Below are 288,358 nucleotides of genomic sequence, written 5' to 3'. Positions count from 1 at the left end.
CAAATAGCTCATAGGAGAACAAGCTGCTTATTATTACTGAATACAAGGAGGCAACATGTCATGAAGGAATTGGTAGGAGATTTAATCAAATAGTTCAATCGAAAGACCCCCTGAAAGAAGAAGAAAATCTGCATCACCTCGAACACATGTCACACAAAAAGAAAGTCTATCAAACTGAATGCAACTCATCAAAATTAAAGTTATGTTTTTACTCCATGTCTGAAAGGGCTACAGATGATACAAAGCAATTGAGAGTCTGGGTGCTGAGCTATATTTTTATTTTATTTATTTATCCTATCTTTATTATTTTATAAATAAAAGAAGATGAACTAACATATCTTCCTCCACCTATTTTACCCCACAAAAACAATCCTGTGAGATGGGCTGGCCTGAGAGATGACCCGCCCAAATTCATCTGGATTGACCAGTCACAAATCATGCAGAATCACAGCACACACAAAAAAAAGATTGCATGCTGGCCTCAATTTCCGGTGAGGCTGCCATTCATAATCAAACGGAAAGAGTTTTGGTGATGTACAAAACAATGCTTCTACAACTTATGTGATTGCCTGGGATGTAAAGTGGTTCTAGGACTTGCTTCTTTATCAGCTGCCAATGCATTCATTTCACTGTAATAGCATGTAGAGATTCAAAAGCCGTTTAAATTTACCATGGGGAAAAAAGAGAAGTGTTTTATGTAACTGACAGAAAAGCAGTCTGACCTCCCTTTTCGCAACAAAATGGACACATCTCTTTTTTGCACTTTGAAAAGCAAGGGTGGGTCATTCTTTTAATTAACTCTTCTCGAGAATGGAAGAAGTTACCATATCTTAGGTTAGGCCACCTAAGCCAATTTTAGGTAGAGTTTGATCCCATTATTTGATCCTTTTCAACTGGTGATGCCGGGACTCAGACATGGAACTTACTGCATGCAGTTCACATACTGACCTGCCTTCCTTCATTTCTCTCTCTCTCAGTTCACTATTCTTGATCCTTGGTATAGATATGCTAATCTAAAATACTGACATAATAACAAGGTGACTTCATGAAGATTTTTACAAGGGGAGAACTCCTGGGCCTTTTTTTTTCCCCTTGACCTTCTCTACTCTCTACTGCGCTCTTGCCTTTGAAACAAAAACATCTGGACTTTAACTGTCACAAACCTGCAGTACCTCAAAAGGCATGAATAAAGACAGAATTCAACAATCCTTCTCCCCACCCCCACCCATCCCTTAATTCTTGCAACAGTCAAATCTCTCTTTGGTTGTATCAGGTTGCAATTTCTCTCCTTTCACTGCAGGTATCTCTTATGTAAGTGTCCATTTCCCCTTGACTTCTAACAAGAACAAAAGCTCAAAAGAAAGTAAATCAAGGAATGCTAACAAGCAGCAAGAAATCTCACATGATGAGGCCTGTGAAAGTCAAGATCAGATAAACAAAACAAGTGGGAGGCAGCACAGACTTCCAGGCCAGCTTCACCGAGGTTTCTTTACACTTTTTATACACAGCCAGAGTTTTAGACTATCCCTTGATCAACCTCCCAGATTCTCTCCCAATTAGCTATGCAGGATGGGAATCATAGATGCTTCACATTGGGTAGGGATACATGCACAATATTATTACGGCATAAAAGGTATGCGTGCTAGTCGTTTCCGACTCTAGGTGCTCATCTCCGTTTCAAAGCCGAAGAGCCAGCGCTTGTCTGAGGACATCTCCGTGGTGGCTAGAAAGGCCCAACAGAGGCTTCACTTTCTTAGGGTCTTGCGGAAGAACAGGGTAGAACAACAGCTAATGACCCTCTTTTACCGGTCTACTATAGAGAGCGTCCTCTCGTATGGTATTGTGGTTTGGTATGCTGGTCTGACAGCCGCGGACAGGAAAGTATTACAGAGGGTAGTGAGCACAGCACAAGACATTGTGGGCTATTCCCTGACACCACTGGATGACATCGCCAGGGCTCGTTGCCTTGGAAGAGTGAGGAAGATTCTCAGGGATGACTCACACCCTGGACGGTATCTCTTTACTCTCCTACCATCCAGTAGGATATATAGGAATATAGCCAGCCGTACCAACAGGCTGAAAAATAGCTTTTATCCGTGGGCTGTTAGGCTTTTAAATGGGACATAATCTTATGCAGAATTGACTTGGAAGGCCGGTGTGTGGTGTAGTTGGTTCACATGGTGTGGTAGGATGGAGGGTTTGTTGTCACTGGGTGTTGGGGGGAGAGAGCACGGGGGGAGGTTCAGCTAATCTCAATGTACATATGTTGTACTTTGACAATAAAGGTTTATTATGTGGCTGGCATGACTAGACGCCAAAGGCGCACGGAACGCTGTTACCTTCCCACCGTAGTGGTCCCTATTTTTCTACTTGCATTTTTACGTGCTTTCGAACTGCTAGGTTGGCAGAAGCTGGGACGAGTAACAGGCGCTCACTCGTTACGTGGCACTCGGGATTCGACCCGCCGAACTGCCAAACCTCTGATCGACAAGCTCAGCGTCCTAACCCACTGAGCCATCGCGTCCCTTATTACGGCGTATTACTACACAATAATGAAGGTTGAGGTTACACAATCTGCAGAATCAACATATCTCTAAGGGTAATACAGAATCACCTGACAATTCAAGAAAATATTTGCCAGGATGGTCCTTAACAATTTGAGAGCAAATCCACCAGGATTTCTGTACTTGAGAGCTACATAATGTTTACATGGCAATAATCCTTTTTTATCTTTGAGCGGCATGCAAGGGGGGACCTTCCAAATAACAAAGGGTAGAAGGAGAATAAAAAGTTCATTTACAGTTACACTGACTTCATTACAGTGTAATACATAAATCTACAAAGCTGTTCCTCTCACCTTCAAGCCCACATACGGGCTTCCCAGAATTAACTGGTGGCCATTATGGGAACAGAACATTGGACATGGAGCTTTGGCCCAATTTCTTTGGTACATTTATATCCCACCCTCCTCCCATTCTATCTCCACCAAGTTTTTTCTTTGGTATTTTTCAACTTTCCCTGTTAAAAGAGATGCATAAGACACGTGAAGTGAAACAAATTCTTTTCAATGGACCTGCAAACCCAACTTGAGCTCAAAAGAATTTATTTGCTTCTTTTAACAAGCTGGAACTTCACTTCTTCTTACTATCTGAACAAAGGATATGACAATATTTCATTTTATCTGTACAGCTGAATGATGAAAGAATCTAATTTCAATTTCATAGGCCTTCCACAAACACTGTAAACAACCTGCTCAGCTCTCTAAATGCTTTTTAAAAAGCAAAGTGTAGATAAGGGGGGGGTGATGACGCTGTGTCGACAAGAACTTGCTGCAGACAGTGGTTTTTATGGAAATTATTACCACCAAAGCTTAATGGAATTCTGTTAAGAATATTATGCTAATCTCTAAAGTGCATTAAGCCCACCATTACACTAGTATAAGAAAGACATTATAAATGATGTCATCCATTGCTACTACAAAGTTAAAATAAAATTCTCTCCAGCAACATAAATGAATTGTTTTGTCTATAATCATACAAATTCATTCAAAAAGAGTACGGTAATAAGTCAGATAGAGAATTAATAAGCATTTATTGCATTATTATTCCACCTTGATTCCAAGGAGACTAAAACATTATAGCAACAATAAAATATGTTTGGTGGACCAATACCACATCGATCTACGTAAGCTCACTCATTGCTCTTCAGATCTGAGCTGATCAGCAAAGGTTTTCCAAAACCAGAAAAACTCTGTTCTCAAGGGACAATGGGAGAAGAACAAACAGATTTAAATACTACACCAACTCCCATAATCTGGTGCCTTCCAGAAAAATAACATTGTGATTTATTTATCTATGGTTTATGGACTACCCTAAACCTGACTAAGTTAATCCAACATATTAAGAAACCACATGATGATTTAGGATGCTGTTTGAATCAAGCCACTGAATCAGACCATAGGTCCATCAACCAAGTATTGGAGACATCAGCTAACCTGGGCAACAGATTTTTAGGATTTCCCACTGTAATCTTTCCTTATCTTGAGATGCTGAGGTTTGAACTTCAACTTTTGTCCATGCAATGTTTGTTCTTTTGCCCTGCCCTGGTGAAAATAAAGTCCATGACATCTGCGAATCATAGTTCGGAGACTGCTGTTCTATTTACATTGCAGAAGTTTCCAACTTTGTTGTTAACAGCCAGTTCTCAGGAACTGTCTCTCATGACTAAAAGAAAACAATTGCAATCTTCCAATTTCATGTCACTGGTTTTTGAAGCAAAAGTAAGACGTCTACTAATTCAAAAGTAGACCCTAGCACTCTGCAGTGTTCAAATCTGAAGCAAGAAAAAATGCTTCAGTTGCAGCATGGGTACCTTTGCTGTATCTTTAAACAGGTCCTTCTAGGCTTAGGAAAATATATGTTGGAGTTCAGGAGACAACAGCGAATGACATGTGATTGCATTCCATAAGATCTCTGAATAAACACACACAGAGAGAGACACACATCTATGCCAGCCCAGAAAAAGGTGTGGCTTCTTTGAGGAGTTGCCAACACTTTGCCTGTTTCAGATCCAAACACTGCACACCACTGTTTACAGGTCAGGCCAGTCCTTTAGATTGAATCTCCAAAAGGTTCTTCACAGCATTTGGACATTATCCTAGGACAGGGGTCTACAAACCTGGCCCTTTTATGACTTGTGAACTCAGCCTGGCTGAGGAATTCTGGGAGTTGAAGTCCACAAGTCATCAAAGGGCCAAGTTTGAAGACCCCTGCCCTAGGACTTGTATGCAATAGCTTAAAGCCCAGGTGCCTCTTTTCAAGGTGCAGCCACTTTGTTAGAGAAAGGCACTTGATATATACTCCAAGAGAGAATGTGAAGCACAGCACAACTCTACCAGCATAAACAAAACTTTGCTGCCACATCTGCCAGCCATGGCAATTCTGTCTTCCCCAAACCAGGCTTAAAAAGCTTGAAAGCAACAAATACAGGTAATCCTTGACTTATGACCACAATTGAGCCCAAAATTTCCACTGCTAAGCAAGACAGTTGTTAAATGAGTTCTTGCCCCATTTCATGACCTTCCTTGCCAGAGCTGTTAAATGAATCACTGCAGTTAAGTTAGTAACATCACTGGTAAGTGAATCTATCTTCCCCCCTAGACTTTGATTGTTAGAAAGTCACAAAAGGTGATTCCAAGACACTGCAACCTTCAAAAATACGTGCCAGTTGCCAAGTGTTTGAATTTTGATCATATGACTATGGGGATGCTGCAACAGCTGTAAATATGAAAAACATTCATAAGTCCCTTTCTTCAGTACTGTTGTAACTTCAAATTTATTTATTTATTTATTTATTATTATTTAAATTTATATACCGCCCTATTCCCGTAGGACTCAGGGCGGTTTACAGGGAAAATTAAAATACATAGTGTACAAAATTAAAATCAATTAAAACTATTAATTAAATTACAGTCCCTGAAGTTAAACTAACACCCAATTAAATTAAATTAAATTAAAACCCCTCAGTCTGGGGTTGCTAAATAATAAATGGTTGCTAAATAAATGGTTGTAGGTTGAGGATTGCCTGTACTACAAATTATAACTGAAGACATGTTTCAACGGAGAAAACCAGTAAGGTAAAGTTTGCTTCTCCCAGCAGCCAAGTTTAAATAACAAACTGTCAGAGCCCCACCAATCCTACAACATATGAAACATATCTTTACTTTCCAAAAAGTAAACAACCCTCTCAAGAGCTCTCTTGATTCACCAGTCCCAAAGACAATATTTAAAAGAAGCTCACTTTTTTCCACACATCTAGCCCCATCTTCCAAAAAGAATCTTATATTGAAACCTTATGGGAAAACAAGTCACAGCAATCAGTAGCATCTGGCTGACCTTGGCTGATTTGATATTATGTTTAGTCCTTGGGATAGGTCACCATCAGGAAATCCTTCGGCTGTTAACGAGACTGGAAAACCAAGCAGGTAAACGACAAACTATTTCCATACTGTTGCCAAGAAAACTACACTGAGGCCTACCTAAAATTATCACAAGTTCGGGTCGAACCAGGGCAGGAAAGCAAGGAAACAATTTCCTTCACCTACGGAAAGGATGCTGGAGAAAGCAGAAGAAACGGCGAGGAGGAGCAATTAGTTTCAGGCACAGAAAGTTGTTTGCCAAAAGCAAAGTGAAGGAATGAAGTGAGAAAAGCCATAAAACACCATTTTATCCCAAGGAATCCTTGGAACTGGCTGCTGCTCTGCCTCGATTCCTTCCAGGTGGCAAAAGCATTTCAGGATTTTTTTTTGGGGGGGGGGGGAAGGGTGTCTTCCTGTCCATGGGGGGGGCGGAGGGGAAAACCCCCGCAGCCTGTGCTAAAACAGGAACGAGGCTCCCACCGGAGAACCTGAGAAACTTCAAAGGATCCGAAGTGGCAGCTGAACAAGCCCAGGGTGGAAAGTGTCAAAAACGTCCCGGATGGGTGGGTGGGTGGGTGGGGGCGGGGGGAGACTTACAGCCATTCCTTGAGCGGGTGGGTGGCTTTCCAAAGTCCCGGCGAAGGAAGACTCTCTTTCCAACCCGGGGAAACCCCCCCCCCAAAAAAAAAAGGAGAGAGAGAGAGGAAGGACTGGTTTGAGGCTTGAGCAAAAAAAAAAGGGGGGGGGACGCCGAGGGGATCGGCGACGGGACGGGACGGACAGGGCCAGAGGGAAGCGGAGGCTCCTTTCTCCATCGGGGATGGCAGAGGCCCAAGCGACGGCGAAGGGAGCGAAGCTGGAAGGGAGGCCGGTCGTTCTGCGGGGAAGGGGCTCCCCGCGCTTCTCCGTGGCCACCAGGAGGAGGTGGAGGAGGGCGAGAAGCAAGGGCGGGGACGGCGGGACGCTTTGTTCCTTACCCTGCACGGAATTCGGACCAAACTTTCATCCACGCTGCCCAGCCGGCGATGCCCTCGCTCAGCTTCCTTTCCACCGATGCGCGCCTTGCCCAGCCTTCCTTCGCCGCCGCCGCCGCCGCCGTAGTATAGCTTGGGCCGGCTTGCGCGGGAAGCCCGACCCCGGTTTCCGCCCGCCTTCGCTAGGGCTTTCAGCTCAGGCCAGCCCACAAGCCCCTTGGCGGGGCTGGCAGCAGCAGGTGCTCCGGCCGCCAGGCCCCCCTCGGCGCCCCAGCCCAGACCGCGACGAGAGCCCTGCGCAGCCGCCGCCGCCGTCACCGCTCTCCCCTTCCTTCAATCGCCAGCCTCGGCTGCATCCTCGGCGCGCTAAGGGGGGCGGGCTCGGCGCGCGCAGCTCCGCCTGTTTTCCGGCTGAGTGGCAAAAGCTTCGGGCCGGGAACCGGGCGGGAGTCCCGGGGCCCCGGGGGTGCTTGTGGGGAGTGGGGTGGGGGGCGGCGGCGTGCCTTTAGCCCGGTGGCTGTCAGGGTTCGGTTGCGGGGTGGCGGAGGGTTTCATTTTGCTGCGCTCCGCTAAGCAGGTGGGCGCCGGGGAAGGCAGGGTTAAATAATCGCCAAGCCTTAGCCTAGCCTGGCAACTTTATTGTCACTTTAAGTATGTGTGTGTGTGTGTGTGTATGTATGTATGTATGTATGTATTTTTTATTTATTTATTTATTTATTTTTTATTTATTTTATTCGATTTGGACTAGATGACCTCCAAGGTCCCTTCCAACTTTATTATTATTATTATTATTATTATTATTATTTTATTTTATTTTATTTTATTTTTTATTTTAATCCCATTTATATCCCGCCCTTCTCCGAAGACTCAGGGGGGCTTACAATTTAAGCACAAACCAATGTGCTTAGCAATAGCCTTCATTCTATGTATATGCCTGCTTATTAGGGCTTTCACACACACCCCAAGCGGCAGCTTATAAGTCAGCTTATTGCCCGCAACAATCTGGGTCCTCATTTTACCTACCTCGGAAGGATGGAAGGCTGAGTCAACCTTGAGCCTGGTGGGACTCGAACCTGCACTAATTGCAGGCAGCTGGTGTAACTTATTATTATATACCGCCCTTTTCCCGAAGGAGTCAGGGCGGCGTACAGGGCAAATTAAACAATACAATACGCAGATTAAAATACGATTAAATTAATAGCCCCAACACATTAAAATTGGATTTAAAACCTTCAAAACCCCTCAGTCCAGGCCGGCGAGCTCGAATAGCCAGGTTTTTAGGTCCCGGCGAAACGAACGAAGGTCGGGGGGGCGATCCGGAGTTCCACCGGCAGCTGATTCCATAGGGCAGGCATGCCCACTGAGAATGCTCTCCCCCTGGGAATCACCCGCCGGCACTCCTTGACCAGTGGGACCCTGAGGAGGCCTTCCCTGTGGGAGCGCAGGGGACGATGGGACATTGACGCTGGCAGTAGGTGCTCCCTAAGATAATCCGGACCCATGCCATTTAGGGCTTTATAGGTCATCACCAGCACCTTGAATCAGCATACATTAAAAGGAGATTTCGTTGCCTACAGCTGTCAAAAGGGTAACCACATCCAGTACACGCTGCATAAACACGACCAAAAATAAAATAAATTATGCATATACCCACATACACGCATATGTGGCCCAGAGAAACAATACAAGTCTAGTTTGGATGTATACATATACGTGGCGAGGAAAAACAAATCTTGCCAGTTTACCAGACAGATGGCATAGGGAACAAAGCTGTTACAGAATCTGATAAGTCTTCTTCGCAATTTAATCAAACGAGCATTGGCGTAGCAATAAAACTATATTTAAAGCGTTTCTTGCAGGCTGATTAAATAGGAACTAGCACATTTATTTATTTAGCATATGGCTGGTCACACACAGAATTAAAAGCACTTCATATTTACACAGAATTGCCCTTGTTGGTCTTGGAAAAACTCTGTGGAAGACCTTCTTCTGGACATAATTGCTTTTTACTGTTGTTTTATTTTGTTTTTAACTTTAATCTGAGGCTTCCTCATGGCTTTGCATCCAAGTGCAGGTAATCCTTGATTTACAACAGTTCATTTCATCAATGTTCAAAGTTACAACTGCACTGAAAAGTGACTTAAGGCTATTTTTTACACTGATGGCCGTTGCAGCATCCCCATGAGCACTTGATTTACATTTGGAAGCTTGACAACTGACTCACATTTATGACGGTTGCAGTGTCCCAGAGTCATGTGATCCCCTTTTGTGACCTCTGGACAAGCAAGGTCAACGGGGAAACCAGATTCAGTTAACAACCATGTCACTAATTTAACGACTGCAGTGGCAAGAAAAGTCATAAAGTGAGACAAAACTCACTTCACAAATTTTTAATTTAACAACATAAACTTTGGGTTCAATTGTGGTCATAAGTTGAGGACCTAGATTTGTTAGGTCCTGACTTATTTAGGTTTTTCCACCGGAGATAAAACAAATTTCAGAAGGCACCAATGGCACAGTGTATCATTTTAAGATTTAATATGAAGTGTGAAAATGGCATGCAGTGTGTAGGTTGGAGAAAAACAGCTATTTATTTCTTAGGCCAATCCTGGAGGAGTGTCTAGAACTGAACATTGAATATGATTTGTATGTGCAAAAATATTTCTTTTGTTTAAAGAAGGGAGTACCTACAAGTATAGTTATCTAATACAAGCCGTAACAATGTTGATGGCTAAGTAATAAGCCTCTTATTGGTATTCCAGGTATGTGAGGTCTTACCTGCACATAAAAGCCTTGTGATATTTTCTGTCAACCAAGATTTTCAAAGATGTCACACAGAAAGTTAATGCTGATTCTCAAATGCAGAGTATTCTATTGTGCAGATTTCACTCTAGAAAACATCTAACTCCTTAGTAAATTTCTTACACAGTAGTTACATTGAGTAATTGTATCACTTTTGCTACAAATTGATCATTTTAGCCATCAGCTCTTTTAGATGAAGTCCCCAAAACAACTTATTTATCAACAATTTCAGAACCCCAAAGCCTTTATATTCATATTTACATGTAAGAGAAACCATTATTGCTCATATCACTTCCTACTTTTCTGTTGCTGTTCTATTTTTCTTTGTTCTTTTTATTAAATATATAATGCATTTTTTTAAAAACCACCTGCACTGTATTGTGTGAACGAAGAAAGCTAGTTAAACTAGTTTAATAATAGACTCTGCTGTCATTTAGTGAATGAATTAGAATTTCTGCACTGGAGTTAAGGTGGCCCTAATATTTTTATTTTGCCTTCAAGTCAGATGTGACTCCATGCAGTTTTCCAGACGGATTTTCAGAAATGTTTTTACTTGCTGCCTTCTTCCTAGGGCTGACAGAGAGGAGCCTGCCAGGATTAGAACTCAAGTCTTCCTACTTCTACTTCAATATCTTAACAACTAGTCCAAACTGGTTCTCCAGCCTAGTATAAACTAGCTTAATTTATAAGATATTCTACCCTAGTAATCTGTTATGATTCACAGAGCAAAAGAAAGCCTTTTTTATAGAATTTTTAAAAGAAAAAAGAGAATAAACTAAAGAGAATGAAAAGGGATTTTTGGCATTCACTTTTGACAGGCAAGACACAGCAAAAAACCTAAGTAGCTTAGGGCTGAACTCTAGAATCCTTGGTGTTCCCTGCACCTGGCATTTTTTTTTCCAGATGTTTTATTACCAAACTAGGTAACATCTTCAGTGCACAGCCAAGCACAGAGAACACCAAGGACTATACAAGATTATTCTGGAAATTAATGTTAATTTAGGTGATAAATTATGATGCTGCTGGTGTTCAAGTGGTGCTTTAGATGTCTTGAAATTATTATTAATGGTATAACATACAGCTCAATTAAATGTATCTATTCTGCTCTTGATGGGTTCTAGATAGATAGATAGATAGATAGATAGATAGATAGATAGATAGATAAATAGATATAGACAGAGAGAGAGATGTATGTATACATACACATATACATATACATATACACCATACACACATATATATTGAAAGCCAATTTTGTGTAGCAGTTAAAGCATGAGACTAGAAACAGAAACCATGAGTTTTAGTCCTACTTTAGGCACAAAGACAGCTGGGTGTCAGCCTTAGGAAGAAGGCAGTGACAATCATTGTCCAGGCATTGTGCAAGAGTCGGACATGAGTGAATAAAATAAAATATATTCTCACAGCTAAGAGACTGTACAGAAACCTCAGATTCCCAGGCCTCTGGTAGAGAATGAGGAAGACAATATCACACATAGGGGTGAGAAGGATACACACACACCAGTATATATACATGTATATGTACATGTATACATGTATGAGAAATTACTCATACCACATGTACATGTATATATGCAAAATGTTCGTCAGCTAGGTGTTTTGTTCTGGAGATGAGTGTCTTGGCTACAGAGTTGATCTGTGCTGGGTGGTGGTGTGAGAGTGCGTTCAGATAGCGGTTTGTGTGTGTTTTTTTATGGTAGATATTGTGTCCTAGGGAGCCGTTGGATTTCTTGTAGACTAAGACATCAAGGAAGGGAAGTTGATTGTTAGCTTCTGTTTCCATGGTGAATTGTATTTTGGGGTGTAGGCTATTGAGGTGTGTGAGGAAATCATCCAGTTTTTCTTTGCTGTGTGGCCAGATTACGAAGGTGTCATCTACGTATCTGAGCCAGAGTTTGGGTTTGTGGTTGGATTTTTCAAATCCAACCACAAACACCTAGCTGACGAACAACACCAAAAAACCAAACTACACACTCTCACTAATGTACTAACAGCCAATGGATTCCAAAGAAACACGATTACCAATTTAATCCGAAGAGAGACACCCACAAAAACCCAAGACAGAGAACAAGAAAATGGCAAAGCCCTCCTCCCATACTTAAAAGGGACCACAGACAGAATCAGCAAGGTCCTCCAAAAACACAACATCAAAACAGCATTCTACACAGACAGAAAAATATCCACCATCCTAAGAAACCCCAAGGACATAATTGGTTTAGAAAACCAAGGAGTATACGAAATCCCATGCACCACCTGCCCCACCACATACATTGGACAGACCAACAGAAGAATAAGTGCACGCATTGAAGAGCACAAAAACTCGCTCAGAAAAGGAGAACAAACTTCATCCCTGGTCCAACACTTTGAAGCCACGGGACATGAAATTGATTTTAAAAAAACCAAAACTATCGCCAAAATTGAACATTTTAACAACAGAATAATCAGAGAAGCCATTGAGATAGAAAAACGCCCCCACAGCATAAACAAACGAGATGATACCTCTCGCCTACCAACCATTTGGAAACCCGCCTTGATTGACAGACGAGTCCCAACCACCAAGAAGGATAGACCCAAACTCATGATAACACCACATGACATCACCACCACACAACCATTCAAAAAGCAAATCCGAACCCACAATGATAACGAGGCACAACCACAAAACAGAAACCTAACTACAGCTGCAACATCAGCCACTTTAAACCCCTCCAAACCACACAATAAGCAAACTGACACCCACTATAAAAACATGGCACCACCACAAACACGAAGCCGAACAAAAGCAGCACAACTCACCAGCTCAGGTCTAAGGCTGGCAGCTGAGACCAGCCCATCCACTCAAAACACACCCCCACCCAATCAGAACACACCCACCATTCAAAACACACTCCCACCCAATCAGAACACACTTACTCCCCCACCCAATCAGAGCACACCTCCACCCACAGAACACACCCCCTTTGGCAGTTTAAAAAAGAGGAACAAACAGCCACATGCTTCTCCCAGAAGAAGAAAGCAGAAGCCACCAGCCTGATGATGACGGATGGGATTCCGTCGAAACGTCGCCCCTACACCTTTAGTTCTACGCGGGGGGAAAACCCGAATAACCAAAGATCCACATATGAACACCCGCGAAAACCTCAGAAAACATATATATATGTTTAAAAAAGCCTTGACAAATACTTAAACATATATATATATATATATATATATATATATATATATATATATATATATACATATATACATATATACACATACATACATCAGTATCTACACACACATGTATGTGTATAAATCAGAATATATACAAGTATACATACATCAGTATATGTATATATATATATAGAGAGAGAGAGAGAGAGAGAGACCGTATACACGAGATATATAGAGATATATGATATATTGCAAAAAATCTTTATCATCAGCATGATCCTATACTAAGCTCCATAGAGTCCAATAGGCATAGTTCCCATTAATTTACGATTTCACTAGATACCTTAGATTTATCCCTTATGCAGTACGAATAGTCTAGATAAATCATACCTCATCATTTCAAACTAGCTTTAGCAATCATTCCCTGGTTCTGCTTCTCAGCTGAAGTGATGTATGTTTCAGAGCCTTCCTGAATGATCATGGGCAGTTATTTTATATTTTTGGAACTTGGTAAAGAGGTTTGCATGTGCATTCACATGATGGTGAGTCAGATGTTCTTGGCTCTGGGAAACAGTTGGGTACCCTTGTTATCAGAACCTTGTATCCTTTCCTCACGTAAAATGTGTCTGTTATGACTCAAAGACTGGGGAACCATTCTTGTTAAGGTGTCAGCTAATCTTCTGGGGAAGAAAAGGCTGTTGGAGGAGCTTTTATCTCATTTAGAAGTACTGTATTTTACCAGTCTCTAAGGAAAAAAAGGGGCTCTAAACAAGTATAGAAAGTGCAAAAAAGGAAATAATTCAAAATCAGTTGTGAGAGATATTTTTGTGTTTCATTTAATTACCCATCAAAGAGAACTCTGCAGTGTAAAAAGCCAGCCAACATTATTTTTTTTTTACTATGAAGCTGCTGTTTATTCTATATAGGCTGATAAAACTCTCTTTTATTAAAGCGGTCCGACTTTAAGACACTTGATTAAGCTTTCTGAGTCTTTATTCCAGGCTCCTAGCTGTTTGACTGCCAGGTTCTTAGCCCTTCTTCACCTGACTTCCTTCTCATATTTCACTAAAGTGGCCCTTAGCGTAAGAATCTGACACACAGGAAAAACTACCCACATCCTTTTCTTTTATTATAACGACATTCAGGAAAATGGCAGCTTTGCATTCTGGTGCATGCACACACACACCACTACAACTATACAAAGGGGAAGAGAACTGTTTCCTGTGTTAACTGATTAGAATCATACAAGCGTAGGAATGGAAGGAGGTCTTCTAATCCAACTCTCTGCTCTAGGCAAGAGACTTTATACCATCCCTGACAAATGGAAGGAGCACAGCACACACAATTCCAGGAGGCAAGCTGTTCCATCGATTAATTGTTCTGTCAGGAAATTTCTCCTTACATCCAGGTTTGATCTCTCTTTAACAAAGCTTTCACTTGTTGCTTTTTATGAATGTGTGGTTGACATCTGGGCTTTCTTACACAATTTCAGTGCCAACTTTACTTTTTGACACCCTCCTGGTCAACGGGTGTCAAACTCGTCTCGTCATGTGATGTGTCGCGAGGTATTGCAACTTTTCTTGCATTGCCAGAGCTGGGGTGGGTGCGGCCTCTGTATAATGGAACCAGCCCACGGGCCGTCAGTTTGACACCCCTGCTCCTGGTGAACTGGGTGCTGATTACATTATAGGAAGCAATGTCCACAAAACAGGTCAAAACTGGAAAAGTAGTGGACATGGTGTCATGATAACAAGCCCTGTCTGTTTTGTATGAGTATACACCACGCATATGGAGAAGAGAGAGCTTCTGTTGCGATGCTACAGCTTCCATTTTGACTCCATCTCTCCTAAATGTCACTGCTCTAAAGGCTAGGGATAAACAATCAACAGGTCTAATTGATATGAAAGCAACTCCATAGCACAAGATGATGTGACCTTCAAACGTCAGCTACTAGCTCTTACCAAGTTCATAAAATACCACAAGCCATGCTTTCTTTAATCATGCATTATTGAATAAATACCTCAATGACTGGATTGCTGGAGTGCTAACAAGATTATTACGTAGCACTGTGCATGAATGTGCTGAATTTGCTATCGTACAGTCAAAACAAAGCCTGTCTCCCGCTTAGTTATGCGACTGGAGTCCATTTTAATGAGGGACAGAGCTAGAGCTGAGTTGGAAGCAAAAAGCCAACAGTGCAATCTTCTTTCTTGACTTTGTCAGGTTGCTACCATAAATTGTGTGACCACAGTGCACCAGTGTAGCAGAAGTTACTAGATGTTTTTTTTGTGTTTTTTTTTTAGCTTAGCAGACTATGGGATCAGGCATAGCAGATAAAAGAATGGGGAAAGGGGGAAGTGGGCTGGAAATCTTAGAATTATAAACATGGATAGGGGCAAGTTTCTTTCAGGAATCCAAACTAAAACAGCCAAGGGATACTGCCTGGAGTATACTGAATATGTTGCCTGAAGGGTTGAAAGAATCAGTCAAGCTTGTTTTAGAACGTGCCGGTGAATATAAAAGAACAGGATATATTGCTATAGCTGGATTGAAGTTTGGCAGTCTTAGTATACTCATAAAAAAAATAGAACCAACTAAGGTTGTATTTCATAGTTGTAACTAATCAAAACAGGGGGAAAAACAAGTGAGAAAAATACAATAATGATATGAGATATATATTACACATAAACACACATACAGAAAGGGGGGAAGAGGTTTTTCAAGCATATATAGATTAATGTATGACATAATGGTTTGAGTGAAAGATTACCGTATTCATTGTAAACTTCCATACATCATCTACATTGTAACAGGCAATATGTTCATAAATTGCAAATGGCTTCAAGTAATCCAGTGGGAATTAGGCCATAAATTTTTCCAATATTGAAGAACTATAATCACTTGGCTGTAATAAGGGCAGAGAGAGAATCGATTTCTATTGTTCAGCTATTACTTTTTATACAATAGGTATGTAATACAAAATAATGTTTACATCCAAAAATGTTAAAACTTTGACTTGAAGACAAACTAATACAGCGTTTCCCAACCTTAGGAACTTGAAGATGCGTGGACTTCAACTCCCAGAATTATGCTGGCTGGGGAATTCTGGGAGTTGAAGTCCACGCATCTTCAAGTTCCTAAGGTTGGGAAACGCTGAACTAATATATGCAGCTACTTCTTTGCTGAAGATTGTAGGAGAGCTTTGTTAGTCTATGTCAGGGGTGTCAAACTCGCAACATAACGTGACATGTCGTGACATATCACAACTTTTTTTCCATTGCCGGCAATGGGGTGGGCACAGTTTCGGCATGACGCATCAGGCCCACGGGCCAGCAGTTTGACACCCCTGGTCTATGGTCACTGTTTTCAACCTTGACAACTTTAAGATGTGTGAACTTCAATTCCCAGAATTTCCCAGCTAGCCAAGGATCCAGACCACACTGGGACGTCATCCTTGATAGTTTGCATTAACATGCCTTTTATGAGGTTTTCCCCACAGCAGTCTTTCTATGAAGTTTAATTATGAAACCAACCAAAAAATTATTAAAATAAGATAAATCAACTTGTTAAACTCAAGGACAAATATGATCTTCCTTTGGTCTTTTAAAATGTCTGGAAACAACCTCTGAAAATATTATTTCCTTCTTAAACCAATTTGTTATCTATTCTTGGTAACCAACTCCAATTAAATATTACCTGCAGCTGGGTGTCCAATAAACATGAAGCAACGCTTCTGTAACAATCCCATTTTCAGATCAAATGAAAACTAAATTTAAGTCAGTAAATTTAAAGTAAAGTATTTGAAGTAAATTTGTTTTAAAAAGCCAATTATGTCCTGAAAGTAAAAAGGAATAATTATAAACATCAGCCTTTTCTAATACGCTTCTGAGATCTTAGGTAATTTACATGATGGGATGGCCGATAGATAAATATATGCTGCATAATTGCATAACATGAAGACAAAGTTTAAGCTTTTGATCCCTATGTAACACAGAGAGCAATCTACACAACAAAGAAAAAAATAGAGCACCTTTAATGCCAAATTCCACATGCCCATCTTAGCTGTTTTCAAAAAGCTAAGCAGTATTGGACAAGCTTAGTACTTGGTTGGGAGATCATTGAGATGAAGATTAGAATAGGAAGTTGTGGGGGGGAATCCTAGAGAGGAAGATAGGGGCAAAATCCTTCCTATCATTACCAAAAATTCACTATCACAGCTATGAAGTCACCAGACGTTGAGCTCCATTTAAATTAAAACTCTAAACAAATAGTAAACAGAGCAATGTAATTGCAGTGGGAATAAATTTCTTTAGATGATTCATGACATTCAAGATGCAAGTACGTGCAAGTTCATCTAGTTTTCTTTGCTTTTCTAAGTATATAAAATACAAAATTGAACCTGTTTGTTTTTTTTGCCAACAAACATAACCATTTTCTTTTACTGGGCAATTATTTTTTTAAAAAAGTGTGGAAACAGTGATGCAAAGAGGAAACATGGGGATGAGCAGGATCACAAAAGCAGCAAACAACAGGGAATCCATTTCCAACTGCTTTAGTTAACATAAGAAAAATGAAAGCTTTTCCACTTGATGCATCATCAGCTAAGGCTATATATATATATATATATATATATATATATATATATATATATATATATATATATATATATATATGTGTGTGTGTGTGTGTGTGTGTGTGTGTGTGTGTATATATATATATATATATATATGTATATATATATATATATATATATATATATATATATATATATATATGTGTGTGTGTGTATATATATATATATATATATATATATATATATATATATATATATATATATATATATATATATATAAGCTGGATGGCCAATCTTTGATAAAAGGATACTTTCTATACTTGGGTTGGACGGATGAAATGTAAACGCTATGAGCTACATGGATTTTTTTTTATTTTGTCCATCTGCTTTTGAAAGATGATATCCTCACCTACCAAGAAAAACCTAAAAGTAGTTTGAATTTGATTGTGGAAAAAAGATGATGATTGAAACATTTTACAGAGTTCAGTAAATTAGAACTCAAAGTTGGAGAATGACAAGTAATCACAAGCTGGGCTCACACATCCCACTAAGTCATGATTTGTTTAATTACATTGAATAAACTGCAATTTGCTGTGTTCACATTTCAAACTAAGCCACGAGTCATATATTATGGATCCTATATTACATCAATCTCAGACAACATTACGGCTTAATGCAGTGGGTGATGTGAGTCATTGTGGATCAGCCCAAAGGACTATCCATTTCAGCATTTAGTTCCAGATGTGAATTAGATATTAGAAGGCCATAAGCAGGACTTCAGCACATAATCTCTAATACTTATAATATGATCTGCAACATTTGGTTACAGATTTTGTAAATTTTCAAATTAAAGCCATGTAAGAACACAGAAAGGTGTTGGGCACATTTAATCATGATTGCATTTCAAATATAATTACAAAATGGATATGAGGTTAATTTAGAATGCACAGCAGAACTAACTTCTAAGGAAAGCACAATAGGGTTGTGCTATATTGTTAAACAATTGTTTTCAGGGGTTTATCGGTAGATATCAATTGACTGCTTGGTGGCATTCATATAAATTGGTTTGCTTCTTATTGTGTATGATAGTTTAAAATACAGGCTGGTGAACATAAGTAATATCTTTTTCATATGCATTATTGCATACAGTATATCAAATAGCCTTTATTTAGCTGTTACAGAAATAAATATAGCATTAATGATAGATAGATCAGCCAGGGAAACCACCAGGAAAGATATGTGAAAAATTACTGTAAACAATGGCAACGACTCACATGTTTTTGACTTCTTAACTAACATTAAATACAGACTAGTATGAATCATCAGTTCCTATGACCTATGCAGAGACCTCTAGTACATACACCTCTATAAATAGAATATCAGATGTCTTGTGCTAGGCAGATTAGCTGAGTTCCAGGTAATCTTCCCAGATCTATCTTATACTACAAGAATATCTGGAGGTATCTGGTCTCCTTTAGAGTTACTGTTTCAGGAATGCAAAAGTAGGATGAGCTCTAGATGGGAGCAGATACAGAAAACTTGCTGCCATTTAACCACCACTTGGAGTTTTGCAGCCCAGATTCAGCAGCCCTCATCTCTTTTTAAAAAGCAATAAGTACTTCAATATTTTCCTTCTGTTTCATAAATTGCAATACACTTAGCCAGATATAAGCTTCATCAATCAGTAAATAAATTCATGATGCTGTTTGAGGTTAATATTTAAGAAAATGAACCATGGTATCATTGGATATTTTTCTTCTTCAATTTTTTTTTACATCCTGGGACCTCACCAGAGGGGACTAAATATGATATGAGGCACCCAAGGGACCACAAACATGTTTTGTGATTCAGTGTCAGCCTGTGCTCCCAGAAGCTGAGTCTGATGAATCTGAGGAGGAGGAGGGGTTTGGAGACCCTTTGGTGACAGAGGGAGGCTCTGATGCACTGCAGGACTCTCAGCCTGGCCCCTCCAGTCATGTTCCTCATGAGGCTCAGCTGTGTGAGTATCAGGTGTTGGACTCAGAGGAAACACAGCTGAATCTGTTCAGAGATGCTAGAAGCAGAAGGCAATCCAGCAGAGCAGAGCAGAGAAAATCAATGAGGCAACTCAGTGAGAGGAGGAGAAGGCAGTGAGAAGCCACGCCTTGGGACTGATAATAAAAGGGGAAGGTGTGGGTGGGGCTGGTTGCTAAAGGCAACTGCTTGGAGACAGTCTAAGAGAAACCTGGTCTGTTCTTGCTACTTCTATTTAACTTTTGTTGACTCTTGTTTGCTATTTTGATTCATTTCTTGAAGGAAATATTCTGTTGCTTTTTTGTTTGAACTGTAAATAAATTTGGGTTGGGTTTTTCCAGCCTACTGACTGTAAAAAGGAAAAAGGGGGTTTCCCTGACACACAAACAGGGCTGGTCGTAGGCTGGAACAGAACAATATGTCTGGAGTACTCCCATGAGGATTTCTATAGGTTAGCCCCATTCCCAAACAAGCAGAGAAGGGCACCCATGGAAAACAAGTCATTATATGGAGCTGGTTAGTTTGTGATTCATTGTGTTGTACAATCGCATATTTTTGCATGTGGTTCATTATTCCAGGAAACCCACAATTTTTTTTATAAAATGTGGTTCTGTTTATGAAACTCAGTCTGGTATAAGTCAGGGGTTATCAAACTTGGCCCTTTTATGATTCGTGGACTTCAACTCCCAGAATTCCTCAGCCAGCATGTCATAAAAGGGCCAGGTTTGAAGACCCCTGATGTAAGTGGCTAAGGCACCAAGCTAGAAACTGGGAGACTATGAGGCCAGTCCCACTTTAGACACAAAGCCATCTGGATGACCCTTGGGCCAATCACTTTCTCTCAGCAGCAGGAAGGAGGCAGTGGCAAACTACTGCTGAAAAACCTTGCCAGCAAAACTGCAGAGATGAATCCATGCAGTCTCCAAGAATGGGGTACAATTAAACAGAAGGAAGAAAAAAAGATCACCTCCAATAGAAGGTGATCTTGAAGGAGATATGCATGCAGGTGTCCAACCAGTTTTCAGAAGCGACTCAAACAGACATCTCCCCAATTGGCTGAACCAGAAGACGGTGGAAGGATTACAATGTGAGACTTGCAAGATTGACATCAGCTTCCCTAAGTAGACCAGACCAGGAAAGCAATTTCACAGGAAGGCTAAACCTACCTTTATTGAGACTGGCTTTAATAATAACATAATCTTGCAAATTTGATTCCATGCCCCTAAGTCATGGGGTGTGGAAGTTAGGTGAGACCATCTATGTGTGTTTCTTTTTTTTAGGATTGGAGTTGGGTTGGTTTGCTCATATATTTTATTATGCATACTTGCTGAATTTTAACCACAAGTAGTTCTCAACTTAGAACCACAATTGGAACCAGAATCTCACTCAAGTGAAGCGGTTGTTAAGTGTGATGTCATGCGATTGCTCACATGACTGCTTTGCTAATGGCCACAATTCTGATACACTCGGTTCGGGTTGTTAAGTAATCTTGTGGTTTGTTAATAAGCATGAGGGTGGGTGAGTGGAGGAGAACCTAGGGAAAAAGGCTGCATAGAAGGGAACTCCTTTTAGTGGGTTACGGGAATAGAGCTCATTTTTTCTGAATTTGAACTCCCTTTCTGCACCCTGCCAAAGGAGTTCAACTCCCTTTGGCAGGCAGCTCTTTCAACCGGTCCCCAGAGTGTCCTTTTGGCAGGCAGCAACAGCTCGCAAGCTTCTTCTTTCCCTATTTTCTGGGGAAACCAACAGAAAAGATTACAAATGGTGAATATAGCTTTGTGGGGTGCTTGGCAACCAGTCATAAGTGTAAACAGGTTGCCAAGCACCCCAATCTTGATCATATAACCATTGGTGCAGTGGTGGGATTCAAATATGCGAACAACCGGTTCTCTGCGTGGAAAACCGCTTCTGGAAGTCTCTTCTAAGCCTGGGCCTCTGTGGCCCAGAACAGACTTCCGGAAGTGGCATCCACGCATTTCTGGTGGTCCATTCTTGGCTGGGAGGCCTCCTCTGAGCCTCCAAGGCCCAGAACAAGCTTCCGGAAGTGGTGTCCACGTACTTCTGGCAGTCAGGTCTGGGCCTGGGAGGCCTCCTCCTGGTCTCCAAGGCCCAGAACGAACTTCCAGAAGTGGTGTCCACGCACTTCTGGTGGTTTGTTCTGGGCCTGAGCCTGCCAAAAAGGGCTAGGGCTTCATCTGGTTCGCCAAAGTCAACAAAAAATTACCTACTGGTTCTACTGAACCGGTGCAAACAGGCTGAATCCCACCACTGCATAGGTGAAGTAGTGCAATGTTCAGCAATGGATGGAACTACTTTCCTGGCTGTAAAGAACCTTTTCCAAGCCTATTGTAGTGCCATACCATCATTAAATGAACAGTCATAACTCGAGTAGTTGTCTTTTTATATTGCCCAAAGTCACATTTGTGGAATTGATATAATCATTATATAGGCTACAGAACACACAGGTGTAAAACACAGAATTAAACATCATTTAGAGGCTTCTACCTCTACTCAGTGGTGGGATTCAGCCAATTTGCACCAGTTTGGTAGAACTGGTAGCTAATTTTTTCTTGCCCAGGCCCAGAATGAACTTCCAGAAGCGGCATCAACAGAGAGAACCAGTTGTTCACATATTTGAATCCCACCACTGGTGTCACTGGTGAAGCCTATTTTGCCTGTAGTATCTTTGGCTAGCGTTAAATAATGAGCTGGAAATAATAATTGCAATTTTGGTCAAAGTGGGAGACTTGTAGATATCTACAACATCTGTAGATAATAATTCTTGTTATTTCTGGCTAGGCAAATAAGAACTTGAGTTCAACAGTACCTAAATGGTCACAGATTCCCGTATCATTTTAATATTGGATAAAAGTTTGTTTGGTTTGAGAGAGAGGAGAACATGCTCTATTTTCCTTGCAAGTTTAAACGTGTTATTTAATGGCTCCACCTTTTCTGAAAAAGATGTGTGAGGAAAGACCAGCATTGTGACAGGAAGAATAGGATGGATGTCTCTTTGTGGGGAAAAAAGTGAATAAAAACATTTAAAAATATAGCTGATTATACTGAGAAAATCCAGTCATTCAAGAATCTGTACTTCTTTTGCATATAAAACAAAACTTGTTTTTGATGTCTCTTTCCTATTGCCTAGTAGCTGTCTTGATTTTTGCAGCTTTAATCTGCAAGCATGTAATGGACACACTTTTCAATTCTACCATCTTACTTGTACATATATTTTGCAATATGCTTAGATATACTTGTCTCTTTTAAGCTTTACTGAACTGTTTAAGTATTGTAATACCCAAACACTACATCTTCAATCAGAATACAGCTGGAAGGGACATTGGAGGTCTTCTAGTCCAAACCCATGCTCAAACCCCTAGTGCAGGGGTAGGCAACCTCGGCTCTTTTATGACTCATGGACTTCAACTCCCAGAATTCCTGAGCCAGCTATACTGGCTCAGGATTTCTGGGAGTTGAAGTCCATGAGTCATAAAAGAGCCGAGGTTGCCTACCCCTGCCCTAGTGCAAGGGTGTAAACTGATAGCCCGTGGTCTGGATGTGTCACACGCAGACCATGCCCACCCTGGTTCCACAAAGGAAAAAAAGTCGCAATATGTCACGCTACATCACGTGATACAATGAAGTTTGACACCTGTGCCCTAGTGTGATCTGGTCTAGTGTAATATTAGAAATAGATCTAGATTTATCTTAAGCCAAGAAAATTCCCTGGGTGGCTTTAGGCCACTTAACTCACAGGGTTGTTTTTGTGGGGAATAATTGGTGAACGGAGAGTTCTGCATGCTGGCTGGAGCTCTCAAACAAAACGTATGACACACTTCTACAGCTAAATACTGTAGTATTTGTACATTATAGGCCTTTACTAAGGGAACCGCATACTGCACAACATTCTTAACCAATCTATCCTCTTCTATATGAGATGAGATTACAACCCAGTGTTCCCTAGTGCCATGAGTCTTAATCCATTAAACTATAAGCCATGGTTTACAGATCACAATGTTTGAGACACAATACTTGTTATGACTGCTTAGCATTTGTGAATTATGAAGTGAGTTCATTCAGTCTGATTGCCAGATCAATTTGCGCAGGACTGCAGTCTCCAATTAAAAGTGCATCTTCTACAGCTGGTGATCCTACTGCAGTTGCTTATAAATTCAGCTTCAAATAGAATTATTTGCAGCTCCTATTTGGATGTTAAATAAAGGTTAATGTCCAGCATCGGTTGGTAGAAAACATTCACAGCGTAAGAAAAGGTTTAAGGGAATTCCAAGGTGTTGACTCATATCACCTATAATCCAGCTTGCAATCTGCTCCAATTCCTCACTGACCTAGAGTTAGTGGTGACAACTGCTGACTCATTAGTAGCTGTCATTCACATTTCCTGGAGGTCCTCCCTTCCTAACACGGCTTCCCTCTAATTTATAGCAGCCAAACATTTCTGCAAAGAAAGTGGAACATCTGATCTGCACTGCAACTTGAGATCAAATCAGTTTCTTCAAGAAGAACCAATTCTGGGAAGAATTGATTGTAGTTCAGCTGAGCCAATAAAAACCACTTCTACATATTAGAGAAAGAGTACTTTGCAATTATATGTATAATATCCTCCCCTACTGTCAGAGTAAGGCAACGCTTATAATACAAGTATTTATCTTACTTTTTATGTATGCATGAGATTCTGGCTGAGGTCCTGCTTGCTAAACTATAAACAGGTTTGTTCTGTAGCCTCAACAGCAGATAATCCTGTGGATTTTAAATCTGGATATATTTTTTTTCTTCCTCTGTGGTACAAAATAATGTAGTCTGGCTAACAAATCAGAGATCACCTAGGGGCAGAGACCACTTCCTCATAAACCTTGGTGGAATTATAAAGACAGAGGAATATTGTTCAAATCCACATTTAGCTAGTGTTATGTAAATATATATTACAACCAGGCTACTGATTGTATAAAAATAAGGGGGCTGATGACAGAAGTGCGAAAATATTTAAAGAAATGCAGTTTTAAAAGGCAGGGAGGCAAAAAGAAAAAGAATGAATTATCCACTTCATTAGGTGGATAGTTTAAAAAATAAAATCTCCTGCAAATCTAGTTTGACTCCTGATGGCTTTATGGACAGGTCCATATGGTAGTATCACTGCAGAAGTGGAACGGCTCTGAAGCAGTGTGCTGGGAAACAGTGGACTTCTTTGTGCAACTGGTTGGCCAATGTGAGGACAAACAGCTGGATTAGATGAGCCAGGGGTCCAATCCATCAAGGCACTGCTCATTTTCCTGATATTGACTTCTTCCAGAAGAAGACAATTTAAAAGGAAGCCTACAGACTTAGTATTTCCTGGATGGCCTGCCACCCCAGTTGTAACCACATCTGGCTGTGTTTAGCTTTTTTAATTTTTTTCATGTTGTGCTTGGCCAAATATGTATTTCCAATATGTACAGTGGGTTTTCAAAAAAAAATCATTACTTATCTTTAGCGCATGTGACCCTTGAAAACAGCATAAACAGTGGCCTTCTTCATCAACATTCTTAAGAGTTTTCCCTAATTTTGATCCTTCACAATGTATTAACTTGCAAATGCAAAAAATTGCCAGCTAGCATAGTAAAGAGCATTGATGTCCGAGGAATTGTGAAACAACACGAATTGTAGTTTTTCTAATACTAATCCTTCTATAAGCAATGACTTCAGAGCAAGCTGTTGTGTAAGTGAAAGGCAGGCTGGAACTTCAAAAAGAAATGTCTTTGTAATTTCCCAAAACTCTGCTTGAAGACAGCTAATACATACAATAAATTCCCCAGTTAGTACAAACTGTCTTCTGATTTTACAAATAGATTTCATCAACTCTCTGGATTAATCTGACCTGTGTTCCCAATGATTTTATATTTAATCTTTGGTATCAGTATTGAATATGCTAATCTATTTTGTTTGCTTGTAAAGTACTTTATGGTACAGTCCTACTGCAAACATAAGGTCGGATTTCTCTATATTCTTGACTTATGTAAATTAAACAATCTGTTCTTCCCAAGGAATTATGTTTTTTATTGTTAGGCTGAAATCTAATTTCAACACAAGCACCAGTCAATAGTATTCAGAATTGCTTCAGGAGGTAAGAAACCCTATATAGAATAAAGCCAATACAGTATATGTGTGTGGTAGATCTATACTACTAAACCATAATGTACTGTATTTATTTGGTTTGGATTTAGAGGATTGAGTAAACCCAAATATTTCTTCAGACCAACCTGGTTTAGTTTTTAAAAAAACTAAGAGTTGAAACTGGTCAGTAATTGGTTGGAACATCACTAGGAAATCCCAGAATTATACAGCAATGTGGAAAATAAAAAAAAAATCCCCAAAACTATAACACAGCATTGAGACATTGCCTCATTATTGCTATCAAAACATCAATGTGTCCATGAAGTCAAGCAATTCAGTGGCATCTCTAGAGTTTAACATGTTTGTCTAATGCAAGGCTGTCAAACTCACAATGTCATGTGACGTGTTGCTATGTATTGTGACTTTTTTGCCATTGCTGGCAATGGGGTGGGCGCGATTTCACTATGATACATCTAGCCCGTGGACCCCTGGTCTAATGCAACCAATTGTGCTTTATTTTCAGTAAACCATAGTTAAACTCTGTCTTAACAGAATGTGCCACCCACACAAACAGGTTTCCACCATCTGTTACTGTCCCCAATAAGTGTTGAGGTTAAGCCTTTCAGAATTGCCAGCCGAAGTTGCATTTCCCACACATTTTGCATGGCTGAAGGCTGAGAAAACCTGCCATTGGGAATTTCTCATACTATAGTTGATTCTTCCAAATATAAATGTTTAGCCAGCTCTAGAGTCTGCTTTCCTAGGAAGGAGAAATTGAACATAAAAAGTAGTTGCAATAAAACTAACTCTGTGCCTATAACAATATGAGTCTTAAATTTAATACTAATCTAATACCAAATACCAAATTCATAATGAAAGAATTTGCAGCCTTGATTCAAATCCGCCTCAGAAATAAAAAAATGCTTTGGCAAGTCACCAACATCTACTCAGCAACCTGTTTCATATGGTTGCCATGACAGCCAACGCATTACGGATTTTAAAAGGTAGGAATTACCATGCTTGTTCATACGGTGGTTGCTCAGGACATACCTCACCGAGATAATAACAGCCTTATGGTAGTCATCCCCTGCCAATTCATCATGATTACTAATTACTGATTACATAAAAGAACCCACATGGGAGGGAAACATTTTAAGCACTAGGAGCATCAAAAATAACTTCAGTTGAAAAAAATAATCCTTTTTCATCAACGGAAGCATGGAGGTTTCCTCCTGATTTAAGACATTTGCAAATAATTTATTGCAAACAAACTTGTTTCATTATGGCTCCAAGTCTGCGGAGATCTCCTGACTGTAATTATAGTGGTTCACAAGAAATTTAGAAATGTCCTATGCCTGTTTTCTTCCATGGGTCACACTGCTACTTTCCTTCTGCTCACAGTGCATAAAATGATGGATTCTTGCCTTGGGTAGGAGTCAGGATTTGATGATCTCCAAAGTTCCCTTCCAATACTTGCATTCTATGATCCAGTGAGTAACCATACTTCTATGAGCTCGTGTTTGACGTCCCCTACCCATTACTTCACCTCTCATGGCCAATAATCCCATTTCTGTAACCCATGCATGACCCATACAGAAATAAAGTAAACTGTCCAGGACAGCTGCAGAACTAAAGGTAAAGTAAAGGTAAAGGTTCCCCCGCGCATGTGTACTAGTCGTTTCCAACTCTAGGGGCCAGTGCTCATCTCCGTTTCAAAGCTGAAGAGCCAGCGCTTGTCGGAGAACGTCTCCATGGTCATGTGGCCGGCATGACTAGACGCCAAAGGCGCACGGAACGCTGTTACCTTCCCACCGTAGTGGTCCCTATTTTTCTACTTGCATTTTTATGTGCTTTCAAACTGCTAGGTTGGCAGAAGCTGGGACAGCTGCAGAACTAGTATCATGCTAAAGTCAGACATTCAATAGAAGAAGTTGGAAGAAAAGAAATTCATAACAAATAATTGGTTCTTCAATCATTCTCTCCCTCTCTCTCTCTCTCTCTCTCTCTCTCTCTCTCTCTCTCTCTCTCTCTCTCTCTCTCTCTCTCTCTCTCTTTAACTTTGTTGCCAGAGATGAAGTAACTGGATATGGAAACCCACTGGAACTACAATCAATTGTTACATTTTTGCTTCTTTCAGGGCCTTTCACAACAGGAACTCTGAGTCAATATTAATGTTAGCACCAAACATACAGTGCTGTGTGGTTCCCCTCCCCCCCACCTTCCCTCCCCTCCCCCATTGTTCTACTGCCTTTCAGTTTGTACCCCTGGGAAACAGAGAAAGTTTAATGAGAAAGAAACTTTTCTTTTTCATAGCCAGTAAAGTGGAGTGGGAAGGGAAGTGCAAGGACCTTAATAGGGAGGAAATCCTTAAAGATCTAGTGTTGAACATTAACCTGGGCAGAAGGCCAGGCAAGGAGATTGTAACTGGATCACTTCACATCTGGGCAGAGAAGTTTTCCACTGAAAAGACCAAGATCAGCAATAGCTTCAAGGGATGAAATTTGCATTAAAATGCCATCTATTGTGCAGGGGATTTAACCACATTAGCAATTCATTAGGAGATTTTGCACTTCTTTTTTCTCCATTCTGGGCATTTTGTACTCTCACATAAAAGCCATCTGATGACAGGGTTGTTCTTGAATCATAATTCACAACCTTCTGCCTTAAGGTGCCCTAACTTACCAGGTGATCTATAGCAGGCATCTCAAACTGCCAGCCCATGGGCCGGATGCATCACACCAAAACCGTGCCCACCCCATTGCCAGTAATGGGAAAAAAGTCATATGATGTCACGTGTTTGACATGCCTGATCTACAGCCTCTGTTTTTAGTCAATAGGAGACCACATCTGAAGGGAAAAATTCCAGCTCTTGACACTTTTTGCAAAATTAGGAATTGCAAGATATCTCAAATGTTCCATTTTCAGTCTATCTTATAAATAATAATAATAATAATAATAATAATAATAATAATAATAATAATAATAATAAGTTGGAAGGGACCTTGGTGGTCATCTAGTCCAACCCCCTGCTCAGGCAGGAAACCCTATACCATTTCAGGCAAATGGCTGTCCAGTCTCTTCTTGAAAACTTCCAGGGTTGGAGCATTCACCACTTCTGGAGTTAGTTATCTTGCAATAACTTATCCTAGTCATACCACAAAGTGACCTACCAATCACAAATAATCTAACACCTTCTGACCCAAGCATGTTAAGTGAATTAACAGCTTTTAATACAGGGAAATCAAAATCTTTCATCCTCTTATCCCTGTTAGTTCAGGTCTTATCCCCTGGAGCAATAAAAAATTAATGTACACATTAATTAATTGTACACATTCCTAAAACAGGCAGTATAAGTGATTTTTTAGGCCAGACTAGGCTGAAATGCCATTTAATATTGTTTTACCTTTAGAGATGGAAAGACAATAGGAGAGAGAGGCAGAAAGGTGAGACCTTCAGCAGAGTTCCATGTAGTTTCTCTAATTTTATAAACCAAGAGAAATATTTAAAATTTTCTCCAAATCTATTTCTGCCATAAAATTCCTCTGCATTTCACCATTGTCTCTATGGGTATGAAGCTGAAGATATTAATATTAATCCTAATAGATATAGCAATGTTGAATTATGATAGATACAGTAGCAAGGCTGTGCCTCTCTCTCCTATTGTCTCTCCATCTCTAAATGTAGATACACTATTTTTTTTCATTGATTTCTTTATTTTTTTAAAATGGAATCTATTTGAACACAATTTGTCTAAAAGTAACAAGTCTGGTTTTGGCTTCCAATTTTTGCTCTACGTGGCTATGATATTTCCACTGCCAAAATTCTTCTGGACATTATACAACCAACTATTGGAACAATATTCAGGGTGAAGTCTGATGGAAAGAGAACTGATCTTTAGGTTTTCTGGAAAAGACTCACAAGGACTTGCATAATGATGTATTTATAATTGCCTTTGTTTGGGGAACACTATAGGAACAACCAGGTTAGTTTATGGCAGTGTTTCTTGGCAACTTTAAGATGGGTGGTCTTCAATTCCCAGAATGCCCTAGCAGGCATGCAGTCAGACTAAGAATACTATGGAAAGGCACAAGCTTTCCTGAGCTGCACTTACTTCATCAGCTGCAAAGGTGTGGCTAAAATAAGGTAGGATTTAATCTGTAATGAGACGTGCAGAGGACATATGGGAAAGCAAGGTAGTTAGGTTACATGTGAGACCCACTACAAATATCCTATTAACACTTTGTTGTGAGGGAAGTCAGCTCCCCAGAGAAGGAAATATTAAAAGGGCAGAAAAATATATTTCCTAAAAAGATATTGAAGAACCAGGAAAGTATGCCCAGTTTTCTTAATAGTCCCAGGTCTCCTTCCCCCAAGCAGAAAACCAGTTCTATAGACATGCAAATGTAAACCATCAGGAAGGTTGGAGCTAGAAGCTTAGGAAGACAAAGATCTAAAATCTACATACCCCAGCCCCAGGAAAGCAGGATATGACCTTTGGACATAATAGGATTGACCTACAACCATCAAGAATACCAGAAAGGCACACCTAGACTCAGGTCAGAATATGTGACACAGGAAATACAAAGCCTGAAACAGGAAATAACTCCAAACAAAAGACTCCAGGGGGTATAAAAACCCACTCCCTACATATGCTCAGTCCTTTTTCTGCTGGCACCATCTTTCTGTCTGGTTCTCCTCTGCAATAAACTGTAACCTTCTTCCTAAAGCAGTCGCCATGTTGTTTATCCACAGCTTGGACTGAACCATGACGAAGACTTTTCTTCCTATAGTTGAAAGAAAAATCTTCATCGGGGTCCAGTCCAAGCTGGGAATAAACAAAATGGAGACTGTTTTACAAAGAAGGTTGTAGTTTATTGAAGAGCAGAGCCAGACAGAAACATGGCTGTGGAAAAGCTGATCACATGTTGCTGGGAGTGGTAGGTAGATGACTCACACCCTGGACGGTACCTCTTTACTCTCCTACCATCCGGTAGGAGATATAGGAATATAGCCAGCCGTACCAACAGGCTGAAAAATAGCTTTTATCCATGGGCTGTTAGGCTTTTAAATGGGACATAATCTTATGCAGAATTGACTTGGGAGGCCGGTGTGTGGTGTAGTTGGTTCACATAGTGTGGTGGGATGGAGGGTTTGTTGTCACTGTGTGTTGGGGGGGAGAGCACGGGGGGGGGGGGAGGCCCAGCTAATCTCAATGTACACATGTTGTACTTTGACAATAAAGGTTTATTATTATTATTATATCTTCTGGGGCTTTTGAGGTTGTTTCCTGTTCCTGTTTGTGGCTTTGTATTTCCTAAATCTGAGTGTGTCCTTTTGCTATTGGTGGGTTAATCCTATTATGTTTCCTGTCCTTAGATTTTGAGTGGGGTATATAGATTTTAGGCGTCTTTGTCTTCCAAATCTCATCAGTTTCTTTTAGCTTCCTGGCTCCAACCTTCTTGAATGGATTATTACATCTGCATTTCTAAAGGCTGTTTTCTGCTGAGTTTTCTGGCTGGAGGGGAGGGAGAACTTTCTGCCTTTTTAAAAAGATCTTCTCCATTATTTCTTTGGAGAAATATATTCTGCCTTTTTAATATTCCCCAAAATATTTCTCTGGATTCTTCCCACAACTTGTTAATGTGTTAACTTGTTTCACAAATCCATTGCATTTGTGGAGAGTGGCAGATAGCTCAAAATGGCTTGATGTATTTCTATCAGCAATCTCTTAGTTATGCTGGCAAAATTGTTGTTTTTTCCCCCCCAAGATGGCTACTTTTAATAAAATGTGTTATTCTGGGAAGGTGCTGCCAGACTCCTGACTGTTGCCTGGGAAGGCATATCTTAGATCACTGTCAATTCCTGTTGCTAACTCACACAATGCCAACTAATTCGTGAATATTTTTGCACCTGAAATAAAAAGCTAATATTGTTCTGCCATGCATACAGATGAGGTCCATTGCTTGGATACAGAAAGATTTCTATTTAGTTAATAGAAAAGTGTTATGTCTACATCTTGGCTGAGTCAGTTAATAACTGAAAAACAGAAAAATAAAAAAACCCACAAAGCAATCTTATAAATTAGGTATTACAAGCAATTTCAACTATGAGTTGCAGTGGGTCTATCTATACAACTGAAGAAAAGCAACCTAATAATATCTCTAGTTTTAAGGCCCTACTGTTTAGGAATAAAAAGTTATCTTAACTTTTCCTGGCAGCCTGGAGACAAAAACATATGAAGAACAGTTGCAGGAATTGGGTATGGCTAGTCTAGAGAAGGGACGCGGTGGCTCAGTGGGTTAGGACGCTGAGCTTGTCGACCAGAAGGTCAGCAGTTTGGCAGGTCGAATCCCGAGTGCCGTGTAACAGAGTGAGCGCCTGTTACTCGTCCCAGCTTCTGCCAACCTAGCAGTTCGAAAGCACGTAAAAATGCAAGTAGAAAAATAGGGACCACTACGGTGGGAAGGTAACAGCGTTCCGTGCGCCTTTGGCGTCTAGTCATGCCGGCCACATGACCATGGAGACGTTCTCCGACAAGCGCTGGCTCTTCAGCTTTGAAATGGAGATGAGCACCGGCCCCTAGAGTCGGAAACGACTAGCACGCATGTGCGGGGGAACCTTTACCTTTACCTTTTAGTCTAGAGAAAAGAAGGACTAAGGGTGACATGATAGCAGTATTTGAGGGGCTGCCATAAAGAGGAGGGGGGGGTCAACTTATTTTCCAAAGCACCAGAGGGCAGGATGAGAAACAATGGATGGAAACTAATCAAGGAGAGAAGCAACCTGGAATTAAGGAGAAACTTCCTAACAGTGAGAACAATTAACCAGTGGAACAGAAGTTGCCTTCAGAAGGTGTAGGTGCTTCATCACTGGGGGTTTTTAAGAAGAGAATGGATAGCCACCTGTCTCAAATTGTATAGGGTCTCCTGCTCGAGCAAGAGGTTGGACTAGAACAGACATGTCAAACACAAGGCCCAGGGGCCGGATCCGGCCCGTGAAGTGGTTTCATGCGGCCCGCGAAGCCATCCTGGAAACAGTGAGGGAACGGCCCCCACTGCCTTGGCCCTGGCCCAGAGACCCTCCTTCTGCCAGAGACCCTCAGATCTGTCCCACTCCTGCCCAGGCCCCCATAGGCACCCTTGATGCGAAGGATGTAGAGCTGGCCACGCCCACCCAGTAGGCCATACGCACTCTAGCCACGCCCACCCAGTAGGCCACGCCCACCCAGGCCACGCCCACCCGGCCCCTTGAGAGCAACCACAATGCTGATGCGGCCCTCAGTGAAATTGAGTTTGACACCCCTGGACTAGAAGATCTCCAAGGTCTCTTCCAGCTCTGTTTTGATTGATTGATTTCCCTATCTGATAATTTCTAGAACAGAGGCCTCCAACCCCCGGTCTGTGAACTGGCCCCAATCTGTGGCATGCCAGAAACTGGGTCACACAAACAAGCGAAGCCCCATCCTTGGGTTGCAGGCAGCATGCAAGACACCCCCCCCCATTTTCCGGTCCATGGAAAAACCTCTCTCCAGGGAACTGGTCCCTGGTGCCCAAAAGTTTGGGGACCTCTGCTCTAGAAAATACTGGGCAGTAGTATGGCTATTCATTTTTAGTCAATTTATTTGGTTTGAACGTTTTTGTTCAATGGAATATTCCAGGCAGCCCTGTGGACCATCTGGGTTGCAGTAGTGAGAGTTGTAATTCAACACACCTGGGACACCAGCCAGAGAATGATGCACATCACCCCAGACAAATTCTGACTTCTAGTTAATTGCCTTTCCCCTAGTATATGTCTGTCTGAAAACTAAATCAATGCGCCCTTTTCTTTAACTGTTCTAGATGCAGAAGAGACAACTAGCATGATATATAGCTTTTGTTAATGTTCTCTCCTTAACAAATTGATTAACTAATGGGATAAGCAGAGAGACAGTAGGTACGTACAGTTTCACTGATTTATGGAGGACATACTCCCACGTAAATGGACTTGAAGACAACTAGTATTTCCATCCTTGCAGCTATCACTGTGCACATTCTATATTAATTTCATCAGGCTTCTCAGCCACTGAAGCCGTTTTCTAAGAAGTTCTGCTTCTACCTAGTGGCAGAACGATGAACAGCGGGACACAAACGACCACACATTTGCTGTTCTTTAAAAGTTGTTGGTACCAATGTGCTGTAAACTCTTACCAGTTTGGAGTCACAAGAAGTGTGACTACAGACATAGTTGCTAAGTCCTGTGAGAATACTTACCCTAGCAAAAAAAAAAGCTATTTATCATAGCAAGTAAAAAAGCCACTCTGATTACCAATGGTATAAAAGAAAAAGAAAGGTGTATTAAATTAGCCCTAAAAGGTAGAAAAAGATCAAGAAACAAAGGCTGCATTGGCCTAAAGCTACTTTTATTAGAATGGCTATAGGAAGAGAAACTTGCAAATTTGAATATGATTTCCATCTCCCCTCTTTAAGGGGTCTACCTTGGAGATTTTCATAAATTTCTATCTTCCCATGGACTTAAACCACATTCATCTGTTTGCTGCTTTGGGGACAGAGCTTTCTTCTTTCTGTCAAGCTATCCTCTCTACCCTAGTCTCTCTCATCCATAGCAGCTTTAAAATGGGCAGACTTCAACTCCCAGAATTCCCCAGGCAGACTTTGGGAGTTGAAATCCACCCATCTTAAAGCTGCCATGGTTGAGAAAAACTGCTCTACTCTTAAACCTTTCAACCTGTTTTGTGAAAACAGCAGTTCCTTCTTTTCTAGAAATCTCCTCGCAAATACACATTAAATATTGGGGTGGGGGCAACTGTTTGCTGAGCCTCTCTAAACTGTACATATATCATTGAGGCCTTTTCACAAAACTGATTTGGGGCTTCCTTTTTTTTTTACTTAAAAAAACAAAACAAAACAAAAATGGGAACATTTCCCAGAATATAATTGCCTATAATGACATAATTATAGATATACTGCACAGTGCATATTTGAGAAACATCTCAGCAATACCTGTTCAAATAATTTATAATGGGAGGATTATTTCCCCTCTCTTTGTAAAACTATACTGAGTGATCCCTTTTAATGAAAATATACAGGTGTCTAAACGATCTGGCATTCAGCAAGTACAGACATTTAACCACAGAGTGATAATGCATATAATCCATTTATTGAATCTGTTACAGATGCTTGAAGTGGAATTAATGCCTAGAGGCCATTTTTGATGCACATGTGAATAGAGGCTGCAGGAACATTGCCCTTTCTGAGAAAGCCTCACTTTCCCAATACTTTATTTTCCAAGATAAGGAATGAAAATAATATTAGCAGTAATTTTTTGCAGGCTAATAAGTTGTTCAATGTACTTACTGTACCTGCTGATGAGTTGTCTGTTCTAGTGACGGAAGGAATTCTTATTGCTGGATAGGTCATGGAATGCTCACTGAATTCTTACAAGGAAGATCTGCAACCAAATGTTACAGTATCTCTTTGCTCTCTAATACTCATTTTTAACACCTATCATGGATCTGCCCCTGGACCGTTCTTCAGATGCAAGGTCAGAGAAGGAGGGTGAGGAAAGCGCGGAGCCAGGATTGGGGCTCTGAGAATGGAGCAGTCTCAGCTGGGTTCATCAGACAAGGGAAAGGCTGAGGCTGAGGGAATAGAACCGCAGATGCAGCAAGTTGGCCAGGAGGCTCAAGGCAAGCACTGGGAGTAGCTGCCACCCATTAGCAATGAGGAGGAAGAGGTGCAGTCCACACCTCCTCCTGATCCAAGGACCCATAGAGCAGAGGGGAGATAGGCACAACACTGGTCAGCTAGACTACTCATGAGGAGGCAACATCGAATCTCATGAAGGGCTGTACTGGCATTGCTTACTTAACTCTGCCCTGAGGACTTGAGTGTTGCTGGAGCAACATGCCCAGTTCTGTGCCTTGTGTGCTCATGCCTTGTATCCTGGCCTGTTTGACTCCTAGCCTGATTTCCTGGACTTCATGTGTGCCCATTGGACTCGGTTACCCAGTGAATCTTGCTGTACCGAGCTTGGAATCCAGACCCGTGCAACAGGCGTGCTTTCCAAGGACCTGTTGGTGGTTGAATAAAAACACCTGTAGAACTCTTGCCGAGTGTGTTTGTAGTGGAGCAACACGATACCATCCCTTAGTCATGCCTTCCTACAAGAAAAAATAGTCTGTCTGGGATTCAAAGAATGAGTTCATCCTTTTCCTTTTCCACGTATCCTCAACAAATCATGATGATATCAAAATAGCAATAGCAATAGCACTTAGACTTTTTTTGTAAAAGTTTTATTGTTTTTCTACAATAACAACCTTAGTGCCTCATGTAGAGCGTGTTGTCTTGGTTCATAAATTTTTTAGAAAAGAATATACAATTAATAATAGTTAATAAACAATATATATAACATTTTTTTCTTATCAGCTTGTTATTTTCGTAAGTCATCTTACTGATTCACCATATAACTTATTTTCATAAGTCTTGTTTAAGCTTAATTTCTCCATAATATTCAAACAATTCTTGACAATCATATTTTTCACAGTATTTAACATCTAAATATCCAAATTTTCCATTTAAACATATCATCACAGTATTTTCATATTTCATATACTATACTACTTATCTATCACAACATCTATCTATAACATCTTACTAGTCAATTTATATTTCACTTCTATTTGTAAAAATTAGTTAAATCACTATGTATCTTTTTTTTCAGAGTTCTTATTTCGCCCAGGTTCGCCTGGTGCGCCAGTTGCGGCCCTATCTAAGCCGGGATGATCTATGCACAGTCACTCACGCGCTCGTGACCTCTCGACTACAGTAGACTACTGCAACGCTCTCTACATGGGGCTGCCCTTGAGGACCACCCGGAAGCTCCAACTGGCACAGAATGCAGCCGCGAGAGTTGTGTTGGGAGTTTCCCGATACTCCCATGTTACACCTCTGCTCCATGAGCTGCATTGGTTGCCAGTTGTCTTCCGGGTGAGATTCAAGGTTCTAGTCATGGTGTTTAAAGCCCTACATGGCAGGGGTCCGGAGTACCTCAGGGAACACCTGCTGCCGGCGTCAACTTCCCTCCGCCCTGTGCGTTCCCACAGAGAGGGCCTCCTCAGGGTGCCACCGGTCAGAGAATGTAGATTGGTGGCCCCCAGGGGGAGGTCTTTCTCTGTGGGCGCCCCGGAGCTATGGAACCAGCTACCGGTTGAGCTCCGGACGGCGCCCGATCTTCGCTCCTTTCGCCGCGATCTGAAAACATACCTGTTCGAACAAGCCGGCCTGGCCTGAGGGGGGATTGGTGGGGTTTTTACTATCATTTTATTGGGGTTTTATTAATGTATTTATTGTTGGGCATGTATTTAATTACTTTTTAATTTTTGTAGCTTTGTGTTTTATTCTTGCCCTGTACACCGCCCTGAGTCCTTCGGGAGAAGGGCGGTATAGAAATATTAATAAATTAAATTAAATTAAATTATTAAGCCTAATTTTCCCTCAATATTTCAACCATTCCTTAATCTTAAATCTTTTTAAACTTAATTTGTCTTTAAAATTCAAACTTTTCCTTCATTTACAACATCCTAATATTTTTACATTTTGTATCTTATCAGAAAATACCATATTACTTATATCTCTTATCCCGCTTATTCTAAAGTCCCTTTATGGCCAAAGTTATTTGTTTATTTAGCCATATTCAAACAAGTGTTTGCTCATATAATATTCCATCTGGTAGGGCGAATCCAGTCTCTTCAGCCCGTCTCTAATCTTCTTCCTTTGCCAAATTGTTGTCCAAATTAATATTTTCAACTTGTCTAGTTCTTGTATTTTTGTAGTTATTGTTAGGAGTTGAGGATACATAGTAGATAGGATGTATGCTTTTTGTCTCCCAAACAATTATTCTCCTGGCAGTATCCATTTTGTTAAATCTTCTTTCTTCTCAGGTTTATTTTGACATTCTAATGCATAAGGTATCTTTTCCATATTTATTGTTGTATCCAAGTCTTCCAAGTTTTTTCTTGTTTGTATTAAGTTATAATTCCCTTCATTTGTAACTTCACCAGTTAAGTCATTTTTTTCTAGATCACATTCTGTTGTCTGGATTGTTTGTTCATTTTTACCATCATTCTTTGGATGTTTTTTGATTGTAAATTTAAGTTAGAAGTATATTCACTTATAGTATCAAAGTTATGTTTAATTTCTTCGTGGTTTAGGTCTATTGTAGTTTGTATCTGTTGTAGCATTGCATAAATTTCATCTTGGAAAGTATTTGTCTTGTCTTGAAGTGTTTCTAAAGGTCTTTGACCTTTCAGGCTAAATCTTTCAGGAGTAGATATTAAGTGTGGTTTTCTATCATTTTTTGATGAGTATGTCATATCCATGTTGTCTCCCCCATGTTGTCTCCTCCTCCCTCCTCTGTAATCAGCCTTGTCAAGCTAACCAAACCTCAAAATCCATACAGTCCAATTTTGTATAGTTCTTGTTTTTATATATAATTTTTGTAATCCACTGTAATTTTTAGTTGTCAAGGTTTCAGTAAAATAAATGTTTTATAACAATTCTTTCTTTCAGGAGTCAATTGTCAATATTTAGCCAACTTAAATCCTTCCTGTAACTTCCCTTCTCAATAATTTATCATAGATCAAAGTTTTTAATCAGTTCATAAATTTAAACCACAATCAAAGTATTTCTTTTCCTTCAAACACTTTCCAATCTTATAGCCAGCCCAGTATGCAATCTTATAGCCAGCCCTTAGCAACTATCTTCTTAAAGATTATTAGAGATTATGGGAACAGGTTTTTTATGCTATATTCTCATTGTCCACTAGATTAACTAACTTTCTAGCTGCAATTCAAGGCTGAGATAGGCTAAAAGTGCTTGTTGGAACTGAAAGGCTATATATAGGAGACAGAAATGAACACCAAGTCTGGAACGGTCCTGATTTGTTGCCAGGATGCACTGCAGTTGTATTGTTGTTAACCTAGAGCAGGGGTGTCAAACTGCTGGCCCATGGGCTGGTTGCATCATACGGAGGCCACGCCCACCCCAGCTCCAGCAATGCAAAAGTCGCAATACATCGCGACATGTCATGTGACACAGTGAGTTTGACACCCGTGACCAAGAAGACACAAGTATGTAAAAAATAGGAATCTGATTTCAAATTTAACTATAATACAACACCACACATCCTGTACTATTTTACCTACATGGTATCTCTATAGCTTCTGAGCATACAATGTGTTCTTTATGCAGAACAGAAGATTAGAGTCAATCAATTGATCATTCATCATAGCCCAATAAACATGTACCCAAGTTAATTGTATCTGATCAGGCTGTTATATTGACACCCAAAGCTACACATATACTTTGGTTCAGGAAATGTTACTTTCCTTCTCTGCTTTCTGGTGACATATTCTTAAAGCAAAATATATATATATATATCTTGGAATTCTAGATTCAATTTCCTGAGAGTAAGCTTCATTGGACTTGATGATTTTTCTAAATATACATGATTGCATTGTAGTTTGTATGCTTGGATAAAGCAATTTGTGAATAATATACTCAAGTAAAATTAAAATTGTTTTCTTTCATCAGGTATTTCATTCTGAGTTATAATGTGAAAATACATTATTCTGATAATTATGTTTTTCATAAAAACAGTACGTGTGTGTATGTGTATGTATATATCTATATCTATCTATCTATCTATCTATCTATCTATCTATCTATCTATCTATCTATCTATCTATCTATCTATCTATCTAGAGACTGCCTCTATGGTTAAAATAATCCCATTATTCCTAAAATCTAAAGTTAAAAATTATTATAGGAATGCTACTGCAATTGTACTATAAATAAATTAAAGAAGCAGAACTGATAAAAGACAAACTATGTGTGATAAATTGATAAATAATGTTAAATGAATCTTTAATGCTTGCTAATCCCACTGGAATAAAAAAACTGCTTCTGAATAAAGTTGCATATAATTAGGCTGTAAATTATACATATGCCATCTTCACAAGCTTTTGAGTATTGTATGCATACATTTTCCATTTACTTATGTTTCTGTAAATAAAATATATTGCAGTAAAATTTTAAACAAATAGGAACTTCCAGAAGAAACTTTGAAATACAGATAGAATTATTTTTAATAAATTCAGCTAAATAGAAGGCATGCTACTCCTTCCGTGGCAGAGCCATTGAAATGAGTCCATATGTTTTTATTCCATTGCCTAAAAATGGAGATTTTAGGACAGCAATACACTCAGTATCCTGGAGCACTGGGGAATTACCAGAGGACCAGAGGACAGTGCACACACACAAACACACATTTGCTTTGCCTACATCCTACATGCATTTTTATGTGCAATATTATAATCACCTTCAAATCTTCCTTTCCTTTTATGCTTTTAAATGTTTACAAGATTTATTGACAAATGCGCTGAATATGCATTAGTGAAATGACTAAGTTCTTAACCAATTAACCAATTGAATAACTGATCCTTTAATTTCCATGCAAGAAAAATGCCCGATGACTCATTCAAATTATAAATTTATTTTGATCAACTCATAGGGAACAGAAGTTGCAATGGATCAGGTTTTATATTCAGAAGATGTCATGCTTGCTGCACTTTCCACTTCGCATTAAAAATAATGAAAAATGTGTTCTGAATATTTTAATCAGAATTGTTAAGAATGGCACTGGTGGACAGCCTGACTTTGTATGAAGCAACTTTGCAGAATTCTAGATACTGGAATCAATTAAATCTCAACCCTTCTTGAGAATTAACCAATCTGTTTGCTGAGGAACAAGAAAAATATTAACAATATCCTAGGTCACAGGGAGAAACAAATACTGTCTCTTCATAGATCATCAGTAGATTCTATAACTGGAATAAAATATCCAACATGTAACACAAGGAAAATCTTATTGGTAGCAGTCAGTGCCCAAGAATCCATCGGTGGAAGTAGAATGTTCTAGAGCAGACTCATCTAGACAAATCTTTGGAGCTCCAATAGTTAAGTGCTGGGCCTCCCAAGTTTTGGCAATTGAGGGCAGATGAGAAAGAGGGAAAAGAAGGGTCATATGACTTCAGGTAGTCCTCGACTTACAACAGCTCATTTAGTGACTGTTTGAAGTTACAATGGCACTGAAAAAAGTGAAGTATGACCGTTTTTCACAGTTATGATCATTGCAGCATCCCTTGGTCATGTGAATTACATTTGGAGGCTTGTCAACTGGTTCATATTTATGACAGTTGCAGAATTTAGGGGTCATGGGATTCCCTTTGTGACCTTCTGACAACCGTGTTACCAATTTAACAACTGCAGCGATTCACTTAACAAATGTGGCAAGAAAAGTCGCAAAATGGGGCAAAACTCACTTAGCAAATTTCTCACTTAGCAACATAAATTCTGGACATAAATTGTTGTGGTGGTAAGTTGAGGACTATCTGTTTTTTGTTTCTCCACATCAGCTGCAAAAGCATGCCTGAATCCCCCCCAAGGACCTCTGGAGCTCTGCCTCCTTTGCATGTCCCAGTTCTTCCTCACCTTACCACAACTCACTTCACCTCCAAGCAATCTGTTGCCTGGGTGACAACCCTTGTCTTATTTGCCAGTAGTCTGCTCAGTGCCCAGGCCTTGTAAAGCGGCAGTGGTGATTCCTGCAGAACATGGGAGACCATTTCTGAGTGAAGCTGTGGTGACACAGTATCTGCCTGTGGCTCCTTATCCACCTATCCTGCTAGATAACTTAGGATCGATCCCCTTTAAAGATGTCTGGTCAAACTCTGCAGCTGACCATACCGAGGTCTGACTTGTTGTTGCTTTGTAAAATGGGGGACCTATTTCCTGTTGGCTTCGTCACCCCCTCCCACCGAACTGCTTCCTTAATGGTGCAGGCCAGCAAAAGGGTTGCCTTCCTATCTTCCTACTTCTACCTCTTTTCTGCTGCCATTAAGTCCTCAAAAGGGTTAAGGCTGGAACAACCAAAGACAATGCCCTTTGGGCTCTCTCCATGCCAAATAACTCTAGTATTGTTTCCAGCAGCTCTAGAAAGTTCTTTCCCTTTTGATATACAAATACAGATAACACAATTTTTTGTCTGTGGTTTCTGCTTCTCCCTGTTTCGCCAATTAATGTTTGCTGATGTTTAATAAATAAACGTCAGATTACATTTTTGCTAGCTGTACTGAGGGATGAATGTGCTTCCTCTGATTTGGATAGAGACATTGGCTGCTAGTGTGCGGGGGCGGGGGTGGCGGTGGAATACACTTGAAACTATTTGGAATAATACAGGAAGTCCTTGACTTACAACTGTTTGTTTAGTGATTGTTCAAAGTCACAACAGCATTAGAAAAAAAGTGACTAATGACCATTTTTCACACTTACGACCATTGCAGCATCCCCCTTGGTCACATGGTCAAAATTCAGACTCTTGGCAACTGGCTCATATTTATGATGGTTGCAGCGTCCTGGGCTCATATGATTCCCTTTTGTGACTTTCTGATAAGCGAAGTCAATGGGGATGCCCGATTCACTTAACAACCATGTGAATAATTTAACAACTGCAGTGATTCACTTAACAACTGTGGCAAGGGAGGACGTAAAATCAGACAAAACTCACTTAACAAATGTCTTGCTTAGCAACATAAATTTTGGGCTCAGTTGGGGTCATATGTCAAGGACTATCTCTGCTGGAAGCTAAATTAAATTGTTAAATGTTGCATTATTTCTCCAGGCATCAAGATCTGAGACAGTTATCCCAAAAATAATTCAAGGGGTTTGGGGGAGGCTCAAACCTATCCTAGAAACACAATTTAGTGTCTTGCTGACAAGTATAAGTTGATATGAAAGAGAATAGATGCTTATTCACTTGAGTCGGCTTTTCAGAAGATCCAGACCATTAAACAAGTAGGAATTATGAGTCTCCACCGAATAAGGCAATGAACAGATAGTCAAAGAACTAATACCAGTGTTGTCCTTGCAAAGCCTTCCTCATTTTTAAACTTTATTCCCCTGATGTTTATTTCCAAAACAATATGAGATCATATCACTGTCTCATGTAGTAGCAAAGAATTAAGCCTATACAGTACTTCAAAACTGCACATTCTTTGTATTTAAATCTGTTTTTCTTTCAGTACATTTGTGTTGTGTTTGTGTATGTGTCTCTCTGTGTGTGTGTGTTTTCTGACACGGAGGGAAATAGCATTCAGCTTACTGTTTGAAAAACTCATAGGGAATGCGTATTCAAGAGGAGACAAGCTCCAGAAGATAAATTCTCAATGTATGTCATCAGATGTAAAGGCATAAACAAGTTAATTACAACCAATGGTTGCATTTAGCTGTTATTTTTAAAAATAGCAGCAAAGCTATTGGATAAATCGAATCAACAGCTCAGGAGTCACAACTTGTTTCTTTTTAGGTACAACAAAAGTGATTGATGTCCTGCCAAATCTTCTAATTCAAAAAGCACAGCTCAGGGCTGTTGAGAACTTTCCTTCTGGCTTTCAAACAACAAGGATTTCTTATGAGCCGTTTCCCAGTGGCAGACAAGATTAGAATGATTTCTCAAACTCGGGTAATAATTACTTTATTCTTTCTCAGACACAAACAGCAAAGTGAATATTCCTATATCTATCCCATGGTCTTTCAAGAAATAACATGGATCATGTCTTATAGTATGGTGTTCGGTCCTCAAGAACAATGAAATAGGCCCATGGCACACATATTCTTTGTGCAGGAAGCCCAGATTTCATCCTTCCTACCTTATATATTTATGTATTTATTATTTGAAATTTAAAATATAATAAATTGTGTGAAAAATAAATATACAGAATTAAGACTTTCACACTTCTTTCCACCAACTAGTTATCATCGTAATCATTCCCCTCGGCCCTCTCTTCCTTCTTCTTAACTCTATAATTCCTTTCCCTTTTCCCTTTCTCGTTGCTTTTAACCTGTTTAATCCCCAAATCCTAAATAATCGATTCAGTCTTTTCTTCTTTCAACAAAAAGTCTGTATAAAATTTCCAGATTTTCAAAAAAGTCTTTGTCATTTGGTCAGCTATGTCATTTCCACAAGTTCAGTCAATTTTATAATCCAGTCTTGCACTATCTGTATTTTATTATTCTTACATCTTTATGCGTACAGCAACCTTGCCACAGTTACCATATATAGAATTAATTTTTCATCTCTCTTTTCTCATTCCATGTCCATAAGACCCAACAGAAACAATTTTGGCTTCATTGCAATATCATTTGCATCAGGGTATGGGCTTGCACCCAGAATTTCTTTGCTTTTTCACCTTTATAATAAACAGTCCCCTCTTCCCTGTCCATTCTTTCAGCACTATTTGGATAATCCTTTATACATTTTTACAGCTTAACTGTCATATACCAACATCACATCATTTCATAAAAAAATTCTCTTAGATTAAAACACAATATTATATTTGCTTCCCACATTTCCCCCCAGATATCCATATTTACATAATCAAAATCTGCAGCCCCAAATTTCATCCTTGCTGCCTCTAGCTATAGTACTGAGCAGGATGGCTTGAGGCTCTAATATGACAGTGTATCTTTCTATATTCATTTGGGGCGGGAGAGAGATTCATAGTACATAGAACATAGAATCATAGGGATAGAAGGGACATCAGAGATTTTTCTACTACAGCCCAAGGCAGGAGACCTTGTTCCATCCCAAATGGTTGTCCAATCTATTCTTGAAAATCTTCAGCAATGGAACCTCCACAACTCTGGGAAGCGTTCCATTCATTAATTATCCTCAGGGTTAGGAAATTTCTCCTTACTTCTAAGTTGGATCTTTCTTTAACAAACTCCCACCCATTACTTCTTGTCCTGGGCTCTGGTGCTTTGGAGAGTAAGTTGATCCCCTCTGTGACAAACCCTGAAGTACTCGAAGACCACTATCATGTCACCCTAAGCCTTCTCTTCAATAGGGGAGACATATCTATCCTCCTTAACCATTATTTGTGTGATTTAGCCTCCAAACTCCCATCTTTGTTGCTCTTTTTTGCACATTTTCTATTGGCATCATTTTTGTATCATGAAAACCAGAACTGGATACAGTATTCCAACTGTGGCCTCACTAGTGAGGTATAAAGTGATATGATCGCTTTTATTGATCTAGATGCTATCCTTCTGTTCATGCAGCCTAGGATTGTATTGGATTTTTTTGTCAGCTGCAATATGCTGCTGGGTCATACTTGAATGGTGGTCCACTAGGAAACCAAGATCCCTTTCACAGTTGTTACTGTTGAGCCAGGTACTGTGTATTCTATACCTGTGCATTTCGTTTTTTCTGCTTAAGTACTCAAATCTGTCAAGCATCTCCTGAATCTTGAGTCTATCCTCCAAGCATTGGCCCCAAAACAGAGCCTTCAGGTACTCCACTGCATGCTTCCTTCCATTAAGGATTACATGCTGAGTGCATTTGGTCAGCCAACTGCAAATCCATCTGGTGGCGCTATTCCACATTGTTCTGTCTTATCAAGTAGGCTGTGGTCTATTTTGTCAAAGACTGAAGTCCAAGTATATTATGTCCAAAGCATTTCCCTGATCCAGTAATTTAATCCCTTTATCAAAGAAGGCATTAAGATTTGTGTGGCATGATCTGTTTTGGACAAACCCACGCTGGCTTCTAGTAATTACCTTGTTTGTTTCCAGGTCTCACAAATGTGCCACTCGATTACCTTTTCCAAGATTTTCCCAGGTATTGATGTCAAGATGATTGGCCTATAATTTCTTTGATCCATATTTCCCCCTTTTGAAGATTGCAACCACATCAATTCTTTTCCAGATTTCTGGTAGTTCCCTTGTGCTACAGGGGCTTTGAAAAATTACATTTAGTAAGACTACGTCTGCCAGCTCCTTCAGAGTCTTGGGATATAAACCATCTGGTCCAGGTGATTTGCATTTGTCCAATTCTGTTACTAATTCCTTGCCTATTTTGAGTTACATTCTTATACTATCTCTCTTGGTGCAACAATTATAACAATTTGTTTCCACTCCAAATCTCGAGAGGATTCCTTGCACCTAATTCCAATCTTCCAAACCTTCTTTCCAAACAAATACTCACTATAGTATTAGTTGTAGCTGTTAAGAGTTGATCTTAGACAGAATTTAATGAATTGAAATATATTCATTTCATCAAACCCAAGATAGTTTTCATACAATGCGTAGCATTAGCATAGTTCAAATAACTGTACATAATTATTTGTCGCGATTTATTTTATTTATAAATTATTTTTCACATCTTTTAGGCACCCTGTATGCCAGGGGTGTTAAACTGCCAGCCCATGGGCCAGATGCATCACAAGGAAACTGTGCCCACCCCACTGCCAGCAATGGGGGAAAAGCTCTGATACGTCATGTGACGTTACATGGTGTCGCAAGTTTGACATGTCTGCTATATGCAGTAAAAATATTAGCACGTAAATAAAAATTAATGGATATAAAGCCAAAATAATGGCAACAGTTACAAGAAAAGGCCATGCAATTTAATCACACTGTTGAAATCAGTAGCCGTCCTTCACTCCTTGCTAAATTTACATAGAAGGGAATCCTATGCAATCAATGTGACTGACTTCCAAATAAACATTCATTTAATTCATACTTTACGTTCAAGTGTGAGATTATATTTGACTGGTTTAAACAAGAACTAAAGTTTTATTGATGTAAATGAATCCAAACGCCGCCTAAATATGTTTATCTTGCATCTTAAGTGGTCCAAGACATGCTCAAACAGTTTTCATAAGGATTATGTCTGCCAAACATCTGTGATTGAAGCATTATCTATTACTGCAGCTATAAAACAATCCAAATGCAACGCTAAAATTAAATCAGGATACCTTGTGCAAAAGCAATTCTCTTATTTGCCTCTGGAGGTCACTATGGCATTTTAAAACTCCTGCAGCATAAAATGCAATTCCAGAAGTCTCTTCTCCTGACTCCCCAGAATTTGCATCAGAGGGTTCTCCTCTCACAGGGTCTCTGGAGCTTCAGAAATTTGCACGAAAATGCTTGCATAATTTTCTCAGAGGCTGTGTGAGATCAAGGTTTTCATGTGAGGATCCAGAGGCCTGGCTAATCACCAAAAATGGCAGGTCATGTCATCTGTGACACACTTGTCATAGGTTTGCTATCACTGGAACAGAAAGGTAGCCTTGAAGAAAATATGAACAGATGATACCAGAATATCAGCTTAGCCCTGAAAAGGAGAAGAGAGGGAGGATGAAACGGAAATTTGGATCCTCTTGAGAAGTATCTCTTAAACTTTTTTTTCCCCCTCGGGAACCTCTTTCCACTTTGTAAAAGTATGGAGGGCCTCAAAAGAACTTTTGTTTGTACAGGTTATATTTATCAATATTTATTGCATTTAAAAATTTAAAAATGACACATTTGCTGCAAGTACTGCTTTTCACAATGGCTTGATGGGATTTTAATACCGTATTGTTTTTCAGCACAGGCTGACAAATAATTCTGATTTTTGGAGACTTCTGAGAGGGCCTTGGGGGTTCCCTCAGAGTCCTCAGACCACACTTCGAGAAACGCTGTTCTTGGGTATTAGAGGGAGAAAAGGGAAGCTGCCATCAGATTCAAGATTGTGTGTTACACCACAGACCAAGGGAGTTCCAATAGTTTCAATGTAATTTGTTTTCTAATCCAGTCCAAGTTGAAGGGCTAACAGACAGGATTCCTCAAAGCAAACACCACTGTAAGTGGCATAGAGTTCTGGTTCTGAAACATTTCAAGTCTCATTTAGCATCAGTGGCAGTAACCAAAAGAATCACCTCTGATTAAACCAGCTTTTTGCAGAGCACCTGTGAAGCATTCTCAGCTCTGGCTGTTGACAGCCCGGTTTCTGGTCCCATGACTTTCCTAGTTCTCCATCTCTAAACGTCTTTCATTTCCGTGAACAATTCTTCAAGGGCGGTGGCCCCAAACAGTCCTAAAAGGAGGCCTTTAGTTCTTATCTGCATAAATGTACGTGGGTGAACATATGCATAATTTATTTCATTTTTTTTGGTCATGTTTCTGCAGTGTGTATTGGAGGTGGTTACCCTTTGAGAGCTGTATGCAATGAAATCTCATTTTAACGTATGCTGATTAGTGTACATTTAAATAAAGTTATCATTCCATTCCACCCCACTCCACTCCACTCCATTCTAATTCTACTCTACTCTAGTCATCTACTGTCGTGGTGGCGAACCTATGGCATGCGTGCCACAGGTGGCACGCAGAGCCCTCTCTGCAGGCACGCACACTGTCACCCCAGTCCCAGACCTTCAGCTGGGCTTTATAAAATCTTTTCACTTTAGGCCTCCACCGCTGTGTGCAAAAAAAAAAAAAGGTCCAATCAATTAATCAATTTCAACTTCTGGGGGGGAAAAGGAAATCTCACAGCTGGAATTGACAGATTGAAGTTTTTAGTCCCACTTAGTCTGCCTACCGTAAGGGATGCGGTGGCTCAGTGGGTTGGGACGCTGAGCTTGTTGATCTGAAGGTCAGCAGTTTGGCGGGTCGAATCCCGAGTGCCGCGTAACAGAGTGAGCTCCTGTTACTCGTCCCAGCTTCTGCCAACCTAGCAGTTCAAAAGCACGTAAAAATGCAAGTAGAAAAATAGGGACCACTACGGTGGGAAGGTAACAGCGTTCCGTGCGCCTTTGGCGTCTAGTCATGCCAGCCACATGACCACGGAGACGTCCTCGGACAAGCGCTGGCTCTTCGGCTTTGAAACGGAGATGAGCACCGGCCCCTAGAGTTGGAAACGACTAGCACGCATGTGCGGGGGAACCTTTACCTTTACCTTTACTAGTCTGCCTACCACCATGGCCACGCCCACCCCGATTGGCCACGCCCACCCCAGCACCCAACGATACATAGCTGGGTTTTGGGTCGCAGTTTGGGCACTCGGTCTCTCAGAGGTTTCCCAACACCCCATCGCTGGTCTACCGTTTGTTTGATTGATCACCGTCACGCACGAACTTCTGCCAATCCTGCAGACCTTGGGCCAATAGAGGGCGCTCTGTGACCAACATGCCCAGAAAAGTTAAAGCGCCAACTGGGGAAAAAAAACCCGCCTCTTTCGGCAACAGGGAGCTCCTGGGCCTTTCGGGAGCTCCTGAACGCTCCCCTGCGGACACTCCCCGTCCCGTTCCACCTCTTCAGACACACCTCTCTGCTTCCGCGCTTCCCACCCCCCCACCCCACCCCCAGAGCCGCCGCCGCCGCCCTGGTTTCCCCTGCAGGTTGGGCTGCCCAGGCAGGCAACTAACTGGCTGCGCCGAGTCTTGGTCTTCTCGGGCACGGCTTTCGCGACCCATCCGCGGTCTCCATAGAGACTTTGAGCAATAGGTTTGGCGACGATACATGAAAGAGAAGAAGGGAGAGGAGGAGCCGGAGGGGGAGAGCGAGAGGCGAAGAAAAAAGCAGCCGCAGGAAAGCCAGCTAGCTCTCCGCCGGGCTTAACTTTCCTAAGGCGAGGCGCGCTCGGTGCGCTCTCGGATCACCCCGACTACCCTTAACTTTAAACAAGGGCCAGCTTTTCTCAGCACTCCGAAACGCCGATTGAGAACCGAGGCTCTGGAGAAGCGCCGGCCGGGAAACCCTGGCGGGAAAGGTGCGCTTCTCGCCCAAAAGCGAGCCGTAACTTTTGAGCCGGAGAAAGGAAGAGACTAGCGCGCCGGTGCTCTCGGCTGGGGGAAAAAAAAGGAGAAACTGAGAGAGAGGTTACCGGAGCTCCGCCACGCCGGATCTCTCTTCCCTGCCGTCGGGCTTCGGAGCCGGAGCAGATCCGCCAGGCGCCAAGGAAGCCGCGCCGTTTCGCAGCTCTTTTAAGTGGCGAAGTTGCCGTCCGGGCTGAGCCTCGGCAAGGACCAGGCGGCGGGATTTCTGGGGGCAAGGTGGGGAGGGGGGGGCTCCCGGTTGGGTGGCGAGGAGCCATTTTGAGCGCCGTTGCGACGAACCTCGAGGCAAGCAAGCATCCGCCGCCAACTTTTTCAGGTGGGCGAGAAGTTCCGTCTCCCCCGCGCCGGAGGGGGAGCCTTCTCCCACCCACCCACCCCGCTGTTTTCCAGGCTTAGCCCCGGCTGCTGATGGACGAGGCCGGATGAGCAGCTCAGGAGGGTGGATGGATTTTGTAGCCCTTCGGCCGTCCTCCCTGCTTCCCGAGCCTCGGAGATGCGCCGTTTGCCGGGGGCCGCCTGGCTGTCGTGGATCTGGCTGCTGGCGCTCGCGACGGCAGGCTGGGAGCTGCATCTCCTTTGCGGGGACGGCGGCGACGGCGACGGCAACCCGGGCCGCTTGCTCTTGGACCTGTCGCTGGGGCCGGAGTGGCTCTCCGCTCTCGACGAGACTCGGACGGCCCGTCAGTTGAGAGACGCCGTCGAAGCGACGAGCGGGGGGTTGCTGCGGACGACGGCGGCGCCGGTGGAGTGCGCGGGCTTGAGAAGAAATCCGCTGCCCCTCCATTTGCTCCTGGCTTCTCCGGCCGGCGGCGTCCTGCTCTCGCTCCGCCTGCCTGTTTACCTGCACGGCTGGGGCTCCCCTGGCCGATCCCCCCACGTTGCCACCCTGCCTCCTCGCCTGGCCGTTTTCCCAGCTCTTCCCCTCCGGCCGCGTTTGGCTTCCCTGCTGTGCTTCTCCCCTCTCTCTTCTAGGCAGCAGGTGCTTCCCAAAGCGGGGGAGAGAAAGGCGGGATCCCTGCTCTGGGCTCTCATGACCCTGACAAGCTTCCCACGGTGCATCTGCCTCAACGGTCAACCTTTGGGGCACGTTGGGGAGAAAGCACTAGACTGCCATCTTCCCCAAGGAAGCAGCCCCCTGCAGCTCCTTTGTCACTTGAAGAGGACCCGACAGAGCGTTCTGATAGAGCTGGGGAGGCCTAGGCACTGGGGAGTGAAACAGCCATTTGGGGATAAACTAGAGGTGAATAGAAGCAGGCAAGAGGCCTCCCCACAATTGGAGACCCAGAGTGGTATCAGTTGGGATTCTGGGCCTCGAGGACCTCGGAGGATGAGGAGTGTGAACAGCCCACCTCAGTTCAAATTGCCCAATTACCAAGTTTCAATTGCCGAGAACCAGCCTGCAGGTACAGCGGTCATCACCCTGGAAGCCCATGATCCAGATGAAGGGGAGGCAGGCCGCTTAACCTATTCCATGGAGGCCTTTTTTGACAAAAGATCCAATGATTATTTCTCTGTTGATTCTAATACCGGAGCAATAGTTACCACCCATCAGCTGGATCGAGAGACAAAAGATACCCACGTGCTTCAGGTAACTGCAACGGATCATGGGTCTCCACGGCATCGCTCTGCAGTCACCTTCCTGACTGTGACTGTAAGTGACACCAATGACCATGATCCCGTGTTTGAACAGCCAGAGTATCGAGAGAGCATTAGAGAGAACCTGGAGGTAGGTTATGAGGTGCTAACAATTCGTGCCACAGATGAGGATGCTCCAGACAATGCTAATTTGCTGTATCGTATGCTAGAACCAGGCTCTGCAGAAGGAATTTTTCAGATTGATCCATATTCTGGTGTTGTGAGAACTTCTGCCACTGTGGATAGAGAGGAAGTCTCAGAGTACCATCTTGTGGTCGAGGCCAACGACCAGGGGAAAGACCCTGGTCCACGAAGTGCCACAGTTACAGTACATATCACCGTGGAAGATGAGAATGACAACTCCCCACAATTCAGTGAGAAACGCTACTTGGTACAAATAGCAGAGAATACTCCAATCAACAGCCAGGTATTACAGGTAAAAGCCACTGACCGAGACCGTGGCAACAATGCCCAGGTCCATTATAGCATTGTCAGTGGCAACTTGAAAGGCCAGTTTTATATCCATTCTTTCTCTGGCTCTATTGACTTGATCAATCCCCTGGACTATGAGACCATTCGAGAGTACACCCTCAGAATCAAGGCACAGGATGGAGGAAGGCCTCCACAGATCAATTCAAGCGGGATGGTGTCCATCCAAGTGTTAGATGTCAATGACAATGCCCCTATTTTTGTGAGCACCCCCTTTCAAGCCACAGTGCTAGAAAATGTCCCCATAGGATATTCAGTGTTACACATCCAGGCAGTAGATGCTGACGCTGGGGATAACGCTCATCTGGAATACAAACTCTTTGAGCTCCCCCATCTTCCTGCATTGGCATCCACAGATGGGAGTACTGTGTTTCCATTCCAGATCAACAATAGCACAGGTTGGATTACAGTGTCAACTGAGCTTGACCGAGAGACTATTGAGAATTACCATTTTGGGGTGGAGGCCAGAGATCAGGGAGTGCCTGTCATGTCTTCTTCTGCCAGCGTATCTATCACTGTCCTCGATGTCAATGACAACAGTCCTACTTTCACTGAAAAAGTGTATCAGCTCAGGCTGAATGAGGATGCAGCAGTAGGCAGCAGCGTCTTGACCCTGACTGCAATGGACAAAGATGTCAACAGTGTAGTAACCTACCAGATCATGAGTGGCAACACAAGGAATCGCTTTGCCATTACTAGTCAGAGTGGTGGTGGTCTGATTACTCTGGCCTTGCCCCTTGATTATAAGCAGGAAAGGCAGTATGTATTGACTGTCACTGCTTCAGATGGAACTCTGTTTGACACAGTGCAAGTCTTCATCAATGTCACAGATGCCAATACACACCGACCAGTTTTCCAAAGTTCTCACTATACCGTGAGTGTCAGTGAGGACAAGCCCATTGGAACATCCATTGTAACAATCAGCGCCACTGATGAAGATACTGGAGAGAACGCAAGAATTACTTACATCTTGGAAGACAACATCCCTCAGTTCCGCATTGATCCTGACACAGGAACAATCACTACCTTGATGGAATTAGACTATGAGGACCAAGCTTCTTACACATTAGCCATCACAGCCCAGGACAATGGGATCCCCCAGAAATCTGATACCACCTATGTGGAGATCCTCATTCTAGATGCCAATGACAATGCTCCTCGTTTTCTTCGAGATCGGTATCTGGGCTCTGTTTTTGAAGATGTACCCTTGTCCCACAGTGTTTTGCAGGTGTCCGCTGTAGACCGTGACTCAGGTCCCAATGGCCGCCTTGTTTATACTTTCCAGGGCGGGGATGATGGCGATGGAGATTTTTACATTGAAGCCACATCAGGGGTGATACGGACATTGCGCAAGCTGGATCGTGAAAACGTGGCTGTCTACAGCTTGCGTGCTTTTGCTGTGGATAGGGGTAGCCCACCTCTCAAGGCATCTGTTGACATCCAGGTGACTGTATTGGATATCAATGATAATCCCCCTGTTTTTGAACAAGACGAATTTGACATCTTTATTGAAGAGAACAGTCCTGTTGGTTCAATTGTGGCCAGGATTAGTGCAGTCGATCCTGATGAAGGAACCAATGCACAGATCATGTATCAGATAGTAGAGGGGAATATTCCTGAGGTCTTCCAGCTTGACCTTCTTAATGGTGACCTTACAGCCCTGATGGATCTGGATTATGAGAGCCAGACAGAGTATGTAATTGTGGTACAAGCCACCTCAGCCCCACTTGTAAGCCGAGCTACTGTCCACATACGCCTCCTAGATCAAAATGACAACCCTCCTGTGTTGCATGACTTTCAGATTCTGTTTAACAATTATGTCACCAACAAATCTAATAGCTTTCCTTCTGGAGTGATTGGCAAGATCCCTGCCCATGATCCCGATATATCTGACCAACTTGACTATACCTTTATCCAGGGCAATGAGTTAAACCTGTTGGTTTTGGATTCTGTTACTGGAGAACTCAAACTCAGCCGAGATTTGGACAACAACAGACCCCTTGAAGCCATAATGAAAGTGTCAGTTTCTGGTGAGTGTATATCTTTTGGAGTTTGTGATGTCAGATAATGGTAATTGCACTCCATTTATTTATTGGACTGACAACATAGGCAAATGGGAACTTTATGCATTTTGATTTTTAATTTTCTGTGCTGGCTGGGCAATTCTGGGAGTTACCGTAGTTCATGGGTCTTAAGGTTGCTGAGGTTCTTTACTGATGTAATTTGGTAAGAAAGCTAAAAGCAGACAAGAAAAACTTCACATTTGTTGAACAAAATCTTGCTTTGTTTTGATACTAACTCTTTAGGAAGATTTAGCCAGTCATATTGTGATCCACAGAAACTTGGATAATATAAGCTAAATCAAGGTATAACGATACTATGTATTTCTGCTGGTGAACTGTTGCCTATGTTTAAATTATTCAAATGTTGAGCATATATTAAAAATAAGCTAATAATAAGTCAATAATAAGCAGGATCCCTCGAAGTCAGCTGTAGTTTTGGTTCCCATACCTTCAGAGCTTAATCCCAAGTGTAATTGCACTAGTAGTAGTATTAGGAAATTTGTCTTCATTCAGATGAGTACTAACTGCCTACGTTGGATGATTCCTTATAATTATAATGAATATGTCTGTAGGAGCAAATGCTCATTAAATACCTTTCTTGTGAGACCACAATGATGTATAATATATCCATCTAGAATATTTATATAATTATTTTACATGCTTAGCATTTTAAGCCCAAACTTCATTAATGTAAATGCAGAAGATGGCAACAATAGTATTAATAACCCTAAAACAAACCAGCAGCAGAAGACTTGGCAGAATTCCTGTCTTTTGTATATCCATTGTCAATTTTTTCCAGACACATTTTAGTAGGAGGGCAAATTCCATAGCATCCTGTTTGATGATTAACATAATAGATTTTGCCTAGCCAAGATAAATCTGAATGCATTTACAGTGTTAACAAGGATTAGTTTGATATTGTTGTTGGTGTAGGAAGAACATTGTATCACCATCTGTAAAGTAGGGGGGGGGGAAGAAAGATTTCCACGTACCCATTAATATGGTGCTCCAAAAATATGCAGGGCATATTTTGGCTCTAAGAGGTAATATTCTGGGGGATGTAATTTTTATGGACAAAAGTTATGCATGTAAAAGCAGTTTTACAATCCCTCCCCTGAAATTAAAGGAATTTAGGCTGGATTTTATCTTCTAATATATTTATTTTGGCATGAATTTTCATAGGCAAGACTGGCTCCATCCATTATATTCGACTCTGAAGAGTTTAAAGAGTTAGAGAGATTGTGTTGAGTCTGACTAAACGGCTTTAAGTGCTCTTGAATGCTATTTCATTACTGTATTATTTTGTAAGCAACTTTGAAAAAATATTAAGAAATTAAGAATTGTAGAAACAATCTCATTAATTATAGTACATGTCTAGTTGCTACCTGCAAGAATTAGTTGCACATCAGGTAGCTTGTTTTAAACAAAATTTACATTGGATCTTATTGAGCAAGACGATTCATATGTATCCAGGTTTTGTTTTCTAACATAAACTAATAAATTCTACTGGTGATTGCTAATCATCCTATGTTGAAATGGCTTTAAAATATTCAAATAGTATAGATTTACATCTGAAAACACGTAAAGCATTTTGTAGGGAATAATCTGCTCTTGCATGAGGACTGTCATTCAAACTGTCCCATTGATCTTTATAATTATAGCATCAGTGTGGCCAGGTCTAGCCTTTTGCAGTTTCATTCTTCTGTTTTTTTTGCAAGCCTCCCAACCAGCTGCAGCTTCTTGTTGACCTTTTAAGCCTCACTGTGAACTGTATCTTGTTAGGGATGCTTTTCACTCCCAATAGTCTTTTTGCTTTTGTGTGAAATTGCTTCAGCGTGTGTATTAAATTTGGAAGGTGTTTTTCCTTGCCCCCTTTGTGCTGAAATGTTACTCAAATTAGTCTGATTCTGTCAGCACTTAATTAGAATGTAATGCCAAGAAGAGAAGTCAAGTCAGTGCAACAGTAGTGTGTTCTATCATGTTGACACAACTAGTGCTAACGCTCACTGTTAGGCCTACCATAAATAATAATACTCACTGTTAAAATCTATTATTACTTTATTCAACTTATTCGTTCTTTATTTCATTAGATTTAGATGCCACTTAAAATTACTCTGGGTGCTTTACAATTTAAACAAAGGAAAAAATATTCCATGTGCAATATGGGGGAAAAAAAATCAACATCTGTCAAGACAATACACTAAGTATACTTGATAAATGATTATGATTTCATTCAGACTTTTACCAGTAATTAATTGTAATTAATGTACTCATTACTTCTGTGTTAGGTAGAGATTTCCAGAGATAATATTTGAGTTGACTTGATTATCTTAGCTGGTAGTGACTTGTTTTTGGATTATGCCTATAGTCATAACCAAGCTGAATCAACTGATAACAGTATAATAATATCTAATGTTGAAAGATAAAAGTCATGTCATAAAACAAACCTCAAAATGTACTACATGGGTTGATAAAGTTCAACACAGAAGGAAAAGAGAATTTAAGTTTGGATTTTCACTATAATAATTCTAGAGATTCCAATGGATAGGTGTAAACAGGTTGGATATATTTAATATTTTTTTGAAAAATGAATTTAACATATTAATGTTTCAAATACAATTGTTGTGTGTTTATTGTTTAACATACGTGCTTAAAAATAATTGGCTTCAAGTATGTTGTTTCTACTGTATAGGTAGGACTTCTCTGGGGAACTAAGCTGTGAATCTAAATAACCCTTCATTCAGACCGAAATTAAAGCTCTTTCAAATATGATAATAACTGCCTTGTTTGAAGGAACAAAATGCAATACATAATTACTTGCTTCAGATACTAATGTGCATATATCAAAATGAACATAGCAACATATATAGAACATGGAACGTCAGTCCTCTTCCTAATGCCAGAAAAATCTTATTACCCTGTCATTTTGGTCCAGTATCTTCAGAAATGATACTTTTTTTAGCTGCTGGGCTAATTCAAAAGTTTGGTAAAAGCTACCATAGTGACTAATTAGGGAACGACAGTTTTCTAGAAAGTACCACTAACATTCTACTGTCTGTACAGCTATGCGAAGCAGACATTTTTGAAAAAAGATGATTCTGAAAGGTGATATTAATTGCATCCTTCCTTCCTTCCTTCCTTCCTTCCTTCCTTCCTTCCTTCCTTCCTTCTTTCCTTCCTTCCTTCCTTCCTTCCTTCTTATTTAAAAAAAATAAGGTAAACTATAGAAAACAAGGTAGGAACTCTGTACCTTTATCAAGTAATGGGTCACTGAGTGTGATTGTTTTCTTTTAAATCTTATCAGCAAAGTTATACACAGGGCTATTTTGTATACATTTGGAAATTTATAGTGGTATAAGCATTATTTTTTACTGTAAATATATTACAGTGTATATTGATTTTATTGCTTCTGTGCAATTTTAACTCTAGTTGGTTTTTACTTCTTAATTTTAAGAGCCATGGTGGTACAATGGTTAGAATGCAGTATTGCAGGCTAACTCACTGCTCACTCCAGAAGTTTGATTCTTACCAGTTCAAGGTTGACTCAGCCTTCCATCCTTCCGAGGTCGGTAATATGAGGACCCAGATTGTTGGGGGCAAGAGGCTGACTCTGTAAACCGCTTAGAGAGGGCTGTAAAGCATTGTGAAGCAGTATATAAGTTTAAGTACTATTACTATTAACAGCAGCTGGATCAAGCTCTGATCCTGGGGTGGCATGATCTGTAGTAGAATTTTGAAAGTGGTATTATAAGTGATAAAGAAAGTGTTACGTATCTACTTTATTTGAAAGATAATCTCTTTTTAATTAGAGTAATGCATGGGAAAAAGTATGATGTCTACTATTTGCAGCAGAAACAGTTTATGCTACTGTAGAAAACTCAAACTGAAGTTTATGAATATGACTGGAAATTGATTAAACAGATATTTCAACATCATCCATAAAATAATATAACACAAAGATAAATGTAAGAGCTGTATTGTGTTTGCATACATGGGAACTTATGTCAGATACAAATTTAGACATTAGTCAATCCAAAGAAGATATTCAAAGTCCTATTTTACAGTGGCTTCAGAACTGGGTGTCTTTTCTACTAGAACAGGTTTTCTGGAAGCAATTTTGCATCCAATCTATACTTTAAAAAGCCTGGTTTCTATGCAAATTAGTGGTGGTTGAATTTGAATACTTAGTGAATTGTTCTCTGAATACCATTGTAATGTGAAACAACTTAGTTAAGTATATAAACTTTTCAAAAATGGATTAATATGGACTGAGATAAGACTTGATGCTTTCCTATTAGCCCTGTTCATACACATGTGGATATCCCCCATATGTATATATAATTGTACTGATTTTTTATTTATAACTGAGGTCTTGCTTTATTTAAGATCTTACAATTGCAGGTGCTGTCTCATAGAGGTGCTGACTTTTGTTAGAATTATGCAGAGTAAGCTGTTCTTTACTGAACTTTCTACCTACTTTTGCAAAGGCTTATTTCAATATTTGGCTGTTACCTTTTCGCACAGGAAAGAAAGAGCTGCTTAGACATGAACTGTCTTGGTAGCCTCGTCTCCGTCGCTAGGGAATTAAATTCCATTAATGTAAAATGTTGCTATCTTGATATCCCTTTAGGTCAGACAATTATCTGATTGTCATTTTCTATTGAAAAAGGATATACCGTAATTTATTCTGATTATGAATCATTTGTTTTAATATGATTGTTCGATAACATTGTCCTCCAGACAGAAAGAAGCACTCATTTATCATCTGCCATATACAATACTAAGTATAGTAAGAAATACATATTTAATGAATTCTGAAATGTGATGGGATTCAGTGTCTGTACTGTGTTAGTTTAAGGATAATTTGTATTACAGAGTGACTTGGCCTACAGCAGCGATTCTGTGATCTTGGATTCATGAGAATTCTAGGAAACCACTATTGCCTGTATAAGAAAAGATTTTCTTCTTAAATGAATTCTACTAAATTGAATTCCACTATGGAGAATTCTTAAGCATCAAGTGTATGTTCCTAATAGCAAGAAAAGGAAATTGTGCTTTATGAACAAAAGAAAGTTGAATTCCATTCAAAATCCTTAGAATTCATAATGTTCTTACTGTGGATAAAAAGTGTGCTGTTGTGTCTCCTTGTTCTTGTCTAGAAATGCTTCCTTTTTAAACATGATGTTTCATTAGGTTCCCTTGGTTATGAAAACTATATTTAGATGTATTCTGGGGGAGTAATCTGATTCGCAAAACCAATATTATTTATTGAAGACATTGCTGAGGATTTAATTCAGTAGAGGCGAGGCAAGGCAAAGCGATTTTAGATTATGGAATGTTTAGATATTTAGATATTCCTGTGTCATGTAAGATGTTATGGTATACCTTTTCATATTGGCTAGAAAAGATATTGATAAATGAACGCCTTTTCTGGAGTTACTTGTATGATACTGATAAATTGGCTGTGTGTTTGAGAGAGAGTGTGTGTTTCAATGTTGCTGATTTGATTGCATTGTATAGTATCTGTTCAAGTATCCATGTGTTGAAGTCCTACTGAAAATAATCCAATTCACATGCAATAGAATTGTACATTTTTTCCTGTGATTCTTTTCCAACTTTTCGATTCCACCATTAAAACTATTGGAGCTTAGTTCTATACATATACAGGTGTTAATTTGTGCCGTGGCTATATATCTTTACATTTTGAGAACTCCATGATCTGTACGTATGTTCAGGACTGCTGGATAAAAGTGCTGATAGCAGCAGTAAAGGTTTTAACAGGCAGTTACTATTTATCCACATAGAAGAGAAGCCAATGATTCCTGTAAGACTATGCATTTTCTGACATTTATATGCACAATCTAAAGGAGGGGAGGAACCTGCCAAGTAAATTTATGCAATATTCAAAATATCATGGCTTCCACTCCTTTTTCTGCCAATTTATTTGAGAAAGAAAAACTTTTCATGTTGAACTATATTCAAATTAAACCAGCATTTTCAATTAAACTAAAAAATTAATCAAGTATATCTCAACATTTATTTTCAAAGCATTTGCTTGTTCACGTTTTATTAATTCGGTTGCTCTGAGAGTAGCCTATTCAAGGACAGTGAATGTGTGTAACTAATCTTGTTAACGTGGTAAAATTATAATGATGTACTTGGTCACTTAAAAAGGCAAGCACTAAATAGCAGTGACATGGAAAGTGAGGTCTCTCTCACTGCTGACATATGTAATTATAAACATGCAAGTCTTATCATCTACAAAGCATGTGATGGGGAGCCAAATTGTTTTCAGCACTGTTTGGGAAAGCCTGATAGATCCCCTTGGTATAGTTTTGAAACTGCAGAGAGCAGTTGAGAAACTGTCCAGAATACTTCAGCAGTAGACTTACAGTAGGTGGATCTGTCAGTGAATAACAGCTGACCAAGTGGATAGTTTTGGTGTTCTATGAAAACTTGCTATGTAAGTAGAGTCCCATAACTCTTATCTAGCTGTCTTGATAAAGGGAGGAAATGAATGAAATAAATCTTGACACTGGAAGAAATGTGTGAATAGGTGTGGTGTTGACTTTTCACTTCATTTAAAATCTGTTCTGCATAAATAAAATCACTTTCAGTTCCAATGAAAAGGAAGGCTAATATCAGCATTAAGATATATGGCTGCAACGTGAAAGGTTCCTGCCAACCTGAGAAGATAAAAGAAAACTGAATGATAGATTTATAAATGTTATCTGATAAATATGTGTTTGCATGCATCTATGTATGTATACTTACATTAAATTAAAAAAAATAAAAATTTGTACCAGTTAAAAGATTAAATGGCATCAACATAGGTATACATACATACATTGATGCCATTTAATCTTTTAACTGGTATAATTTTTTTAATTTAGAGAAAAAAGGGGAAAAAATCAACGGGAGTAACCATTAGTATTAAAACGTTTAATGCATATGGAATATACTGTACATTAATAGCCAAGTATTTTGTGTGTGTGTGTGCATGCGTGGAATAAAATATTATTGATAGTAAGGTGATCCAGATGTTTTTTTCCTATTAACTTATCTTTTCTCATGAGTGGATATCATTTCCTCATTATTTTAATAATTGTATTATCACCTGAGAAATTGGAAATTTCTAAAGCATCAGGTTCTTTGCAGTATAGTTATCCTCCTCTGTTAAAGCAAAATTGTTTCACTTACCTTCTGAGCTCTGTTACTTTGCAAACAAAAGACCATCTACCTTTTTATCCTAATTTAAACTTTGAGAGCGAGTTTTACAACCTGACTAAAGTCACTGTGAGATGCCAAAGTGTTAAATGTCTATCTCACAATGATCCTTATTAATGAATTTGAATAGTTGTCAATAACTGCATTAGTATTGGTCACAGAAAACACTTGAAGCCACACTCCATAATGGTTATTATTCAGGGACTCATCAGAACTTGCTTTCTGCCTAATTTACTATTTATAGCAATAAAATAAACAATTATTTGAAAGACAAAAATCGAATAGCTTTATTCAAGGTTTGTTACAGAGTGAAAAAGAGGGTCTTTTTCTACTGCTGATCCCTGTGTCTTGTGTCTGACTAGAAAGCTTTACCATTTGTTCAATTATTAAATTTAATGATGAGGCAGCTTATTTTTATTTTATATTTAGTGAAGCAGCTTGCCTCGTTAGATATTGGGACTGTAGACTGAAATCTATTTTTCAGTGGGCCTTTATTATTTCTTTAGGAATTATAGAATCGTTGAAGTCAGTGACAAAATGTCCTGTATAATCCCCCCCATACACACACTTTTTAAATATTGGTATATGTGATGTCTGATATAACCCTATGCATTCTTTCTTGTTGTGATTGTTTGGTTTTGTGCAATATGAGGTTTATTGGGCATATGAAGATGAGCATAAAAATTTGATATTGTGGGTGATGCTATTGGGTACTACTATAATGCAAAATATTCAGGGATTTTTGAGGAAATATTTTTTTAAAACTTTAGGAAACTAACCTTTAGGGTTTAAGCAGGGCTGCTAGATCAACTGTGGAATTCTTGAGGCAAGATAAAGCATTTGAATAATTTTATCTTACTATCAGTAAATGGTTTAGCCTCAGTGCCTTTGTTTGTTGTGGTAATTCTTTCATTACAGATAGCATCATTTCTTCTGATGTGGTGTAAATGACTGGCTTATTGTTCCTGCTCTGTGTTGTCAGAAGAGACCATAACTTTTGAAAGTCCCAGCTTAGGGCCTCCAGGGCTAGTTAAGTGGCAGCATTTCCTGTTGTGCCTGATTTTAAAATCTTACCTCAGGCCTAATTATTATATGATACAATAAACATTTCTGGAAATATTTGTAATAGCTTTTCGATAAATTGATATGACTTGTAATTTTGGAAGATGCTTTTTGGTGAATAATATTATTCTATTATAATAATATCCTGTTATATTATTCTGATGGATAATAGGCGTGCAGTGTTTCTTTCCCTGGAATTTTAGAAGATTGCGCAAACTTTAACAGTAAATCAATAAAGTATATAGTGATATTCAGAGAAATTGGAGAAAAAATATTGTAGAGTTATGCTTAAATGTGAGATTTTTAACAGAAACATGAAATAAGTTAATTCTGAATTGTATGATTGGATCACATTGCATTCTATTTATAATCACGTGAAGATATCAGTCTGTAATTGAGTGGGAAAATATTAACATCAGAAAATAATTAACTCCTGAGTGACAGTTAATTCCTGAGTGACAATCCTCTCACGCAAAGATGGATAAATGTCATTAGCAAGCAATGAAAGTGTGCATCAGCTTGATAAGATCTCCCAGTAATATGTTTTACATTGTGATCATAGTATTTGTCCCATGATATGTTGTTACAGTTTGAAAGGTTTTACAGTAATATTTTTGCTGTCCTTGGTAAGCTGCTCAAAGCTGTTAAGGCGATGGGCAATATATAAAATGTAAATAATTGTCTGCCAAGTGCATCACTGATAGATCTGTGAGTGTAGCAAACTGGTTCATTTGTCTATTAAACTTAGTCTGGTGATATCCGAGCTGCAAAAATCCAGACAGATGCAGAAAACTCTTTGCTGATGGCTAACACAGTGTTTGTCAACAACTTAAAGATGTGTGGACTTCATTTCCCAGAATTCCCTAACTAGCATGTATCTTAAAGCTGTTGAGGTTGAGAGACATTAGTCTAGGAGTTTCTTGGATTTTTGCAATCCAAATTGCAATACAATTACCTAGCTTCCAGTATTATTGTTCTTGTTTCAGCGCACAGCAAGAAGGAATTGAAGGCTGATACACTCTCAAACTGAGAACCTAAACTACGTTTGCTACTCAATCAAGGTCAAAGATCAAAGCTTTTTAAAATTTGCAGTACTGTAGAGCAATGAATTTTTTTACGGTAAGCTACCTGCCAGGAAGAAGGGCCCCCAGTTTGAGGATATATGGAACATGTATTCTTTGCTTTGATGCCTTGTTTCAACAACCAATCTTTGTCAGCCTTGCCTACTGCAGATCACGATAGTCTGAGCTCTAAGCTTCATTAAAACTCTAGAGTAATTCAATCGTTTTGGGAAAGCAAGATACTTAATAATTGAAGGACACGAACAAAGCAATCTTTTTCCATCCTTTGGAGCTTACGTTGCATTTTTTAAAACTTAACTGAAATTTTATCCTATTTCATTTGATTCTTTTAACAGCTTACAGATTAGATTTTTTTTCGTTATGTGGTTACCATCTCCAAACTTCCCATTGTCAAATTGCACCAAGAGGAAAACAAGCTTTCTGTATTTGTGTCAGACTTTAAAATATTATTAAAAATAAAGACAAATGGAGAAGTTTTAATACTACTTATTTTAATAAAGATAAGGTTTTATGTAGAATCTCCAGGATCTTGAGGACATCGAGCTTTGAAAGGACGTTTGTAGATAAATAATGAAATTAAAATAGAACATATAGATCACAGTTGGGAAGAGGCAACAAGTGGTAACAAGATATGGATGAAACAATACAAATGTGATAAGGATGCTATAGATTTTGAAAGCTGGACTCCTTCCCACTTTACTCTTAGATTTTTGTACTTGAGTTCTCACATAGGAGTGGCAGTCATGCTCTGATAGTCACATTGAAGAAGAAAGATGGGGGAGAGGGGGAGAATAATAAATCTATCTGAGATTAGAGGAGACTTTTAAAGAAGGCCTTTTATTTTTCAAACATTTTTGAAGCGCAGCGTGAATTCCTGGTTTAAGTTAATACCTCATTCCACCTTGTGGTATTTATATTAGCTGATGAGTAAACTTCCTTCTTTTATTTTCCAAAGAAATGGGTGTGTCATGCTGATAGGTAAATAACAGAATAATCTACTGTATGTTAGTATGTTTTGTGATTGGGGTTCACTTATTTCTGTTGCAACAGGCTGTGGAGATTTAGGCTGCCTTTCTGATTACAAAAAATGTGTCTGACTGGAAAGCCTACAAAAGTATGACTTTAAAGGCAAAAGTAATCAAAGCTGCGATGGCACAAACTGACTCATGCATTAATAATACTTACAGGAAATTATTCTTAAAAGTATGTGTGCTTATACGGTACATGTGTATACATGTGAATGAGTGTATATAGGGCTAGTTGATTAATGATTTTGTTGTATTAAATTAGCCTCCAAGCACTGACACATTAGAATTTTGTGATACGAAAAAAGGGCTTGGTTTCAATCCTAAATACCTACTTATAAAATCAAATGAAAAAACTTTCATTCATTGGCTTGGTTCAGCATTAGTGTAAATGACCTCTTTTAACTTGACGATGTCCACGTATATCCACTTCAGCTCATATAATCCATTCATTAATTATGCTGCTGGGGATAACAAGTTTTGAAATCTGGACAACATCAGCTTCAGAAGTACTAGCAGGAAATCACTGGGATGTGGAAACTTTTCCTTTTCTTCCTTTTCATTTCCCCAAAGATACATTAGGATTGTGCAGTTTCACAGGAAGTGGGTGGCCATAAAATTGAAGTAATAAAATAATAAACTTGAATGCAAAAGGAGCTAAGTTTCTAAGTACATGAAGGCATCTGTTGGCAATTCTTTAAAGTCATTGTATCTTTTTTACAGAATACTCAATTTCTATATGCAGGTACAGTGCAAGGAAGGACATGTTTGGCTTAAGGAGTTGCTGACAGTGTTAATCTTCATAAGGGTAGCTAAACTGATGATCCACTCCCTAAAATAGAATCTGTGTTAAAAGAAATGAAGGAAATCCAAACATTTTTATCCTTGCTGCTCAATATGAGGAGCATTGTGATGGTTTGCAATAGAGGAAGGTTCTCCAGTATATGTAATGGGAAAATGGAGCTCCCAAAATATTTTAAAATGCCTAATGATCGGAAAAGGTAGTTTGAAGGAGTAATATCTTGCAGGCATTGTTGCCATCTAGACAGACATGTTCAGACAACTGGTGTGAAGGAAACTGAAACATATTTTGGGATCTTCGAAACAATATGAGATGAAGAAGTCAAGTCTGAGAGGGAATTATAACTAGGAGTGAGAAATCCTGTCCTTTCCTCCACCAAGTCTTGAAGCCCTGCAGACCAAATTTCTGCCACTATTGGAATGGTGTGAAGTGAAACTTTAAGCTATGTTTCCTTGGTATTATCCTGCCTGCCTATCAGATGTATTTTGCAATAAAGCTGATGTCCCAAAGTTGGCGCCCTTGGACAGCTTCATTGAGCAGGCCCATCTGATACTTTGTTTTATGATGACAGTCATTTGTAAATGAGGAAGCATCCATCCCATAATAATCAAAGCATCTGCACCATGCTCTCACAAACAGATTATAGAAATCTGTGTTAAATGCTGTATTTAAGCCACTGCTAAAATACTCCTATAGCATATTCTGAAATAATTATTGATTGGAGTGAAAAGTGCTCGGTGGGGGGGGGGGAATAACAATTCAGGTTGATTGAGTCTTTGCTTAAGGAATGCCAGTTTTGTTACTTGACAAATGACTAATCTTATATGGAATTCTCAAAGAAAGTTTGTCTTAAACTAAACTGTATTAATTCCTTGTAAGAAGGCCTGTATCTCAACAAACTCTTTCTAGAACAGTAGTATGAATAATTAAAGATGTGCACAGGGAGACGATTTAGCTTTTCCTGCCAAAATGAGAAAAAATATTATTTAACAAGGCCCAGAGAGGGAATCCTATCACTATAAAACAGGATTGTCCACCCTTGGCAACTTTTAAGACTTTGTGGGCTTCCAGAATTCCTCAAACACCCCTGTTGTAAAAGTTTCTTCATCTCCAAAGCAGTTCACTGGAAAAAACTTTACTAAAAAGAATCAATTCAAAATCTCAATCTGTCATCTTACATGTTCTAATTGCAAGAGCTCTCCAAAACTTCAGTCAAAAAACCAAATTCTTGCTTCTTCTTTTTTTACTAATAATATCATGGTTGTATGTCTCCTTCACAGTCCAGTAATACCCTTTTCAAATTTGATTTTTCTCTTTAGTTCCTGAAGAGTATCTTGTAGCTAAAAATTTTATCAGTGCTAAGAATGCTAAACTCATTTCTGTTTCCAATTTTTTGCAGAGATATGATGTGAGTTAAGTCATAAGTAGAATTATTGGCAAGCATAAACTCACTTTAAAATAATAGGACTTGGTTTTAAATACTCTGCAGAATATTGTTCCAACAGAAATGGATCATATTTTTTTCTCTCAACTCTTCATCAGTTGGAGAGTCTTGGTTCAGTTGCAAGATGATGGTTAGTTTTTTTTTTAAAAAATAGTGTTGTTTATTCTAATGTAATTGTTTTAATTTGCAATTCTAAATGTACAAGAATAAGATCCCATTAAAACACTCAAGCTTCTTTATAAATGCATATGCTTACTCTATTACAGAACTGAGATCTGCTGTTGAGAACATTATTTAGTTTTGTTTTATTATGCTACAAAGTTACAAAGATAGTTAAAGAGAATACCAGTTTTAAAGTAGATTAATAATTATATGCTTACTCTTTTTGAATCATTTGTTTGGGTGATTCCTTCATAATTCAGGATCATTTTCAGCTTGTAAATCTGGACTTTTGACATGATCAGCCATGGTATCCTTCTGGATCACTTGATGAGTTAAGGTCTTGGATCCTTTGTTTTACAGTAATTTCATCCTTTCTGTTGGAACATATCCAAAAGGGACTGCTTTGGGTGACTGCTTCTGGATACCTAATGCACTAATCTGTGTCCCCAATACTATTGAATTTCCACATTAAACTGCTGGACGTCATTACTATATTGGAATGGGATGTCACTTCACCCTAATTTGTTTTTCTTGTGAACCAAGGAAGCAACTGTTTGAATATTGTATAAATTCAGTAGAGTCCAGAATGAGGGAAAACAAACTGAAATTGAATCCAGACAAGATGGAGATACTACTGGGATTCAGGACTTCAAATTCAACTTATTTTAGACAGGTTACCGTATTTTTTCCTGGAAAGAACAAGTTTGCAATATGTAAGTATTCCCTAAACCTCTTTGTATTCTCAAATATTCTTTCTTAGAGCCACCACCTAGGAATCCAGTTGGTCATTGAATTCACTGATGGTGGCTATAACAAAAGAGTATTTTTATACAATTATGGATCAATTCACCTTCATGATCCATCTGAATTTGGCAGTGATCCTTGGCTATATCCCAATGTGATTACTATATTCTATCTGTATCTATCCATGAAAAGTATCCTGAAGTTAAGCTAATGCAAAATGTGGCAGCTGGGTTGCTAATCATTGCTAATCATATGGGGATTATGTGGTGTGTGTACTAAAGATCTGTATTAGCTGCCTATTCTTTACTAGACACAACTTTAAAATGTTTCCATTACCTGTTAAAGCCATAAATAGCTTAGAATCTGTTAAGATCAACAGGAGAAGCCTTTACTTTACTTTCTAAAGTGTTGGAGAGGGCTTTCTTCTACAATTTTAATATGACTAGTGTTTATTGTAATTTATTGTTTATAGTTTTGATTTTATTTATAAAATATTGTTAGCTTTTTTGATTAGTTAGCACAGGGGTGTCAAACTTAATTTCATTGAGGGCCGCATCAGCATTGCGGTTGCCCTCAGGGGGCCGGGTAGGTGTGGCCTGGGTGGGCGTGGCCTACTGGGTGGGCGTGGCTAGAGTGCATATGGGCTACTGGGTGGGCATGGCCAGCTCTACATTGTTCGCATAAAGGGTGCCTATGGGGGCCTGGGCAGGAGTGGGACAGATCTGAGGATCTCTGGCAGGAGGAGGGTCTCTGGGCCAGGCAGTGGGGGCCGCTCTCTCACTGTTTCCAGGATGGCTTCGTGGGCCACATGAAACCACTTTGCGGGCCGGGTCCGGCCCCCAGGCCTTGTGTTTGACATGTCTGAGTTAGCAGATGGGGTATACATATTTAAAAAATATCACCACATAAAAACTAAACTTTGTGTAGCTATTACATAGTCTCAGAAAAGTATCTTCCTTTCGTTCCTTACTGGATAAGAATAATTTTCAGAGCAACATTTTTATTTTTGCTTGTTTACTTAGCATGATTCAATTCTTTCTCTAATTGATATATAGTAACTAATATAACAATAGCAATAGCACTTAGACTTATATACCACTTCACAGTGCTTTACAGCCCTCTCCAAGCAGTTTATAAAGTCAGCATATTGCCCTCAACAATCTGGGTCTTCATTTTATCTTCTGTAACTTGTCTGATGCAAGTACATAAGTCACAGCATTTGTGCGATATCCCCATGCGTATAATTGTCATTTGCTTCCTGGTTGCCAATCCCATGGATACTAAGGATTTTGGACTTAAATAAATTATTTTAATTCAAAAATATTTTTATAACTAAAAATTAAATACCGGTGTATTGTACAGGTCAGTATTTAATGCAATCTCAGCTTCTTCAAAAACAAATTTCATTTTAATCAGTAGAGCCCATTTCCAGGTACATATATGTTAATGGTTAAGATTTTTTTTTTTAGTGTGGCAGTGACAGTAACATATATTTGAGAACTTTTCCTATAGATAAAAATAATCCTTTGTGGAAATTTTTGCTCATGTTTTCTGAGATTTCACTTTTTTTAAAAAAAATCCACTCTGTCATTACTTTTTATAAGGTAACCATGATTGTCTCAGCATTAACATTACATTCAAAGTTTTGCATTTTGCCAAATAAAAAATCTCATAGATTCGCTTCTCTTAATAAATGCCTGGAGACCATTTTGGCAGAATCTTGTAACATGCTCTTTTTCAAGAAAGAATTGCTTGGGCTAGAAAAAGCGTTGGCGCGAGAAATAAGTGTTGTCATGGTGACTGAAACCTACACTTAGTTATCCCTCAAGAAAAGTAAGCTGCAAGGCACATGTTTGTTGTGGGCTTTTGAAAGTAAGGGACCCTTTAAATTGAAGAGCCCATTTCATTGTCCCAATGCAGATTTCTGTCACTTGCAGGAGAATAGATCTCTAGAGTATGGTTTGTGTATCAATGCTTATTTTAATCACTTTTCAAACAGAAATGTTTAATGACAATGAAAGTCCCCTTATTTTAGTTCTGTGAGCCTCTGATTCTGGGGGATTGAGCTTCAGATCGCAGCTTGGTTTCCTAGAGTTACAGAGGGAGCTCTTAAAAGCTAGCATAGAGCCTTGAATAGCAATGATAAGCTTGAAAAGCACAGCTTGGGAAATCTCCTGGGAAGAGATTTTTCATCATTTATGTAATAGTGCTGCCTAACTGGGGATGTGTCTGCTTCTACCCCACTATGTGTGAAACAATTGTACTGGGTTTTTTTTTTGGTACATGTACATTGAAGAAATGCCATTATGGAGAACTGGATTCTTTATTGTGTTTCATAAGACTTTGTAACTGTTTTTTGTACTATGAGAATGTCTACTATTTTTATTAGATTCAGGTCCTAACTTTGGGACAGTAGGTAATGATGGCATATACAGTATAGTGCTCCCTCTTCCTGTTTCTTCACTTTAGGTGCCGCTGAGAGAATGTAACTGACTTCAAGGTCATCTGATAATGACCAATGGTAGACAAGACCAACATTTCTCTGTTGTTAGTCTACATCTTAACCACTAAAGCAAACATTAGCAGACTATAACCCACAAGTCAAATCTGGCCCTCAAGCTAAGAATCAGCTAATGAGAGGGTAGCATATTTCATCAGCTGAGCTGCCAAGGCCAGGGCTGAGGGCCTTGGCATTCTGGCCAGGAATAATGGCCTATCAGTGGCCTCTTTGCTAGCAGGCTGGTCCAAAGGCTGCCACTCTCCTTGGCTTGCAAACCTACTAACTGTGTTTGCAGAAAAAGTGTCAGCCCTCTGAGGTAGTCCAGACAAGAAGCCAAACCATGAGCAATAAAACTACCTTTATTATAAAGTTTCAGTAACAGTGGCTGCTGGCGCTGGGAATGTGGGGGTGGGGCATCGAATCCCCACGGCGATGGGGTATGGCAGCAGGTGTTTGCGCGGAGGGTCATATCAACATCTGGGATCGCGCCCCCACTATCTCCGAGCGGTGGCGCGCTCCGACCCTCCGGTTAGCACCCTCTTACCCGGGGATGAGGGTGATCAGGCCCCTGAGCTCAGGCTGGTCTATTTTAACGCTAGATCCATAGTTAATAAAGCTCCCCTCATCCGTGATCTGATCGAGGAGGAATGTGCGGATCTAGCGTGCATCACGGAAACTTGGCTGGGCTTGGAGGGAGGGGTGCCTCTCACCGAGTTATGCCCGCCGGGTTTCCGGGTGCTGCACCAGCCACGGGCTCAGGGCAGGGGTGGTGGGGTGGCAGTGGTTATTCGGGAGACTTTGTGTCCCCGGGAGGCCACCATTGTCCAGATGGCCGGGAGTGAATCCCTCCTCTTGAGGTGTGGTCCTCGGGTTCAGTTGGGCTTGTTGCTTACATACCTGGCGCCCAGCTGTGTGGCAACAGCCCTGCCCGAGCTGCTCGACACCCTCTCAGGGTTGGCGGTGGAGTTCCCCAGGCTTATAGTCCTGGGTGACTTCAACCTGCCATCACTGGGAGGGTCGTCGGAGTTAGCTCGGGAGTTCATGGCTTCCATTACAGCCATGGGCCTGACCCAGGTTATTGAGGGCCCGACTCATGAGGGCGATCACACTCTCGACCTGGTGTTCCTGTCTGGACAGTGGTTGGATGATCTGGGAGGGGGTTCTCCATCCATCACCCCTCTGTCATGGTCAGATCATCACCTCCTGAGGCTGGTTTTCCGTCATGCCATCCCCCGCCGCTGGGTGGCGTAGCCGACCAGGTGGTTCCGCCCCAGGCGCCTAATGGACCCAGAGGGCGCTTGGGCCTATACCTATCACCCTTACCCACAGCCCAGTCGATGCCCTGGTGGAGGCCTGGGAAACGGCAGCCACCAGGGCACTCGACTGCGTTGTACCCATGCGACCTCTGACCCGTCGCAGATCCCGCTGGGCCCCATGGTTCTCTGTGGAGCTCCGGGAGATGAAGCGTCGGAGACGAGGTCTAGAGAGCGGTTGGAGATCCAGCCGATCCAAATCCGACCGATTGCAGTTAAGAACCTTTATAAGGTCTTATCTTGCGGCAATAAGGACGGCGAAGTCTAACTACTTTGCCGCCCTTATCGCGTCCGCAGATAATCGCCCGGCCGCCCTGTTTAGGGTGACTCGCTCCCTCCTTAATCAGGAGGTGAGAGAGGATCCTTTGCAGGGACGAGCCGAGGAGTTTAGTCATCATCCGGCGGACAAAATCACTCGGATCCGGACCGGCTTGGACTCTGACTGGGCAGAGTCTGATGTGGAGGAATCAGGCGGTCTTGAGCACGTTATCTGGACTGAGTTCGACCCTGTTTCCCCTGATGATGTGGACAGGATCATGGGGAGACTGAGCACCACCACCTGTTTGTTGGATCCGTGCCCCTCCTGGCTAGCTTATGCGGCTCGGGAAGGAACACGAGGCTGGTTCCATGCAGTAATAACTGCTTCCTTGAAGGAGGGTGTCTTTCCTGCCGCCTTGAAGGGGGCGGTGGTGAGACCCCTTCTCAAGAAGCCTGCTTTGGACCCGGCTGTTTTAAACAACTACCGTCCAGTCTCCAACCTTCGCTTTCTGGCGAAGGTTGTTGAGAGTGTGGTGGCGCATCAGCTCCCTCTGTTCCTGGAGGAAACTGATTATCTGGACCCGTACCAATTGGGCTTCAGGCCCGGACACAGCACGGAGACGGCATTGGTCGCGCTGGTGAATGATCTCTGGAGGGCTAGGGACAGGGGTTGTTCCTCTGTCCTGGTCCTATGAGATCTCTCAGCGACGTTCGATACCATCGACCATGGTATCCTGCTGCGGCGTCTCAGGGGGCTGGGAGTGGGAGGCACCGTCCTACGGTGGTTCTCCTCCTACCTCCAGGGCCGCTCGCAGTCGGTGTTGACAGGAGGGCAGAGATCCGCCCCGAGGTCTCTCATTTGTGGAGTTCCTCATGGGTCGGTTCTCTCGCCTCTCCTGTTCAACATCTATATGAAGCCGCTGGGCGAGATCATTCGTGGTTTTGGGGTGGGGTATCACCAGTACGCTGATGATACCCAACTTTTTCTTTCCACCCCGAACCAACCCAGTGATGCCCTCTCCGTGATGTCCCGGTGCCTGGAGGCGGTTCAGGTCTGGATGGGGAGAAACAGGCTTCGTCTCAATCCCGCCAAGACTGAGTGGCTGTGCATATCGGCATCTCGGGTTAACCAAGTTATTCCACCCTTAATGATGGGGGGTGAGGTGTCCAGGAGGCGTCCTCCTGGACTCACGGCTCAATTTTGAAGACCATATAGGAGCCGTGACCAGGGGGGCTTTTGCTCAGGTTCACCTGGTGCACCAGTTGCGTCCCTATCTGGACCGAGACGCCCTACGCACAGTTACTCATGCGCTTGGGACCTCCCGTTTGGACTACTGTAACGCTCTCTACATGGGGCTGCCCTTGAAGACCACTCGGAGGCTTCAACTGGTGCAGAATGCGGCCGCACAAGTTGTAATGGGGGTTTCCCGATACTCCCATGTAACACCTCTACTTCGCGAGCTGCATTGGCTTCCGGTTGCCCTCCGGGTGAAATTCAAGGTGCTGGTTATCACCTATAAAGCCCTACATGGCCTGGGTCTGGGATATCTGAGGGAACACCTGCTGCCGGCATCAAACGCCCTTCGCCCAGTGCGCTCCCACAGGGAGGGTCTGCTCAGGGTCCCGCCGGTAAGAGACTGCCGGCGGGTGACACCCAGGGATAGGGCCTTCTCAGTGGGAGTGCCTGCCCTCTGGAACCAGCTGCCGGTGGAGCTGAGAACTGCCCCCGACCTCCGATCATTCCGCCGGGGCCTGAAGACCTGGCTCTTCGAGCTCTCGGGCCCAGGCTGAGGAGAAATTTTTAATTGGGGTTCTTTTTAATTGAGTACAGGGTCAATTTAATATTTTTAATTTAGTTTTTAACTTTTGTATGTTGGATTTTTTAATTCCCTGTAAACCGCCCTGAGTCCTCAGGGAATAGGGCGGTATATAAATGTAACTAAATAAAATAAAATAACAGAATCTTGCAAGTCTGAACATGCTTCTCTCCTCTTTTCCCTTTATTTTCCAGAGAAATAGAGAGTGTCCCTTTTGAGATTCTCCCCATACTCCCATTGTTTCTGTGGGTTGAGATACTTCTTGTATGACAGCTGTCTTGGCTGTGGCTCCTCCTCCTGTCTCCTAGGTTATTCTCACATCCCATAAAGGAGGGATGGAATGAGGCCCTTTATAGGAAAAAAAATGCTGATCCTTGTATTAAAGCTTATTGTGTTTTTATGGGATCTTTCCCCAGTATAATGTAAAAAGCTTCTTTCAGTTAAAAAGTGTCTCTGATGGACATTATCAGCACTGAGTATCTTTAGGCCACAATCTGGGATGTCGAGAATTGTCCTCTAATCAGTTTCATGAAACAGTTCTTAGATAGGTCCCATAACACTCCAAACCAACATCCTGCGTGCCACAAGGTTTGGTGATGCAGGCAGCTAGAATTCTAATGTAGGCTGTCTTTCCAGGGCAGACAAAGATTCCTGTTCACATTTCATCCTGACCAACATTATTAGCAACCTAGCAGTACATGCAAATCATTACATCATGAATGAATACTGAATTAGTGCCTGTACATATGCTAGTTTGAGCCAGTGTTTTTCAGACATGGCAACTTTTAAGATCTGTGGACTTCAGCTCCCAGATCTTCAATGCTGGGAGTTGAAGTCTTAAAATTACCAAATTTGCAAAACTGCCATAAAGCAACATAGTGCTTGGTTTTTACAGAGCAGTTAAAACAATATTATTCCAATGGACTTTTGACATGGAAGGTAGACCTTAATAGTGGATTTTTGTGGTTTTGATGCCTCTGATTGTTTTATATAGCATAATAGCATTAGACAAAACAGGGACAATATTCCCTCAGAGATCCAGCTGGCCCTGGCGTTAAATACTTGGTTCTTTTGCCAGGCCTTACATCTGGGAGTGGTATGAGCCCTAGAGGCAGTTTTTTCTCAGCACTTTATTTGCTGGGTTTTTGGCTTATGCTTTTTTATGCTTGTATTTTATGTGGTTTTTAAGAAAATCATTGTTTTTTGATGATATGCATCACCCTAAGTAGTGTGCTAAACGATCAATTAATTGATTAAGTAAATAAATATTAAATGGTTGCTTGACTAGATATATATCTATGGTAAATATTTTGACCAACTCTGCCACTTAATGCTTTGTATTCAGAGGATGAATGCTGAACGAGTCTGTTGCCCTGCATATCATGATCTTTTTTGTTTTACAGTTCAGACCAACTTTGCACACTTAAAAGTTGTGATCTAAATTTTACTTTCTCTAGTATTTTGGTATTAGGAGAAGATACTATTTGTTTGTGGGAGTGCATTGTTCATCCTGTACTTTCTGTGTTTAAAACACAGCTTAGAATCTTATTTGTCAAATGTTAACTGAAAATGAATGTATACCCACATTAGTACTTCAAGTGTTCTTTATTAAGAGGGAAAAAAATCAATTACTTGATAAGCGTGGCTGACTTTCTGCAGATAGTACTGAAAGCTTTCTCATCAAAACTATTTCCAACATTTGGACAGTAGAATAAAGATCTTAATGACTTTACATGGAAAGTCACAATCAATTTGCTCTTTCTCTAGTGCTTTGAAAAACCTTTCCATGCTGCAGTGTTTATGCCACTATTTGTGAGATTCTTTATAAATTCAAACAAACAAACAAACAAACAAATTTCGTGCAGTGTGGTGACCAGAGACCCTTGCATCTGGCTGTTTCCATTAGTGTCTTGCTCAGATGAGAAATGTTCAGAAATAATACATATCCTATTAAAAGGATCATCCTGTGAGATATCAGATAAATTTATCTTAACGTAACATTTAAGCTATTGTAAGCAGCAGGTGTTCTGCCTGTATATAATGTAAACCGCCTGCATTCCTATATACTTTTGTCAGCCATCATTCTTTGCTTCCTTTTCTTTTCCCCTTAGCTTGTCTGGCATGTGGTAATTTGAACAAGCATTCAGAGAATATCATTGTTCCCCTTAGTTACTCATAAACAGGCTGGCTGGCAGAAGTGTGAAACTCAAAAAGACCAAGTCTTTCAGAGGACTCCCCTTGTTGCTGGGGCAACCAGAGAACTGGGCTGCATTTGTAAATGTGATCTTTGACCATTTTGGATGGATTTTCGCAGCTCTAAGGGACAGAAAATTCCAACAGGAGCAATGTATAAGGTTATCTGATACAAATCAGTGGAAAAAGACTCTTTCTGAGAACAGCACCTACATTTTTTCTGTGGCGAGAGAAAGTTTTCGCCTCTTACCTCACCATCTTTTTGAATGAGATTTTTGTATTGATAACTTGAACAACCGTTTTAAAGGATAAAGAGTGCTCTTTGAACTGGTGAGCCAAATATCAAAAGTGTCGAGATGAAAAATTCTTTTTCTTACTTTTGCCGAGTACCCAGAAACATAATACAAGTGCTCCTATTGATATAAACCCGTGTACTCTTGCTCTGATAGGAACTATCAAGGCTTCTGTATAATTAACATATCAAATACCATGAATCTGAGAATTGTCTCTCATTCATTACATCCTGACTTGGCCCTCAGATAAATTTGATATGCGACGTGTAGTTACTGGAGGGAGTATAACCAAGCTTGATTCCTATCTTCTTTCCTTGGTTTGGATAAAATTAAATGTTTGCAACATGAAATCGATAATCTGTACCATGTAACCAGTGTTTAAATAATCTAGAAAAGCTAATCATAGCCCCCACCACACAAATTCTGGAACAATTATAAACAGACCAGCCAGCAACTTCTGTTTTTCGTTGCCTCTTCCCCTTTTCATGCTCCAGTCTGGAGATAGCAGCCAAAACAATGTGTTTTTCCCCCTAAAGATTACATCTGGAAAATGCAAACCCTGTTTGACCTGATTACATGAATTGCCATTGTACCATTTCAATTTTTTTTTCTTGAGCTTAGTGGGGTAAGACTGTACTGGAAATATGTATTCAGAAATTATTTTGGAGGAGTATTTAAACAAAACAATTCACTTTATAGATTAAAAAAAGGTAAAGGTTCCCCCGCACATGCGTGATAGTCGTTTCCAACTCTAGGGGCTGGTGCTCATCTCCGTTTCAAAGCCGAAGAGCCAGCGCTTGTCCGAGGACGTCTCCGTGGTCATGTGGCTGGCATGACTAGACACCAAAGGCGCATGGAACGCTGTTACCTTCCCACCCTAGTGGTCCCTATTTTTCTACCATCAGTGCCTGTTATGAAGAAGCTTTAATTAGAAGTTCCTCAATGCAATTAAAAGAAGTGTTGCAAGTAAATCTACAATCCTCAAGAGAACATGAATGGAATTTGACAATATTGACATATTTGTTTTAAAAATCATATTGGAGAATCTCTGGAAAAAAGAGTAGTTTATAATTATTTAATAGACATTCCAAAATAAAAAGATTTTATTTTATGAGGACAAGCTGGAGGGAATGATTTAAATTTAATGTCTTAATTGGAGTTAGGGTGGAATTTCTATTAGTTTGACATGTTTTAAAAGAAAGTTCCAATGCATTGTTTTGTGCTTATAAAGTCAGTTTGAAAATGGGCCTTTTTTCATTTTCTTTTTTATATGTAATGATTGGGTATTTCATATAATTAGAAAATGGGTAAGAATACAAATAAAGAAGAAAAGTAAAAAGATTAAAAAACTTGAGAGTGTAGTGATTTTTGTTAATATAAATGACGATAGTTTCTTAATGTCTGTAAACCACTAGTGTCACCTTTGGAGAGATGGGCAGCATACAAGTATGATAAATAAATAGTTTAGAAAAATTAAGTGTAAACAGAAATATATCTCACAACCCACAACAGGGAAAAATGGATTTGATTAAGATGGCAGTGTAAACTGTTTTAAACAAAGAGATTTTATTTGGTCTTGTTTCTATTGGGATATTATTCTGGTTTTGTTGAAATAATAAAAAATGAAATTCAGAATTTAGTTTTAAGATTTAATAATTGTGTAGTTATAGAACTGGCTTGCAACAATCATAGTTAATGTGAAAAAGTTGAGATTATAACAGTATTTAGTCAATACCTTTTTCTTCTCTTGTTTTTAATTATGCGTCCCTTTTTCTTAATCTTCATTTTATTGTATTTTATGCTGTAATAAACCTTAAAGAAAAAAGCAAATAGTCATATGGTGATAATACCCTACTGCAGGGGTGTCAAACTGCCACGGGCCAGATGCATCATCCGGAAGCTGAACTCACCCCATTGCCGGCAATGACAAAACCATCCCAATACGTTGCGCGATGTCACGTGACGTCACGAGTTTGACATGTCTGCCCTACTGCAAGGATGTTTGTTAATTTGTTTATTATTTCAAGGCTATCCAACTCCATAGCAACTCTGGGTGGCTTAGAGATAAAAGTTAAAGGAAATCAAAATATATCTAAAAAAAGAAGGAAGAGAGCTGACTGGAAGGCCAAACTCCAAAGGCCAAGCAGCCAATAACAAACTAAACCAGGTACTAAAAAGTTTGCAGGAAGTCAGAAGGATGGAACCAGTACAAAACTCAGGGGGGATATCATCCCATATTCCTGATAAGCTGGAAATATAGCACAGTCATTTTTTTAAACCTATAGCTTTTTATAATAGTTCTAACCATGATTGCAATTTGTAGTATAAAACCTCTATATAGGGCAGGGGTGTCAAACTCAATTACATTGAGGGCCACATCAGCATTGCGGTTGCCCTCGGGGCCGGGTGGGTATGGCCAGGGTGGGCGTGGCCTACTGGGTGGGCGTGGCTAGAGTGCATATGGCCTACTGGGTGGGCATGGCCAGCTCTACATCGTTCGCATCAAGGGTGCCTATGGGGGCCTGGGCAGGAGTGGGACAGATCTGGGGGTCTCTGGCAAGAGGTGGGTCTCTGGGCCAGGGCCAAGGCAGCGGCGGCCATTCCCTCACTGTTTCCAGGATGGCTTCGCGGGCCATATGAAACCACTTTGCGGGCCGGATCCGGTCCCCGGGCCTTGTGTTTGACATGTCTGATATAGGGTATGGGTTGTGGACACTCTGAAAGTTTAATGACTTACTTGAATCCAGAAGCTGGTGAAAGTCTAATGACTTACTTGAATCCAGAAGCTGGGAGAGACAAGTGTTTGGCTTTTCTGCATCAGTTGAGATTTGATCTCCATAAGATAAAAGCATAACAAATAACAAAAGTAGCTGCAAGATTGACAGCTTTACCTCTAAGGCAGCCAGAGCCTGTGGTTCTGGGGGTAATAGTTATAAGGAGCATGGTGCTTTATCAAGCAGAGCAGTTTTTATAGGGATATGAAACTGACTAGGAACTACAGTATTAAGTTTAAGTTCCCTGTTGAGGTTACTTGACCTCTTTTCCTAGTAATTAGGTTGGAATGAGCACTGTGTCTTCCATATGCCAAGGTGCTGAGATTGGAGTGAAAAATAAGACAGCCAACAGAAAAACAGATTACTCTTAAGCTCTTGGGTTGCCAACATTTTTAAAGTTCAGTTTTGCTCTGCTTCCAAAAAACTGGTAGAGAACCAGAAAAAAATGGGGATGGACAGGTCTGCAGTCAATCAGGAGGGGTTTTTAGGGGGGGGGAAATGTTGTTGGCTATTTGTTTGGAACTACATTTATCTACCCCCCCTAAATTTCAGTTTACCCATTGGGCCCCTCCGAATTGCCAATAATAACAACAAGTAGTAGTTGATTGTAACTACTATTTGCATTGTTTGTTTATTTATAGTATAAATAATTTTATACACTAGTACTGTTATGCTAGGTGCTGAGTGTTCTACAATAAAATAGAAAAATAATCTCCTTGCCTACAGTTACTATAGTCATAATCTGTACTTCCTATAGTGATTTTTTTTTAAAAAAAACCAACCACCCAAATAAGAAACTACCAAGATGTTTTTTATCATGAAGTATTGAATCACTTATGAGGATAATTTTTTATTATAGAAATGAATCTTTCTTCATACAGTACTTCCCATTCAAAGAGTAAACAGTGTTTTAGTGTGAGCAGAAATGCTCAAGTAGTAGCAGTTGTTAATTTATTCTGGCCACAGTATTTTGAATGCAGTGGACTTTTTCATTATTTCATTTCTCCACCCAGAATCCTTCTATGTCTATTGCATCTGAAGTCCACCACATGGGAATTGAGTTTTCATATGCTGACAGCTTTCCTGCCTAGGCATTCAGTGGGAAAAAGTCCCCAGCTTAGTTAGTGAAATATAAACAGTACAGTATCTAAAACTTACATGTACTATATATCCTTGATGCCAAAGAAGAAAACTATCTATAGTATTTGCCACTTCTAAATAGAATATTTCCTAGCAATTTTTATTAAAAGCATATTCTTATCAAAGAATGCCCCATCACACCAACTGGTTGGCAGCAGTTCTGAACGTTAATGGTTTTATTTAATTTCTGTGTTTGCTTATCTTTATGAATCACAACAAATAGCACTTATGCTCTAATGCTGTTCTTTGCACATTACAGGAATAATAATAACAACAACAATAGTTGGAAGGGACCTTGGAGATTAGTCCAACCCCCTACTCAGGCAGGAAACCCTATACCATTTCAGACAAATGGCTGTCCAATCTTTTCTTAAAAACTTCCATTGTTGGAGCCCTCACAACTTCTGGAGGCAGATTGTTCCACTGATTAATTGTTCTAACTGTCAGGAAATTTCTCCTTAGGTCTAGGTTGCTTCTCTCCTTGATTAGTTTCCATCCATTGCTTCTTGTCTTGCCTTCAGGTGCTGTTCTGTGCCCAAATCAGTGTTCAGTTGTTGTTTTTCTTTGTTCACTGAATGATATAAGCAGGGACAGTTCAGTAGATACGTTTGGAAGTTTGGAAGCTCAGGATGGGCACTCTCAGAAAATGAGTGACATGGGGAGAGGTTGCCTATTCGCAAGTGCAGACATGAAAAGCAGGGTCACTAAAAAAAAAAAAGTACCCATTTACCAGAAAACAGACAAGTGAGATTGCTCATCTTTTACCACCCTGCAAGATGCAATTAGAATCTAATCAGTGTAACATAGGTTAAACTGTTATTAACAAAAAGGATGCTGGAAACTCTAGGGTGTTGCAAAAATATTAGTGAAGTTGCACAGGGTAAGCGGAGCCAACTAGATCTCCATTAGCTGGCAGAAGACTCCACCCAAGTTCAAAACGACTACGGTAATTTATGCATTGCTTTCTGCCTTGGCCCAGGAGTGTTATGCCTTTTGATTGGAAAGTCTCTGATGTCTCCACAAAGGTCTGTCCCAAATCTGTGGTCAAATATGCCAGCTTGTCATCAAAATAAATAAGAGATGAGAGAAATCCTGTGAGTGCTAACTAGTTCAGTATGATTTATTCCTGAGATACTGTAGATGATACATAAATTTTTACAGGATCCTTTTTAAATATAGCAGGCAGAGTTCAATATGGTGATTTCCTACTTTCTCTCTCCCCCCCCACACTCCCAAAAAAGAAAGCAAGGAGTGAAACCTGTCTCTTTTTCTTGAGACGCAGTTGCAATATTGAATATTTGTCTTTCCATCCCTAAAGTGGTTTGTGCCTCTGCCTCCTTCAGAGCTTACGTGTCTTTTGCTCTAAAGAAACACATATATCTGTAATTTAACTAAATACTATCATTCTGATCTTTTAATCTAAGATGAAAATAATTATGTATACATATGAGGTTAGATAACTATAATCATGAGGAGACACTAAAGGCCAAATGTAGGGTGCACATAAACACTTACAGCAGGCGCACACTTCTGCAGCTTGTTACCCTCCAGTTGCGCTGCTTCTGCCTGAGAGATGTTAGGAATTTTAAATTAACACATGCAAGTATCCAGTGTGGTGAAGAATGGAATCTTATCATTTCTGTCACATTCTTCTATTGGTATCTTATGTTGAAGCATTTTATTTTTTGCTTTCTGTCACTTTAATACTCCTTATTCTGTCTAAAATGTATAAACAAAAATAAAACAAAAAGGTGGCTTTATTCCCTGTAAGCTTGCCGTACCAACTGGAAAATGCTTGACTAAATCAATTATTTTTCAGAATTATACTATATCCTTTTGCAAATGCTGTGACATATAGGGCATCTGAATCTGAGGTTTTGGAAAACTCATCCTGAAGCTGCCTTTTAGCAAAGACCGCTTCCCAAAACAAGGCAACGTGCAGGAGATCTTTGCAGCCTCCCAATGCAAAGCTGACACGGGGCAGCTGATCAGCTAAGAAAGCTCTGGAATGGCTGCCATTTTAGCAAGGAATTGTCAGGGCCCTGAAAATGGCAGTTGCTTCCAGAAGGCCCTAGTGCTGCATGTCCTGTCAGAGCAGATTGCGGGGGAAGAGAGGCAGGAGGTCTGCTGCTGGTCTCTCATAAACACAATGACCATGCTGGCACTGCAGCTGTTGTAACTATGAAACAGGGTCATATATAATTTTGGAGTGCCAGTCATAACTTTGAATTGTCGTTAAGTGGCCTGACATTTCTCAAGGACTATCTGTAAGGCATGCCCTACAGCAGGGGTCTTCAAACTTGGCCCTTTTATGACTTGTGGGCTTCAACTCCCAGAATTCCTCAGCCAGGCACGCTGGCTGAGGAATTCTGGGAGTTGAAGTCCATAAGTCATAAAAGGGCCAGGTTTGAAGACCCCTGCCCTGCAGTATGTTTGCATTGGTTATTCTCTCCCAGCTGTTACTGACAGCTAAGTATGCCCATTTATTTCAAGACAAGACTACTCATTGAATTCAAATTAAATAGAGCTATATTGAATAGAAACATAGAAAACCAGAAAAAGACCTAGCAGTCTATTGAGTCTGCCCTTTGAGTTTGTTTTCTTTTTAATTTATATTATTTATTATTTTTAATTATTCTTTTTAATTTTTAATTATTTTTATATTTTATTATTTTTTATTTTTGTCAGATGATGGATATTGCAAGCATTATGGTTCAATTCAGATATTTAAAATCTTCTTCAAGTTAAACTTGACTTGTGGCAATTTTATGAATGCATCCAAGAGGTTTTCTTGTAACAATATGGGAGTGATTTTTTTTATTGCCTTCTTCCATTATATTGTTGTTGTTTACTTCTCTGTCAAGCCTACGGTCTTGATACTTCTTAACTGATTGATTGTGTGTTCTCAAGCTGATGTCATCTCTTACCAACCATATAGCTAGATTTTCTTCAGGACATTCTGTACACTAGAGCCACTACTATGTCAAACCTGTTTAATTCTGGAAAAGTAAATTCTATCTAGGAGTTTTTTGAACTGTACCTTATTTTGTGTGTTCTATTTGCTATTTTAAGCAATGTAGATATGTTTGAGCAAGCTTAAAATGAAGATGTTCAGGAACCATTAAAATGTATCAACTTTCATCCTTCTCTGTATCCAAGAGTTGGATACACTCCCAGCTTAATTAAAATGTCAAATAATGTCTTAGTATTCTTGAGCTCAGTAAGTATTTTAACCTTGTTCTACTCTCCTTTCTTTTAAAAAAATAGCAAAAAGGTGATTTTTTTTGGTATAGCTATCACATTAAGTTGCTTCTGTATCTCCATCACAGAAAACTGATTGTAAATATGCAAGTATAAAAGAAAAAGAGAACATTTCTTGGATATGTGCCCAATGTCTAGTCAGGCTTACTTACTGTACGTCCATTGACACAGAAATTGTTCTATTGTTATTTTCTGTGGAAAGCAGAAATCCCAACAGTTATAGGCAATTAAGCAGTGTTCTGGTCATGTTAAATTTCCAACTAATATTTGAAAGCATGTCATTAAATAAAAGTGCTATTGAATTACAAACAACAGGGAACATTTAGGCACCATAAATTTCAATTCTTTGAAGTCCCTGTTGACCAGTTTAAATGACAGACGCATCAGGCCAAATGTATTTTAATTCAGTGCCGTCCTCTTTATAACAAGATGTAATCCACAAGCAGCATAAATCATTTTAATTTCTGTAATGTCAGTTGGAAAAAAAATGCAAGTAGAAACATGTCAGATTCAGGGACTTGCAGACTTTTGTAATGTGAACATGTACAGCAAGCAAATGTACTGAATTCATCCAGTTTTGGGCATGCTATACAATTTGTTAATAAATGCAGTTCTAAAAATAGCCTTTCTTAATTTCAAAAATCTTTCAGTTTGGGTTTAAATAACATGACATTGTTTAAAGTTGATTGGCAACAAATCTTGCGGACTCTTATTAAAGTACTTTTGTGACGTGCACGTGTTTAACTTGAGGGAAAGATTCCTTCTTCATTGACTTACTGGGAGGGGAAACTGTTGGCAGTAAACTTTAGAAGCTCAGTATTGTGCAGAGGGGCCCTGATATCTTGCGTTGAATTGAGTGTTACTTTTCCACCGTATATTATGTCTGTGGAATGAAAATGCTGTCTGTGAAAATCATTGGATCTGATAGACCAATTTGCTTGCTAGCATGAAGAAAGGTATTTTGCTTTTCCGTAATATGTACTGAGGAAATTACAAATGAAGACGAAAAGGATTAAATTTGCTTTTGTGGGGAAATGATGAAAAGCTAATTGATGCCTTTAAAATTGTCATTGTGTAAGAATAACATTGCTACATTAGGCTTGCAGTATTAGCAATAAATTGAGTACTTTTGCTTCCAATAGATTGAGAAGGGAAACCTTCCTTTCTCACTTTAAAACATAATTGATTTGCCTAGGACAGGGGTCGGCAACCTCGGCTCTTTTATGACTCGTGGACTTCAACTCCCAGAATTCCTGAGCCAGCATAGCTGGCTCAGGAATTCTGGGAGTTGAAGTCCACGAGTCATAAAAGAGCCGAGGTTGCCTACTCCTGGCCTAGGACATAAAAGACAATCAATTTGAGAGTGCGATACCACTTTTTGCAGATGTCTTGGCTTCTAATTCTATATGTAAAATGCATCTATTTTATTTCCACAAACAAGGTTAATTAGTTAGACTTGTTCATGGCTGAATGTATGATCAAAATTCTCACTTCAATTCAGCCTTGCAACTTGCTTAGTAGATATCAAGCTGTTGATAACTCAATTCAACAGAAAGGAAGGTTCTTCCAGTGTTTCATATTGAAAGAAAACAATATAAGGTTATGGAAATTTCAACAACTGGACAGCTTTTAGGTTTTGACCCAATTTATCTTTTGGCTTGTTAGTCTTTTAATACCAACTTTTTTGTAAATTGGAGAGGAGACTACTCTCTTAACTGACAACAGAGGGATAGTCAGGTGGCCAGTATGTGAATCTCTTTTAGCCTCTGAACTATTTCATTAGAAAGCTGGACAATTTGTGCTACATAGAAGTAAACACAGGTATTCATTACTATCCCTTTTGGGGTCTGAGGTGGGCCTTGCTGCATGAAGACCCAGAGGAATATAGAAAGAAGTTGGCAATGGTCCAGAGAGAGAAGTTTATTTTTATTTATTTATTTAATTGATTTTATATACCACCCTATTCCCGAAGGACTCAGGGCGGTTTACAGGGCGAGTTAAAACAATACAAATAAGTACACTTTAAAATAGAATTAAATAAGACTAGCCCACAATTAAACAAATTAAATTAAAATTAAACTAAAATTAAATTAAAATTAAATTAAAATTAAATTAAAATTAAATTAAAATTAAATTAAAATTAAATTAAAATTAAATTAAAATTAAATTAAAATTAAATTAAAATTAAATTAAAACCCCCTCAGTCCAGGCCAGCAAGATCAAACAACCAAGTTTTAAGGTCCCAGTGAAACGAGCAAAGGTCTGGGGCAGTCCGAAGTTCTACCGGCAGTTCATTCCATAGGGCAGGCGCGCCCACAGAGAATGCCCTCCCCCTTGGAACCATCCGCCGTCATTCCCTAACTGGAGGAACCCTAAGGAGGCCCTCCCTGTGGGAGTGCACAGGACGCTGGGAGGCTGATGCTGGCAGCAGGTGCTCCCTGAGATAATCAGGACCCATGCCATTTAGGGCTTTATAGGTCATCACCAGTTGTTGTAGGTGTCCATCAACAGATTGGCAACCATATTTGGTGGTAATGAAGCAGCAGCAGAAGGTATGGCAATGCAGAGGTTAGGATCTGGCAAGCCTTTGAAACAGACTGGGTACTGTACCTATTTGTCTATCTCTCCTGACATCCCTCATTGCAACAATTCCAACTGATAAGTGTTGCTGTTGCAAAGAAAGTCGATTGGGTGTATCTCACAAAAGGGTTTGAATTTGCTATCAAGCATCTGTCCAGCAAGAAAGCAAACAGCACTAAAAAATCTTCCCAAGTCAGTTAAGGGAAAGTAAAAACCTTTTAAGGGACTAATTAGGAAAGGGAAGTGGGAAAAAGGAAAAGAGAAAGGCTTAGAATTAGAATTAGGAGATAACAAAAAAAAATACCAGTAAGGAGTAAGGCCGTTGGGTGAAAAAAATAATGACATAGCAACAATATAGCAAAGCAACATAATATTAGTCTTATAGCACAAGAGTAACTTAGGAAATAGTGACAATTAGAATAAAACCAGCTAAGGGGAAATAGGTTATGATAAAGAACGGAAGAAAATTTAAGAGGTGTAATAAAGTCCCTATAAATAACAATTCACACTTTAGCTAAAGGTTTAAGCAAAAATATTTTTGTAAACCACCTTTTTGCTAATAAAAGAGTGAACTGACTGAGATTATCACTGTCCCCAATCCTGTGACCAGAAATAGGGAACGCGACATTAAGTAGCTCAAATTATTGAATCACAATATTTGCACTATAGCCTTATTCACTGTAGTGATTAGCATCAAATCACTTGGGTTCATAGATTGTGTTAAAGCAGTTTATAATGTAAGTTGGTTAATTTTAAGTTGGCATTCATGCAACTAGCCATTGTGGTTTGTAAATCATAATTTATGGCTTATTGTTTTATATGAATAGGATATGTATGAGTAAATCAACTAACCTGTGACATAAAAGCATTTCTTAAAACCATGTACAATATCCAGCCTTTATGTACAATACAGTAGTTTAGTCTTAATTGTCTGAACTGTAGTTATAAAAACTGTCGTATTGTTAATTATTCTGTAAATTAATGCCCACAAATTGTAACTGCCAAACTTACTAAGTTCATTTCCTTTTGTTCTCCAACACAGTTGAATAAACAGGAAATGTAATTTTGGTAGTAAATGATATATAATTTTCAAAACAAACATTTTAAAACAATACAAGCAATAATAAATGATCATTACAAAAAAAGGAAGACTGTTAAGAGATAGCTTTGTGAATTTTGGTACTTTACAGATTGTCATATTTAATTTGGCACGAACTTTTATTAATAAAAATCTACTTAATCTGATGTATATAAACACACAGTTTCTTGTAGTTTTTATTTTTATGTAAATTAAACAGCGCAAAATTCTGCTTAAAGTTATAATTTTGAACTGCTTACAATTTTGAAATGGAAGTATATTCATTTAAATCATGTCTTGATTCCACAAATTGGCCCACATGCATTGGATCTAAAACTATTGAACTATATCAGTATTGAAATGTATTTTTGATTTATGTGTGTGTGTGTGTAAAACACTTGCTAATATAGTTATTTGCAAGAACTCTGAAATAAAGAGTTGGACTATCCCATATTAACAAATATTTATCAAATCATTTCATGAACTGGGTATATGATAAAAAGAGCTTATTTGGCAGTATAAATGTATGTATACAATCCTCTGCCTATCCGTTAAAAAAAGATGGATTTTACATAATTTTAAATTATTGTGAGTTGAAAAATATGCTTTCAAACCACTTTAAATCTGTTAGCATTTTTACAGAATTGTTTATCAATGATCTGGTGAATAAAAATGTTTTCCAGTGACTAGGTGAAAAGCCAGGCGTGTTTCTTTTTCAACTTGGGGATTAAAAATGACTCTTTTATAATGTATGGAAATACAGGGATAGTAACATTTTCAGAAGAGTGTTGAATGTTACCTTTTACTTTATTAGGCTAACCTTCCTCTTTAAACACACAGAAGAAAAGATTATTTGGATTTGTTTAAAAGTTTGTGCTAGCAGTAAATGGTCAGTCAAGTGTAAAAACAACCATTATATTTACTTTTGTCTTTCTATTATAAGTCAGCAACTGAATTTTCAAAGGTAGCTCTACCTGATACTGGTATTTTATTTGCCTTCTCCCAAGTTCACATGCATGAATGAAATCAAGAATATAACATTACAGTCTCGTTTTAATTTCATGCCTTTGTCCAGTAGTCTTTCACTCTGATCTATAGAAACAAGGAAAAATTCTCTCTGAAGTTCATTTCCCTTTTAAAATTTAAGAACGGTTCATTTTGAATAAAGTAGTCTAATCTATTTTTGCTAACACTGAATACAAATCTCGAAAGCGGAAAAATTCTTGTTAACAAATGTTTTTGAGGTGGCTTGAGAGACTGGCCAAATTATTCTTGTGTGGTAAGTTAATGTATTTTGTTGTTCTTGTTGTTCTACATGGAAAGGATAGTACTTTCAGCTCCCAAAATAGACACAATTTTAGTTCTTACCTGGGAAAGCTCTGAGGTAAGCTTTCTAATGAAATACCCATGATGGTACAATTAAAATTTTCTAATAATAGAGGAGAGATACTAAAGAGATGTGCAGCCACATACTAGGCCACTGAATGTCAACTTTGGGCAACTTTCCTCACACCAGTATCTTTACACAAGTAGCAGCATAATTCCAAATCTCATGGTTATTGATTATGTAGATGAAGATGGTGGGAGGTTGAGTCCAGCTTATGTGGAATTTGAGGAAGGTAGGCCTAAAGCCTTTCCATCTTTAATATGAACATAAGGCATCTTAAACTTGTCAAGAGTTCCAGTGATGTTTTAAAGCAGGGATCTTCAAACTTGGCCCTTTTATGACTTGTGGACTTCAACTCCCACAATTCCTCAGCCAGCAGAAGTCATAAAAGGGCCAAGTTTGAAGACCCCTGCTTTAAAGTTTCTGAACTCTCTAGAATTTTCAATATATTTGCATACATATGACCTAAAACTAAACAAAAGATCAGACATAGCATATGCTGTATTTTTTTATGCAGATGTTGCCTTGCTTTTGGTTAAAAGTCTGAAGGTGGGATGAAAACTCACAATTGGAATATACTGCTGGACGGACATAAACTGTTCAAAAGAAACAGACCTAACAAAAAAGGAGGTGGAGTTGCATTATATGAAAAAAATCACTACACCTCTACAGAAATGCATACAACCATGGATGAAAGCATCCTTGAATGCAAATGGGTTAAAATAATAGGAAAAAAGTATGACATTGCCATAGGGCAGGGGTCAGCAACCTGAAACAGTGAAAGAGCCACTCGGAACCGGTTCCCTCACAAAAGGAAAAACTGGGAGCCACAAAAATGTGTGCACATGCGCGCATGCGCAGAACAGGGTTTGACTGAAGAGTGGAGCCAAGGCGAGATATGCACCTACCCTGCGTATTTGAATTGATTGGTTGAAGTTTTTTAGTCCCAGTTTTTTTTTTTTTGGACTGCGCATGGCAGAGGACTGGGAGCCACGGGTTGCAGACCTGTGCCGTAGGGGTATACTACAGGCCACCCAACCAAGCAGAGGAAATTTTTTGCTAATCTTGTTAACCAATGTATGTAGGTAACACAGCACAGTAGTAATGGGTTACTTTGACTACCCTGACATCAACTGGGAAACAAATTCTGCATCAGGTGGGAGATTGAACAGGTTCCTTACGAGCCTAGCTGACAACTTTGTTATCCAAAAGGTAGTAGAGGGAACTAGAGGGAATAGCCAACACCCCAGAAGATCGGCTTAAGATCCAGAAGGATCTCAACAGATTGAATATGGGGCCCTATCTAAAAAATGAAATTCAATTGTGAAAAAAGTAAGGGTTTACACTTAGGCAAGAAACCCCAAATGTACAGTTATAGGATAAGTGGGACTTAGCTCAATAGCAGTAACTGTGAGAGGGAACTTGGAGTCCTAGTGAACAATCACTTAAATATGACCCAGCAGTGTGCTCAACTGCCAAAAAAAGCCAATGTAATCCTAGGCTGCATTAACAGAGGGATAGAATCAAGATCATGTGCAGTGCTAGTACCGCTTGATAATGCCTTGGTAAAATCACACTTGGAATATTGCGTCCAGTTTTGGTCACCACAATATGAAAAGAAGTTGAGACTTTCAAAAGAGCAACAATAATGATTAGGGGGCTGGAGGCTAAAACATATAATAAACGTTGGCAGGAATCGGATATGTCTAGTCTGGTGAAAAGACAAATGATAGTAATGTTCCACTATTTGAGGGGCTGCCACAAAAAAGAAGGGATCAACCTATTTTCCAAAGCACTAGAAGGCAGGACAAAAAGCAGTGATTTGAAACTAATCAAGGAATGAAGCAACCTTGAACTAAGGAGAAATTTGCTGATAGTGAGAACAATTAACCAGTGGAACATCTTGCCTTCAGAAGTTCTAGGTATTCCATCACTAAAGGTTTTTAAAAAGAGATTGGACAGCCGTTTATCCAGAATGTTATAGGGTCTTCTGCTTGTGCAGGCCGTTGGACTAGAAGTCTTTTCCTGCTGCAGTCACAGAAAATGTGACTGTAGGGAAGTCATAGTTGTTGCTTCTACTGATAGGTTAGGGCAGGGATAGGCAACCTTGGCTCTTTTATGATTTTTGGACTTCAACTCCCAGAATTCCTGAGACAGCCATTGTTAAATAGTGGGTTCTTTGGCGCAGGAATGAAGACAAAGTAGCTGAGTACAGGGAAACTCATATTTTGGGCAGAATCTGTACTGAGCAAATGGCTGCAACTAGCCGCAATATATAGTCTAGCCCCTAGGCAGCAACCAATAGGTTTCAAGCAACCATTGCCGCCTAGGGATAGCCAGTTGTGGCACTGGAGACTTGTAGTCTCCACTGTGATGTGGCCTGTCCTCCCGCAAGCTCTGCATGTGGCTGATCGGAATCTGCAATTGGCGCGAAAGTGGTTGCTGCCACACCCCTTATATCTCGGTAAGAGAACTGCCTTGTAACTGTCCTCTCGCTGCTGGCTGTTGTGGTGTTGCACATTGGGTTGCTTTTGGAGTCTGTTGATTTCAGGTTCTTCCTTGGAAGATTCTACGGTGCGTTTGGCATCCTCAAGATGGATCGTTTCTTCAAACTTTGTCGTTTTGGCGGGCTGTACTGTTTGAACTTCTTTTTGAGGTCTACGTAGAAGACCGCTTCAATCGGTGTCGGCGTGAAAAGGTTCTCAGCCAAATCAAAGGTTGCTGGGCCGCACACGCAGAGTAGCGTTGCGGCCTTCAGTCCTTCTTCCGCGATCTGATTAGCCCTGAGGTAGTTCTCTACCTGGGATAAATATGATGGCCATTCCTCCGGGTGCTTCACATTGAATTCCCAAAGTTTCCCGACCTTCGGCATTCTTTCTTTGCTGGTTCATGCATTTCTTTCTGAATCCTGCTTTCCAGGCTCAGGGAATGAGTCCACTGAGCATGAGGTCGCTACTGTAGCTTGCTAGCTGACCTTGAGGGGGGGGGGGGAGAAAATGCCTTTTCCCTCCAGCGTGTGCTGCCTTCTCCTCGTAGACTTCAACTTTTTTTAGTGAAGCAGGATCCCACCTTTGTCGCCAGTGTTAAATAGTGGGTTCTTTGGCGCTGGAATGAAGACGAGGTAGCTGAGTACAGGGAAACTCATATTTTATTTTGTGCAGAATCTGTACTGAGCAAATGGGTGCAACTAGCCACAATATATAGTCTAGCCCCTAGGCAGCAACCAATAGGTTTGAAGCAAGCATTGCCACATAGGGATAGCCAATTGTGGCACTGGAGACTTGTAGTCTGGGTTGCTGGAGCAGCTAACGGCTCTCCAGCTGTATTACTATGAGCTCAGTACATAACAGCCATGCTGGCTCAGGAATTCTGGAAGTTGAAGTCCACAAGTTATAAAAGAGCCAAGGTTGCCTACCCCAGGGCTAGGGGAAAGTTTAACCTTTTTATTTTTTTTCCCAACCTGGTAGGATGTTATGAATAATTATAAGAAGGTTTTTAGAACTCTATCCATCTGAAAATTGTCTGAAAACTGAATAGAATGAGGCCCTATTTGATATGGGGGAAAATCCAACAAAGAAAGACTGAATTTAAAAATGAGCCGGATCCATCCAAGAACTACAGACACCACCCCTCCCCAATTTCCCCAATTCTTTGGATTTACTTTACAAACTGTTTCATTCTAAACCATTTTTCCCTTTGTCCTTCCAGTCAAGTAATTGAAAACCAGAAGTATGCAATCTATCCCATGCTTCCCAGTACACACATACCCACAAAGGCATAGTTCTGCATGTTTCCTATCTTGTTCACCCTACTTAGCCCTGCTTTTACTCCTCTCTTCATAGGGCATGGAAGGTGAAGAATACAAAAGACAAAGTGATGGAATGCTTAGAGCAGCCATATTCTGTGCCGATGGCCAAAAGAGAGAATAAACTCCATGTTACCTTCTCATTGATATTCATATTTCATATACTTGGTTGCATAGAAATTAATGACTCTATGACTAACACTGAGTATTCTCAAGCTAGTGGTGTCATGATCTAACGTAGATTTAATCAGTTTCCTGATTTTGCACATTCTGTATTTGAATAACGTTTTAGGTAAATGTGCCAAAATATATAACAACTAGTATTCTGTATGTCACGAAAACATGTTTTTGTAAATCATCAAAATTATTTCATATTGCTTAAATGTCTGTTCCTAGTCTACTAATGCTTTGGGGAGACATTTTTAAAGGGCAAATCTCATGTTTTCTTAGAGCAGTAGGAAAGCTAGAGTAGGCCTCTTATTGCACAAGTTATATGAAAGGTTGTAGAATGGTGCCAGTCAAAAAGTGGTAGCAGGGGAGGGGAATGAGCTGAACCTATGGCAGCACCACACAAGCCTGAGCGAGAGACGGCTGGAGCTGCAGGGCTGTCAAGGTTCAGTGGAAGCGCCAGGATCAGTGCCAGTCTCCAACTGGAGCTCGGCGCTGATCTTTGCGCTTCTGAGCCCAGAAGAAGTGCCGATCAGCTGGAATGTTGCAGCATCTCCAGGGTCTTGTACATTCAGATGCTTGGCAACTGATTCATATTTATGACGGTCACAGTGTCCCAGGGTCATGTGAAGTGACCAAAACCTTCTGCAATCATCCAGAAGAGGGGGAGAAATAAAAACCAAACACCCCCCTACCCCACCCCCTCTGCCAATCCTCAACAGAAATGCTCACAACAATGAAAACCTTGGACAGGAGGAAGAGCACTGCCAGGTGGGCAGGCAGGTGTCTTGCTCGGCTGTGGCTTGGGGGGCACTTTGTTCAATGCCATTGTAACTTTGAACAGTCACTAAGTGAACTGTTGTAAGTTGAGGATTACCTGTACTTCATCACTTTTTTCCTTTTTTTTTTTTGGTCATCAAGTTTTTGACATCTTGCAAGGCGACTGGTGGTACTCGGATGTTGCCTTATCCTAAAAGTGTTGCAATGGGTGAAAAGGTTGAAAAGCCCTGCTGTAGGTCACCAGCCATTTAAATATATTACAATGCTTCAAAACAGTATTGTTCCAGGTTGCCATAAGATAACCTAGAACTAAGGAGAAATTTCCTGACTGTTAGAACAATTAATCAGTGAGACAACTTGCCTCCAGAAGCTGCGAATCCTCCAACAATAGAAGTTTTTAAGAGATTGGACAACCATTTGTCTGAAATGGTATAGGGTTTCCTGCCTGAGCAGGGGGTTGGACTAGAGACCTCCAAGGTTCCTTCCAAGTCTGTTACTCTGTTATTCTGTAACCTTTTAAAAAGAGAGATGTATTTATTTATTTAGCATATGGCATATCATACATGGACTAGTAATATATATTAACATTTCACCTAGATTAATAATACACAATAAAATATAAATGTTAAAAAGATCTATGTTCAAATACCAATATCTAGGCCATCAAACCATTGAAGCGCAGCATCATTTATATGAAAAAAAACCAGATATTGCACCGATATATACTGTCAGCTTTCAGCCGCCCATGGTATAATCTGCAGTTTGACATGAGACCCCCACACTCACATTGAGGGGAGGATACTATGCCCCATTTATACAGAGAGTCTTGGCAGACTCCGTGTAAGGTGTAAATCCTATTCAACACTGTCATTGTTGACCTGGTAGTTCCAAGCCTGGCTCCTTTTTTTGTGAAGTCTTCCAATGTCTGAGCATTCAAAAAAAAAAACACCAGGAAAATCTTTTTGGTTTATTACCAGCCTGCCTAGATTCCAGTCTCAAACTGTGCACATATCATGTTGGCATAACCAAACACTGATAATCACAAGATTCAAGAAAGAATTTATATACCATAGCAGTTGTCTTTCAATGTAACTAAAATAATAATCCAACTCAATATCATAGTAGAGTCATATAAAATAATATATACAAGTCTGTTTAAAAAATAAGAGACCTATTCAGTTTGTAATAAAGTTTCTTTCTATAGTAAAGAGTTGATCTGAAAGACAGAAGGAACAATTTGTGATTTATGCTCCAGGCAGTATGTCAGGGGCATATGTGTGTGTGTGAGGGAATCCTCCAGCAAATACATATTTACATTTGACAATATTTCTTCTAGTAAGACGTTTTGCAGGTAAAAGAGTAAAGAATGAAAGAATAAAAAGCTTGCAAAGAAAAGTTGATGCTGTTCACCCACTCTGAATATTTATATATGGTCCAGGCAAACATCTGGATTCTTTGACTTAAAACTATTTGTCTGCCCATATGACATTTACTATTCTTCAAATTAGCAACTAAAGAACTTTACAAAAGGTCTTATGTCCTAATCTCATTTCAAATTCTTTTCTTAAACATATGTGGAACTCAAAGTTTCCCTGCATGGAAACCAATGGTCTCTGTTGGCAAGAATTTGTGGACCATTTCATTACTAGATAATAAATCATGCCTATTGTCTTATTCTTTAGTCTATCACACCAAAACAAAGCAGTGCATAGTTCAGGTCTCCACTTTGTATATTGTATATATCTAAAGAAAAGCTTTTGCAGTCAGAGTGCTTGATAGATAAGTATTCAATCGTCTCCATAATATATGTACCAATAGTGTTTATATTTGTGTAGGCTTGGTGTGCATTTATATATACATGAATATTATCATACGAAGAACTATATAAAGATTTTATATAGTTAATTATATAATTTTTTGTTGGCTGGCATCTTTGAAATTAGAAGAATATAATTTTTCTGTGAGAAAATTAACAGAATTTGTCACTGTGTATTGGTCTTATTCTTATTATATATGATGGATTTTCCTCTCAGATTTCAAAGCAAAAGAGTCAATATGGGAAAATGATTTTATTGATGTTCTGTTTTCATTAAATTCAGAGGTAGAAATTTGTTATAATTTTAATAAATAGTCTTTTAGGCCCATTGTGCTAACTCCTAACACTATTGGTGAGATTAATTACAATTCTTGGAATTGTAGACCAAAGACAAACACTTTTTTGATAGTGTATGTCAGAACACAGTAGCAAATGCGCAGAATGTTCCCAGCCAAATGCTTACAAAAATAGAGGGATTAATATGCAGAAGCAGAATTAAATTGAAGATCCTTTAATTTTGATTACTGGACTACCTCTGATGCAGAGAGGAAGAGACATTGGAGTAAGGAAGTATAAATTAGTTATTTTCATTAGCTCAGTCATATAAGTGCAAATGTGGATGCCTAGTGAGGACCAAATACTTATTTTGGATGTTCATAGATGAAATTGGTAACTGCTCTATTTTCTACTATTAATTGATTAATAAATTGGTTGATTGATTGATTGATTGATTGATTGATTTGATTTGATTTGATTTTAGTCCACTGCAATCAAAGCTCAGCACTTCCAATTGGTAATTTGTTATAAACATTAACGGTATAACCAATCAAAGTAAAATTTCTTAAGTTAATATCACAAAATACAAGTTCTGACCAGAGCAAACAAAAAGGATAAGAAACAAATAAGAGAATGTATGGCAATGTGAAATATAGAATGAACTTTCCGAAATTACTATTATTACCACTACTATGTGTTTTCTTTTTCTTCTTGAATTAGTTGGAGTTTGTGAGTTCATTCATTGTACAATTGCTAAAGAGAAAATCTGTTTATTTGGTAGTTGCTAGTCTTCTGTGGTGCATTCATAATGAACTGAACACTCTCCAAGCTGGTGTAGCTCTCAAGTAGGCAATAATTAATTCTGTCAATCACTTGTATTTGTACAGGGGACTAAACCATGTATCTTATCTTTCTCTACTTTGTCTTGTTTTTCCAGCCAATAGTGCTTATGTTCTGCCATTTACATTGACTAGGTAGAATTATTATTACATTATTGTTATTTTCTTTGATAATAGTCTGCAAGAATGAAAAATGTATTGCGCAGATATAAGATTCAACCTTGGATTTGGTACTATTTATGAATCTATTTAAATTTGTGTATTTCAATTTTCAAAGGTTTCCAATAAGTTAAATTGTAGCTATAAACTATTTTGTTATGAGGAAATATACTGATGAAGTTTGAACTTTTTAACAATATATTTGGGTCCAAAGAATACCTTTTAACATGAGGTATATAATGAAGCTCTCCTAGACAAAAGCATCTTCTTTAGGTATTTTAAGGTGATAAAGCTGCATTTGTATAGTGTTTGTCCATCTGCTTCTTATTGAAAAATGGGCATTGAAATGGAAATTGACATTTCCACTTGAAATATATCCATATGTAGATTGATTTCCAGAGTTCTGGGAAACTTGTTCCACATATTACATTTTTTCTTTCCCTTTGGACACTTCCATCTTAATATTTTACAAGAAAGCAGAACAAATTGGGCTGGTTTTCCTTAAAATGCAACCATGTTTTCCAACGATTTATTAAATGTAATTCTAATGTCTCATTATTTACACTGTGTGTTGCATATTTTCCTATGTAGGTTTATGTCTGGAATGCTGGACAGATACTAAACCTGAAAAACAAAATTATACCCCATATTTAAATAGATATGTGTGTTCCATGTTGCCCACATCTTATGGAATTAATACACTTGGAAGCTGTGCTTAACCTCCCTGTTTCTCCATATTTTTTTAAAAAATAATTCTGCAAGCCTTCAAGTAGCCATTTTGAATTGAAGTTGATGGGGTATGTGTGTGTGTCTGATATAATTTTGAATGATGACTAGGTGACTGGTCGTAAATCAAGGACTACATGTAATTCCTTGAATTCCCAGAGGAAAGGTAGGATATTAATGACATACAAAAAAAATATACAGTCACATTACACCAAAAAACCTTATAAATGTTAGAAAACTGACACACACAGTTGTTTGTATTACATGTATGAATGGCCCATAGCTAGAGCTTTTATATTACTCGTCATCATGCACTTCTTCTAATAGATATGATTCCTCTATTATATACTGGATATAATAGCTGATCTACATCAGAAAGAAAATGCACAAAGTCCTCTTTGAATGATAGTCTTGTACGTCCATGCTCTTCACTCCACGTGATCATTAACTAGTCCTAGTCAGAAGACTTCAAGCCTCTCTGAAGTAATTGCAGGTCAAAGGTCAGTCGATGGAACACAGGACAGGGCTCTGACAGTGGGAAGAGGTTTTAAAGCCTGCACCATGTTTAACACTCCAGTGAGAAAACTCTTTTGACTGAGTAAGGCGGCTGATTTGTGACAGGTCAGCAGGAGGCAAAAGCTGTAAACCAAGAATGACAGTGGCTAAAAGAGTTAATGGGAAGGAGCTGTTGTTATGCTGGCAGCTGCAGTTAGAACAGCAACAGAAAGCTCTGGAATGCTGCTCCTTAGAAGCCACTTATATATTCTGTAGCCATAAGAAAGAAATTGGGAGGTCAGGAACATGAAAACAGTTGAGATATGTTCCTCTTGATAGGATGGGTCTACCCTTATCAGCACATACTTTAGGAGTAGCTAGGGTTGCAAAGAATGCAGCATTGCACTGATCAAGAAAGTATTGTGATATGGCCTATTGTTACTAGAATAATAGCCATTGCTTGAACGCTGTGGATGTTGTTATTGTTTGTGTTAAGTTTGCACTAGAACAAAGTGAGCAAGAAAAGTGATGTGTAGATAAACCTTTTGCTTTAGCTAGATGTATCTTCTAAACCAATAATACATGTTGGGGAAACCATTAGGTTACGTATTTCTGAATAGCAATCTGATTATCCTTGGTACGGCCACACTTGGAATACTGCATCCAGTTTTGGTCACCACGATTTTAAAAAAATGTTGAGATTCTAGAAAGAATACAGAGAAGAGCAACAAAGATGATTAGGGGACTGGAGGCTAAAACATATGAAGAACGGTTGCTGGAATTGGGTATGTCTAGTTTAATGAAGAGAAGGACGAGGGGGGACATGATAGCAGAGTTCCAATATCTCAGGGGCTGCCACAAAGAAGAGGGAGTCAAGCTATTCTCCAAGGTGCCTGAAGGCAGGACAAGAAGCAACAGATAGAAACTAATCAAGGAGAGAAGCAACCTAGAACTAAGGAGAAACTTCCTGACAGAACAATTAAGCAGTGGAACAACCTGCCTCCAGAAGCGGTGAATGCTCCAACAGTGGAAGTTTTTAAGAAGAGACTGGACAGCCATTTGTCTGAAATGGTATAGGGTTTCCTGCCTGAGCAAGGGGTTGGACTAGATGACCTCCAAGGTCCCTTCCAACACTGTCATCATCATCATCATCATCATCATCATCATCATCATCATCATCATCATCACCATTATATAACTTTTATTCATTAAACATGAAACTCAGTCAACTGAACACTCAAATTGACTGGCACTAATGGTTGACATGGGTTGCTGCCAGCATCCTAGGTATCAACCAGGTATTTCCTTAAAATGTAAGGTGTTCCACGTAGTGCAGTTTTTTTGTAGCATTGGTGTAGTTATTGCAGGAAGCTGCAGTTTCTTGATGTGTTTTGCATGGATGACAGATTGGATGACAGATTAAATAGATGGAAAACCAAAGCTTTGCATGGACAGCATTTGAAAAACATTGAAGGAAAATGTGATAACAACTTGACATGGGCATGGCTTAAGATGGGAACCATCAAGAAAGAAACAGAAGGCTTAATACTGGTTGCTCAAGAACAAGCACTACAAACTAATGCCATGAAAGCGAAGATACAAAAATACACTGACAATTCAAATTGCCGACTTTTCAATGACAAAGTGGAAACTGTTTCACATTTAATATGTGATTGCAGGAAAATTGCGTAAACTGATTACAGACCTAGAGATGACAGAGTTGCTAAATTAATCCACTGGGCATTGTGTAAATAATACGACTTGCCTGCGTCCGAAAAGTCGTGGGAACATAGGGTGGAAAAAGTTGCTGCGAATGAGAGGGTGAAGATCTTGTGGGACTTTTGAATACAGACAGATTGCCATTTGAAACACAACATGCCAGATATTGCAGTTGTAGAGAACCGAAGCATACAGCTGATTGATATCGCTGTACCAGGAGATGCCAGAGTCGAAATTGTCCAAAAACGTCAATTATTATTATTATTATTATTATTATTATTATTATTATTATTATTTATTAATTGCACAGTCAGCCAGATGTTCAGAATGGATTTGGCATTTTTGTCTACCTATCGAGTCCTTACCAAGGACCTGGGATAGGCAGATGTGGATGTTTGATGGTATTACAGATATTGTCACAGGATGGAAGCAGTTCCTAGTAAGGCCGCCTTTTGCAATTGACTAATGGCGAATTTGTCAATGCCAATGGTGTTCAAGTGGTGCTCCAGTTGTTTTGGGATTGCACCCAAGGTGCCTATTGGTACTACCCTTGCTTGCCTTTGCTACAGTCTTTCTATTTCTATTGGTAGGACTTTGTATTTTGTTATCTTCTCCAGTTCTTTCTCGTCTATTCTGCTGTCTCCAGGCACCGCCACATCCACTATCCAAACTTTTTTGTTAGTGGATGTGGCAGTGTATTATTATTATTGTTATTATTATTATTATTATTATTATTATTATTGTTGTTGTTGTTGTTGTTGTTGTTGTTGTTGTTGTTATCCATAGGAAAGGTGGTTTTTCTGAACATGTTCTTGTAATAAGACTTTTAATGTGATAAGGTGTTTTCTACTGTTTAGGGGAGAACATTCTTGTTTGGAGATCACCATTGTTAACGTTTATACTAGCATGTGTTCCAGTAGTTTGATTGACTGCCTGATGCATTTGTATCAAAATGCTTTGGCCAATCCTGGGATTCATCAGAAGTGTATTTTTAAGAAGATGTGCAGGAGACTTTTTTTATGAAATGTAGTTTGTCACTACACTATTATTAATTTTCTTGTGTCCTGTAGAACTACAGGATAACTTTGAATCCATTCTAAGTAAAATGTGATGTAACAATCCTGTAAATAAACTTTCTGTGGGAACTAGTTTTTTTAGCATGTATGTTTCCAGCAATAAATAGGATATTTAGGCAGTCATGCATTTATTCACAGAAGTATAAGGGTTGAAAATTATTTTAGGGCATGAACATTGCACAATATGCCCCAGTTATGTTCTCAGATATAAAGAGATCTTGGATTAATTATTAATTATGTGCCATCAAGTTGGTGTCGACTTTTAATGACTATACATAGATTTTCCGCAGGATGATCTACCATTTGATTGGTCTTCATGTCCTCCAAAGGTACACTTAACTGCCAATATAAACAAGTCCATCCACCTTGCTACTGTTTTTCAGGACTCCAGTATTTTCACTGTTAATTGTAAGTTAATTGTTGTATCTGGTGTCATTTCATTTTCTTTAATCTTAGTTCTATTTTTTCACTGTGCTTTTGGCCTTTCATTAGTAGAGCTTCCAGTTTCTTTGCATTTTAAGTTGTCAGCATAGTACAAGTTGTATTGATGTTTCTTCCTCTGGTTTTACATTCATACTCATATTCATCCAGTCCAGTCTCCTTGTAGTGAATAAAGAGGATAGCCTTGAAAGACAGATGGGAGGATCCGGTATGAAGGCAACAATCAGATAAACAAAACTTGAGCTCAGGGCAAGAAAGTGGCTTGCAAAATTGCATCAATACCACACACACATTCACTCACTTTCCCAATTCCTGAAGATGAAAGAAGGAAGAAAGGAAGCATATTCAGACTTGAAAGATTATGATACTATAGCTGTTCTAATAAAAATAGGTTTAGCTCTGCATGGTGTCTGTTTTTAGTCTGATCTGCTTTATAGGGCTGATATTTTCTCAGTGTATACAAAGGATATACAGGTGTGTGTGTGTTATGTATATGTATGTTTATGTCTGTATAGTTTACTCATTCACCATTAATGAATGGAAATAATATAAAATCTTTGCAGTGGCATACTGTTCAGTTTGTTTTTTTTTAATTACAATGGGCAGGGCTTTTTTTGTCATAGAACGCTCAGAACGGAGTTCCGGCACCTTTTTTGGATGGAACCTTGTAGGGTAGGCAAGGCGGGTTGTATGACGTGTGTGAGTTCTGGCACCTTTTTCTTTTACAAAAAAGCACTGACAATGGGCATTCCCTCCCTTCACAATTAGACAGTTAAATCAAGTTTCACATTTAATAGCAAACTGAGGTTTGCAAAATCATGAGGAGAGAAGGGAAGAAGTAGAAGGAAGCAAAGGAGCAGAAGCCTAAGCTGTATTAATTAGATCAGCGTTTCCCAACCTTAGGAACTTGAAGATGCGTGGACTTCAACTCCCAGAATTCCCCAGCCAGCTATGCTGGCTGGGGAATTCTGGGAGTTGAAGTCCACGCATCTTCAAGTTCCTAAGGTTGGGAAACGCTGAATTAGATTCACACACCAGTTTGCTTAAGCATGGTTTGTGAAGCAAGTTACAATTCACTTGGTTCTCACACATAATGCTAATCAGGGTGGCTAAATGCATAAGGAATAAAGCATATGTTTAATACCTAGAAGAAAATGAAAAATATTTAAATATCAAAACCAGAATTTAAAATGCATATTCCATATTCAAGTAACATCATTTTTTCAGATAACAGGGAGTGTGAAGTAGGGAGTGACTGTTCCTTTAAATCAAGTTCCAAATTTGTAGACATGGATTTTACTCCTATATCTATCTACTCTCCTATATAGATTATATTGTCCAAAGAGCATAGTATTCCATTGGTGAAAAGTTTTGTTTATTTTAGTAAAAAAAAAAAGGGTGAGAGTGCAGGGGATATGTAAAAAGCAGTGATGATGTTCATGTAACTTGTATTTCCTGTCTATGGCAAGGAAATTGACTTCTGCTTTTTTTTTTTACAGTTTAGGAAACACAGTTCTTGTGCCAAATATTTTTTCCCTTAAATGAAGTCATGTTCTTAATTTAGTAGCACTATACATGATTCCGTGAAGGGTATCTTTAACAGCTCCAAACCGTTCGAAACTTGTCTCTATTGTAATGAAGGCTTTGTAGATCTCTGCTATTGTCCCTAACGAGAAGATAATTTGCTTTTTTAAAAAACATTATTTAACAGTGAGTGCTTGTTAAGAATGGTGATGAAATAGCTTCCTTGTGATTTACATAAATGGAAGCAAGTATACCGTAGGAATGAGAGAAACAGATTCACAGGGATGTGTCTGCGTTCATAGATAAGATTAAGCTAAGATTTGTAGACTACTGTTGAATGCGCCCCAAAAGCAGGGTGGGGGTGAGGGAATGACATGCAACTTCTACTCATTGTTGATTCTTGCTGACTGCCTGGACTTGTCCCTGCAGTTTTCTTGGCATGTTTTCTAGAAATGGTTTTCCTTCTTCCTGAGGCTGAGAGAGAACTGGCTCCAAGTCACCCAGCTGACTTCATGCCTCGGGCAGGACTAGAACTCATGGTCTCCCTTGTTTCTAGCTTGGTGCCTTAACCACTGCGCTCAACTGGTTCATTATAATGTGCACTGCATGTCTATTCTATTTACTTTGTGTTCAGGCATATGTTTTCTATCCTTGAAAACTCAAAAATACCTAATTTAGCAAGATCAAACTGTCGGGGGGGGGGTTTCTCTGTATTTCACATGAATCAGAATTGTATGACTTTCTTAAATGAAGCTTCAATATTTCCTTTACTTAATGTAACATTAAAATAGGTTACTAAAAATAGCACTTGAAAGTCAGCAATTTCTGTAATTTTTCTGCTCTCTCTCTCTTAAAGAAATTCTGCTTTGAAATTTTGCTTACCGAAATGCTACTCTGTATTTCTCTCTCCATTAAAACAAACCCACATCACAGAATCAGCTTTTGATGCAGCCTTATGTGGGAAACGATTTATTTTGATTGAACGTCCTGTATTTCAAACTTTTAATTAATCTAAATATGGCGTGCACTGTTATTTCAGTATTGCAAACTGAGAATATTTGGGGGATTGAATAGGTATCTGCATGCATTAGTCAGCTCTTCAAGAGAATGGGCTTTACTTGTCTAAATTAGAAACTTTTTTTAGCATCTAGATAGTGCTAATTGTAATGAGAATAAGGAATCTATCTAGCAGCTATGGGATACTTTGAAGAATTCCAACTATGCATCTGGTTGGTATTCACGTTTCAGAATGTTCAGCGCTAAAACATGTGAAAGACACTATTGATTATTTAACAAGCAAATAGAATAGAATAGGAATAGAAGAGAACAGAAATGGAAACAGAAATAGAAATAATAGAAATAGAGCTGGAAGGGACCTCAAGCAGAAGGACCTATGCCAGACATTTCAAACACAAGGCCCGGGGGCCAGATCCGGCCCGCGAAGTGGTTTCATGTGGCCCGCGAAGCCATCCTGGAAACAGTGAGGGAACGGCCCCCACTGCCTTGGCCCTGGCCCAGAGACCCTCCTTCTGCCAGAGACCCTCAGATCTGTCCCACTCCTGCCCAGGCCCCCATAGGCACCCTTGATGCAAACGATGTAGAGCCACGCCCACCCAGTAGGCCATAGGCACTCTAGCCACACCCACCCAGTAGGCCACACCCACCCAGGCCACACCCACCCGGCCCCCTGAAGGCAACCGCAATGCTGATGTGGCCCTCAATGAAATTGAGTTTGACACCCCTGACCTATACCATCTCTGACAAGTCATTGTCCAGTCTCTTTTTAAAAACTTCCAGCGATGGAGCGCCCACGATTTCTGGGGGTAAGCTGTTCCACTGGTTGATTGTCCTCACTGTCAGGAAGTTTCTCCTTAATTCCAGGTTGCTTCTCTCTTTGATCAGCTTCCAACCATTGTTTCTCATCCTTCCCTCTGGTGCTCTGGTGAACAACTTGACCCCTTCTTCTTCTTTGTGGCAGCCCCTCAGATACTGGAATACTGCTATCGTGTCTCCCCTATTTCTTCTTTTCTTTAGACTGGCCAAACCCTTGATAAGGACCTTTCAAAATAGGCCTATCTCCAATGGGTAATAAATATTTAATATTCCAGGTTCCTATCTTAGTCTGAAATGTTTCCTTTTTTGGAAGATACTCAGCTTTCTATTTTAAAAACAATTAGTTGCAAAGTATAAACATTTTTTTTAATTCTAATTGCATTTAAAGAGAATTAACAGAAAAAACAGAATAACAGAGTTGGAAGGAATCTTGGAAGTCTTCTAGTCCAACCTCCGAAACAAGCAAGTGACTCTATACGATACTGGACAAATAGCTGTCCAATCTCTTCTTTGAAAACTTCAGTGATAGAGCACCCACAGCTTCTGAAGGCAAGCCGTTATTGGTTAATTGTTCTCACTGTCAGGAAATTTCTTCTTAGTTCTAGGTTGGTTCTCTCCTTGATTTGTTTCCATCCATTGCTTTTTGTCCTGCCTTCAGGTGCTTTGGAGAATAGGTTGACTTCTTCTTTGTGGCAACCCCTCAAATATTGGAAAGTTTGTCAAGATCTTTCTGGATCTTGAGCCTATCTTCTGGAGTATTGGCTATTCCTGCCAGCTTGGTGTCATCTGCAAAATTGACAATGACATTCTTTTTTTCCCCTTATATCAATCTCTGTGCATTCCAGGAGGCTTTCATCCTTGGTTTTATGCATTTGTGTACTGGTGTACTGATTTTTTTTTACATATAATGCACTTCCACTTCCTCTGTTGTTAGGTCTGTTTCAATTTACCGTATATCCTTCCAGCAGAACATTCCAGTTGTGAGTTTCATCCCACCATTTAGCAATTACATGCATTCTGTGACTCAGGTTTGTAGATAATTTGCATACTGCATGGTTTCTAAGGTGTTATGCATTTCCCCGTAGCAGTGGATCAATTATTTTGCAGATTTGCCAAATTTGTATTATTCTCTTCTGCTTTTGCATGCTGGAAATGTAATAAGGAAAGCAATAGTTATGATGAAAAACAAGATCGCTTATTTATTTAATGTATTAGATTTACTTGTATTTTACGTTCCACTATAGAACCTAAAACAATTAAGAATACCCAGAGGTGATGCAAAAACAAAATCACTGAACAATTTAAAAATAAAGTATGTCCACCGAAACACTGGATAAATACTGTAGGTGTGAAATTCCCAGAAACCTCTTGGATTAGTAACGCAGAGCAGTGAAGAATTAAAGTAATCCTTGTTTTTAAACATGGAACTTCTGATTTACTTTCTATTTTTCACTTCCCTGTTTATATATTTGTATGTTTGACAAGAAATGACTACATTCATTACTTCTTGATTTTTGAGGGGAAAGTTTCCATTTCTAGAATTTAATTCTTTCAACTCTCCTGTCAAAAGAAGCGCTCTATCTGGCATGATAAAAATAGTAAAGATTCCTTAGTTTCTCATATGACACAGGATGCTGCCTTGAGGAATCAATAGGAAAGAAACTCTTAGACAAACACTTGCAAAGAGATGAAAAAGGTGAAGTCACAGTTTGTGCAGCCCTGCTTAGTGTCAATTTGGAGGGATTTTGAAGCAATGAGTACCTTCAGTACCTCTTGATCCTGTTTAGAATCCCCGTTAATTAGCAATAATTGTATCATTGCTTAACACCTCTCTGAAACATCTGGAGTCTTTCTTGTAGTTGTCTTGTTCTTGTAGTTTCTTGAAATTAAGCCTACTAATCGTGGTTGGAAGGGATACTATCATAACTTACATTATAACCTTCCTATTCTGTGCTGTATGTGGCTGCTCTTATCTAAAGCTCTACACGATGATACCAGAATAGAAATGTTGCCTGTTCTACTTATTAATTCCATGTTGTTGTTGTTGTTGTTATTTTTTTTAAAAAAGAACAAATCTTTCATAATACAGGGAAAAACAGAACTGAAATCAGAGCTAAACTTCGAATTTTAGGAATAGAACATTCAAAATGTCTGTTTCAGGTTCAAAAAGTTTGATACCCCCCTAGGATGGAGAACCTCCTCATTTTTCTTATGCCTCTTTGAAGAAGAAGATTTGTGCCACTCAAAAAGAGAACATAGATCAGTGCATTCTAATTTATATTGTAGCATCCACACCACTCAGTTAATTTGTAATCACCTGAAATATCCACCCATCAATTTCAACTTCTAAATCCTGTTCCAGTACATTTATCATAAATATCCCTTTCAGCATCACATATATATGCACCCATACGTTAAAAACAAGTAGGATGAAAGGTTACCTTTAAGTGTTTAAAAATTCAGAAACTCAGAAGACTTCTTTGTTAACAGCTTGCAGCAACTCTCCCCAAGAGACCTGTTATAGGAAGGCACTTAGAAAGAATTGTGTCATATGCGTATAACATACATTGTTGTTGTTGTTGTTAGTTGCGAAGTCATGTCCGACCCATTGCGACCCTGTGGACAACATTCCTCCAGGCCTTCCTGTCCTCTACCATCTTCTAGAGTCCATTTAAGCTCACGCCTACTGTTTCAGTGACTCCATCCAGCCACCTCATTCTCTGTCGTCCCCTTCTTCTCTTGCCCTCAATCCTTCCCAGCATTAGGCTCCTCTCCAGTGAGTCCTTCCTTCTCATTAGGTGGCCAAAGTATTTTGAGTTTCAGCTTCAGGATCTGGCCTTCTAAAGAGCAGTCAGGGTTGATCTCCTCTAGGACTGACCGGTTTGATCGCCTTGCAGTCCAAGGGACTCACAGGAGTCTTCTCCAGCACCATAGTTCAAAGGCCTTAATTCTTTGGTGCTCAGCCTTTCTCATGGTCCAACTTTCACAGCCATACATTGCAACTGGGAAGACCATAGCCTTGACTATATGCACTTTGTAACATACATGGGATATATTAATTCTACAATTAATAATGATTCAATCCTGGAATTTGTACCCCCATTCCACTCATCTCAATAAATCTTACTGAAGAAAACTTTGAGACTTGTGCTTGGGAAAGAATCACTGTCAGTTTTAGGTAGCTGCCAAAAAAGCACACAGAAGGCAGTCTGCAATTGAAATAGCTTCCCATTGTACCTCTTTAGCTGAACTGTTGTTGCTTCTGCTTGGATCCCATTTTACAATGTTCCCGAAGGCTCCTTCATCCACTTCTAGAAATCCTGAGGCCCAAATTGCTGATTGAATGTTGCCACCCCTTAACCACTGCATACAGATGTTCTTGGAGAAAAAAAACTGACACTGAAGCAAGGAACAGGTGGTAAAATAGTACAGGTAGGGAAATGGAGATCAAGCAGGGAAAGCGTAATTGTGGACCACCAAGACAAATAAAGCCCCTGTTTTGAACTCAGTACAATGCCAAGCCTCTTCCTATTTGTTTTCAAAAAAGAATTACCAGGACGTTTAGGTGTACATACTGTAGTCCTGTGCTAGAGTGGGGTATTTTTTTGTGTTTGTTTTTGTTTGGGTTAAGTGTGATTTCAAACCACTTTAGAAAATTCTTTGGGTTTTGAAAATGACTACATTCTTGTCCAAAGAATGTTTTGGAAATAAGCAGGTTAATGGGAGAGAACATTTCAGGCATTCATGATAGCAAAAAATAGATGCCTCAAGGTCACACAGGGATCGTCTTTTCTGTCACTTATACAATGGCCTGAATAATGTTCTGTCTTTCTATATATTTCAACTACTTTTTATTGTTGAGGATTTACTTGTAAATTTGGACTATCTGTAGCAGCCTATTTGATTTCTCATATTTGCATACCGTAAACAAGCCCACAAATTTAATACAAATACAGGTACGTACAACAGTTCATTCAGTGACTGTTCAAAGTTACAACGGCGCTGAAAAAAAGTGATGGCTGTTTTATGATCGTTTTTCACACTTACGATCTTTGCAGCATCCCCGTGGTCACATGATCAAAATTCAGAAAGTTGGCAACTGACTCATATTTATGACGGTTGCAGTGTCCCAGGGTCGTGTGATCAGCTTTTGCGATCTTCTGACAAGCAAAGTCAATGGGGAGTCCAGATTCACTTAATAACCATGTTACTATCTTAAGGAAGGCAACGATTCACTTAACTGTGGCAAGAAAAGTAGTAAAATGGGACAAACTCACGTAACAAATGCTTCATTTAGCCACATAAATGTTGGGCTCAGTCGAGAACTACCCATATATGAAAGTTACAAGATTGGTGTTTTTATAGTTCCCCCCCCTCTTTTGCATTTAAAATATTTGCATATGAAATAAAAAATAGATAAAATTGCAGTATATGGTTTAAATTTATGTCCTCATTTCAGTGTGGAGCAGCCTAATGTGTTTTTTTTAATTTAGTTAGCACTCTGTTTACATTACTTGATCTTTACATTGTACATTGCCTGATTTAACAATCGTGTATTATACAATGTTTAGGGGAAAATGCATGGGACATTCTCTGATTCTTTTCTCTTTTACCCTATAGATGGCATTCACAGTGTTACAGCATTTTGCACCTTAAGGGTTACAATCATCACTGATGACATGCTTACAAATAGCATCACAGTACGACTGGAAAACATGTCCCAAGAGAAGTTTCTCTCCCCGCTGCTGGCTCTCTTTGTGGAAGGTGTGGCTACTGTACTGTCCACAACCAAGGAGGACATTTTTGTCTTCAACATTCAAAATGACACAGATGTCAGCTCCAATATTCTGAATGTGACATTTTCTGCCCTACTTCCCGGTGGCATTCGAAACAAATTCTTCCCCTCTGAAGACCTTCAGGAGCAGATCTACCTCAACCGGACCTTGCTCACGCTGATATCGACTCAACGAGTATTGCCTTTCGATGATAACATTTGTCTGCGGGAGCCTTGTGAGAACTACATGAAGTGTGTATCTGTACTGAAATTTGACAGCTCTGCACCCTTTATTAGCTCGAATACTGTACTTTTCCGACCCATACACCCTATCAATGGTCTGAGATGTCGCTGTCCCCCTGGGTTCACTGGTGACTATTGTGAAACAGAGATTGACCTCTGCTATTCTAATCCGTGTGGAAACAATGGCCTTTGTCGAAGTCGAGAGGGAGGCTATACTTGTGAATGTTACGAAGACTACACGGGTAAGTTATTTCTTGGTGCCTTAAATATTGAGCATGCAATTATGAATTTAGGAAAGGGCACTCTTTTGCTTTCTCAGTCATAAGGTTATAAATAACCATTAGACAAATTTGAACTTTTTTCTTTAGTCACAAAATATAACTTTCATAGGACACATGTCGCTTCTATCTGGTCACTCCCAGCCCGAGTATCGTTAAGGCAAGGAACTGTCTCCTCTTGAACTCGTCTCACCTGCTTATCTCTCTTCCCTACCTTTTTCCTTTTGGATGACCTGCACAGCAGCACCCCTCACAGTTGTAAATTGAGGTCTACCTGTACTTTCCTACTGAATGGTCTCTCTGAACCAAAAATAGATTGACATTTTCTGCTATTGAGTGTAATCTTAGTCATTGTTGGTATTAATGTTGTAGGGGCAGGAACATCATCTGAGCCTTGGTGGAGCAGTGGGCTAATGCCTCCTTAAGTAACACCAGCTGCCTGCAATTAGTGCAGGTTCGCATCCCACCAGGCTCAAGGTTGACTCAGCCTTCCATCCTTCCGAGGTAGGTAAAATGAGGACCCAGATAGTTGGGGGCAATTAAGCTGACTTTGTAATAATGCCGCTTGGGGGGGGGTGCGAAAACCCTAATAAGCAGGCATATACATAGAATGAAGGCTACTGCTAAGCTTGTAAGCCGCCCTGAGTCTTCAGAGAAGGGCAGGATATAAATGGAATTAAAATAAAAAAATAAAATAAAAATCTGCTGGATCCAACTTACATTATTTCCTTGGGCAAACCTGATTAAGGCATGTTAGCTACAACAGTCAAGGAAACAGCACAGATTGTGCACCTCCCCTTAACTGCTATCAGTTGAAGGAACTGTAAATATGTGGCTTTGCCAGCCCATAACTGCCATTTCAGTCTTTCATTTGTCTTGTTGTCTGTCTCTCTTTGGAATTTCTATACTTGCCAACATCTGCTTGTGTAGGTGCTTGTATCTTTACTGAGAGATTGAGAGCTTGTTTTTAAATATGGATTATTTGAAGCTGGAAAGATAACATGATAGTTGAAGGATAGTGCCAAAATAGTAAATAGGGCACATTGTGTAATGAAAAGGCTGTGGCCTTGGAAATTGCTTTTCAGATGATCCCTGCAGATAGAAGAGTCTGGCCATGGACCATGCGAACTTATACAGTATGTGGATGTGGGATGAGTGATTCACCAAGGAAGCATAATCTTTGGAAACAGACCAATCTGATGGGCATCACTCCAGAAATAGTTCACTGTGATTCAATACTTAAATCAGGATTGAGAATCTGAAAAACAGAATTCCATAGTCTAATAAGACTATTTGTTTCAGGAACATTATGCCTTAATAAGCATCTAACATATATCACATTTTTGTATGAACTAGTACCTTGATTTTCAGCTGCATTCCTATAAAATCTAGAGTTTTAAATAGTGACTACTACTTAGCTGGTTTGGGTTAGAAAGTGATGGAATTTGCAGCGACAAAAGGGCAATTTTGCAGAAATAGCACACAGACTGGGAAAAAAAATGTGCAAAAGAAAGGGGTGACCATAAGGAATAATAACATGCTTCCCAAAAATGTGGTGGCGTTGATTATGGGTTTTGAGACAGAAATAAAGAGTGATTTACCTGCTGATCTTTTCCATTTACTCCTGTTGCCATGACATTGTGAGAATTAATTCTTAGAAATTCTATATTAGAGTTGCGCCTAAAGAATATAATAGATTACCCAGTGGATAAATAAAATAGCAGTACAGGTAGTCCTTGACTTACAACAGTTTATTTAGTGACTGTTTGAGGTTACAGCAGCACTGGAAAAAGTGATTTATGACCATTTTTCACACTTAACGAATGTTGCAACTTCCTCATGGTCAGGTGATCAAAATTCGGAAGCGTGGCAACAAACTCATATTAATGACGGTTGCAGTGTCCCAGGGTCACGTGATCCCCTTTTGCAACTTTCTGACAAAGTCAATGGGGAAGCCAGACTTATAACAGCCATGTTACTAACTAACAACTACTGTGATTCACGTAAAAACTATGGCAAGAAAAGTCGTAATGTGGGGCAAAACTCGCTTAACAAATGTTTCATTTAGCAACAGAAATTTTGGGCCTAATTGTGGTTGTAAATCAAAGACTACCTGTACGTAATCATCAGCTTAATCTGAGATTTGGCCAAATCTAGTAATATTCCTGTAACATTTATATATGTTGTGCAAAGGCCAAACACTGGGAATGTAAGAAATATGTAATGATATTACATACCAGGTCCTCTGTATTCTTTTTTTTTATGTTGCCATAGACTTAAAAGATTGAGTTATCCGTGCTGAAATGGTAATATACAAAAGAATGGAGCATTTTTGGAAGGTCTAAAATTTCACTTTATCCTTTTAAGAAAGGTACCTCACAGATAATCAAAAAGTAAAAAATATTTTTAAAATAGCATAAAAATGTCTGGCTGTTTGCTGTGATATATGCTGATTATAAAGAAAATATACTTTAATCCCTGAGCATCTTGACTTCCTCTAGAACACAATTACGTCCCAATAAAAAGGCTTCTTTTTTCCCTTGTTTCCATTTTCACTAACGCTCTGAAGCTTTCCATTGTTGGATGTAATTTAGACATGATGAAAGTTTCTCAGTCTTCAGGATTCTTCTGTTTCAAGGAGTAAGGTACACAGAGCTTTTACAAGCTATTTCTGAAATGGAAATACCCACTAATTATAATTATCTGGAGCAACTGCACTTCCTACGATGCAAGGAGGTGAGTGATAAGGACACATAATATTTGTAGGTTTAAAACAGATCTGGAACAATATTTTTTTCAGGTCCCCAGGCACCATCTATCTATGGAAAAACAAAGGAAAAATTCCAGAATTATTTTTTTCCCCTGTCTCTTTTAAGTAGAGAGCAAGGCCTAAATTTCTTTAGTTTTGGCTCCATGTGTTCCATGAAAATACTGTATATGCTTTGCTCTGGTATACCCATGAAACGTGTGAAATCATGATCACTGGCTGAAATTTTTATGATTTCAATTTTGGAATTGGAAACCTGACACATTAAAACATTTTTCTCGGTCAAAGATAGCACACGATCTTTGAAACATGTGCTGGGGCAACGTGTTGTGTTTTTTTTTTTAAAAAAAGTACACTTAGAGCTGAGACAAAACCCCCACTTTATTTAATTCTCCTAACAATGTCTTTGCTTAAAAGATTTGTATGGCACCCATCTTCAAACGCAACTCTATTGGCTCACAGCAACAATAAAACCCAAACTATAAAACACATAAAAACATAAATCTGTAAAACACAATCGAAATGCCTCAGTCGTTCCCTTACAATGTCCCAACAAGCAACCCAAAGCATCCTCCCTCTACCTCAGTGCCTGAGTAAAAAGCCAGGTCTTGATGGCCTTCTGCAAGGCAAAAGGGCGGGGCCTGCTGGATCACTGGGGGGGGAGATATTTCATAAATTGTGGCAGTCACAGATAAGGCACGCTTCCAGGGTCTTCCTAAATGGCAAACGTTTCAGGCAAGGGACTGGGAGTGTGCCTACCCTATCCAAACTGTAGGATGGGAAGATACTCTCAGGGAAGAGGTGGTTCCACAAATATTTTTTTATTTTTTTATTTATCTTAATTCCATTTATATCCTGCCCTTCTCTGAAGACTCAGGGCGGCTTACAAGCTTAGCAGTAGCCTTCATTCCATGTATATGCCTGCTTATTAGGGCTTTTACACACACCCCAGCAGCATTATTACAAAGTCAGCTTAATTGCCCCCAACAATCTGGGTCCTCATTTTACCTACCTCGGAAGGATGGAAGGCTGAGTCAACCTTGAGCCTGGTGGGATGCAACCTGCACTAATTGCAGGCAGCTGGTGTTACTTAAGGAGGCATTAGCCCACTGCTTCACCAAGGCTCTGATCCCATGCCAGGTAGGTCTTTAAAGGCAATATTCATCACATTGAATTGCACTTGGAAGGAAACTGGAAGTTTGCGTAAGAGAGGTGTAACATGGGTAAACCTACAAGTTCCCAGATTGTGCATGCTGCAACATTCTGGACAAGTTGTAGTTGCTACAAAGGAAGTCCTATGTCCATGGTGGCGAACCTGTGGTACGCAGAGCCCTCTTTGTGGGCACGCGTGCTGTCGTCCCACTCCTAGGCCTTCAGCTGGGTTTTATAAAAACTTTTTGCTTTAGGCCTCCGCCACCGTGTGCAAAAAAAAAAAAAGGTTCAATCAATCAATCAATTTCAACTTCTCGCAGGAAAAAAAAAGATCTCGCAAAGTTGGAATTGATTGATTGAACTTTTTAGTCCCACCCACTCTGCCGTTACCACCTGCAGCCATGCCCACCCAATGGGCCACACCCACCCAATGGGCCACGCCCACCCAGCACCCGGCAATACATAAGTGGGTTTTGGGTTGCAGTTTGGGCACTTTACTCTTTAAAAGGTTTGCCATCACTGTCCTATGTTAAGCGCCTAGCTGTAACCTGATAGGAAGAAACTATGTCATGAATAACCATAAGCAAGGCGGCCTGGTACAAGAAATGGTGCAACTGGCATCCAAGATGAATCTGTGCAAAGACATCACTCCCTTCCCCCAAGCCATGACTGTCACCTACTCATTGAGGATTTAAATTTGCTTTAAATTAATCAAATGGACTTGATATGCATATATTCTCCCAGGAATGTGTTTAATATTTCTTTCATCAGATTAAAAATTACTCGATAATAGTATTTGAAGGCTTCTGGACCTTACTTAACAATTTTTAGAAGCGGAACCTTTGAGCTAAAGTGTGTGCCTGATCCTTGAAAAATGTGAAAAGTTCATCCACTATTTCTCTTCTCTCCCCACCCCACCCGCCTTTTACAGGTAGTTCTCAACTTATGTGCCCAACATTTCCATTGCTAAGCAAGGCAGTTGTTAAGTGAGTTTTGCCCCATTTTGCAATTTTTCTTTCCACAGTTGTTCAGTGAATCATTGCACTTGTTAAGGTAGTCATGGCTACCTCTTGACGTTGCTTGATAGAAGGTTGCCAAAGGTGATCACATGGTGCTGGGTTACTGCAACCATCATAAATATGAGTCAGTTGTCAAGATTCTGAATTTTGACCTTGGGGATGCTGCAACAATCCTAAGTCTGAAAAATGGTCATAAGTCACTTTTGCCAGTGCTGTTCTAGTCACTAAATGAACTGTTGTAAGTCAAGGACTACCTGTATTTTATACCGTATTCTTTGTTGAGTAAAGCAAAATGGGTTGAGGAAAGAGAGGTCAAAAAATTGTGGAACATGTGTATTTCAATTACTCATTGCAAGCATGGCATTTTTAGTATTGTTGAAATTGTTTTCATGGTGGAAAGACCTGTCAACATTTGGAAGGAAGAAAAAAAAGTTATTGATTAATTTGATTGCATGATAATAACACGTGACATATAATGCATGCCTTGCCTGAAGAAGTGCTTTCCATATAAATTCAGTCAACTCCCATGATCTCACAGCCATATTGGTTGGCAGACAATAGGAGCTGAATCCATCAGGTTGAAGAAAGGAGGTTGGGGAAGATGGTGGTTGAACACTGCTGTAGAAGACAACTAGATTTTTATCTCTTTTCACTCAGTGGGTGAACTTGAGCCAGGTACTCTCTATAATCTTAGAATTGTTGTGAGAATATACTAGAAAACAACATCTACTGCCTTCATCTCTGCAGAAGCAACAGGTTTTAAATAGATAGGGCTCGCAACTTGGGTGTCCTCCTGGACTCACAGCTCAGTTTGGAAGACCATGTAGGAGCTGTGACCAGGGGGGCTTTTGCCCAGGTTCGCCTGGTGCGCCAGTTGCGACCCTATCTGGACCAGGATGCCCTGCTTACAGTCACTCATGCGCTCGTGACCTCTCGTATAGACTACTGCAATGCTCTGTACATGGGGCTGCCCTTGAGGACCACTCAGAGGCTTCAGCTGGTGCAGAATGCGGCCGCACAAGTTGTGATGGGGGTCTCCTGATACTCCCATGTAACGCCTCTTCTCTGCGAGCTGCATTGGCTTCCAGTTGCCCTCCGGGTGAGATTCAAGGTCCTGGTGATTACCTATAAAGCCCTAAATGGCATGGGTCCGGATTACTTATGGGAGCACCTGCTGCCGGCGTCATCTTCCCTTCGTCCTGTGTGCTCCCACAGAGAGGGTCTCCTCAGGGTGCCGTTGGTCAGAGAGTGTCGGCTGGCGGCCCCCAGGGGGAGATCATTCTCTGTGGGCGCGCCAGACCTTTGGAATCAATTACCGGTTGAGCTCCGGACGGCTCCCGACCTTCGCTCTTTCTGCCGTGATCTGAAAACCTACTTATTTGAACAGGCCGGCCTGGTCTAAGGGTTTGGAGTATTTTTAGCTATTTATTGTTAGGGCTTAATTAATTTAATCTTACTTTTAACTTTTGTATGTAATGCTTTTATTGCCCTGTACACCGCCCTGAGTCCTTCGGGAGAAGGGCGGTATAGAAATTCAATTAAATAAATAAAATAAATAAATAAATAATAAAGGAGTAAACCTATTTCTAATTAGTAAAATAAAACATTGTTATCTGGCAGCCAAAGTGTTACAGTAACTGGTAAATTAATATTTAGTTTTTAATATGTGATAATATTTGATAGAACACCTTGTTTTCCCCAAAACAGCTTAGTGAGAAATATTTAATTTGTTTTTTTTAATTTTAATTCCATTTATATCCCGCCCTTCTCCGAAGACTCAGGGCGGCTTACAAGCTTAGCAGTAGCCTTTATTCTATGTTATATGCCTGCTTATTAGGGCTTTCACACACACACCCCAAGCGGCATTATTATAAAGTCAGCTTAATTGCCCCCAACAATCTGGGTCCTCATTTTACCTACCTCGGAAGGATGGAAGGCTGAGTCAACCTTGAGCCTGGTGGGATGCGAACCTGCACTAATTGCAGGCAGCTGGTGTTACTTAAGGAGGCATTAGCCCACTGCTCCACCAAGGCTCATAATTACTGTTGTTTCTGTTAAAAGTACTGTAAATGGTTTCTCCATTGCTCATTCTGCTAAGATATTGAGTGTGTATCTATGTGTCTGTGTGCACACACATATGCATACACACACAAACACACACACACATAACACTCACATTATGGAATGCTGCTATTAAAAAAAACACATATTTTTCCTTTCATCTTAGCTGCTGAATGCCGAGCTGTCTCACTGGTTATATTTGTCTACTACAGTTTTCGGAGGGCACCATCAGTTGACCTATTCAAAAAGCCTCAGGTGCCATGCCATCATCCCAATATCTTCTGTACTCTCCCACTTCCAGCCTTGCATCTGGGTTTTTTTTGTTGGTGTTTTTTTTTTGCCTGCAGAAATATTTTCAGAGATCAAAGACTTGGATTGTTTCATGAAATCTAGTCCAGAGATTCAGTATTCTTGTTTGCTCTTTTTTTAATTAGTTTTCAAGTGCTTTGACAGGATTTCTATGTTACAAAAGCTGTTTAAAGTGCTAGAATTAAGGAAGCTTTGCATGTGAAAGTGATACACCTAAATGTCACCATATTTTCCAATCCTCATCCACAGATGGATTTTTAGTGTTTCAGCTCGGTAATCTGCTGCCATTGTGGGCAAGAAAAAATCATTGCTATCGAGAACATAATCAAGAGTTGATGATTATGCTCCTGGATAGAAAAAAAATGGCTTTCTGTGAATACAGATAGGAAAATCAAGACTATGGGGATAAGCATGAATCAAGGATTATATTTTCAGAATGCAAAGAGTTCCATGTATAAGAAGGAAAGTGGTGGTTCCTCTCATTCAAAACAAGAACATTGCTAAAGTAATCTTATTAACTAAAGGCAGGGGTGTCAAATTCACAACATCACATGACGTGTCGCGACATATTGCGACTTTTTCCCCCTTGCCGGCAATGGGGTGGGCGCGGTTTTGCCGTGACGCATCTGGCCTGCGGGCCGGCAGTTTGACACCCCTGAACTAAAGGATCACTGTGAAGCCCAATTCATTTGTTCCTTTCAGTCTTTTCAAGTTGCCTTTTAAATGAGCTACTGTAGATGACTCCAAAGAATATTTTATTATAAAATATTGCATTCCATAAATGCACAAGAAGAAGCACTATGGTAGCATTCCTATAGGTATGATCATCTACTTTGGTTATCAACACCAATTTGAATGGGGAAAGCATTGTAACATAATGGTTGCTTGTACCATTATACTCATCAATTTCTCATTGGCAAAAAAACCCTACATGTAATGTTTACACAAAAAAGAAAAAAAAGGCAAGTTCTAATGTTCCTATTAAATAGTTAAACTAGGAGTTAATAAGTTAGCAGTAATCTGTGCTGCATAACTGCTTTTATCAAATTACACTTTCCCACTTGTGTGAGTAGCAAACAGTAATTCAGCAAGTTAGATTTCTTTACGGTTAAAAAAAATTTCAGTCTTCTAAAAGTAACTTGTCTTATTAGAGGTCAGGTGTTGCTACAGGCCTGTTTGCCTTACTTTGAGATAGCTCTAAAAAGAATTAACAAATAAAGAGAAGTTTTCAATCACCGTACAGCCATTCCTCCTCCAGTCTCGTTATAGTATGCCTTTATGAAGTGCAGGTCATGAGTGTTCTTTTTATATGATGAAGAGAATTGTTATGTAAGACAAGAGTTGTTTAAAGTAGCATGTGTACAGTATGTGTGTTTTAGCAGTGGTTGAAACTTTCAGCATTTGAACAGAAAAATACACTACTTGGAGGTGAATATCAAGATAATTAGTATTCTGGAGAACAGTTAATAGGTAACTTACAATAGTTCACTTAGTGACTGCTCAAAGTTACAACGGCACTGAAAAATGTGACTTATGACTGTTTTTCACAGTTACAACCTTTGCCGCATTCCCATGATCAAACTTCAGATGCTTGGCAACTAGGGAATGGGGAAGCCAGATTCACTTACCAACCATGTTACTAACTTACCAACTGCAATGATTCACTTAACAACTGTGGCAAGAAAGATCATAAAATGGGGCAAAACTCACTTAACAACACTTTTGCTCATCATAAATTGAGGACTACCTGTATTATAGGAGATACAGTGTCATTTACTGAAAAAATCTGTTTTAACTGGCATCGTTCAGTGCTACTTTTGTTTTCTTTTTAAAAATAATTTTAATTGAAAGTTTTAACTATAATAAGAACTCATACAAACTAAATTAGTACAATTAGTCCTGTCTAATTGTTGTTTTAGTTACTTCTGAATGCTAAGTAGCTCTCTCTCTCTCTCAGCCCAATCTATCCCACAGAGTTGTGGGGAAAATAGGAAGGAATATTACATATGTTTGCCCCCTTGAGTTACTTACAAAGTAATAAAGGTGGTATAAAAAAAAAAATCTAGTAAATAAATAAATAAATTTGCAGAGATTACAGATTACAGAGTGGTAATCACTGACGTAATGAAGGGACGTGCCTGTCTCTGTATGGCAACCAATCAAAGCACAGGAATTCATCGAGACAAATTGGACAGACGTTTTTGATCCTGTACAAGTTGGGATTCATTGCTTTCAACCTGAGGCAGGAACACATGGGCATAGATCGCATTTGTAATGGGCTGAAGATGGGGTAGAAAGCGGTGTCATCCACATTCACCGTCCAGAAAGGAGTGGTGACCTACATCCAGATGGGGCTTACCTGACAGTGAGATATGCTCTTAGACTTCCCAAAAATTTTTGGTTGCGTTGCATGAGTCTCCTGGTAACAGTATTCTGTAGTCTTGGGAGCTGAAGTTAAAGTCTAGGACTCTAGGAAGTATCAGACTTTTTTGCTCAGTAGTAATTGTTGATATTATTTACAGTAAACTTTCAGGCTATTCTGGAAGGCACTATTCATGCTGTCATTCTCATGCTGCCTTCAGGTCGAGAAGTTTCTTTTGACTAATTGCTCACAAATAAAATTATTTATTGACACTGTGGTGCATCAAACCATTCTGCATATTTTGGGCATTTGTTGCTCCGTCAATAACAGTGTTACATCTGTAGCCATATACTAAAAACTGCATCTAGAAGGCTTATGAAGTGGTTTAACTATACTAAAAATGGCCATTTTATACACAGGCATATCTGTAGTTTGACTTGTTTCCTGCTTTATATCCAATGCATTTTGGGAAACTCAGAAGGTTGGAAACTATATTAGCAGCATTTAAATGAGGATGACTTTCTAGATCAGGGCTTTTCAACCAGTGGTACGGGTACCACCTGTGGTACATTGACACCTGGCAGGTGGTACATGACCATCCTAGAAAAGTGGTAGCGGGGGAGGGGAATGAGCTGAACTACTGGCAGCACCGCACAAGCCTGAGCGACAGACGGTTGGAGCTGCAGGGCTGTCAGGGCTCAGCGGAAGCGCCAGGATCAGCGCCAGGCTCCAGCTGGAGCTCGGCGCTGATCCTGGCGCTTCTGGGCCCAGAAGAAGTGCCGATCAGCTGGCATGTTGCAGCATCTCCAAGATCTTGTGATTTACATTCAGATGCTTGGCAACTGATTCATATTTATGACGGTCACAGTGTTCCAGGGTCATGTGAAGTGACCAAAACCTGCTGCAACCACCCAGCAGATGGGGGGAATAAAAACCAAACACCCCCACCCCACCCAATCCTGCCAATCCTCAACAGAAATGCTCACAACAATGAAAAACTCAGACAGGAGGAAGAGCGCCACCGGGCGGGCAGGCAAGTGTCTTGCTCGGCTGTGGCTTGGGGGGCATTTTTTTCAGTGCCATTGTAACTTCGAACAGTCACTAAGCAAACTGTTGTAAGTCAAGGACAACCTGTACTTCATCACTTTTTACCTTTTTTTGGGGGGGGGGTCAACAAGTTTTTGACACCTTGCTAGGCGACTGGTGGTACTCGGATGTTGCCATATCCTAAAAGTGGTACAATGGGTGAAAAAGTTGAAAAGCCCTGTTCTAGATGAAGTATAAACTGTGGGTTCTTTTTATTGTTTTAAGCTACCCAGAAGCTAGATTCTCGTAGCTGCTTATTCTTGCCTGCATATTCTTCTTTTAACTGTGACCTTGAAAGGATGGGGAGTTTCCGCCTCCCACCTTTCAGAATAGATGTGCAAGAAGGAATAAGAGTTAACTGTCTCACACTAGGTTCCCTTTGTAGATCAAAGTCGTTTTCCAGTAATATTAGAGGGAAAAAATCCCTACATTTTGATGTACGCTTTTAGGAAAATGTTTGGATTGAAGTACAGAATAATTTCTCTGCTTTCAGACCAGGAAACCAAGGGAGATTTGAATGAGGCACTGCTCAAGAGGAAGGGTAACCACAGGTGTTTTTTTTGACTGTCTTGAACAGTGGCGGATCTTTCTCCTGTCACTAATTTTATTTATCTTTGCTTCTGTTTTTTTTATTTTGTTTCTTTTGATAGTGTGGTAAATTACTAGGAGTAGAACTAGTGTACCAGCTCACTTCAGGATAAATATTTAGTTATCCTTGGAAATTATTTTTTATAATTGTTCAATGATCGAGCATATTTACCCAGAGGCATTCTGTAGAGATCAGAGGAAATTATCCCTTAGTAAATAACATTATGCATTTCTTGATTTCTTGCATTTATGTCCTACTTTTTATTTAGGAGCTCAAGATAACTTACATGGGGGTCTGCCTGAATTTTTTTATTTATAACAGTGGCTCTGGGACATTGACCGGATTTAGAGAAAGTGACAGGCAATGTGTTTGCGCAATCCGTGCCCAGTAGTTTTGACTACTAAATCATGCAAGGTGTTGAAATACTCTGACTTAGAAAACTATATGAAAACTATACTATATTAACAGAGAACCACTTCAGATATACTATATAGTCTCTAAAATTATATTTGTTTTCTTTTCTTGAAAGCACACCAAGTTTATTTGTATTCTGAGTTGAGAATAAGCTACAGTCTTTCATTTGTACATTGTTCACAACTGGAAACAATAGGTATTTATTTGCATCGGTTATTAGGAGATGAACATGACTGTAAGCTGCCAAAGGCTAAACAACATGTATCAACATACTGCATTCCTGGTTTGGAAGCACACTCATTTTCCACTTCTGAGAGGTACGGAAGGGTGTGTGCAAATAATTGAGTTATAATAAGTTTAGTGAGGCTTGGATTTTCTATTTTAGCTTCTGGGTAAACTGTTAGCCCCTCTTCCTCACAATTCAGATTCATCTGATGCTCTATTCATGTCTTTAGACTTTAGATCACAATAACCCTGAACTTACATACTTACGTACGTACATACATACATACATACATACATACATATATATATATACACACACACACACACACACATGAATGTATGAAACAAGAATCCACAAATAAGGAAGTCAGTAAATAACACATCTTATAATGATTTTATTGTTCATAGATTAAGAATCCTGAGCAATCTTTTTATAATTAGATAGTAATTTTGAGAAAGTATTTGCAATTTTTGCAGAATGGAAAAGATCCTTTCATGAGTATATGTATCCTAAAATCTCCTAATCCTAAAAAATGCTCTTTCCCTTCTTTAAATTTTTTTCTAGCATAAATGACAAAAAAGAAAATCATGGATACTTACTCTGTTGTGTGATTTTATAGGGAAATGTGGAGGACAAGAAAACAGGGAAAATTTGGTTATTAAGAGAAGCTTGACTACAAGAGTTTAGACAGTTTTGTTTTCATTTTAATTAACTAGTATTTACCATGAATTTTCTGTATTAGCCATAAATATGGTTGAACTTAACTGTGATCTGTTTCAAAAGAAAATAACTCCAGAGTCCATGGCTTGAAGTGAGCTTTTTTCAAATAAACCATAAAGATTAATTACCGTACAGGTTGGAGATTAACTGTCATGTCAGGATCAGTCAAAAGTAAACAAAAGAATCCCTTCCTCACAACCGCACAGGGAAAGAAAGAAACTAAGAAATTATTAACTATAGTTTATTGTGATATCTGAACCAGCCATTAAGGCTACCAATCCCCTTTAAACCTTGGGCTATTTTAAAAATGGTGAGCTAAGCGGGAGGTTACTGAATTGAAATGTAAATTTAGCTGGTTTCTAAAATTCTGAGTCGAGCATTTGCTTTAATTAAAGGAGTTTATTTGAACTATCAAATTTCTGTCTTCTTTGACTGACTGTTCTATTGCTGATATTCACATATTCATTATTCTACTGTTTTGCTGAGAGAGACAGAGAGACAGAGACAGAGACAAAGACAGAGACAGAGACCACGTTTTCCAGTTCTGCCTCTTGTTTGAGGCAAGATAAATGTCCCTTCTACAAACTTGGCTCCTATTTCAGTATTTGCAAAGGGTAATCTTTAATATCCTAAACGCTTTCACTAGCTTATCTATGTACAATTCCAGAGTCTCTCCTGCACCAGTGGCATACCATCAAGGTGACAGCATTCTTTCCAAAGGAGTCATTTGCAAACCATACCATCTTATCTGATTAATGAGAAAATAATGCCTTCTGGTATAGTGGTTTAGGGTTAGTTCATTGAAGATAAAATTTATTTTAGCTTTACTTATAGTTTATTTGTGTATTTTAGTTCTCTTCCCAGTAAGATCCAAATTTGTCTGACCACTCTCAGTACTGGAAAAACAATCAAATTCTTATGGTATTACTGTAGAACTAAGAATTTGGAGGGATCTTAAGGGTGACAAATAGGAACCGTAAAGCTGAAACCACAAGACTTAATTGCCTTGCTGAAATCAGTTAATATTCCCCTGTGGTATTCTTTAGTACATACAGTACCATATGAGCTGATTCATCAGTATAAGCATTTAATTCAAGATCTTAGATCTTTATATGGACTTTGGAAAATTGCAGCCAACTTACATGCTTGTGGATTCAGAGATCATCCTGAAATTGTTATCATGAGCTAACAAGTCTAGCCCGCACCATCAAGGAATCCACATCTTATTGAGTCTCTTAGGCTTTTTACAGTTCAGTGTATGTCTCCAGTCAATTTAGTGTTCAACCAACCACTTCATTCTATTTATATTGTTTGCAAAGAATAAGCAAAAGTTCTCAAGATAGCTCAGTAAAGTGGAGCTTCAGCTGAGTCCAAGAGGTAAAGCTTAAGGATAATTATTGTGTAAACACATTCTCAGCAAAATAAAGTCTGCTTCTTGTTTAATTTATTAACCCCCTTTTCATTCATTTTAAAAAAATAGTACTTTCATTGGATTCATATACCAATATGCAGATTGATCACCGTTCAATTTAAGAAAGAATAGTTGGGTAAATATATACTGTGTTGCTACATTACAAGATGTATTTTTGACTGGTGAAATTTTGCAAACTCACACAAATGTTTATTAACAATTTTTATTTGAGAAAGCATAGGCCTTTCACTGAATGGCTAGGGCTTTTAGGTAACTAAAGTCTGCATCAAATATGACGGCATTTATTGTTGTTTTTATCATTTACTTATACTTTATAGTTGTTCATTTTGTTTTTTGTGGCTTTGTGTCAGTAGTGACTCCTGGGATTGCCTAGACAAATCACTGCAGTTTTCTTGGCAAAATTTCAGAAGTGATTTGCCATTGCCTTCTTCCTAGGTTGAAAGAAAGTGACTAGTCCAAAGTCACCCAACTCGCTTTGGGCCTAAGATGAGACTTGAGCTCAAATCTTAGTTCGTAGCCTGTTGCCTTAACCACTACACCAAATTGGCTCTTTTTTAGAATTATTATAATGCATTGTACTCTGATTGTGTTTTGAATATACCTAGATTCTTTCGTTTGAGGCCATTTATAAATCTCCTGGCTGTGAGTTACAACCCACTTAGGAGGCAAACAAGGCCTTTGGTGTAAAACTGATTCAATCAGTTAGATAGTGGTCCCCAACCTCCGGTCTCTGAACTGGCACCAGTCCGCGACATTCCAGAAACCAGGCCACGCAAACAAGCAAAGACCCATCCCCAGGTTGCAGGCAGCAGGCCAAACCACGCCCCTTCTAGTCCGTGGAAAAACTCTCCACAGAACCGGTCCCTGATGCTCAAAAGGTTGGGAGCCACTGAGTTAGATCACTTAAGATATAAATACTCAACCTGGAACTAAGATGAATATTTCCTGACAGTGAGAGCAACTAACCAATCAAACAGCTTTCCTCCTGGAGTTGTGGGTGCTACATTGTTGGAGGTTTTCAAGAAAAGATTACACAACTTTTTGTCTGGGATGAGTTATAAGGTCTCCTGCCTTGGGCAGGGATTGGACTAGAAGATTTCCAAGGTCCCTTCAAGCTCTTTGAGCTGTGATCCTGGGGAACGGTTCTGATCAAGTAATTATGATGAAAGTGTTGAACTTTTTAATTTACAGATGCCACTTTTTAGGGCTGTGGCTCAAAAAAAAAGATAGCTTATTTAAGCAATCTCTGTGCTTTGCAGGGTAGGAGAAAAAAATGCAGCTCAGGCACCAGATAATACATGCTAGGTCACACATGCAAGGTTGTTACAACGTTATTTTTTCATCACTGTTACCACCGCAAGCAATTGCTGTCCAAGCTGTTGCTAAATGAGGACTATTGGACTAATCTTATGAGTTTATAATTATTTATAATAGTTCAAATGTCACTGTTTCGATGATACATGGTATTAGTAATTTTGATTTTGATTGTAATTTTGCAATTTGATTTTGATTTCAATTTTGACTGTAATTTAACAGTTATGCTTTAAGTTTGGGTATTCATTTTGACTTTAAATTATCTTGATTGGATAGTTACGCAGCTGGAATGGTGAGATATAAAGCAAATAGTGGTGATGATAGCTGTAATAATAATTACAAAACAGTATAATGCTGTGTTTGTTAAATTCAGATGAAATTACATATTCACTTCTCAAATCATATGTATTTTGTGTAAGCTTTTCACTTTTTGCCAGTCATTTTTTTTTGCCCTTATTTGTGTGGGCGTATGTGTGCGTGTGTGCACGCACATGTATGTGGTCCTGTCCATGTTCTGTTGTTTGTTGTCAGTTGCATTTTATAAGGCCTGGAACACATTTCTTCAAACCGAAGCCTGCCTTTTCTCAGTAGACAAGCACTTTCACTTTAAATATAACAATTCTTTACTTAGCCCTTGAATTTAGCTTTAGCTGTCTTCATTGATTCAGAAGATTGTGCAAAAACAAGCTTGAGAGACTTACTACATGACTAGATACCAGTAACATTAGCTCTGATTAGATAGCATATATGAGGCTGTTCTTGAAACTTGTCATTCTTGTCATTAAAGGGTTTTCTTGTTATTAAAGGGTTTTAATGATAGTTTTATAAAACTGTTGACTGTTTGGGGTGGAGGAGGTTAATTAAATATAATTTACATGTTGCTTTTTTGCTTTTTATTGCCATAGGAAGTATTTTTTCTACAACCATGTCAATTGCTTTCTTAAAAAATGAATTATTTTGAAGAACATGATATAGTGACATCTAGCGCGGAGAAAAAGGCTGACTGAAGAATAGTGACATAGCTTTTAACAGCGGATCTATAAGTCCAGGGTTGCCAACTTTCTTTTATGGAATTAGACATAAACATTTAGCCCAGTTCCACTGATAAAAGTCACTTTTAGGTCACCCATGATATTATATTATGTGTTAATCTGACTTTGAATCATTAGCTGTTTTGGAGGTACAGAATTGTTTTCTCATAACTGGTGGGTGCTGCTATTTCTACTTTTAGGAGAATATTGTGAAGTGAATGCTCGCTCAGGACGCTGTGCACCCGGAGTCTGCAAGAACGGGGGGACATGTGTCAATCTGCTCATAGGAGGCTTCAAATGTGAATGCCCCCCTGGTGAATATGAGAGACCTTATTGTGAGATGACCACAAGAAGTTTCCCTCCAGAGTCATTTGTCACTTTCAAGGGATTAAGGCAGCGCTTCCATTTCACTGTATCTCTCATGTAAGTATCGGTCCTTCCAGTATTGTATGAAACCTTTGCCATCATTGTTGTATTGATTTCAAAACACAATATAAGCACTTTTAAACTCATTGCTTTTGCAACATCTCCCTAATAAAAAGGTTTTATGCTGTTTCCTAATGCTAAAAGATTCCCTTACTATTACACTTATTTTTCCACAGTGGGGGAATTGTTTGAATATGACCAAGAATTGAGATGGAGTTTGTCAAAGGTTTTAAGAGTTACCCTCAAATTGGCATCTTCTTTTAACCTGACACTTCCTGGAATATCAAAAGACTTGAAGATTTATTTAATTAATTGCACTTTCTTGACTACTGTGTTTTTTTTTAAAAAAAAACCGTCACATGCCTACAAAATGTATAGATAGGTAATAAAATTTTCTAGCTCATGAATTATATATGGTTTACAGATGCCATATAGCTAAAAAAATACTGTAAAATGGCTGAGAAAAGAGGCACTACTACAGAATCATATACTTGTCCATTAAAATCTGTCTCTTCTCTGTTAAACTACTTATCACATTTATGCATTCATTCTGAGCTATTCACACAGAGTCTCAAGTTGACTAATGTCTCTTTAAGTTTTTCTCTCCTTTTCTCTCCTTCTCCTTTCCTTATACCAAACAATTTAATGTCAGTATAAATTTTTCTGGGTGAGATTTCAATAACATGTCTGTGATGGCAGTAGCACTTAGACCAGGGGTCTTCAAACTTGGCCCTTTTATGACTTGTGGACTTCAACTCCCAGAATTCCTCAGCCAGGCACGCTGGCTGAGGAATTCTGGGAGTTGAAGTCCACAAGTCATAAAAGGGCCAAGTTTGAAGACCCTTGACTTAGACTTATATATCGCTTCACAGTGCTTTACAGCCCTCTCTAAGCGGTTTACAGAGTCAGCCTATTGCCCCCCAACAATCTGGGTCCTCATTTTACTGACTTCGGAAGGATGGAAGGCTGAGTCAACCTTGAGCCAGTCGGGATCAAAATGTTGGCAGTGAGCAGTGAGTTAGCCCACAATACTGCATTCTAACCACTGTGCCACCATGGCTCATTGGTCATTGCAGTACATAAGGCAAAACTTGTTGAAGAAGTCTTTCTCTGTGTGACCAAATTTTAGGTCTACATCATTACTAAAAAGAGGTTCCCAGACTATGCAATTTCAGTTGGAAATCCAAGCATATTTTCTTGAAGTAAGAACCAGAGATAACATTGAGCACTATTTTATTTATCTCTAAATTTGTTTTTAGCTCACCTTCAGGAGTGCAACATTCTTGAGGCATCAACACTGACTCGAAAACACACACACACAAATCTCCACATTGGTAGCATGTCTACTAAAACTTACTTAATTTGTTTGACTGCACAAGGTCTCTGTGTGACTTTTTGTTATTCTTTTCTTACATAGGTTTGCAACAAGAGAAAGGAATGCTTTGCTTCTCTATAATGGACGTTTTAATGAGAAACATGATTTTATTGCTCTTGAGATAATTGAAGAACAGATCCAGCTAACATTTTCTGCAGGTAAGATACGGCAATGACTGGAACTCTTTACTGAATAAAACTTATCTCTATATTTTGAAAACATATTCATGACATTATATCATGATATTCATCATGCAGTTTCTATCCTAAGGCCACTGCCCTATAGAAAATAAAATTTCATTTCAAATGCTTTTGTTTTCAAGATCCATGTTGTTAGCAATGACATCTTAATGGACCCTAATATTAAGTGTAATCACTGATGATTGTTATTTTTTTTTAAAAAAATAAAGTATAACTGATCCTATAGTACTAAATTATGGCCTATTTAATTCATGCATATGTGTGCTAGAACAGTGCCATACTTCGGATTCCAAGGTTAAAAAGTGTTTTGGAATGTGTATAAAAACTCACTAGGCACCCATCTGCAACTTCTTAAACTAAAGATATAATTACTCGGGGTTGTGACGGGCAGCTGTAATATTACAGGAAAAGATGCTTATGCCAAGTGCTATGTGAGTGGCTCATATATTTCAACACTGAATCTGAAATGTACCCAGTCTCAATATTCCTGTTGTCCAAGATGTATTAAAAGTTACAGATTTGCTATTCATTATTATAGTATTGATACTCTCTGCTGTTACACTATTGAGTTACAAGTGCTCAATTTTGTAAAGTATGGAAACTCCCAGTTTTCTTTAGGAATCAGTTGAAAACTCAAGTTGCTTGGAAGACAGACATTTTGACATGCATGCACGTACATGAACCAGGAGTGTGAACCTTAAATTATTCACTCGAAAATAGAATGTGTGACAAAATGTAATCTATTTTAATCTATGTGAAACCATAAATAGTAGCCTAATTTTGTGCATGTGGATTCAGGACAAACTCTGTTCTGTTTACGGGCTCAGATTGCAGTTCTGTGGACACTGACCTAGGAATAAACTTTAGATTCACTTCCAAGTAAAAATGCATTCAGCTGCATGGTAAATATAATATCCCAAAAGATAATTTAAATCTTGTTAATACTGAAATTTTTGCTTGACAAAATTGTTTAAAGATTTTTGTTTTGTAAATAAAATCTCAAATCAATTGCTCTCCCTTTGTTAGAGTCCCCCATTACAGGTAGGTTTAGTTTGGAAAAGAGGAAAGGGAAAGAAAAAGAAAGAGACAGAGAGAGAGAAAAGAAAGAACGAACGAACAAAAGAAAGAAAGAAAGAAAGAAAGAAAGAAAGAAAGAAAGAAAGAAAGAAAGAAAGAAAGACCATTTTATGAATTCCTGGGGCAACAATGCCTTGGTAAGGCCACACTTGGAATACTGCATCCAGTTTTGTTCACCACAATGTAAAAAAGATGTTGAGACTCTAGAAAGAGTACAGAGAAGAGCAACAAAGATGATCAGGGGACTGGAGGCTAAAACATATAAGGAACGGCTGTTGGAATTGGGTATGTCTAGTTTAACGAAGAGAATGGTGAGGGGTGACATGATAGCAGTGTTCCAATATTTGAGGGGCTGCCACAAAGAAGAGGGAGCCAAGCTATTCTCCAAAGCACCTGAAAGCAGGACAAGAAGCAACAGATGGAAACTAGGCAAGGAGAGAAGCAACCTAGAACTAAGGAGAAACTTCCTGACAGTTAGGACAATTAACCAGTGGAACAACCTGCCACCAGAAGCTGTAAATGCTCCAACACTGGAAGTTTTTAAGAAGAGACTGGACAGCCATTTGTCTGAAATGGTATAGGGTTTCCTGCCTGAGCAGAGGGTTGGACTAGATGACCTCCAATGTCCCTTCCAACTTTACTATTATGATTATGATTATTATATATGTTTGTTTTATGAAAAATCCCATTTATGAAACAATGTTAGAAAGAAACATACCTAGATCTGGAATGTAATAAATGTTCTGATCAGAAGATAAATTTAGTAATAATAACCATGCTCCAGAGTTTATAAAACATCAAAGTAGAAGCATGTAACTGACCATAACTTATTTCAAGAAGCAAACCCAGGTCAGATCAGAGAAATTTTTGGAGACATTGGTACGGTAAGAAGCTCTGGCAAAGTACTGTTCTGCTGTTATCAAGAAAACAACATGGATCTGTCCATGAAGTTGCCAACAACTGAGCTGAAATTGAGTGTGTCTTTATTTGACCCTGCTACAGTAATTCTTTCAGCCAACATGGTGGCACAGGATATTTCATTGCACATTGCAATGTTTGTTTCAGCTCCATTTAATTGCTCTTTTAAACATAGATACTATTGTTCATACTCATATATCAGTAATTACTGTAATCTATTACTTAAGGTGACTTAGGAGTGTTTTCCCCCTTAATTACTCATTGAGAAAATGTGGGGCATACTGTACATATTTACTTTTAATTCACATGCAAATATAGATTAAAAATTCAACTCCATTGTTTGTCTTGTTTTTACTTGATTGTTTCCCTCTTCTTCTGTTGAAGTTTGTATTATAAGTTTGGAAATAAAATTTATAAGAAAAAATCCAACTCAGTGGTAATCAAGAGATTATTTATGTGAAAATAGAACATATTTTAGACTGCACAAATCTAACAATCGCTAAAGCTCTCAATAATAATAGCTTCTATGGGCTCATGTTGCATTTGAATAATTACAGCTGCAAACAGGCATTCAGGCATTATAACGGATTTGGGGGAAAGAAACATGTTTTTGTGAGGTAGCATTAAGGAAAAAAACTATATTAAGGAATATTAGGGTTTCCTCTTTTGAAAGTACTTTCACTTCTATTCAGATGCAAAATGCTTCTCGGAAAAAGAATAGTGGGTGTTCCTTTTGAAATGCTCACAAAGACAACACAGAAGTGTATACTCACCATCTTTAAGGAAAGGCAATGTTTGTGTTCCTTTCTCCGTTGAACACCTTTCTGTAAGAACCAAGCAGGTGTGTGTGTCAAACTGAAGTAAATGTTTGCATTTTGAATACTGTGGAAATACAGAGAGGTTTATTGTAACATCGTTGGTCTTAACCATTTTTTTTTCTTTTCTTATTCTACTTTAGTGGAAATTTTTGTCCAGCTAGTCACTCACGATAAATCCAATCTGCCCATTTTGACAGGTCCTTGTGTACTTTTCCTGTAGATATTTGTTTTGCTATTACCTCAGAGAAGCAGTGAATAGTCACTGGGCTGGTTGTACTAGTCTGCATAACTAATCTGGCACCTTGTTCTTTATCAGATCCAATCTTTAAAAGACATTTCAATGTAAAAGAAAGGAAGCCATGACATTCAATGCAGGGGTAGAACTTCTGTAATTTTCTGAGAAGAAAAAAATGTTTTCATTGTTCCCCCTAGCACTTTATCTGACATTCTTGTTAGATTCCAGCCTGAAGAAACCCCACAGAGATTCATATACCTTTTGTCAATTTACAGCTGTTTTCACTTTCTCTATTTATCCTAAATGTTTACATTTTGCATATGATTTGTTTTCATTCCTTTGCTAATGTTTGAGGAAGAACAATTGCTACAGCACAAAGACACCTTAGAAAAGTATAATGTGTGTATGGATATGTACTTATAGTTGCCATGATTTGTTTGTTGTTGCTGTTAACCTTGTTTATGGCAGTCTATAGCTAATGTTATTATTGTCATTAATTGTAAGTGGAATTCAAGTGGCAGAAAATGCTTTTCTAAGTGTGATTTTATATGCCCACTAATGTCTTGTATTTACATTCCTCCAATTGTAATCAATTTGTAACAGTCCCCCTGAAAAAGTGGTTTGCAGGTTGGAAGTAAATTCTAAATATATATTTGACTCTGGAAGCTCTTTTAAGAGATATAGCCTACAATTATTTTTGCCCAGTTTAGGCTAATGTACTTGATTTCATCCATTTAGTCGCAATGTTATTGTGACATGGGACTGTGTGATATGGGATGTATATCTGCAAAGATGTTAGTGCACATTCATTACTGGGAAGTTGCTAAATTTCTATTCCAGTATGGATGAATTGGCAGAGTTTTACCTATTTAGCTTTATATGGCTTGGTTCCTGGTTATCCAAAGTAGGGTTTTTCAAATGTTCCATGGAGTCACTAGAATAGGATGGAGAAAAATTTCACTCAAACAAAGTCCATTTTCTATCACTAAAACTTTGCTCCTGATCATGAATCCTGGGATTTCCACCCCACCCCCATTTAACAGCTTTCATAACTCAAAAAACTTTGAAAACCCCTGAACTAAATAATACCTTGTCATGTACAATGCTCTCTGTATTGTCTCTATATCTTTGTTTCTGGAGACAAATCCCTTTATTCTCTGTTATTCTGAAAGTGATGGAGATGGAGATGGCTAGCATTCAGGAAAAGGTCACACCGAAACTTAAGCTAATGACTCTTTTTGTTCCAAGAGGTCTTTAATCCTCCAGACTCAGCATGGTTTTCAAGCTGTTTTTATCTATGTAATTGTTCTTTTTATTATTATTTTTCTACATTCCCTTTCTAATCCAAGTATTTAACTTCATGCAAACTATCTTGAATGGTTCGGTTGAAAGGCTTTGTCATATGTTGTCTTAATTCCTACATATATTGAGGGAACAATGTACAGTATATGCATACATGCAGTATGTACAATGGATTTACCTTTGAAATATTTGGTATTAATCTATTTAATATTTTGTTTAATATATTTAGCTGCTTGTTGTACTAAATATAATTAACATCGTGGTTAATTGCAAAAACAAATGTTTTAAAAATGGAACTTTTAAGATGAACTCTTTTCTCTCTCCCTCTCTCTCTCTCTCTTTCTCTCTCTCTCTCTTCCATGCTATTTTTCAGGAGAAACCACCACAACAGTTGCACCATTTGTTCCAGGAGGGGTTAGTGATGGGCAGTGGCATTCTGTCCAAGTGCAGTACTATAACAAGGTAAGGAATGCTCTTTTAGTGATATTATTTATAAACTCAGTGGATTGGATCAGTTTCTCTGTTAACATCAACCAAGGAAGTCCTTAGAGTTAAAAAGCCATGCTGGAATGGAAATCTTGCTTTGGGGCTGATGCATGTTTTAATTTGCAATAGGTTAATTGAATATTCTCCATTATATATTTCCATAATATCTTTGAACCATTTGTGACTATTCTCACCAAATAATGTAAAGCGGGGCTCCCCAGCCCCCAGTCCATGGACCGGCACCGGTGAGCAGCATTCCAGAAACCGGGCCACACAAACAAGCAAAGGCCCATCCATGGGATGCAGGAAGCACGGGAAACCACGCCCCCTCCATTCTGCAGAAAAACCTCTCTCCATGGAACCAGTCCCTGATACCCAAAAAGTTGAGGGCCGCTGATGTAAAGCCTTGAAAAATCATACCTAAGCAGAAAGAAAGAAAGAAAGAAACCCAGTTAGTCTGCTGGTTAGTCTGCAACATTTATCTAAATTAAGGACCAAGAGTGTTCCTGTAGCTAAAAAAGCTGTAGTCAAAGCTTTACAGCAATTAAGAAACCACTTAATGAGGAAGTCTAATGATGAGAGTGTAATATACTTTTAATTAATGTGACATTGGTTCTTTGCTCCTTGTTGTCAAAAGTGAACTTCTTTCTTCAGTTCAAATAGCTTTTCTTTAAGATTTTAGTCTAAAGGTCATTGGTTCAGCACAGAAAGTGCCTAGTGTCTTAGCAAGTATTCCCTATCATAAGTAGGAATATTGTTCTTGATGTACTATCAAAATATTGTTTTTAATTTAGACATTTAAGGGTAAAAGTAAAGAATGTTTTGAGGTAAAGCTGTCTCTTGCCGATTATATGGATATATCCCTGTATCTTTTTTTTTGCTAGCAATACTGAAATGGGTTTTTTTTTTTAAAAAAAAATTCTCAGTTGACCTTGGATTTCCTGCTGATCTTGCATTGAAGTACTAACATAAATCCAAGCCTGCTTGGTTTTTTTGAGAGTAGTCAAGGTTGAATACCTGTTGCAACTTAAAATTGTAATATAGTGAAATTATAAAAAATAATTATCATTGTAAAGTAATTGGTTCTAACAGACCGCTAAGATTTATAAACATAACCTCTATTAAAGTTTCTTGTTAGTAATTTGTAAGGATAGGTTTGGCATGTTGTCATATTAATCACAGAGAAACCAGGGGTCTTTGGAGCTTAAATAATAATCCTTAAATAATAAAGTTCAAAAAAAAAGCAGGTAACGGATGTGAGGAGAGAGAACTCGGTGTCCTGGGTTAGTTGAAGCCTGTCTTCCTGGCTTGTTTGACACCCTCACCATGGATATCTATTTGCTCTAGCTATTTATCAACGAATTATCCATGATATGAAGAAAAGGGGAAAAATGGATTTAAAGGCTTGACAGGATTACTTTGTAGTTTCAATGTAAACTTAAGAGTTTTCCAATCACAGGATAACCTTTGTCCGCAACAGAGGGACATGCCCTGAAAATAACAATAAGTACTGTTCAGGATAACAAGAACAAAACCAAACACCATCCCTCCGCCCCCCAAAAGGCAGAGGGACACGGTGGCTCAGTGGGTTAGGACGCTGAGCTTGTCAATCAGAAGGTCGGCAGTTTGGCTGGTCGAATCCCGAGTGCCGCGTAACAGAGTGAGTGCCTGTTACTCATCCCAGCTTCTGCCAACCTAGCAGTTCGAAAGCACATCAAATTGCAAGTAGAAAAATAGGGACCACTATGGTGGGAAGGTAACAGCGTTCCGTGCACCTTTGGCATCTAGCCATGCTGGCCACATGACCACAGAGAAGTCCTCGGACAAGTGCTGGCTCTTCGGCTTTGAAACGGAAATGAGCACCGGCCCCTAGAGTTGGAAATGACTAGCACGCATGTGTGTGGGAACCTTTACCTTTACCTTTACTAATATATTATAACAAAACAGTAACTAACTTAATATTCATACCGGAATGTTGGGGAACATCTTTTTCTGTTTGTAAATTTATTTGTGATATGAACCTGGATTATCAGAATGAAAATGTTATTGAAATTTATGATCAAGTTAAAATGGAGCTAAATTTCTAAAGCTTCTTTACTGCACCATTGCCTGAGGCTGACTGCAGCTCCTCCTCATAAAGTTTGTCTCTGTTTACTTCTACGTGTCATGAGGTCATTGCCTTGAGTACTTTATGAAAGACATCATTCTTTCTTATGCCTTTATCTTCTTTTGTAACATTACCAGGAGAGGTTAGATATTTGCAGCTTATTTAAGTACCTACTTAGTCTTTGCCATAAATTTTCTTGCAGTCCGCAATTTACACCCTTGGATTTGGTTGTTACAGTTAAGTTGCTTTAGTTGAAAAAACACTGATAAAGTGGCAGATGATAGAATAATCCATAGTTCTTCTACTGGAGTCATTGGTTCATGTTGGCCAGGAAGCCTGGGAAAAAACTTATATATCAGCAAAAGTCTGGATTTCATGGTGTGGTTGTTGGTTTAGAATTTTAAGCAGCTGCCAAAAAGATAACGAATTGACATTGCTCCAGGGTATTCTTTAAAAAGAAAAGTGATCCCACACATTAGTTAAAAATAAAGTTTTGCCTCACTTCAGCATCCCAAGTTTGTTGAAGTAATAAAATAGTTTTCTTACAATATGATTATTTATGCTTGAAAACGGAGAAGAAAAATCATTTTGTGTATGGACAACACTGCTTATAAAAACACAAATTCCACCTCTTGAATTCAGTGAAGCAGTTTACTGGTTAAATAATGGAATTAGCATAAGCTTTTGCAGGTCCGATTGCCATCTCAAATCAATAGATTACTTTTTTGCTTATTTATTTGCTTGTTTAATTTATATTCCATACCTCAATAGGTTCCCAGAACAGTTTCCAAGAAGTTAAGACTACAGTAAATAAAAATTTAGAAAATGTAAATAAGAACATTAAAATGCCATAGCATGAAAGCAATGAAAAAACTGTACGATAAAGATTCCCTTGAGTCAGGCACAATTCTTAATTATAAGGACACACCCATGTAATTTTCTTGGCAGTAATATGTAAGCAATTTGCCGTGGCTGCCTTCTGGGACAATTTTTCTCTTTCCCCATCGATCCTACAGCCCTGACATTTTTTGGTGGTGTCCTATCCAAGTGCAGATTATTGAGATACTTTGTTGTTGTTGTTGTTAGTTGCGAAGTCGTGTCCGACCCATCGCGACCCTATGGACAATGTTCCTCCAGGCCTTCCTGTCCTCTACCATCTTCTGGAGTCCATCTAGGCTCACGCCTACTGCTTCAGTGACTCCATCCAGCCAGCTCATTCTCTGTCGTCCCCTTCTTCTCTTGCCCTCAACCTTTCCCAGCATTAGGCTCTTCTCCAGTGAGTCCTTCCTTCTCATTAGGTGGCCAAAGTATTTGAGTTTTAGCTTCAGGATCTGGCCTTCTAAAGAGTAGTCAGGGTTGATCTCCTCTAGGACTGACCGGTTTGATCGCCTTGCAGTCCAAGGAACTTGCAGGAGTCTTCTCCAGCACCATAGCTCGAAGGCCTCAATTCTTTGGCGCTCAGCCTTTCTTATGGTCCAACTTTCACATCCATACATTGCAACTGGGAAGACCACAGCCTTGACTATACGCACTTTTGTTGGCAGGGTGATGTCTCTGCTTTTTAGTGTGCTGTCTAGATTTGCCATGGCTTTCCTCCCCAGGAGTAAGCGTCTTTTAATTTCTTGGCTGCAGTCCCCATCTGTGGTGATCTTGGAGCCCAGGAAAATAAAATCTGTCACTACCTCCATTTCTTCCCCATCTATTTGCCAGGAATTGAGAGGGCCGGATGCCATGATCTTGGTTTTCTTAATGTTAAGTTTCAACCCAACTTTTGCACTGTCCTTCTTCACCCGCAACAAGAGGCTTTTTAGAGATACTATGATTATACAAAAACTGGTTGATAAAAGGCAGTGTGGTAAGTGACCTAAGTGCTACTTTGAAATTTTTAAGCCATATTCAAGTATATTACTTGCCTACTGCATTCACATGTTGTGGAGGGCGATAGGTTGTATAGGAAATCTGTAGACTTCCCCTAAGTCAGACATGTCAAACACAAGGCCCGGGGGCTGGATCCGGCCCACGAAGTGGTTTCATGTGGCCCGCGAAGCCATCCTGGAAACAATGAGGGAACGGCCCCCACTGCCTTGGCCCTGGCCCAGAGACCCTCCTTCTGCCAGAGACCCTCAGATCTGTCCCACTCCTGCCCAGGCCCCCATAGGCACCCTTGATGCGAACGATGTAGAGCTGGCCACGCCCACCCAGTAGACCATACACACTCTAGCCACGCCCACCCAGTAGGCCATGCCCACCCAGGCCACACCCACCTGGCCCCTTGAGAGCAACCGCAGTGCTGATGCGGACCTCAATGAAATTGAGTTTGACACCCCTGCCCTAAGTGATAGCAGGATGGAGGAGAATTATATTGAAATAACCACTTGTGGTATCTAGATAAAAACAAAAAACAGAACTCCTTTTTCTTTTTGAAATAAGGAGAAGCCTCGTCAACTCTTAGCACCCAATAAGAAGGGAGACATTGCACAAGTTCAGTTTAATTCGCCTGTGTTGGATTGTTGGGTACTACAAGCAAAGCTGAACCACAAAGCTAAGACTTGTTGCGCTCCTTTTTCCCCTTAAGGTTTCCTTTCCAAATTCTACCGAACTAGAAATCAACACTTGCTGTAGCAATACATGTTTGGAGGCAGTTTATTGGTAGACTCTTGTTTTAACAAGGTCTTAACGTACCGCAGAGATTTTCTAAAGACAAAGGTAATTTAGAGATTTTGGGCTGTGCCAATAAATATATAGGATGTTCTGTCTAAACTTGATGCAGCACTGATATGTCAGAACCATTCAGATGCATTGCATCACTTAAATTGCAGGCAGATTGCAGATTTGAAATCAAGGTACTGGCTGTTATGTCAATAAACACATTTTACCACATTGCTCTATAGCTGCTGCAAATCTGTCAAATTTGATACTTTACAGTATGATTGTTTGATAATTTTATGACACTTCAAACACCAGTCATTCATTGTATAAACTTCTGTAATCTCTTATATATTCCTTTATGAATTCCAACTTGTAACCTAGACTTTGCTTTGTATAAATATAAATGAGGAAATACAGGAATAGCTTACCATAGAATTCTCCCATGCAGAATGAAACAATATCTTTGTTGTGGTCACTAAAGTGACCCTCGGCCTCCGGCATTATCCAATGTCATTGTTACCTGATATAGGTGCCTGCTTGGTTTGGCATCATCAGGACGATCTTTGCTAGAGTTGCCTGGATTTGAAGTGCATTCCCAACATTTTTCACTCCCAGGACCCCCACCCCCACCCCCCACAGGCACAATAAGGCACCATTACAAGACTTGGGAATGGGCTATTTGTAAGTGATCCTTAATATCCATAGTTAGGCTGATGCTTATATTGGATTCTCTATGTGAGATGATATGCATTCTTACTTTCCTGTTTATTGCTAAAATCCAGATTTCTCAAATCAATTGATTTCTTCAAATCTATTTACCAATTGTATCCATGTATCAACATAGTCTTCCTTTACTTTTTGTTTCTTAAACATTTTTTTAAACTCCAAATGGAAGGTATTTGTATGCTTTCAATTTATTGGGCTTCGTTTATATGAGTAAAACTGTATTTATTCATTCATTGTGCATAATGGCTTTATAAATTATTCATCTTTGTGTACAAATGCGTAATGTATAAACTCCTGTTTATACTTTGGGGAAGATAGCAATTGCCTTAATTAATATCTGATTGGTCAAAGTCGTAATAGTAATAATATGATACACACAACTTTCATATTTTTGAAGCTCTTCACAAAGCTCCAAGACCCTCTTAGCTATTTTCCGTAGAATTGTTGTTAGGGTACTAAATCTGAGTGGTTTCTAAGCTCAAGTTATGAATTCAAAGCAGAAAGAAAGAACTAGAGATTTAATTTATAGTCCATTTTCCAGTTTTTGGTAGAAAATATTTTTAAGAATGTAGAGTTGAAAAAAAGCTATTTGTGATATTGAGGCAAACACTCCTAGAATGGCGGTCCCCACCCTTTCCGGCTCTCTGGGATGGTTTCATCTGGGTACATTCCAGTTGCACAAATGCAGGTTTGCGCAGTCGTGAAGCCATTTGTGAATCATTTGCATAAATGCAGCTTTGCATGCTCGGTTCCCAACAGGCCGCAGCCTGCTACCGGCCACAAACCAGGGTTGGGGACCTCTGGCTTAGAACATGATTGATATTAAAGCACTGCTTTAACAGATTAGAGAATAAGAAGCTCACTTCTTCCTTGTTCTACTGAATTGTTCTTGTTGCTAGAAAGCATTTTTAAAGGATTTTATTGTTTTTATAGGGTTAAGGAAGGAGCAAAAGGGTAGGAATTAGAGATGGGGTACAAGGGGGGTTGGGGTCAGGGTTGGGGTTGGGGTTTCCCCCAATAACATTTGGCAAACAGCATATTGTCTGGGTAGATATAAATACATGAAAGTAATAAGACTAATGATTGTTAACAATAGTAAGTATAGTTAATTATCATAAACAGTGTTAATTTTTCAATCCATGGTATTTTTCTTGCTAAAATAAAGTTAAAATTACATATCACATTCCTTTCTCTCTAGTTCTTTTTTCTAGCCATTGATAGAATTTATTCCAAGTTCTATAGTAAACTGCATGTTCTTTCTCTTTAATCTCTTAGGTTAGTCTATCCATTTCTGCGCAATCAAATATTTTCTTAATTAATACTTCTTCAGTCGGTAGGTTTTCATTTTTCCAATTTTGGGCAAATACAATTCTTGTTGCTGTTAGTACATGTAATATTAGATATCCACTCTCCTTATCATAGTTAGGACCTATCATTCCTAGCAAAAACAATTCTGGTTTAAATTCTATTTGTTTTTTGATCATCTTCTCCAACCATAAGTGTATCTTAAGCCAAAACCTTTTAGCTTTTCCCCACTCTGCATAAAGAAAAAATAAACTAGAATTGATCTACTGGGTGCAATCTACTGGGAATCAGTCCTGAACTATTGCCATTGTAATGAATTAGTGATTCATAGGAGTACACGATTGTTTCAGTAAGAGGGGATGGACGGTGATCAGATCACTAATGTGCCCATATATTTTGCTCATGTATTCTTAAGAAATAAAATCTTCCAAGAACCTCAACATGGATGACACCTCATATATTTTTCTCTGGGAATTCTACAGGTAGTCCTTGATTTACAATCATTTAGCTGCAGTTCAAAATTACAAGAGTACTGAAAATAGGGGACTTACAACTGGTCTTCACGCTTATGACCATTGCAGCATCCCCAAGTCACGTGATCAAATTCAGTTGTTTGGAAACCAGCATGTATTTATGACAGTGACAATGTCCCGTGATCACCATTAGCAACCTTCCCAGCCAACTTCCAACGAACAACAGGGCAAGCCATATTTGCTAAACAATCGAATGATTCACTTAACAACTGCAGAGATTTGTTTAACAACCATGGTAACAAAGATAGTAATAGATATGATAGATATGATTCACTTAATAACTGCCTTGCTTGGCAATGGAAATTCTGGTCCCGGTCCTTGTAAGTCAAGGACTACTTGTACTTTCTTCTTACAGGATGATCGTTTGGTTGATTCCCAAGCTTATAGAACTTCCAATGCTTTTAACTCACTATGTCTCTTAAGACTTTTTATCTTTGTAATATTCCAAACAGAAAATTGTGACATCTTGTTATCTTTCATGGCGCTTGATGTAGGTAAAATATCATAATTATTCAAGTCCATTATTCATAAATGCAACTTCCCAACCCTTTATTTTTTTAACAAAGCAATTTAAAAATAGGAATTTATTTCCTTATTAAGGAATGGGATGGGATGCATTTCTAAACTCCAGTGTTATTTATATAGTACTTTAGATGAGTTATGGGGTACATAGGTCTTTAACTTATTACACCACCTGTAAAGAGTCTTAAAGGAAAAATATGATTTTGACTGATTTTACGAAGTTGGGAGTTTTGAAATTAAAATCTTTGAAGTGTTTCCAAATTCCCTTCCTGTAAAATATGCTATCTTTAATCTACTAATTAAATTATTATTTTTTCTTTAAATACATAGTGAAACTTGATACAAAATTAAATGAAGCATATTTTTCATGGGAAATGCCGGATCAAGTTACTTAATAAAATACTAACAACTGCATATTCATAAGAAATATCAAAGTGATATATTTCTAATTCTATATTAAGTGTGAGGATCAACAGGATTATTGTTTTCTTGTTTTTCTCTTGTAAGTATGTTGAGGAGTAGTTGAAATAGTTTGGCATTGTTTGAAAACAGCATTAAAAATATTACTCTATCTCTGCAATCTTTGATGAACAAATGGAAGCACCATTTGTGGCTGGTTGTCTGTGCAGCTGAAAGATTGATTATCTAATTTCCTGAGGGGAAAACAGGTTTTGTATGATGATAGCAGTCACCTGACATAATCAACTTTATGATAGTGTAAAGCTATACCACAGTCTTCCTCTGGAAAACAAAGCTAATTTCCAATTTAATTGTTTCATTTTGATTCTAGTATTATTTATACAGGTATATTCCCATTTTGAAATTAAAATATATTCAAAGAAAAGTGGTTTTATTCCAGATAAATAAAATTGTCAACTTAGATCTGTGTTTAGCCACTCATAAGACATCATCTTATTTCTTAATATGCACCAGTAGTAGCAATGAAGATAAAACAGGACTGCTTAGTTTAATAAAATAATAGCTGTATCATTTGTACTTAAAGGAATTTCTGGAAATCCAGTCCCTTTCCTTCACTTCAAAATATGTCTATAAAGATGTTAACATGTTCAGAATTTTGAGACCATGTTATGGATCTGTCACAAATTGTTTGCTAGTCAGTCACCAAAGGCAAACAAACACACTATTTTATTTTCTAAAAATGTTTGTGGGATCTCTCTGGGCCCTAGAAGGATGTTTGGAAATAAGTTTGAGACTTGTGGCATTAATTTGTTGTATACCCACTTCACATTCATTTTTTAAAATTCAAATGATCTAAAAGATTAGGAAGAGGTATGATCTTGGCATTGTCATCTGGTCATCTTGTTGAGGATAAGTTTATGAAAAAAAGAATGCTGCACTCATATACCAATCCTTCAGTGTTAATTTGAAGCAGTAGTGGGATTCAAATATGTGAACAACTAGTTCTCTATGTGGATGCTGCTTCTGGAAGTCTATTCTGGGCCTGGGCAAGAAAAAATTAGCTACCGGTTCTGCCGAAGTGGTGCAAACCGGCTGAATCCCACCACTGATTTGAAGGGAATTATAAGTTAACAGAGTTCCATCCTTCCAAGGTTGGTAAAATGAGGACCCAGATTGTTGGGGGCAATATGCTGACTCTGTAAACTGCTTAGAGAGGGCTGCAAAGCATTGTAAATCTAAGTGCTATTACTATAGTTATTCTTAAATTGGTTAGCATTTTTTCTCAGAAGCTACTGGTGACAATAATGTAGCTGACGGAAGGTTCCCACCCCTTTATTCTCCTTATGGAAATTCCTTCCTAGGAGGAATGGATGGGTGTTTACAGTAAGTATGGCTTGGAAAAGAGAAGATTCTAGGCAGACATGATCACTCCCTTCAAGCATCTGAAGAGCATTATAAGACAGGGCAGAACTGTCCAGAGTTATTGCAGAAAATAGGACACAAAAGAATGGGTTTAATTGACAAGGAAGTAGATTTCAGTTTGACATAAGCAAAATGTCATAATGGGCAATGCTATTTAACAATGGAACAAGCCACCTCAGCAGATGGAAGACTTCCTCCATTTTCATACAACGTATAACTCTCACTAACAATTCTCTTTAGATTAGTATTGCTCAGCTTCTGTGTTTAAGCCACGCAGGCTTCAACTTCTAGAATTCCCGCAGCCAGCACTTACAACTGGTCATTTTGCAATTGTTTGAAGTTATGACGGCATGGCACAAGTGTTTTATGGCCTGTAAGGCATCCCACTGTGACCGTATGTCTGGCAGATCTGCTTTATGACCAGTTGTGGCATTTTGCAGTCATATGATCATAACTTGTAATGTTTTTTGCTGGTTTCTAACAACCACCACATCCACTTACCTAGTTTGCTTAACTACAACCATGTTCACTTAATAACTGCCATAACAAAGCCTGGAAAATTACTTCAGATTACATAGGTGCCTTGACTTACAACCATAACACAATTGGAGCTTTGATCCCACTTACTGTTGTAGGTAGAGGACTATCTATCTGTAGATTCTTCTGTATGGATGTAAGCATGAGTGACTGGTTAAGGGTGGTCTTTACAGAGGACCTTAACTGATACCTAGAAAAGAGAACTTTAGTTGCCAGTTTTTAAAATATTCATGAAATCTTGGTATTTTGATGGTGCCAATGAATATGTATACTTGCAGTTTCCCTGTCATTATGCAGTACCATCCAGACATGATGTCAGCCTCCCACAAACCACAGTAGAATCTAGCCAACTACCAATACATCATAGTCAGAAAACAAATTGTTTAATAAATTGAGCCAAAACAGACAATGGGTGAAATCATATATAGCCATCACATAGCCCAATATTATTTATTTTGCAGATTAAAAATGCTGACTAAGCAGAAGGATACTTACTAAATCCATTGTAGAATAATAGTTCAGACATGGAACAAGTTGCTCTAGAACATGAGCTAAGCCATAGAATTAAGGTCAGGTTATATATGTGGTTGAAAACTAAATAAAATGTAGGAAACTACAGATGTAGTATCTTCCATTTCACATCTATCTACCCAAACAAACATATCCATAGGCCACTCATCCATTTTCTGCCGGTTGGAAAATAGCAGATAACTTGTGAAAAGCATGACTCACATTATAAATAACCTCTAGAGAGTTCATTATTGAAACTGTTTGTAAAAGGAATATATCTTTGCTTTAGTTTGGAAGGTTTAAAGAACTGTTCAGTTGTGTGGTATCAGAATTTCATACCACAGACAGCTTTGATGATTGCAAAGAATAGTACGTGTAGAGAGAAACTCACCTTTCTCTCAGTGTAAATAAGAAGACTGAAGGCCAACTATATCCTAACTTGTGAGTGGACTTCACTTCCTAGAAAACAGTGTGGTTGTATCCTTATAGCAGACATGTCAAACTCGCGACATCACATGACGTCGCATAATGTATCGGGACGGTTTTGCCATTGCCGGCAATGGGGTGGGCGAGGGTTCCGGATGACGCATCCGGCCCAAAGGCCGGCAGTTTGACACCCCTGCCTTATAGTAATCAGAAGTCAAGCTTAATGAGGTCATCTTTACTTTAAATATATTAATGTTTAAATTCAGAGATGCTTGACAGATAAAAAAAGTGATCGGGATATGTGTCAGAAGAAAGTTTGGTTTATATGAGTTGTCAACCAGTGGGATGGGCCAGGACTTCAAATCTAGATCATTGTCTGTCAAAGATACTCTAGTGAATCCCACATTGATGTTTGACTGGACCTTCAGACTGCATCTATGATTCTGTCAGTACACCAGGAAAACAGGATAGGTTAATTAGAAAAGTACAGAGCTTAGTGTACCTTAATGTATTTAAATAAGTTAACAAAACTACACCAGTTGTACTATCACGAACCATGTCCTTTTCCAAAACAGCCTTTCAAATATCTGGTGTTGGGTTTTGTACTATGTGACTATATGACAAGGAATTTTAAGGGATAAAACATTTACTAGATATACCATTCTAAGTCATCTCCTGCAACAACTGCTATCCTATGTCACTTTTAGAAATAAATTGAAAGGATTTTTTTTATTTCTAATTTTTCAGTTGAAACATTTATCCCCTTAGCCTTAGAGTCCCACAACCTAAGAGATAAATGCAAGCTGTTAATAAGGACTTTGTATTTATGCACATCTCATTCACATTTGCATAAACCAGCCAATTCTTATATCTGTCTCTTCATTTAAAGTGGGAATCTTTAAAAAAAAGAAGAAGGAAGAAAGAATGTATTTACACTGTTGAATACCAAGATTGAGAATTTATCCTGGTGAATAGTTTCTCATAATTACATGTCCAGCACTTTAAGAATTCACTGTAAGGACTTTTCAAGTGTACACTTATCTGCAGTGAATCATGCGAGAAACGTCAAGAACTCAGTAGTTCTGTAAATAACATCACATCTGCTTGCAGAGGAGAAAGTAAAGAAAACTGGGAAATAATGTTTTATTGAATATTTATTTGTATTAACACAAGAGACCATGGAGGATTCAGAAACATTAAACATTAAATAATTACAGCTGGAAATGGGGGAGGCATAGAAAAAAAGTCTGAAGTTTTCTCTTAGATGCAACAAATTGGCACAATATTTACTCGTGTGAACCAGTAATATTGCTGGAACTGCTCCATGTGCTTTTCTTGCCCTTTAGTGGCTTTTTGAGGGTGTTGAGTTAAGCCACAAGCGGTCAGGCCTGGTGCAACTTACTGAGCTTGTTTCAAAAGGTGTTGCCATCTTCGTTCCTACCTCCATATCTCCATAGACATATATTAATTTAATTTTAATAATTTTATTTGTATACCGCCCTTCTCCCGAAGGACTCAGGGCGGTGAACAGGGCAAACATATAAAAGTACAGAGATACAAAAGTTAAAAAAGAATTAAATGAAATGCCCAAGCTAAAACAATAAGTAAATATATTTAAAACAGCAATAAAATCCCAACCCATCCCCCATCAGGCCAGGCTGGCTTGTTCGAACAAATAAGTCTTCAGATCGCGTCGGAAGGAGCGAAGGTCAGGCGCCATCCGGAGCTCAACCGGCAGCCGATTCCATAAATCCGGGGCACCCACAGAGAAGGACCTCCCCCTGGGGGCCACCAATCGACATTCTCTGATCGGTGGCACCCTGAGGAGGCCCTCTCTGTGGGAACGCACAGGGCGGAGGGAAGTTGATGCCGGCAATTTTTATGTTTTTTAAATCTCTTTTGTAGGTTTTTTTTAGATGTTTAAACTACTTTTAAAAATGTTTTTTTAAAAACTTTGCGTATTTTATATTTTTCAGCTTTAACAATTATTGTTTGCATTAATTGTTTGTTCTTCTTATGCTGGTCTACGACTAATGAAGAGTTGATTGATCATGTTAACCAGGTCGACATCATGTTAATGTATGTAGTGTAATTTTATGCATTTTTATTTGAGTCCTCATGAATGCAAAGAAACATACCCAGAAGAAAACATGCACAGAATTGACTTGAAGGTTTCTGAAACTTATCAGAAATTTCCCCCCTTAAAATACTTGGTATATACCTGTAATTTATAAGAAGTGGCTGGGATTGGTTTTCCCATGGAACAATGTGAGACAGTTCCTTAATATCAACTGTAATTTTGAAGGTTGATTGATGACTGTGTTAATTTATATAAATTGCTTCTATGGACATACAAAACTAGATAGTTTATAATTCAGTACCTACTTTTTTCTCTTGAGATTATCTCTCTATTAATACTGAGAAACCTAGATGTATTTATTTAGCGTATGGCTGGTCACACGCAGAATTAAAAGCACTTCATATTTACAAGTTAGAACAGTTAAAACATTTTTTTTTTAAAAAGAAGCAATTCTAAAACCTAAGAGGAAAACAGAAATAACATTTCAGAGTTTAATGTCGAGTTTGGAGATCCAGTCAGTAGCTGGAAAATGTCATTATGGGTGTGAATTCTTTTCCATCCCAAAACAAGCACATACAACATCCAGGGTTATTAATGAGTTGGGAGGGGGAAGGGAGTGACTGAGACATCAAAGGAAGAAAGCCTTTATGTTCAGCATTTGTTTTTCCTGTTAGCCATTAGTAGAAAGTGTTTTCCTTATGTCAAAATACTGTTCTTTTTCTCATGGCTTGCTCTTAAATGTATTTACCTTTTTTGTTTTGTTTTGTTTTGTTTTTTGTTTTTTTTTCAGTGAAGGAACCTTAACATAACTGTCCCCAACTGGACAGCCCTTAAGTGTGTGGGCATTGAAATTCTTCAGATTCTGAGCTACAAATAGCCGAAAGTTAGGTTAGTTGGGAATCCTGAAGTCTCCTCACATCTGTTTGATGGCAGTTTGGGAAAAGATTACTGGCTTTTGTAGTGCTATTCCAATTTGTGTAGCCTACAAACTCATATTTCAGGGCAGAAAAGCTCTGTCATATTCACTGAACTCTTTCCCTTAGTCTGCAAATGTTACATCTTTTCTAAACTCTTATGACTTTATTTATTTATTTTTTAATTTTTACAGACCCTCATATTGGGGCTTAGTAAGAATCTGTGTCTACAGCAAAACCTATTAATGAGTTTTTTGACCATAGAATCAGTCAAACATCTGAGAATTCTTTATGTTAGAATATTGGGCTTAGAGTAGAATAAAAAGGAAGGATTTTTGTTTTACTGTGGCAGTATGCCTAATGAAACTGAACACAACTGAACTGGAAGTATACCCTTGATATTTAAGCATCTCCTATAGACTACTGCTACTTATTCCATTTTTTTATTAAAGGCTGCAAAGAGGGAAAAACTAGACTCCTGTGAGCCTGATCCTTTAAAATCATAGCTTTTTTTTTGCTCACTACTCTGAAAAGAAAATATTCGTTTAGCTTTTAAAAGTCAGTAGGAAACAGGTTTTCCTTAACCTTTAGCCACTTGAAACAGTAAATGAATACATACTACTGATTAACATATGTATAATCTGGCATGGCTTTCAAAATATGTAAATGTTTTCCCCCTCTTAGTTATATTTGCACTTATTGTTATTTTGTTATTATTATAAAATATTATAAAATATTGTTATTTTCTAGGCCTAAAGGATATGTGCAGAACAAATAATAACCATGTTTACGTACCATAACAAACCAGGGTATATTCTTAAAAATAGATGTAAGATTCAGACCTCTCTGTTATTTCAACCCCTTGGTACCAATTGAGAGGAGATAAGCAAGGTGCCCTAACTTTTGGAAAGCAAAATTTAGAATTTTGAAAACATGTTATGGGCACTCAGGCCACTGGAGATAAAGGCTTATCAACAAAATGGTAGTGATGGAAACTTAGGCAATTGTAAAACCATAGTTTATCAAAATGCTACAGTTGGTCTCACTGTCAGGAAATTTCTCCTTAGTGCCAGGGTGGATCTCTTTTAAAGAGATCCAATTATCTACCTCAGGATTTGACCCGCTAAACAGAGTGAGCGCCTGTTACTCGTCCCAGCTTCTGCCAACCTAGCAGTTTGAAAGCACGTAAAAATGCAAGTAGAAAAATAGGGACCACTATGGTGGGAAGGTAACAGCGTTCCGTGCGCCTTTGGCATCTAGTCATGCCGGCCACATGACCACAGAGACGTCCTCGGACAAGCACTGGCTCTTCGGCTTTGAAACGGAGATGAGCACCGGCCCCTAGAGTCAGAAACGACTAGCACACATGTGCAGGGGAACCTTTACCTTTACCTTTACTTTAATTATCTACCTAATTATCAGCAAAAGATGGAGATGATAGACAGTAATGAGAAATGCAATTTTTATTGGTTTGCTAGATTTACAACTTACATTTCTACTCACCCAAACTCACTGAAGGATTTTCCATGGCTAAATATGGATTTCAACCTGATTCTCCCAAGTCCTAGTTCAACAATTTAAACACTAAAATAGATTATAGACATGAAAGCTAAGAATAGAAGTATATTACTGGCTTTAGTCCCCAGACTTTAAAGATATAAGTGTACAGTGGTCACAACAGAAAATTAGTTATTATATAAACCAGGGGTGTCACGCTCACAATGTCACATGACGTGTCATGATGTATCACAACCTTTTTTCCATTCCCGACAATGGGGGTGGGCACAGTTTCAGCATGATGCATCCGGCTTGTGGGCCGGCAGTTTGACACCCCTGACACCATCCTTGTTTCATCATGATGCATTTACATTTTGTATTTGTCGACCTCATGGCCAGATCCCGCCTAGGTTTTTCAAGATTTGTTCAGCATATAAGTGGCTTATCTCGTTCTCATGATTCTCCCAAATTATAATAATCTTTAGCTCAGTAACAACTGTGTATCTTGAAGGAGCTAGTAACATACTATTCATATATGTTCAATTCTGCATTAAGTTCATAAGAGGAAAAGTTTAACTTGACAAGCAAGTAGACAACTAGCTGAACTCAGAAGAATTTCTCATTTGCCATTGTGTGTGTGTGTGTGTACATATGTATATGTGTGTGTATAAATTGTATATATGTATACATACACACTGTGTGTGTGTGATGTCATTAACCCATGGTTAACCCAAAAAGAAATGCTCTCTTTTCTATGAATTGACAGTTTCCAAATAAGCTTTTCCCAACTTAATACCATCCAGGTAGTATTCCCTAATCCGAACTCAACAGCCTAAAAGACCATTTGATAATAGCAACTTCTGGCAACTCTTCGCTACCACATATCTAGATTTTGCAGTCTAAATCTAACCAGTTCTACCTTTAGTGTACTGGGCCTTCATCAGTCAGAATCCCTAGTTGGCTGTGCTGCTTGGAACTCCAATATGGAAGTCTTGCTATTCCTACCTCTCTTTTCTTTTCTTAAATCAACTGTGTGTTGTCTTAAAACAGAATGGCAGTCTATTAGTTAAAGCAGACATGTCAAACACAAGGCCCGGGGGCCGGATGCGGCCCGCAAAGTGGTTTCATGTGGCCCACGAAGCCATCCTGGAAACAGTGAGGGAACGGCCCCCACTGCCTTGGCTCTGGCCCAGAGACCCTCCTTCTGCCAGAGACCCTCAGATCTGTCCCACTCCTGCCCAGGCCCCCATAGGCACCCTTGATGTGATCAGTGTAGAGCTGGCCATGCCCACCGAGTAGGCCATAGACACTCTAGCCACACCCACCCAGTAGGCCACGCCCACCCTGGCCATACCCATCTGGCACCCCGAGGGCAACCGCAATGCTGATGCCGCCCTCAATGAAATTGAGTTTGACACCCCTGAGTTAGAGGAATATGCTAGATTATATTTTGTAATATAATTTGAAAGCCCATTAACTGGCAATAAGTGTGCAAATATACAACTGAAACACCTCTCTGACTGCCTGAGTTGTATAACCATGCGATTAAAGTACGCTGTGCTGTAAGGATAGCATTTTGTCTACAATATCATGTCAAAATTACATATATTTATTGATTGTTGCTCTCTATGTCTGGCAAAGAAGGAGACAGCCATTTCAAATTACTTTTAAGAAGCTATTTAAAGGAAATATTCACTGACATACCATGTGTGTACTGTATAATTTATGTATACATGGAGAGAGAGAAAGACCACGCAAACCTAGATGTCTGTAACCATTTATAAATGTGAACATGAGAGCAGGGGACAGTGAAACAATTCGGAATTTAGAACGCAAGAGAAAGAAAACTGTCTTATGTTCATAGGACACACGACTGGAGTCATTTTATTTCATTTTGCAGCATCTTAGATTCAATAAGGATTGATTTTATATAGAGTAATATTTCATGAGTATTTGTTTATTGTTTACTGTTTGGCTGTCATGTATTTTGAAAGCCAGGAAAGTCTAATCTGGCTGCCAGCAGTTGCTAGTTTGTTTAGTTCACACTGTCGCACTACCTAGGGTATACCACAAGGAGGCGAACTAGCTTCACACCCCATTTCATGGGTTTAGTGCAGACATGTCAAACTTGTAACGTATGAGAGCTTTTTCACCATTGCCGGCAATGGGGTGGGCATGGTTTTGTTGTGATGTGTCCAGCCCATGGGCCAGCAGTTTGACACCCCTTGTTTAGTGCAATAACACTGAGGAGGAAAGAATGGAGGGCCAGGGGGGAAAGATGACAGTCTAATATTCTAAAACAGCAAAAAAATCATGAAATGAAAGCCTCTGCAGCAAACCAAGATTGAAATATAAAAGATGTTTTTGAAACATAAAAGTTTATTTCGTGTGCCTGTGGATATAGGCACATTGCACCTGTCGGCACCCTCCTTATAACAAATTCAATTGTTACCAAATCACACAACCACTGTTGTGTAATTCCAAGAAAACATTTCATTTCTTTAAAAATTGCTGACAAGTATAGTGTGCATGTTAATACATTTTTCAGTTGAGTACTGACTCATACTTCAGACTCCTAGTGGAAACAATATGCTCAAGTATGAACATAGGCTGGCTACCCCATAATTTTTTGAAGGTGGGAATCATAAAAGGATGATTGTGCAAACTGCTGCATAATCTAATGAAAACAGGGCAGAGAAACATTTAAGCACTTCCTCTCAGAGTCCAAACCATTGTAGCCTGGCAGTTCTTCAACCTGTAAAAAAATAATAAAAATCATAAGTGTAGAGCTCTGCCATCTTTGCTACGCTTCACTAAGTTTGCTGGCATCTTGCCATAAACGGGGAGGGGGCAGAGTCATTTGGGGAAGATGTGCAGGAGGAAGATGAAGGAACTAAAGGGGAGAGGGAAGGGCATTGACAGAAACCAGATGTGTGAGAAACAGACTAATCCAGTTGACCGAGAATGATTGGCCTGGGAAGGAATCCAAAGCTGTTTCAAGACGGCGCCTGACATCAAAGCAGTTCCCAACACATCACACCAGGATGCTATTGGACTGTCAGTAGTCTGGTTGAAGGACCACGGAGGGGAAAAACGTGTAACTTTGTGTGGGAATACTTAGTTCCAGCCTCCTTTTGCTGCAACCCCTAATTCTTAAGAAAAGAACCTATCACTTCAACCAAATGGAGTCAAGGGTCTTTCTTTCCTAGGGACTTAGCTAGGGCAAACCTGACATTATGGGATAGATATCATAATATATTACATTACTGGGATGCTCCTGTGCTTTGTTTCTACCCACTTGTTTACCATGCCATCTGAGAGGAACTTCAGTGGAATGACTAATATATATGGGCTGATTTACTGTACATGAAAAATGGAATCTTTCGGAACTCCTGGGTATTAAAGGACTTCAAGATGAAAACTTTGAATTGCGCTCAAAAAGTTGACCAATAATTAGTCAGGTTGTGAATCATTAAGATCTGACTTAAAACATTTGATTCATTGAGTTGAGTAGGAGCACGGTGGCTCACATGCTTAGGACGCTGGGTTGGAGGTTAGCAAGCCCATGTTTGAGATTGGAGTGCTGCCGTGCGGTGGGTGAGCTCCCGTCCTTCACTCCAGCTCCTGCTGGGTACATGAAAGAAACCCCCAACTGGATGTCCCCCGGGCAACATTGTTGTCAAGATTTATAGGAAACCAGAGTATATTTAGAAAAGCTTTGTCAATGACTAATGCTTTCAACCTGTAATGCAACATAGTTGAGTTGACTCAGTTTGAATTCTTGATTGAATAAGTTGAGTTATCATATCTGTTCACTAAAAAGTTTGTGCAGTCATACAGTATAGACAAGTCTATTGGATTCTAAAATTCATATTAATACAGTGGGTGGTTTAATCAAATCCATGGAATCTTAAAAAATAACTTTTGCGAAGTAAATCTGCAGTTTCTTGACTCAGATTACATACAGATTAGAATAATAGAATAGAATAACTTTGTGACTTTGATTGTACACTAATCGGCATACATTAAAATGAAATTTCGTTGCATTCAGCTCTCAAAGGTCACCATCTCTGATATACACTAAATATGACAAAAATAAATTAATTAATACAGAATTATGCATATACCCACATCTATTATATGATACAGAGAAACAACAGTCTAGTTCAGGTTATGTATACAAGTGCATGGCGAGAAAAACGAATTTTGCCAGTTTACCAGATGGATGGCATAGGGAATAAAGCTATTACAGAATCTGGTAATCCTGCTAGAAATACTTCAAAACCTCCTCCCAGAGGGGAGCAACAGAAACAGACCATAAAGTGGGTGTGTGGGGTCTCTAACAATGCTTTGAGCATTAAGCACATAGCGCTTATAAGCAGCATCCTGAATACCAGGGAGTGAGCTTCCTATGATCTTCTCGGCTGTCCTTACCGCTCTCTGTATGAACTTTTTATCTGAGGCACGGCTGCCACCAAACCAGACAGTGATGCAGTTTATTAAAATGCTTTCAATCGTGTCTCTGTAAAAAGTGGCCAGGACAGAAGGAGAAAGATGTGGTCACCTCATCCGATGCAAGAAATGCAGACGCTGGTTTGCACGCTTCACTAAGGATGACGTGTGGAGAGACCAATTCAGATTGTTAGTTATCTGCATTGTTAGTTATCTGCACTGTTAGACTGCATATATTTGGAAAACTTGTGTACAGAAAGTAAGTATTTGAGAAAGATTTATAGGAAACCAGAGTATATTTAGAAAAGCTTTGTACGATCAACTGTGCATTAGGACAGTGTTCCTCAACCTGTAGATGTCTTACACTTGAGTATGGGAATTGAAATCTATTGTGTTTGTAGGAATCCAGTCTGAGGAAGGCTGTATTAGGACAAGTTATATCCATACATGTACTCATTAACTCAATACACATACGTGTGCATATATTAATCAAAACTCTGTGCACAGGGGCAGATGTTGAAGATAACTGAAAATGATTATTGCTTTTTAAAATAATGTTTCCCAGAACAATTGATGAAATGCACTAATACTTGAAGGTCTACCATTCTGATATAAATCAGATTTTTCTCCTTATCTGCTGTTTGTGAGTCTAGGCCTTGTATTACCTGGCAAATGTCAAGCACTTTATATGAAGCACTGCCAAGTTATGTGATCATAGTAAATATAGCTGGGAGGAAATGAAAAACACTTTCATTGCCATAGCCTAGTACCAGGAAATAGCCTTTGAAAAACTTTGCGTAAGTTTAATGTCTGTTACGTACAATGGCAATGGCTGTGGAAAGCTTATTTAAATGTAATAGCTTGGTTTAGATTAAACAAGTTAAATAGTAAGAAATTGAGTAGAATTTTTTTTTATCACAGATAGTCCTTGACTTCATTTAGTGATTATTCAAAGTTATAACAGCACTGAAAAAAGTGATTTATGACCATTTTTCACACTTATAACCACTTCAGCATCCCCATGATCACATGATTTACATTCGGATATTTGATAATTGATTCATATTTATGACGGTCGCAGCATCCCGGGGTCATGTGATTGTCTTTTGCAACCTTCTGACAAACAATATCAATGGGGAAGCCAAATTCACTTAACAGCTATGTGACTAATTCAGGGGTCTTCAAACTTGTCCCTTTTATGACTTGTGGACTTCAACTCCCAGAATTCCTCAGCCAGGCACGCTAAAAGAGGACCACTTGTACCCTTTGTTACTAAACAAGGATTATTCCAAAGAATGGCTGCCATTGCAGACAAAACTGTCTCATTGTCATTCTTTTGTTTGGATTAGCTTCCCCCAGCACCCTTATTGATCTCAAAGGGATGACACTTTCAGTTTTAGAGCAACCTCAGAAAGTATAAGATTGCTAAAATCACTATAATAAAATTTCTCAGATTTTTACTGCTTAAGATCAATCACTTGCTGGCCAACAATCACACTCCATATTGGATGGGGTGAGGGCCAAAGCGAATGGAAGTCAAATCACATATTTGAGTGGGACTGCAGTACAAGGTTCATTTTTTAAAAAAAATTGCATGAAGGTAGAATACAGGTAGTCCTCAAATTATGACAATTGAGCCCAAAATTTATCTTGCTAAGTGAAACATTTGTTAAGTGAATTTGCCCCATTTTATGAGATTTCTTACCATAGTTGTTAGGTGAATCTCTGCAGTCATTAAAACTTAGTAACCCAATTGACTTTGCTTGCCAGAAGGTCACAAAAGGGGATCAACATGACCCCAGGACACTGCCACCGTCATAGATATGAACCAGTTGCGAAGCATCTGAATTTTGATCACGTGATCTTGGGGACACTGCAAAGGTTTTGTAAAAAACGGTCATAAGTCACATTTTTTCAGTGCCATTGTAACTTTGAACGGTCCCTAGACAAACTGGTGTAAGTGGAGGACTACCTGTACTACGGTCACTTTCTAGCTGTCATGATTATTGTGGCTTCTGAGAGGTTCAAGGTTCAAGGTCAGTAGCCTTGGCTGACAAGCTGTCCATCCCTAGCTTACAGTGAGGCAGAGAGTGTACATTGCTGGTGCTTAAAATATTTATTGAAGTGGCTCACAGACTACTCGGAGTCAGCTGGCTTGGTCTAACAGGTTTATTGAGGTACCGGACAAGTAGGTGCTCAGCTTCAGCTCTTTTATAGCCGGCAGCCGGCCGGTTGCGCCAATCCGCTGTTGTTCTTCTCCCGCCGGGATTGCTGAGCCAATCAGCGGCGGTGTGTATTTGACAGCTTCACGTCCTCGTGGCGGTGGCGCATGAGTGGTGGGAAACTTGTTTGACAGCGGAGAGCTGTCAGCTGGCTGCGCATGCACTTCTGCTCCCGTGTGTATTCCTGTCACCATGTTTACCTCATACAACGTTAACATTCTTTTAACTCTTAACATTAGTTTAACATATAACACATTTATGAGTTCAAGTTTTTACATTTTTCACATTTATTTTGAAGCCCAACATAGGGCAACTTGGCATTCCTCATGGGCCTTCAGGGGAGAAGGTGGCTGTAGTAACTGTGGACGATTGTGATACTGCAGTGGCTGTGCGCTTTGGAAGTCTCATTGGAAACTACTCCTGTGCTGCACAGGGAACACAGTCCGGCTCCAAAAAGTAAGATGTTGATTTTTTTTTATTATTATATGTACATGTTTTAATAGTAGAATTAATCTAGTTAACAGAGACTCCACTACTTTTTTAGGTATGCCTAGAAGCAATTATCGTCAGACGTAAAGTCATTTTCATATCTGTTTGCCTGAAACTTTACATTTGTGCATTAAGGACAAAACTGTTGAGTTCAGAGAATAATCGTGTAGAAATCTTTGCTAAATTGCCCCTCCTTGTGGCAAGTTACCTATTGCTGCAAATGTTTCTGTTACTTAACCATCTTTTAATAGGTTTTTATAAGATAGAAAAAGTCAACGTGAAGAAGAAGATGAAAAGTAAGTAAAGTCTAGTGTTCACACTTCACTTCAGAAATGTTCACTCAGGTGAGGAAGGAGAATGTCAAAGTGAAGGAAAGACAAATGGAGGAAGAAACATATTGATGAGTTTTCCTCTGTGGTCTTTAATCACATTGAACTAAAGGGCTAAAATCTCAAAGCCTGTGTTTTGCATTAGAATAAATTGATATATTTCAGTAAATTGGGAAAGTTACTTGAAAATATTTGTGTTGCTCAACGCTTTTAATTAATTAATTAATTAATCCTGTATGGAATATTTTCATATATTAGGTTTTGAATAGCTTTCTCAGGTTAAATCTACATTTACAAGTCAATGTAAGTTTAAATAAATGCAGCATCTTGATTATGTAAATCTTGTTGGTTTTGCTATGTCTGTTGATTTGGAAAAGCAAAAGAGTGCATGATGAAACTACTAGGATGAAATTTAGGTGTTGGATTTGCGTATTCCTTTGCAGCCATAAACTATATTAGGCAACATCATCTAAGTATTTATGTTACCAAGAATTGCTATAAATATTATCTATATATCAATAATAATAATAACAACAACAACTTTATTGTCACTTTGAATGTACACCAATCGGCATACACTCCTTGTTCATGGCCAGCTCAAGTTACAGATCTTCCATTTTAGTCTCTAGGGAGCGAACATGGCAAACAGGACAGATGGAAACGGAGCTCCAGGTGGATTAGCCTTCAAATTAGCTTGTACTCCTGCATGACAACCACCTGTCCTTTTCTTTTTCTGATCCTGTCACTTCCACCTTTTCCTTAAAGGGGCCTCCCTCCTTTTTGCCCCTGGAGCATGCTGCTGCTGCCTCCACTCCTTCAAAAGCCTCTCTCCCTTCCTCTGGGCCTGCCGACAGCCTCATCCAGTTCCTTCGCTCCACAAGCCCCGGATCCTCCCCTCCTCTGCCTCCTTCGCAAACAGCCCTGATTTGCAATAGACTCTGTTGCTGTGCCAGCAGTCAGATCTTGCTGCTGGCAGAACAATTTCAAACAGCACAAATGTCTTTTAACGGACACACCAACAGTTCCAAAACAGCTAAAAACTCATCATACCAGCAAAGATTGTCGGTCGTATGTTAGCTTAGTCCCACTACGTTGCTCAAACACATTAAAACCTTCCCGATCATGTGGCCTATATCCCTTATATCCCTCCAAAAAAATTTAACCTTCGAGAGCCAATGCAGCTGCAGCTGATCCAGGCGCCGCCATCTTGGTACCTATATCAACTTTCTTCTTCAATAACAACCTGATATATAAGAATTACAATGCTTTGTAACTGTAATACTAAAAGGATAAAAAAAAATCCTTAAAATAGTTGACTATCGACTGTAATGATTTATATCATTTTAGTATGATCCATTAGAAATAGTCTTCATTTACCAACCGCAATTGGGACTGGCACCTCTGTCACTAAGTAAAAAATCATGTGACTGCCGGATTTACAGTGTTACTTCTATTTCTGTTGTTAAATAAATCACCCATAGTCATTAAATATCATATGACTGCAACTTACAATTTTATTGCTGGCATCTCCATTGATTGTCAGAAACCATTAGTGAAGCATGCAAAATGGTGATTACGTGATAGTGGGGATTCATCACAAAGCTGGTTTTTTCCCCAAATGGCATAACTTTAAACAGTTATTAAACAAAGCTTTTGGTAAGCAAGGATTACTAGTACTATTTTGTTTCAGTGTCATGACAGAATCTGTAATAATAGTAAGGAATTATCTAATATCTAATTCTAATAATATGGTTATTGTGCAAGAGATAATATATTATATATCTGAGTCAAAAACCTCTTTATTTCTGATTTCTTTAGGTCATTGGATTTAACTGGCCCTCTGTTGCTTGGAGGTGTTCCCAATTTACCTGAAGATTTTCCTGTACATAACAGGCAGTTCATTGGTTGTATGAGGAATCTCTCCATAGACAGCAAGCCTGTCGATATGGCCAGCTACATAGCCAATAATGGCACACTTGCAGGTATAACCTCCACAAAAATAAAAGCGGAATATAATAGTTCAGGTTCTCTGAAAATTATACACCTAAAGAACTGTGTTTTCATGGGGAAAAGAAGGAAATAGAGATGTATTCATGGACTAATTTCTCAAGTTCATTAATTACATTATGCATACAGGTAGTCCTCATTTAGCAGCCACAACGGAGACTTTGTCATTAAGCAAAGTGATGGCTGAGTAAAAAATTTGACTGTGTTATGATCTTACTTCAGCTTTCCTTTGCTTTACAGACCTGATAGATTGTAAAGGCAAGGACTGATCTTTTTATTACCAGTGTAACAGTGAAGAATGTTTGGCAAATGAGCAGTTGGTAAACAAACTTTACCTATATAAGGAAATATATTTCTCCAGATGTATTTAAGATAACATCCTGTGAAAACTGTTTTTGCACAGATGTTATTCTGAAACATTACTTGGTAGCCTAGGTCCCTGATATATGTGCTAACCACATAATGAAAATAAAAACAGTTGAGTATCAAACTCCTTAGCATTTGTTTTACTATAACATTAGTCCATTTTTCAGTGCCTCCCCTTCACAAAAGAGAACTGCTGAGTGTTGGATATCACAGTATAAAGTATGATAAGCATTGTGAATTGCTTTCTAGAAAATGCAGTTGCATCTATTCAGAAGCATAACAGTGACCCAGAGCACAGCTTGTTGCAACTTGAATGCATGATTACGGAATGACTTGAGGACAAAACCTTTTTTTGAATTGCAGGTTGCTTAGCTCAAAAGAATTATTGCACCACAAACTGGTGTCAGAATGGTGGTACCTGTGTGAGCAAATGGAATACTTACAGCTGTGATTGCCCCCTGCGATATGGGGGCAAAAACTGTGAGCAAGGTAAGCAATGGATCCTGCTTTTGATAGAGTATGTGAAATATTCCACTGTGTGTGAGCAAATTTTAATTATTATGCAACAGCTTTATTTATTAAATGTATTATAAATCCTGTCTTCACCCTCCTAAAGCAGGCATTAGCAGGAATCTTATAATCTACTTGCACGTTCATTAGTTTGGTACCTTTCAAATATTTTGGAATTATAATTCCCAGTATATACACACACCAATTATTTCCATGTTAGTTGAGAATTCTAGGAATCACATATCTGGAGGTTGGGGAAGTTTGGATCATAGAATCCCTGGATGAGAAGCCATGCCCATTAGCTAGCTTATTCTTTATCTCCATTGTATGGCAACTCATTCCCAACACAGAAAATCAATCTTCAATCTTCCTTTAAGCAAATATTCTTCAGTTTAAAATGACCTGGTCCCATTTAGTTCAATCAAACAATACAGTACCATTAGTTAATAATACTGGCTTAATTGAGTTTAACCTTTTTTTCTTAGTAATCACTGGGGCAGGAAATCACCCAGACATATAAGAATTCATTTAAATAATGACTTTCTTTAGTCACTTGTAAAGAGCCTAATGCTGGGAAAGATTGAGGGCAAGAGAAGAAGGGGACGACAGAGAATGAGGTGGCTGGATGGAGTCACTGAAGCAGTAGGCGTGAGCTTAGATGGACTCCAGAAGATGGTAGAGGACAGGAAGGCCTGGAGGAACGTTGTCCATAGGGTCGCGATGGGTTGGACACGACTTTGCAGCTAACAATAACAACAACATATCCTAACACAGAACATCCTTATTCATACTCTTCATTGCAATTCTTTGGTTCCCATCTGGCAGCCTCAGTCTTCATGGAATTCTTTTTTCATTTGTTCCCAGATGAGGAATTTGTACTCTGTACCACATCTATGAAACTTTAGCAGATGGCAATGAATATGAGAGTGAATTTTAAAGTCGATACTCATGGAAGATAGTGGCTAAGTTCCTTTGAATTTCACTGTCTTCCCCCCTCCCCTCCCCCCGAGAATACTGTATGGCCAACCCTCTTGTGCTGCAGGAGAAAATCAGCAATAAGTACAACCCGTAAATATATATTTTTACAGTGAGAATATCAGCTTTCCATCAATCTTTCCGAGTTGTCTTTGCCTCCATATTGGCTTTAAAAGCAGTAGTTTCTAAATATTACACCGTACTTCTGAAAACTGTATCTACTTGGTGACCTTTGGGTACTATAAGGAATGGTGCTCTGAGAATTTGAGCTTTGTTGTTGTTAGTTGCAAAGTTGTGTCCAACCGATTGCGACCCCATGGACAACGTTCCTCCAGGCCTCCCTGTCCTCTACCATCTTCTGGAGTCCATTTAAGCTCAAGCCTGTTGCTTCAGTGACTCCATCCAGCCACCTCATTCTCTGTCGTCCCCTTCTTCTCTTGCCCTCAACCTTTCCCAGCATTAGGCTCTTCTCCAGTGACTCCTTCCTTTTCATTAGGTGGCCAAAGTATTTGAGTTTCAACTTCAGGATCTGACCTTCTAAAGAGCAGTCAGGGTTGATCTCCTCTAGGACTGACCGGTTTGATTGCCTTGCAGTCCAAGGGACTCGCAGGTGTCTTCTCCAGCACCATAGTTCAAAGGCTTCAATTCTTTGGCGCTCAGCCTTTCTTATGGTCCAACTTTCACAGCCATACATTGCAAGTGGGAATACCATAGCCTTGACTATATGGAACTTGAACTACCTATTCATAATTTACTAAGTGCATATAAGAATATAAGTGTGAATGCTTTATATTTCCAGGAAAATGTGAAAATCAGATTGATGAACTGTCTTTCAGAAAACAATTAAAGAATGATTCTCCCAATATTGCTGATTTGCTTTAATAACTTTCCAAATAATTATTGTGAACAGTACCTACGTCCTGCCATCATTTATGTTACAGCAATCAAAATAGTGTACTATGTTTAGAGGATTGGGCCTTTTTTGTGCTTTCAGCTGATGCAAACTCATTTTGAATCATTAAGCCATTGTTACTTCTTATTAAAGCTTCTGGTAATAAACTTTGACAGCATGTTAATCGCTAATCATGATTCAAGTCAGAACCTATGTGATGCGTATTGCAAGCTCTTGTTCCCATTTTGTGATAGAAATTCAGCTAAAGCAAATATTTAGTGCAGTCCTTCTGTATAGCATAATTGGCTTTCTGCAGAAATCTACTTTTAAAAACCATTTGATTCATGCTGTTGTCAAGTGTAGGGATGTAAATAGGTAAGATCAATTACTTGTTACTTGTAAGATAGATATGTGGAACAGAATGTGCACAAAGGGAAATAAATAATGTCAATAAAGGAGAATTTTTAGCAAATGACCAAATTAAACCAGAAGTAAAAACACTGATGACAATTGCACATTAGGGAGCAAAATATATTAATAGGATCAAAGTGCTTTCTGCCTGGGGCGTAGGTGACACAGCAACCACAAATTTGGGCTTGTCAAATCCTTTATAAATGTGTTATTTTGCTGCCCCTTGGGGCCATAAAAATAACACTGTCAGATTCTTAATAGAAGTAATAAATAGCATGCACCCTTGCTATTACCAGAGCCCAGAAATTGTCAGAACCACATTCCTACACACATTTTTAAACATTTTACTGGATTTTGTTACCATTTATAAATTCATAATTAAGCTCAACACCTTTTTATAACTACAGCTAGGAAGAACATGCTTGTTAATCAATGGGCAGAAACTTTACAGATGAGCTGTACACAGTAAATCTTACCTTCTGTTTAGTGAAATATATAAATTTGCATACTTGTTAATATTTGTGCAGCAAAAATAGCAGTCTCAGTGTTGCCACACAGAGAAGTACAGCCTTCATCTGAATGTGGCATTTGGACGTTCCTAGATATTTTGGTCTACAGAGCCTATTGTCCTTTGCTATATTCCTGATTTTTCAGTATTTAGAGAACATCTTTTAATTTTGCTGCTTCTTAATTAAATTGTGTAGCTTTTTCACTTGGGGTTTTGGTTTGGTATTATTGTCTACAAAATCAATAGACCACAGATTTTTCTGAAGAAACATATTTCTACATCTAAAGAAACATATTTCTACATATAACACCTTAAGATACAGCCACCGCTTATCTGTCCTTCCTGGTTATGTGGAGATTCAAAAATGTTATTATTAAAGCACAACTGTGGGAACATTGGAATCTATCCAGTTTTAAGCCCATTTTCATCTCCTGTTGCATAGGAGATATTTCCTGTGCCAGCAGCGGGCACAAAATGTGATTGGGATCCACAGCAAATTTTTGATGAATTTGGAGATTTCAGGTTCTCGGTTGTTTGAATATAGCAGTTAGAAAAAAATAAACCCAACCTGAAATTACATAGAAGAAATAAAGAAAGTTTGAGATAAACAGAAGTGGGTATTTCTCTGAAAAGGCTATATTCTGGATAGAGAATTCTTTTTTTTTCTTAGCTATTTATTTTTTTGCATTAGACTTCAGCTAATAATATTTGGATTTTTTTTATGAAAAAGAAGGGAGATTCCAGAAGCTGAAAGTCTGCCTGACATTATGCTTACTGGTACCATGCAGTATTTATTTTTGGTGTAGTTAAGAATGTTCTGAAAATTTCCCCCTCATTCTAAAAAGTTTGATTAAGTAATCCTGCTTTGTTTCCTCTTTGCCTTGTGTTATAGCAATGCCTTTTCCTCAGCGGTTCAGTGGGGAAAGCATCATTACCTGGAATAACCTTGATATCACTATTTCTATACCATGGTACATTGGCCTCATGTTTAGAACTCGCAAGGTTAATGGTGTGTTAATGCAAGCCAATGCAGGAGTATCATCTAAGATTAATATACAGGTATGTGAGCTTATCAACTCAATCACAACAAGAGAATGCCATTAGATAACAAATGGCCAACAGTACATTAGGTCCTTGACTTAAGACACAACGGAGCCCCAAATTTCTGTTGTTAAGTGAGACATTTTGTTACGTGGGTTTTGCCCCATTTTACAACCTTTCTTGCCTCAGTTGTTAAGTGAATCACTGCAGTTGGTAAGTTAGGTTGTGAATCTGGCTTCCCAATGGACTTTGCTAGTCAGAAGGTTGCAAAAGGGGTTCACATGATCTTGGGACACAGCAACCGTCATAAATGCGAACCAGTTGCCAATTTTGATCACGTGACCGTGGGGGATGCTGCAAAGGTTGTAACTCTGAAAAACGGTCATAAGTCATATTTTTCAGTGCCGTTGTGACTTTGAATGGCCACTAAACAAACTGTTGTACATTGAGGACTACCTGTAAAATTAAATGTGCTTGCTTAGCTATGAAGACAATTCAACAGTACAGTCTTACGCATATTTCATTTACCATTGGCTAACAAACAAACCTGAAGTTGGCTATCCTGAAGTTTCAGAATATCACAAAACTGTAGAGTTCACTCAGCCTATAATCAGAGCAGTCTTAAGTAGGGACTGAGAAGAGCAAACTACTAGCTGTTGGTTTTAGCAGAAGGAAAAATACCTTTGCTAAATCAAGACTATTTTAAATATTAATCAATGCATATAGATCTATAGGTCGGCAGTTTGGTGGGTCAAATCCCGAGTGCCGCATAACAGAGTGAGCGCCTGTTACTCATCCCAGCTTCTGCCAACCTAGCAGTTCGAAAGCACGTAAAAATGCAAGTAGAAAAATAGGGACCACTCCGGTGGGAAGGTAACAGCGTTCCGTGCGCCTTTGGCATCTAGTCATGCCGGCCACATGACCACGGAGACGTCCTCGGACAAGCGCTGGCTCTTCGGCTTTGAAACGGAGATGAGCACCGGCCCCTAGAGTCGGAAACGACTAGCACGCTTGTGTGGGGGAACCTTTACCTTTACCTTTATAGATCTAGAAGAGTGGACAATCTTTAATTGAGAATTGCCACTCATAGTGGACCTAACAACTGAATATAGATAGAATATTGGTCTAAATATTAATTAGACCAATTCATTTGATCAATAAATATGAATAATAATAATGTTTCTTTAAATATAACCTGTATTTTATAACCATTTCGATGTATATACAGCATTTTCCCAGCAATTCAAGGTTTTTTTTCATCAACTAAAGTTATGTTTCAACAGATACTGAATAAATACGTGGTATTTGAGGTCTATGATGGACCGAATCAGGTGGCCAGTTTGAGGATGACCCAGGTACGGATCAATGACGGTGAATGGCATCATTTGTTAATAGAGTTGAAGAGTGCAAAAGATGGCAAAGACATCAAGTATCTTGCAGTTGTGTCCTTGGATTATGGCATGTATCAGGTAAGATAACATCCATATTCTTTCATTATGAAAATGAGACAGGAATGGCCAGAATAGGTGGCACCATGAACTATGCCAGAATAAAGTCATTTCTCATTGTTTCTATCATAGATTCAGAAATATATTTTTCTTTAACAGTTGTGTTATAATCTGCCAGGTATTCTTAACCCAGTGTCATCCAGTTCTGTATATTGAACATCTGCGGCTGATGAAAATCCTGGAGGAAACAGATTAGTTAGACCTGTTTCAGTCAGATTTCAGACCAGGATTTAATACTAAGAAAGTTTTGGTTGAACTTGTACATGATTTGTGGTAGAACCAGGATCCTTGTGATCCTCAATAGCAGTTTTAATATCAACAACCACAATATCTTTCTGACCTGGCCTGTGGATATAAGCCACCATTTTTTATGGTTCTCTTCCTTTCTCTGGAGCAATTTCTGCTTGGTTGGTGGACAGAGGGAGCTTCATTCCTTGTGGAGTGTTTCAAGGTTCTACTTCCTCTTTCTTTCTTTTCAGCATCTATATATAATCACATCCTCCAAGTCTGCCAGTTTGAGGTTCAGTGTCATCAATATGCCGATGATACCAAATTATATCCAAATGAAGCTGTGAAGATTCTATCCTAGTGCTAGAGGATGGGACGGTTTGGATAGGAAAGAACTGTCTCTTGACTCAATCCTGCCAAGATTGAGTAGCTCTGGGTATTCAGGCCACTGAGATCCATCATTAACATTGAATGAGATTGCACTTAACCCACTTAAGAGTGGTGTGCAGTCTGTATGTCTTCCTGGAAAAAACAGGATATAGTGCCATGAGCAGTGATGGGAATGCCTCAGTATGCCTATTTAACACCTCAGCTTTGCAAGCTGCACTGGTTGTTGCCAGTTTGCTTCTGAGTATGATTCAAGGGGCTGGTTGCTACCCATAACACTGTACATGGTATAGGATCTGGTCATTGGTGGGATTCAGCCAGTTCGGCAGAACTGGTAGCTAATTTTTTGTTGCCCAGGCCCAGAATGGACTTCCGGAAGCAGCATCCACACAGAGAACCCATTGTTCACATAGCTGAATCCCACCACTGGATCTGGTTATATGAAAGACTACTTGTCTTCCACAATATCTGTCCAGCCAATTTCATCTGTAAGGTTCGGGTGCTCTGGAGTCCTTCAATTAATGCCATCTGTTGGGCAGCATGCCTTTTCTGTTGCGGTGCCTCCTTTGTGCAATGAGGTTCTCCCCAAGACTTTGACACCCTTCTGTTTGAGGAAGTTTAGTGAAGTCCCCTTTGGATTGTGTGAGCTCATGCCTTTTTTTTGTAACTCCCCTTTTTTGTCATCTTTACCATTTTTTAAAAATATTCTGTACTTGTTATTGTTTTTTATTTGTGAACTCTTGTTGGGAGATGGGTGGCAAACATTTAATTAATTTCAAGTCCTTCAAACCTTGAATAGCAGAACTGGCAAAACTGAACTACGTGGACATCATAATTCTATCAAGATGGATTTCATGATATCCAAAGCCTACATAGAGTACACTGGATCCTACTGTTTGACTTCTGCCTCATAGTCAGTGGTGGGATTCAAATATGTGAACAACCAGTTCTCTGCATGGATGCCGTTTCTGGAAGTCCATTCTGAGCCTGGGCAACAAAAAATTAGCTACCGGTTCTGCTGAAGTGGTGCGAACTGCCTGAATCCCACCACAGCTCATAGTGACAAGATTTATTCACTCGTGGAGAATTAATTACCATTTTCACTTATTTCTTGAAACTGTGTTGAACAGGGGAAAGCATTATACCTTTTGGAGTGGCTTCCTTATTGGAAGCACAACATGAATAGCTTCTATTACCACTTTTAGACTTATTCTTGCTTATTTTTTTAAAAAAAATCAGTGAAATACTGTAACTAAGAATTTACAGAAAAGCTTTAATCATCTTTCCTATTTTCCTCTTTTTAGAGCACTGTACAGATTGGAAATCAGTTACCTGGACTGAAAATGAAAAGCATTATTGTAGGAGGTGTCTCTGGAGATCTAGTCTCTGTGCAGCAGGGCTTCTATGGCTGTCTACAGGTGACAATTGAAAATAAATAACTTTACATTAACTGTGAGAACAATTCTAGTTTCATCAAAGATAAGAGAAGGGAAAGAGCAGAAAGAAAATGAGCATTGTTCTGTTTAAAAATGCCTAATTATGAGTTTAAGTGCCTAATTATGAGCTTAAATTTCTTTGTTTTAATTGAATTTATTCCATTGGAATTTCATTCAGATGTTTAATTACTTGGGAATGTTATTCTGTAAAATATTCAGAAGAGGCTTAAATCCAAAACACATTGGTGGAAACTCAGCACTATTTTTGACATATTAAAGCAGCTTTGTCCTTTGGAAGACTCACACAGCCGCTTCAAAAAGTGATTCCAGTTGTCTGCACATGCTTGTGTAATGACAGGCAACACGTTCTGAGGCTGCCAGCAGAGTCATTATGCATAGAGACAGACATGCAGAGGGATTGGGAAAGCCTTCAAATCAACTTTGTGAACTTTTCAAAAGATGCAGCTTTAGCACTTTGAGGAGGGATGCTCTGTTCATGGTTTATGAAACATCTTTTTTCAAACCTAAAGGTAAAGGTAAAGGTTCCCCCGCACATGCGTGCTAGTTGTTTCCAACTCTAGGGACCGGTGCTCATCTCCGTTTCAAAGCCGAAGAGCCAGCGCTTGTCCGAGGACGTCTCCATGGTCATGTGGCCGGCATGACTAGACACCAAAGGCGCATGGAACGCTGTTACCTTCCCACTGTAGTGGTCCCTATTTTTCTACTTGCATTTTTACGTGCTTTCGAACTGCTAGGTTGGCAGAAGCTGGGATGAGTAACAGGCGCTCACTCTGATATGCGGCACTCGGGATTCGACCCGCCAAACTGCCAACCATCTGATCGACAAGCTCAGCGTCCTAACCCACTGAGCCACCGTGTCCCTACAGACCTACAATTAATAACATAGTTTTAAGAAAACTGGTTTTTGATCTAATACTTCCCATTGACTGATTTGATTTTTGAAAAGTCCAGAGATTGCATTGCATTAATTATACTTCAGCATGAGGTCAGCCATGAATAAGCCACAGTAGAGAGTGGGTGTGGGGTCTTAATACTTCCAGCATGGAAAGAGCAAGGGACAAACATTAATCTCAACGTATGTTTTTGTTCAAATCCCAAACTGTAATGTAGTGGAGTTCATAAACTAGTGTTTGAAATAGGCTCATTTCTTTTTAAAACATCCACCAAAGTCTTTAAATATATATACCTGGGAATTAGAGTGTTTGTATGTTTGGTTCTGGTTGGGGTGGCTACACATAGGGCAGCCCTTGAAGACCAGCTGGAAGCTTATGGTGCAGAATGCAGTGGTGCAGGTAGTTCTAGGTACATCTCTTTATGCCCACAAAACACCACTAGCCTCTGCGCTGACTGACTCTTGGTAGACATCTGGATGTGATTCAAGGTGCTGGTGGTTTTCTTTACAGATTTACATGGCATAAGAACATGTTTCTTGAGGGATTACCTAATCCCAAAAATATCTGCCTGCCCCACACAGTTGTACATGGAGTGCATGCTCTGGTTCCCACTTTTAAATCTTTTCACTTTGTGGCACAGTTCCCTAACCTTCCTGGCTTTGCATATCAGCAGGGGGGAGAAGGGATGGTTCCAACCAGTGGTGCACAGTTCCATTTGTCTGAGTGGTGGGTACGCTCACCCACCGCTTGCGCAAATAGAGCACACGCTCCCCTGTTGCTCATGCCAGTGGGGATGCATGCACGCGTGCATACATTTCCCCCCACTTCCACGGCCTGGTTCTGAACGGCTCATGGACTGGTAGCGGGCTGCCTCCCGGGGGTTGGGGACCCCTGCTTTAGGGGACTTAGAAAGTTTGCCTTTTCAGTGGCTGTCCCAGTGTTCTGGGACAATTTCCCTCCTTACCCCAAATGCTACAAGCCCCAACTTTGTTTGAGGGAAAGCCCTGAAGACCTAGCTTTGCTCACAGACATTGGATACTAGTTGAATGGGAGTCCCCTATTGGTTGTTTTAATTATGGTTCCTGTTTTCTATTTTAAAGCCTTTACTTCATATTTTTATGCTGTGTATGTTTTAATGTTAGGGGAGTTGGTTTATTGTTTGTTTTTAGCGGTGATACACCACCTAGAGTTACCTTTTTTTAGTTGGGCAGCCTTATAAATCTAGTAAATAAATAGAAAAATAAATGTGTTGAGCTTAATCAAAATGCCCTTAAGCAAAAATAGAAGTGAAAGCTTGCAACGTCTTTTTATGATTACATCAAAGGAATGAGTGAAATTGTTTCTCTTTCTCCTATAGCAGCACAACCCTCTGCTTTTTATTGTGATATATATTAGTTGGGTTATTCCTTTGGTCTCTCTTCTTCTTTTCAGGGAGTGAGGATGGGGGAAACATCTACAAATGTTGCTACATTGAACATGAAACAGGCAGTCAAGATTAACGTCAAGGATGGCTGTGAAATAGACAATCCTTGTGATTCTAACTCTTGTCCCCTTCACAGCTATTGTAGTGATGACTGGGACAGCTATTCATGCATCTGTGACCCAGGTAATTATGACTTGTAGCAAGTTGGTGATAATACTTGGAGTTTTGGACTTTATAGAACTGCATGTTTAAGAATGTTTTTCTATAATTTGGCAGCTGAACAGAATTCCCTGCCTATAATCTCATCCCAGGGATCCTCTTGTTACTTTCTCAAGTATCACCATTTTCACACTTTCATTCTTTTGGGGAAGTGAAGAAAATGCTACAATATCTATCAAAACTGAACAAAAACTCCAGAATCTCTTATTTATATTTGTATTTGTTTTAATCTGAAGGATTTTCAGTGTCCACTTCTTGCCACATAAAAGAGTGTTGGAAAGGAAAATAGATAATTTGTAGGCAGTTGTATATGATCACAAGATTAAACATATGATTGAAATATAAAATGGAATTGTTATTTTCTTAAACTTCAAGAGAAGTTTAATTTAAAAACTATTTTAACCTGTTTTATATAATTCAGTTTTTTTTTCCAGACTGAGTTTTGTTTTGAGCCTTAAACTGCATAACTGACATGTTAAGCCATATTTACTTAAAAAGTAAATCCCAATAATTATGTTTAATGTAAGATTTAATAGGGTTAATACATGCTTACTATTATGCTACTACAGAGCTTATTTCCAAACCCTTTTGTCTGAGATTAAGCTTCTGAACAACTTCTATTTGTGAGATACTTTTTAGGCATATCCTTAAGCCCCTTTTTTGAACGTTCAGAAAATTAAATTAGTTCCTTTAATATCTTAAGCAACATAGTACTTAAGTTGCTTCCATACATGACTGCACAATATTGGATCATCATGTACTATATTTGATTTCTCAACAGAAATAACTTTCTGATGGCCATACAGAAGTGTCCTGATAATTCAAGAAGTGTTACTAGTGTCCAGTTTTGTTTATTTCTGAGAATATTAGAACCATTACTGAGTTCTCAGTTTTCTCTATGTCTGTGACTTTGTCTTCTCAGGGTACTTTGGGACAAACTGTGTTGATGTTTGTAGTCTGAACCCGTGTGAACATGTCTCTACTTGTATTCATAAACCAAGCTCTTCCCACGGGTATACCTGTGAATGTGGACAAAGCTATTACGGACAGTACTGTGAAAGCAAGTAAGCAAAGGATTTTGGCTAGTTCTTTTCCTTTCTGACTACAGGTAGTCCTCAACGTATGACCACAATTGAGCCCAAAGTTTATGTTGCTAACTGAGAAATTTTTTAAGTGAGTTTTGTCCCATTTTGTGATCTATCTTGCCACATTTGTTAAGTGAATTACTGTAGTTGTTAAATTAGTAACATGGTTGTTAAGTGAACCTGGTTTCCCCATCGAGTTTGCTTGTCACAAGGTGACAAAAGAGGATCACGTGACCTCTGGGACACTGCAACTATCATAAATATGAGTCAGTTGTCAAGTATCCGAATGTAAATCACGTGACCATGGGGATGCTGCAATGGTCCTAAGTGTGAAAAGTGGTCATAAGTCACTAATTTCAGTGCCATTGTTACTTTGAATGGTCACTAATTGAATGGTTATAAGTTGAGGACTACTTGTACTCTCTGCAATCTCTTTCACACACAAATATACACAAAAGTAAAGCTGTTCCAAACAAAATATGTGAGATAATTTATTTAGTTACTCATATTTAATTTGTACCATTTTGTTGTATTTTTCATTGTGAAATTTCCATGTTGAGTTTAATTCCTAGTGACTTCTTGGCAACCATACAAAAATAGCTTGCTCTTGCCTTCTTCTGGGATGTATGTTTGTCTTCCCAATCTAGCTACAATCCTGGGATTTCCTTGTGTTTTTCCATTCAGGTACCAGCCAGGTCTGGCCCTATTTAGCTTGCTGAGATCAGTTGTGGTTGGCTAGGTGCCATCACACAATTGGTGTTAGAGAGCAATTTCCCATTCAGGGCAGGAGTTAAATGGGGAATTAATCTGAAGTTGTTATATAGGCCTAAAAGGCAAGGTCTGATCCACCCCCTTGAATGCCATTGCCTTTATCTAGTCTTTCCCAGGGGCAAGGTGCCAGTTTGGGAGGATTCCTGTGAAATAGGCATTGGACAATAAAGTAGCTAGTTTCAATTCTACAAGTGTGAGTCTGGTTGTTCACACCTGACAACCTCTCTAAGATGTTATCTGTTACAGAGGGCAGAGAACTTAGCCTGAAGTGTGTGTCTATGTGTGTATTCTTTTATTTCATGCATAATATTTTATAAATTCACACACACATACAGTCTATGAATTTATGAAATGTTAGCATAAGAGGGCAAGATGTGCATTGCTATTTTTAGTGAAAGAGAATATCTTTTCCTTTATTATCTTCAAAGAATTTTGAAAGAGTAGTGATTCTTACACCTGTCAACATTCCAATTCCTCTGTAGAATTGATTTACCTTGTCCCAGAGGCTGGTGGGGAAATCCTATTTGTGGGCCCTGTAACTGTGAGATCAGTAAAGGATTTGATCCTGACTGCAATAAGACAAATGGAGCATGTCGATGTAAGGTAAGGAATGTCTCATTCTTTCCATCACACTTCAGGCTATTTAGGTGATTCAGAAATGAATAATATTGATGAGACTTAATTTAAACCTCCATACATCTTGAAGCAGTAGGCGTGAGTTTAAATGGATTCCAGAAGATGGTAGAGGACCGGAAGGCCTGGAGGAACGTTGTCCATAGGGTCCCGATGGGTCGAACACGACTTCGCAACTAACAACAACATCTTGAGAACCTCTAAATTCCCTTTTTTATATATACTTGGTTTTAACAGTTACGTTTTTTAAAAAAAATAAGGGTAGATTTGGGAATTGTCTGAATAAGAATTATCAATTTTTATTTCCACGTTACATTTTGAAACTTGAAAAAGTCCATCTGTTGTGTTCAATGTGTCAACGCTGCAAACGTTGGATGTTTTTGCGTTGACAATATGAGAGGCAGCCTTTTGCTTTAAACTGTTTTTGCTTTTGAATTAAATAAAGCTGGGGGAGGAGAATGCTACCCCAGTTGTTTTTTTAATAAGATAAGGAATGGCCTGCTATAAAGCTTTGCATGTTAAACTAATTGGAGAATGTGATTTATAACGTTTAAATTAAGGGAGGGAATTGTGTTTGATACTATGTGTTCAGGGGAGGAGAATTCAGATTCTGGCATCTATCCATGCCATGCCGACCTCTTGTTCTTATTATTGACTTTTTAGAATAAACAATGTCTGTAGATCATTTGAACTGTTTCATTAGTTGGAACCATGACACAATGTCTGTACATGAAAAATATATTTTAAGTATCATTTTCCTGAAAAAAAAGTCAGGATCTCTGAGAGTTTTTTTATAATCCTAGGTTCAAAATATTGTATTTCTGGTAGCCTTGACTGACTGATGGGTTTTCATCTTTCCAGAAAAACTACTACCGACCACAGAACAATGACTCCTGTTATCCATGTGACTGTTTTCCTCCTGGTTCCCATACTCGCTCTTGTGACATGGAAACTGGGCAATGTCCCTGCAAATCAGGAGTGATTGGACGACAGTGCAATCGCTGTGATAATCCTTTTGCTGAAGTTACACTTCATGGATGTGAAGGTATTTTCTTGGTTTGCCACATGCCACATTTGAAAATGGGTCCCCCATTTTGAACAGTATTGACTGCCATAGAAGTGAGTACAAACTAGATATATCCACCCTATACTTATACAGGTAATCCTCAACTTACAACCACCATTGAGGCCCAAATTTCTGTTGTTAAATGAGACATTTGTTAAGTTAATTTTGTCCCAGTTTATGACCTTTCTTGCCTCGGTTGTTAAGTGAATCACTGCAATCAGTGCTTTTTTTGTAAAAGAAAAAGGTGCCGGAACTCACATATGTCATACAACCTGCCTTGCCTACCCTACAAGGTTCCATCCAAAAAAGGTGCCAGAACTCCATTCTGAGCGTTCTATGAGGGAAAAAAGCCCTGACTTCAATTAATAACTTAGTAACCCAGTTGTTAAGTGAAACTGAAAAATGGTCATAAGTCACTTTTTCCAGTGTTGTCGTAACTTTGAACAGTCAGTAAATGAACTCTTGTAAGTCGAGGACTACCTGTATCTATTTTTTATTCCCAATGCCAAAAAGACATCCTTTTATCTAGCCCTGTAGGTTGTTTTACTTGTCTCTTAAAATGTGTTGCAGGGTTTTTTTCAGAGTTATATTCTCCTTAGAAAATCTGAGTCAGGAGTTGATTCTGAAGCACATTTTTTTCCCATTTGAGAAAAGCAGCTCAAGATACATAGTTTTGCCAAGCTTTTAATTTTGCATTTTTGTTTTAATGTGAGGTTTAATTTTTTTTGTATTTTAATCATTGTTAGCTATGTTCGGTTCTCAATGAAGCAGCAAGGGAGAAGATAAATCAATTTTATAGAAAGGAATTTAATTTCAGAATAAATATAGGCTGATTGTCCTTGAGAGATTTGCTTTCATTAAATACTATCATGGCAAACTCAGTTTAAGCAGTATATTACAATAAATTATAGATAATGGTAATTTTCTCTTGGAACACTTACAGAAAAAAAGTCTCTTGTAGAAAAAAGTTCCTTGTTTTGTTCTTTATTTCTTTTTCAGATGAATCTTTGAATCAAATGGTGTTATTAATTTAAGATTATACACATTTTTATTTCTTTGTTTGATTTTCTCAGTTAAAATGGAAAGCTAAGATTAGATCAAATATGAATAACATCCAGCATAAAAACAGCACTCTGTTCTGACATTCTAGTCTAATAATCTAATGAGTCTTCTCATTTTTCTAAATAAGACAAGAATAGTGATTATATTCTTTATATAATATAATATATATATAAATCTTTCCCTTCAATCTCATGTAGTGGTTTACAATGGATGTCCCAAAGCTTTTGAGGCAGGCATTTGGTGGCCACAAACCAAGTTTGGACAACCTGCTGCTGTTCCATGTCCTAAGGGATCAGTGGGTGAGTAATCGTTATTATACAGTATATCTCAAGTGTTATTCTAGGTTAAGTGTTGGGAAAAATAAAGATTCAACAAAGTTGGTTGACATATGGAAGAGAGTTGTCTATGAAATCCTGAAGATGGAAGTCAGTTTCACACAGACAGAACCTGTTAAGAACATATTAAAAAAACTCATTTAGACAAAGTAATCAAAATATAAATTAGATAACTGGAATATAAGACTGAGGAGAAAAACAAAACTTTTAAAAACATAATCTGAATCATCCCTTACTTTTATTCTGCAGCATGTTTTATAATGACCTATATAGAAAACCTTTTGATGATTTATTTATTTCTTCATTTATTTATATCCCACCTATATTATTTTCACAAATAGCGCAAAGCGGCAAACATATCCAACACACCTTCCTCCTCCTATTTTCCTCACAACAACAACCCTGTGAGGTGAGTTGGACTGAGAGAAGGTGACTTGTCCAAAGTCACCCAGCTGGCTTTCAGAGCTAAATGGGACTTGAATTCATGGCTTCTCGCTTTCTAACCTTTTGCCTTAACCCAGGGGTCTTCAAACTTGGTCCTTTTATGACTTGTGAACTTCAACTCCCAGAATTCCTCAGCCAGGCATGCTGGCTGAGGAATTCTGGGAGTTGAACTCCACCAGTCATAAAAGGACCAAGTTCGAATATCCTGCCTAGACCAGGGGTCTTCAAACTCGGCCCTTTTATGACTTGTGGGCTTCAACTCCCAGAATTCCTCGGCCAGCATGGCTGGCTGAGGAATTCTGGGAGTTGAAGTCCACAAGTCATAAAAGGGCCAAGTTTGAAGACCCCTGCCTTAGGCACTAGACCAAACTGACTCTCATTTAACTAGTTAAACTGTCTCCAGTACCCCCACCACCAAACTCCATCAACATATGACTCCGCTGTAAAATGCCCTTTTTAAAAATTATAATTAGAAATGTTTCTTACATATAACTGTACACTTGTTAAGGAACTGTGTCAGGTAAAAAGTTATAGAAGGTTAATATTCTAAATTAAGCACAACGATAAAACTTTTGAATTTCTCACTAATTGATTTTCTCTTTAAGGAAACGCTGTTCGGCATTGTAGCAGTGAGAAAGGCTGGCTTTCCCCTGAACTTTTTAACTGTACTACCATTGACTTTGTGACCCTTAAAATCATGGTAAGAGTGGGGTAACCTACTGAGGGTGGTATTAATTGTTTCACAGAAATTTGCAATATTTTTGGAGAGATTGTAATGTGTCATTTACAGGTAGTCCTTGACTTATAGCCATTTGCTTAGTGACCATTCAAAGGTACAATAGCACTGAAAAATGTTACTTATGACCAGTCCTCACATTTATGGCCATTGCAGCATCCCCAGAGTCATATGATCAAAATCGGGACACTTGGGCAACCTGCATGTATTTATGATGATTACAGAGTTCCAGAGTCAAATTATCTCCATTTCTGACTTTCCCAGCCAGCTTCTGACAATCACAGTCAGTGGGGGAGGCCAGATTCCCTTAATGACCATATGATTCACATAACAAGTGCCGTGATTTTCTCAATAACCATGGCAAAAAAGATCAGGTGTGGCTCATTTAATAACTGCCTTGCTTGGTCATGGAAATTCTAGTCCCAGTTGTGGATGTAACTTGAGGACTGCTTATCTATGGAGATTCTCAGTCATCGAGGTCATGGTTGTTCCAAAAGTGTTTTTTCAGAAGGCAACTGGACTTTCTTGTTTTTCTTCGAAGACATTTCGCTTCTCATTGAAGAAGCTTCTTCAGCTCTGACTGGATGGTGAAGAATGGAAGGATTTATACTCCTCGCAGACAGCTGGTCATTTGCATTCTTTTAGAGCAGGGGTCTTCAAACTTGGCCCTTTGATGACTTGTGGACTTCCTGGTTGAGGAATTCTGGGAGCTGAAGTCCACAAGTCATCAAAGGGCCAAGTTTGAAGACCCCTGTTTTAGAGGCCACTTGGAGGTTTATTTGTGTCCTTAAGGTCACCTGAATAGTGCAAATGGGTGTGGAGCCTTCTTGGCTACAGGATGTCCTCTGCCCTGTGTCCCTTCGCTGTTGAAGACAGGCACAGGCTGTTGGGGATGAGTCTGCGTTGTCTACATCTCAAACTGAAACACAAATGATTCCTATAGTCTGCAGTGTTTTTTGGGGAATCCGTTCATACTCCCTCACCATTCAAAGGGGGTTCATCCCAAAGTGCATAGCTAAATGTCTAGCTGCTTTTGTACATGGCTCACTTAAATCTCTTATGTGAGATTACACTGTTATAATTTTGCTGAGCCCACAAAATACCAGTACTTATGATCTTTCAGCGCAAGCGGAGAGTGAGAGCGGAAGTGTCATTTGTGTTAGCAGCCGGCGCGTGTGCAAAATTATCCCCTCTCCACCACCACCACCACTGCCAGTCCAGATAGCTAGAAAGGTTGGAGATTGCTGTTTCAGTGCATATGCAGAGAAACATAGACAAACTCAAGTAAAGTGTTCATCTCATCAAAATATTTAAAAGATGTTCACATGCACCAGTTAGTCTTCATATAGTGAAAGAGTATATTTACCTGTAAATCAAACCTACAATTGGGCCTATCATTCTGCCACATAGAGCAGGGGTCCCCAACCTTGGCAACTTTAAGACCTGTGGACTTCAACTCCCAGAATTCTTCAGCCAGCCTTGCTGGCTGGGGAACTCTGGGAGTTGAAGTCCACAGGTCTTAAAGTTGCCAAGGTTGGGGTTCCCTGACATAGAGGTTTATTCGCCACTTGAGCCAACTGACAAATTTAATCTAAAGTGACGAATTGGGCAGTCTTTCAAATGATTTCACAAAGAGCAAATGAAATCTGTTTCCTAATTTTTATTTTTATTTTTTTGCCTTATTTTCTGTTTCTGTCAGAATGAGAAGTTTCTCCACAATGAGACAAAAATGGACAGCGCTAAGTCGGTGCAGATAGCGAAAGTGCTTCAAAATGCCACAAACCACACAAGTTCCTTCTATGGAAATGATGTGCGGACAGCTTATCAGATGATGATCAGGGTGTTGCAGTATGAGAGCCAGCAACAGGGGTTTGATTTGGCTGCAACGAGGGATGTGGAATTTAATGAGGTAAGAAATGTTAAACTGATAGTGAGAAAACACAAGGATGGACACTTAGGGAAGTAGGAAATGTGGGAATGCAATTCTTAGGAGGACACTGTGAAGTGAGGCATAAAATTGCACATTGTTTATCTAGTACCGTATTTTCTGGCATATAAGATGACTTTTTAACCCATGAAAATCTTCTCAAAAGCCAGGTGCTGAAACTTTAGGGACAGGGCTGGCTGGAAAACCTGGAGCGGATCTCCCATTTGGTCTGTGCAGGGAAAGCGGGACCAATTGGAGAAGAAGCTGCAGTCTGTGGTTTTTTACAGGCTGGGGTCTGGGCGTCTTTCCTTCTAAAGTTGAAGAGCAGCTGCAGTCTATCCCAACTTGAAAGGCAGGTGGGGAATGCAGCAGTCAGAGCAGCTGCTTAGCTCTAAGGTCACATTTGACTCAGGAACTGGGCAGGCTGGCTGGAAAACCTGGAGCGGATCTCCCATTTGGTCTGCGCAGGGAAAGCTTTAGAGTGAATTAGGAAAGGTTTAATCCACTTGCACTGTTTTATGTTTACATGTTTGATGACAAACAGCCTTATGTTTATAAGTGACAGTTTTCCTACTAAGTACCTGCATGTCATAAGCATTTGAATTAAAATTATCATATTAAAATCAAATCTGATGTTTTTTAATTTTCATTTGGTGTGCGTTGGAAGAGGGGTAGTCTTATATGGCGAGTATAGCCCAAACCCTATAATTTAACAGGAAATGTAGGGGGTCGTCTTATACGCCCAGTCGTCTTATACGCCGGAAAATATGGTAGTCCTTTTCAGTTCTCTGACCATATGAAAGGCAAGCCCTTCCAGGGGCTTGATAGAAGAATAGAAAGCCTAAATAGGTCTTTTGTTTCGCTATGCAGAAATGTCACATAACCGATAAAGCTTTCTAAGCCAGTTCAACCAAAAATAACTGCTGATAAAAAAAATCTCTATATCTTACAGAATCTAGGTATTTGGTTTTAATTTTTTTCTAGTGTTGCTCTTAGTGATGAATCCTTGTTGTAATCTCTTTAGTGCAATGGAGCAATATATTCATATTTTTAGTTGAGTTTGCTGGGCTGAAGTAGCGTTTCTTATAAATTGGTCCTGAAAAAGGGTAGGAAAAAAGGACAGACGTGTAATTGGGAGGCAGATTTTGGAATCATTTCCTTCTTTCACCCTGTTAGTAACGAAACAAACATTTTTTTTTTGATGAGCCCTAGATTGTATGGCTTTGTGCTAAAGTATGTTGCAAGGTGTTAACTCTGTAAGAGCTCCAGCATAATGAAAGTGAGATATAACACTGAATGATATTTGCATGTTTGAAGGAAGACTGTAGAATGGAAATAGACTCATTTTTCTCACACTGTTGCCAATACTCAACATTAAAATGTTCTAGTGAATTCTGCAGAGCATAGAGATTCTGCTTTTGAAATCTAAGAACGTGCTTTAGATTCACCAAAAAGTAATCTAATTCATCTTCCAAAGAACCAGGTCACTATGTAACAAGAGGTTTGCTTAACTCATTGTGAAATAATAATCATATGACTATAGCTCCAGTGCCGATCTCTCTACACATTTATAAACTGTGCAAATTAAAGCCCTTTCTAGCATTATCCGATTGCAATAAAAAGAAAAAAAAATTCCTGAAGAAACTATTTATTTTAGTTGTATTTTTCCAAATTCCCTTAATATTAAATAAGCTATTTTAAATAATAAAAAATAGCCCAAATGATGGCTGGGTAACAGAACAAAAAATGTAAAATTTGCCTTTTCACAGAAATCAAATACCAAACAGTGAAAAATAGCTTGTGTTCCAATTACACAGTTTGTACTTTTGCATGAATGCCAACAAACTCCGTATTATGGTTTCAAGAAAAAGCAACTCTTACTCCATGCAGTGTTTCAGTGCTATGCAGGACTAATTGCAATGATAGGGAGATCTGTAGTTTTATAAAGAGATGCTGTATTATTCATGCCAGTACATAAATAAGAAGAGTTCTATTATTATGTTCACTATATTGCATGCTGTTCTTGGAAAATATCTGACTCTGATACAAAAGAATACTGGTTTTTTTCGTGGTTACTCAACTAGGCTAGCTAAGAATGATGTCCACCTCAATTTCACTGACAAAAGTTAGTGCTCTTTTAGGTTTCTCCCTGCTGGTGTTTCAAGGATTTCTAAAAAATAACTTTTCCATTTTAAAGGTAGTCCTCTCTTAATGATTGGACACTTAACATCCATTCGAAGTGAGGACAGCCTTGGGAAGAGTGCTTTATATCCTGTAAAACACATTTGACCATCTTAAAATGTCCACCCCCAGCACAGTCACATGACTACATTTTGGGGATTTGGCATCCAGCTCATATTTAGGACCAGTTGTAGCATCCTATGGTCGTATGACTGTGACTTGCAACCATCATAAAGATGGTTGTAAAATCTAGTTGGGTCACATGGTGATCTGCTGACTGACTGCCCCAGCTTACAACCAAAATTCTGGCCTACTTGTGATTGTAAAATTGAGAATGATCGATTGATTATATGCCATCAAGTTGGTGTCAACTTTTAGAGACCATAGATAGATTTTTCTGCATGACAGGTTACCCTTAACCTGGTCTCTCAGATCTTCCAACAGTGCACCTATCACTGCTCTAATTGAGTCCATCCATCGTGCTGGTCATCCTCATCTTCTCTTTCCTTCCCAGCATTAGAGTCTTCTCCAAAGACATAATGTGACCGAAATGGGATAATTTGAGGCTAGTCATTTATGCCTCAAGTGAGAACTTTGGGTTCATTTGTTTGATAATCCATTTGCTTGCTTTCTTGGCTATTTGTTGTATTCTCAGGAACATTTTCCAACAGCCATTCTAACGACAGATGGCTTATTTATTTATTTGTTTGTTTGTTTGAGAGTTATCAAATCCTCAGACGACAGCAACCATCCAATGTAAAATTCTAAAATTGTTAATTTTTTAAATAAAATTATAAATGTCGTAAAACCAAATTGCCATACATATATTAAAAACGTACAAGTCACTGAAGAGCAAAATGGTGAAAATAAAATAATCATACTTGGTGTTTAAGAAAAGCTTCATTAGACTGCATGCAGAGTTTTGGTTAGGGTTAAGTTCAACTTCTTTCTTCCTTCCTTCTTTCCACCATAAGTGTGATGTTGTTACATTTTATTTTTTCCTTAGCATATTTTTCTTCTCCTCCTAGAATATCATAAAAACAGGAAGTGCCTTATTGGATCCTCGCACAAAAGACCTTTGGGAACACATCCAAAGGACAGAAGGGGGTACAGCTCACTTGCTGAAATACTATGAAGATTATTTTCACAATTTGGCAAAGAACATGAAAAGTACCTACATGAAACCTTTTGTTATCATTGCTGCAAACATGAGTAAGTTCCTGCCTCTAGTGGTGGTTTTCCTATCAGATATGACTTCTTAAAGCAGTTTTTTCTAAAAATTGGCAATAGTGCTGGCTGGGGAACTGTGGGAGTTGAAGTCCACATATCTTAAAATTTGTCAAGTTTCAGAATCGCTGTTTTAAAGCATCTTCTCAGTGCCCAGAGCCTTCTAAGGATTTGGGCTATAATTTTCAAAATTGACACTAAGTATAAGTAGAAATTAGGGCAGTAATTGATTGATCAGAATTAAAAAATTAAATAGTAATTTTAAAAAATGCCTACGCAAAGAGTCCTCGAATTGTTATGGCAATTGGACCTGAATTTTCATTGCTAAGCAATGCAGTTGTAAAGCATACTGTCACAGGACTGCATCTCTTTGCCCTTTCCATTGCCGTTGCTAAGTGGCGATTGTAGTTTGTTAAGAAAATAGCATCTTGCACCTTCCTGCTGGCTTCCAACAACAAAAGTCAAGGGGGAAACAGGTAAACCCTGGGTGGCCTGCATGCAGTCCGGCAGGCAGTTGAGTGGCTGCTGCTGAGTGGGAGAGGTAGCAAAGGAAAGGTGCACAGGTGGCATGAGTGATGCGTGAGCTGGCTGCTGCCATGTGGGGAGGGAAGGCTGCATGAGAGACGAAGGAAGTGCAGCACAAGCACAAGGAGACTCAGGGACAGGCATGGCAAACTGCCAGCCCACTGGCCGGATGCGTCATGCCAAAACCGCGCCCACCCCATTGCCGGCAATGACGTCGGGAGTTTTAAGCCTCAGGGAGGAGGCTTAAATGCATATGCATGGCCGGCAAGGCATGATATGAGCTCAGAAAAGCTGAGGGAGGGTCCAGAAATGAGGCAAACTTACCCAAGTGATAACTTTTGACTTTGTTGGTGGGAAACTAGCAGGGAAGGTGGTAAATTATAGTTACCTAACTACAGGAGTGCTGGAACAGCCAGACGTTCAAAGACCAGTCATACACCACCAGTCATTCAGTGCTGTGGTAACTTCAAAACAGATGCTGAATGAATGGTCATTAACGTAAGGCTGCTTGTAGTTAGCAAGCAGCATAATTTAATACAGGTAGGCTTTGACTTACAACCAATTGCTTATCAACCATTCAGAGGTCTGATAGAAATTGCCCCCCCCCCGGTACTTTGACTTGGATTTGACAATTTGACAAATCCGACAATTTCCTCCCCTCCCCCACAGTCACGTGACCACATTTTGCTAAAAAATGGCAGCTACTTCTGGTTTTCAGCAAAACTGCTCTCATTGTGTCACTTAACAACTGCTGCAAAAAAAGTTTATAAAATTGAGTCAGTCACATAGGTGACCTGATTTACAATTGTCAAGAGTTACTGTTGTTGTGGACAACCTCTGTTAACAATTGTAACTTGAGGACTAGAGTTCATATCCTGCTTTGAAATTACTGAGACCAGGAAGCACTTTAAAATAGCATTTCCATTTTCCTTCTCTCATGAGGCAAAATAACTGTTCCAAAAATAAGTGTGTTGTGTAATGTATGTGTATGTGTGTGTGTAATACATAACATTTACATAATATATACTGTATTTATTGGCGTATAACACGCACTTTTTCTTCCTGAAAATAGGGGGCAAATGATGTGTGCGTGTTATACGCCGATATAATTTAAGGTTTTTTTCCTGAAATTTCCTTTTTAAAATGAGGTGCGTGTTATACGCCGGTGCGTGTTATACGCCGATAAATACGGTATTTATAATTGTGCATGTGTGTGTGTGTGTGTAACATGAAAAAGAACAGGAGGGCTGCTAAAGGACGGATATAGCTGTCCATTCAATTTCTCCACTGAATCCAGAGGTTTTGTCTTGACAAAATGTAAAATGTTAAGTAAAGTAAATAAAAAAAGCAATAAAATGAAAATAAAACTGAGCAGTCCTCCTGTTTATAGTCTTCACAGATCTGTAAAGCAAAGGAAAACTGAAGTTAGGTCATATGCATTTTCACTGTTTTGTTTAGTGATTGCTTTGCTTTGCTTTCTGAAACCAAGTGTGGTAGCTTAAATGGAGACTATCTCTACCGAGGGGTCCAAGTGAAAAAAAAAAAGAAGAAACAGACTAATGTTTCAGAATCACTCAGCCCTTTGTCAAATTCAACAGCTCTCTGGGATTCCTAACCTGTCAGTCTCTTCCACACCGTTACCATTTCCACCCTAGCAGCTGTGGACCATGGTGTGAAAACGAAAAGAGACCAAAAAAAAAAAAAAGGAAGATAATAGCGGATAGACATGTCACTCTCTAAATTCAATAAGCAAAGAATTGCCTCACTGACAGGTAATTCAGCAACTGCTGAAGAATTTGACAGGGAGATTAAATGAGAACGAGAAAAAAGAAGCCGAAGAAAATATTCAGGGCTAGTTTTGACATTAAATTTCTGTATTTATACATGGGAGACAAATAAGAGGGCTGGGTGAATGCCACAGTCGACAGATAATTGGCTCCATTTAGTGTCAGAAAATTGCCAGTTATTTTGAGAATGAGGTTAGGAATGTTTATTCAGGAACTTAGTTTTAATGAATTAAGGGGGCTTCCTTCTGTCTAAGAACAGCTTTAGTTCCTCTCACCTAGCCGTTTCAATTAGGATGCGATCTTGTACTAATTTGAACTGTTTCAATTAGGATGCGATCTTGTACTAATTTGATCTGTAGAATATATTGTGTTATAAATCTAATATGTATACTCAAGACAGGGGTTTTACTGTTTTCCGTGTGGAAGTCGAAGATTGACTGGTGTAAGGTCATTCAATGAAAATGAAATGGCTCAAGTAGGATTTAAACCTCAGTTTTCTTATACCTCATTTAACTCTAACCAGTACAATTCAGATATGTTATGAGCTATTTTAATACAAACTGACATTTTCAAGACGACAGTTGTAATTTATAATCAACAAAAGCACTGTTCCATTATCTTAGCTGACAGATAATGGAAAGAGAAGTTGGTTAGAATTGTGAAATTAAAATGGCCCCAATTCCTGTGGTACATACCTGTGATTGGGAAACTGCATGCAATCCTCCCATTTGTAGCTTCCATGATTCAGTTAAAAAAAACCACGCTTCTGGGTTTTATCAGAATGATTTGTGGTATTTTTCATGGAAGAAAGGAAAAAATAAATGTGTTGAGCCTCTATGAGTTTGGATTCTTAAAATTACCACCTAACTCCCCCCCAAAACTGTGACATTCATCTTGGAACTTTTAGAGGCAGTCATCCATCATAAACACTTCAAAGTGCAGCCTCCAGGCCAAAAGAAGACACCTGCTCTTGAAGTATATTTATTTTTCTACATCCCTATTGCAAAAGACATTTCTCACTGACATTGCTGCTCTACAAAAACACTTAACAGTATTTCAAGATGCACTGAAGCCCAACGGTAGAACCTTTGCATTGCCTGCAGAAACTTTGGGGGTCAATTTCTGACCTATGGTATTCAGGTAGGGGTGGGAAAGTCCCCAGTCCTGAGAATCTTGCTGAAACCATAAATTTAATGAATAAGTAGTCTGGATTGATATAGAAACTTCTTCATACTTCTATGCTAGAACATGGGGCTGATTTTCTGAGAAATCAGTTAAAGTTGTCAAATATCCAGTGCCTTCTTAAAAGTGCTTAACTGTGTTTCTGTTGCAGAATATGGCACCACCAAAATGGACAAGTGTGTTATATCTTCACACACTTCTTTACAGCTTTAACCCTTTCCTTCCTGAAAAAAAATCCTATAACTATCACGAAACTTTTCCCCAATATCTCTATGGTTTAAAAAACTAATAAAGCATTAAATTTACTAAACTATTACTTGGTTATTTAAGCCAAATGTAAAAGAAATGAATTATACTATGATTTTTCTTGTATATATTGCTTGTTGCATTGTTTGTATTGTTCTTTTAGTTATTGCTGTCGACATATTTGAAAAATCTAATTTTACGGGAGCTAGAGTACCACATTTTAGTGCAATCAAAGAAGATTATCCAAAAGATTTGGAATCATCTGTTTTGTTTCCTGAAACTTTGCTCAAAACCTCTATCACAAAAGGTACGATGCTGTTTTAGAGTAGTTCTTACCAATCTTCTACCCACCAAATCTATTGGGATTGCAACTTTATTTCCAAGAGAGTATAATTTTTGCCCAGTTGAGAATTCTAAGAATTTCAGTACAAGCACATTTAGAAATTCTGAGATTTAGAAGGTTTATATATGTGTTTTTTAGAATGGAATAATAAGAATGTTCAGATCGACTATTGTTGCTTGAGAAAGATTAAGTATGACTTAGAGGAGACAAAGTTCACGATGCTAATATTTGATAACAAAATACATTTCCTAATGTTTCCCTCTGCAAAATTTGATGTCATAATTAAGGATGATAAAAAAGAAAAAGAACTAAAATTGAAACTATACTGAATAGAGTAGAACCTGTAGGACACAAGTGTCAAAACTCGATCATGTCATGTGACGTATCGTGACATATCGTGGCTTTTTTGCCTTTGCGGAGCCGGGGTGGGCACAGTTTGCACACGACGCATCTGGCCCGTGGGCTGCCAGTTTGACACCCCTGCTGTAGTGTCTTCTTTCTCATTTTGCTCAACAGGTGCACCAAAAACCAGAAATTTCTTTTTTCCTTTTTTCTTCTTTTTATTGTTCTCATAATGATTAATTTTGATTATATTATTTTGTTAATACTATTGAATCTATATTTTTCCAGTTAGAGTAATATTTTTTTTTAAAAAAAACCTGGAAGTTATAAACCATTATGGGATAGTGGGAGAAACTAGAAGGAGAATACAAATGAAATAAATATTTCACTTTGATCTTCAATTACAAATTCTGTTAATTTATAATTCTGCCAACCTCTTAATTCACTTCTTTAAGGTAGGGAAAGGCAACATTTTTTCAGCCACATGATGCACTTCCTTTATTATATTTTAAGCATATATAATAATACAGTTTGAAGGGACTTCATGGACTATCATACTCAGTTGGATGGCCACTTCAGACCATGAAATTGCTCATTCACACCTTGGATGATAGCCTATAATTTGACATCATGTTTTTCTTTAGTGGGTCCTACCATAAAGCCTTCAAACTATGGAATGTTATTGAAGATGGAGGATGAGATTGTAAATAATAAAAATATACACACCAAAAGACAACGTCGGCATCCAGAGGATTCCAGCCTACATGCTGTTGGCATGGTGATTATATATCGAACCTTGGGACATCTTCTGCCTGAGAACTATGATCCTGACCGAAGGAGTTTAAGGTAAAATTTATACTTTTAACATGCTTGAATAATAATGCTGGGTTGGGCAATTGTACCTATGTATGACAAAATCATGTATTACACTTTTAATCTTAGTTTTACTGAAAAATTAGTTGCTGGCATTTCTCTTGGTTGTCCTGGATGATCCTAGAAACTAATCCACAATAAAATAGATACCAGTTTGGAAACAAATTAGGATTTATTTATTTAAAAATTCTATCTTAGAATTGGAACCTCAAGGATTCATAGGAGCAATTCAGAACTCAGTTGCATTCTCATGGTCTTTTGGCTCGTAGTTAAATTTATGAACTGACTCATTATGTTGAGGATAGTGGACATGTTCTGTCAATGCTTTTAAAATTTCTGATGAGCCACTAATACATAAAATCCATCACTCATTTGCTAAAGCTATCGGGCAATGAATGTGCTTGCTTAAACTGTCCCTTTAGATGTCTTCACACAGAAGAGAATTCAGTACTGAGTCCTGACTAAACCTAAAGCAATATGCCCTTCTGAAAACAATAAAATAGTTTGTTGTACATCTGTAATGATACTTTTGTTCTATTTTGCCAGGTTACCCAACCGGCCCATCATTAATACTCCAGTAACCAGCGTAATCATTTATAGAGATGGAAATTCTTTGCCTAATCTACTGGATATCCCAATTAGGATTGAGCATGTTATGCTGAATACGGAGGAGAGAACAAAGCCTGTTTGTGTGTTCTGGAACCATTCAATTGCGTATGTTTGCCAATCTGCACTCTTTCGGTGGGCAGTTATTGTGGATGGGCATTTTAAGGATAATAACAATTGATAGATCAATTACGTCCCATCAGCGCAATGTAGGCTCTCAGAAATCACATGATAGATTTTCTCCATAATAATAATAATTTGGTCTTTTTTATGTAGACTGCATAGTATAAAAAACAGCGACAACTTCATTGGCTGTTATTTATTGCTGATTAGGAATAAAAGCTAGGGAACAATACTTTTAATAAAGTATTCCAGTATTCAAGCAGACAGATGGCTGTTTTAGACAAATTCACACAACGTATTTATTTGAGAACGGTTTCTAGACAGAAGTTCTCGGTTTAAACGGAAAGCAGTTCAATTTTTTTTTAAAGAAAAGATTTTTTTTCAACATTAAGAGAACATAAACTATCAATTTACTTTTTGAAGCGTTATCAAATTGACTCAAAGACAGTTCTGTTAATTATCAGTAGCCTTCTGTCACTCTATTAGTCATTTTTACCATTTGCAGTGAAAAACAGAAAGGATATGATTGTGGATATAAAAGTAATTTCACTGAACCTCTGATTTCTTTTCATTCTGTCGCCATTCCCATATGAAGAAAGAATAGTTTATCCATCCAGGAATATATTCAGTAAAAAAAAGAGTATTTATGTCAGGGGTCCCCAACCCCCGGTCCGTGGACCAGTGCAAGACCGTGGCATGCCAGCAACCGGTCCGCAGAAACTAGCAAAGCCCCATCCACGGGATGCAGGCATGACACAAAACCATGACCCCTCCAGTCCACTGAAAAGCATCTCTCCACATAACCGGTCCCTAGTGCCCAAAAGGTTGGGGACCTCTGATTTATGTAACTACTGTGACTGAGGACATGTTCTCATGTCCCATTAAGCATGGCCGAAAGATAGTCCTTTAAGACCCTCTGTGGGAAACTAGTGGGCTTCCTTGTGCAGTTCGCTGGCCACTATGAGAACAGACTGCTGGACTAGGTGGGCCAGGGGTCTAATCCAGCACAGCACAGTTTTTGTTCTTAATACCTCCTTGAATTGCAGGTATAACAGTTGGATAGAGATCATCTCCTCCTCCTGCTTCTATGCTTGTAGGCAGGATCTCCTTGTTCCTCCATCACTTCTGTTGCTCTCCTCTTTAGTTCTGTGCATGCCCCCTCCTCCCCATTTTCCAGGGAATAAATGCAATCTACTGCCTTTCAGAAGACTTGACTGTTGCTGTACTCAGTATTCCATGTAAGGCTTGGCAGCAAATCCAAAATTATCTAAGAGCTGAACTTTTATCTATTTTGAATTTCACTCAGGAACAGGATCAGCTAATCAAACGTTCTGGGGGGCTTCTGTGCTTCTTTTTCAATGGATCATGATACTATTTTTTTTTTTGCAAAATTTGCAGCTCTTATAGATGTGAGCCATCGAAATAACACCTTGGGAAATGTGGGAAACACTGCACCCATATCTTGCAACCAGTGCTTGGATATAAAAACAGATACATACCAAATAATCCGAGAGGTTTAAAGGAATTGATTTTATTATAGCTTTCCAACCAGGAAAAGATTCACTATTACTTAAAGATCAAAGAGATAGCTAAGTGATAATCATGGGTTACTTGCATGCTTATCCTACCTGTGTGTAATTTTGTCATTGGTCACGATGAAGTAAAGTCGAAAGAAACAACAACCTTTGCAAACATTAACTTCAGTTGCCAGACATTGCATTAATGAGCCTGCTGTTCCTGGGCATGGGTGCTGTTCTTGAGAAATGGGGATTAATGTTGAAAGCACCAGTTTTCATAAAAGCTGCATTTAAAAAAAAATCTATTATGTTTTGTGGGTTGCACTATTAATTATTTAGGGGAAAGACGGCAATGAGAAATTAAGTTCCAATCTATCACTGAAAGAGTTTGGACTGTCAGATAAGAAATATAATTGGATTTTCCCCCCCTTTTATTGGCCAGAACTAGAGAAGCAGGAGGCTGGTCTTCAAAAGGCTGTGAACTGTTTTCTCGGCGCCAAAACCGTATTATTTGTCAATGTAACCACATGACCAGTTTTGCAGTCCTGATGGATATTTCAAAACGCGAAGTAAGCAGTTCCCTTGTGATTTATTTTGTTTATTACAGTAATGAAACGGTGTTTGATGAGAGTGAAAAAAAACAAGTGAGATCATTTTAAATTAGTGTTTTATTTTTACTTAAAAGCTACCTTCCAGTTTATCAAAGTGGTGTGCTTTAACATGCAATACTTTGCTTCAACTACAAAATGCTTACAGAGGGGAGGATTTATTGTTTGGTTCATTTTCTTTTGTTTTCTCACCACCATGCAATGAACATTTTAGAAAAAGAATTACTGTCATTTTTTTAAAAATCAGGAAACTGGTAGCACCTTTTTTCAATTAATAAATATTATGCCCTGAGCTGCAGCCTTAGCTAGTCTGAAAAGATGCTATCAGATTCCTGATTATTGGCCACCATGAATAATGCAGGAGTCCTGCTACAATGTCATTTTTAATGAATTCTTGATTACCTGTATTTCTTGCTAGCTTTAAATCTGAGCCTTATTTGATATAAGTTGTCAAGAGAGCTATTTAAAAAAGGGGGGGTTGCTGATTATTTGCTTATTTAGTAGTTTATATTTCTTCTGTTAATGACTCAAGGAAAGCAGGACACTGATTGGCCCAGAGCTTCCATGGGTGGGGGGGAGGGACAAAAAAATCTAAAATGGCACCCACCTGATTAAAAACCCACCCTTTTTATATGCACGGCATAAACATGAAAAGGGTCCTTCTGCCATCTTGAATCTTTTGGCTGGTCCTCATACAGATGCCCAAGACATCAGCACCTTGCATCTCAACCTATGGATTGCAAAGTAAAGAATGGACTCATTACTATGCAAGTTTAATTCTTTGTATCGTGCTTTTGGTTTGCAAATTGCTCTATTGCTTAATATATTTATCCTTGCTATAAGATGACAAAGTGAGTTGTTGCCGTTCCCATTTCAAAGATGGGGACATGCCAAAGTCAGACATCCTTTTTTGAGGAAATTGAGGGTGGATTTTCAGGGAAGGGTGCAAAGAACGAAATGTTGATGTCATGATGTCTCTCGAGTGGGCACAGCTTAAAAGGTCTGGTGGGGGTTCCTGCAGGAATTGAGTAATCTGTGTGCTTTAAAAAGAAAAAAAAAGTTATTCTTATTTATACCTACACTTTCAGAGATGTAGATCTCTGGAAGTCTCTTCACTGTGCTTCATCTTGAGGCTTTTCTTTCTGGCATAGAATAGTCTCTTATTGATGTGGATATACTTCAGGCAGCAGTAAATTAGAAATGAAAATGTAAACACCAAATAAAAGGACTGAAATCCATTTAACTGTGGTCTTCTTTCACTACAAAAACTTGTCAGTGAATTAATTCACTGCTTGACATATTTCCTGAAGTTTTTTTAAACTGAAACATTCTTAGTAATTGTCAGCCCTTCATACCGCTTAAAAGAATCTAGATTTGAAATACAACAGCATTTAGTCAAATGAATATACTCAAGAAATCAATGCTGATTTAAAAAAGTATAATAACTGAGCACGTAGAAGGGGAATAAAGACAAATAAAAAATTTTATCGGTCTATGCCTGTAATAAACAAACTAATTATTTTATTTTTCAGAATGGTGAAGCACTTCCTCTCAAGATCATCACTTACACAACAGTTTCCATCTCACTGGTAGCTTTGTTGCTGACCTTCATACTTCTGGTCTTGATCCGTACATTGCGGTCCAATTTGCATAGTATTCACAAAAACTTGGTAGCTGCTCTGTTCTGCTCAGAGTTAGTCTTCCTGATAGGAATCAATGAGACAGAAAATCAAGTAAGACTTAATTTCAGTGACTTTTGTCTAACATGCCTTTTCTCACATTAAATATACCTCAAACAAAGAAGTATACCATGACTCAAAAAGCTGCGCATACTTTTCCAACGCTTCACAACTTTTAATTTTGCAACTTGTTATAGCCTTAGTGCATCTGGACAGTGTCAGGTAGAGAAAGACTGGTGTGGAAACCATCAACCCACTTTGGTCAGAGAATCGATGGAATTTAGCCAGATGCAAGATACCTATTGATTGTTGCTGTGGTCTCGTGCACTCTTTCTTGGAGAAGGATGTCTAATAAACAAAGTACCAGATTTGAAGAATTTATAGTCAGAGTGCTCTTCTAATCCCCCTGCTGTCACTCACAAAGCTTTGGAGAAATGGGGTGCAGCAACCGTTGTAACAGGTCTCTAAATCTGCCTGATCCAGCCATTCCCTCACTCCTGTAGATCTTGTAGAGTAGTTATGGATAACGTTAGAGGGCACGAAGGGTATAATTTTGCCTCCCAGACTGTTAGCATCACTGAAAAGGGCAAGATTTTACAAGCCGGCGTGGGAGTGGAAAATCTCTGGGAGTCACACTGGTCTATTTCCACCCTTAAAACCCCCACTCTCCTCAAACAGCCAGAAATAAAATAAGCTGTGTCAGCCCCAATAAGTAGACCAGCCCAGGTAATCGACTTAACAGGAAGGCTAAAACTACTTTTATTGAGTTAGCTATAATGGCAAACTTCAAGTCTGATTATGTTGGATCTCCTCCTTCCCCTCCTCATAGTTTAGTGAGTTAGAGATGTCACATCCTATCCACTTCCAAATTTTATCTTGTTCTGGATTTAAAAATACTTCAGGCCCGTTATTCCTGCAAATCTCTGTTCAAGGCCTTGTTCCTTATTCTCTACAACCCATGACTCTCCTCAAGTGCCTTTAGTCTCTGATATGTGGCTTGTTGCCCCAGGAGCAGGATCCAAAGAAATTAGAAGAAGAATACTGTATCAACCTAATCACGTTTCCTGTTTCAGGCTTTTAATATTATTATTTTTTTTGGGGGGGGGAAGTCAAATAACAAAGAGAAGGAAAGATTCCGAGGACAAAGGGCACTGACATTTCCCTCACCATATTGATGCTGCTGATAGTTGGCTTGGGAATTGCTTCTGAAAAGTTAAATTTAAGATGAGGATGGGCATCACCCCATACCCACATGGCAGATAGAAAACTCAGCACAGGCATTTTCTTCCATGGGCTTAAAGACCACACAAAGCTTTACAAGGCATATAACAGCTGCACTTAAAAAATGAGTAGACCAGGATCTGGGGGGGGGCAGAGTAGAGGTGAAGAACTGAGTTGGACTTGCTGATAAAACATCTAACCCAACCATTCTGAGAAGACTGGGGACTTTATCTCAATAAAATGTATTAACTCTTCAGCTCTACTTCTTTATATTGTACTAGCAGGCTTTGCACTTCTAAGGACCTTGTGATAAGAACTTTTTTTTTTACAAATTAATGTCCTTTTAAATTCATCCCACACCAAATCCTTTAAATTATTCGTTTAATAATTCAGAGCATTGTTCAGAAATGTATGTCTTTTATAAGCTTGAAAACAAGAGCTGACCATGAATTAATTAACAAAAATATACTGCAACGTCTTAAGCCATTTCTTAAAAATTTTACTTGAGCAAGCCGGAAATCATTCAGAAAGGGTCGTGCTTTGAATTGTAGTGAGATATGCTGAGTATGTCTTTCAGACAGTGTTTGAACCTTCCTTGTAGAATAAGAATAATCTCAGCAGTCACACACTAATGAGCATGAAAAGCCCAAGAATGTAGGAAAACAATTGACACAGAGTCACTCAACATTTCATTTCATTTTTATTAATTTCTTTAAGGCAGGGATCACATGACTGGGTGAGGTTTCAGTCATGCGTGGATGACTGATTGACAAAACTTTTTATTTTCATTGTTGCATATCTGAAATAAGCAGTTTGCATTATTATGACCTATGCAGACACACATGCAAAATAAATACTCAGAATTATGAGACTAAAGCCTTTATAGGGAGGGCTTAAAGTTGCCAAGTTTAGCTTTTAAATTGTGAATATAAAACTGCCAGCTCTTTCCTGAAGTCTTGATTAAATGAACAACTTATCCTTCTTTAGTAATTTAACATAGGAGAGTGAGGTTGTGTTCTGAAACAAAAAGAGGTCTTGTGGGGCCATAAGTAGACCAAAAATTACCATTTCCATTTTCTGTTCACCAGTGTAGGTTCAGATAAAATCTTCAAACTGCACAATCTTAATCATGATTTCTCAATACAAGTTAGTTTTATTGACTTGTTTGACATTGGGTTGCTTTAATGCATCATAGTTATAAATGGTCACATGTTGCCCCAGGAGTTCATAAAATGGGTTTTCTTTCTTTCTTTCTTTCTTTCTTTACTATCTTTACTTTCTTTCTTTCTTTCTTTCTTTCTTTCTTTCTTTCTTTCTTTCTTTCTTTCCTTCCTTCCTTCCTTCCTTCCTTCCTTCCTTCCTTCCTTCCTTCCTTCTTTCTTTCTTTCTTTCTTTCTTTCTTTCTTTCTTTCTTTCTTTCTTTCTTTCTTTCTTTCCATCCTTCTGGTCTTTCTTTTCTTTCTTTCTTTTGCAGATCTAAGGGGTCTTAGAGATCGTGTTTTCCAAAATTATGCATGCACAGATTACTGTAAGTTCCTATAAATCAGGAGTCCCCAGCCTCTGGGCCATGGACTGGTATTGGTCCATGGCTTGTGGGGAACTGGGCCCCACAAGCAGTGGGCAAGTTAGCAAAGCTTTATCTGTACATACGTGAGATCTATTTTAGGATACTGCTTATAAGCGATACATGCTTAGAGCTCGAAGTATTGTTAGAGACCCCACACACCCATGTCATGGTCTGTTTCTGTTGCTCCCCTCTAGGAGGAGGTTTCAAAGTATTTATAGCAGAACTACTAGATTCTATAACAGCTTTGTTCCTTATGTCATCCGTCTTGTAAATTCTCAGGATTCTCTTTTTTTACCATGTATATGTATAGATTCAAAGTAGACTGATATTTCTTTGTGTCATATATGTGTATGTATGTGGGTATGTGTGGGTATATGCATAATGGAATTTTTTTGAGAGCTGAAAGCAAGGAAATTTCATTTTAATGTTTGCTGATTAGTGTACATTTAAAGTGACAACAAAGTTTTTGTTCTATCTAGGTTATGCGTGAAACCATTCCTGCCCCCTCCGCGTCCGTGGAAAAATTGTCTTCCACAAAACCGATCCCTGGTGCCAGAAAGATTGGGGATCGCTGCTATAAATTAAGAGAAAATATGTTTCTAGAGAACAACAACATAGGATGATGATTCTTCAAACTTTTCTTTGGAGATTCAGAAACATCTGACTAGACTTGTTTAAAATGAGATGCTGGACCACATTAACATTTGATCTAGTGTAGGATGACTTAGTATTATAGAAGATAGTACAGCAGTCAGAAAAAAGGGGTCGGTTGTCATGCACAAAACTGTAGATTTGGATTGCAACTTTTATGAATGTTCATTTACATAAAACCAAACATTAATAATTGTGCTAAAAGTATGGTTGCTTGGTAGAGGCAGTTCTAATTGATCTGGATTCTTTCTTTTTCTAGTTTGTGTGCACGGTAATAGCCATTCTTTTGCACTACTTCTACATGAGCACATTTGCTTGGATGTTTGTTGAGCAGCTTCATATCTACCGCATGCTGACTGAAGTGAGAAACATCAATTTTGGGCACATGAGGTTCTATTACGTTATGGGCTGGGGGATTCCTGCCATTATAACAGGTAAGAAAGGGACATACTTGGCCTATGAACTTAGGTTTATTCTTATGATTGCCATAACTTTCTCCCAGGATTTCTTGGTATCCGGAAATTGGGGAAAGTTTTACATATTCTGAGCAAATACAGGCAGACATATCAAATGTTTCTACTTGAAGTTGTGAAAATACTACCTTAAGCTAGAGAAAATTGAAAAGTATACAAAATTAATATTCTGGTTTTAAATGCTTACTTTTTGGCAGCAAAAAAAATTCTCATCAAATGTACATTAAATTAGAAGTTAAACATAGTGACTTAAAAAAATATTTGAATGACTTCTAAGGGAAAATATTTGGATGTGATGATCCAAAGATATTCTGAATAAATGCAGTGTCTCAAATGAATGAAAATATATTCAGTATCAGATCTAAAGTATTTTCCATCACAGTTGTATGTTCTAATTGCTGGTAAGTGATGATGCTTTTGGAAGTGACATGATATGACTAAGAGATTCGAGTAACATCTGAAGGATCATACCCTGCTATTTGCATCAGAGAGTTCATTCCCCAAAAACTTTGCAGTCTTAAATATTGCAGCCTAATAATCAAGACTGTCTTACAAACATTATTAAACAATACAGTGGACTGTAAGCAGGACCATTCCATCAGTCCTGGACTAAATAAATGCCGGCTGAAATGATGAATAGCAAATAGAAGCTCACAAACTTTGGGGATGGCTGTGAAAAGATGATGGACTACAAAAAAATAGTCCTGTTTGCCAAGTTTGAAGAAAGCATAGTAGAAGGAGGGGAAACTGCAGGTAACAATAGATGTAGAGCATCAAGGAGATAACTCAAATAACTGAGGAAGAGCTATGTTGACTAGCAGGTGGCTAGGACCACCTGCTGCCGGCGTCAACTTCCCTCCGCCCTGTGCGTTCCCACAGAGAGGGCCTCCTCAGGGTGCCACCGGTCAGAGAATGTCGGCTGGTGGCCCCCAGGGGGAGGGCCTTCTCTGTGGGCGCCCCGGCTTTATGGAATCAGCTGCCGGTTGAGCTCCGGATGGCAACTGACCTTCGTTCCTTCCGACGCGACTTGAAGACCTACCTGTTTGAACAGGCCGGCCTGGCCTGATGGGGGATGCGTTGGGGTTTTTATTGGGGATTTTTTACATTTTTCTACTATTTTTAGTTTGGGCTCGTGTTTAATTCTCTTTTTAATTTTTGTAATTTGTATTTTTATATATGCCCTGTTCACCGCCCTGAGTCCTTCGGGAGAAGGGCGGTATACAAATATAATAAACTTGAAACTTGAAACTATGTGATGGTGAGCATTTGCCCAGATAGTCACTAAGTTGATCCCAACTTGATGAAACTTGCTGAATTAAAAAGGTGAAAGCAAAAAATGCACTGTACCCAATCTTCTGTTGTATTTTCATCCACTTGCGTTGCATAGAAGTATTCCTTCTATTACACTCTGTGAGAGAAAGAGTGAAGGATTCTTCGTCATATTTTACATAGTGAGAAATAGTAATAATGGTACAGTATGTCATGAAAGTTTTTTTCTTGAAACTATAATTGAAAGATAGCAGAACAGAAACTTATCAACTTTTCACCTCCAGTATATCTGCATATTAAAAAAAGGATTATAATTGTTTGCTTAGGAATTAGAACTTGGTTTGCTTCACTCTGTATGTTTGTATAATATTTAATAGTTTGAAACAGAATATCTATTATAAATAACATGCAGCATTATGGCGTGGCATGGTACAGAATGAGATACAAGGTAAGATAATGTGCCCCAGGCATGATATTGAGAGAAGGGACTATTAATATCCTTAAAAATTGATCTCTTTTTGTAGCTGACATGCTAGAAAAACATTTGAGAAGGATACAGGTTTCTCTCAATTTTCTTACTGTAATATCAAGGTTGCTTTATAATCGCATTTTCAACAACAAAAACAACTAAAATCAGCAGCAATCTGCAACAACTAAGAATGAGGAAATACAGTTTTTTCAAAGTTGAAAAAGTTCTATGATAAAACAAGTAGCATTTTATGCACAATAAACTGGATGAATGAAGCATTCATCCAGTTTATTGTGACAAGAAAGGTCATAAAATGGGACAAACTCACTTAACAAATATTTCATTTAGCAACAGAAATTTTGGGTCGATTGTGGTCATACGTCGAGGACCACCTGTACCTTCATTATTGTTTTAACTGGTTATTTGTTCACATAAATTTCTGGAACTATTTACTTCTTTTTGTTATATAAACATCTTTATATAGTTTCACAAGCTTTTGAAATTTTTTTCAAAGTTAAAGCTTATATCCATCTTTTTTGCAACATTGATCCAGACTTAACATAGAATATAAACATATGAAAGTACAAGAACTACAAGTGCCTTATTCTGTGAGCAGTTCATCCCATTTGTATTGCCCTTCTAAAAGTTTCAAATAAAAAATGTTCTGTGATGCTGTAAGGTATGGCATAAAGAAGCAGATTGCCTGTGTGATGTGAACGAAAAGGTTCTTTAGCTACTAAATGCTTCTTAAAGCAAAGCAATATTAAGGATAGATGCGTGTGGCATTGCAAATACACGTGTGGGTGGCTATGGATATAAATTTAGAATAGAATAGAGCTGGAAGGGACATTGGCGGTCTTCTAGTCCAGCCGCCTGCTCTCCTTGGCAATATGTGTCATACTAGTTAGTTATACTATACAGGTAGTCTTCAACTTACGACCAAACTTTGTATTGTTAAGTGAGACATTTGTTAAGTGAGTTTTGCCTCATTTTATGACATTTCTTGCCACCATTAAATGAATCACTGAATTTGTTAAGTTAGTAATCTGGTTCTTAAGTGAATCTGACTTCTCCATTGACTTTGCTTTTCAGATGGTCGCAAAAGGTGATCCTGGGACACTGCAACTGTCATAAGTATGAGTCAGTTGTCAAGTGTCTGAATTTTGATCATGTGACCATGGGGATGCTACAAAAGGTGTAACTGTGAAAAGTCACTTTATTCAGGGCCGTTGCAACCTTGAATGGTCACTAAATGAACTGTTATAAGTCGAGGACTACCTGTATACACTCTTCTGTCAACAGGATAGGGTGCCCTGATGCCCGAAATAGTCAAAAATCTTGTAACACATTGCAGAGTAACTCAGTATTTGGATGCTAGTGACTAAGGGAGATGTGAACTATCAAATCTGGAGGGCAGCTAGCTAGAGAAAGTTGGCATAGAGGGTTTTTTGTGATGGCTGGCAAGCTTAGAACATGTCAAGGGTTAGAAAGCTCAAAGGATAGAGATATATGCTTGATGGGAGTGGGGTTTAAAATTCTTGCAGTAAGTATATAGAACATAGACATAGTATATAGAACATAGTATATAGAACATAGATGGCTGAGCTTGTCGATCAGAAGATCGGCAGTTTGGCGGGTCAAATCCTGAGTGCCAGAGTGAGCACCTGTTACTCGTCCCAGCTTCTGCCAACCTAGCAGTTCGAAAGCACGTAAAAATGCAAGTAGAAAAATAGGGACCACTACAGTGGGAAGGTAACAGGGTTCCGTGCGCCTTTGGCATCTAGTCATGCCGGCCACATGACCACAGAGACGTCCTCGGACAAGCGCTGGCTCTTCGGCTTTGAAACGGAGATGAGCACCGGCCCCTAGAGTCAGAAACGACTAGCACGCATGTGCGGGGGAACCTTTACCTTTACCTTTATAAGTACTTAGAACTAAAGAAAAATTCCTGACAGTGAGAACAATTAACTTGGGCTCTCCATCCACTAGAGCAGACATGTCAAACTCGCAACATGACGTGACATCGCGCAACGTATCAGGACAGTTTTGCCATTGCCGGCAATGGGGTGGGCGTGGCTTCCAGATGATGCGTCGGCAGTCTGACACCCCTGCACTAGAGGTTTATTAATGGGCAGCCACTAATCCAGAATTAATCCCGCTCGAGCAGGGGTTGGACTCTGCTCTCCAACTCTACCTTTCCTAAAGTGTTGATTTCATACTTGAGGGTTGAAATACATCTCGTTTTAATTTAATAAAAATTAAATGGCACAGAGTAGAGAGAGGTTTGCTTCTCCCAAAAAAGCAGCAAAGAGAAGGAATCCTTTTGCTCTTCTTAGACAATTTTTTAAAAATACTTCTTAAGGTGAATTAATGTTTCAAAAGACTCCATACATTGAGTTTCTCTCCATTTTTGTATTGCAACGCAGGTCTTGCTGTCGGTTTAGATCCTCAGGGATATGGAAACCAAGATTTTTGCTGGCTTTCTATTTACGACACCCTGATTTGGAGCTTTGCTGGTCCCATTGTAATAGTTGTGGCCGTAAGTATTGTTGATTCTGCAGTGGTGTAGCCCTCTAATAGAACAAGGTAACTAACAGCATAGAGAGAATGAACAATTGAGTGTGAGCGAACCTTCTCTTTAGATTCTTATACAAAATAAATATAAATAAGAATTTATATCTAACAGCGGTATGAAATGTCTCAACAGCCATTTGTTTAAGTGATTGATTGATTACGTGCCATCAAGTAGTTTTCAACTCTCAATAGCCACATAGATAGTTTTTCTTCATGAAGGTCTATCCTTAATCTCGTCTTTCAGGTTTTCTAATAGTGTGCTTATTGGTACTATAACTGAGTCCACCCACCTTGCCAGCAGCAATGTGATTAATGGCAAATTTCCTTTATTCCCCCAAACATTACTATTGTTTGTTAAAAGACAGGGGTTTCATTGAGTTGAATTGTGTGCATGTCCTTTACTGTCAAGAATATAAATGTGATTTTAAATATAGTGAAACCTGAAGGTTATACACTCCTTAAATTTGTAATTGGGCCACCTTTCTCTACATAAAATTCTAATATTGCGACATATTTAAGAGCTATGCACCCTCCTTTTGAAGTTCCTTTTCCCTGGTCTCGCTGAAGGAAAATTAGAACTTTTAAAAACTCTTAAGCTTTTGAAGTTTGAAAAGTATTGGGTTAAAAAAAAGAAGCTTTCCCTATAGTTATAGCTAATGAATCTCTCAAAAAATTCATTAGGCTGCAGAGCAAACAGCTCAAATAATTTAAAACCTTGCTGGATGAGCTGTATATAAATGTCTTAAAACAAGAGGGTTATGCATGTTTCTTTTTTATTTGATTTATGCCCATCTTTGTACTCTGGTGAATACTCAAAATTTAAAAAGAGAAGGGAAGCGGTGGCTCAGTGGGTTAGGACGCTGAGCTTGTCGATCAGAAGGTTGGCAGTTTGGCGGGTTGAATCCCGAGTGCCGCGTAACAGAGTGAGTACCTGTTACTCGTCCCAGCTTCTGCCAACCTAGCAGTTCGAAAGCACGTAAAAAGGCAAGTAGAAAAATAGGGACCACTATGGTGGGAAGGTAACAGTGTTCCGTGCGCCTTTGGCGTCTAGTCATGCCGGCCACATGACCACGGAGACGTCCTTGGACAAACGCTAGCTCTTCAGCTTTGAAACGGAGATGAGCACTGGCCCCTAGAGTCGGAAACGACTAGCACGCATGTGTGGGGGAACCTTTACCTTTACCTTGTACTCTGGTGAATACTCAAAATTTAAAAAGAGAACTATAAAAAGTTAAATCCTCCTACTACAATTGACCATAAAAAGTGATAACATCATTCACTACCAGAAACCTGGTGGAAGAAACAGATGGGTGTTCCATCACTGGCGGTTTTTAAGAAGAGTTTGGACAGCCATTTGTCTGAAATGGTACAGGGCAGGCATGTCAAACTGCCGGCCCGCAGGCCGGATGCATCACGACGAAACTGCGCCCTCCCCATTGCCGGCAATGGGGAAAAAATTGTGATATGTTGCACAACATCACGTGACATCGCGAGTTTGACATGCCTGGTATAGGGCAGTGGTGGTGAACCTATGACACGTGTGCCAGAGGTGGCACTCAGAGCCCTCTCTGTGGGCACACTCGCCATGCCCCAGAGATGTCAACTGTCCCTCTTCAAGCAGCTGCCCACTAACTTGCCGAGGTCCCACATGGCCGGATGCATCCTGGCATGCCTGATTTCCCTCCCCACCATCCGGTCCCTCCTGGCCTCGCATGCTCTCCTTTTCCTGAGCACGACCCACTGCATTGCCTCCTCAGCTGTCAGCTGGCCATACAGCTCAGAGGCGGCTTCTTTGAACTGCTGGCAGCAGGCTGCAGAGCCCCAGCGTGTGCTGGTCGAGGGGCCGCCAGGCTGTGTGTGCTGACGGACACCGTTGGCCCCCATGCGCTTGCTGGCCTTTGTGTGCGGGGGCCGATGGTGTCAGGCAGCAGCCGCCCCAGCCCTTGCCTTGCCCCATGGCAATGGCACCCCCACCCTACCTCGCCTCACCCCGCATGATGAGCCTCCTGCCTACCGCCCCACCTGCCAGAGACCGCCTGGATCTCCTCCATCCCTGCCCACCCTCCACAGGCGTCCCTCCCCACGAGCAACATTGAGGTGACCACACCCACCTTGGCCACACCCACCCAATCTGCCATGACCAGCACAGCCACGCCCACCCAGTGGGCCACGCCCACCTGGCACCTGATGATGAATAAGTGGGTTTTGGGTTGCAGTTTGGGCACTCAGTCTCTAAAAGGTTCGCCATCACTGGTATAAGGTCTCCTGCTAGAACACGGGGTTGGACCAGAAGACCTCCAAGGTCCCTTTGGTCTCTGTTATTCTGTATTCTGATAGTGGGTGGTGTCTTCAAAAAGGTCTCTCACCTCTAAATTTTATCAGTCAGACAGGATTGAAACAAGAGAGCTGGCCCTACAGATAGCTAAATCCTCAGGCATTTAAGGCTTTAATGATCAATATATTGTGTGCCCATAAGATTACTTTAGTACTACACAGCTCTTTAGCTCATTATCAACATAGTTTTTCTCATTTGTCTTTCTAACAATTTCCATCCCATTCCTTATGTTTTTGGAGGGTTTTCCATGTATATTGTTTTCTTGCTGCTTAAATACTTTATACATTCTGTTTGTTGCTGTTATATTATTCTATTACTGTTTGGGATTTTATATTTCTGTGTTCTGTGGTAATACTTTTTATTATTAGTTTAGTTGAGCTACTTAGAACCCTGTGGAGGAATAATGTAAATACGAATAGAAGTACAAAAAGATTCCCAGTAGTGTAATTTTTTTGTTGTTCACACCCTCCACACATACACAGTGTACCCATAAAATAGAAAATGCTGTTCTGATTTTTGTGTGTTTTTCTCTTCAAGATCAACATTGTAATCTTCATCTTAGCAGTGAAAGCATCATGTAAACGAAGGCAGCGTTCGCTGGAGAAAACTGGTATCATGTAAGTTTATAATTGGGTAGAAAGGAAATGACCTTGAACAGAGATAATGTGACATATTTGTTAAAAGAATAATTCTCAGCAGTTTATTGAGACTTAAGAAGGTGGTAGGTATCAAGACTGGAGGATCTCTATTTGTGTGCCATTTAATCTCATTGACATTACTTCCTTCACATCTCATATCTACATTCCAGTTTTTTTTATTTTATTTGTTATTTTTTTATTTTATTCATAAAATAGCTTCTCGCATAATAGAATTATAGTGATCTGCTTGCTAAAACATCTGTGAAAGATATAAAAAATAAGGATTACTTTAGACCCGAACTTCCCTTCTCCTTAGATAGTATGTATTTTCAATTTTGAAATTCATTTCAAATAGTTCTGGGATCAAATCAGCACATTTTTTTAAAAAAAATAATATCCAAATTTTTCTGCAGAAAGTATTCACAACAAACTACACTCCAATACCTCACTGCAGTGGATTATTTTGTAGACTCTTAATAGGATTTTGGGACTGAAGGAACAGCCAGATTCTGTTGGATAAAGACAGTGCTTTTTTTGTAAAAGAAAAGGGTGCCAGAACTCACACATGTCATACAACCCGCCTTGCCTACTCTACAAGGTTCCATCCAAAAAAGGTGCCGGAACTCCGTTCTAAGCGTTCTATGAGAAAAAAAGCCCTGGATAAAGATACCAATGTACACAAATAGCTCTTTGATTGATAGTCTAGATCAGGGGTAGGCAACCTCGGCTCTTTTATGACTCATGGACTTCAACTCCCAGAATTCCTGAGTCAGCTATTCTGGGAGTTGAAGTCCATGAGTCATAAAAGAGCCAAGGTTGCCTACCCCTGGTATAGATCTTCTTTCTGATGGCATCAATATATTTCTTTCTCATTTATTCTGAAGGTTTTACCAATTTTAGCCAACTTAGGATCCGTCCTCAGACACTATACATAGAAGTTGCCTTCTGCTGAGTTCCATTTTATTTTCCACTGTACTGAGTATAGACCAACCCCAGCTTTCCAGCAGGACTTTTCCTAGTTCTGTCTGGACTTTCCAGAGATTAAATCTGGGACTTTCTAAGCCCAAGGCTAAAGTTTTATCATACTGTTACAGCCCCTTTCTCAATATATATCAAGAGCTGGAGAAATAATTAGTGGTGCCATGCAACTAAGGTTATTCCGTCATTCTTTACTTTTAGCTAACATATTGCTGTTATCTTACGATGCAGTAAGAAGTCAAAGGAGGCAAGTCTCTGAATTCATTCAGAAAAGAAGCGCTGATGTGCCCAATATGTCTTTCTCATTTATTCTGAAGGTTTTACCAATTTTAGCCAACTTAGGATCCGTCCTCAGACACTATACATAGAAGTTGCCTTCTGCTGAGTTCCATTTTATTTTCCACTGTACTGAGTATAGACCAACCCCAGCTTTCCAGCAGGACTTTTCCTAGTTCTGTCTGGACTTTCCAGAGATTAAATCTGGGACTTTCTAAGCCCAAGGCTAAAGTTTTATCATACTGTTACAGCCCCTTTCTCAATATATATCAAGAGCTGGAGAAATAATTAGTGGTGCCATGCAACTAAGGTTATTCCGTCATTCTTTACTTTTAGCTAACATATTGCTGTTATCTTACGATGCAGTAAGAAGTCAAAGGAGGCAAGTCTCTGAATTCATTCAGAAAGGAAGCGCTGATGTGCCCAATATGTCTGTAAAAAGCATTAAGGCACAGTTACCAACCTTTCCGGTTTTGCAAACCAGCGGGGGGGGGAAGAGAGGGGATGGTTGTGCACGAGTGGCTGAGAAGCGTGCATGTGCAGCCGTAGCTCACTCAGGCACGCCCACTGCTTGCGCAAATAGAGCATGCATGCATGCATGCCAGTGGTGGGATTCAAATATGTGAACAATTGATTCTCTGTGTGGATGCCGCTTCTGGAAGTCCATTCGGGGCCCGGGTAACAAAAAATTAGCTACCAGTTCTGCCAAAGTGGTGCGAACTGGCGGAATCCCACCACTGGTGCACACGCTTGCCCACTGCTCACAGAAGTGAGGATGGGCATGTACTCGCCCACTGTTTTCACGGCCTGGTTGCAAACACCTTGCAGCTGACTAGTAGGCCAAGGCCCAGAGTTTGGGACCCTTCATGTAAGGCATTGTTTTGCAATGAATCCCTAAAAATATTGAGAGCAAAATGTGTCCCCCAAAAGATCCGTAGTTCTTTCACAGGGTTCTGCAGGTTGTCTCTGCACGTTTGTGCAGACACGCTGGAAGTATCTTTGCCTACACACGTTTACACAGTCAATTTCAAAACAGAAAATCCAAATCTTAATAAGTCTGCCTCATCATTTCAAGAAGGGATGCTGTGAAGTGTTCTTTTTAATGCTTTGCTCAAGCCTAGTGCCTTATATACAAGGGACGCGGTGGCTCAGTGGGTTAGGACGCTGAGCTTGTCGATCAGTTGGTCGGCAGTTTGGCGGGTCGAATCCCAAGTGCCGCGTAGCAGAGTGAGCGCCTGTTACTCGTCCCAGCTTCTGCCAACCTAGCAGTTCGAAAGCACGCAAAAATGCAAGTAGAAAAATAGGGACCACTACGGTGGGAAGGTAACAGCGTTCCGTGCGCCTTTGGCGTCTAGTCATGCCGGCCACATGACCACGGAGATGTCCTCGGACAAGCGCTGGCTCTTCAGCTTTGAAACGGAGATGAGCATCAGCCCCTAGAGTTGGAATCGACTAGCACGCATGTGCGGGGGAACCTTTACCTTTACCTAGTGCCTTATATAGTACATATTGGTGTCCAGGGCTTTTTTTCTCATAGAATGCTCAGAACGGAGTTCTGGCACCTTTTTTGGATGGGACCTTGTAGGGTAGGCAAGGCAAATCGTATGACATGTGTGAGTTCCGGCACCTTTTTCTTTTACAAAAAAAGCACTGTTGCCGTCCATCTGGAGAAAGGCAGCATGTGAATGGATGTGGGCTAGTAGATTCATGCAGCCTGATAAGGAAAGACCCTATTACCATGTGGTATAATCAGCAACGTTAGGAGGAGCTGGTACTTATATTTATTTATTTAGTTAGTTAGTTAGTTTTCTATACCGCCCTATTCTACTTAAGAGATTATCATTTACGGTTTGGTTACTGATACCTGTTTAGACAAGACTGGACAAGGTTTATGTGCTGCAAAAAAAAAAAAAAAAAAACTACGCCAATTTTGACAAGGTCCCAGAGCAGAGTAAAAACTTTTTGGTTTCTACATTTTAGTCAAGGACCTTCCAGAATGCTTTGTTTCTTTCCCAGGATGGATTGGAAACAGAAGTCTATATAGGAGGCAGCTATATTTCATGCCTTAAAACAATTACCTTAATTGTGCTTTTTATCTAGCTCTGTACTGAGGACTGCCTTCCTCCTCCTCCTGTTGGTCAGTGCAACTTGCTTACTGGGTCTGATGGCAGTAAATAGTGACATAATGACCTTTCACTACTTGTTTGCTATCTTTAGCTGCCTACAGGTAGGTTATATCGTTTGGTCTTAACAGCAAGCTCTTTGATCTCTTTCAAGGGACTTGATAATTTATTTGTTGGAGCAGGCTTTGTTTTTTTTAAGATGAGCTCCCCACGAAAACGGCAAACCAAAATGACTTTTTCGTTTTACTTTGTTCAGTGGAAAGCAGGAAATTTTGTCCAGGCAGCCTCCATAAATGAGTTGCCTTCTTTGAAATGCACAGCTGTTTCAGAATAATGAAGGAATAGTTTTGATACCTGATTTTGCCCTAATGTTTCTCCAATTTTTAATGAACAAAACAAGTCGGTGTTGTTTCCTTAGCAAAAGTACAGAACTGGTTTGCCGTTACCTTTATTTAAGTTTTTTTTTTCCAGCTTTCCACTACAGAGGTCACCCATTAACTTGCTTTTACTACACTAACTCCAGAGTCAGAAAACACATGGCTCTAAAAGCTAGTCACTATGAGAAAGATGCTATTGCGTTCACATCTTTTAAGTCTTTTTCATGTTTTCCTTTTTTCCCCCTTTTTTAAGTTTTGCCTAGGTTTCTCCTTTTATGCAGCTACATTTCCCATAACAAGATCATACTTTGCGTGTTGGTTTCTTAGCATATGTTATATACTATCATAATGTCTTCATGAAACATCTTTACAAAATTATCATCTAAGCATTTTGTTTATCATTATAAAAGAACGACATATTCTTTTATTCTTCTCCTCTCTCATTACAATCTAGGGCCTGGTCATCTTTTTCTTCCACTGTATATTCAACAAGGAAGTGAGGAAGCATTTGAAGAATACATTCACTGGAAAGAAGTCGTTTCCAGATGACTCCACAACAACTAGAGCCACCCTGTTAACTGTGAGAAATTACTTTGCAAAGATTACTATGCAAAGAAATTACTTTGCATAGTAGACATTTCCCTTAAAATTGATTGGCTTGGAATTCTCTTTTGTATATTTCTTTTTTCGCTCTAAAATCGTTCATCTTTGAACATTGTTCAGTTTGAGAGATATTTTTAACTGAAATGAGAGAAAATATTTGTAGCTCTGGTTTTAATTTTGGCAGTGGTTTGCCCTCCAAGCTTGTTTCAATATAGTTTCTGAACGTTTCATTACCAAACTAGGTAAAATCATCAGCAGGATTTTCTTATCCTGTTCTCCTTAGTTTATAATAAGGAGCCAGGGTGGTCAGTTGGTCGTATGATTGGTTGTTTGTTTGGAGCTATATTTAAATTCTGAGCAGCTGATGGGTTCTCTTGTTGATTGGCAGTTCAAATGGTCTGGTTTATTGCATATTTTTAATTGAAATTGTAACTAAGAACAATGGCCTTAGAATGGGCCTGCCAAGCATTGATAGGACAGAGTGAGGCCTTAATTCGAATAAGTGGAAAGAGTAACTTCACATTGAATTATTTAGAGACACTGGAATTTGGGACTTAAGAGGTGGTTTTATGTACTTTCATTCTCTGTGTTGTTAGTAATAATCTATTGATTAGCTATAAAGTACAAACCACAGAACAATATTTGTAAAACAAAATGAAATAAAAGGTAGAACAGAAAAGAAATGCAAATCATATTTCTGTATTTACTCCAGTCAGATCCACATATACGTATTCCAATATAGTCTGAGATTGTTAGAATCAAGCATTAATTCACATAATATATATGCAAATTATATAAAGCTTCAGATCGGGTAGCCCAGCTTACAGTACAGACAGGAGAAATTAATTGGACCAAATGTCTTACCATTATAAATAGAAATGAAAAGTTTGATTATTCCTAATCCTTTTTTTAGAGAGCAAAATGTTTCCTTTTATTATTGGAAGTATTTTACTAAAGTACTGGTAGCTCTTTGCTTCCTGAAAGCAAAATTGTGTGAGGTAAGCAAAAGATTAGTAAGGCTCATTCTTCTTTTAACTAACCATGAAAAAATCTGATTATCTTTAAAGAGTGTAAGACTCACTTAATAACTAAGGCCATGACTGTGGTTAATCACATAATGTGAGTCTTTATGGGGTGTACCATTTCAAATTGCCAAGAAAACAAAGAAGCAAATAGGAAGAATGATAGTAAGAATGGCTTCACATGGGATTTGTTTCTTACGCTAAAAGACTTTGGAGAAAGCCATGCTTAGCTTATAGCCCAGTAAAACTTTTTGATATATGTATGATTATACAGGTAGGACTTGATTTGTATGGTTAATGAAGCCCAGGAAATGGTCACATTATTGGAATTTTCACTATTCGAAGTTATGTTTTTGTAGAAAAATAGGATAATTGGTTCTAGTATGATGGAAGTAGGCAATTAAAAATTTTAAATTAAAAATTGTATACGCTTTTTAGTAAAATACAGGTAGTCCTCAACTTACAACCACAATTGAGCTCAAAATTTCTGTTGTTAAGCGAAACACTTGTTAAATGAATTTTGCTCCATTTTACAACTTTTATTGCCCCAGTTGTTCAAGTGAATCACTGCACTTGTTAAGTTAGTAATACAGTAGCTAAGCGAATCTGGCTTCCCCCATTGCTTTTGCTTGGCAGAAGGTTGCAGAAGGTGATCACATGACCCCAGGACACTGCCGCCATCATAAAATATGAGTCAGTTGCCAAGTGTCTGAATTGTGATCATGTGACCCTGGCGATGCTGCAATGGTCGTAAGTGTGAAAAATGATCATAAGTCACTTTTTTCAGTGTCGTTGTAATTTCGGATGCTCACTGAAGGAACTGTCGTAAGCCAAGGACTCCCTGTACTACACTAGTAAAACAGTGTATCCAAGGCATACCTGCTCTTTCCTGTATTTTGCTGTAACTCTTTAAAATGAGCCTCTTAGTTTTTACGCTTTCCTTGACTAACTGAAATTTTTGCTTGCCTTAAATGCAACCTACTATTAATTTATAATTTGCCCTAAATCAAACATCACACTATTCAAAGTTGCGCTAATCACAACCTACCTGTAAACATAACTCTTTATTTTTAAATATTATCTATTTGATCTATTTTTAGTAACCTTGCTTTCCAGCTAATTTCCTACATTTTCTTCCTCCCTGTTTCTCTCTCTCTCTCTCTCTCTCTCTCTCAGCGGTCTCTGAATTGCAACGATACGTATATTGAAGAACCAAACATGTATCGAACCACAATTGGGGAATCCACCGTCTCCCTAGAAAGCACCATCAGGTCAGCCAACAATTGCAATAACTAACTTGCTTGTATCCTCAGTAATCAGGTGATGGTGCATGGTTTTCCTGATTTCCTTTCTTTTTTTTTCTTTTTTCTTTTATGAATAAAATGACTCCTTGCCCATTTGGCAAACAAAATAATGTGCTCTCCCTTTTGCACAAATCGTCCTTGCCTCCTTTCTCTGCAAACTGCAAAGAAAGATTTGTTCTTGTGGAGTATCTTTTCTTTGTCCTCTTGCAAGTGCCACGCAGTTTGATCAGACAAAGAACAGTGATGAACAATGCTTCTCTTATTCCGTTTTCCACCTTACTGCTATATGACAAAATATGCTGTCATTTCTAGTTTTGCTTAGTTTTTTTAAGCATGGATTTAGAAAGATTTATTTATATACTTATTTGATTTAGTAGAGATGAAGCTGCCCAGAAACACAGCATATCAAGTCAAACAAGAGCTAGTAATCCTGAAGGAGATTCCTCCATCTTCCAAAGGAAGCCATCAAAATCCAATGGTAAGAGAAATACAAAATCCACGGGATTTAAATAATACTTTTTATTTTTCTATTTCTCAGGGCCATATTTCCTGTTCAGTTTTATTAACTTGATTCAAACTAAAAAGCACAGGATGGTGGTTTAATTACCAAGTACCATCAGCTAGAGTAGACCCATGGAGTACAAATAGCTTACATTTGTTTTGACTATCTTAGCAAATCAGAGGTTTTAACAGCAGGAAAGGTAAGGCCATACCAATTAGGAAAACAGAAGTAGATCATTGGTTTCAAAGGAGAAGAAAATAATTAAAATGCTTATTGAAAATCCTAGAGTTTGGACCATATATTTTAAGTTAATGATCCTGATTTAGCAAGCATTTGGTCCTTTAGCTATTATTTGCAGAGCACATACTGGAAGGCATCCTTCCAGCCATCTTATTATATATTACAACAATTTACATCTTCTGTCATTATCGTTAGGACCCATTAGAAGGAAAGAGAAAATGCAAAGCGTTTGGATTTGGCTTTTTATTTGGTATAGTTGTTAAGATGATGGACTAAGACTAGGACAATCCAGATCAAAGTCTTCCCCTCACCAGTGGAAGCTCACAAGAGATGCCTCTCCTATGTCTTAATGATGATTTGGGGACTGAAGGCTTACATGTTCAGCTGACCACATCCCACCCTGCCACAAATGCTTATTACTGCCACACTAAAAAAAAACAATGTTATGGCTAAACTATCTTTTTCTTGAAAAAAAACACCAGGCAATTATGCATAAAGAGAAATTAGCTACCGATGTTATATTTTACTCACACTGCAGCTTTCTAGTATCTTATCTTATCTCTTTATCAACCCCACTTGGCTGTATTGTTGCCTATAGTAAAATATAGTTGCAGAAAATCTATGGCAAAATTCAATTACGTTTGTCACAGCTCATTTCACTGGCTGAGCGGTTATTTTTGTCCACAGAGCGTGATTCTGATTCTGACAGTGAACTGTCCCTTGATGAACACAGCAGTTCGTACGCTTCCTCCCACTCATCAGATAGTGAGGAAGATGTGATAGACGTGGAGAAGAAATGGAACACTGGCACTTTGAAAAACAATGAGCGGATCCCAGTCCACAGCACTCCTAAAGGTGAAGAGTATAAACCTGTGGTGGTGAACCTATGGCACGCTTGCCACAGGTGGCACACAGAGCCCTCTCTGTAGGCACGCATGCCGTCGCCCCAGTCCTAGGTCTTCAGCTGGGTTTTATAAAACCTGTTCGCTTTAGGCCTCCGCCGCCATGTGCAAAAAAAAAGGTTCAATCAATCAGTCAATTTCAACTTCTCACGGGAAAAATAAAATCTTGCAAAGTTGGAATTGATTGATTGAACTTTTTAGTCCCACCCAGTCTGTCTTGCCACTGCAGCCATGCCCACCCAATGAGCCACACCCACCTAATTGGTCACACCCTCCCAATTGGTCACACCCATCCAATGGGCCATGGCCACCTGGCACCTGATGATACATAAGTGGGTTTTGGGTTGCAGTTTGGGCACTCGGTCTCTAAAAGGTTCTCCATCACTGGTATAAGCACTTGAGCTTCCCCTTTGAAAAAAAAGGAGACTTAAGGCCAAGAAATCCAGACAGTGTGTGATTTTTTGAGGACAATATGTTGCTTACTTGAAAACCCTGTCTGTACAATTCAAATAGCCTTGGTGGAGCAGTGGGCTGATACCTCCTTAAGTAACACCAGCTGCCTGCAATTAGTGCAGGTTCGCATCCCACCAGGCTCAAGGTTGACTCAGCCTTCCATCCTTCCGAGGTAGGTAAAATGAGGACCCAGATTGTTGGGGGCAATAAGCTGACTTTGTAATAATGCCGCTTGGGGTGTGTGTGAAAGCCCTAACAAGCAGGCATATACATAGAATGAAGGCTACTGCTAAGCTTGTAAGCCGCCCTGAGTCTTCGGAGAAGGGCGGGATATAAATGGAATTAAAATAAAATAAATAAATAAATAAAATATTAACCTCAACCTCCATGTAAAGACAGTGTAGTATTTAAAATATTTAAAAAAAAACTATAGAAATTCCATCACTGAATTTTGAGGGCAATATAAGAGTTATTCCATCCAGATCTAGATTAAACTGATGGAGGGAAGGAGATCTTGAAGTCGTTAGGGGTGTCTTGTCTGTTTTGTGCTGATACCTGCCACAAGCTGTTAACTCCACATTTAATTGCATTTCCTGGTCATTCTGGTCTGTCTTATTTACAAATTTGACTTTCAGTTTCAAGGGATTATACAGTATTTCTTCAGCTGTGGCAAATTCTGTCCTGTAATATGAGAGGTGCTCAGCAGCTTGATTGGCATGCTTATCTAATTAAGTAAGCAATTACTTTTATCAGTGCAATGTGTTTGGTAGACTGATCACTGAAAGAATCTATCTGTGAACAGTGGGCCATAGAAAACTCTTTCCTTGCTGATGGGTTGTTTTTTCACTTTAAGTTGAAGATAATTGTCAAAATTTGAAGAGTTGCTCGTTGAAATTTTAGTTAAAAAATCTGTACTGTGTTTTAAATATTTTGCATCCTGCAGTTGACACAGTGCCCAACCATGTGAAGCCCTACTGGCCATCTGAGGGCATCGATGCAAGTGATGAGGAGGAGCCAAATGCAAAACAAAAACTGAAGGTGGAAACAAAGGTTAATGTAGAACTACATCAGGAAAATCAAGTGAATCACAGCAGTGAAATACCTCCAGAAAAAGAGGACGAGGGACAGCAAAAGGAGAATAAACCACTCCCTCATCAAAACCATCAGCCACCAGAACAGAGGAAAGGTACCAGAGAAGGTTTAAATTATGACATCCACTACCGCAAAATGGGGTGAATGCTAATTATGTGGCTTTCATAGGAGAGAATATACATACATGGAGTATAGCATCAATCATTATTAATTATGTGATGCGTTCATGCTCAGACCTATCAGGTACATTAATTGCTAGAGAACAATCCTAAAAGAAGACCTTTTGCTTCACTTGTGGGCTGTCTAGAGAGCTCTGTGGCCACTGTGAGAAAAAAGTTGCTGAAACATCAACTTTCAGCCTCATCTAATATAGTGTTCTGTTCCAGCCTACGACCGGCCCTGTTTGTGTGTCAGGGACAAAACCCCCTTTCCTTTTTGCAGTCAGTAGGCTGGAAAAACCCAACCCAAATTTATTTACAGTTCAAACAAAAAAGCAACAGAATATTTCCTTCAATAAATAAATCAAAATATCAAACAAGAGTCAACAAACAAGAGTTAAATAGAAGTATCAAGAACAGACCAGGATTCTCTTAGAATGTCTCCAAACGGTTGCCTTCACCAACCAGCCCTGCCCACACCTTCCCCTTTTATTATCAGTCCCAAGGCGTGGCTTCTCACTGCCTTCTCCTCCTCTCACTGAGTTGCCTCATTGATTTTCTCTGCTCTGCTCTGCTGGATTGCCTTCTGCTTCTAGCGTCTCTGAACAGATTCAGCTGTGACTCTTCTGAGTCGGACACCTCGTACTCACACAGCTGAGCCTCATGAGGAACATGACTGGAGGGGCCAGGCTGAGAATCCTGCAGTGCATCAGAGCCTCCCTCTGACACCAAAGGCTCTCCAAACCCCTCCTCCTGCTCCTCCTCAGATTCATCGGACTCAGCTGCTGAGAACACAGGCTGACACTGAATCACAACATATAGTTCTTGTTATGCTCTTAATGGAAGTTGCATTACAATGAAAAACAAGGGCTCTCAGAGTGTTCAATGTTCATCACATTGCAGTGAAAAATAAGGGCTCTCAGAATTCAATTGTTCAATGCTATAGTTTAAAGCCACTTCATATATTGGAAAGTATACTTCTAAAATACTTTATTTGTAATTTGAAATTACACACATGCTGACTGGCTGTCAAGAACTGTTATGTTGGTTTGTGACAGGGAAAGACATTCTGACCTGCCTCTATTTCTCTTAGCTTCATTTGTGAACTGGCAGAAATTCCAATACCTTTACAGGGAACTTCCTTCGGTGCTTTAATCCTACTTCCTTGCTAAAATACTTTGCACCATAAACTACAATTAAATGGTAACATTTTCCTATTGACCCTACATTTGCTTGGTGGGGCAGGTCATATCCAGATGGGCATCAGATAATTCAAGTGAAGAGTATTAAAGAAGTTGAAACGAAAACATTCTTCACGTCAAGCATAAATATGCACAAAGCATTGCCTTTTACTAAATGAACATTTTGTGTTTTTTGTCTTCTTCTTCCCTGTGTTAGGCATATTGAAAAATAAAATCACCTACCCTCCTCCATTAGTGGACAAAAATATGAAGAATCGACTAAGAGAAAAATTGTCAGACTATCATCAAACTGCAATTTCACCTAGAACAACTTCTGTTGGGACTAACAATGGTGTTCACGCCACTTCAGACTCTGGAGTAATGATAAAAAACCCAAGAAGAGAAAATCCTCCAGAACAGATGAATGGCTTAGCCATGAATGTCCACATGGGAACAATAACGGCTGAGAATAACTCGGATTCTGAGTGAGTGCTAAGTCTGCATGTTTACCATGCTTTTCCCACTGTGCTACTTCTCATGAGTTTCTGCTGCTTATTTCTTTCCAAAGATTTACCATTTAATTCTTCCAGTGGCTTGTATTGGACATTCATTCAGGAATCAGCATCACAACCATCTGTTCTTCCCTTTGCTTCTTCTTCTCCTCTATTGCCCTTTCATGTCCTTCAACACTTTCCACATTGCTAGCTTGAAACACTTTTTGTGACATCTGAGTCACAAAATCTGAAAGATTTAGTGCAATCTCGGTGATCTAATCAGGTAAATTCGATTTGTGTTCTCAAACTTCATTTCTGTCTTCTCCCAAAACATTTCCTTTATCAGTTATCTTCATCTTAAGACCCTATCCACCCCCACCACCAATATTACTTATCAAGAATTCTCTGTTCACTTTGGTCTTTTGCACTCAAAAATGGCCCACGCTTGTGGAAGCTTAGCTGTTGAAGCATGGCTCTAATTCTGCATATTAACATAACTATGATAATCTAGTAGTTTCACTTGCAGTTGTCGGCTTGGCACTATTTAACCCTAAGTTGCATGGTTACTTCTTCTCACGAACAGAGGCAGTAATGAAACTTCAATTTGAATCATCAGGAAATAGTGAAGACTGTGTTACCTTGGATAATGACTCTGCTGTAACATTGTGGTTGGCACTACTGAAGTCTGCATTTGAGTCTGCAATTCATTTGCCATTTGCCACGGAGGGAGGATGCCAAGACTGTCACTTTGGGAATCCGCACCTACTTGTGACAATTCCACAATTTCCTGTGAGTTGCTCAGTGAAGTTACAGTTGTAGCCCCTCCAAAGTACTTGCCTGACTGCATCAATTGTGCCATATGGAGACCAGAAAAATGGGATTCACTACTGCAAAAAAAAAAGTGGACTTTGAAATGTGGTCTGAGCCAGGGCAATGCTGCAAAGGGTGTAGATCAGGGGAAATCCATCCGAACAAGAGACTCATCTTTGAGGAATAAATCATCAATAATAACACAAGATGTATTATTAGTCCCCATCTGATTTTATGCTGGAGTTCTGCTCAGTTTCAGCAGGATTGCCGAACTCAAGAGGAAGATTTATCCCATCAAGTCGGCTTTCATTTCTTCTCCAATTTCTATCCCAATATGTGGGGGACACCTTGCCTTAAAGTACATTGTTTTTATAAATATATATATATATAAATCCCTCTATATATAGCTGTAGATAATTTTATATATTTTATATGGCAACTCTTTTGTACATTTCATACATTTACTGGGTTTTTAAAAATTTGATAGCAGGAGAGCAAAGAACTTTGATATTTTTTATATTAAAAAAGAATTGCATGAGTTTACTTGTATTTGGTATTTCAGCAGAGAGGGAAAAGGAGAAGAATCTAAGCTTGATTTGTGAGTCTTTTTAAAAAAGACTGACATTTTAGGGTATCTGAATTCATTCATTTATAATTCGAATCTGAAATGTTTTTAAGGCTGCACTGTGTACTGTTCTATATTTTATATCAGGTCTATATTTTTGCATGTGCTCAGTCTCACTGGATTTCTTCATTGTGTTAAGTTACAATTGTTCATTTGTGCCTTACCATGTTGTGTGGATCCAGTTATGGTTTATAAGCCATTGCTTATAGCTTGGCACAGTGTAGGAATCCATCTCATAAATCTATCTCTGATAGGTTTCTTAGACAGGCTAGTCCTCTTTGCATCCTTCAAGCATATTTAGATTCTGTCTCCCCCTTGGGTGGAGTCTATAGCCAATCTTCAGCATTGTTTTGAAATTACTATAAATTTTTAATAGTATAATCTAATTCTGCTGAAATTTACCGTATTTAACTTTTGGAAGCTTGTCCCCTCCCCCTTCATGTTACTCTTTTTAAAAAACAAAATTACACTTTGTTCCCATACTTCACTCTTTAGAACAAGCCTAAGAATATTTTAATTACTCCATCTTTTAGCAAAGGTTTGAGAGAATTTTTAAAGTAAATGAAACCTCTCGTCAGAGGTACATATCTTTACAGCATTTTGTTCAAAACAGTTGGAAGAAAGGAGCAGCTCTGTTAGTTTTTCATTTTTGTTGTTTTTATAAATTAGGCCAGTTATATTTGAGAAAATGTCTATTTTGAATGTTTCAGGCATGATTAGACCCACAAATAATTCTTCTCAGGCAGACAGGTAAAATACACGGGGAATTTCATTAACTCAAGCCACTTTAGAATTAATCTATTGGAAAGCCTATACATAAGCAAAACAAACAAAAAAAGATGATATAAGATAGGAAATGTCTAGGCCACGAATCCTGAGACTACAACCCCCTAAATTGATGTGAATCCTCTCCCATGGATAAAAGTGATAATTTCCACTGGGCTTACTTAGCATTGGACAAAACATATACCACCTTAATCATTTATTTCTAACATGCATCTCACTGAAGTTTTCAAACTTTTAATACTTCCAACTGCCTCTTGGGCTTGCATGGATAAAGCAAGACGCTTTGAGTGCACTCTGAAGGGCAATTTGCTTGTTTTTTTCGTCTTTGTTAAAACCCCTTCTCGGAATTTCCAACTTACAGTTTGAGAACTGCTCTAGTTCAGATAATTTTGCCTCAGCTGTGTATTTCCTGGTGGCCTCAGTCAGCTGTGATCTTTTAGCCAAAGTGCCTTTTTCCTCAGAACTGAAACCTCAGGATAAGAGTGGCCCACCATATATATAAGTATGATGATGATCAAATTGATAATCTACATAAAGATTTAAAATATTACTAGAAGTAGCTGTATGAAACCTCAGTATTTACTTCTGAACTCATTTTCATTTCTGTCTTTGCATCTCCAATTAAAAAGCATTGGGGGGGGAATGTTTGGATGCTTATTAAGATCCAATAATCCTTTTTCTTTTCAAGAAATCTGTAATTTACTCTAAATTTAGATTTATAGGTTTAGAATTTGGTCTGAGGAAGCTTACTCTCCCTTGATGAAAATGACCTCTGCAGAGAAAAAAAATGAAGTCAAATTATCTTTTAAGACCTCTATGGATTTTGTTTGCTGGGAGTTTTACTAATCAGAAGAATAGGGTAGGTGGGTAGGAGGCACAATTTTACTCATTCAGATTGAATTAAAGTTTCATAATTCAGCATCTTACCGTATATTGGCTCATTGACCTCTCTGTCCTCCAGAGGGCAATGCCTAGAGAAATTCCCCCTTAATTGTGCTTAATACGAAAGCATTTACATCAATCATTTCCAGTTTTATTTGTGGCCTAGTTTATACTTAGTATTACTTCTAACTGCAGAAACACGTTCTCTTCAATTGTGACATTGTAGGAGGAAAATGCTCTATTAGTTATGGTAGCAAAAGATTAGGAATCTGAATAACAAAGCCATTCACAAAAGCATTTACCTGTTAATAAAATGTATTAGTTGATGCTACCAGACTACTTCACTTTGTGTGAATATATAAGAAAATGAGCAGATGCATACCAGATATGATTTCATTAATGAACCTGCACAGAATCTAACATTTTCCTTATGTAGGCTTGAATCAGCGGACCATTTATTTTGCTAAGAAAACTGGCTTATATTGATTCAAATCAAGACTGAATTTTTGAATTCCTGTAAATCCTGAGAAAGCATGCATATTCCTTGATGGATGCTCTGAAAGTTAAAATATTTCAGTTTGCAGTTAAACATCTCTTAAATTATCAAGCAAGACTTGAACAATGCACGCATATGTTCCCACAATCATTATCCAAAACAACCCAAGTGCTCAGAATTGCCTTGTGAGAAAGAATCTTTCTTATACTGTATAGCAGTGGTCCCCAACCTTTCTCACTGTGTGGACCAGCAGCGGTGGGGAGGAATGGAGATAGTTTTGTGCTTGTGTGCACCGCTTATGCAAATGCAGCTTCATGCACTTGCGCATTTCTGGGCCACAGACTGAGGGTTGGTGACCTATGCTTGTTTCGAACATCAGCTGTTTCATATTTAATGATACTTTCTCAGAACTCTTGCTTTTTCCCTCCTTTCATATAGAAAAGCAGATGTTAAATGGATAAACATGGTCCAATTAAGTTATAGACTTTTACACCCATTTTTCAGTGGGAGAAATAAGAATTTACCTAAATTATTTACCCTGTGAATTGTAAAAGTCTTTATTGTGGATTGGAGGTTTGCTTATTCTGTTTTTAAAGATTATGTGTACAAATCTTACTTTTTTTTCAAACCTAGGTAAAAATCCCATATATAATGAATGTTTGCTAAATTATCTTTTTTATCAATCTTGATTCCATGAGGCCTTTTTAGAAGAGGGAAAGAGTCATGCTCTTTAAAAATATGTATATATTGCTTTCATGCTGCATAAAACTTTGATGTAAAAAAATTGAATGTGTATTTTCCTATCATTCGTCAATATGTGCTAAATGATGTTCCATCTATGTGTATATTTTGCCCAATGAGATGTTGTTAGTTATTTTTGATCAGAACACCAGCTGTGTGCTAACCACAGAGGAAATAAGAACCTATTTTTTACAATTTATGACAGATTTTAGACACTGGAGAATTTTAAAAATGTATATTTATTAAAGTTCAAAACACTGGAATTTGAGCACAATTGAGAAAATGTAAGCGTAAATTAAAGTTTTGAATTTGTTTGTATTTTTATGACAACCATTTATTTCCATAAAATGACACCTTGTGAATTTATTATTTACATGCTGTGGTTTTATATAAAATCAAAATTATCTACAGAATGCTATGAAAACCAAGAACAACAAAATGACACTAAAATAATCATCCTAGAAATAAAGAGCATTCCAGAAAATTAATTTTAATTTAGTGATTGAAAGATGTGATTCTGAATCAGCCTTTTTCAGCTGCTGGCACTGCTGCCTGCAGCTTTCAGCAAAGTTCAACAGCCAGTGCAAACAAAAAACACATTTTCTCCCATAGCAGACATCTGTTTCTGAATCAAATACTTTTTTCTTTCATTAGTTCTAAGTCATACTTGGGACTCTCCGAGAAATAATCAGCACATTCACATTTGTACAGTATTGTTTTTCTCTCCGTTATATTCTATGTGCATCTTCCCATCTTCCCTGTGAACCGCCCTGAGTCCCTTTGGGAGAAGGGCGGTATAAAAATCTCAATAAAAAAAAATAATAAAAAAAAAATTTCAACAATATTATTAGTGCAGTTGCAGCTGGAGGCTTGGGTTCCAATTTCTTATCAGTAAGGAATTCATGGGCAGTGAATACAAGTAGTCCTCAACTTACGATCACAATTGAGCCCCAAATTTCTGTTGTTAAGTGAAACATTTAATAGGTTTTGCTCCATTTTCAACCTTTTTTGCCACAGTTGTTAAATGAATCACTGCAATGGATAAGTTAGTAATTTGGCTTCCCTATTGACTTTGCTTATCAAAAGATAGACACAACAGTGGTCGTAAGTATGAACCAGTTGCTAAGCCTCAGAATTTTGATCACATGGTCATGGGGATACTACAAAGGTTATGACTGTGAAGTGCCTTTTTTCAGTGCTGTTGTAACTTTTACTAAATGAACTGCCGTAAGTCGAAGACCACCTGTATTTGACTGTTTCTGCCCACCCCAACAGCGAAAGCTTTGCAGGTGCCATTAAATCTGAAATTTTCAGAATTCAGTCTGAAATTAATTTAAAAGTTAAAGTTAAATGTAAGAATTAAAATAACACTCTTCAGATTATTCTGCTGTATTCTTTTTTTATAAAAGATTTATTAATTTTTAAGAATTACAATGTTTGGTGTTTAGTAAACAACATGTTGTCTGGGTTCTGTTATTTAACATTAACTTCTTCAATACAAATCTGTTCAATACTATACAATCCAGTATTTTTTCTCTGATCCTCCTTTCTTCTCCATATTTTTCCATTTTCCCCTCATTACACAGTTACAATTTTTGGTACTGTTAATGTATACAAAGTTGGACATAAACATCTTTTACCAATATACAAATAATATCAATTCGTACATCAATAATGTCAGTTCATAAATTAATATCCTGTTTTTGTGCTCTTGTTAAGGTTTGATTTCCCATCGGTATTTAAAATATCTTTGTCAGTTATAATTTTCTCAGTGTTAATTACATTTATATAGCTAAAGTTTTTTATTCATATCCATCCTCTTATTTTCATATTTCCCATATCAAAAAAAAGAAAGAAAAAAAGCTATTTTAAATCTAAATCATATCTTTCATTATAAAAGTGTAATTTTATCTAAAGATCATCCGTTCTTTTAATCTTATTCAAACAAGTATTTAAATATATAATGCCCCCTCTAAAAGGTCAAATCTTTTGTTTTTTAAATTGCTTGCTTGCTTGCTTTGTCAAGTAGCTTTCCAATTAGATCGCTCAGGAATTTTCTTTCTATTTTTGTGAAAATTGCTTGGCTTGAGGAAGACAATTTAGGTAGGGTGTTTGTTTTTTTTGGGGGGGGGGATTCTGCCCATTTGTATTCCTTAAACAACTCCCAGTTTTTTTCTCCCTCCATTTCTCTTTTCATTCCGTGTCTCCCAAGTTGTGACATTTCCCCTAACAGCTCTGTATTCCATTTTTAAAAATCTTCTTCCTTGCCATCAGTTGTATTTTGCAAGCCTTAAGGGCAAAGGGTCCTTTATATTTTCATTGTTACAGTTCAGTACTGATTATTTTCAAGGCAGATACTGCTAAGCTTGTAAGCTGCCCTGAGTCTTCGGAGAAGGGCGGGATATAAATGGAATTAAAATAAAATAAAAATAAAAATTTCTGAATGTACGAGAAGCTCTGCCACTGCTGAAAGCATTGAGGAATCTGGTAAGGAAATATCTCTGAAACAACCCAACGGATCATGACTTGTCTATCATAGTTATGATACTATTTTATGAGTTGCATTCACTCGAATATATTTATTAACAGGTGATTCGTTAGGTTACCCTACACATAGTAGAAAAGGAGTCTGAAAATGTGAGATCTATCAAGAAGGATTTGCAAAGGAAATCAGATTATAACCGGAGGTATTTTGGAAGTGTATGACAGAAAGGTAATTACTGTAGTGTTAAAAGATGAAATCTGATAATTATTTATCACAAATACAAATATTACTAAACCAGCAATGCAACTTTCATAATTCCAGTAAGTCTTGATAGAATCATGTTACATAAAATAATAATAGTGAAACCTTATTTTCCATGAAACTTTACAAAGTGTTCTTTTTTGCCCTGGACTATCTTGAGTTCCAAGTTCATATATGTGAAAAAGATAATTTTTGCAGCAAAAAGTATACTTTAATTCTTCTAAGCATGTCTCATGGCAAGGCAAGGTTTGTCATCATTTTGTAAAGGGGTTTGCTGAGGAGGAGAAAGTGGGGATTAGAATCATATAATTGTATTTTTGTGAGTTGTTTTTGTTCTGTAACTGCTCTTAATTACTAACACTAAACCCAGGATTATTCTTGGTTTTAATATGCTTCTTGATAACAAAAGGTAATATCTGGCTTGTACCAGATTTATCTGCCTAAATGTTTGCAATCTTATGTTAAACAAAATGCAAGCAGGAGGTCTTGTTATATTGATTCTTCAGAATCAAGATCATGGCACAGGGCTGATTCTTGGCACATACACACACACACACACACCTTCACAGCATCACAAAAATGTCTGCTGAGAGGACACTCTTCTTCATTTCCACACTGGAGATAGTCTATCTTGCATGACAGAGGGGACTTCCTTGATGTAGTACACTTAATTAGGTTTACTTCATTTTATATGCTAAAATACATAGCAGCTACTGTGGCTCTTTGGGACGCGGTGGCTCAGTGGGTTAGGATGCTGAGCTTGTCGATCAGAAGGTCGGCAGTTTGGTGGGTCGAATCCCGAGTGCCACGTAGCAGAGTGAGCACCTGTTGCTCATCCCAGTTTCTGCCAACCTAGCAGTTCGAAAGCACGTAAAAAGGCAAGTAGAAAAATAGGGACCACTACGGTGGGAAGGTAACAGCGTTCCGTGTGCCTTTGGCGTCTAGTTATGCCGGTCACATGACCACGGAGATGTCCTCGGACAAGTGCTGGCTCTTCGGCTTTGAAACAGAGATGAGCACCGGCCCCTAGAGTCGGAAACGACTAGCACGCATGTGCGGGGGAACCTTTACCTTTACCTTACTGTAGCTCTAAGCTGCTCCAAGCAGTGCCACTTGAAAGCCAGAAGCTGTCCACAAGGTGTAGTTAAAAAAGTTAAGATAGCACACAGTTGTGCTTTTGCAGCAGCCATCTTGACTTCAACCCTGTGGATATCCCGAGCCTGCACCTATAGAAATAACTGGATCAGTCCATCTTGAGGAAGGGAGATTGCCTTTCCAAGTCCCATTGCTGTCATTTTCTGTAACTTCCCTTGACTTAGTAAAGATACTAAATTGTCATGCAAAAGGGAACAATTGCATACTTGATTGTGAGGATCCTCCCTACCAAGTTATTCTTTCATCTCTAAAGATCAAACAAAAATTTGTATCAATAGTATGGAATTTCCCAATAGTGAAGGAAAGAGACAACAGTGAAGGAAAGAGACAAAACGTACCTCATCTTGATAAGGTTATTATTACGGACACATTTTTTTTCTTTGTGAATATAAGTCCTTTATAGAGGTATTCCAGCATTTTCTGATCTAGGCAGAAAAAAAGTGGGGGAGGTAGTTGCAGATGCTACAGCCCGTCATGTGGGCTGAATCATTTTGTTACTGTAGAAACTCTGGTTGCTATGATGCAGCTCTAAAGCCAACCTTGGTCTTCATGGGAGAGCAGCTTGTTCCAACTTGATGCTTCAACATTGCTCATAGCCTCTTCCCTCAAAATATTTCTCTCACACGTTGAAATAGAAAAAATATGATTAAAAGCTAATTGACTAAAATGTTGTTCTATGAGTCTTTCAGGTTATTTGTAAAATAATCACTGAAATCTAAAGCATTTTCTTTGCTTGCAATACATAACAAAAGCTTTCAAACCTAAAGGAATGATTTAATAATTTAATTACACAGGTAGAGTTCATGATGTTACATCAACTTGACAGTAATTTGTGTCAAAAATGAAAATTCTGAACTAATAGGCAATTATGAATCTGACTCATAAATACACTTTTCCCCCAGAGACATTATTTCATTTTTAAGTACAGGGAAAAAAAGACATGGTACAAATTTTGGGTTTGACATGAATCTATGAGATTTTCCTCTTTAAAATAAGCAGGCTGTATAGAAGCCTAGCGTTTTCCACATATCTATATAGCGTGGATAGGCCGTTAAAATGATTTTGTTAAAACTGCAGAACAGGAAAATGCCATTTTCTTCAATGATTTTCAGCGCCACATTGAGTGCTATTCTTTAGCTTATTAAGGGGCTTATTTATTCACCCTATCATTAGAGACATAGAGGAGGAGGAGAAGTCTTGCTGCAGTCCCCTCTTGTCCATGATTTCAAGGCATGCAATAAACTATGGCTCAGTTTAGGCATCTCCCAGGCTTGATGAGGCATCTGCTTGTAAAAAGCAGGATCCTCGCTGGAGATCTGTGCCCTCTCTAGCCTGTGGAGAACGACGAAGATGAGAGGGACAGAAAATCTGAACCTGATCCAATCATCTCCCAAATACAGTTGTGTTGGGTGCTGGAATACCTAAACACAGCTGAAGAGATTACACAAAGCAGCTTTTTTAAAGGCAAATATCAGTAGGGTCTTCAAAATATTATCTGAAGTTGCTGGCATGTTCAAAAGCCAAGAAATTTTCCTAGTTATTACACTTCAATTAACATATACTACTAGGACACTTCATTATGAGTTCCTTCAGGAGCTTCATTTTTCAACAAGTAGGGGAAGAACGAGGTATTTAGATACCCCCAGCATTCACCCTCCAGTCTCTTAGCTATCCTTGAGCTGTAGTTTTGCCTTCCAATTTGCAAATGGCTTTCTGGTTTTAAAGGTCAAATATTGAGAAAGAGGATAAATAAGTCTACTGTGATCACCCAACAGTAGATTTAGCCACAGTCCACGTTCCAGAAAACTTATTTACAGGATTCTTCAAAGAGTATATAGTACACATTGCAATCCTATACACACTTATTTGGATGTTGTCGCCTTCTGTTTAACTTCTGCACAGGGCTGGGCTTCAAGAGACAAGAAAAGGTAACCATTTTCTCACCAAGGGGAGTCATTTCATAAGTCACAACTGTTTTATTTTTTTCCAGATAAATTCCAAACACATCCAGATGTGCATTCATGTACCTGATGATCATTCCAAAGCTTGTGATTAATTAGTTGGTTTGTTGTTGTTTTTAAAAAAGCAACCTCCGGTTGGTTTTTAAAAAGCAAGAAGTCATTTGGTTGGCTGTACTGTGACCTCGTCAGCTGTTATGTTCACACTGGTAGTCTCTCTGTTCTTGCCCTGCTGCAAAGTAAAAACTGAAGGCCCCAGTCTCAGAATCATGCCACTGCCTAGGCATTCATCTCCCTTGTAGAAAACAGCAAACTGGAAAACAGAAGGGTGACAATTTGTAGTGTGAGGCTTTGTATTGAGAAGACCTCTCCTGAAGGGGTCACCTGACTACTTAGCTTTTAAACATGCCATATAAAATAGGGGGGGAGTGAATTCATGGCTAGTATAATTATTACCGTAATTATTAGGTGATCTTAGCGGTGTAAATTGAACTGATAAAAAATAGCATCTGAGTAAATCATCATAGATAATTCTTGCATTCGGTCAAATAGGTAGTTTTTTTCCAGTTCACGTGGTAAAGAGAGCTTCCCAAAGAAATCTGAAATACTGAGTTAACTATAATAATCTATTAATATAACACAACGGATTACATTCACACATCTTAGAATGAATGTATTGAATTAAGGAATTCAGTGGAGTCTCCCTTTTTCCAGCTGCTTTATTTCCTTTGTTAAAAACATGCACAATTTGAAATTTCTCAGTTTTAAGCAATCGTGATTCAGATAGTTCTTAATGCTGTGAATATTTGGATAAGCTGGGTAAAGCTCTTACATCCTACTCTTTTTCACAGACTCTTGGTTATTTACCGAATCTATTCTACAACATCAACTTGCATGACTGGACTTGATAAAACCTGCAACTTAACAAGCCCTCGAAACATTTTTTTTGTTAATTATGAAAGCTGTCATTCTCCTTCCATTGCAGTTGCTATTTTTGCTGTGTTAAGTGAGCAGGCAACAAAGGGCAGAGGTAAAGAGTTGAGTTTCACTGTATTTAACCAAGTAAGGATGTGCATTTTCCCCAAAATTCTCAAATAGCTTTCTCTGTGTTTCTCAATCTCAGCAACCTGAGAAGATGGGTGGACTTTTCAGTCCCAGAATTCTCTAGCCAGCTTCAGCTGATTGGGGAATTTTCAGAGTTGAAATCCACCTATCTTAAAATTGCTGAGATTGAGAAACAGTTCTAACTGAACATTAGACTACTGAACCATCTTAACCAAGAAAAAATGTGGACCATCTTATCTAGGAGAAATGCAGACAGAGCAGGCTTGCCCTCCCCACACCTTTGCTGAGATCCCCAGATCACATCTGATATCTTCTGCATGTAAGAATTACATTTCATTCAATGTTATTAGCAAATATTTTTCTTGGAGAGTAAATTAAGCCTCCTTGCAAGTAAATAACTATAGGGCTTCAAATATTGCTTAATTTCCCTCATTATTACCATTGCTAGCAGACAAACACAATACAGATGTTTATAAAACCTTCCCCTCAGTGCTGAGAATCAAACAAAACCCAAGGGATAATTATTATGAATCACGCCAGCCATGTTGGATCATGTTAAAACAGGGGTGTCAAACTGCCGGCCCATGGGCTGGATCGTCACGGAGAAACCGCGCCCATCCCATTTTCGGCAATGGGAAAAAGTTCCGATACATCACGCAATGTCACGTGACGTCGCGAGTTTGACATGCCTGTGTTAAAACATTCAGCTGTTAATAGCAATGTATGGAACCAAGATTCCAGATAAGATTTTCGACTCACTTATATGTAATAGTTTAATAAATCAACCAATAATATGTATGAACAAACTGCTTCTTTTGTCCAGTTATGCAGTGCGTGAATAAAATCTGCTCCATACTTTGCTATTCAATCTTATCTGTTCAAAAGTGCAACTGAGTGTATTTACTAGGAAATATGTCCTGGAATGATTAGTAAATGTAACATAATCACAGAGAAGAAGGTTCAGCACATACCTGCCCTGCTGTAAGGTCCCTGATTGGCTTAGCCAGGGTCAACCATACTGATCCATCTTGATTTAGGGTTAACGTACAAGGTACTACAAATAATAATAATAATAAAAAAACTATTAAGCGATTGACCTTTATGGATTTGATTGCCCACCTACGTGACTTTGGCAGGCTCACACAGTTCAATTTTTAAGAATACCCTTTACAAACCCAATTAAAATCAGAAATTAAAACCTCAAAATCTGTAGTTTCATCAATATCCGATGCTATTTGTAATCTGAACAAATAATATGTTTCCTTCTATAAACAGAAATATTCTACAAATATTTTCCTTCTATAAATGGCCTATCTGTGCCCTTTGTGCCACCAAGGTCTTTCAGTTAACAAAGACTAGTCACCTAGCGCCATCAAGTGTAGGAAGCGGAAATTACACTCCATCATTTTGTTGTGAACGAGTTCTGCAGGTGGCTCTTCAGCAATCCAGTGGACTCTGCTTGTCCGTAAAAGGTCTCTGTACAGCGCAGGGTGATCCCTGCCGGGCGCCTTCAGAAGGATAGAAAAATTATAATTTACAGCTCAGCATCTCAGCACAATATAGATAAAATTAGCAGCAAGTAAAAGAAAAGAAAAATGTCAAAGGTTAAATTGGAAGGCAAAATAAAACTTCTGCTTTGCCTGGGGGTTAAATTGATTTAATGATTAATGCAATCTTTATTGCATTCCTTTTCACCAATCTGGGAAGAATCTTCATTTTATTTGTTTTATCAAGCGGAAACCATAAAAAAAAAATCACAGGCAAGTTTGATGGAACACTGGGGGTGGGCAAATTCAACATTATTGAACATTTTTCCAAAAGGCAATGCTAAATTTGACGTACAGTACAGTAGGCTATACCATATAGAATCAGCTGGCTAGGAATTCTATTTTTTCCCTTATATTTTTTTCTGTCTTTATCTGAACTATCTTAAAGCAATCTGAAGCCTTTCCAATTAGACCTTATGGGCTCCGTCTTCCAAAATGAGGGAAATAGCCTGCTAATTTTCAATAGCCATGTTGTTGGCTGCTGGTAATGTGATCATAAGGGTCTCCAATAGCTACAAAGGACCACAGCCCCCAGGGTGCTTACCCCTCATGGGTCAGACAGTAATTTATTAAAACCAACAGGCTTATACTGTTAAACTATATCAGTTGTTCCTCGATCTTAGCAACATTATGATGTATGGATTCAAATCACACAATTCTGGGAATTGAAGTCCAGCCATCTTAAAATTGCCAAGATCATGAAACCTTGCACTATATAATTGTTATGATTTTTTTGTTATGAATTTTTTTTGTTTCCTGCAAAAAGCAGGAAAGTGTTGGTCCTAAAATGTTTGTTTTAACCATAATTAGCCTATACATGGCTAAAGGTAGAGATAAGATGAATGAGAAATGATGCTTTTGTATAGGCAGATATTAATCTTGATCAAGCGGAATATTTCCAACAAGTCATATTTTAAAGGACCAGGAATGAACAAAAACACTGCTACAAGAGTGGAGCCACTGCTTCCCATATAAATTTAGGGATTTTATCCAGGTTTAAAAAAGCATCTCAAGTATAGGTAGGCCTCATTTAGCGACCTCAGTAATGGCAACTCCATTGTTAAACAAAGCAGTTAGTAAGTGCTACACAACTATGGTTACGATCTCACTTCAATTTTTCTTTGCCTTATAATACTCATAAATGCAAGAATTGGGACATAAAGTTACTGTTTTATCACTGGTGTAACTGCAAAGTCACTACAGGATTGCAGTTGCTACATAAAGACTACTTGTGTATCCATACACTATCCATGGAAATAGAGAAATGTTGATGTAAAAGGCAGCAAGTGGACCGTTTCAGCATGTCCATCAAGGTGCTGCAGCTTGCTCAGCCCCTCCCAGTGCCGATGTCACACTGTGTGACCTTTGTGATGATGCAGGAACTGAAACCAGCCCGTTGCCCCGTGAGCAGCTTCTGCCCTCACAAGTGGGCATCTATTTCCCATTTGACGAGAGGAGAGAGAAGCAGAAGGCCTTTAAGGATGTGCTATACAAGTCATCCCTTCCAACCCACGACAGTGGCCATCGCTACCAATAGAGCATCAGGATGGTGGTTTGACTTAAAGATGGAACGAAAAACTTAAGACGAAGGCATGCTTGCTCCAAGGTGAAGCTCAATGGTCTGATCACTTCTTTCATTGCTTGCCATTTATTGCATACTTTGTGCCAACATCCTTTTCAATTTTCTGTTGATCAAAAGCTAGTTTGAGCAGGATGTAATAAAGCTTCTCGACAACGGTTTACTTAACAGCTTTGGTTTTTCTTTTGTATGCAAAAGCCAAGAATCTTGGGCCAGTAATAACCACATTCTTTTAGGCAGCAATCACAAACGGTACAGATGCAAGCAAACTTACCACAAAAACTTCCCCAGAGGCTATATTTTTATCTACGACAAACCATGCATTACTGCAGTTCCTTAGCTTAGCTTTCTGGCCAAACGTATATAAGAAGCAACCTAAGAAAAGCAAAACACATATTTTAAAATATAACCCACAGATAGGTTGAAAACAAAAGGGAAAGAAAAGACTTAAGTATACGAGCTGTTCAGTAAAGAGGCAAAGTGCAGAAAGAAAACGCATATCTACTCAACGTATGGTTCACAGTTAAACTCATTATGCTTAAGAATCAACTTAACAGACTCATCCTAAACAATATCCCAACAAAGGGGCAGGGCTTTGATTGCTCTGTTGCAACCAACATATATAGTCCTTTTCTTACTCTCTTCCCTCTGGGGAGACCACTAACCTAGCTGGTCCTTCAAACTCTATGATTCTAAATCCTATCATATAAGCTGGCTAGAACTAAGATTTGTATCTTGAACATGCATGGGGCAACAGGCTGAATAAGATCAATTACAAGCTACTTCCTGCGACTTTGGAGCAGTATTTATTAACAAAAGCAGCAAAAAAAAGGAAACAGCAAATTAGCAGGTATTAAGTATAAGCCTAAGGGACGCAGTGGCTCAGTGGGTTAAGACGCTGAGCTTGTCGATCAGAAGGTCGGCAGTTTGGCGGGTCGAATCCCGAGTGCCGCGTAACAGAGTGAGTACCTGTTACTCGTCCCAGCTTCTGCCAACCTAGCAGTTCGAAAGCACATAAAAAATGCAAGTAGAAAAATAGGGACCACTACGGTGGGAAGGTAACAGCGTTCCGTGCGCCTTTGGCGTCTAGTCATGCCGGCCACATGACCACGGAGATATCCTTAGACAAGCGCTGGCTCTTCGGCTTTGAAACGGAGATGAGCACCGGCCCCTAGAGTCAGAAACGACTAGCACGCATGTGCGGGGGAACCTTTACCTTTACCTAAGTATAAGCCTATTCTGTGAAAATGCTATAACTACGTCAGGATTTTCTATATTTCATTAGAAAAAATAGGTCCATTCCTAATACCAGCAAGCAGAGATTACAGATTAAAATAATCCAACTGCCAAGAGCTTATATAAATTAATTCTCCTAAAAAAAACCAGAATGTATGGTTGAAATTTAAACTCACTATGCTTAAGAATCAGTGTAACAGCCTCATCCTAACCAATATTCCAATTCTAATCTGATTCCAAGTTCCAATAATGTTAGCAAGCAGTAATATAGTAACTCAAAGCACTTTTAACTCGTTCAATAAGCATCCAAACGAAGGGGACACGGCTTTCCTTAACTGGGTAGTCCCCCAATGGTGCTGGAAGTCAACAATCCACAAAACCTTAGGATGGGCAAAGTTAAATTAAGGTCATTTAGTAAAAAGATGTACCAGAAATTTCTGAACATGAGAATGAGTTCTGAATATAAACAGCACTCTTAGCCAACAGATTACCCCAATGTAGAATTGCAGCCAGATGTCTTAAAAATAATACATATTAACAACATGTTAAGTAAAGGTAAAGGTTCTCCTGCACATGTGTGCTAGTCGTTTCCAACTCTAGGGGCCGGTGCTCATCTCCGTTTCAAAACCGAAGAGCCAGCGCTTGTCCGAGGACATCTCCATGGTCATGTGGCCGGCATGACTAGACGCCAAAGGCGCACAGAACACCATAGTGGTCCCTATTTTTCTACTTGCATTTTTACGTACTTTCAAACTGCTAGGTTGGCAGAAGCTGGGACAAGTAACAGGCGCTCACTCTGCTACGCGGCACTCGGGATTCGACCCACCAAACTGCCGACTTTCTGATCGACAAGCTCAGCGTCCTAACCCACTGAGCCACCGCGTCCCGCAACAACATTAGGGTTTGGTAATTACCAGCACAAGAAAATTAATACTGATTGATTGGATTTATAGGCTGCTCCGTTTGTAACACAACTGGCAGCACAATACGTCTCTGGCAGGTTTTTCCGAAGTGCTCCTAGACCAGCTGGCTCAGGAATTCTGGGAGTTGAAGTCCATGAGTCATAAAAGAGCGGAGGTTTGCCTACCCATCCTAGACAGCAGTCACAGCCATTCAATTTTTTTTTCCAACAGCAACTTAATAACCCATCAATAACCATGGTGATAACAACAATAGCGATTGCAAATAATGTAACTGAACGGCTAAAACCACTGTTCTGCAAAGTTGTCTGTGAAAAGGAGCCTGAAAGGGCCGTTGGAATGCATTGCCTCTGAAACCGATCGCTTTTCATTTCTTCCCAAACTCGACTCTGTGTGCTCAACCACCCTTTCCATCCAGAACAGAAAGAGATTGAAGCAGTGGGGCCACCTCTAGCTCTCTCTTTCTCTCTCTCTCTCTTCAGAGAGAAAAAGATCTGCAGTCAAATAAGATGCCAGACGTCAAAGGAACCACGCAACATCTTCTCCCCAATGCCAAGGCTTTAAGCCAGACATGTCAAACACAAGGCCCGGGGCCCGGGGCCCGGATCCGGCCTGCGAAGTGGTTTCATGTGGCCCGCGAAGCCATCCTGGAAACAGTGAGGGAACGGCCCCCACTGGCCCAGAGACCCTCCTTCTGCCAGAGACCCTCAGATCTGTCCCACTCCTGCCCAGCCCCCCATAGGCACCCTTGATGCGAACGATGTAGAGCTGGCCATGCCCACCCAGTAGGCCATACGCACTCTAGCCACGCCCACCCAATAGGCCATGCCCACCCAGCCCCTTGAGGGCAACCGCAATGCTGATGCGGCCCTCAATGAAATTGAGTTTGACACCCCTGCTTTAAGCCATCTCCTCTCTCACCTGGACTGGTCAAAATTCCTGGCAATGTCATCCCATGAAATCCCCTTCCATATGCAAGTCCCCCCTTTGCCCCCCACCCCCAGCTCCCACCACAGGCTAAGCCCAGTAATTATTATATCTCCTCTCTCCCGGAGAAACATTATTCTCCTCTTACAAGTCTGGTCTAATTCCCAGTGTTAATAGATTCCTTTCTTAAGTATGTTTATGTTTAGCCTGCTTTACCGTTTATTTTTAAGGAGATTAAAGGATCCACATTTTGTTCACTTTATAAAACCCCACTTCCTTACACTGTATCACCTAATAAAAACAATAACCAAGTGCAGCTGTTTAATAACTCGCCACCTAATTTGAAGCTTTTGCGGCCCAGATGTTTTTAACAAGAGAATATTATACGGGCTTGCGGCTCCAAGTTCATTCAAATCCATTGCGAGATGAGATGGTTTGGGGGAAGCTAAAGATTTACTGAGTTTTATGTTGTCATATTCGGGGGGGGGGGAAATGGAGGGGGTGACTATAGAGAACTTTATATTTCACAACATTTAACAGGACCTGAACGAAAAAACACCTGCTCACCCTTGTGTGTTCCAATAACTTTGCCGTCTTCAATGGAGACAAAATTTCCTGGACGTGGTTGCAGATACTACAAGGGGAAAAGAAACATCGTCTCAATTTAAATCCCATTTAAAAGTAATACACAATGAAAGTAATAATAAAATGTATACATGTTCATAAAAATTATGAATCAGTATATCTCTCACCTCAAGAAGAAACTCAGAAAAATCTCTTTTACCAACAAAACAGAGGCCCATACTCTAAAATAAAACACAATTAACGGTCATCCTTTAGGAATTTTGAAAGTTCAAATAACAGCACTTCGTATCTATCTATTCCCACCTACAAATCCACCTCTCTAGAAACATGCTAGATGCACCAAAAATCTCATAGAAAAGTATAGTGAACTTTAGAGGAAAAATACACAATATGAAATGCATTGACAACTCATACAAAAATATGTGTTCAGCAGAAGACTATCCTATTTGGCCGCAATGACAGATAGGAGAACTAATTCCTGACTAAGAAACTATTAAAACACTAAACTGGTAATTCTATTCAGAAACACGATCAATCAAAAGAACAGTTTTTGGCCATTTCCAGATTGCAAAGGCATCTAAACTAATGTTTTTCAAACTTGGCAATTGTTGGCTGGGGACCTCACATCTCAATGGAAGAGTAGTTCTTCCACATATGGGCCATGCTTTAGGGCAGGTATGTCAAACTCACGACGTCACGTGACATCACGCAACGTATCGGGACGGTTTTCCCATTGCCGGCAATGGGTTGGGCGTGGCTTCCAGATGACGCATCTGGCCCACGGGCCGGCAGTTTTGACACCCCTGATTTAGGGGGACACTACAAAGCATGAAGAGAGAAATGCATGTGCAAGATTGAGAAATGCTGCTCTAAGTTATAATGATATTTTTTTCTTATAACGGTTGAGTCCTTTGAGTAGGAAATGTCACCATGCCTCTTTTTTTTTCAACACATGGTAAAGCTGATGTTCTGCAGCTATCTTCTTCACAAAGTCTTTTGTTAAGTCTCCGAGAGGGAAAATGGTTTTCTGCAAAGCTTCTTGAGAAATCTGGCTGAGAAAGAAGGTTTGGTCTTTATTGTGATCAGCTCCCTGAAGAAGTTTGACAGCTGCAAGAGGAACAGAGAAAAGACAAAAAATAAATGAAAGAAAGAAGGAAGGAAGGAAGGAAGGTGAACAGCTATATTCCTATCTCTTTCACATCCTTTGTTTATTGCATTATAGTCTGAAAATTAGGCCTTCAGTGAAAATGAGAAATATGAGGAATCACAGTATTAGGAAAAGCTATTCCTCATTTAAAAATGGACTTAAGGGCTATCAAGTAGGTGTCAACTCTTAACAGCCACATGGGAAAAAAATTCCCCATAATTCTCTGTTCCTAACCTGGTCTTCCAATGGTGTACTCGCTGCCGCTGTAACCGAGTCCGTCTAATAAACTACTCTTCCTTCAGCCCCACTATTTAGTGCCTAGAAAGGACTGAGGCCCACACGGAGTTCTATCGGTTATAATGTCTTTGTTGCTCATCCCAATGGAGCGGTGGCTCTTCCATATATGGACCATGCTTCAGGGGGACACTATGAAGCAGGAAGAGAAAAAAATGTTATCTGCAAAATGTGGGGGAATGAGATGCTGCAGACATCAAGGAAAGGGAGGTTCAAAGCCTTATTACTGCAAAGAATGAGAAAAGACGGAGCTGTAGATAACAAAAAGGGAGGAGGAAGAAAGCAAATAAATTGGTATTGGTGTGTGTGTGTGTGTGTGTGTGTGTAGTGACTATGCATCCATGTCAAATTGGGTTGAATTCTTTAAATCACAGAGAAAGGTAACATGGCAGGAAACAATAAAAAAACCCAAAATACTATGCAACTAGTGCTATGTGCCAAGAAAGCCAAAGTAAGGAATAAAAAAATGTTATTTTTGTTTCAAGTAACGTTCAGTAAAAATAAAAGGCTCTTGATTTAAGATATGATATGGTTTCTTTGATATGATATTATATATAATGGGATAGGATACTTTGATATACGACAATATGATACTACTTAAGTCCAATGCAGCAGCTTCTCTACCTATTTTCTTTCTGCAAAAATGTAACATCAATTAGCTGTTCTTCACCTTAGTTTTCCAATTTTAATTTGTATTCTAAAACTTTTGCACCCAAGGTGCCTACTACTAACCATTCATTTCTTTATGGTAATTGATGCTACATATCTAATCTCAATATAAACAATGGAGCGCTTACTGTTTCTTATTTCAAATCTATTTCTGAAAAGTCCTGGTGGTCTTTGCTTGTATTTTTGCTGAAAAACTTCATGATCTTCCAGGGACGTCCTTGCATAGTGTCCAGTTGCTATTGCATCAGCTCCTGGTATAGTTTTGGGGAAAAAATAAAAGGCAAATTAGACGCTTCTATTTTAGTAAGAATTTTAACATATTTTATGACTTTTGTTTTTATGATATTCCTTAACTTACACCATTTTGGTCAGTGGGAATCTTCACTTGAATACAAAAGTGTAAGACTGCGCCCTCAATTTCTGAAGGACACAGCTTGATCTGAAAAAGCCAGATCTTCGTAGGCCGTAAGAAGATTGTATGCAAAACTGGGACTGATTTTCAGGTTTATTCCAGTTTATTTCATTTTTCAGAAAGGAAAACACCATTGAAAATAGAACTTACCAATGTTATCCATAGCATAGTGTAGGAAATAATTGAATTTTATGTATTTATTACATATAATATCAGGATTAGGTGTCCGTCCAACTTCATATTCATTTAAAAGGTAGCTATAGGTAAAAAAAAACATTAAATGATGATGAGTTTTTGGAAATACAGAGGCGTGTTTACCACCCCTTCAAAAATCTCATTTACTTTATATAAAGCTAAGCACCTGAAACGTATCAAATTCATCAGAATAAGCTGATCAGAACAGAGAAATCTGGCTCCGACCAGACTTTACTGAAGTTGTTTCAGTTTATAATTAAGCTACTTATTTTAATCATTTAAAAATGGCATGGCTGCGCTTCTGATGTTTAGTGCTTAAATGACTGGGTTTGCTGTAGATGCTTTGACTGATAGGATCCATTGTCCTTTCACGCCACTAAGAAAAACGTGAATGTGATGGTATGCGGGAATGACTTTGGGAGGCAGGAGGAAGAACTGCAGACTAGGCAGTGGTCAGATAAGAGGCAGCTAAGCCCTCAGAAAGAATGGTGATGTGGTAAGAATCTCAGAAGGGATCCTCCCTAATTTTTGGACAGTAAAGGTGAGGGGGGAGAGAGAGATATTTTCAGCCTTGCAAGATTCTTCTGTTAAAGTAATCTTATAATAAAGTTGGAAGGGACGCGGTGGCTCAGTTGGGTTAGGACGCTGAGCTTGTCGATCAAAAGGTCGGCAGTTTGGTGGGTCAAATCCCGAGTGCCGCGTAACAGAGTTACGCGTCCCAGCTTCTGCCAACCTAGCAGTTCGAAAGCACATAAAAATGCAAGTAGAAAAATAGGAACCACTATGGTGGGAAGGTAACAGCGTTCCGTGCACCTTTGGCGTCTAGTCATGCCGGCCACATGACCACAGAGACGTCCTTGGACAAACGCTGGCTCTTTGGCTTTGAAACGGAGATGAGCACTGGCCCCTAGAGTTGGAAATGACTAGCACGCATGTGCAGGGGAACCTTTACCTTTAACTTTATAATAAAGTTGAATTAGTTCATTTGGCCATGCTTCTTGTTTAGGCAACCTTGCAAGGCTGACAATGAAACAATGGACTTACTCAGGCTGCAGCTGGGTGGGGATCAGTGGTGACCTCCTAAGTCAGGGGTAGGCAACCTTGGCTCTTTTATGACTCATGGACTTCAACTCCCAGAATTCCTGAGCCAGCCATGCTGAGGGAAAAGGGAGAGGTTTCCAAGCTGAGCCATGCTGGCTCAGGAATTCTGGGAGTTGAAGTCCATGAGTCATAAAAGAGCCGAGGTTGCCTACCCCTGTCCTAAGTACACTTCCTTATTAGTCCTTGATGAACATAAGGAATGAATTAAATGTAACAGAAAAGTAGCTAAGTAGCCTACAAAGTCTGGTCAAATAGTGCAACCAAAGTTCTGCCAACGTTTTGTATCCACCACATATAAAAAAGAGGCCGAGCTTCAGTTGCGCTTCATGATCACCATCTTCAGTTTGGTTGACCATTTGCTTCAGCCATTCCTGATTGCTATTATGCATAACAACATTGTTGCCAACACATTATTTCCAAGTCTACAGCAGGTGGCAGACCCTGGACTGGTCTTGAAAAAAACACTTAAGTATGTCAAAATTGAATAGAACAGGTAGTCCTCGTCTTGCAATCGTTCATTTAGTGACCGTTCAAAGTTACAACGGCACTGGAAAAAGTGACTTATGACTGTTTTTCACACTTAGGACCACCGCAGCCTCCCCACGGCCATGTGAGCAAAATTTAAATGGTTGGCAACTGACTCATATTTATGACCACTGCGGTGTCCCAAGGTCATATGACCACTTTTTGTGACCTTCTGATAAAGCAAAGTCAATTAACAACTGGGTTATCAACTTAACAACTACAATGCGAGAGGTCGTAATATGGGGCAAAACTCACTTAACAAATGTTTCACTTAACAACCGAAATATTGGGCTCAACTGTGCTCATAAGGCGAAGACTGGAATGGCAGGCCATGTAGAAATCCCAAGGCTGAATGCTAGACTGTAAAGCCAAATATATATATATACAGGTAGTTCTCGACTTATGACCACAATTTGGACCAGAATTTACTCTTCTAGCAAGGTGGTTATTAATAGAGTCATACTGCATTTTACAACTTTTCCCCCCCATGATTATTAATTGAATCATTGTAGTTGTTAAGTGAAATCATGGGGTTGTTAAATAAATCCGGCTTCCCCCATTGACTTTGCTTGTCAGAAGCCCACTGAGAAGGTCGCAAATGATGATTACATGACCCTGGGATGCTACGACCATCATAAATATACAGAGTTGCCCAAATTTCAATCATGTGACCAAGTGGATGCTACGATAGTCAAAAGTGCAAGAGCTGACTGAAAAATCTTTTTTTTACAGTGCTGTTGTAACTTCAAAGAGTTTCTAAATGAATGGTATAAGCCAGACGTGTCAAACAGAAGACCTGTGGGCCGGAGCCAGCCCGTGATGGGCCCAGATCTGCCCCCCCAAGCCCATCCCAGTCCAGTTGGGTACCCCCCGGCACACCCACAGGAAGTGACAAGCACACGGAGGCCGACGGTATACGGCAGCAGCTGCAGCCCGCTAGCACACTCTGAAGTCCCACAACCTGTGCAATGCAGGTGGGTCCAAATGCTGCGACCGCCAGGCTGGCCCTCCAAGTAGCAGGTGGAGGCAGAGGCGCCCTTATATCATAAATAGGAAATGGTAAATTACTTCCATATCTTCCCAAGAAAACCATGTTGGCTATATTATAGTCATCGGAAGTTAAATTCAACTCAAGGAAGTCTGTATCTTTAGTTTATCATTCGCAGCTATTCAAATAAGCTTCCTTCAGGTCTGCGGTGGATTGTTTTTGCTGACAGAGGCAAAGGAGTTTTATTAGAATTCAGGATGTTCTAAAATTGGGCCGTTTTTCATATGCATTTTTGTAACTAAAGCACAGAGCAGTGATGCTTTGCTAGATTATAAAGTGCAGTAAAGGAGAGGAAGAACTAGTTAGGGAAGCTTGCAAAGCCTCCATAGGGAGCAGATCCTCTTATAAATTTTCCCAGTCACACAGTTTTCTTTCCTCAAATGATTTATGACAATTCTCTTACCTAAACACTTCATTCCAATATTCTTTAACATAGGAAACTTGGCGAAATGGAATATTGAGTATCTGACACACTTTATAAGCATCTTCACAATCTTGATTGCCTTGACAAATTCCCTTTTCATCCACCAAGTCCCAGTTGTTCATGAACACCCCAGTCACCTCATATCCTGCTCAGATGGGGGAAGCAAGAAATGAGAAAGTATAAATGGCAATACTGTGCATGAAAAATAAAACATGCTGTGGATATACTCATAAACAATGTTCAATCTTTCACTTTAAAAAAAAATGTTTGAATCATCTACGGCAAAAACTCCTCATATCTCCTACACTTTATCCAGTTTTAGATAATTCTTACTGCATTAATACAAAATATACTATTCCCAGAATAGTAAATTGTGGACAGGTAGAAAATCTTCATTCTAGCTAGATATGTCCAAACATGTAGGCACTAATGGACTGAATATTCATCTCTGGTCATAAGACTCCCCATGAAAGCACTGAATTAACTTTCATCATTAAAATATAAAATAATTTAAAAATATTTTAGCAAGAAGATCCTTCAAAGTCTCTGTGTGGGTCTCAGTATCTGTTTACAACTCTTTAAACCAAATGCATCTTTTCCCAGGATTATGCTACATAGTATGGCTGACCTCTAGAAAAAAATTATAAGTAGTAGACAGAACGGGTTCGTGAAAAACAGATCATGCCAAACCAATCTTATTTCATTCTTTAACAACGTGATTAAGTTAGTAGACCAGTGAAATGCTGAGGGCATAGTATATTTAGACTTCAGCAAGGCATTTGACAAAGTAGACCACAACCTACTTCTCGGTAAGCTAGAAAAATGTGGGATAGACAGCCTCACCACCAGGTGGATGGATGATAAACCATACTCAATAAGTAGCCCTTAACATTACTACTGAATGCCCAGCTAGTAAATCCATAAGAATTTGGCATAATTTAACAGATGACAAGCTACAGTATATGAAGGTCCTAGATGACCTTGGTTGATCTGCAAAAGCTAAGCAGGCTCAGACAGACTAAATGTTTGGATGGAATACCATTATGAGGGTCAAGAGTTTCAGGAAGGACTGAGAAACTTAAAAATGTGCTTCGAAAGGAAGCCGGGGCAAAGAATGGTATTCTGCTGTTTCAAATACAGGTAGTCCTTGACTTACAACAGTTGAAAGTTACAACAGGAATGAAAACTGACTTATAGCTGTGTTTCACACTTATGACCGTTGCAGCATACCCATGATCAAAATTCAGATGCTTGGCAACTGACTCATATTTATGACGGCTGGGGTCATGTGGTCACCTTTTGTGACCTTCTGACAAGCAAAGTCAATGGGGAAGCCAAATTCACTTAACAACCATGTTACTAAGTTAACAACTGCAGTGATTCACTTGACAACTGTGGCAAGGAGGTCACAAAACGGGGCAAAACTCTAGAAGAATGGACTTTAAAGGTTTCTGACCTGGCACAGATGGCAAAGATCTCGGCTTATTTGAAAGATCACTCGCAAGAACGTTATATTATGGAGTGGAGAAAATGGATTGAGTATATCCAGAACAAATATGGGACTAAAAAGTTTCATGTAGCATTTGAATAAGTCTTCCTTTCTTTTTCTTTTTTTTTTATATTTAATATTAATAGTGTTTGTAGTTATCCTATACGAGCTAGAGAGTGATAGATTTTAGAGTTTATGGTTGTTAGCATATGGATGTTCATGATTGTTTTTTTGTTTTTATACCTTGTACTTAGCTCTGGGAAGTGGGGGGGAGGGGTAGGGAGGGATGGGTAGGGGAGGGGGAGGGGGGATTGTCAAAGATAAAATGTATGTTAAAACTTTTCAATAAAAAAAAACGGGGCAAAACTCCCTTAGCTGTCTCACTTACCAACATCAATTTTGGGCTCCAGTGTGGACTTAAGTCAAGGACTACCTATACCAGGGGCCTTCAAACTAGGCAACTTTTAAGACTTGTGGACTTCAACTCCCAGAATTCCTCAAGCAGCCAGGGCCGGCTGAGGAATTTTGGGACCTGAAGTCCACAAGTCTTAAAGTTGCCAAGTTTGAAGACAACCCCCCCCCCGACCTGTATCAATCTTTCCTTGCAGTCCCCAATAATCCAACCAGAAGGAGCGTTTTATCCGCGCAGGGCAACTCCTTCCCTCAGACTTCGCCCACCAGATGTTAGCTACCACTGCACACATCTGAAAAACCCTTCGCAAGGGAATGCCGGGAGTTGTAGTCTCCGCACACCGGAACGGAAGTTCTGCTGACGGCAAGAACGCGCAGATGGATTGCGGGGGGTGGTGGGGGTTAGCGAAGGGGCCTTTTGCTCTCGCCTCAGTTCTCCGCTCAGGACGCCTCACCTCGTCGCCTCAGCAGCAGCGCCGCCACGGCGCTGTCCACCCCGCCCGACACGGCGCACACCACGTGCCGACGAGCGGCCCCCATCATGGTCTCGCTTCGCTGCCTCAGGGCGGGCCCAGCTTCCTTCCCCGACCGCGGCCCACCGTGACCTGAAGGAGCAGAGGCGGAACAGGGCCGCCTGTGGGCGGAGCTGGTCTCCCAAAAGGCCGGGAAGCCGGGCTTCTCCTCTGCTCTCCCTCAGGAGGAGAGAATCCGACAGTGGGAGGAGCTTGCCCGTCCTTTCGTATTTTGGTCGTATAGGCCAAGGGCCTGTTAACCTTGACAACTTTAAGACATGCGGACTTCAGCTCCCAGAATTCCTCAGCCGGCTAGGCCGGCTGAGGAATTCTGGGAGCTGAAGTCCGCATGTCTTAAAGTTGTCAAGGTTAACAGACCCCTGCTATAGGCTGAGGGGGATGGAAGCTGAAGTCCTGGCCTTTTTCGATTTACCTCAGGCGGAGGAAGCTTTTTCGAATGGGAGCAACCGCGGAAGAACACACGTGTGGCGGTGCGTGTCCCCTTGAACAAATCCCTGCAGTTTTCTGAGGGAAGATTTTGGAACTGTTTTTGCCATCTGGGTCTGAGAGAAAGGGACCTTGGCTCTCGTGATCTCCTGTTTTGTTTTTTTTTAACCAGAAGCCTTAATCGCCGTACCTGACTGGGCCTGTGCTGATTCACTGAACCCTCTGTTTTGGGATCACTCGTTTGGAATGGGTTGCTGCTTGTTTTGCAAATGTGAAGCTTAACAACTTCAGAAATTGTGGGTGCTTCGTCACTGGAGGTTTTTTAAGAAAAAAAACTGGACAGCCACTTACTGGTCTGAAATGGTATATAGCAGGGCTTTTTCAAACTTGGCCCTTTTATGACTGGTGGACTTCAACTCCCAGAATTCCTCAGCCACACACGCTGGCTGAGGAATTCTGGGAGTTGAAGTTCACAAGTCATAAAAGGGCCAAGTTTGAAGACCCCTGTGGTATAGGATCTCCTGCTTGAGTAGGGGTTGGACTAGAAGACCTCCCAGATCCTTTCCAGATTCTATTCTATTCTATTCTCATTCTCATTACTTCTATTTCCATTCTATTTTACACCAAGGCAAGTTCCAGACTTTTATGAACCATTCTTTAAACCAGCTGCGAAGATCACAAATGGTGATCATGTGATCACATGATGCTGCAACTGTCAAAATGTGCAAAATGATCAAATTGATCACGACTGGACAGTTTACCGGTTGAGCTCCAGATGGCTCCCGACCTTCGCTCCTTCCGACGCGACCTAAAAACATCTGTTTAAGCCAGACATGTCAAACACAAGGCCCGGGGGCCAGATCCGGCCCGCGAAGTGGTTTCATGTGGCCCGCGAAGCCATCCTGGAAACAGTGAGGGAACGGCCCCCACTGCCTTGGCCCTGGCCCAGAGACCCTCCTTCTGCCAGAGACCCTCAGATCTGTCCCACTCCTGCCCAGTCCCTCCATAGGCACCCTTGATGCGAACGATGTAGAGGTGTCCACGCCCACCCAGTAGGCCATACGCACTCTAGCCACGCCCACCCAGTAGGCCATGCCCACCCAGGCCACACCCACCCGGCCCCCTGAGGGCAACCGCAATGCTGATGCGGCCCTCAATGAAATTGAGTTTGACACCCCTGGTTTAAGCAATCCGGTCTGGTCTGATGGGTTCTTTTGTAATTATTATCTTAAGGTAACTATCTTCTACATTTGGGCTAAATTAGGGTTTAATTTATTTTCAATATCTATATTTGTACACTCTATTATTTATGTCACTGTTCACCGCCCTGAGTCCTTAGGGAGAAGGGCGGTATATAAATCAAATAAATAAATAAATAAATAACCACAACTTCAAGGATCAGTTGCAAATCTCATTTAGCACCACTGTAACTTCAAACAGTCACTGAATGAATAAGCAAGGATTACCTTTAGTTTTTATTTTAGTTGTTTTTTGGTAACTCTTTTTAACTGTGTCCATAATGAGCATGTGAGATGAATTTCTATAAATTGAATAAATAAATAGTTCAGCACTAACCACGCATTCATGTAACAGGGCAAACATACATGCTAATGAGAAAGCATTAAGCTTATAAAACTGCATATTTTAGATAACACGTTTTAATTGTCAGAAATGAAAAGCATTTAGTTCTACAACTGATCAATACAATTTATTTTACTTCACTAGCTGATTATGATTTCATAAATACCCATAGCAAAATCTAGAATTCAATGACCAAAAGTATTACAATGCTGAAAAAACTTCATGATCAATGCCCACGTAAAGTATCTCTCAATCATATAATTGCCATTATAATAGCTATGTCCTATACCTGAACTGTGGTTCCTCCCCTGCCCCCGCCCCCACCCTGCAGACCAGCGAATTTGGAGGAAGGGATTACAAGCGAGTGAGTTGAAAATACACACTGAAAGGAATGCACTGATTCTGGAGCTGACAGCCACAACTAACACTAGGCAAACAAGCAGTATATTTCCGATTGTGTGCTTGTTGTTTTGTAATTTTTTCTTGTCCAATCTCTCTGCTCTTGTGAAGGGTAGGAAGAGAGAAATGGGTCAAGCAAAGCAGAGATTACCTACCAACATTGTTTATTTAATATATAGTAATATATTACTACTAGGGACGTGGTGGCTCAGTGGGTTAGGACGCTGAGCTTGTCGATCAGGTCGGCAGTTTGGCGGGTCAAATCCCGAGTGCTGCGTAGCAGAGTGAGCGCCTGTTACTCGTCCCAGCTTCTGCCAAGCTAGCAGTTCGAAACCACGTGAAAATGCAAGTAGAAAAATAGGGACCACTACGGTGGGAAGGTAACAGCCTTCCGTGTGCCTTTGTCATCTAGTCATGCCGGCCACATGACCACGGAGACGTCCTCGGACAAGCGCTGGCTCTTCGGCTTTGAAATGGAGATGAGCACCGGCCCCTAGAGTTGGAAACGACTAGCACGCATGTACGGGGGAACCTTTACCTTAATATATTACTACTATTATTAAATAATAGTAGTAATATTTTACATTACCTTTTTTTCTTTTCATGAAAACAAAATATGCAATTTCTATTTTATATGTTAGAGGACAAACTTCCCCTACATCTGAGCTGTTGCAATAAGATAATGTGATAACAGTTTTGCTTTTTGCAACTTCTTTATTATTCATTAGGCAAATATCTTTTCTAACATGAATTGTCTTCACAAGCCACTTAGAAATGGAAGATTTGTGTCAACACCCAATTAGCAACAGTTAGTTCTGCTAACTGCAGTTTTTAATGAGACAGAAAGGTGAACATAATTAAAAAACAACCATGATGGAAGGTAGTTTGGGCAGTGTATAGTTCTCTATTGAGTTATTCAAATTAGCTCTGCTAATAACATTTTGGAGAAATCATGAAGTTTTTGCACTTAGTTGTTCAATATAAAGGAAAAGTCAGATACACACACTCTCCTGCCATAAATAGAAGTTCTGCATTTAAAAATCTGCCATTCTTATAGAGACTGAATTGTGATTGTCTTCAGAGACTCTTGAATATTTTGCAATAATTATGAAAGTGTGTAATCAATATTTAAAATGCTTAACTTTATTTCAAATATTTGACATCTACAAATTTACTTTTCACAATTTTTAAGCAAATATTTTTATCAGGAAAGATATTTGCTACAATCAAAATTGCTTAAAATATAGAAAAATAATATCTTTTCTATTTTTCCTAGCAGCAATATATCAGCAATTCAAGTTCACAATTTTAATTTCTTATCTTTTTTCCAGTATTAAAATTACTGACCAGTGAAACATTAGTTGATAAACTTTAGAATTTTTTCCAGTTTGAAAACCATTTAAAAATAAAAATAAAAATCAGAATTTCAGAAGAGGTGAATTTTCTTTATTTCCTTCAGGACTTAGTTTCATCAAAGGAGAGTTCAGACCTATTAGCTGCAAGAAGAAAATATATTATTAAAACATTGGCTAAACACAACTGTTACATTCTTGGGAATATAAAGAACCTCATTTGTTAGCAAATTTTCTAATACTACATGCGGTATATATAACATCAGTTATTGCAGAAAGCTTCAAAGATACAGGTTGAACGCCTCTAAATGTAAAATATGTGCAATTAAACTTTTTATCATCAATCCACACTTACATACAAACAGTATTAACAGTGAGATAAAAACAACCTTACCTGCCCTGTAGGTTTCAATGGAGAGGCTTTAGCTATTTCAGGAGTGTTAAAAAGATCAATTAGAGGTTTGTTTTCATATTCCTGGATGGCAACTTGTGTTTTAACTGTTTCATATTCTGTCAACAAGTCCTAGAAAAAAGGGTTTTAAGTGTTCCAAAATCATACTCTCAACAATACAGTGTCAGGTTACATAACATTTGTCCCCACCTCCCAAAATACAATATCTAAATCTTTGACATTCTGCTGCTCCAACCTTTAATTTCAGTTCTTGTGTGATCTAATGCAAATTTTCCCCTTAATGAATCATCAGTGTAAATAAAGTTTCCCACCCACCTTTCCTAAAAACTGGATCTTAACGAGAATATTTGTGTCAAAGTATTGAAAGGAGGCACCAATGGACTATTAATATAATCAACATTTGGAATAATGGCATTTAAAATCTTTTCAAGAGATACGGATCTCGCGGCACAGCACATTTAAAAGCAAGGCCAACAAAATCCTGCATTACTGAAATACCATAAGAGCCTTCCTAGTGTAAAATATTACCGTAACAGGTACAATATGAGGTGATAGTATCTTTCAAATTCTTTTGAACACAAGCAGCAGTTGCAGCACTAATTTTTTTACTGTAATACATGGTTTGTATTTTGACATGGCAGATAAAACCCAACTTGCCTTCTTAGCTAGTATTACTTCTGTTGTTTTCCCTTTTTTAGTAGTGTCTTCTTCTATTTCTATAAAAGGTTTATCCGGTGAAAAAGCAAGTGCGATAGGTATAACCTGAGGTGGAGATAAGTCTCCTTCTGTTGAAGATGGGCTTGAAGACATCCATGTCTTGTTCTTAGTCAAATCCCTAGAACTGGGCAGGAACAGCAAAAAAGCATTGTTATGCAGAATTCACTTATTTCTACTCAGTATTTGCAATTGTTTCTTCACCCCAATCCCACAGGAAAACAAAATTACCTGAAAAATGGACTGTCCTTAAAACTTACGCTAAAATAAATAGTTAAGATACTATAAGATTTTTGTTTCAATAGGCAATGTATCTTTCATGAAACCCTTAAAAGTCATGGATCCAGGTTTCCATTAAAGTAATACAGTAAAAAGACAGCTTGACAAGTTTCCCTCAGAAATACACTGTATCACAGTATATTAATTGATTAGCGAATAATTCCAATGCATTCAGCTGATGGATACCAGTATGGGGGTCATAGAAAACCCTGCACTTTTCTGGGGCATGTTTCATGCTTTTCCAGAGCCGGAGAATTCCATATTGAAACCTTGTAGTTTTATCTAGAGTAGCTAACCTAGCAGTTCGAAAGCATGTAAAAATGCAAATAGAAAAATAGGGACAACTCCGGTGGGAAGGTAACAGCGTTCCGTGCGCCTTTGGCGTCTAGTCATGCCGGCCACATGACCACGGAGACGTCCTCGGACAAGCGCTGGCTCTTTGGCTTTGAAACGGAGATGAGCACCGGGCCCTAGTCAGAAACAACTAGCACGCACATGCGGGGGAACCTTTACTTTTACCTTTTAGCTAAACTTGCACTCAACGTTCAACTCAAAATTTGAGCCATAATCCCCTTTGCGAGTAGATAACCAACTTTACAACTTATTTCCTGCCTTTATTTTTTTTACAAATAACTCAAGATGGCAAACATATTCAACACGTTTTTCTTGTCCTATTTTCCCCACAACCCTGTGAGGTGAGCTGGGCTGAGAGAGAGATTGGCTTTTATAGCTATGGCAGAACTAGAACTCATGATCTTCTACTTTCTAGCCCGGTGCCTTAATCAGTAGACCAAACTGGCTGCGTTATGAATTTGATTAATAAATAATAAATAAAATCTGCACTTTCTGAAATCGGGGATAAGCCAGGGGCATATTAATAAACAGTCATTGCAGCAATGGAGGAAAAGGGTAGAAATCTCCACAGTGTTGAGGTTGTTTCTAGACTTACCTAACTCCTATAGTCTTTTTAGAAGACACACTGGAGCTGTGACGAAGAGCTAAACAATTAGAGGATGTCATTGTTCTGGGCGCTGTTTTGGGGGTCGGTGTTGGAATTCCTGAGGTATGTCGACCGACAGACATAGGCAATGTAGAATGTCTTCTATCTGGAGTCCGTAAAGGAGGCTTCATAGCAGAGCAGGATTTTAATACAGTTCTTTCTAATTGTTTGACAGGTGGGGAAACTGCAATATTGCTACAAAGATTAAGAAAACATGAGAAGTTTAGAAACCTCACATTACAACTACAAGAGTCCTTATTTTAGTAGCCGATTCATGTTATGTTCAAGATATTTTAAATATTAGGAGGGTAACATATCACAGTGGTTCCAAAAGACATACAGATAGTCCTTGTTTATCCATAGTAATTGGGACCAGGAATTACAACAATAAGCAATGCCCTTATAAGGCAGTATGTCAAAGGACCCTACCAACTTATGACTGCAGTTCTGGCAGGTCCAGTTGGGCAAATCCCATGCACTCACAGTATCCCATGGTCACATGATTGCCATTTGCAACCTCCTGCCGGCTTCTTTGCTTGTTAGAAACTGGCAGGAAAGTCGCAAGTAGTGATCACATAATCATGGGATGTTGTGACATTGTAATCATGAGCCATTTGCTGAGTATCCAAATCACAATCATGGAGAGGCTGTGATGGCCACAACTATGAGGACTGCCCTAAGCACCTCTCGTTCAACATCATTGTAAGTTTTAATGGTTGCTGCACAAGTGGTTGGTCAGCAAGGACTACCAGTATTTTGCAGGGTTCCATGTCAGATACTGCCTCCAAACCATGGATAATTAAGATTAACATTTAGTGTAATATTTGAGCTAGCAAGCCTAAAGCTATATTGTGCCTTCCTAATTGCCTAGCCCTCTTATTACCAACTTCAGTTTGAAGTTTCGAACAAGCTTGCAGTTCTCTGCAAATTGCAAGAACAGAACTTACCTAAGTATATGGATATTACAATGCAGGATAGCTTGACAGCGTCTTTGTTAAGTTTTCACAGGAAATTAAACAATATGGATTCTATCAACACCCAAAACACAGTTTCTAATCAAAAATGTTACAGAACAGTTCAGTGAACATTAACGATTGCAGTGGAAATCATTAGCTATCATCATATATAGAAATACCTTTCAATATTGCTACCAGATAACACTGGATTTGATTGCAATACTCTGGCGGCTTCATTTTCTGAAAATACATGTAAGCAGAAAATACAGTTGAAGCATATTAATTTTCTTAGACACATAAGTATTCAACTGCTTAATTTAATCCTTTAAGGCCTGCATATACAACAGCATGTTGAGCACAGAATCAACACTCTCCAGAAGTTAGCATAATTTAATGCATTAAGAGCAATTTCCTTACCTCGCTTTAAGTTTGGAGCTGCTGTTTTAGAGTTTAGTTTAAGACTTGAACTTGTACTTGCATTTCCTAATGTGTTTTTCGATAGTAATTTCTGAAGTTTAGAATCTGAACCTTTCTGCAGATTACTGCTTGCACTTTCAGATGTCAGGGTAGCTTTATATTTGGGTATATTCACCGGATTTCCTTTAGCACATCTGGGTGTGAGTTGTTTTCCAGATGCATCAGAGTGGGCAGCATTCACTGAAAATCCTTTCATAGGTTTAACTATGGAAATCTTGCTTGTTACAGAAGAGCGCCTAGAGATGTCTGCAGGAGCTTTCATAACACTTGTTTTGACTAGGAAATAAGAAGACGGCAGATTGCATTATCATTGTTGTAGCCAAAGCTTTTTTTTAAAAAAAAAACAGGCACCACTCCCTGCTACAATGACCTTATATTCTGGATGGTAATAAACATATGTCTGTATATGGAATCACAAAAATAATATCACGCGCTTCTGGTGCAAACTGTACCCCTCTCAGTACAGATGTTTGTCATGATGCTGCATGCATGAATGAAAGGAAGAAAATAGATTGAAGCATTCCATAAGTCTTTGGACAGAAAGTATTTTATAAGCGATCAGTCTGGTTGGAGCTACTGTACCCCAATATCCTTCACCCAACCTCCTGAGGCAGTGCAGGAGGAGACTACTGTTACAAAGGTATCTGAAGTCATGTAAGAAATTAGGAATACTTCCTTGCTGTGTTGTCCATCTGGGTCAACAGGGTTATTTGTGTCTTAAAATAGAATCTGAACCAAGTTTTTTTTTACCATGAACATAGAAAACATTTTTAAGACATTACCTATGCAATCAAACCATATGAGTAACTCAGCCTCAGATCTGTATCATTCTTATAGATGCTAATTTGATCCTAACAGATGAGGTTTACTCAGTCACAATGCAGATGAAGATAGGGCAGAGATTTATTATATTTGTCTTTTATGTTCTGATAAATTTACACTCAGTTTTAACATATTTAAATTTCAGATGTTAAGTTTTCATTTTTAAAATGCTGCTAAGGTATTTGTGCTGTTGAAGAATTTACTCAAGAGAAGCATCACTGTCACATTTTGTCTCCTATGAATAGCTGTGGCTCCTGCATTCCCCACTCAGTGTCCAAGTCTGATTATTTGAATATGTTTTCCTTAAGTTACAGTTCCCAGTTCCATACTATGCACTAGAATCAAACGACAATTGAGTAATTACCATTTCCTCTTTTAGGAGAAATTGACAGACTTGAATTCAAACTTGAATTCATGCTGGATATAGAGGAGGAGGAGGAAGATGAAGTATTTCTTCGCATATGAATATTATTAGGAGGTTTCAGTTGTCTTGTCTTCATTTCCAACTGTAAAGACAATGATAAATGAGTTGGCTGTATGCCATAGAAATATAATCAGATATATTGGTCTTACCATTGTGCTTTGAATTTTATCCCCATCAAATTGCAGCTCTCTACCTGGATAATTTCAATTATTAGCACATGCTCATCTCTTCCATTCTATTGTAGCAGGGGTCCCTAACCCATAGTCCACAGTCTGTTGCTGGGCTGCAGCCTGTTGGGAACTTGGCCAAGCAAGCAGCACAGACATGAAACCATGCTCTCTCCCCCTCCCCGCCACCGGTCCACAGAAAGGTTGGTGAACGCTGGTATATATATAGCATAATGGATTTTATTCTGTTTAGTATAAGAAATGAGGCCAAATTACACAGAACTTACTTTACAAATTACATTTCTGCATCAATGGATTTTTTTTTTGCCACATTGATTCATTGCATGGGAGAAAATCTAAAGAGCTTTCAAAAGACACGTCAGTTAAAATGTATTTTTTAAATTACGTTTTTATGTCCCTATCTTACTGATACAGAGATTCTGAGCAGCTTACATTATGATAAAAAGTACTTTCGGATAATAGAAATTCAATTCAATTTTATTATTACAGCCAAAGGCCACCCATAAATCAAACATCCAAATAAAACAAAACTAAACAGAACCATCACCAGAGGGCTTAGCAATACATCACAATCAATGATGCAATCAATGGGTGACCAAGGTCTGCCTAGTTTTACAGGCAGTATATCAAAAACAAGCTATCTTCAGAAAAAAAAGCTATCTTTCAGATAAAATATTGAAATGGCAGATATTTCAACATCCAAATCCAATTATGCTGCCACCACGTGGCTGTTCTTGGGAAATTACCAATATGCTAATTGGGTCTGCCAGTACCTTCCCCCTTTGCGATGTATTTCCTATCCTACTCATGATGCTGTACTAGGATCCACCCCTTCTGGGTTGGACTTCCTCCTTCTCCTTGCTCCCTTGTGTTCCATCCTCCATTGTAACATCTGAACACAAGCCATGCGGATAGTAATCCTGTTACTGTCTTTTGACCTTAAAGCTCCGGTCAGATTCACCTGACCACACCTTCTCTGCTGTAACCACCTTCTACATGCAAAATAAAGGTATTTCAGATGAACCAGGTGCTTTATGAGTTCACTGTCTGGAAAGGGCCGTTAAATGTGACTAAATTCGCTTAAACAGACCAATAAGTGTCTTAACAAGGAATTATATTCGCAATACAACTGCCTGTCCCAGAACAGTCAAAAGACAGTAACAGGATTACTGTCCGCATGGCTTGTGTTCAGATGTTACAATGGAGGATGGAACACAAGGGAGCAAGGAGAAGGAGGAAGTCCAACCCAGAAGGGGTGGATCCTAGTACAGCATCATGAGCAGGATAGGAAATACATCACAAAGGGGGAAGGTACTGGCAGACCCAATTAGCATATTGGTAATTTCCCAAGAACAGCCACGTGGTGGCAGCACACCAATTAATGATTAATTAAAGAGCATTCACCTTGGTGGGAGTAGGAAGAGTTCTCTTGCTTTGCATGGATGAGCTGGTAGAAAATGACAATTCTCCTGCATCCGAAGCTATGCTTGATTTGTCAGAGAGCAAATCTTCAGATGATCCCATACTATTTGAATAAATCCTGTTGGAAGAACTAGGCAATTGTCCTTGTTTAGGCTGCAAGATTTGGATTTGAAATATTTTTAAAACAAATTATTAGAAATATACCAAAATCTCACATTCTTTCCGTTAAATGAAAACAGTATTGAATAGGTCTGCCATCACACTATGAACCAGACCAACAGTTAAGGGGATCCGATGATGTGTTATTAGAATGCAAATATTGAAACATTCCAATATTATGAAATCCAATTCATTTATGCTCTCCCTACTCCTCTATGTATACAACTGTCTGAAATACAGTTGAAAATGTAGACTGTATTGAAAAGCATTTTTCTCAAGCGATACTGAATAGCGCACACTGAATCAGCGTGAATTCAAAGATGCATTTAAGTCATAACTTGATGAACATAATGATGTGACCTGGTCAATCTTTGGGATGACTTTGAATTGAAAAGGCAGCTCTTCTGCTTTACATTATCTCTTCTTATGAAGACATAGCTCCTCTCTACTGCTGCCCCACTCATAGTGCCATACCAGTTCATATTCAAGGTATGTTTAGATTAAAGCAGAACTAACTACATTCAAGGCGATGGTCTTACCAGTTGCAATGTATGGTAGTGAAAGCTGGACCATAAGAAAGGCTGAGCGCCAAAGAATTGAGGCCTTCGAGTTATGGTGCTGGAGAAGACTCCTGCGAGTCCCTTGGACTGCAAGGCGATCAAACTGGTCAGTCCTAGAGGAGATCAACCCTGACTGCTCTTTAGAAGGCCAGATCCTGAAGCTAAAACTCAAATACTTTGGCCACCTAATGAGAAGGAAGGACTCACTGGAGAAGAGCCTAATGCTGGGAAAGGTTGAGGGCAAGAGAAGAAGGGGATGACAGAGAATGAGGTGGCTGGATGGAGTCACTGAAGCAGTAGGCGTGAGCTTAAATGGACTCCAGAAGATGGTAGAGGACAGGCCTGGAGGAACGTTGTCCATAGGATCACGATGGGTCAGACACGGCTTCGCAGCTAACAACAACAACTACATTTCAAGAAATGTGTGGGAGCAGCTGATAAACCATCTTAAAAAGCCTGTCTCCCTTCCTTGGCATCTATAATGTTTTGCTTCCCCCCCCACCCCCGAAATCTCGAAGTTAAGATTCCATTTCAAATGTCAGGCTAAATGCATTTTTGCAGTAACACCATTAAGTATTTCAATAAGCAATAAATTACACACTAGCCTCAAAATTATGTCTAGCAATACCCATCACTTTAACCTAACATTCTGACCAACTACAGAAATATGCAGACATTTTAGGTTCAAACAATCAGGAGCAAAGAGCCCCGTGCTTTCTCAAAAAAACCGGAAACAGACTTATCAACAAACCCGTAGATTTAAATACAAATTGGACAGAAAATTCTGTTCTAATTAGAATTAGATTCTAATACCGTGACACAACTTAAAGCTTAGATATAATGTAAAAGAAAAAAATTTTTTTACCTCGCCTGCTACTAAGTAGCTGTTATTCCTAAGTGCAGGTGATGTTTTTACGGTCTGAAATTTGCTTCTTTTTTTAAGGTTTGTGTCGTTCTTTGCATGGGCTGAGGATGCAGTGTGCATTTTAGGTAGCTTGTCTGTTTCAGCAGGACTTGGTGTGTTGAGACACACTCGGGGGGAACATGGGCCTTCCCTTATTGTAACAGGTTGCCCTAAACGCTTCTGAATCGAAGGCGGCAGTTGACTGCTTGGGCTTTCCCATATACAGTAGGTTTCTCTTCTAGTGGTTGTTGGTGTTTTATCTGTCACTATTTCTTTTTCAAGGATTTTCAGTTTTGACTTTGATTCTTTCACAAACTTTTCAACGGCCTCTGTCTTTTCCCCCCTCAGATGAATAGTCTTGTTTTTTTCTGTTTTGTTTCCACTTTTAAGCTGGAAAGCTAGCAAGTGAGCTTCTTTAAAGATTTCCACAAATTTATCTCCTGAAGGAGGGCTCCAGGAGGGATCATATGTAAGAGATTGAATTTTATTTTGACTCTCTTCGTGGGATTCAAGGCACACAGCTATACATTTTTCTTTATGCCCCACTGGTCCAACAAAAACTTCATCTTCATTTTCACTACGACAGAGAAAAACTGAGTCAGATAACCGCACACTTTACTCTCTGCTCTTAACGCACCTTGATTTTGAAACTAATGTTACCTTGTGGGAGACAGTGAAAGGTCAAAATCAAATTTTTCTTCAGTCAGGAAGTAAAAATCTGAAATTACAATAGAACATCACAGATTGCTACTATAACACTTATAATGTTACAATGTTTATTGGAGTTGCCTTATTGGTGATATGGGTGGCATATAAATTTAATAAACATACACCTGGGATTCCCTTTTTTTCTATAGAAGCCAAATTATTATTCTGTAAACCAGAGGTCCCCAACCTTTTGGGCACCAGGGACTGGTTCTGTGGAGAGAGGTTTTTCTGCGGACTGGAGGGTGCGTGGTTTTGTGTATTGCCTGCATCCCGTGGATGGGGTTTTGTTCGTGTGAACCGGTTGCTGGCATGCCGCGGGCCGGTACCGGTCCACAGACCAGAGTTTGGGGACCCCCTGCCGTAAACCTTCAATACATCAATAGTAGCGAGTGAGGAGAGATCAGGGCAGGAAAGATTTGGAATTGGTGGCATATGCTTCACAAGGAGCTGCTAAGGGGTTGGAGAAGATGACATACTTAATGCTTATTGTACTCATCAGCTTTCCCTTATCAACTGTTAGACTAAACCCTCAATTTAACAAACATTTCCCTATTACCCGCTGAATCAAGGATTTACCATATAGATGAGGTTTCCTTCGCTGACATTCTCTGTAACAATAATTTTGCTCTTTATGTATTTTTAAACAAAACACTGTACAACCTTAATCCTATGATTCAAAATTGATATCTGAAAAGGTCATTCCTGCTATAATCTGTTCAATGTATAAATTAGCTCCAAAATCATTTGGTAAAATGCTTAGGAATCCTTTTTTGATGCAATAACATATCGTGCTATAACAGTATATGCCAAAAACAGGCAATTCAATGACAATATTAAATGTAGTATGAACATTTTTAAAAAAGGAAAAGCAAAGAAAGAAAACATTTGTTCTAGCTGAGCCATTCTCTCCAACCAACCTGTAAGAAGTATTCCAATGTTTATTTTAAAAAATATTGTGTTTTTATTTATAATTAGTAATTGGTGTGAAAGCTACATTGAGTTTGTAATAAAAAGGTATTTGCTAGCAAGTCATCTTCTTTTGAATTTATATCCTAAAAAAGTTTCAAGACAAGAAGGAAGTGTCTGTACATATAACAAATGGCTCAGTTAAAACATCGGCATTAACAATAAGTGAATGTAATCATAAGATAAATAAAATTAGCTTTGGTTCTTTTTTTTTTAGGGATTTTAAACACTATACAGGTAGTCCTCAACTTACAACCACAACTGAGCCCAAAATTAATGTTGCTAAATTTGTTAAGTGAGTTTACTCCCATTTTATGACTTTTCTTGCCACATTTCTTCAGTGAATCACTGCAGTTGTTAAATTAATGACACAGTTGTAAAGTGAATCTGGCTTCCCCATTTGCTTGTCATAAGGTTGCAAAAGGTGATCACATGACCCCAGGACACTGCAACTGTCATAAAAGTGAGTCAGTTGCCAAGCACCTGAATTTTGATCACATGACCATGGGGATGCTGCAATGTTCCTAAGTTGGAAAGTCACTTTTTTCAGCGCCGTTGTAGCTTCAAACGGTCACTAAATGAACTGTTGTAAGTGAAGGACTACCAAAAATTTGCAGGCTAATCAAGAATAGATGTAGTGGGATGTCCTGGCTACAAGGACAAGCTGGAGGAAACTACCCCGTCATGGTCAGGACCCACCTCAATCCACATTTTAGGAAATAAGAACTCTTGGATGCAAGTTTAGTCCAAAAGGAAAATGTTTACTAGGATGGAATCGATTGTGGCAATACAAGACGGAATCTAACAAAGTTACATTTCAATCCTATATAAAGCATTCCCATTTCAGCCCCTCCCCTCATCCATTTGGTCAGGCTCTCATCATTTGCTTAGGTGTCAGGCCCTTCCGTGGGAAAGGGAACTCTCCTTGGTTTTATGGTTATTGCTTTCCTTTTTCAGTTGTAAATGAAGATGCAATCCAGATCTGTCTCTCCCCCTCCCTCCCCCAGTTCAAATGTTCCCTGTTGTTAGAAGATCACCTTAAGTCTATCCTCTCCCCCCCCCCCTTCGGAGAGATGGCAGAATCCCCAGAATAAGCACATTGTTCTACCTATACATTTATGAAATGTGATATAAATGGATTCTGACACTATTTCTCTTACCTTCAAGTGGACTTAGATTGATTTTGGGACCTTTATATAAAAGTCACAACAGAATAATTAGGAAGACACCTTATGACATATTGTTTTAACACCTACCAGTAGAAGGAACTTCTGTTGTTTTACATTCTGAATCCAATGTTTTTCTGTCTTCCATAGTTTCACTGCAAAACAGTTTCACATCTCATGTTAGATATTAAATAATTCAAACTATCATTGTTTTGCCAAAAATTGAGCAGCAATGATAAAAATGGTCAATGAGCGGTTATAATACCAACATATTTCTGTCTTGCACTATGCGGAAGTTTAAATATTCTAAACATATTATTAATGGCCCAAATGATTGAAGCTTGGCTCTTCTTCTGTTTAGCATTTACATCCATCATATGTACATCCATCATCCTATTTATTTCTACTGTTTAATCTGACAGCAGAGGTACACTATAGCAAATATCCTGGTTTTGATAGGAAGCCCAAATGTATAAGTATTCCTTTTTCTGCATTTTACAGATAAATTAGAACACATTTTAAGATCTTGAAGCTTTGTATAAGACAGATTAGAGTTTGTTTTTAAGATCTGAATTTTTACACCAAAGAATTTGTCTGTGCTTACTCCCACTAAGAATTTTTGCAGCAAATTGGCAAATTACTGCTAAGCTTGTAAGCCGCCCTGAGTCTTCGGAGAAGGGCGGGATATAAATGGAATTAAAAAAAATAAAAAATAAAATAAAATATTATAATGGGAATTCTAGCCTCATATAAAGCAATTTATTTTTAAAATATCTGGGCAGCTGCTGCCATGGAAACTGGAGATTTCAAATATGTTACAACAGTGTAATATTACGATATCTTTATATATCAGTAAACCTGATTGGGCAATTCAATTTGTGCTACAAATTTAAAAGCATTTTCAGAGAGCAAAGTATAGTGAAAGGTTACAGGCCACTCCCTTATTAACAGTACAATCCTGTAATAGAATATTAAGCAAAGATAGCAAAGCTGATCACGATTTGGCATCATAACATTTAAGATGTATCCTTGCTTAGCTTTTAGATATGGAATAATATTTTCAAGTTAGCTTTTTTCATTGCCTCCCATCTATGTTCTATTTGAACAACAGTGGAAAAAGAGTCTTACTGCAGTAAATTGTCTATTTCCTAGCTAAATTCCTTTCTCTTCTCTAGTTTCATTGAAAAATGTGAGATTATAGCATTTGAGAACTAATGCATATGCCCAGTTCAAGAAGGCCCTGTCATTTGCTGTGGCTATAAAACCATCAGGAAAGCAAGATCTACTTTCATCTGAAGCCCTTCGGCTTTTTGGACGGATACCCTACTTGTGTTTTTGTAATTAAGATCTAAAGGATCATCTTAAGAACTTACTTTCAAGCCAATAAAACTTGGTGCTCTGTTAGATAGCAGACCCTTTTAGAACACTATTTTTCAACCCAGGCCACTTTTAAGACGTAGGAACTTCAACTCCCAGAATTCCTCACCCAGGATGGGAATCCAGGAGTTGGAAGTTCACACAACCTAAAGTTACCAAGGTTGGGAAACCCCCCTGATTTAGAACCTTTCTGGGGTTGAAGCAATGCAACATTTATTTATTATTTATTTATTTTATTATACTTGTATACCGCCCTTCTCCCGAAGGACTCAGGGCGGTGAACAGGGCACATATAAAATAATACAAAAATTAAAAGAGAACCATCTTCCGGCCCAGCTCTGGCTGGCGCCTGACCTCCGCTCCTTCCGGCGCGATCTCAAAACCTACCTTTTTGAACAAGCTGGCCTGGCCTGATGGGATGGGGTTGGGTTTTATAAATTGGTTTTAACTTTTTAATGTGTACTAATTTATTCATGGGCACTGTTGTTTAATCGCTTTTAATTTTTGTATCTTGTTTTTTAATATGTATTGCCCTGTTCACCGCCCTGAGTCCTTCGGGAGAAGGGCGGTATACAAATTAAATTAATAATAAATAATAATAATTAAATAGGAGCCCGAGCTAAAACAATAAATAATGATATAAAAAAACCCGCAATAAAAACCCCAACATGTTGAGCAATATACAGCAGAGTAAATTTTGCATGGGTCCAAACGGCAAAAAAAAGTCTTTCCCTCGAAAGAGTCAAGTTTGTTCTTTATGCAGTGTTTCCCAACCTTAGGAACTTGAAGGTGCGTGGACTTCAACTCCCAGAATTCCCCAGCCAGCATAGCTGGCTGGGGAATTCTGGGAATTGAAGTCCACGCACCTTCAAGTTCCTAAGGTTGGGAAACGCTGATCTATAGCGTCTCTTGCGATCAGGTGCCTTGGAAATTGAAAAAATAAAAACGGGACAAATCCCACCGCCTTTTGTTTTCGTGCTCCAATAAACTGCCCTCTGCCATTTTTACATTCCATATCCCGCCCAACCACCACCACCCCCAGGCTTTACGTGCGCCCTCACCACCAGACCAGCTACCCCTACAAGGCCCTTCAGTCGGCCGTTCACGAATAAAATGGACACTCCTCGGAGGATGAGCGCCTAGTCCGGTTTTCTTGTCTGAGGTGAGCAAGGTTTCGCTACGGCGCCGCTCGCCGCTTGCACACAGCCCGAAAGCCCCTCAATGTAAACCCCCAACCTCGCAACTAAATCCGAATTCACCTCCGAAAGGAATCGAAGGAAAACTCCGCTCTTCGCCTTCAATTCCATTTGAAACGGCCGCTCAACCCGCTTCTTCCATTTCGTTGGCCGATTTAAATAACGTCACAGACTATTACCCAATTAGAGAGAGAGAAAAAAAAAATGAGTTTCCGCCCCGCCTTATCCTGCTTTCGTGCGACGCGGAACTTGTAGTTTTTGCCATTGACCTTCTTTCCTACCAGAGCGGCGCTTAAAATACTTAACGCTCGGAGACCTCTGTAGAAAGACCATAGAGTTTGGAGCGGGGCGGGGGGGGAGGGAAGTTGCCTTGCCTAACTCTATGGTCCGGCCTTCGATTATAAGCTAGGGACAAACACAACGAATGACTGTGTCGTCCCCTGCCAAGGTCCCCCTGATTTCAAGTGCTGGCTTCACAAAATTTAGGTTGCTACACTGCTTCCACAAACACACAGGAACTGGGGAAGGAGGAGGGTTTTGAATAAAAAAATATTACAGTCCATTTTTTTCAGCTTCATGTCTGTTTTCAGCCCATATTTTAGCTTTATGCCTGTTTTCAACATAAGATTAGAATGAAAGAGCACTATGTCATTCTGAATCATTGAAGTTGGGACACATTATGTGCTAGAATATATATGGCCACTAGGTACAATCAGTGCCTAGATGCTTTCATGAATTATGTATCAGCTTCATCTTGGAGTCACCTCCCAGTTTCTTCAGTGCCTTCAAAAAGACTTGTCAACAAAGGTGCAGAAACACTGATTACTCCGATGAAATTTTCTGTAGCTACGCCTTAAGTTGAAACAACTTCGTGTTTTCTCTAGAAAGTGTCAAATCAAATATCCTCTGCACCACAGTTAATTTGTTTTTAACATCACCCAAGTCTACATCCCTATTTTTGTTCTGATTGCAGTGTTAATGTTAGCTAGAACAGAACACTTATTTTTTGCTTGGAATGTGAAACTTCAAAAAAAAAATACCAGAGCTTTTCAAAATGTGATTGGGCCACCACCATGAAACCAGATGACTTATGAACAACTTGGCAGGCATATACAACTGTTAGATAGGCCATTGTCAGTCTTCATATCAAAAATCCTCTGCAGCTGATCCGTTCATGCCTCTGGTGCCTCATTCATCTGGGCCCTAACAGAATACCAACTAAGAAATACAGAGCTTGATTATAAAAATAAATGTAGCCTCCTCCAATGTATGGTAAAGGGAATAACATGCAATTTATTGGGAAAGGAAGAAGCATAGTATTTCTATCAAAAAAGAAAAATCCAAAGTAGAGATCTATTTCTCTTTATGGAAATATTTGAATGGATGAATTAAATTAGCAATATTTATAGAGAATAGTCAGGCAGTTTTGTACAATATCTTGGACACCTAAAGCATGTTAAAACAGGAGCACCTGGCTCAATATGTACATAGTTATAGGAACACGTTTATGTTATTTTTATATTTTTCTCTTCCATTCAGCTTTGTCTGATTCTTGGAAACTGCCTGGACAAGTCCCTGCAGTTTTACTGGCAAGGTTTTGCAGAAATTATTTGCCACTGCCTCCTTCCTAGGACTGAGAGAAAGGGACTGGCCCAAGATCACCCAGCTGGCTTTCTGCGTAAAGTGGGACTAGAACTCACCTCACCAGTCTTTAAAAATCTGCCTATTTCCAGCTTAAGAGGAGAGTAACATTGATTTATGGTGGTAAAATGGCAGGAATCTGGTAGTATCTTTTCCAGCTAACAATCATTAAAAACCATAAGGATGTATTTTAATAAAATCTGTGAGATGGAAAAGATGCTATCAGACTCCTAATTTTTTTGCCTATTTCCAAGTAATGCAGGTAATTTCACATAATACCTGTTGTCCCCAATTTGGGTCTGAGCCTAGTGCTGAGGTCGATGAAGAACACCAGACACGAGGTATAGGTTTTGTTTCCTTTTATTGAAGTGCTTCAGCAAAAGGGGATCCCAGCCAGCAAAATGCCATAACCCAGAACAAAGGATTTAACAGGCTTTTATACAGTTTTTCAAGGCAGGATATAGAAACATTGTCTAATAGGCATTCTGAAAATTATCTAAAGGGTCCTCTATTCGCTCCATGTCATCCCTATTTCTAAGTCTTAACTAATAAACATTTCAAAAGTTATCTCAAGTATTCTATTGGCTCCGTAAGGTCACTGGCAAAACTTGAGAAAACATAAAAAAATCCAATCATGAAAACTCAAGCAGATGCAGTATTTTATTTTCAATCGAAGTAAGTCCTGGTTGGGAACACAATGTGAACACTGGCAGCCTTGCGTTCAGAAGTGCCACACTTAGAAAGTTAGTAGCATTGCTTTATAAACTTTGTTAGCTAATGGGAATGAGACAACAGAGTCATTATAAACAAGACATCAATCATTCCTGTACATTCCAATAGTTAGGCTAAACAATTTTTGTTCCAGTTACAGGACCCTTCAACCCTATTCCAAAAAGTTAACTAAGAGGCATCCAAGAAGACTTTTAGCAAGTCTTCTGTTGCCTCTGTCTTAGCCCTATTCCTTATCTTAGCAATATATCTTGTATGATATTCCTGACAGTCAGCTATTGTTTTCTACATTGAAAGGGGCCCCACCTGTCCCCAATCACATTTTCTTTATCTGTTATGCAGGCCTTGCAAATACACATCTCCTCCCTTCCGAGTTCATACCATAACCTTGCATTTTTATAGCAAGTGACCCTACAGCAAATGGCCCATCAACCTCAGGGAGAAATAATATTGGAGACTATAACACAATCTTTATATTCTAGGGTGCATATATTTTCTTTTATCCAGATGCAACTGAAAGAAAAATCTTCATCAGGGTCCAGTCCAAGCCGAGAATAAACAACATGAAGACTGCTTTAGAAAGAAGGTTGTAGTTTATTGAAGAACAGAGCCAGACAGAAAGATGGCTGTGGAAAAAAGTGACCACATGGGGCAGAGTGGTGGGCTTTTATATCTTCTGGGGCTTTTGAGGTTGTTTCCTATTCCTGTTTGAGGCTTTGCATTTCCTGTGTCATGTACCTGAGTCTGAATGTGCTCTTTTGGTATTGGTGGGTTAATCCTATTGTGTCCTGTCTTAGAGTTTGGGTGGGCTATGTAGATTTTAAGGGTCTTTGTCTTCCTAATCTCTTCAGTTTCTAGCTGGAAGCTCCAAGCTTTCCAAAAGGATTACTACATTTGCATTTCTAAAAGCTGGTTTCTGCTGAGTTGTCTGGTTGGGGGGGGAGTTTCTGCCTTTTTAAAGATCTTCTCCATTATTCCTTTGGGGAAATATTTTCTGCTTTTTAATATTTCTCAAAATATTTCTTTCTCTGAATTCTTTCCACACAACACTGGTGAAGAAATCCCAAAAGTGATAGTGAAGTGTATGCTTGGTGTCCCTACTGGGCATTAATTTAAAACTAACTTGAAGTAATTTATGGGACAGAAACTTCCCACCCAGGACTTCTTCTGGGAGTCCTTGAGATAAGCAGGAAGGATTTGTTTCTTCAAAGCTAGAAATGCAAATGCTTGTATTGGCAGAAAAGCAGTATTCCAAATATCTTTTCATTAAGTTTTGAAATAGAATGGTGTCTGCTTCAGTCAAGCTTGCGTCCCTTATTCTACCCCCATCCCCACCCTCCTGCTCTCTTCCTTTTGAAGACACACATGATATACTATAAGTAGGGAGGACTTCTACTATTCCACATTTGGGAATAGATTCAGCAGCTTGTTTATAAAGACTGAACAGCCAGTAAGGAAAGAGAACATGAGTGTAATCATGACCTGCAACAGATCCATTGCATTTCCTGGCATTTAATACTATTTACTTGCGCAAAACAGCTTTTTTGCTAGTAGTTTCACCAATTAATAGGCCCTTGGCTTTGGAGAAAAACAGGCACAAGAGCCATCAAGAAAGAAATGAATGTTTCTAGGAGGTAAGTGACCTGGGTTCATAATCTGAAAGCAGGAAGCAATTCCATTCTTTACAGATGAGTTTTAGGGACTCTGATAAGGAGCTGTCTTTAAAAATACAGAATAGTTGCAAATTTTGCCGTGACATTTGCTGGAAGATTAGACTGTGGAAGAATAGGCTGTGAACCATGGAGATTTGAGAACACAGAAGCAGAAGGAATTGAGGGTGTTGGGTGGATTACCAGATTCTTCTGTTTGTGTAAATTTTAGCTAATAACAACTCCTGTAAGGCCAGAATTTGATGGAAATAGGAAAACAGAGTTAAAGATTTTTTTTATACTTGCATTTTTCTAAGCCTGATGTTGTAAGTGGAAATTTACATTACATTTATTTGGATGCAATGTTTTATTTTAAAACCAAATGTCTATTGTAGCTGATGTAAAATTTTCACATTGTTAATGTGGTGTGCCCATATCCATTTAAACATTTGAGGAAAGGAGTGGATTGCTAGCTTTCAGATGCTCTTACTCAGAAAGAGGTTGTAACGTACAAACAAATTAAAAGATGTGGTATAGAGGTAAGGATATTTAGGACTGCAACATACAACATTTTCCTCCAGGCCAGAATTGGTCCTGCTGCATGCCATTATTAACTTATCTTTTTTAAAAAATAAAAAATAAAATAAATTGAATATTATTGCAGTACAAGAGTTATATCATGATTCTATCACTTAGCTTGGTGTTTTCTTGGCAGTAAGACAAACCTAGCTTACCTTCTTTCAAGTTACATATTTAGTTTCTCAGTACTGTATAACCTAACTAGCTTCATTATTAGGATGGCCAAGTTGGATAGATGGTGCTATTACTAAGATAAAATCAATACAAATCCATTATAAACAGCTATTCCAATTCTATTTTCCAAGATAAGTAGAACTACTCTTAGACCACTGCTCAAAGTATATTAATCACCTAAACTCAAAGTGAAATTAATGAAACATAGTCATAAGATTTTTTTTTCTTTTTTTGATTTCAATGTTGACTTACGCTTCCAAGTTCATTGGTTTAATGGAGAAAGTAAGTTCACACATGTATTTAATCAGACAACAGATATATTTAACAAGATATAATGCATTTGGAGATACTTGTTTTTGTTACTTTCTCTCCCTTTTTTCTCTCTGTTAAATAAATAAATAAATAAACCACATGAATAGAGCAGGATTCAGACCACAATGTTATATATGCTTATTTTCCTTCACGTTTTACTGAATTCAGTGGGATTTATTTCCAGTCAAATTTCCACGTTTAGAATTGAGCTGCATGTATCCAGTCTGCCCATCAATTTTGTCAACTATTTGAAACTCAAATTAAATGCTGATCAGAGAATGAACTGTTGATTTTCCTGTAAAGCAACAATACCTGTATTGCATATAGGCACCAAATATCTGACAAAGACTTTGTGTTTTAAGATTGAAGATTTCCTGGTTGTTTTTGTGGGTGTGTTTTCCAGACAATCCTGTCTCCTGTTAACTCTAGGGACTAATCCTAAATCCTGTTCATTTTGATATTCATCAAGCATCCTTCAGGAGACATGACAGGGAAGGAAATTGCTAATGCTCAGTGTTTTTATTTTGGCAGGATTCACTGTCTTCGTGCTCATCGGCCTAAACCATCAGCATACCTTGGAAAGAACTGGCATAATTCTTTTAACTGCAAACACTGGTGTGAAAATGAGCAAACAACAGTCCGCATGCTCTATATGCTGATTGTCATGGTTATTCTTATTGCAGTCTGGGGAGTATGGACAAGGAAAGATAACTGAGCTTAATCTTTTTTTTTCCTTGAGACTCAAAAACTCAAGACCCTCTTGAAGACAGAAACAAAGGTAGTGTTTTTAAACAGCATTTTTTTTTTCAAATCAGGAATGAAATTAATGGGTTTATACTATTTTCTCAACTTTCTTAAATGTAAAAAGAAAATAATGTAAAAGATTGTTTTGATGTAAGTAATACTAATGTGTACAGCACTCTAAAATTAACTATTAAAAACAGTTTTGTCAATAATGTTGCTGATCTGGAGATGTCTTTCAGCGTCATCAATGGTCTTGAATTGCATTTCAGGCACCAAAGTATGGACACGATCATTAGGAAAGAATTGAGGTGGTAGGTTGACTATGCAGGTGGTAGGTCCAATTCAATATTCAATAAAATGCATCCTGTACAGGCTTTACTGATTATTACTCTCATTAATTAGACTATGCCCTCTAAGGTTAAATTGAGTTATTTAAAAAATGGGTAATTAAAAATAATACTATGATCTTTCTCCATACTATATAATGTTAATAGAAAATTGCATAACTTGAATCTGAACCCCTGTATAGCGGTTTATGTTATTTCATTTATAGCTAAGTGTGTAGCACGATTTTTACCTCAGAAAACTGAGATCCAGTAATGCTAATCTTTAACTCATGCAGTTATTGGCCATCATGGCAAATGGCCATCCTGATTAAAGAAAACAAAGATAGTACTGTAGTCCACATTATCTGGAGGGCATTAGGAAGCAGAAAGAAGCTACAGTGACATTTTTGGGTTTCTTCAACTAATATGGGAAAAGACTCCAGGAGACCTGCCATTTACCTAACCATTGGCATTTACAAAATTTTTGTCCTCTCCCTTTTATTTTCAACATAAATGTAACACTTGCCTATAATACTGAGGGACTGGAAAGGTCAATTAATTAGCATTAGAAAAATTGTCTGAGTTCCTATGGTAAAGGTTATGTTTAAGCATGTGATTATTGTAGTATTGTTTCTTTTCTAGAGGATTACCATTTATTGCCCAAGATTTATTCAGAGGCCAATAACACATGACACCAGACTTCCTAAATTCCATGACCTACTGAAGATAAAATTATGAATCTCATTATCCAGTTAATATGGTCAATATGCAGGCTGACTAAGGATTGTAAGAATTGTAGTACAAGATACCTAGAATATGCCAAGTTAGGGATAGTTATTACCAGGAAGTTTAACATTCTGTTTTCCTAAAATCATAGAACTGTAGAGTTGAAAGGGTCCACAATGTTCATGTAGCCCAGGGTTTCTGAGCTTTGTCATTTTTAAGATGTGTAGACTTTAACTCCTAGTATTTTACATCTCTTAGAGTTGCCAAGTTTGAGAAACACTGATATGGTCTCACCCTCTGCAATAAAGTATGCAGAAAAATGTCCCGCCTCTTATAAACTTCCAAAAATAGAGAACCCACAACATCCGTAGGCACAATGTTCCATATTGTACAAATTTTATGTCAGAAAGCTGTTCCTTATCTTTAAATAAAGTCTAGTTATCAGCAACCTGTACCTGATTTTTCTTAGATTTTTTTTTATCGCCCTGGAAAAAGTGTTTCTGATCATCATCCCTATAACCCTAGGAATAGTTCTTACTTTCTGGCAAGAAATAACGGAAAGCTGTGTCCAACACATCTGGGAACATTGGATTGGGTGAGTTTGATTTAAACAGTTTGTAGGCTGCTTAAAAACTAATAATGGTGGGCTTTACCAACCACAAGTTTTCCATTATGCTAGAAAGCATGGCCAGAAATTTGAGTTTTTGCAGCCCCCTCCCCCCCCAAGCCTCGAATGAGATCTAAGACCTCCAAAAGTTGTCATGAATTTATAGCTGAAGAAAATGGCTCAGTGGGTTTAATTAAATTAATTAGAAGTACTTAATTCAAATCTAAATGAAATTAAGCTGAGTTTGTAATTTGGCCTATCAAGTCAACTGTAGTTCGTGGCCAACAAAATAGTTTATAGTTATGACCAGTTGACCACCAAGACTGTATGAATTGGAGAATATTCGCTGATTTCCTGTTACTTATAAATTTTTCACATTTTTGAACCACCCATCTCCCTCACAGATGCTGTGTTATTAACTTGGCCTCCAAGGCATGCAGAGCCAAGAGGCACCAAATGGGTGCTATCCACTTTGTTAGGTGCTTCAAAAACTCATTTCACCTCCTAAAACATCTAAAATGATGGGAATTTTTATTTAGTGTAACTCAGCTGCTAAACTGCTGCTTTGCTGCTGCTATAAATATTGTAAAGTGTGGTGGTTCAGAAGCAAATTGAATTGTGAAGGGATTTCTTTGGGGTGTGGTTTTTAGGCAGGGATTCCCTGAGACCTGAACATTTATATTTCAGTATTAAAAGGCAGAGAAAGGCTGCCTTAAACTACTACTTCCAGGGCTTTTTTTCTCATAGAACACCCAGAACGGAGTTCCGGCACCTTTTCTGGATGGAACCTTGTAGGGTAGGCAAGGCGGGTTGTATGACATGTGTGAGTTCCGGCACCTTTTTCTTTTACAAAAAAAGCACTGACTACTTCATACTAGAAGCTGCAGATCTCTGCTCGACTCTCAGGAGTTTTTACCAACACACAAGCTGGACTTTCATTCTAAAGTTTTTAAAAAAACATCCAGGCTCAGTTCATCTCTTAATGTATTCCACCTCTAAGGGTAAAATTGATGAAGCATTCCCAAAGTTACAACACATTAGTTTATGTTCACTGGGCTCAAGCCATTTTTCATTTATGTTCAAAAAAGGATATAATTTAAACGTACCTGCTCACCACCAGTTAAAGTTACCAAAAATAGCATCTTCATTTCAGCCAGCAAGACGAATGATATATTCCATGTGCCATTTCTTTGTCAGGCAATGAAAACAAATCTTTAATTTTCCATGATAAAAATGTGCTACCAAGACTGAGTTGCGTTCAAAGCTCTATATCCTTTTCTCATCCATTTCTAGTTATCATTCTTTCTTGCTCAACAAGCTTTTTAAAAGGTAACTTGTCTAAAAAAAACCCTGTAAAACCAAACTTTTGCCTGTTGCCTTTTTCATGTTGCCTAATCCTTCATAAGAAAATCTTGCAAATATCATAATCTTAACGCAGTTGTAAGGTACTAGGCTAGAACCATGGAGACACAAGTTCAAATCCTCTGTTGGAAAGCTGGGTAGTACCCAAATGTATTTTGTACTAATCCTTTTTTATTTGTTTTTCAACAAGTGGCTTATGTTTCAGATTTTATGGCAATCACATACATATTGTTCTCAGCTTCTCAAACATCCCTAAGCAATAAAGAAAATTCAACACACTTTAGGTTTTGTTGGATGAATTATAGAACTTTATTTGCCCAAAATAAAAAAGCAAAATTTGGAATAAAGTGCTCCATGTTCAAAGATTAAAGCTGTCAGGCTTTCCCAACCTAGCATTAGCACAGTGTATTGATCCCACAACCTCCAGATTTTCCAGCCAACATGACCATTGCAGCTGTATTTCAAAGACAAACAGAGGGTATCAAATTGAGAAACACTAAATTAGGGCAATTCAGATCCAAGATAAAGGGAGAAATCTTTCTAATTATGATCTTGGCCCTATTCCATTGGAGCACTGTAGATATCAGTCTGGTGCAACCTGCATTTTCTAGCTTACTAATAACAAGAAACCAGCTGTGGGTGTTCAGAAAGCTTGGGAAGAAGTACACTTCCATGACCACCCAAAGAAAAATAATGTCATCAATTTTTCCAGAAAAAAAGCATTTTTTAATTGAAAGGTACAACAAAAACAAGCACAAAAGGCTTTGCCAAAGGGAAAAAGAAAGCGGAATGAGTTATGATTTGGTAATATGGCCGTGCTATAGCAGTTATGCTTGGTTGAAGCCGGAAGATGGAACAACTGCGATAAGACTATAGAAAAAAGAAAATTAGGGTTACAGCAAAGCAGATTTTATCTGTGTTGGGTCCATCTAATCAAAGAAGAGATGATAACCTCAAAATACAAAGTTTGGCCAAGGGGCAGGAGAATAGAGTGAGATGGAAGAAACTTAACAGTACCTATGAAAACAAATGACTAGTCCAGGGGTAGGCAACCTTGGCTCTTTTATGACTCGTGGACTTCAACTCCCAGAATTCCTGAAGGTTGCCTACCCCTGAACTAGTACATCCCATTGTTATAAATATGGCTGTGGAGATGCTGCAAAGAAGCAGAATCAACTCCCGGAGAACTCAGATTAACTCTCAATTTTATCACATGGAAAGATTCTCTGTTTGGAACGGGAGTATGATTTCTATGAGACTTTCATTAGACTGAAATGAAAGCAGGGAATCAGTACAAAATAAGTTTCCATTTTTTCATTGTCAAAGAATTCTATTGACAATTTGTTGCAATTTTATTCATTGCTCTGTGTTTCCCAGAAAAAAAAATTGAGACTTTGAGTCAAAGAATCAAGGTGACATGTAAAGCAGGGAAATGGCTTCAGAATTCTGCATTTTTAAATTTCAATATTTAAAACTGACAATTATTTAATTACTGGCAGCAGAGCACTTTAAAAAGCTGCATCATTCTGCTTCGTGTAATAACAACATTGTGTTTCAAACCAAATCAGAGATTCCAATACATCTAATACTGGCATAACAAGGGAGGAAAAAATTTAAAATAACAACATTTCTTTCAGAATAAGCTACTATCATTCTAATGCAGTCATATTTCTTTTGTTGCCATTCTGCAAATGATGCCGTCTAGCAGGGTGCCCATTTTTTCTTCTTGTGGAGTCAACTTGTATACCTGCAAAGATAATAATAAAATGGTGACTTTCCCAAGAGACAGCATGATTCTACAAGGTTTTTTTGTTTGTTTAAAGTGGTTTGAAGCGAGGGGGTCATTTACTCAACGCCTGGAGACCAGATACCAGTCGCAGCTTTACACTTCAGAGTTGCACTGAAAGGGATACTGATGCAGTAGCCATGGAGAGAAAAAAGAAAGCATTTCAAGAAACCTCTTCTCAAAATGTGGAAGTGCAGAAAGAAGCCAGAAACTCAGTTCAGTGGACTAATATGTTCCACTGAATTTCAGCAGCACAGGAGACATGACAATTCCAAACACACTTACAGCCTACAAGTTGCTTACCCCTAGTTTATAGGTCCTTCTGCTGCTCTCCAAATACATAGCTGGAAGTTAGGAAAAGGTTTAACTACATTCACATTTAGATTTCCAGGCAACCGAAACCAATCCAGATTGGCGGGGTGGGGTGGGGTGGGGAGGTGGGGGTATGTATGTGAATGATTAAACAAACACTTTTTAATATGGTTGTAATCTTATACATCCATATTTGAGAGAAAATTACCCTACCTGTTACACTACACTGAAACTTCAATGTTTTAATTTATTAAAATGCTCTTATTTACTATACCTTCTTACTTAGAGAAGTTGAAACAAACCTTCTTAATTTTCTGTATGTCACTTATTTCAGAGAGATCAGCTATGGAAACTTGCTGGCCGTCTACTTGACTTATTAGATTGTTCAGATTCACAGTTTTCTCTTCGTGTTCAATCAAAACTATGAGTACTGCAGAGTCTGTATCAGAAATGCCAAATTTTTTGAAGGCATCTGTAATCTAATATTAAAGGAGAATGTAGGTTTGTATTAGTCATACCTAACAATGTAGACATTATTTCAAAAAAATCTTTCCCATTTAGAAGATCCAATGAACTACTTATTCGTGCATTATTTTCATTTAAATGAAAATAAGGTATTTAATATTTCCTTCTTTCAGCTCAATACTTTTAGTCAGCATTGAAATATTGTTTGTACATAGTTTAATATCCCTTTACCCATTTTCAAATAAAAAAAACGTGTCCAGAGAATTTGATCACGGGGTGAATTCCCTTTGATTAGATTAGATTAGATTTATTGAATTTATATGCCGCCCTTCTCCCTAAGGACTCAGGGCGGCTCACAACAAAAATTTAAGAAACATAAAATACAAAATTTAAAAAAGAATTAAACAATAAATGTAATAGATACATGACAATTTAACTCAATAAAAGCCAAATTTAAAAAACATAGTCCAGACCCGCTTGTTGGAATAACCAAGTCTTCAGGTCACGGCGGAAAGACCGAAGGTCAGGGGCCATCCGCAGCTCCGGAGCAGTTCATTCCAGAGGGTCGGCGCGCCCACAGAGAAGGCTTCCCCCCTGGGGGTCGCCAGACAGCATTGCCTGGCCGACGGCACCCTGACGAGGCCGAATCTGTGGGAGCGAACCGGGCGATGGGAGGTTGATAATGGCAGCAGGTGGTCTCGCAAGTACTCCGGGCCTAAGCCATGTAGGGCTTTAAAGGTTATTACCTTTGGAGCACTTTTTGACATTGGAAACCCCAAATGACCAAGAATGCTACTGGGTTTCTATCTGCTTGCTGTGAAAATATAACCTCGATCCCCCACTTTTCTCCTGATAGCAGAATACTAATACAAAATCCTGTCAGCTCAATAAGGTGGACCAGACTAAGAAACCAAAGCTACGCAGGTCAGGTCTATTTCTATTGTAACAGCTATAGCAGTGTTTCTTAACCATGGCAGTTTGAAAATGTCTGGACTTCAACTCCCAGAATTCTCCCGCCAGTATGCTGGATAGCACATGAAACATCAGGCAGAAGATTCAAAACACTGTCCTCCAAATTTTCTGGCACAGGGATAGAGAGACGAAACAAGGGGAAATTCCCAAGGGCACCAAAGATATATAAACTATAATTAACTTTCATTTGTAATACTGAATCACATAGTATGCAATATTGCTTATCTCTCATCATATACACTATATTTTCAACAGAAAAATAGAAAATAGTTAAGTGATGGATAATAAATCCAAATCTTTCAATTAATTTTCTTCATGGGTAAGCCAATTTATATATAATATTTCTATTTATATATAATATTTCACTGAAAAAAGGTGATTTAGAACGTAGTACAAATTAATGGCTAACATTTCAGGGTATGTTATAGCAATAGTACTTAAGACTTATATACTGCTTCATAGTACTTTACAGTACTCTCTTAAGTGGTTTATAGAAACAGCATTATTACCCCCAATAATCTGTCTCCTCGTTTTACCGACCTCAGAAAAGATGGAAGACTTAAGCCAATCAGAATTGAACTCCTAGCAGTGGGCAGAGTCAGCCTGCAATGCTGCATTCTAACCACTGGGCCACCACAGCTCTTCTGCTTTGCTTATGCTTTGTTTTTCAGTAAAATGGGGAGTTGCAGTTGGGGGCTAGCAAAAACAAAACAAATCCCAATAGTAGGTGAAGCTTCTTGTATTGGGATTACAGTACTTTTTTTCTCTTCCTTTCTCGCTATAATCCAACATTTCTTTCACTTTTTCTCCTGACAGTACACCAACCCACAAAGTAGAAGATAAATAAAAAGATAGCCCAAAGAATACAGTTAATATTTCTACAGAGTTTGAAACTGTATGAAATAAAGCAGAGGGTCTGCAATATCTCAGTCCTAGTTATAAATATCTCACATTATTATTTGGTGAAAGGTTGAATATGATTTCAGCATTAAGTGTTCTTGTCTTCATTTTGCCACTTTTGTAGAGATGAACAGCTTTATTTGCTGCTACTAGTATTTGAAAAGGATCAACAACCTGCCAGAGAAAACATAATGAAGTTTTCAACTGCTGTATCAGTTCCAGAACAAAAACTTTAGGAAAGCAATCCTGTTACTTACAGATATGGAATGGAATATTACTGTAATGAAAGAGTACATTTAGACTAACTCTGTATTTATATTAAAATTTAAACCATGCATCACATTTTTACCCATGGAAAGATAAGACACCCATCAGTTGTCTTAATATTTATAATTTAGTTTTCAGGGGAATAAATAATATCTATTTTGTTTAAAAGAACTTCAACAAAACACTTCTCAGAGAAATAGGGTCAGGAAGGGGGAAAAAATCACTAGAAATCATGTTCCAAAAGTTTGGGCAGTCATTTTAAAGTTCAGGTGAAAATTATTTATCTCCTTTAAAAGTTTCTATTCACTGAATTTTTTTTACAGACAGAATGTGACCTAATTAATTTTGAACATGCTACTGAATATGTACAATGGAAACAAATTGCTTACCATTGAAGGATTAATTAATGCTCCATCAATAGTACCTTCCATTGCTTTCTTCCGCAGAGTAGCAGCATTTTTCACTCCATTAAATAGGATAAGAGTCACAACACAGTCAGGAAATAATTCTAACCGATGTCTTAAACACTGCATCTTGTACCAGAACAGTAAGTTCCTTCAAACCTAGAACATTTATAAACATTTAAAAGTTACGTTTGGAAATGAAATTTAAAAATTAATTCTGTCAGATAACTAGAAGGCACCAGATCTATCCTAGATTCCTATGAAGTGTGGCCTAGTGGTCTATCCAATAATAACATTAAACCAAATTGAGTGGGTTTATGTAATATATAAAGGGACGCGGTGGCTCAGTGGGTTAAGACGCTGAGCTTGTTGATCAGAAGGTCGGCAGTTTGGCAGATCGAATCCTGAGTGCCGCGTAACAGTGAGCGCCTGTTACTCGTCCCAGCTTCTGCCAACCTAGCAGTTTGAAAGCACGTAAAAATGCAAGTAGAAAAATAGGGACCACTACAGTGGGAAGGTAACAGCGTTCCGTGCGCCTTTGGCGTCTAGTCATGCCGGCCACATGACCACGGAGATGGACAAGTGCTGGCTCTTCAGCTTTAAAATGGAGATGAGCACCAGCCCCTAGAGTTGGAAACGACTAGCACGCATGTGCGGGGGAACCTTTACCTTTTACCTATGTAGTATATATGTAGTTTATGGAATATAATTTAGGTTCTCCATTTTTGAGTTGGTGAGATAAAAATCAAATCAATCAATAAAAATGACAAATTACATAAAGGCGGTTATTTTAATTATTTACTGAATTATTCTTATTTGAACTTTACTCCTTCTAAGCTAATCGACATGAGCACCGCTTCTGGATTTCCTGCTTGAGATGGAAATAAATGAAACCTTGATTTTGGGTTTTACTGATTAGCTTGATTTGTTGTCCCAGAAATGGCTAGTTTATACTACTATGGAAAACTCAAAAGTTGAGGTTCGAAAGTTAATGCTTTATTCTACTGCAACAAAGGAAGTCGGAAGTCAACGCCTTTTCTTTTCTTTTGCCCTTTTCTTCCTCTTCCCACTGGGTCCTACCTACTATTTGCTTTTGCATTTTTGTATTTTATTGTCAAATGTTACAAACTGGGCCACGAGCGGGAATAACGCTTGCACTCAGCCCACCCTTCTTCTTAACGCGTTTGGTCTTTTTGTTTAAAAAAAGGCCAAGGCATGCATTGGATCCTTGCTTAAGGGCATTTTTATACCGTCTTTCCTACGGTGCTCTCCAGGCAACGTTACAACCTCTCCCCCTCCCCCAATCATAGTTTATTAACAAGAAACATGCAGAAAGAGAGCAGAAGAAGAGGAGAATTTTTCACGAGGGCTGCAAAGTAAGCCTCCCTCCCACCCGCTTTCCTATCTTTCCTGAGTCCTTCGGGAGAAGGGCGGTATACAAATTGAATAAATAATAATAATAATAATAATAATAATAATAATAATAATAATAATAATAATAATAATAAAATAATAATAATAATAATAATAATAATAATAATAATAATAATAATAATAATAATAATAATAATAATCTGGGGGTGGGGTGGGGGGCGCAGCCGGGCGAGGCCCAGAGACCTGCATGCGGGCCAAGAACAGCGGCCCGCCGAGGCTCCTCCTTCTAGCCGATTAGTTTGCCGCCGGGAAGGCCTCTCCGCCGTAGAGGCCCGCCTCGGCCTCCCCTCGTTCCCCGAAGCCCGTCCCCGGCAGCGCCGCCCGTCCGCTCTGCCATCCACCTCTCCGAGGCCCCCCCGCGGTGCTTGGGCCAAACCGGACGGGAGCCGCGCCATGGAGCGCTCCGAGGCCTCCTACTTCTCGGCGGCCTTTAGCTGCACCTTCCTCGCCTCCTGCCTGCTCTTCTCGGCGTTCAACCGGCAACAGCGGGCGGCCTACATGGACGAGGCCTTCCACGTTCCTCAGGCGCAAGCTTATTGCGCGGGTCGCTTCCAGCAGGTAGGTAGGCAGGCGAGCGAGCGAGCGGGCGGATCCCCGAGTCCGGCTCCGCTCCGAATTGCGGAGGCAAAAGGGGGTTTGCAGGCTGCAAAGTGACTTCTTGGGATTGCTTTCTTTATTAGTATCCTGCAAGATTAGACACCCCCTTTTCCCTCTATCATTTCTCTATCCTGCTTACACGGACCAGCCTCTTGCCTTCAGGTTCTTTTGGACGACAACTCCCATCCTCCCTCACCATTGCCTTTGCTGGAAGGGGCTGATGGGAGTTGGGGTTCTTCAAATCTGAAGGCCACGTTTTGGAGCGAGGAGAGCACAATCTCCTCCCGTTTCTATTAGATCAGCGTTCCCCAAAGTGGTCAATGTCGACCCGTCTATCTATCCACTATTGTTGTTGTTATTTTTAGTGCTATTAATTAAAGTGATATTTTGTTAAATTGTGTTAATATAAGAAGTGTTTGGAGAATTTGGGGGAAATAACAAGGAACTGAAATATTTTCTTGTTTTATTTTCTCTACGTAGAAATTGTGTTTTGCTTTAAACAAACAGTTCTAAGTAACAACTAAGGAGATGCTCTATTATTATTATTTTGCTTTGGAGTTTTAACTCCTGACGATTGCCTGGACAAATTCCTACATTGTAGTTTTCCTGGCGATATTTCAGAAGTGGTTTGTCATTGCCTGCTTCCTAGGGTTGAGAGAGAGTGACTGGCCCAAGTTCACCCACTTGCCTTTGAAGCAAAGGCAGGAGAAGACCCTGGTTTTAATTCAGTGCTTCTGACCATGATACTAAACTAGGTTTCTGTTTCATTCTAGTTAGTACTTCTGTTTTATATATGTATGTTTTTATATACAAATAAAAGGAATTAGAGGGACAAAAATATTTGAATTACACAGCACACTTTTTAAACGCATTATAAAAAATATTGACCATGCAGATCTAGATTCCATTCTGATAGGATTGATTAAATAAACCTATGCAATTTTAACTTTTAGGTGCCCTGCTTTTCTATTTGTACACCTAGTCCACCGAAGAGTTTTGATGAACCTGAGAGAGAAGTTGCACGCTGTTTCTGAATTAGAATAAACCTAATAATGTAATTTTATTTATTTAATAGATTGATTTTAGCCTATCATTAGATTGAGCAAACTGAAGTAAAACATTGAGAGTACATTCAGTCAAAAGCCACAGGTCAAAAAGTAAAAACTGAACTCATCAAGTAGCATCAAAAGGTATAAATTCTAACCAAAAAAAGCAACAAAAAATAAATAACTTGTACTTGAATATAAAATCCTCTTGAATAGTCCCTTTTTAAATACTTCCCTAAGGCTAATATAGAAGGGGCTTTTCAAACTTCAGAGGAAAGAGAGTTCCAAAGAGAGCTGTCAGAGAAAGAGTGTTTACAGGCCTCCATCCCACTTATTTCAGAAAAGCAGGGAATGATAGTTACAGGTAGTCTTCGACTTACAACAGTTCTTTTAGTGACCAAAGTTACAACGGCACTGAAAAAAAGTGACTTATGACAGTTTTTCACACGACCGTTGCAGCTTCCCTATGGTCACGTGTTGTTCAAAATTGCTTGACAACTGACTCTTATTTATGATGGTTGCAGTGCCCTGGGATCATGTGACCACCTTTCTGACAAGCGAAGTCAATGGGGAAGCCAGATTCACTTAACAACTGTGCTAGTAACTTCACAACTGCAATGATTCACTTAACAATTGTGGCAAGAAAGGTTGTAAAATGAGGTAAAACTCAGTTAACAAATGTCTCCCTTAGCAACAGAAATTTTGAGCTCAATTGTGGTCGTAAGTCGAGGATTACCTGTATTTGTCCTAATAAGGTTTACTGAACGTTGTCACCCGTATAGTTAAAGGTATTGGATCACAGTACTGTATTAATTTTCTGCTCAGAAGAAGCCCACTCGTTGCCTAAATGTCCTATTATGTTTTTACTGTAACCTTATTGTTAAATGATTCTCCTAAATGGTTTTTCAAAATGATTCTTTCCAGTTGAGCAAAGTAGAGAAAGAGATATGCTCTTCCCCTTACAGTTTCATTTTTTTTAAAAAAATTTTTTAAATTGATTGGTTGTTGTTATTCAACATTCATGATCCTCCTGAGAAGGAGCAACACTCAGCTTCAATACTCTTAAACATTGGATTTGGCTACTTTGGAACACATACAAAGGAGATACACAATTTATTCCTATATAGGAATGTCTAGTTAAATTTTAATTTAATTTAATTTAATTTGCATTCTCCTTTTCCTGTTATAGGTGGGGGTTTTCTTTGGTTATGCATTTGTAATATTTTTTTATTTTCTTTTTCCAATAGTGGGATCCAATGGTCACCACTTTGCCTGGTTTGTACTTGCTGTCAGTTGGAATTCTGAAGCCCACCGCCTGGCTGTTCGGGTGGTCTGAAAGCCTCTTCTGCTCTACAGGGATCCTCCGATTCATTAATCTGCTTTTCAGCACCGGAAACTTCTATTTATTATATTTGCTCTTCTGCAGGATACACCATAAAAAGGTAGGTGCTGAATATTGTACGAGGGCAATTCGGAAATAAACCTCCGTTTGGTTATCAGTGTTGTAGTTTTCTGATGTGTATAATAAACGTTCTATATCTGCGAGTGTCTGTCGTTGACAACCAAACGGAGGTTTATTCCCGAATTGCCCTCATATTTAAAATAGTTTCACGCTACACAATAGCTCTTAAAATATTTAAAACAGTTTCACGCTACATGAAGCAAGACTAATATTTGACAAAATTCTGAAGTCTTCTGTTTCTTTCTGCACACCTGCCAAATACACGTTCTTAATGTTAGGCCTGCAACTATCTGTTGTTCACAGCTCTATTTTACAGGTAGTCCTCAACTCACAGCCACAGTCAAGCCCCAAATTTATGTTGCTAACTGAGAAATTTGCTCAGTGAGTTTTGCCCCATTTTACGATTTTTCTTGCCAACCTTTGTTAAGTGAATCACTGAAGTTGTTAAATTAGCAACACAGTTGTTAAGTGAATCTGGCTTCCCCATTGTCTTTGCTTCTCAGAAAGTTGCAAACGATGATCACACGATCCTAGGACACTGCAACCGTCATAAATATGATCCAGTTGCCTAGCTTCCAAATGTAAATTGTGTGACCAGGGGGATGCTGCAACGGTCATGAGTGTGAAAAAGAAATGTGAACAAGTCACTTTTTTTGGCGCCATTGTAACTTTGAATGGTCACTAAATGAACTGTTGTAAGTTGAAGACTACCTGTGTTGTTACGTAATAAGCCATGCTTATTTCCCACTCCCAGGGTATCTCACCTTTGTGGCTTTAGTTGTCTTACCTCATTTAGAATCTAAAGTCAGTTTAAACTTAGTAGTAATAATTTATTAAATTTTTAAAAAAACAGATTTTTTTTCTGTCAAGTCTTTTGACACTATATTATCTTATGATAGGGAAGTGAGCTTTTAAAAGACATTGTCTACATTTCTTTTTGGGATGGTGGTGGTAGTGATGAGTGTTTGAAAGCCAGATTGGACAAAAAATAGACATCTTTTCTGTCCCTGTACTTTGCTTTACATCTACATACAATATACATTTTCTTCTGCTCCTGCTGCTTCTTCATCTTTTATTATTAATAATAATTATCTTCCCTCACCTTTAATTCCATTCCTTAATCATTCCTGACTATTAAACAAAATCTACAAATAATCAAATAGCAGGTGTTTCAGTGAGAGGTTTTATTTTAAATATGTGTTTGGTGCACGTGTATGGTAATTATAAAATTTGCAAATGGTGGCCTTATCTAGTAAAGGGAACTTTTTGTGCATATAAAAGGAACAAAATTGCTTCTAAAGTGATGCTTTCTATGTCAATGTGTGAATGATAGAACCAAATTTGACTATAAATGTTTTTGCTCATGGGCAAACATAATTAAATGAAATGCAGCAATACGATTATTCAAAATTTCATTAATTGGACAACACATTTTTAGGAGATGAATTTCTAACAATGAACGTTAACATGGTGAGCTACAGTTTAATGCCAATGGTTTTATCTTGTTATTTCTATTTCAAGTTTCTCACAAATTTGCCTATGTTGTTTTTAATTTTTATTAGAAACAATAGCTCTGATTCTTTTTCTTGTATTTCCTCCATTTTTAGGCTGCCTCTGGATTCCAGAGAATCCTGTCAACCTTGACACTAGCAATATTTCCAACTCTTTATTTTTTTACATTCCTTTATTATACTGATACAGGTTCCACGTTTTTTATCCTCTTTGCCTATTTAATGTGCCTTTATGGCAATCATAAAACCTCAGCATTCCTTGGATTTTGTGGGGTCATGTTTCGCCAGACGAATATTGTATGGACTGTCTTCTGTGGTGGAAGTATTGTTGCAGAAAAGCTGAGTGAAGGCTGGAAAGTGGAATTACTGAAAAGCAAAGAGAAGAAAAACTTACCAACACAAAACGTCTTTTCAGAATCAATCAGGATTGTTAGATTTGTCCTTGGGTACTTTACATCATTTAAAAACTTGAGCAATCTGATTCTCTTGATATGGCCATACATTACTGTAATGATGGCATTTGCTACTTTCATTGTCCTCAATGGTGGCATCGTTCTTGGGGACAGGAGCAGCCATGAAGCCTGTCTGCACTTCCCTCAGCTATTTTATTTTTTTTCTTTTAGTCTTTTTTTTTCCTTCCCTCTTATAGTGACACCCAGTAAATTTATCAATTTTCTCCATTCAGTGAGGATCTATTTTCTGCGATATAGTATCCTGACAATTGTTTCTTTATTCCTTGTCTGGAAATTTACTTATGCGCATAAGTATTTGCTTGCAGATAACAGACATTACACATTTTATGTGTGGAGAAAAATCTTTCAAAGACATGAGCTGGTCAAGTACATGTTAGTTCCAGTTTATATATTTGCTGGCTGGAGTTTCACAGATGCACTGAAGTCAAAATCTGTTTTCTGGAACTTAGTATATTTTGTATGTTTGTTTGCAGTCACGGTTCCACAAAAGCTTCTAGAATTCCGTTATTTCATTTTGCCATATATTATATATAGGCTTAATATTCCTATGCCATCACTTTTGAATCTTTTCTTAGAGTTGATTATATACATTTTGGTGAATGCAGTAACATTGTATTTCTTTTTGAACAAACCATTTTACTGGCCAAATAATGAGGAAATCCAGAGGTTTATGTGGTAACACTTTGGTTTCTAAAAACTCTTCTAGAGCTTTTTGCTACAAATAAGAGGCTACAATTTTAAAACTTCTTCAAGGAAAATAAAAGTATTCTTTATTTTTCTTTGTAATGGAATGAATATGAAACGTATAGGTTTTTTGCAGACACTGGACTGTTTTTATAAGGGTACCATCAATAATTACTTCTTAAAGATCAGGAAAATTTTACCCATATTCCCCAAATAATGTGAATGTACAAACATTTTGATCATTCCAGAAATCATAAAATGTGGACTGTTTTCATTGTACATGTGTAACAAGTGATTGAAAATAAGTTTGATTTGATGTCAGTCAATTATTATACTGCCTTTTTACCATGCTTGGGTAATATTGTTTCATGTTTGTATACAGTGACATTTAATTTTTTTATAATGCTTGGGGTCCAGGTAAAAGTCACATAATTATCAGTTTATTGCAACTAAAATGAATGAGAGAAATGTGCCTCATATTAAGGCTGAAATCTTGGACATTTTTCTGGCAGGAAACTTTAAATCAGTGGGGCTATATAGAAATGGATAGGATTACGCTGTGAGCAAGAAGGAAATTGATTATGATCTAGAGAACCATAATTAAATCACATATCATGGGCAGGTATTATATAATAGCCTTGATTTGTTAAGCACTGAAAGAAAATCTAGATACCGCAGGTTGCTATTTCAAGGACACTAAATTTGTAGTCTCAGCATAAACCATAAGTCTTAAAATACTTCGCTAAATATTTAAAGCTGTACTGTATGTACATTTTCCTAGAGCCAAAGTGGCACAGTGGTTAGAATGCAGTATTGCAGGCTAGATTTCCCCACAGCCAAGAGTTCAATCCTGACCTGCTCAAAGTTGACTCAGCCTTCCATCCTTCCAAGGTCAGTAAAAGGAGGACTCAGATTGATGGCGGCAATTACGCTGACATTGTATAGTGCTATAGCTATTGCTATTCCTGAAAGAAGTCTCCATTGAACTTAATATATCTTCTCAATTAACATGCATAGTACACCTGCAGTCCTAATCCCTTTTTAGAAATTGTTCTGTTGAACTAAAAAACTTTTTATACAAAAAGTTACCTTGGCTCAATTTTATCCATTATAAATGTTCTACAACATTTGAAAATTGATATTCCATTTGTAATAAACAATGGTAGGCAATGCTTAAAAGTAAACCAAGAAGGCTTCAGGGCCTCTTACTATTATTAACAAAATGCCAGTTCTCAATGATATAGGACAACAGTACTACTGATTGATTTGTCTGAACATAATGTCAAACTATGGCAGTTAAAATGTTTTTTAAAATAAAATCTGAGATTGTGGAATTCTAATAAAAAATTTGCCTGCTACATGCCAAAAAATAAAAATCAAATCAATGTTCCTTATATTTAAGGGTCATAATACTTGGGTAGAAGCATACTTAAGATGTGAAAACAAATATTTAGAACTATACTAAATAAGAACACTTAGCAATGAATAAGGTAAAAAAATTAATATATTTTTTCATCACAAACCAAATATTAATACTATTGTGTTAATAAGCAATAAATGATAGAATTTGTTTTAGCTTTTTGTCTTTGAAATGTGTTCGAGAATGCTCTTGCAGCTGTAACAGATTCCTCCCTCTTCATAGATATAGGCTTAATTTTCTGCAGACCATGTAATAGAAAAATAATGCAGGTTTTGAGGTGGAAAAAGATAGACAATCTATAACAAAGCAAACTAGAAAATTTTGCAAATTGGAAAATATATCTTTAGGGAACCTTCACATGATTCTTAGTTGGAAGTATAGAAATGGTTACCGTATTTTCCGGCATATAAGACGACCCGGCGTATAAGATGACCCCCTACTTTTAAGAAGTTTTTCAAGGTTTTGTCTTATACGCCGGAAAATACTTACATGCCCTGCCCGTCGCAGAGGAGGCGAAGGCCCGACTGGCCCCGCCGGCCCTCCCGCTGCTCCCGCACTTCTGCCGGCCCCCGAGGTGCAGCGTTTCCCGGGTGGCAGGCAGCGCCGGAGGGCAGCCACCACCCCGCCACAGCCGGCGCCCCTCCTGCTTCCCCCCCAGGCCTTGAACTTTTCCCATTGGGCGCAGGGCGGGGCAGCTCCGCCCACAGCCTCTTTTTTAGAACTCGTGCGCTTCCCTCTCACTGTCGGCCGAGGCGCGCTCGGCCCGGGCTCTCGGTCCCTCTTCCCGGCCGGCTTCCCACCCTGCCCCTCATGGAGCTGGACTGGGCGTGCAGCCTCTCGGTGTGGCTGCTTTTCCTGGGCACCTTCTCCTCTCCCCGCGCTCCGCTCCTTCCCAGCTCACTTGCTGCCGGAAAGCATGCTGCTTGGCAGCGGCCTGCAGGAACCCTACAGAGGGCGCGTGCAGGCGCAGAGCGAGGCCCCGCCTTCCCCAGGGACTTGTAGTGCAGCAACCAGATTGACTTCTGATCAGCGCTTCTTCGGGGCACACATGGCCAGGAAAGTGCGTCAGAGTCCCAGGTACCTGTAAGGTGATCAGCCTGCTTCTCCCCCATTGCCCCGCGTGAGTGCCTTGCTGGCCGCTGAACCCTGCCTTTTGAGCAGGAGTGGCCTTGCCCTGCTTGCCCTTGGCTGCCTCCGCGGGTACCACTCTGGCACAGAGCAGGCGAGGCCAGTCCCCGTTTGGCCCGCCAGCTCTGGGAGAGCTCCGCACGAGCGCCTCGCTGGCTGCTGAACCCTGCCTTTTGAGCAGGAGCGGCTGTCAAGCCCCGGGCTCGACAATCAACCGAAGTGGGGGGGGGAATCCGTGCAGCAACTCGGCTACCTGGCCTGCCAGCCGCTCGTTGCTCCGCTGATCAGCTGGGAGGCTGAGACTCCAGATTTGAGCCACCGACAGAGCACAGCACAGGGAAGACGTGCCAAAGCTCATCCCAGAGCCTCCCGCTGCTGGAAGCCTGCTTGCAAAAAGCAGGGCGGGCAGTAGCAGCTGCTCACGGTGCCTCCTTTCCCCCTCCCGCCGCCCTCTCACCTCACGAAACGGCCTCAGTCTGGCGCGCAGCTCCGATCCCGGCCACCAGGCTGGCTCGTCTCCAACAGCACCACCCGGCGGAAGCGCGTCCTCGCAGGGGGGAGAGCGGTGCTGGTGACAGGTGAGTCCGGTGGGCGCGAGGCCCTCCCCTCGGGCCAAGAGCCAACAGGCAGCGCCGCCTTCGCGTGGGGAGAGCCGCCCGACGCTCCCGCCCAGCCGTGTCCCGGAGCCGCGCCGGAGTTTTTTTTTCCGGCGTATAAGACGACCCGGCGTATAAGACGACCCCCCAACTTTTGAGAAGATTTTCATGGGTTAAAAAGTCGTCTTATACGCCGGAAAATACGGTATCTTGATTTATTTTCTTACAAGGAAAAGAAGGCTTCCACTGAAAATTGTATCTTTACAAATTGTTCTTTTGATTTCAAAGTCACCAATTTTAAAGTGCATGTCATTAGATTTGTCATCCTGTGCATCTTTAAAAATTGAACAAATAGCAATTGGCTTTGGTAGACTTTGTATGCAGAGAATAATCACAAATATCACACATACGCACATTTTTGCGTTTACCAAAAACATGTCTTATTCTTTTATCCATAGCTATATATGGTTAAGGAGATATTAACACAATCATTATCTTACTCCCTGCTAAATAATTGAACCAATTATAGCTATTCTATTATTCTCATATTTTTTATATAGAATCATAGGGTTGGAAAGGACCTCAAAGGTCTTCCAGTCTAGCCCCCATCTCAGTGCAGGAGATCTTATTCCATCCTGGAAAAATATTCATCCATTTGATTCTTAAAAATTTCCAGTGATGGAGCACCCAAATCTCCAAGAGGAAACTTCCATTAATTCTCCCTATCGGGAATTTTCTCCTTAGTTCTAGGCTCAATCTCTTTTTAACAAGTTTCCACATATTATTTATTATCTTGCTCTCGGGTGCTTTGGAAAATAAATTGACCCCCTCTTCTCTGTGACAGCCCCTCAGTTACTGCAACACAGCTATTGTGTCAATCCTAGTCCTTCTCTTCATTTGATTAGACATACCTAGTTTCCTTAATTAACTTGTTCATTGTACAGTTTAGCCTCTGGACTCCTTATAATCTTTGTTGCTCTTTGCACACTTTCTAAGGTTTCAACATCTTTTTTATGTCATGGTGACCAGAACTGGATGCAGTATATTCCAGGTATGGTCTCAGTAAGGTAAAGGTAAAGGTTCCCCCGCACATGCGTGCTAGCCGTTTCCGACTCTAGGGGCCGGTGCTCATCTCTGTTTCAAAGCCGAAGAGCCAGCGCTTGTCCGAGGACATCTCTGTAGTCATGTGACCGGCATGACTAGATGCCAAAGACGCATGGAACGCTGTTACCTTCCCACCGTAGTGGTCCCTATTTTTCTACTTGCATTTTTACGTGCTTTCGAACTGCTAGGTTGGCAGAAGCTGGGACGAGTAACAGGTGCTCACTGTTACGTGGCACTCAGGATTCGACCTGTCAAACTGCCGACCTTCTGATCAACAAGCTCAGCGTCCTAACCCACTGAGCCACCGCATCCCGTGGTCTCAGTAGTGTGGTTTAAAGTGGTATTATCATCTCATGATCTTGATGGTATCATTCTATTGATGTAGCCTGGGACTGCATTGACTTTTAAAGCAACTGCAGCATACTTCTGGTTCATAGTTAAGTGGCAGGACACTTAGAGCCCTCTCACAGTTACCGTGTTTCCCCAAAAGTTAACCCCAGCCCGATAGTAAGCCCTAGCTTGATTTTTGGCGGTGGGCCTAATATAAACCCTACTCCAAAACTAAGCCCTAGTTTGGGTGTGAGGCGCACCCTAAAAGTCAAGCTAGGATGGGGGGGTGAATCTGCCCCACATGCCCTGCACCTGCTCACCTTCCCAGTAGGACTGCCACAGCCAGGCCTCCCACACCCCGACACCTGTTGCACCGCTACTTGACTTCTGCGGCCGCTTGCCGCCACTTGTGGCCAGACACCATGTGGTGCATTGCACCGTTGCTGCTCCTCCCAGCAGGATGCTGCATGGCACTTCAGCCCACTTCCGCTGCTTCTGCAGCGATTCGGTCCACTTCTGTTGTATGCGGCAGGTGGCCACGTGGCACTTTGGGCCATTTCCGCTTTGGAAACGGCCCAAAGAGCCACGCAGTGTCCTGCCACAAGCAGCAAAAATGGCACAAAGCACCATGCGGTGTACTGCCGGGAGGAGCGGCAACGGCGCAATGTGCCACATGGTGTCCGGCCTCAAGCGGTGACAAACAGCTGCAGAAGTCAATCAGCGGTGTGACAGGTGTCGGGGTGTGGGAGGCCTGGCTGTGATGGTCCTAAGGTAAGACATTCTATGAAAGTAACATCTAGTGCCGTGGTGGCAAACCTATGGCACGCGTGCCACAGGTGGCACGCAGAGCTCTCTCTGTGGGCATGTGCGGCATCACCCAAGTTCTAGACCTTCAGCTGGGTTTCATAAAACCTTTTCGTTTTAGGCCTCCGCCGCTGTGTGCAAAAAAAAAAAGGTTCAATCAATCAATTTCAACTTCTCGCGGGAAAAAAAAGATGTCACAAAGTTGGAATTGATTGATTGAAGCTTTTAGTCCCAACGAGTCTGCCGTTACCACCGCAGCCATGCCCACCCAATGGGCCATGCCCACTTGGCATCCAACAATACATAAGTGGGTTTTGGGTTGCAGTTTGGGCACTCGGTCTCTTAAAAGGTTCGCCATCACTGATCTAGTGCCTCTTTTGGAGGCAAAAAAATATATAAGACCGGGTCTTAATTTTGGGAAACAGTACTACCATTGAGCATAGATTTCTCTATTCCTTATGTTCACCTAACAACCTAGTTTTCATACCCTCTGACATACATTGTAGCTTTTTCATTCATTAATCATGTGCCTGCTCCATTACTAATAATCTTTATTCACCTCAATTGTATCCTTCCCTGTTCTTTTAGATTTCACTGGCACACATACTTCTTTCTTTTCTCTCCTTGCCACTTACACTCCAAGTTGTGATTTTTCCATACCATTAGATAGATCTTCAGGCTAATTCCCCACGATTAATTGCATTATTACTGCTATTGCTATTTTTTATTTCTAATGGAAATAATATTTAATTCAAAATCAATTATGAGAAAAGGGACCAGTATCAGAGCTGAACTTGTGATTTGTATAGGAATACCTGACTTTTTTATTTTGCTATTTCATTTCTTCTAAAAAAGAAATCCCAATAAAGGAGAATATTTGTAGGTCAGAGTTGAAATGGGTGCTCACTGCTGATGTTACCTAGTTTGGGTAATAAAACATCTGCAAGAAAACAGCCAAACTCAGAGACCACCAAGGACTCGCTGGCTAACAGGAATGACTTCCCCTTTTGGAGAACATGTTTAAAATCAGGCAAAGTGTACAATGTAAAGAAAAATATTTTATTAAAATCATTACTCCGAGGAGTTAGGAAGAATAAACACAAGCACGTTAGGTTCGCATGGTGGCGCCGTTGAGCTGTGCTTAGTGTACAGCTTGCAGCATTTTTAACAGTTTTTGACAATGTACTTAGAATAGTAGCCTATAAAATGTAAAGCAAAATATTTTAATACAAAATTGGGGGGGGTGTCCTTGAAAATTTTATATTTAAGGGAAATAATCCTCTTACTCTTGTTAAATACATCTAGTTTTAATTGGGAAGCAGACCAATGCTGAAATAGATGGGTCTTTCTAAAATATTTATTCTCTGAAACTAGAATTAGCTGTGCTTTTAAAATGTATCATCCAAGGGTTTTTCACCATCAGTTCCTTTGACATGCTAAATGTCACCTGTATTCAGATGGGGCACTTGAAGTCAAGAAAGTCTGGTCTCTAAAATAGATATTTCTTTTTGACATCCAGAGGGTGTCTTCTGGGTATGTGGCCCACAAGATAAAGATGGCAGTTGTAAAAGCATTTATCACACTGTTGGGGCGGATCTTGACTTTCTTTTATATATCCTGTGGAACCCCATAGTGGTATCACTGTGAACTTTGAACTTGTACAAGGTCTCTTCTTTCTTTCTTTCTTTCTTTCTTTCTTTCTTTCTTTCTTTCTTTCTTTCTTTCTTTCTTTCTTTCTTTCTTTTTTTCTCTTTTACTTGGATAGCTTTGCCCTTCCACTATATTACACTATTATAAGTGGCCCATGATGGTGCAGGAGAGAAGTGTTTGCTATGTTGTTTACAAAACAACCCATAGATGTGAAAACCTAAACTAAATCCATTGGTTGGCATCATAATTACCATACATAGCTCAGGCACATTAGTATTTAATTTGGCTCAACAAATGCTAAAATTCTTTCCTTTGGTCAATTTAGCTTTCAGTTCAGAACACCTTGAGTGTCCAAACCTGGCATCAGTACAATCAAAGATACATCATTATAGCGATAAAAATATAATGGTCAAGAAGATGGACAGATTCATACACTCACCTTGTGATATATTCTTTTAATACCTTGGAAAAATATTTTGTTCTTTCTTTGCTACGATAGCAATAGCAACAGCACTTAGACTTATATAACACTTTACAAGGCTTTACAGCCCTCTCTAAGTGGTTTACAGAGTCAGCCTATTGCCCCCAACAATCTGGGTCCTCATTTTATCGTCCTCGAAAGGATGGAAGGCTGAGTCAATCTTGAGCTGGTCAGAATCGAACTGCTGGCAGCCGGCAGTTCTGCATTCTAACCACTCATGACCATTAGGAAGTTGTGATATAATTTCTCTAATTTCTCTAATTTACCCAGTTTCCCCACCCCGATTAAAGAGCAAATTAGTAACAATGGTACTTAGCCACTACTATCTCTCTTGAATTGTCACATGCACAATATTGTATGCCACTCAAGATTGCATATGTGAGATGGCAGTTATACAAATGTGATGAATGTATGAGTGAGTGAATGAATGAATTTGTATTGTCACCTTATGTATATACTTCCTCCTTCCAAGGGTATAGAACATCAACAGCTTGATAAGTCACTGCCTTGTAGAGCTGACATCTGTAGATATGATCTGAACACAGCTATGGAATTTGATAGGTAGCCATAAAATATTTGGATTTTCTACATTTTTTTAAAAAAAAGTCTTTTAAAACGAAAGCATTTAACCAAAGAGGTACATTGTACATAAACAATGAAATTGATTTATTCTAGTATTTTGGCTTCTTGCCTTTTATCCCTCATGGCAGAGATTTTATATTTATTGGGACTTTTCAGTGAAGGAGACAGAAATGTGTAATAAAAATTGTGGTTTCTTTTACAAAATGAGGGCTAAAGTGCCCAATACAATTACTGGGTAGGATACTCCATTTGCTGGTGATATAGAACTGTAAATGACTAGAAGATTGGTGATGCCTGTCAGAAAAAGAAGTAATCAGGTTAATTCATTTTCCTTGTTATTGGAAATAACACTAAAAGGAAGTATAAATTTATCACTGTATTTATTCTGTGTTCAGTTGCCAAATTATTCATCCTCTTATTTAAAAGAATATAAAATATACTTTTTATTTTCAAGAAGTGCATTTTAATTCTAATTTTCTTGTACCATGTGTTAGTATTTTGATATATGTATGCATTTTCCTTTAAAATACTGAGGCATCCAGAATTTTGTCTTGTTTAAGTAAAATATGTCTTCTGCCTTGACATGAGCATTTTTGTTAGCATGCTACAGAATTGCCAAATGAATGTTATTTTTTCACAGTATGTATCATATGGGATCAGAAGGATTAATAATACAGTATTATTAACAGGATTTCACACTCCATTAGCATCACAGCGAATTTTTTTTATTGATTAGGTGCCTTAATATTTCTATAAAATCACAATTCCCATGACTTTAGGTTGTTTCTACAATCTACATTAAATATGTAGAGGACAGGAAGGCCTGGAGGAACGTTGTCCATAGGGTCGCGATGGGTCGGACACGACTTCGCAACTAACAACAACAACAACATTAAATATAGTTGGTAAAATCTATGAAACAATAACTGTATTGCTCTCACATTCAGATGTAATTTTAACTAGCTGTATCTCTATGAATTCAGCTTATTAGTATGATTACACCCATGATGGGCTGAAAAGCTGCCTATGAAAATTATTGGTTTATTTGACCATATAATTTGAAATCTGGGAATCCTAAGAAACAATCTCTGTAACTAACATTTCCTTCTCCTTCAATAGAAGGCATGACATGTTAAGAAAAAGGATTAAAAAATACCTTTCTTTGAAGAGGTATTTTGTTTGCTGAATAGTTTTACTAATTTCTTTTTTATTTCCAATTAATTTGCTCCAGAATATATTTAGAAAAGAAATTAGACAATCCATGACTCCTTGGGTCATTGTTTTAGAGATATTTTCTTACCAGATATCTTTATTACCTTTGTAGGAAAAGTTCTTAAAAAATTCAGGGTGATATTTGTCTTGAAAGTAGCCCACGTTGAACTATATATTTGTACAAACATCAGCAGCTGACCACAGAAAACGTTTTATGACATAAGGACAGAAGTTGGCTGATCTGCCTACAAGCAAGTATTCTTTGTTGTAAAAAAAATATTTTTGTATGTTTTTGTGATAATACAGGCTGAGACAGGGAAAGAGGTATGTAAAATAGTCTCCAGCTTTCTAACAAGATAATGTTCCAAGCACTATGTTCTGAGGATAAGGCTTTGAAATTAGTTTGCTCCATCCAGGCTTCTTTCCTTTTTACAAAATATAAGAAGGCTTCTATTGTGATAGGAAAACTTGGGAAAGGATGCAGAATATTTAGAACAGAAAGACCCATAAAAGTGCCACTGTTGTCAAGAAGGTCTGGCAATAGGACTCTCCTTTAGTTCCCAGGATTTCAAATTAATTTTTAATGGACTGGAGCACTAGCACTATTGGAAATAGGAGATTCATTAGAGGACATAAGGCCCATTTAGCATTCAATTTTCAGAAAGCACATAGTATTACACCTCTCAACTCATTCTTCAATTGTATGAATTGTAATCATGCAATTACAGAGACGTGCCTAGCTAAATGGCTGGCATTAGACCTAAATGCCATTCAAAACAATCTAATCCTGAGGGGGTGCAGCTTTGAAAATGGGAAGGGGAATTGGGTCAAGGAAGCTGTGTGGTCTATATCCAAACTGTGATTGAGAAGGATTCCTTTTTCACGGGTACGAGATGCCAGACATTAGTAGAAAACATCAATCAGCTCTTTTAAAATGTTGCCTTCCCAGCTCTAATATATATGCAGTATTGACAGTGATATTTCATTGGCTGAATGTTGCCTTTTCCATTTAAGCATGTATACTTTTAGATACGGAGGTGAAAACAAAAAAGGAGGGCCAGCCAACAGTTGTCACTCAACTTGATCTAGAGAGAGAATTCTTTTTATTTTTATAAAAGTTTTAATTGAATTTTATAAGGTTGGGGAAGGGATAGAACCAGGGTAGGGATTAAGGTTCAGGGTGGGGTTAGGATCGGGATTGGGGTAGGGGCGGGGTTGGGAACAACATTGGGGTTGCCCCCCAATAACATTTTCAACCTTTAGCAAACAGATTATTGTCCGGGTACATATGTTCAATTAACGCTAATTAATATAACAGTAAATAGCTATAATGTATATGCTAAATGATAATCATAAACGGTATCAGTTAGTCAATACATATCATTCTCCTTACTAATACATATTCAAAATAAAATATCACATTCATTTCTCGCTAGTTCGTTTTCCTAACCATTGGTAAAATTTATGCCATGTTTTAAAATAAACTGAATCCCCTTTCACTTTAATCTCTAAGGTTAATCTATCCCTTTCTGCACACTCTAAAATTTTCTTGATTAAAATATCTTCAGTTGGTAGGTTTTCATTTTTTCAGTATTGGGCAAATACTATTCTCAATCCTGTCAATACATGCAATATTAGATATTCATTCTTCTCATACTTAGCTCCTAATATTCCTAACAGAAACAGTTCTAGTTTAAGTGACTTAGAGAGAGATTTCTGAAAACTTTTATATACCGTATTTTCCGGTGTATAAGATGACTTTTTAACCCATGAAAATCTTCTAAAAAGTCGGGGGTCATCTTATACGCCCAGTCGTCTTATACGCCGGAAAATACGGTAGTCTTATACGGCGAGTATAGCCCAAACCCTATACCCGTATTTTTCGGACCATAAGATGCACTTTTTCCCCCCAAAAGTAGGGGGGGGAAATGAGGGTGCGTCTTATGGTCCGAAGCTGATCCATATGGCCATCCCCAACTTCCGCAAGTGGAAAGCAAGGGAGATTGCCAGGAGCACGAATCGGCATGTGCTGAGAAACGCCGATCTCACGCTCCTGCAA

At 39.1% G+C, this 288,358-nt stretch overlaps 6 protein-coding genes across 10 annotated transcripts in view; 2 read left to right on the top strand and 4 right to left on the bottom strand.

The window, feature by feature from the left end:
• Window positions 1-7,294, bottom strand: part of GRAMD4 (GRAM domain containing 4) — a 93,093-nt gene extending 85,799 nt beyond the window's left edge. Inside the window, exon 1 of the mRNA XM_083365739.1 lies at window positions 6,895-7,294. Within this exon, the coding sequence (XP_083221865.1) occupies window positions 6,895-6,923 (29 nt within the window). The 5' untranslated portion in view covers window positions 6,924-7,294. The remainder of the gene's footprint in view (window positions 1-6,894) is intronic.
• A 42,273-nt stretch (window positions 7,295-49,567) lies between these two features.
• On the top strand, window positions 49,568-220,837 carry CELSR1 (cadherin EGF LAG seven-pass G-type receptor 1). 2 transcript variants are annotated; one of them, XM_083365097.1, is made up of 35 exons: window positions 49,568-53,425; window positions 107,878-108,516; window positions 125,235-125,457; window positions 126,878-126,993; window positions 131,759-131,847; window positions 154,492-154,649; window positions 156,830-156,993; window positions 157,748-157,873; window positions 161,573-161,739; window positions 163,005-163,190; window positions 165,149-165,262; window positions 167,626-167,800; window positions 168,759-168,900; window positions 170,175-170,295; window positions 171,187-171,370; window positions 172,651-172,752; window positions 173,838-173,932; window positions 175,668-175,877; window positions 179,105-179,288; window positions 183,207-183,350; window positions 184,373-184,574; window positions 185,148-185,315; window positions 187,290-187,416; window positions 188,988-189,188; window positions 192,833-193,007; window positions 197,211-197,323; window positions 200,231-200,310; window positions 203,686-203,812; window positions 204,540-204,665; window positions 206,887-206,981; window positions 207,389-207,492; window positions 208,444-208,611; window positions 210,055-210,297; window positions 211,760-212,027; window positions 212,620-220,837. In XM_083365097.1, exons 1-35 carry the CDS (start codon window positions 49,765-49,767, stop codon window positions 212,642-212,644), a joined length of 9,222 nt encoding a protein of 3,073 aa, XP_083221223.1. In that variant the 5' UTR covers window positions 49,568-49,764; the 3' UTR covers window positions 212,645-220,837. The 2 variants fall into 2 exon arrangements, with proteins under 2 accessions (XP_083221223.1, XP_083221224.1); XM_083365098.1 differs by having other exon boundaries at window positions 50,694-53,425; window positions 207,392-207,492.
• Window positions 220,838-221,045: 208 nt separating this feature from the next.
• Window positions 221,046-238,429, bottom strand: TRMU (tRNA mitochondrial 2-thiouridylase). Its single transcript, XM_083365106.1, has 11 exons — window positions 238,265-238,429; window positions 235,889-236,054; window positions 232,767-232,873; window positions 232,333-232,455; window positions 231,029-231,201; window positions 230,262-230,315; window positions 230,077-230,143; window positions 226,701-226,801; window positions 224,664-224,808; window positions 224,272-224,354; window positions 221,046-222,548 (listed from the first exon to the last, which is right to left on the bottom strand). Exons 1-11 carry the CDS (start codon window positions 238,350-238,352, stop codon window positions 222,396-222,398), a joined length of 1,260 nt encoding a protein of 419 aa, XP_083221232.1. The 5' UTR covers window positions 238,353-238,429; the 3' UTR covers window positions 221,046-222,395.
• Window positions 238,430-242,166: 3,737 nt separating this feature from the next.
• On the bottom strand, window positions 242,167-253,405 carry GTSE1 (G2 and S-phase expressed 1; the record flags this gene model as incomplete). The annotated part of the gene is made up of 11 exons (XM_083366194.1): window positions 242,167-242,244; window positions 242,495-242,623; window positions 243,170-243,353; window positions 244,455-244,700; window positions 245,641-245,701; window positions 245,879-246,214; window positions 247,125-247,266; window positions 248,777-248,947; window positions 250,379-250,994; window positions 251,078-251,135; window positions 253,348-253,405. 11 exons carry the CDS (start codon window positions 253,403-253,405, stop codon window positions 242,167-242,169), a joined length of 2,079 nt encoding a protein of 692 aa, XP_083222320.1.
• Window positions 253,406-264,964: 11,559 nt separating this feature from the next.
• On the bottom strand, window positions 264,965-271,846 carry TPRKB (TP53RK binding protein). Of its 4 annotated transcripts, none has more exons than XM_083365923.1 (5): window positions 271,660-271,846; window positions 269,771-269,944; window positions 269,166-269,288; window positions 267,080-267,256; window positions 264,965-266,426 (listed from the first exon to the last, which is right to left on the bottom strand). In XM_083365923.1, exons 2-5 carry the CDS (start codon window positions 269,912-269,914, stop codon window positions 266,343-266,345), a joined length of 528 nt encoding a protein of 175 aa, XP_083222049.1. In that variant the 5' UTR covers window positions 269,915-269,944; window positions 271,660-271,846; the 3' UTR covers window positions 264,965-266,342. The 4 variants fall into 4 exon arrangements, with proteins under 4 accessions (XP_083222049.1, XP_083222050.1, XP_083222051.1 ...); XM_083365924.1 differs by having other exon boundaries at window positions 271,637-271,833; XM_083365925.1 differs by having other exon boundaries at window positions 271,718-271,797.
• On the top strand, window positions 271,549-278,556 carry LOC310642303 (dol-P-Glc:Glc(2)Man(9)GlcNAc(2)-PP-Dol alpha-1,2-glucosyltransferase-like). The gene is made up of 3 exons (XM_083365921.1): window positions 271,549-271,777; window positions 274,110-274,304; window positions 275,932-278,556. Exons 1-3 carry the CDS (start codon window positions 271,613-271,615, stop codon window positions 276,985-276,987), a joined length of 1,416 nt encoding a protein of 471 aa, XP_083222047.1. The 5' UTR covers window positions 271,549-271,612; the 3' UTR covers window positions 276,988-278,556.
• The last annotated feature ends 9,802 nt before the right edge of the window (window positions 278,557-288,358 follow it).

The sequence above is a fragment of the Vipera ursinii genome, assembly GCF_947247035.1.
Source record: "Vipera ursinii genome assembly, chromosome: 6".
NCBI lineage: Eukaryota > Metazoa > Chordata > Lepidosauria > Squamata > Viperidae > Vipera > Vipera ursinii.
This window is presented reverse-complemented; position numbering and strand designations above follow the sequence as displayed.

Bases quoted from the DNA above. Each gene is read 5' to 3' on its own strand.
- LOC310642303 (XM_083365921.1), top strand. From the start codon at position 271,613: ATGGAGCGCTCCGAGGCCTCCTACTTCTCGGCGGCCTTTAGCTGCACC. The intron at 271,778-274,109 runs GTAGGTAGGCAG...TTTTTCCAATAG, and splicing joins GCGCGGGTCGCTTCCAGCAG to TGGGATCCAATGGTCACCAC. The intron at 274,305-275,931 runs GTAGGTGCTGAA...CTCCATTTTTAG, and splicing joins GCAGGATACACCATAAAAAG to GCTGCCTCTGGATTCCAGAG.
- CELSR1 (XM_083365097.1), top strand. From the start codon at position 49,765: ATGCGCCGTTTGCCGGGGGCCGCCTGGCTGTCGTGGATCTGGCTGCTG. The intron at 179,289-183,206 runs GTAAGTTCCTGC...TTGTTCTTTTAG, and splicing joins TATCATTGCTGCAAACATGA to TTATTGCTGTCGACATATTT. The intron at 200,311-203,685 runs GTAAGTTTATAA...CTTTTTATCTAG, and splicing joins CTGGAGAAAACTGGTATCAT to CTCTGTACTGAGGACTGCCT.
- TRMU (XM_083365106.1), bottom strand. From the start codon at position 238,352: ATGATGGGGGCCGCTCGTCGGCACGTGGTGTGCGCCGTGTCGGGCGGG. The intron at 230,144-230,261 runs GTGAGAGATATA...TTCCCCTTGTAG, and splicing joins TTTCTGAGTTTCTTCTTGAG to TATCTGCAACCACGTCCAGG. The intron at 224,809-226,700 runs GTAAGTTTGCTT...ATCCTTCTGAAG, and splicing joins CCTCTGGGGAAGTTTTTGTG to GCGCCCGGCAGGGATCACCC.
- TPRKB (XM_083365923.1), bottom strand. From the start codon at position 269,914: ATGCAGTGTTTAAGACATCGGTTAGAATTATTTCCTGACTGTGTTGTG. The intron at 269,289-269,770 runs GTAAGCAATTTG...TTTCTCTGGCAG, and splicing joins CATTAATTAATCCTTCAATG to GTTGTTGATCCTTTTCAAAT. The intron at 267,257-269,165 runs GTGAGATATTTA...CTTTAATATTAG, and splicing joins ACCTTTCACCAAATAATAAT to ATTACAGATGCCTTCAAAAA.